A 288358-nucleotide genomic window follows, 5' to 3' on the forward strand; every position below is an offset into this window, starting at 1 on the left:
GGTATAGACAGAGGAAAATGCAGCAACACTTAAACCAGAATCCTCAATGACATTCTCCAATGAATGTTCTTCGGGTGTGTCACTCAATCGTCCCCATGCTCTTACCTCTATGCAGCAGAAAATCAGCTCATCTCAGTCAAAGGGTAAGGTAATCACCACCAATCCCTGATAATAGTGGATGTTCCTTTAAGTCTTATGGCTCAAATGAAACCAGTGCAATTGCGGTGTTCACATATAGCGATCATGTATGGGGAATAAAGGAAAGGTTCCCATAGTGTAATATGTTAAAACACTAATACAATCTTTATTAAGAGAGGCTAAATGGACACTTACAATATAAAAATGAATAGAGTGGCAGATATATAAAATAGTGTGGCATTGCAGGCGACTCTTACATTACTTCTGGTCTTACCATGTCGGTAAAGATAAAGACACGTGGAGTGTCACAATGCATAGAGAGTTACCGACATGTAAGTGTCCATTTAGCCTCTCTTAATAAAGATTGTATTAGTGTTTTAACATATTACACTATGGGAACCTTTCCTTTATTCCCCATACATGATCGATATATGTGAACACCGCAATTGCACTGGTTTAATTTGAGCCATAAGACGTAAAGGAACATCCACTATTATCAGGGATTGGTGGTGATTACCTTACCCTTTGACTGAGATAAGCCAATTTTCTGCTGCATAGAGGTAAGAGCATGGGGACGATTGAGTGAAACACCCGAAGAACATTCATTGGAGAATGTCATTGAGGATTCTGGTTTAAGTGTTGCTGCATTTTCCTCTGTCTATACCAGACACAGTGTATGGACTGTTGTTTTATTTCCCTGTGTGTGTCTAGTGGACACACACACACACACACACACACACACACACACACACACACACACTAGAACTGACAGTATACTCAGAGAACTGCTATAGTTTATTGTTATACATATCATTTATGCAGCATTGTTTTAACATAGGCACACAGGTTTATTGGTTTAATACACAGCATTATAGATTATACTTTATTGCATAGAAAAACAGCACATTTATACTGTTCATGATTATTGCTATTTTGGCATAGCATTTAATCGCAGTATTCACTTCATTTATCGTCACAGGATTTTTGTACAATCTGTGGTCTTCCCCTTTGTTTGAACAGCGTCTTTGCACATTGTTTACTGCACGGTATATTCTTTGCACATTTTTGCTCTTTTGCACAGTATTTGGAACTGCCATATACCTTATAGGAATATATCAGTGGTTTGTTATGCAAGACCATCACGTTTGGCACAACACTGCTATTCTTCACAGAATATTTGCAATTTTGCACACATCTGTGTTGTTTGCACAATATCTATTTGCACGTATTTATTTTTTTGCACTGTTAGTGACCCATTTGACCAGTTTATTTTTAGTTGCGCTTATCTACTCCATTTTACTATTTACATGCACGGTACACACTCCAGATAAAGCTGCAATTACCTAGTTTATCTTTTTTTTTTTATATAGATAGCGCAAGGGACCCTCACTGTTCTTTGTAGCTGATCATTTATTGGAAGGTATTTGCATTTTTATTCCAAAATTTTTCAACAATTGTTAGATGCAGCTTTTCACAAATTGGTGAACCTCTGCCCATCTTTACTTATGAGATACCGACTCTCTAAAATGCCCTTTTTTTTACCCAAATCATGTTACTTACCTTTTGCCAATTAACCTTATTAACAAAATGTTCTTCCAGCTCTTCCGTGTTAGTACCGATTTCCCATCTTTTTGTTGCCCAATCCCAACTTTGAGACATGTTGCTGCCATCAATTTCACAATTGCCTTTTCTTAAAATAGTGAATTTTCTCAGTTTAAACATTTGATGTTTTCTATTTTGAATAAAATATGGGTTTAGGAGGTTTACCAACCATTGCATTGTTTTTATGTTGATTTTAAATTTTACAGTGCCAGCTTTTTTGGAACTGGGGTTGCAGGACCCCCACATATACCCAGCTGTGGCAACCTTGGATTGTGCACTCCTGGCAGGTTTTGACAAGTCTTTATTGGAGCATTATCCAGCCGATAAGAGATCTAACCAGTCGGTTATCTACACTAAGCGATGTTTTGGGTCGTTGTCATGCTGGAATACCAATCCACGACCCATTTTCAATGCCCTGGCTGAGGGAAGGAGGTTCTCGCCCAAGATTTGATGGTACATGGCCTCGTCCATCATCCCTTTGATGTGAAGTTGTCCTGTCCCCTTAGCAGAAAAACACCTCTAACGCATAATGTTTTCACCTCCATGTTTGACGGTGGGGATGGTGATCTTGGGGTCATAGGTAGCATTACTGCTCTTCCAAACACGGCGAGTTGAATTGATGCCAAAGAGCTTGATTTGGGTCGCATCTGACCACAAAACTTTCACCCAGTTCTCCTCTGAATCATTTACATTTTTATTAGCAAACTTCAGATGGTCCTGTACATGTGCTTGCTTGAGCAGGAGGACCTTGTGGGCGCTGCAGGATTTCAGTCCTTCATGGCGTAGTATGTTACCAATTGTTTTCTTGGTGACTAAGGGTCTCAGCTGCATTGACAAGAGTCTCCCCCGTATAGTTCTTGGCCGATTCCTCACTGTTCTCATAATCATTGAAACTCCACGAGGTGAGATCGTGCATGGAGCCCCAGACGATGGAGATTGACAGTTATTTTGTGTTCCTTCCATTTGCGAATAATCACACCAACTTTTCTCACCCTCTTACCAAGCTGCTTGGTGAAGATCTTGTAGCCCATTTCAGCCTTGTGTAGGTGTATAATCTTGTACCCGACATCCTTGGACAGCTCTTTGTTCTTGCTGGAGAGATTGGAATCCGATTGCTTCTATAGGCAGGTGTCTGATATACAGGTAACAAGCTGAGATTAGAAGCACTCTTTAAGAGATTGCTCCTAATCTCAGCTCGTTACCTGTATAGAAGACACCTGGGAGCCAGAAATCCCGCTGATTGATAGGGGATCAAATACTTATTTCACTCAAATCAATTTATAACTTTTTTTTTAAATGCGCATTATTATATATACACACACACACACACACTTAAGTATTAGGATTAAAAGATCTTTTTAAAAAATAAAGTGCAAATTGATAAATTAATCACATTATATATAATTGTGGTAAAAATAATAAATAAATATTCACACCATAAATTAATCGAGGTGACAAAAAAAAAATATTTATATTTAATAAACAAATCTGTGAAGGTGAATAAGTGCAAATACAAATTATAAATAAATAAAAGTCTTTGGTGAAAAATACACTCTAGAACTAAATTGATAGATTATTTTTCTTAAAAAAAAGAACACAGTGCTTCCAAGTGAAATCCACCACCACATGTGACCCAGTTAGGGATTGAAGGCTTACCAGCTTACAAGCCCAAAGAGCATATCACAGGAAGGTAGCTAATGGATGCCAACCACGGGGCTCCATCCCAGACCAAACAAATGCTTTAGAAAATCCCAGAAGGTAACACACTTACAATTTGCAAGATCAAACAAGCATCAGTTAGCCAGCCGGCTATGCGTGGATGCCTGTCCACTACGACTCGGTACGCAGCGACATCAGCACGCCAAACTTCCCCTGACCCACGTTCCCGAGACAATATTTTTTTTTACTGAAACGGGTGTCAGGAGGAGTTTGGCGTGCTGACATCACCACGTACCGAGTCGTAGTGGACGGGAATCCACGCATAGCCGGCCGGCTAACTGATGCTTGTTTGATCTTACAAATTGTAAGTGTGTTACCTTCTGTTTTTTTAATAAATGTTTAAGCAATACTTTACTATGAATGGCTTCTTTCTTCTGGGCTATTTGACACTCATTCCGGAGTAACCCATTATATGAGAGCCTGCTAAGGTATCCCCCATGTGTGTTGGAGTTGGGATTTTCTGAAGAATTAGTTTGGTCTGGGATTGAGCCCCGTGGTTGGCAACCATTGCCTACCTTCCTGTGATATGCTCTTTGGGCTTACAAGCTGGTAAGCCTTTAATGCCTAAGGGGGTCACATGTGGTGGTGGATTTCCCTTGGAAGCACTTTTTTTTGTTTTTGTTTTTTTAAGAAAAAGAATCTGCTATCAATTTAGTTCTAGAGTTTATTTTGCACCAAAGACTTTCAATTTTATTTATTCATAATTATTATTCACCTTCACAGATGGGTAGCACTCTCACTTAGCAGTAAAAAGCTGGTCGCTGGTTTGAATCCCAACCACAACACTACCTGCCTGGAGTTTGCATGTTTTCCCTGTGCCTACATGGGTTTCCTCCGGGTACTCTGGTTTCCGCCCACACTCCAGACATGCTGGTAGGTTAATTGGCTTCTGTCCAAAATTGGCCCTAGTATATGAATGTATTTGAATGTGAGATATTGGATTGTGGGCTCCTTGAGGGTAGGAACCGATGTGTGTGCGCGATGTAGGTATGGAGCGCTGTGTAAATTGACAGCGCTATATGGGTACCTTAACTAAAATAATGATATAATAGATGAGCATCTTAATGAGACACAATGTACAGGGATAGAGAAGATTATAGACACACTCAATCTGGATGGACTGGTGTCTTTATTCAACCTTACTATGTATGTTGAACTTCCAGTGATCCGTATGAAAGAGTGAAAATGAAAAACACCAAACTTAACACACCTGCTCCCCATTCACACCTGACACCTTGTAACACAAATGAGTCACATGACATCAGGGAGGAAAAATGGCTAATTGGGCCAATTTGGACATTTTCACTTAGGGATGTACTAACTTTTGTTGCCAGCGGTTTAGACATTAATGGCTGTGTGTTGAGTTTTTTTTCAGTGGACAGAAAATCCTCATGGAGTGGTGACAAATTACAATACTTAAAAATCTCCATAAGCAACGCTTTAAAAATTTTCACAGGTTACCAGTTTAGAGTTCCATAGGAGGTCTAGAGCTAGAATTATTGCTCTAGCTATAACGTTTGAGGTGATATCACATTTGTGGTGCAATCACCATTTAGATATACATGAACGACCTCTATGTGAGGAGTGTACTCACTTTTGTGAGATACTGTATATATAAAATCACAAAGTGTAGCACTAAGAATTTTTAAACAGTCCCAATGTTGAGAAAATATGACATCTCAATAAAAAAAAAAAAAAAAAAAAAAAAAAAAAACAACAGTCCAAGAGGTGTAGGTCCACACAAAGGAAAGTGCTGGGAAGAATCCGTCACCAAGAAGGAAAGGTTCACACTGACTCTTACCCCAATCAGTGGACTACTTAATCAAAAGCAGTCAAACACGCTTGAAAATCCTCCACTCAGATTTCACCATACATGTGGGGAGATCGATTGCATTAAAACCGATAGGGTCCTCCTTCTGTAGCAGAGGAGAGACAGATGAATCATGCTTTAGTGGGGGGGTTCGAAGTAACTTTCTAGTGAAAAAATAAAGATTTTTACATGTAAACAAGAAATGTCAGAATAAGTGGTTAAACAAGCTGCAGTTAGAAGCTGATTATTTACTATACACAGGGGACACAAATCTCCCCGTTACATCCGTCTAAACAGATTTCTGCTCAAGAACCAATACATACACAGTCTTAATATCAAGCACATTTAAATTACATAATTGTAAATATCTTTCAAGGATGTACAGTTTTAGACTTTCAATGTTTTTGATAAACGTACATTTAAAACATTAGTTCAGCACACAAAATGCTTCTCTTCATGGGACACTTTAACCCTGTAAATGAACACATTACAAAGTCATGTTTTTATTGATTTTTTATTCTAAATTAAACTCACATGATGTGATACAAAAAGAAAAAAGTCACAATCTAAAAATGTTTACAAAATATACAAAACTTTACAGTGATCAATAAATGTTTAATATTAACAAGTTTATGTCTACAGTAACTATTTAAAAAACAAGTTAGAGGTAATTCTAAATTCCCTAAAATATTTCACTGCGTACAATCAGTTGAACACAATAGTAATGACAATAAGAGGTTGATTTCGTTTTTGGGAAAGAAAAGAATTTAGAAGTTGTGCAAATTAACATCAGCATGATCTTTTAGACATGCATTTCAGAACGTTTTTCTAGGACAATTGTGACCTCCAGTGGCCAAAACAGATATAACTGGCTCTCATTAGAATTTCACATGCTGACTGCACACTATCTTGCGCACTGTGCAAACTTGCAGAGGTCCAAGATTTCGTACGATTTCAATCTGATCAGTAAAGAACTCAGAATTTACATGCTGTACAAAAACAATAGGATAGAGTGAGCACACTATTTTATTAAGTTGGAAAATCTGGCAGTACCTGGAATGTCTGTCACAGCAAGTGCGGTAAATAAGCACCAAATGTACAAGATTATCTAAGCCCCTTCTGCTTTTCAAAGAAAACATTTGCACTCAGGCAGTTTACACAGCGCACATAACAGTTTGGGTTTAGGTACAATGGTATTGTGTACTTTTAAGAACAGCCAGTCTGTAAACTGTACCAATCTAAGGTATGAATAGACAGTTTTCCAATACCTTGCGATTTTTCCCCATCAATGGGAGATAACTGGAAGCCTCTGGAGAACAGCAAGCGAAGGCAGACGGTGCATGGCCACCACCAAGTAAAATCGTCTGACATATCGGAACCTTCCACATACACTTATTTATGATATGACCACACACAGACAAGAGAAGAAGGGTAATCGTTTTGGATTGTTTTCTAGCATTCAACTGTATGTCATCCTTGATATTTTGTGGCAGTGTATTGAAAGCCCGTAACCTTCAGTGGAAGTAGACTAATAACATTTAAAAAGGCATATACGCTGTGATTTCATCAAAGCAATACAAACTACCAGTCCCATGGAGAGAACATTCCTTGATACATTGCCATCTGAATTACTGACAGAGGCAGCACTACAAAATCTCACATACACCCACCCCATAAATTCCAATCACTGCCACACATCCCCGTGTAAACACTCAGGAAACAGACAACCCAAGTCATTTTAGTATTCACTGGGCAGACGGCAGCTAAAGAACCAGAATACAAAAAGTGAAAATCTAGCTTTATGCTGCCCACAGTGGGCACCACCCAAGACCATTTCACCTTGCTATATGGAGAAAGAGCCCCGCATGCAATTGACTTCCATGGACAGTAGCAATTTTATGGACAATTGCTGTAAGCAAACTTCGATTAAGCTCTTTTGGCCTAAAATAGCGGAGAACATAGAAAATAACATACCCAATATTTAAATTATTGTAGAGCTATCAAGTCACAGTTGAAACTTTTAAAACGGCATTACAAAAACATAGGATGCATTTAGATCTACTGGTTTCTTAACATAAAGACGGCGAATCTTCCCTTATACATATCTGGGTAGTTTTTGGGGTAGTTAGCATCGATAAGTAGAACATACACATGGAACAGACATTGTAAGGCACTGACCCTGTGGAAATGGAAATGTTAGTGATAGACAAAAAGGTATTAGCAATGGTGTGTAATGCCTTTAATTTATCATACATAAAACTTAACCTCTTCCCACCGGCTATACATATATGCGGCCTTGCAGCAGGTGGGCTTCAACACAGAGAGCCCGCATATATGTGGTCCTATGTAGACACAAAACTGCTGAGCGTGCATGCCTGGTGGGGGCCGGAAAGCTCCCAATGCATACTTACGTTTGGGAGATTTTGGATCAAGTGACTGCTGTGACAGCCAATCGCAGCAGTTACATGACCCAAATGTCTGCCTCCTCCCAGCATCTAGAAGCTCTTAAAGGGCCAGGAGGTGGCAGGAAGGGGTTAAAAGCCAACCCAAGAACAAAAACGTGATATATTATAGCTCATCAGCCCCCTTATATGTGGTGGATGGATTTGATTTTTTTCTTTTACGCTACAAACATTTTCTGCAAGTACAGAAAACACCTGTTCTTGCCAGAAATGCTGCATCTTGTGAATTGAACTGAAATTTCAAACTATTTTAATCTGTCTTCCAAGCTATCTTCTGTAAGCTACAAATCCCTATGAGTCCTATGTAATGGAGATGCAAAGGAGGAGTTGTGTGACTGTCAAGTCAGGAATGCAGCCCAAGGGGACAATGCTGCTGTTACATACACTAGAGTAAACGTTGTCACCCTAGGACAGGAAGTGTGTTTCTAGAACAGTGATGGCAAACCTTGGCACCCCAGATGTTTTGGAACTACATTTCCCATGATGCTCAGCTACACTGCAGAGTGCCTGAGCATCATGGGAAATGTAGTTCCAAAACATCTGGGGTGCCAAGGTTCGCCATCACTGTTCTAGAAGGATCCCCAGGGGAAAAGCCTAGAAACAAAGAAAGCTAATGCAGCCACCACAGCTAAGGATACTTACATTGCATTACAGTACACTTTCGTTCTTGCACTTAGGCCCCTTTCACACGGGCAGTCCGATGATGTCCCCCTGTCAGTTTTTCAGGCGGACCTGATCGGACCCTCCTGTCTCTATGGAGCGGCAAATGTCCTGACACCCGACGCCATCCAAACCTGTCCACCAAAAACAGATGGATAGGGTCCTATTCCCCATCCATCTGGCGGATCGGATGGCATCAGATAGAAGAAAAGACAGGTGGTCCATTTCCATCCGATTGCCCCATAGAGGAGAGCAGGACTGTGGTTTTGTCACTGACCGTCAACTGCCTGCTCAGTGAAGATCAGCGGAGAGATCTCCTGCTGAGCAAGCGGATTACACTTAACAGAGGTGCATGTGTGAAAGGGGCCTTAGAAACATTTTAAGAGAATGGGTTTTCTTATAGTCTCTAACTGTCAAAACCAATGTTCACACAGCATTACAGAAAAACATTCAGCAAGCAAATGGCACTGTACCCTTACACAGACATAAAACTAGGAGACTGCCTGGGATGATTCCATATACTGGGATTTGGCCAAAGTTCCTGAGTCCTTTGTATAGTGTCGCTATCCAACAGGATATTGTGCTATGCTCTTCCAGTTGTAACAAAGTGAGAAAAATAAAGATTTATTTCTGAGTGTTTACAAAAAGGAAGAAGATACCGAGGAGAGAGCAGTTGCAGGCATTTAGCATTCCCTTAAATGAAATATGAGCTGTTTATTGCAAATAAACCTTGTAACACTGGTCTTAAGTGAAGATTCTGACAAGAATGACAGCCTTTGAAACTCTTGAAACACAGTTCAACAAACATTTGAATAAGGACTAAGGAGTTGAAAGTGTTTGAGGGGATAATGCAGGAGGTAGTCAACAAAACATCATAATGTCATTTGCTCTTTGAAAAAGCTGAACTGGGTACCACAAAACATATTGGCTGCTAGTTAAAGATCAGAAATTTTGCAAGTATTTTTTCCAGCTTGAAATTTAATTTCTATGGTGCTCTGCAGACAAAATGACACTTGAACAGTGCCCACTGACAAAATGCTGAGCCTTGAACTACACTTCTCACAAAGCCTAGCACAGCCACATGATGTTAGGAAGAAAAGGATTGTGTATTTGGTCGGGGAATAGGTGGAGATTAAGGATGGGCTCTGGCGTGTTCGCAACCCTATGTGCCCACGCTTACCAGGGAGCTGACAATCAGCAGCGCTAATCACAGGTAGTTAGATATTTCCCGATCTGTGCAGCCACGGATTGGGAAATGTCTCACTGCCTGTGACTAGCGATGCGAAGCGTTCGCTTCCTGGGCGCGGGCACATGGAGTTGAAAACACGCCTAAGCCCAACCTTCGTGTAGAACATCAGCAATTATCATTAAACTTCTCTCCTTGCAAAGATCACTAAGAGATGGGGCCTGACCGAAAGTTACATTTACTTAGCTCCACCCACTGTTGAGACACGAGACATCACAAGTCCATCACTTGCAGCCTAAAGACTGCCATTATCACCAGAATATCCAACTTGCTAACTGGAGTGTAATATTTGTCATTGCAGAAACTACAACTTAAACATAACTTCATGTTTTGTAACATGTAACAAAAATTTGAGAACGTAAAAAAAAATATATATAAATATATAAAATTATGTAAAAAAAAATTGCGAGTTCTACATAAAGCCAGCCAATGCTGAAAGCTGATCTTAAAAATAGAAGAAATGGCCGCACTCCTTACTGGATCAAAATTTTTTTATTCAGAAAATGCCATGTATTGACAAAAGACAGAAAGCTAGTAGATGCATCTACTAGCTTTCTGTCTTTTGTCAATACATGGCATTTTCTGAATAAAAAAGAATTTTGATCCAGTACGGAGTGTGGCCATTTCTTCTATTATTGACTGCATGCGGAGGCGAGCACCTTTATAAATCATCAGGCATCTAATCTCACCTGGAGCAGCGAGTTTTTCTTGTTGGACATTAAAGCTGACCTGCAGCTCTATGAGATCAAAGCCAAGATAGTACCTTACAGTAGGATGCCATTTTCCAAAGGACTAGCTCTGAATCCGAAGTTTTTATACTTCACAACCACTTCACCTTAAAGTTACTGGTTATAATGTTGCTTATTCACTAATCAATATCAAAAATATCTCCCACTAACTCTTACAAGTTATCTCAATGATCGCAAGAACTTGGCATGATCCTTTACCATCCAATGGCTATAAAAATAAAATAGTTTTCATTAGTGAGAATTCACACAAAACGATTGTAATGTACAAATGACTAACAAAAAAATAAAATAAAACTGGAGTTTTGTTTTAAAGCAAATGTGCTCTGACAGTGAGAACATCTCAGTGCCTAATGGTTACGAGTGAATACGAGTACCTAGCATATAGTTTTGTACATCTCAGATTCTTTTCCTCTTGGGATGCTGCATGAGACTGCCGCCTTCCTTCCAGTGAGCCCAGGTGTAGGTGACATGTCAATTACCATCCACTCACCCTAGATCTCAAACTTTACTTTGCCCATCATTGCTCTTAAGCAAAGCACCTTCTGAAATAATTCTGAAGAACTGGGACTATGTTAAAGTGGAACTTTGAGGACAAATAGGCAGAAATTTGAATGCAGAAGAGACATTAAAAGTTACTTACCTGCCTGTCTGCCCATGTACAGAAAGCCGCGCACATGAAGCTCACTGTACAAATTCACCAAATGCCAAAATCAGACTGAACTTCTGGGCATGTCTCATCTACGCCCGGCCAATGAAAGCGGCCATTGATTAAGACCCAAGAGCCAGCTTCCCAAAGTTGTCAGTGGCTGGGCAGGGAGCTCAGGGACACCACATCACTGGAGCCGAGGTGAGTATAGCTCCGCTTTAAGTAAGCATAGCGTTCAAGCAAACACCAATAAATAGTGAACGCCTGGAACCTAGAACACAAGGTGACCTACTGCCATTTCTGGTTTCTCTGAATGGCAGGACAACTTTGTAAGTCCGACCAGCTTTTATGCATGCTGTAGCATTTTAATTTCTATATTAGAAAACTTGGCATTAAAATACTACACTATATAGTACTTTCTGGATGCCATGTGGTGAGCTTTTTTACGCAGCTGTTTGATGTTTTAAGAGGAAGGTTGTTACAAACAAGAAGAGGCCTAGTGGAATGCCTGCTAAAGGGATCAAATTGAGGCTTTTACACTACATTTTTCCAGTGAGTGCATAATTGGTGGAGGCTTATCACTACTGGACTCCTCGTGGCACATGGTGGAATACACCATTTTTTATACTTTACAAGTTTGTGCAATATTTTTTTTGTGCAAGATTTAACTCTGGTGAGTGCATAGTGAAATGAAGTCCAAGCACACATTGGGACATTTACATGTGGTGAATACCTCTTAACCATATCACTATGTGGAATTTTCATCTTTGTTGTATGTATGTATACACATATATTTTATATATATATATATATATATATATATATATATATTATATATACACACACACACATACACATATACACACACACATATACACACACACACACATACACTGCACCTGTGTTTATTATAGAGCTAAAACAGACCAGGTTGCACCATTTCCATTTCAGGAAAGCCTAAGGTATTTTGCTTCGCTTGTATTATGCTTGTTTAGCTATTCTGATTAGTTTGTCTATAACCTAGTCATGGGAAAAATTTAAGAAATAAAATTCTCTGTGCATTATTACTCTTTTTTTTTACCAATTACAGTTAAACTTGTGGGCTTAGCATGCTCAGTTTATACCACACATTAAGGGCTTGTTCAAACATTTTTCACACACACACACACACACACACACACACACACACACACACACACACACACACACACACTTGCATCAGAACACGCTAAAATGGATAAGTCAATGTTATAGCTAGAGGGCATTCACTTCTGTGCACTACAGTGCAATTTTGGAAATAGCTCAGGTCCATTTTTATGCATTTGGCAGTCCATAGAAGAGAGCAAAAAGCACATCAAAAACACGTTAAAATCCCCCAAAAAACTGAAATGCAAATGGCATGAACCTACACTTTGCTGCTTAAGTATTTTCATTAAATAAAAGTCTACCTTTGCATCCCCCAAGCCACCCCATCAGTGCTTTCAAATGCAACACATGCATTCTAAAGCGCACGTTTACTAATTTGCAAGTTTAATTTTTCCAATTTTTTTTAATCGTTTTATTTTTGTAGGTAAGCCCTCATTTCTGCTGCTCACCAGTTCTGGGTGCCAACATTCAGGCCCGTTCACATTATTTTGACATTGCAATTTTCAAGCAATTCTGCGCGTCACATAGGAGAGCCCATTTACTTAAAATGGGCTGCCGTATGCGTGTTTGTAGCCTGAAAAGAAACTTCTGCTCCTTTTCAGGTGACAAGCTTCACACAATCTGTGAAGTTGCAGTTTGCCACAATTGTCATGCGACAAATACGTCAGAAACAAAACACACACAGTGCACAAGAGGTGAACGGGGCCTTACTGGAACATGGGTTTCGGATACATACTTGCTCACCTATAAGGAAGAAACATTTCACATCTACAACTACTAAAGCCATGAGGATCTCAACAGTGAATATTTTTTTCCAAAAAAAAAAAAATAATAATATAATTATATATATATATATATATATATATCAGAACTATATTATGCAGTCAACTTCAAGGCGAACAATTCTTGGCACTTAAATGTACTGGCAACTTTTGCAAAGCGAATCGCTTTCAGCAATTTAGTCACTTGTGAACCATTAGCATTAGTGTTTAGATCACAACCAAGAAATTGCTTGTCCTTTCTGCATTTGTGCTAACCTTCAGGCTACATTCACTGTTGAGAACAGATTTTAATCAGAATTTCAATGAGATAATGTAGTGCAACTTGAATGCTACTTTGAAGGTGTTTGCATATTCTATGGGGCCAAAATTGTCCTGGAGTCGTACCAAAGTAGCACAGAAGCCTTTTACAAAATCAAGATATGCCGAGTTGAAAACAATGTGATTTCCACTGTCATGCGACTCATGTCACATCTGAAATGGCATTAGTGTAAACAGAGCCTAACTCGGTAATCATAACAAAATATTTAGGCACCTATCATTTCTCAGCTCTAAAAACTGATGGATCCCTAACAGCCAGGTTTCAAGTGCAAATGCGAAGATAAATTCAAAGCTTGAAGTATTTTCAGTACAAAGAGAAAATGGTCTGGTGTTGCCAGTGACATCCCTAAACTGAATAAAACAAAAAAAAAAAATTACGCCTGTGGGACTTTAAATGAGGGAAGTACAAAACGGTCAATAGGAGTATACTAGGTAAACACAGTTTATAAATGTATTAAAATTGTATTTCATCATATATGAAATGCATAAACAGAGGTGCCAAACCACCTGGCAGTGATACACTGCATTTACATCTACTCCTGAAGAAGCAAGCAGTGACTCGCGATACCTGTGTATTACTGTACATCAACAATTTAAAATATATATATGTACGTGGCTGCTTGGGTATGCTGTGTCAATTACTGGAAAGTAGTTTGGCACCTCTGTTTATGCATCCCATATATGATGAATTTTCTACAATTTAAATAAATGTATAAAACTATAGGGCTGCAACTAACGATTATTTTCATAATCGATTAGTTGGCCGATTATTGTTTCGATTAATCGGTTAATAACCTTAAAAAAAAGTGGGTCAAATTGACGTTCATTTTCAACCACAGTGATGGGAAAATTTGGAAATAGAAAACTGCTTGTATGTGGTTTTCATTCAGAAATTACATTCATTTTAAAAACCGAACATAAAAACAAAAATTTTTTTGTACAAAGATTTTTCGTCTAAATATTCTCATCTGAAAATTGATCTGTGTGGCCAGCATAAGGCTCGGTACACACCTATGCAGTTTGCTTTTGATCTGTTTCTACAGTGCTTTTTGCTGTGCGTTTTTGATTTCTGCGCATGTGATTTTACTGCAATTTGCATTTTTGCATTTTACAAATGATTAAACATTTGCTGCAGTTTCTCCATTGAAGTATATTGAACCAAAGAAGCCCCGTTTTGCGTTCAAAGGTCCCCGACCCTTTCCAAATACGCGGCGGCTGATAAAAGCACAGATATGAACGTGTCCCATGGAAAACATTTAATGAACTGTAGTGTTTCTGCAAAAAGCACCAAGAAACATAGATTATATGTTATAGATTATAGCTATACCAGGTCTAAGACCTTTAGTAACCAAATGGGGTTAAAAAGACTAAAATTAGCCCTTTATAGAAAGAAAAAAAAAAAAAAGCAGATAATCACTACTTTAAGGGGTTCATTTTTTTACTGTAGAACTGTGAAAGTAATATTTACAGTAGCAATTATTTTCTCTTTTTGTACTATAAATAGTTAATATTAGAATTTTAGTTTTTTTTTAATCCCATTATGTTACTGGCCGATTAATCGATTATGAAAATAGTAATCGATTAATTTCATAATCGATTAGTTGTTTCAGCCCTAATAAACTATGTATACTCTGTATAGTCCCATTGATCGTTTTGTGCTCACCTCATTTAAAGTCCCACTGGGTGCAATTCTTTTTTTTTTTTTTTTTTTTTTTTTTTTTTTTTAAGTATTTTCAGCGCCCTGATCACCTTTTTTAAATGGAGTAGCTGAATTTACCACAAGTAATTATTCTGTTAGTTGGCATTAAGGGTTCAGTCTTTGACAGACAAAAGGTGTGGCAGTTTAGCAGAGGCTCCATGTACTGCCTGAGTTTAGGATCCAAGGGGGTATTATGGGATTGATTTGGAGACTAACATAGGTACATGCAGGATGGAAGCACTTCAGCACAATTACCTTTAAAGCTCAACTACAGGCCAAAATGTTTAAAACAGCGTATGTCTTACTTACCTCTCTCAACCTGCATTCATTTAACCTAGTAAACAAAGGGCACCCTGTGGTGCAAAGCACCATGGCTCCCTATAATCTCATCAAGGTGCCATGCATTCAAATACAAGGATTCTGAGAGTGGCCCTGACATCACATTGACAACCACCGGGAAAAGATTCAAAAGGAAGACACAACCCTGCACGCCATGTGACCAGCATGAAGACTTCTGAACAAGGAACACAAGATGGGGGCTCCAGAAGAGGAGGCCACTAGGGGCGGGGAGGGTGAGCATCTAAACTGAGCATTATGCTTACCAACTTATGCACAGAAATGCCTTGCATTACCCTGCAACCTAATAACCGTAATGCACAGGAGAGAACAAATGCAAAATTTCACTTTACAAAAAGTTCAAGAAGGCATGTAAACGCTAATAAATAACTTGCTCTAAAAATAAAAAAGCCCTTCATTTTTTTTTTTTTTTTTTTTTAAACTGTTGTGCTACAGATTTTGCAAACCTGTAAGTCAAACAAGACGAAGAAAAAAAAAGAAGGTATGTGGAGGGAGGCAGGCTGTAGTGTTTCAGCTGAGCCGTGATCGCTCTCTGAAGAGATTTTCTCCAAAATCCACTCCAACTGTAAAAAGCAAATTGAGTGATCAGTAAGAGTCTGGTGAACGCACTGGTACCTCCCGATTTTTCTATGGGAACATAAGGAGAATTTCAAAGACGGTAACCAAAATGTTCTGCTTATAGCAGGTTAATATTTGCTGACTGGTATCCAGAGTACTATGCAATAAAAAAGGCCTAGTGGAGGACTGCAAACTACCATTTTTATTGATCTTTAACCCCTATTGAAAGACTATCTCATGATATGCAAGTTGATGCAGGATAACTACAATGCAGTATAGGGCTAACCATTTTATATAAATATCCATTTCACACCCAAGAGGGTTGACCTACTAAAAGCAAACAGACTGTGCCTTTGCAAGAGCAGTTGCTCCAGAGCTTAGTAAAGGAGTCGAAACTTCACTTTGCAGAGTATACCCAATCACATGCAAGGAAAATTTTTAAAAAACACAGCATTTTTCTTGCACATGATTGGATGATGGAGGTCAGCAGGGCGTCCCTCATCTACCAAGCGTTGGAGCAACTGCACTTGGAAAGTCCACAGTGTCTGCCTTTAGAGGCTTTTGCTTATCCTTTTAAAAACACAGTGGGGGTTATTTACTGAAGGAAAATCCACTTTGCACTGGAAGTGCACTTGAAAGCGCAGTCGCTGTAGATCCGAGGGGGACATGCAAGGAAAATAAAAAACAGAATTTTAGCTTGCACATGATTGGATGATAAAATCAGCAGAGCTTCCACTCATTTCAGATCCACCCCTTAGATTAAGAGCGACTGCACTTGCAGTGCAAAGTGGATTTGCTTTTCGAAAAGAACCCCCAGTATGTCTGGTCCAAATACATGTCAAAAGATGACTAGGTTTGTTTTTTGTTTTTTTATTTAAAATGCATGTAAACTTGCATTTTGGACTTGGTGCATTGTGCTAAGACATCACCCAAATTTGTAACACAATATCACCAACATAGTACACCATGTTCAGATAAAGGACCTCTTTCCCAGGCAGCAGTGATGGCACTGCGATGAGACCCTTAATGGCACTTTAATGTCACCAAATTGTTGGTGACAAAGTGCCCCATCTGTTTATCTGCTGCTATCTTGGACTGGACTAATGCTTTGGTGGCACAATCGTCCTCCTATGACTGGTGTCTCAATGATGTATGGTGTGTGCTGGACTCTTTGGGGTTTGTTTACTAAATCTGGAGAGGGCAAAATCAGACTCCCTTCTGCATAGAAACCAATAAGCTTCTAGGTTTTATTGCCAAAGCTTAATTGAACAAGCTGAGGTTAGAAGATGATTAACTACTTTGCACAGATGCACTAGATTGAGTGCAATTTTAGTAAATCTACCCCTTTGTATTTACCAATAGACACCTTAAATACAAATCTACTGCCTTCAAACTACTGAATTTTCTAAAAATGGCAGTCATGTAAAAAGTGTGACTGAACAGCAAACACAGAATCCCTAATCTGCTGCTTACCCAGCTCCTGCTGCGATTCTAACTTTTTTTTGGCTAATCGCTTCTTTTAGGTTCACAAAATGCAGAGAATGGTGAACGGGTGTTCACTGATCTCCACCCTACAGCTGCCCTGGGCTTACAAAAGGATAAGTGAGCTCAGGGACCACAAGTGGAGATTTGATTTTGCAGAAGCTGGGAGCTGCCAAAAGCAGCTGGGTAGCACAAACAGCAAAAATGGCCTAGGGAGAGCACTGGTGTGACTTGTGATGGTGTAAAAGTAGTGAATAAAGACAGTCAGGCAACTAGAATTTCTAGAAGCACAACAGCATTTGGAGCTTTCATATTCCTTTCCGTACAGGTTTATTTAATCAGCACTACACCCAAATAAATACAGAGGTAGAGCCTTGGAAGAAGTTCTAGTGTGTATGAGAGCAGAGACTTGCATCAATGTGAGAAATGTAGTGCTCAGTTGAAATTACAATTCACATAAGAACTTAAAGTAATGGAATGCATTTGTTTCTGTGGGGAGAGCAGAAAATCATTATTATAATAGTGGTTGTAGGGTTTTTCACCTCTAAGGTCCATTGTACTCTCATCCATTCCTTAAAGGCTCTTCACCCAATTCTAGATTACAAAGGTGTCCAGAATAGTTCTGCATGTGCCGCATTAAATCTTTAAAAACTAAGCCACCCAAAACTAAAATGTTTAGTTTTAAAAATAGTTAAATGGAATGAACAGTCTTTTCTATCCTATAGGGTGGGAAGAAGACATACTCTATTTTAGGTAACAAAATGATATATTTTCATCTTTGTGTAAAATCCTAATCTAGCTAGCTGAGGCAAACCACCAACATGTACCCAACCCAAAATTTGAAACTGCAGTAAACGCAGGTTGCAACACATATGTCAGAGCAAGCCGTGAACCTGTTGAGACTTCTTGCCAGAGATGCAAGTTTATGTAGACGAAAGAAACTTGAAATTCAAGTGAACATAAAAATAAAAAAAAACACACATATAAAAGAAACTAAAAATTAGTAGCAACATTTTAAAAACAATGAAATACCTTGCGGTGTTCAACTGCTACATTAAAATGGGACAGAATAAAAAAAAAAATGCAGTCCTCTGCCTTACATTCCCTGTAACCCATCAGCTATCAGCATTCTTGTCTGTTTCTTTGGAGTGGATAGTGTACATGAATGTTTGATCAATTGTAAAGTCTGAAGGCAGGTTTCCTCTGTGCACTGCTATGTGTTCACCCATGAGGTTTAAGGTGGAGCTATAGTGTCCACATACAGTACACCTGTACATAAGGGCCCCTGCGTGTGTCTTCAAGTGGCACTTAATGGTTGATCGGCCCCGGAAGAACTTAAGACACACTTTGCACTGATAAGGCTTTTCTCCAGTATGTATGCGCCTGTGATAGTTAAACTCACTAGTATGGGAGAAGCATTTTCCACAAACCTTACAAGTGTATTTGCTGTGGCCTGTCTGTCCTACAACTGAATGGTCATCTACTGTAAAATCCTCGGGGGCTTTTCTCTTAGCCAATGAAATCTGGAGTTGGGAGAATTCAGAATATCCGGGACGGTCTACAGGAATACTGCCGCATCGATGCTGGTTGAGGTGCTGTCGATAAGTTACTTCTGACTTAAAACCTTGGGAACAAAGGTGGCAGCGGAATAATGCTTCCTCTGTGCTCTGATGGACAGCCATATGCTTTTCCAGCAAATGACGGTCAAGAAAGCTGCTAGCACAGAGAGAACAAGAGAAAACAGATATGGACATGTGTGATAAAACATGCCACATAATACCACAAAGTGTTAAGTGTCTCTGATCACATAGTCCACAAGACAGGTTTTTGTTGTTGAGGTGCTCCAAAGCATGGGACCGCACAGAATGGAAATCACGTAACATGGTCCTATGACAGGCTCCACATTGAAGTTCAGTACCTAGCGCTCCCACAAACGTGTTGACTTCCCCAGGCAGAGGCTGACCTGGTTGAACTATTATGTTATGTTCAGAAGCAATGCATTCCTGTCCTCTGTGGAGGGCAAGTTGCCACTGGCTAAAAAACTTGTCTTCGCACATATCACAGGAAAAGAGAAAGATGCCAATATGTGATAGGACATGAGTTATCATAGCACCACGATCATGAAATCGGGCCTGGCAAACTTTGCAGCTACCTTTAACTAGATCTACATGTTCTCGAGCATGCTGGCGAATACGCTGTAAATTAGGTTCCAGCACTTTCTTGCACACTTGACAAGGCATAGCTTTTCCATTCTGATTTTCTCCCTGACCAAATAATAGCAACTCATCTTCACTACCATCACTCAGTTCAATAATTTCCCCAGAAGGACCAGAATCTTCATCTCCTGCTTCGTCAAACTGCAATGTTTCTTCTTCCAGATCATCCAACTGAAGATCACCCATAGCTTCAAAACCTCCAGCTGACTCCTTGGAATTTCCACTAACAGAGGAATCCCCTGGAAAATAGCTAGTTTTATTGTAATCACCATTGTGCTGGCTTTTATAGGGAGGGCAGGTGCTCGTTGGACCAAATCCGGTGTTCAATGCACAGTGGGAGGACTGGTACTTTGCTGAAGAACTTTGCTCCTCTGTTTTTGCTGGCAGTGGAAAATGCGCTGTTTGATTTATATTAGCCTCATGTTCTTCTCCTTTCAAAGAACCAGATATATCTGTCTGTGCAGTAAAGTGTTTTTCTGTAGGAGGGAGATGGTTGTCCACTCCATTACCCTTGGACTCAATTTGATTATGTTCTGTTAAATTAGCACTTAGAGTTCCTGAACGGCCTTCACTGGAGGACACAGAGCACTGGTTCTTGTGTCCAGATGAGCCCTCAAGATCAGGAAAGGTTGCATGGCATGCCTTTATCAAGTCTGCCATGCCAAGTTTCTCAGCAACTTCATAAATCACTCCCACATTTATAAGGTCAGTGAAAAGCTCTGAAGTGTAGATAAAGCTCAGGACTTTCTCGAAATTAGTTGGGGTTATGAAATCCACCACATAAGTTCGAGCCATATCCAAATCAGTGTTTAAGAATAATTTTTGAAAATAAGCAGCCGCAGAGCCAAGTACAGCTTTATGAGCTGGAAAAGACCTATTTCCCACAACGATATTAACATCACAAAATGTTCCAGACAACCGAGATTGGTTCAGCTCACGTAGCAGGTTGCTGGGGTGGTCTCTGCTGTTGAGTTTGATTCTCATACCCATAGTTATATCCTAGTGATAATGAAAAAGCCTTGTGAAAGGTCTTCAGGCCTGGCCCTTTAATCTGGTTACTCCTTCCACAAATGAAGTGGCACCTCATCCCCCTTCTAATGAGCTGTGAGGAATTATCTAGAAAAACAAAGAAAAAAAAATACTCATAAATTTATGTACAAATATTTTGAAACAAACCGCAACTTACATATTGAATTCACTTTAAACTCTAGTGAGAGAAATATGTAGGCAGCTAACACTAAGCTCCTTTTGATATCTGCCAGAAGTGGATCTAATTCTTTTAAAAATATATATATGGTTGTATAACAACTTGTTTACTTTATATGGTAGGTGGTTACCAGATAATCTATGATATTACTTTTTGGTCTGTATAACTATGTACCGACAGTGAACCTCATGTTTTTTTTTCCATTTATAGAAGCCTAAGCCCCTGTACACACGGTCGGAGATTTCGGCAACCAAATCCGTCGGATTTTGTCCATCGGATCTTGTGTGAAACTGTTGCATACACACGGTCGGACAAAGTTGTTGAAAAATCAGATCTTTCAGAACATGACGACGTAATTTCGTTACGATGGGACTACATTCAGACTAATAGCCAATAGCTTTGATGTAGGAATTTGATCTGAGCATGCGTGGCACTTGATCCAATTAAAATTCTCTACACATGATCGGAGTATGTCCGATCGGACCAGTTTGTCGTAAAATATTTACAACAAGTTGGAAAATTGGGTCCGACGGATATTCTGACGGAATCAGTTCGATGCATACCACACACAGTCGGATTATCCGACAACACTGTCCGATAGGACACATTCCGACAGATTCTCCGACCGCGTGTACAAGGGCTAAGACACTTTGAATCCTCTCCATCATACCCCTAAAGAAAGGATTTGAGTCCTGAAATGAGTCAGGCTGGAGTGGAGACATTATGTTTCATATATGTATTTCATGGAATTTGCATGTTAAATCAGCCATTCTAATTGTATGCATCTACTAACTACGAAATTTTTAAATATAAACAAATAAATGTGCGTTTTATTATAAACCTATTTGATGTGCAAGTTGCCTTTAAAGTCCCGTACATCTTGGCGTTTATTCTATTGACAATTGGGATGCTGACACCACACTTGTGTGGTCTTGAACAGTGGAGCTATTTATTTTTATTTTTTTACAGAGGTGGGAGCCACAAAAAAGGTCACAATACAGGTAAGGTTAGATAAGGGAATATGCCTAATAGATCCGGGGGGGGGGGGGGGGGGTTCTTCTGAAGAGTTCAGAGAACCGGATTGAGACCCCAGGGGGAAACAGAGGAATGAACAGGGAGAGAGATGTGAGCTACTCCCTGAATAAAGAGCAGAACTACACTCACCTTCTAGAGGCAAACAATGAGAGAGGATGTGAGACCATAGGGGGGTCACGAATGCTCACACCGGGACAAGAATGCTCAAGAATATAATAAACGAAAAAATGGTAAACTTTATTAGAAAATTCACGCTAACATCTTAAACAGTAAAAAGACTCCACAGGTGATACGCCCATCAAAACCTGTGGGGTCCTTTCTATAACTATACCAAATATACACAGGTGAAATAAATCTTTTTACTGTTTAAGATGTTTGCGTGAATTTTCTAATAAAGTTTACCATTTTTTCATTTATTATATTCTTGAGCTTTCTTGTCCTGATGTGAGCATTCGTGAGCCCGCTATGGTCTCACATCCTCCCTCATTGTTTGCCTCTATAATAAGTTTGTGCTCCTGGGAAGGAAGCCCGTCATATTGACAGAATTATCCTCTAAATTGAATTAGATTTTTGAGTGGATTCAAGTGCTTTCCTTTATTTATTACTCGCCTTCTATCCAGCGATGCATGCCTGGAGCCCCCGCTCACATCTTCAGCCAGATCAGCTTCCAGGTGCCAATCTTTGTATGCTAAGCTGTGTGTGCGCAGGTCAGTGTACAGGGTGAACAGTCAGGTAATAAAACTTAAAAGCAGGACAGACATGTATAAAAGAGTATGAATCTTCTGCATTAAAATCCTTCTGTTTGCCAATAGTTTTTGGTACATAAAGTTCAGGACTATGGCTGAATATCGATCACTTGGGACAGAAGGTTCAGATGATATGGAAGTGCCCACCGAGTGCCTGACAGGAGCCTGGGAGTATCACAAACTTCTGTGCCAATTTCTTGCAATGGGGAATCACTGGAATGCCCTCCTTTCCAAACCTGTGGGATAGATGAGGGAGAATATGAAGGCACGGAAAGACCATAGCAAAGATATACAAGATTAAAACTTAAAAGTATCCGGTGACAGACCTATCCAATTTGTTTTTGAAGGTGGATGCAAGGAGGTCCACATCTGGCATTCCTCAACTGTGGTAAAGGGACGGGAAAGATCTCCAAAAGGAGCCTTTTACCCAGATCCAGGTGCAGATGGCCAACAAAGTCTGACTGTGCATGTTTCCCAACTGGGATGGCAGATAAGGCTAGAATATGAAAGTTCTGCCCCTGTCCACAGTATTTTTGCTTGGAAACTCGTAGAGTGTCCTCGTAATAGAGGAGTCCAGCATTGAAAGGACAACCCAATTGCTCGAGTTCCAGAATGTTAATCTGAAAACGAGCTTCCCTCAAGAACCAAGTCCCTTCACTAACAAGATGTTTGAAATGTCTCTCTAGCCCAAGAGATGGACATCCATTGTAAAAATCATTCACAATTCAGCAGGAAAGGGCTTCCCTAACTCCAGCACAGGGTTGTCGCTAGAGCTTCTGTCCTTGGGGGTTAGACGCATTGGGCAGCCCAATGATCGAGTCTGTTTGTACCACATGGCCTGAATGTGTTGGAAAAGTCTACAGTAAAATTGGGCGTATGCCACTGCTTCAAAAACCATGACCCTCTTTGCAAATACAAACTGGATCTGGAGGGCCCCGGCATGAGAACATGTCTAGTGCTAGACTCAAATGAGTAAATACTATGCCACGCTATACAAATTATCTCATCATGTACATAGATAAAAATGGTATTGGACAAATATAAAATACAGCAGCTAAAATCATAATAATTAATTAAATGAGGAAAGTGCTTTGCTAGGTATCATGCACTATACCCAGTAATAAGATAGCAAATGCGTAACATAAAAAACACACAAATAATGATCAATAGTGAAGTAAATAAGGGAGTGGAAAATCAAAATCACAGTAAGTATATAGTTCTAGTTTATGTGAAAAAATATTTAGAGTCATAAAATACATAAAAAGGCCATAAATTGTATGTGGGGGAAATATATATATATATATATTTTTGTTTTCTCTCTCAAAATATTTAAGTGCTCATGTGCAAAGTGTCGTGCTGTGCTTCTAATCAATATGCTGAGTAGTTCATGCAATCACAAAAACAGCTTGGTATGTGATCAAATGTGCTAAGGTGTCCTCCCTTCAGTGATCTAGGTACTGAACGCTCACCTTGGAGCGTGCGACTTTGCAATTAAGCTCAGTCTAAACACGCATTTGAACCTCCTCTGGGCTTAGAAGGGAAAAAACTGCACCCAGGGCTCCTCAGTGAAAATACCTCCATTTTATGCAAAAAATAAAAGCGCTTGAGAGTAAAGTTTGAACAATTTATTGAACACAAGTAAAACAAACCCCAATGCAGGGTACTCACATTTAAAAAGAGCATCTAGTGCACCACTCTATTGCCAGCAATAATCACTGAAATAATATACCAGAAAGGTATGGGGGTGGTGTGGGTCTCCTCCTAAAGCATGTAGACTGCTTCTCATGCCATCCTGTCCCCTCCCCGATGTGTATTTGATACAGGTAATTACGTATCTTATTTTTCCCCCCAGTGCTAGACTCGTTTGCCTCATTGTGTGAGATGGATCCAACTGAAGCTCTGCAGAGTCTGCACATCTATTGGCTCAGGGAAAACCTAGGGAGCCATGGACAGGCCAAAGGGAATGACAACAAAATTGGCAATGCTGATTGACTGATTGCAAAAAAGCAGGTGGCATTGATGAGGTGTAAAAATAAGATTGTATAAACATCTTGGTTGTCCAATGAGGCCAAAAAATCCCCCAGAAGGAGTCAGTGATCGATCTGGCATTTTTCATGCAAACCTTCTGAACTCATAGGAACAAGCGAGTTCTCCGTTGGGATTGGGAACTGTAAGGACATTATCCTGTTCTAGAGTAATGACCCTTTCTTCCAAGAGCCATTGGACAGCAGGAAGCAGATCTGCACCTCAAGATGGGGAAGGAGACATGTTGGAAAGCATGAAGCTGGGAGCAGGCAGAAAGTTATTAGGCCCTCGAAACAACACTCTGGAACCAGAAGTCAGAGATTTTCTAGTATGAGAAGTCTGGCAGACACCCCACCATTCTGAGAAGCCAGGCTAGGTGGTTTTGATGACTATGTCTTTTTATAAAAGTACATTTCTGTCTTAGACCCATCAGTGGAAGAGAAAGATGACAGGAACCCTTTCTTAGTTTCGAGTAGAAGAGCTACTGTTAGAGGTGCAAGCTATTTTTTTCTGAAGGGGGGTATTACTCTTGCTCCCATAGCCTACTTGATATATTAATCCAAGAAGGATATTACGAACAGGTGTTTGCCTTCAAAGGGTAACCACTCGAGACGTTTCTTGCAAGAGAGTTCTGCTGTCCAGCACTAAAGTGAGAGAATTCTGTGCATGTGAGCAGAGAATGCTCATGCTGAAAATCTGATTGAACTACAGAGAAAATGATTTTACGGCGAGTACAAAAAAAACTATTTTCTCTTACGTTCACCGACTGACACAGCTCCTTTCTTATACCATCGGAACGTCCCCAAGCAGTGCCAAAATGAGGGGTGGGAAAACAGCATAAAAAAAACTTCACCCACAATGGCATGTGGGAACCAGTATGAAACTTCACCCACAAAAAAAACATAGTTTGGGAATAGCAAGGAACTGCTATAACCAAGGAAAAAAAACAGTGCTCCTCAATCCGACCGCGTCAAAACTTGACGTAATAATGCAACTGTGCATTAACTTCACAGTACTGTGATTTCATATATATTTAAAAAAACAAAAAAACAAACACACACACAGGAAAAAAAAAAATGTAAGTGCAATTGCACGGCCGCCTGCAAAACTTTGCGGCCAAAACATGCATCAGCCGACCGACATCTACCTTGTAGAATTTCGTAAATGTGTGAACAGACGACCAAGTCGCCACTTTACACAATTGAGCGACAGATGCTTGATGTCGGAAGGCCTAAGACGTTCCAATTTCCCTGGTCGAGTGGGCCGTGACTGGAAAAAAAGGAGCACCTGCCCCTTCAAGGTGTAGGCCTGTACTCCAATCTGTCAAGACAAGACCGCCATGTCTTTTTTGGACCAGCCACCGAAACAAACAAGGAGTCTGACTTCCGAAAGGGAGCCATAGCTGACAAATACACCCTCAGAGCCCGGACCACATCCAGGGAATGGAGGGCCACCTCCTTAGGATGTGTCGGTTTAGGACACAGAGATGGTAACACAATGTCTTCATTGATGTGGAATGCCGAAACCACCTTCCGCAGAAAAGAAGGTTGCGGACGCAACGCCACCTTACCCTTGTGGATAACCAGATAGGGCGACTTGCATGACAAGGCCGCCATTTCCAAAACCCTCCTGGCCAATGTAATGGCCACTAGAAAGACCACTTTCTGGGAAAGTGGTCAGAGGGATCTCTCCGATATTTTTAAATGGCGGTTTCTGAAGCGCCGATAACACCAGGTTTAGATCCCACGGGGGTAACGGTGGACGCACTACATGTCAGACCCCTTGAACAAAAGTGCTCACTAGTGAGACGCCAGGGGGTCGCTGAAAAAAAAAAAAAAAAAAAAAAAAAAAACAGCCAAGGCTGATATTTGTCCTTTAATGGTGCTTAAAGCCAATTTTTGGTCTACTCCCTGCTGTAAAAACAGCAGGATCCTGGATATAGAATAGGAGCGGACGCCATCCTTTCTCCTCACACATGGAGATGTAGGTCTTCCAGGTAGAATGATATATCTTCCGAGAAGAAGATTTCCGTGCTCTCAGCATTGTTGGAATCACGAGACCGAAAGACCACGGTTCCTCAACACCTGGCTCTCAATAGCCATGCCATTAAAACCAGCGATGGTAAAGCAGGATGGAGAATCGGACCTTGAGACAACAGGTCCTCTAGTAACGGCAGTCCCTATGGGGCGTCCGCCACCAGGCTCGCTAGGTCTGCGTACCAGGGATGCTGGAGCCAATCTGGGGCAATCAGTATTGCTGGAATCCCCTCAGTCTCCACTCTGTGGAGCATACGTGGTAACAGCTTCAGCGGAGGAAAGGCATAGATCAGCTGGTACCCGATCCCACTGAGCCACTAGGGCATCTAACACGTCTGCCCAAGGATCTCTTGTCCTGGACACAAATCTCAGCACCTTCCCATTGAGGGGGGGAGGCCAGAAGATCGACGTTTGGTGTGCCCCATCACAGGCACAGTAGCCTGAACACCTTCGGATGCAACGCCCATTCTCCAAGGTCCAGCATCTGGCGACTTAGGTAATCCACCTGCCAATTCTCCACTCCCAGGATGTAAATAGCCGATAGGGCCGGTACATGTCGCTCTGCCCAGTGAAGGATGTGAGCGACCTCCCGTGCGGTGGCCAAGCTTCTTGTACCTCCATGGCGATTGGTCATTGTCTGACTGGATCCTGATCTGACAGCCTCGAAGTCTTATCGACCATGTGGACAGGCATAGCCTGATAACTCGCAACTCAAGCCCATTGATCGGCAGCTTGGATTCCTCCTCCGACCAGAGGCCTTGGGTCGACTGAACTCCCACTACTCCACCCCAGCCGGTTAGGCTGACGTCCGTTGTGATCACTGTCCAATGTAGCGGTAGGAACTAATTCCCGGAGAGAAGTGACGGGGACCTCAGCCACCAAAGCAGCGAGTCCCTGACTGACTGGCTCACCTGAATCTGCCGATCCAGGGATAACGGAGATTTGTCCCATTTCGTCAAGATCTCCTTCTGCAAAACTCTCGTGTGAAACTGGGCATACGGTACTGCCTCGAAGGAGGCCACCATGAGTCCTAAGACTCGCATGTAGAAGCGTAGCGACACCCACCTGCGGTTCATCAGCAGTTTTACAGCGGCTCTGAGAGTTCGTAGCTTGTCTGAAGGGAGATAGACTCTCACTTCCATGAAATCCAGCAGTAAGCCTAGGTACTCCAAACGCTGAGTCGGTACAATCCCTGACTTTTTTTTAGATTTAACAGCCACCCAAATTCCTGCAGGGTCTGCATGGTGATCGCCACATCCTCCTCTAACTGAGGTGGAAGATGCTCTCAGGAGAAGATCGTCTAGGTAACCCATGATCGCTATCCCTCGTTGTCGCAGCAACGCCAAAACCTTGGTAAAGACTCGGGGGGCTGATGCCAAGCCACAGGGGAGAGCCACAAACTGGTAGTGGGCTTCCCAAACTGCAAATCGCAGAAATTTCTGATGCCGAAGGCATATGGGTATGTGCAGGTATGCATCCTGGATGTCCAAAAACGCCAGGGAGTGCCCTTGGTGGAGTGCAGCGACTACTGAGCGAACTGACTCCATTCTGAACCTCTGTACTTTTACAAAGTAATTGAGGGCCTTTAGATCCAAAATTGGACATACCCTGTCATTTTTGGGGACTACCAACTGATTTGAGTAGAACCGCTGGAAACATTCTGACTCCGCAACAGGTACTATCACCCCGCGACTCAGCAGGTCCCTTACCGCCCCCAGTAGGGCCTCCCGGCAAGCCGGGAGTACGGGTATGCTGGAGGGGAAAATCGGTTTTCTGGCCAAGAGAGGAACTCTATCTTGTAGCCTGAGGAAATCAGATCGCAGACTCATTGGTCGGACAGCCGAGAGGCCCACCGGGCTGCAAACTCCCGAAGGCGACCCATGTTGCAGGCGGGGGCAAACCTTCATGCAGTAGCACTTTTGCTTGCAGGCTTGCAGTTCCAGGGATGCTTTTGTCCTTCATAGGTCGCTCTGTCGGGCTGGGGATGCTTAGCCGAAGCCCTGGGCGGACGAAAAAGCAGTTTATGAGCAAAAAAAGAGGGCCCTTGCCTACGGCGTGGCTCCTTAGCCTTCCTGGCCTGTGGGAGTAGTCTACTCTTACCACCTGTGGCATTTTTAATGTCATCTAATGAGGCACCAAAGAGCTGCTCGCCAAGGAAGGGTAAATCCGTCAGGGCTTTTTTTTAGATGCCTGGTCAGCCGACCAGCATTTTAGCCAAATCAGGTGCCTGAGCACCACTGCTGACACTGAAGCCCTGGATAGCAGAGGAAGAGTATCCAGGGCTGCGTCAAACACGTATTTAAGGCCGTGCACTAACTGGTCTGCTAGTTCCACACAGACAGGAGAAGCTTGTTGCTCCCCCAATTCGCGGTGCAAAAGTTTTGCCCACTCAGTGAGGATACCAGTACTGGTCGCATTGCTGACCCCACAACCGTAAACAAGTAACGAGCCACTGCCTCAGCCTTCCTGTCCATGGGGTCCTCAAAAGGCAGGAGGGACTCCTTGTAGTCTACCGAAATCATGGTTACTTTGTTTAACCTGGGGTTCACGACCAGAGGAGCCGACCACTTTTTGAGAAGGCTCTCCTCAAAGAGGTAACGCACCGAAAGGTCAATTGCGGTCGACTACATTTCTTGTATATGAACTTATCGAAATAAGTCAGATACGGAAACACCTTAGGTGTACAGGTTGGCTTATGGGACCCAAAAGGGACCGGTACATCAGCAGAGGGATCTGCTGGCTCCTGGATTTTCAGGGTATCACGCACAGCTGTGATAAGTGCTCCAACAAGCGCTTTATCAAGCACGGACCCAGACAGGGAATAATCCTCACTGTCCGAACGGTCCTGGTCAGCGTCGTCTGAAACAGAACAGGGGTCACCAGCCACAGCAGGGCCTGAGACTGTCACAGTTCTCCCCTGAGGACAGGTGGGGGGGCCCGTTTTTTACCACCTTTGCGCCCACCGCCTCCATCTTGGTAACATACTAATTAAGGACCGCCGACAAAGTGTCCAGAGGCACTGCACTGTCTGCAGGCGAACCGGTTGCAATTGCCTGGATTTCGGGGGAAGAAACCAGTTTCTGAAGCCATGCTGACCCTTCCCTGTCTGCCACCTGTTGGGGACTTAGGACAGTGATGGTCCCACCCTCTTAACTGCTACAGACTGAGGGGCCCCTACCGCAGGACTCACCACCCTGACCGAGTTCTGTGCTGTCCAGATAGGTGTGCCTGTATCAGCTACCAGGTACATAAGAGACAAGACTGCACTGTGCTGAGCTCCTCTGTATAGTGCTGAAGTTGAAAAACGTGTTCAGACTTCAACAAAATGGCCGCCGAGCGTCCAGTATAAAGGACGTGATCACAGGGAAAATGGCCGCTGGACTACAGTAAAATGGAGACAGAGCATGCTGCTCCCTGGTCACACCAAAAATGTCCGAACACTGTATGCAGTGAACAGGCAGAGAAATGGCGGTAAACAGCACTACAGCGATCAGCAGACACAGCCTCCAGACACCTCAGGGGAAAGACTTAAACACATCCAGGACACAGCAACCCAGCGCAGTCCCCACCCCAGGTGAGAGCCCCTGTCTATGGCACACACACACCGCTCAGCAGCCCATGCCGCATCCCCCACAGGGAGGGAAGATAGGGACAGGGAGAGAAGAGAGGGAGTTGAGGGACCCCCGTATCGACCTCCCAGGGAATGCCCAGCTGCTCAGCCCCACCGAGGCAGGGAGAACTGCAATTACCAGTTCCGAAGAGCTGGGAGACATTCCATCACAGACAAACCCTCTGATCAGTGCGGGTGGCTGCTGGCCCGGCACACTGTGACGCAGACATCAGTAGCCTGGTCATATGTACATTATGCCCTCCGGCCGCCCCTGGAGCTATGTCGTGGCTGACCCAGAGCGGAGCTCTGGTCTGCACACACTCGCTGGTCAGGCTGTGGAGACTACAAGGATAAGGGTGTCTAGCCTGTCACCAAGCCGGCTGTTGATAGCAGATCACAGGATCTTTAATCTTGCGCAAAAAGCAAACTTCTGCAGGAAAAAAATAAAACACGGACCGATGGGCCCACAGTAGCAGACTGGGGGGGTGGGGGTTGTTCCCTAAGGGATCGCCCCTTGGGTGGAACTATAAAGTTCTAGTTTTATTATAACATATTAACATGTTCTGCCTAGTGCTCTCCTGAAGGTGGCATAACAACCCGATGGTATAAGAAAGGAGCTGTGTCAGTCACTCTAGCAATCTGACAGATTTGGAGTGTTTTTGCAAAGAAGAGTGGGCAAATATTTCCAAGCCAAGTCTAGATGTGCCATGCTGATGGACTCATATCCAAAAAGACTGAGTGCTGTAATAAAATCAAAAAGGTACTTCAACAAAGTATTAGTTTAAAGTGGTTGTAAACCCTTACAACCACTTTGAGCTACAGGTGAGCCTAGATTAAGACTTGCCTGTAGGTCCAAGAAATATCTCCTAAACCTACACGGTTTAGGAGATATTTACCAAAAGACAGGTCACTGCATGCGCCGTAGACAGTGGCGCACAGGCACACTATCACTTCCTCTTTAAGGGTGTGCACACTTATGCAACCATATTATTTTAATTTTGATTCCCTCCACCTAAAAGATTTGTTTGTTGTTCAACAGAGTTGTACAGTTTATAGGTACATTTAAAAAAAAGTTAGAAAAATTTCTGAAATGATTTACCTTTGTCTCATTTCTTTAAATCACAGAAAACTCACATTTTAAACAGGGATATGTAGACTTTTTATATCCACTGTATATCCATTGATCCCTGGAGAATAGTAATTGCAAGTGAAAATTTCAAAACTCCAGATTTTTAGAGAAATGTTAATATTTATATTTTTGTTTATGTTCAATTATTTGTTAAAATATTGTTTTGCTAAACATTTGCGCAAATATCGAGGGGGCTTAAAAAAAAAATAAACAGTAGCACCTTTTTATTCTACGGTCATGCTTTCAGAAAAACAGGATTTTTAAAACAGCTTACCTGTAAAAATCCTTTTCTTTGAAGTACATTAGGGGACACAGAACCATAGTTACTATGTGGGTTATAGCCACCTTCAGGTGATGGGCACTGGCACGCCCCAAGACAAAAAGTACACTTCCCATGTAAGCCCTCCCACTACTGGGAGTACCTCAGTTTTGTAGCCAAGCCATATACGTGTACAGCAAAGAAGGGAGGGACCTCTGTGTCCCCTGATGTACTTCAAAGAAAAGGATTTTACAGGTAAGCCATTTTAAAAATCCTGTTTTCTTTTAATACATCAGGGGACACAGAGCCACAGTAGTTACTATGTGGGATGTCCCATAGCAATGGCAACTGAAATGAAGGAGACAACAAAAAAGGTAGGGCATTAAGAGATTAGAGGGCTTATACTGCAGCCTGCAGTATACTGCGCCCAAAGGTAATATCCTCATGAGCTTTTACATCAATTTGATAGAATCTGGTATATGTATGGACCCGAGCCTGAAAGAATTGAAAAGGAGGAATTTTCTTCTTTAGACCATAAGCTTGAACAACCACTTGATGAATCCATTTGGAAATAGTAGATTTTGATGCTGCCTGTCTTCTTTTAGGACCTCCCGGCAGAACAAACAAAACATCTGTTTTGCGAATCTGAGCAGTCTCCTTTGAATTGACCTTGACAGCTCACACTACATCAAGAGAATGTAGGGACTTCTCTTCCCTAGATCGAGGCTCTGGGAAAAAAGGGAGGCAGAATATCCTGGTTTAAATGAAAACCTGTCACTACTTTTGGTAGGAATTCAGGATGAGGCCACAATACCACCTTATCCATAATAAAATATGGCTCTTTACAAGACAGGAGCCGCCAATTCCAATATCCTTCTGGCAGAGGATATGACAACCAAAAAGATTAAGTCTCTCGTCAAAAGATCTGCAGCCTGCCCAGTGCGCATGCGCCATAGACAGCGGTGGCTGTCTTTTTGTAAATATCTCCTAAACCGTATAGGTTTAGGAGATATTTCTTAGACCTACAGGCAAGCCTTAATCTAGGCTTACCTGTAGGTCAAAGTGGTTTGTAAGGGTTTACAACCACTTTAAAAAGGGGATTTACTCCAGAGATGATAAAATAATTCTACCACTCTATAAGACTCTGGTCCAGCCACATCTTGAGTATGCCATCCAGTTCCGGGCAAGTAGGATGTGCTGGAAATGGATATAGTTCAGAGATGGGCAACAAAGCTAAGGGACTGGAGGACCCTAGTTATGGGGAAAGACTACAAGTATTGGACTTATTCTCTCTGAAGAGGAGAAGCTTGAGAGGGGAAATGATAGCAATATGCAAAGAGCTCTCCAAGGTCCTTAGAAAGAAAGCTGCAGATGCCCATGATCGTGGCAAGGGATTTAACTCAAAATTATTTGAAACAAATCATACCAGTACCACATACAACTAAGTTAAATAATCTAAAAGTAGCATAGATCGAAACAACCGCTACTTGTCCTGAACAGGCTGGCTCAGAAAAAAAAAAAAAAGATCCTCAAAAGCCAATTGATGTTACAAAGTCTTCAAGAACCCCAACATTTCAGATCCATCCATCTAATAATTCAATACTATACAACAAAACTCAAACTAGTGGCCCTCTAGCTGTTGCGAAACTAGTCCCATCATGTCTCTGCCTGTAGGAGTCATGCTTGTAACCGTCAGCCTTGCAATGATCTCCTGGAACTTGTAGTTTTGCAACAGCTGGAGGGCCGCCAGTTTGAGACCCCTGCTATACAAGCTTGATCACAGAGATCACACTTTGATTTTAGAGAGGAGTGGTCCTAGGCAGGGCTGTAGTGTGCAACTTCCTGCTGAGTTTGTGGAACATGGTTTGGCTCCCTTTGGTCAGTACCCAGAATTTACTTCAGGTACCTACAATGCAGTCGGAAAGTATTTTGCAGAGCTTCACTTTTTCCATATTTTATGTTACAGCCTTATTCAAAAATGGATTAAAATTCTACAAACAATACTCCATAATGACAATGTGAAAGAAGTTTGTTTGAAATCTTTGCAAATGTATAAAAAAAAAAAATCACATGTACATAAGTATTCACAGCCTTTGCGCAATGCTTTGTTGAAGCACCTTTGGCACTAATTACTGCCTCAAGTCTTTTTGGAGTATGATGCGACACAAGCTTGGCACAGCTATTTTTGGGCAGTTTCTCCCATTCTTCTTTGCAGGACCTCAGCTCCATCAGGTTGGATGGGGAGCATCAGTCTACAGCTCCTTTTAGCTCTCTCCATAGATGTTTAAGTCTGGGCCACTCAAGGACATTTACAGTTGCCCCTTTGCCACTCCTTTGTTAACTTAGCTGTGTACTTAGGGTCGATGTCCTGTTGGAAGGTGAACCTTCGCCCTAGTCTGAGGTCCAGAGCGTTCTGGACCAGGTTTTCATCAAGGATGTCTCTACATTGCTGAATTCATCTTTCCCTCAGTCCTGACTAGCCTCCCAGTTCCTACTGCTAAAAAACATCCCCACAGCATGATGCTGCCACCACCATGCTTCACTGTAGGGATAGTATTGATCAGGTGAGGAGCGGTGCCTGGTTTCTTCCAGACATGACGCTTGCCACTCAGGCCAAAGAGTTCAATCTTTGTTTCATCAGATCAGAGAATTTTGTTTCTCATGGTCCAAGAGTCCTTCAGGTGCCTTTTGGCAAACTCCAGGTGGGCTGTCATGTGCCCCTTACTGAGGAGTAGCTTCCCTCTGGCCATTCTACCATACAGGCCAGATTGGTGGAGAGTTGCAGAGGTTGTTTTTCTGGAAGGTTCTCCTCTCTCCACAGAGAAACGCTGGAGCTAATGTCCTTCAATGCTACCCTTTCCCAGATCTGTACCCCCCATACAATACTGTCTCTGAGGTCTACAGATAATTCCTTTAACTTCATGGCTTGGTTTTTGCTCTGGCATGCACTGTTAAAGCGGAGTTCCACCTGTAAATAGAAATTCTGCTGATCGGATTCCCCCCCCCCAGGTGGCAAATCTAGGGAAAGGTCACCGCACAACTATGTAATGTCCGGCCCCCCTTCCTTTCCCCTGCTGCATTCTGAGAGACACACAGGTCCCAGAAGACAGCAGGGACCGTTCAGAAATCGTAGTGCGGCTCGCGCAGTAGGAAACAGGCTGTGAAGCCTTAAGGCTTTGCTTCCCTTAGTAATGATCCTGGCGCCTGCACCCGGAGCAGAGGGACAGGTCGGCTTTGGGTGCCGACATTGCGTGCTCCCGGGATAGGCAAGTGTGCTCATATGAAGTCAGCAGCTATAGTATTTGTAGCTGCAGACTTTTTTTTTTTTTTTACCCAGGAGGAATTCTGCTTTAGGCTGGGTTCACATTGCAGCGGTTATGAGAACTGGATGCGATTCGCACCGCACTGCAAATCACATCCAATCTCTGTGCGATGCGAGTTCAGCCACACAGATAGTATGGCTGAATTCGCATCGCACCCGGCCCAAACTCGCACAGGACCCTTTTTTTTGGTCCGCAGCAGAATCGGATCGCATGGGTGTTCACACCATGCGATACGATTCCTGTCCGAGTTTGCAGATCGCACTGCGATATGCGAACTGATCTGGGGGTGTCATTAACGTTTCACTGACACTCTCAGCAGTTCGCATAGGGCAGTGTGAAATGCCGCCGGCAGGTATGCGATGCAGGAACCCGCCGTGGATTTGCGGCGTTCCCGTATCACTGCAATGTGAACCTAGCCTTAACTGTGGAACCTTATATAGACAGGTGTGTGCCTTTCCAAATCATGTAAAATCAACTGAATTTACCACAGGTGGACTCCAATCAAGTTGTAGAAACATCTCAAGGATGATCAATTTTGAGCGCCATGGCAAAGGCTGTGAATATGATTTTTTTATTTTATTTTATTTTTTAACCACTTCAGCCCCCGAATGGATTTACCCCCTTCCTGACCAGAGCACTTTTTTTAACCCCTCAATTGCCCCCTAATGTTTAATCCCTTCCCTGCCAGTGTCATTTACACAGTAATGACACATTGTGCATACACTCCACAACCCAACTGTCAGCGTTCTAATAACTGCCATCCAATTGTTTTCTGTGACCCCCTGGTCACTGAACCCAACCCTGACGCCCCATTCAACCAAAATTGACAATTTTTTTTGTTTATAGCACAAAAAATAAAAACCGTAGAGCTGATCAAATACCACCAAAAAGCTCTATTTGTGTGAAAAAAAAAAAAAAGGAAGTCAATTTTGTTTGGGTACAGTGTCGCACAATTGTCAGTTAAAGAGACACAGTGCTGTATCGCAAACAATGGCCTGGTTATTGAGCAGCCAAATCTTTCAGGGCTGAAGTGGTTAAACAATACCAAAATTGTACTACTGGACGCACTACCATACAGAAGTGGCAGTTTGGGGGGGGGGGGGGCGCACTTACACACAATGTGCATACACTTCACAAGCCAACTATCGGCTTTCTAATAACAGCCACCCAATTGTTTTCTGTGACCCCTGGTCACTGAACCCAACCCCCCCCCATACATTTCCACTATTCACAGTTAATTCTAAATGGATGATCTGTGGGGCTTTTAAAGTATCACTTATGAAAAATATGGGTACCGAAGTTTGTCATCAAACTTCGGTACCCATATCAAAAATATGAATAATGAATGCTTTAAACTTGCCAGCACTATGATGGATACTCACTGTGGGGCTATGTATTGCAGTGTACAGACCCCCACACAGTCAGCACACAGCGTCAAGGCACTTATGTGCAGCAAGGTCTGGAAGGGTGGCCAGGATATTTGGAGTTAATTCACCTTTTCATTTTTTGTGAAAATATAAAAAAGGTAAATATAAAAAAAAAAAAAAATTTGGTTGAGCTGTCATCTGTGACAGTTATCACCAGAGTCATGCCTTAGGTTTTGTATTTAGCTATGGTTTACATCACGCTACTTCACTTGAAATAGAGCGATTTCAGGTGCTTCATGCACAGATGTCTATTGAGGTCACACCTGAAATCCGCAAAAGTAGTGCAGTAACTACTTTTGCAAATCGCTGTGGCGTTGCACCAATTGGAACGGTGCCATTGCCGGTAATAGACTGTGACGTGTCACGACAAATCGCTCCAATGTGATCAAGGGCTTATTGACGGTATAGGCAGAATGTAAGTGAAAACACCTAAATAAATAACACTGGCATGTTTGATCAGGAATTTAATAACATTTTACTGAGCATTTCTAACTCAGAGCAGAACTTTAAGTCCTCCTTCCCTCCCATATTTGGCATGTTATTTTTTTTGGGAGGGGGAGCAGATACCTAGTGTTCGACAGGTACCCGCTTCCACTTCCGCTGGGATTGCCTCAGCACCAGTGAGATGGCACTGACGATGGGCACTTACAGGTAGCACCGATAGACGGCTCTGCTGGGCACTGATAGGCATCACTGGCAGGCATTTTCATGGCACTAATTGGCAGCTGCCTGGGCACTGATTGGCATTTCCCTGGTGGTCTAATGTGGCCATCCCTAGTGGTCCTGGGTGGGCATCCGAGGGGGGGGGGGGGGGGGGGGGGGGAGGTATGGCTGCGCTGATAATCAGCACAGACACACCCCCCCCGTCAGGAGAGCAGCCGATCGGCTCTCCTCTACTCACATCTGTCAGACGTAAGTGAGGAAATGGCAAAGGCTCTTCCCATTTACATTGTAATCAGCCGTGATTGGGCATGGCTGATCATGTGGTAAAGAGCCTCTGTCGGAGACTCTTTACCTAGATCGGAGTTGCAGTGTGTCAGACTGGCATGTCACAACAACAATCGCCACAATGCGACTCCCCCCCCCCCCCCCGGGGGCGCACAGTGGCTTGATATCCTGAAAACATCATTTGACATCCGGTCAGGATATTGCAACCACTTTGCCAATGTCATTTTGCTATATGGCAGGTGGCAAGTGGTTAAAGCCCACTCTTCCTGTTGCCACATATGTGTCGGTGGTATGCAATAGGTTAAATAATGTTCAGTTTGTTAACTACTTGCCGACCGCCCACAGTACATTACAGCAGGTGGGCGACATGTACAGGCAAAGCGACATACCGCTATGTGATCACATGATTACAATGTCAACAAAGCTGTTATGAATCAATGTGAATTTTTTTCTGTTAACATGCTTTTAACTGTCAGTGTCCCTGATCACCACCACCGCCAGTTACCATATGGAACAATAAAACTGTGGGAAGAAAAACAAAAAACTTTTAACTGCACCGGTTGGTCGGGAAGCACTTGTCAACTGGCTCCTATACATATACGTCGGCACTTTAACCAGTTGCCGACCGCCGCACGACGATGTACGTCGACAGCATGGCACGGGCAGGCATATTGGCGTACATGTACGTCCCTTGCCTCCCGCGGGTCGGGGGCCCGATCGGGCCCCCGCCCGGTGCCTGCGGCGGTCGGTTTTCGTCCGGGAGCGATCCGGGACGAGGGGGCGGCCATTCATTCATGGCCACCCCCTCGCGATCGCTCCCGACGAATAGGAATCCCCCGTGACATCACTTCCTCTCCTGTAATGTAAACACAGGAGAGGAAGTGATGTATTCTCTCCTCCGTGTCGGTATTTTTCGTTCCGACACGGAGGAGAGCGGATCGGTGAGTTGCACCAACACTCTACACACACAGTAGAACATGCCAGGCACACTCACACCCCCCCGATCACCCCCCCAATTACCCCTGCCCCCCAGTCACAGTGACACCAATGTCATTTTTTTTTTTTTGCATTGGTGTCATTTGTGACTGTAATAACTGTTAGGGCAGTTAGGGTTAGCCCCCTTTAGTTCTAATGTACCCCCCTAACCCCCCCAATAAAGGTTTAACCCCGTGATCACCCCCCGTCGCCAGTGTCACTAAGGCTGGGTTCACATTGCAGCGGTTTATGAGAACGAATGTGATTCGCACCGCACTGCAGTGCAAATCACATCCGATCTCTGTGCGATTCGAGTTCAGCCATTCGCCGCACCCGCCGCAAATTCGCACGGGACCCTTTTTTTGGCCCGCAGCAGAATCGGATCGCATGGGTGTTCACACCATGCGATCCGAGTTTGCAGATCGCACTGCGATATGCGAACTGATCTGGGGGTGTCAGTAACATTTCACTGACACTCCCAGCAGTCCGCATAGGGCAGTGTGAACTGCCGCCGGGAGGCATGCGATGCGGGAACCCGCCGCGGATTCGCGGCGTTTCCGCATCGCTCCAGTGTGAACCCAGCCTAATAAGCGATCATTTTTCTGATCGCCGTATTAGTGTCACAGGTGACGCTAGTTAGGCAGGTAGGTATTTAGGTTCGCCGCAGCTTTTTATAGCGCCAGGGACCCCCATATACTACCGCATAAAGCCCCCTGATTGCCCCCTAGTTAACCCTTTCACCAGTGATCACCATATAACTGTTACAGGTGACGCTGGTTGTTTAGTTATTTTTTTTATAGTTTCAGGGCACCCGCCATTTATTACCTAATAAAGGTTTAACCCCCTGATCACCCGGCGGGTGTCATTTGTGACTAATAACTGTTAGGGCAGTTAGGGTTAGCCCCCTTTAGTTCTAAGGTACCCCCCTAACCCCCCCAATAAAGGTTTAACCCCGTGATCACCCCCCGTCGCCAGTGTCACTAAGGCTGGGTTCACATTGCAGCGGTTTATGAGAACGGATGTGATTCGCACCGCACTGCAGTGCAAATCACATCCGATCTCTGTGCGATTCGAGTTCAGCTATACAGATAGTATGGCTGAATTCGTGTCGCACCCGCCGCAAACTCGCACGGGACCCTTTTTTTGGTCCGCAGCAGAATCGAATCGCATGGGTGTTCACACCATGCGATCCAAGTTTGCAGATCGCACTGCGATATGCGAACTGATCTGGGGGTGTCATTAACATTTCACTGACACTCCCAGCAGTTCGCATAGGGCAGTATGAACTGCCGCCGGGAGGCATGCGATGCGGGAACCCGCCGCGCATTCGTGGCGTTCCCGCATCGCTCCAGTGTGAACCCAGCCTAATAAGCGATCGTTTTTCTGATCGCTGTATTAGTGTCACAGGTGACGCTAGTTAGGCAGGTAGGTATTTAGGTTCGCCGCAGCTTTTTATAGCGCCAGGGACCCCCATATACTACCGCATAAAGCCCCCTGATTGCCCCCTAGTTAACCCTTTCACCAGTGATCACCATATAACTGTTACAGGTGACGCTGGTTGGTTAGTTATTTTTTTATAGTTTCAGGGCACCCGCCATTTATTACCTAGTCTCACTAGTGTACCCCTAAATTTAGGGGTGTCTACTTTCCAAAATGGGGTCATTTGGGGGGGGTTTGTGCCATCTTGGCATTTTATGGCCTTCAAAACTGTAACGCCCTTAGAAAGCCTGAAGGCGGTGCTTGGTTTTCGGGGCCCCGTACGTGACAACTTTGTGAAAAAAAAAAAAAAAAAAAAAGTTTGTAATTTTCCCGCAACTTGTGGCAAAATATAAAATATTCCATGAACTCAACATGCCTCTCAGCAAATAGCTTGGGGTGTCTACTTTCTAAAATGGGGTCATTTGTGGGGGTTTTGTGCCATCTTGGCATTTTATGGCCTTCAAAACTGTAATAGGTAGTGAGAAGTGAACTCAAAAATTTACGCCCTTAGAAAGCCTGAAGGCGGTGCTTGGTTTTCGGGGCCCCGTACGCGGCTAGGCTCCCAAAAAGTCCCACATATGTGGTATCCCCGTACTCAGGAGAAGCAGCAAAATTTATTTTGGGGTGTCATTTCACATATGCCCATAGCATGTGTGAGCAATATATCATTTAGTGACAACTTTGTGTAAAAAAAAAAAAAAAATTTTTTTTTTTGTCATTATTCAATCGCTTGAGGCAAAAAAACCGGAGTTAGACTTACCGGTAACTCTTTTTCTAGGAGTCTTCCAGGACAGCCTTTGAGATATAGGGCTCCTCCCTCCGGGACAGGAAACACGTCAAGCCAATTAAATAAAAGGTGTGGTCCTCCAGGCCCTCCTCAGTTTTACTCCAAGAACCGCCGGGAGGCTCTGAAAGACATAACACACTAACAATCATGTTAATACACATCCTCACCACTTAGTCCAATTTAAACAACTTTGGGTGGGAAGCCAGGCTGTCCTGGAAGACTCCTAGAAAAAGAGTTACCGGTAAGTCTAACTCCGGTTTTCTCATATCGTCTTCCAGGACAGCCTTTGAGATGATAAGCAAGGAGCTCACCTTGTCAGGGCGGGACCACTGCCTGGAGGACCTTACGTCCAAAAGTCTGCTCTTTATCAGACCATAAATCCAGACGGTAATGTCTTGCGAACGTTGAGTAGCTGGACCACGTTGCTGCTTTGCAGATCTCCTCCGGAGAGGCTCCAGCCCTCTCTGCCCATGATGCGGAAACCGCCCTTGTAGAGTGTGCCTTAACTAAGGGTGCCTGCTTCCCCTCTAACTCATAGGCTTTAACTATCGCCATTCGTATCCACCTGGCGATAGACGCTTTGGACGCCTTGCAGCCCTTGCGGGCGCCCGAAAAATTAACAAAAAGTGAGTCTGACTTCCTGAAGACCTTAGTGGCTTCTAAAAAAATCAATAGACTTCTCCTGACGTCTAACAAACTTAAAGATCTCGCCTCATCCTTGTCTGAGGTTGAGAAAAAAGTTGGCAAAATAATATCCTGTGTCCTATGAAAAGTGGACACCACTTTAGGAAGAAAACTAGGATCAGTCTTAAGTACTACCCTGTCCTCTAAGATTAACAGAAATGGCTCTCTGACCGAGAGCGCTTGCAGATCACTGACCCTTCTAGCTGACGTGATCGCTATCAAAAATACAGTCTTTAGTACAATCCACTTAAGTGAAGCCCCCTCTAATGGTTCAAATGGATCTTGGGTCAGAGCTCTAAGAACCAAGGCCAAATCCCAAGTAGGACAGGACTTCATTCTCACAGGCCTGGATCTAGATAGAGCCTTGAAGAAGTTCCTGACAAATGGATTCTGCTGAAGGGAGGACTGAAGGAAAACACTTAAGGCCGCCACCTGTACCTTTAGAGTGCTGATAGATAGGCCCAGTTCTACCCCTGCCTGTAGAAAATCTAGGACTGCCGGGACCCCGGGACTTGCAATCCCCTGTTCTCGCAACCAGGAATTAAACCTCTTTCCTACCTTGGCGTAAATTGCCCTAGTAACAGGTTTACGGCATTCTAACAAGGTCCTAATCACTCTCTCTGAGAAACCCTGTGACCTTAAGATTTGTTCCTCAGATACCAGGCCGCAAGCTTGAGCCTCTCTATCTGAGGGCACAGGATCGGCCCCTGGGAAAGTAAGTCCTCCCTGACTGGTAGAAACAGCGGAGGATGTACGGCCAATCTCTTTATGCTGGCAAACCAGGGTCTCCTTGGCCAAAAAGGAGCTACTAAAATGAGGTCCGTAGTTTCCGAACGGAACTTCTGCAGAACCTCCGCCACCATCCTTACGGGAGGAAAGGCGTAACACAGGCCAAACATCCATGGATTGGCAAGGGCGTCTATCCCCCTGGCCCGATCCTGTGGGTGAACCGAAAAAAATTGTGTCACCTTCCTGTTGCCTTCTGTTGCAAATAGGTCTATTTCTGGCCTTCCCCAGCATGACACGATCTCCTCGAACACTTCCTTGTTGAGGGCCCACTCGTCCTGACCTATCTTCTGGCGACTGAGAAAGTCGGCCAGGAAATTCTGGGTTCCCTTTAGGTGAATGGCTGATATTGAGGACAAATTCTTCTCTGCCCAGCAGAAGATTTTGTCCGCAATTACCTGCAGTGCAGGGCTTCTGGTTCCCCCTTGCTTGTTCAGGTAGGCTACTGCTGTCACTTTGTCTGAGCGAACTTGCAGATCCCTGCCATGTAACCGGGACTGGAATGTTTCTATAGCTTTCCAGACTGCCAGAAGTTCCTTCTGGTTTGAGGAACGACCTGTCTCTAGGTTCGACCAGGAACCCTGGGCTAAGGTTCCCTCTAGGTGGGCACCCCAACCCAGCGCACTGGCATCGGTCGTGACCACCACCGTAGCTTGTGGGGACCAGGGAAGACCCCTGTCTAGGTTGACCTGGGCCCGCCACCACCAAAGAGACCTCCTGACTGCCGAGGATAGGGGCATAACCTGATCCAGGCTCTCCTGCCTGCCATCCCAATAACGGAGCATGAGTCTTTGTAAAGGACGCTGATGATGTCTTGCCCAGGCCACCGCTGGAAAGCATGATGTCATCAACCCTAGGACTCTCATCACCTCCCTGATCTGGGCTTCCCGACCAGATTGAAGCTGGGCTACCGCCTGCTCTAGCTTGCCGATCTTCTCCTCCGGAAGAAATACTCTCATTTCCACTGAAGAAATCCTGTATCCTAAATACAGGACCTCCTGTGAGGGGGTCAGCTGGGATTTTTCCTGGTTTATCAGCCACCCCAGTGAGCGCAGGAAAACCAAGGCCTCCTGTATGTCCCTCTGCAGCTGTTGGGCCGACTGGGCTATGAACAGTAGATCGTCCAGATATGGGATCACTGTTATAGCCTTGAGCCTTAATGGGGCCAGTGCCTCTGCCAGAACTTTTGTAAAGACTCTTGGTGAGGCTGAAAGCCCGAAGGGGAGAGCTCGAAACTGGAGGTGTAACACCCCCGTGTTCAACCTCACCGCCAACCTGAGAAATCTCTGAGATTCCGGATGAATCGGGATATGCAAATATGCATCCCTGAGATCCACTGTGGCCATGTGACAGCCCTGAAACAGGAATTTGGTTACCGAGAAGATTGACTCCATCCGGAACCGCTTGTATTTTATAAATCTGTTCAGGGGACGGAGATTCAGTATTAACCTGAACTTCCCCGAAGGTTTCTTTACCACGAATACGTGGGAGTAAACCCCCAAGCCTCGCTCCTCCTGAGGTACCTGCACCATTACTTCTTGGTCCACCAGATCCCCCATAAGAAGAGCCAAAGCCTCTGCTTTCTCTTGGTCCCTTGGTAACCTTGTTACTTGAAAGTTCGGGAGGGGAACTGAACCAAACTCCAACCTGTAGCCGTTCCTTACAAGATCTCGAATGAACGGACTTTCGGTTGAAGCTTCCCACTGTGGGAGGAACTTCCCCAGTCTTCTTCCCACTGTGGGAGGAACTTCCCCAGTCTTCCTCCCACCGGGACGCAGGAGTCACTGGGTTTTAGGGGAGGGTTGAGGAGGATTGAATAAGATACCTCCTCTGCCTCTTCCCTTGTGACCCGTCCAATGCTTTTTGGGGCGAACCTCCCTTTCCTGCAGGTTTTGCTGCCTGGGGCTTCAAAAAAGGCGTTTCCCTTCAGGTCTCTTTTTCCTTTCTGGGAAAGCTTTCTTCCTATCCTGCGTGCGCTCTAACGCCTCTTGCAGGCCGGGCCCAAACAAATGGTCCCCTGAAAAGGGTAATCCACACAACTTTAGTTTTGAAGCTGTGTCTCCTGACCAGGCCTTAAGCCAAACGGCCCTTCTGGCAGCGTTCACTAGTGCTGCTGATCTAGCAGCCAGTTTGACTGATTCTGCCGAGGCATCCGCTAAAAAGCCCACCGCTTTAAACAGTAGCGGAAAGGACTTCAACAGCTGTTGCCTAGAAGTACCTGCAGAAATATGTGATTGTAACTGTGTAAGCCAACACTCCAAGTTTCTGGCCACACAGGTAGCTGCTAGGGCCGGTTTAAGCCCGATGGAAGAGGCATCCCAGGCTCTCTTGAGCAGCAGATCTCCCCTCTTATCCATAGGGTCCCTGAGTGAACCCATATCATCAAAGGCCAAATCTGTCTTCTTAGAGACCTTAGCCAAGGGAGCGTCTAATTTGGGAACCTTGTTCCAGGGATGCACCGCATCCGATTCAAAAGGGAACCTCCTTCTAAGGCTACTTGAAAAAAATGGCCTTTTTTCCGGTTGTTCCCACTCCAGCAGAATCGCCTCCACTAGCGACCTATGGACGGGGAATACCCTGTCTTTCATTACACTCGACCCTTGATACATCATGTCGTGTTTTGAAAGCTGGACCTGTTCTTCTCTGATCTCTAAGGTGTCATATATAGCCTTGAGGAGGTCACCCACATCATCCAAAGACAGCTTGTATCTGGCTGATCTAATGGCCTCTTCCTCCCCCTCAGATTCTGAAGTAGACTCTGTCCTAGAGGAGGCTAATGACCTGGATAACCTCTCCCTATCCACCTCCTCCTCCTGACTTGGTTCGGATAAGGAAGGCATACTCACGGCTCTGGGTAAAGAGACAGAAGGACCCTGCATCCTATCCATCATGTTTTTAAAAGATTGGAAGGTGGATGCAATCTCATCCTTTACGGATGTTAAAACATTGTGACAAGCTGCCACCGAGTCCTCTTTTACCAGGCTACTGACACAATCTGGGCAAAGCGGCTTCTCCCAACCGGTGCCTAACTTAGCCCCACACACGGCACATTTCCTTCTGGGTAAAGGTATCTGGGCTCTGTCCTGTTTAACCTAAAAACAAAGAAAAACAGGGTCCCATTAAAATACCACCCCTGACCACACCACTGTGCTTCTAGGGTCTGTTTAGGAAGTGCCCCCCTTCACCAGCAGGTTCTCCACCCCGGGAAGGTGCTACGGGTCAGAGTGACCCCCCACCCCCCAGTGTAAGTCCTGGTCTGCCCTCACCAAGCTTACCTGAGAGGTACTGGAGCCTGTTGAACCGGAGTCCACCTGCACAACCGCACTCTCCATGGTTCCTGTGTATCACTCAGTCTCTCTGAGCCTTCACACTGCTCCAGGCAACCCTGTAGTCACACCGCCGCGCCCAAAGGACTGGAACGGGTCCTGCGGCGCCCCCTGATGACGCGAATCCGGCGGAAGTGCGTCTCTCCCACTTCCGTACGCCAGAGCGCAAAAACTCCGCCCCGACGCCGTGCGTTCTTACGAACGTACCGCTCACAGTACCCGAACGCCGGTCGGTAGAGCGAACGTCTCCCGCCGCCTCCGACCGACAGGTACGAGCGGTTAGCGCTCCGAGGGGGAGATTGCCGCGTATCGGGGTCCCGTTCTCTCCGAACGTTTAAATGGCAGCGGGGACTGAAAGCTACCCTCTCCTCCCTTCGTTCGGACCGAGGGGTGCTAAGGGCCAGGTCCATCAAGGCGCTCTCCCCAGGTAAAACCCCTGAGAAGGAGCTCCCCTTACCAGTTCCAAGACGTGCTCCTTCCCGTCCGGCAGGAAACACAAAAAACTGAGGAGGGCCTGGAGGACCACACCTTTTATTTAATTGGCTTGACGTGTTTCCTGTCCCGGAGGGAGGAGCCCTATATCTCAAAGGCTGTCCTGGAAGACGATATGAGAAAATAAAATATTCAATGGGCTCAACATGCCTCTTATCAATTTCCTTAGGGGGTCTACTTTCCAAAATGGGGTCATTTGGGGGGGGTTTTGTACTGCCCTGCCATTTTAGCACCTCAAGAAATGAGATAGGCAGTCGTAAACTAAAAGCTGCGTAAATTCCAGAAAACGTACCTTAGTTTGTAGATGTGACAACTTTTGCGCAAACCAATAAATATACAATTATTGACTTTTTTTTTACCAAAGACATGTGGCTGAATACATTTTGGCCTAAATGTATGACTAAAATTGAGTTTATTGGATTTTTCTAATAACAAAAAGTAGAAAATATCATTTTTTTTTCAAAATTTTTAAAGCACCCTGTCCCAACGAGCTCGCGCCCAGCAGCGAATGCATACATAAGTAGCGCCCACATATGAAAACAGTGGTCAAACCACACATGTGAGGTATTGCCGCGATCGGTAGAGTGAGAGCAATAATTATAGCCCCAGACCTCCTCTGCAACTCAAGACATGCAACCTGCAGAACGTCGTCTACGGGGTTTTTAAGGGTAAAAGTTTGACGCCATTCCACGAGCGGGGGCAATTTTAAAGCGTGACATGTTGGGTATCAATTTACTTGGCGTAACATTATCTTTCACAATATTTAAAAAAAAAAAAAAATTGGGCCAATTTACTGTTTTCTTATTTTCTATTCCAAAAAGTTTAAAAAGAAAAAAAAAAAAAGTGCGCTTGCAAGACCGCTGCGCAAATACCGTGTGGGAAAAAAGTATTGCAATGAACGCCATTTTATTCTCTAGGGTGTTAGGAAAAAAAACAAATTATAATGTTTGGGGTTTCTAAGTCATTTTCTAGTAAAAAAAAAACAAAAAAAAAAAAAAAAAACAACCGTTTTAAACTTGTATACACAAAAATCTCAAAACAAGGCTGGTCCTTAAGTGATTAAAGTGGTTGTAAACCCTTTACAACAAGGGGTCTTCAAACTATGGCGCCCTTCAGTTGTTCAGGAACTACAATTCCCATCATGGCTAGTCATGTGGCTCCCTCATGGGATGTGTAGTTTCGTAACAGCTGGAGGGCCGTAGTTTGAGGATCCCTGCTTTACAACTTTATGCTACAGGTAAGCCTATAATAAGGTTTACCTGTAGCTACCATGGATATCGCCTAAACCTGCATGGTTTAGAAGATAGCACATGCGCACTGGGGCAAACTGAAGAAATGCCACGTATGTGCCGTTGCTTCATTCTGTGTGCCATTACCGACAGCCTCCGCGTGGGAGTGATGTCATCGTGGCATTCGGCCAATCACAGCGCCAGAGCTGCGATACCAGAAGTAACCCCCAGGAGAAATGTCGTCGGCCAGAGGGGGAAACGATGACGGCTGCAGGGGCTTCAATCTAAGGTAAGTAATTCATAATGAGCTCATATGCTATGCATACAAGCTCATGACTTTGTCTTGCAGGGTTTTTTTTTTTTTAACCAGAGTTTACAACCACTTTAATAACCAGTGTTTAGTGGGGGTACCAATTACAGGTCTAAGGGCCAGTGCACACCACAAAAAAAAAAAAAAAAAAAAAAAAAAAAAAAAATGCATTCCGGATGTGTTCCGATTGTGTTTTTACCTATAGTTCACACCACAAAAACTCACTCTGGATGCATTTCTGCATGCGCATTTTTTATGCGTTTTTTTATTGCTGTAATGCGTTCTGTGCATTTTGATTCATTTGGCTGCATTACAGTACAGCTCAATGCAGAAAAAAAAATGGAGCATATTCTATATTTTTGCTTTTTTTAACTGCACTGAAAACGCAAGCACGGTGTGAACTATGTCATTAGAACCCATATAACCTACTGTCCATGCGTTTTCGATGCAGAAAAAAAAATAATAAATTTAAAAACACAAACACACTGGCCTGCATCTGGTGTGAACTGGTCCTAAATGTTCCACACTGCTTTACTAAGGGTCCCTTCACACAGGCGACTTGTTTGTTTTTCAGGTGAAAAATGGAAAATAATTCATTCCCATTAGCTTGCAAATGTAAAACTGGATGATCATCCATTTAACTACATATGTGTCTGTTTGGGTCCATTTTTTTTTATTTTTTTAAATGGAACAAGGCTGTGTAATTTTTCTGTTAAGACGGCTCTGAACAGATGTAAATGTTCTGTTTATATCCATTTTTAGACAAGTAAAATTTTTTGTTTTTGTCACCTATGATTAATCTCTTCAACAACTAAAAAATATAGTCGTGAACTGAACTAAAGACGAATGTAAAAACTGATGTAAAGTGAACAAGTATTCATCAGTTTTTCTTAGCAAATAACGTGACTGAACAGATGATGCCTGTGTGCAAGGGCCCTGGGAGTGCAGTGACAGGGGTCTTCCCTTAATGGAGAGGAATTATAAACACCCGTAAGACCCCTTTAACACTGGGAGGCATTTTTCAGGAGCTACAGCACTGAAAAAAGTCTCAGCTGCAAACCCAGCGTGGAAACTGTGCTGGTAGGGTGTCACAAAAAGTTCTGCCAACAGCTTCTTTGCAGCAGTGTAGGAGGGGTGAATACACCGTTCCTCCACCACTCCTGCCCATTGAAATCAATGGGCAGCACCATGTTTTGCGGGCAGATTTAACCCTTTTTTCAGCCACTAGCAGGGGTTAAACTGCCCCGCTAGCGGCCAAATAGCAGAGCTAAAAACAGCGCTGCTTTACCGCCGATGCCCTGGCGCTTTCAGTGTGAAAGGGCTCTAAGGCATTTTTTGCTGCCTGTGCCCCCATTAGGAAGATTCACCCTCTATTTGTCCTGTTTACCATGATCACGATCATGAAAGCGCAAAGGTTACTCACAATTTGAACATTTTCATACGACAGAATACATCAGAAGTGACGTAATGTGTTGACTAGTTTTGTATGTATTATTTTGTTTCGGAGCATGTGTAGTCTTTCTCTTACAATTTTTTTTCATATGAAAACCGTACTAATGAAACGAAAATCGGACGTTGAGTTCACATCCAACAAAAGTTTTATAGTCTGCACATCCAGTTTTTGTCTGATGGAAAAGCGAAGTTGGATGTTGAAAGCACCGTAGTAATGATCCGAAAATCATCAGTCAGCTTGTACAAATTTTTCTATCCGATTTTCTTATAGTGTGTACGGAGCTTAACAGTGAAAGGAAATTCCAAATTTTGAGTTGTCATTAGAATAAGTGAGGAAATCTTCTGGCGACACCCTGAGATTCCCGCACTTCGGCAATATGGCTTCAGGAAGAGATGGAAAATCTCCCCAAGGGCACCTTCCATTGAGGAGGTGGCTGACAGGTCCATGTCCACTCAGTTTATGCAAAGCAGACATGGGCAGACCCCACTCGGTTTACTCCCGGGTGCGCCATAGAGCAGACTCTGCTGTCCGTTTACACCCTGCTGCCTACAATCCAGTGAGTCTAAATAGAAAAGGAAGCGCTCCTCCTACATTTGTTTTTTTTCAGTGGGCCCAATCGGCCCCAGAATAAGGTGGATGTAAACTTACACCAGTCCAATTACACCTGCCTTTCTATAGGAATGCATGGACCTTTAGATCAGGTCCACCTAAAAAAAACTGACAGGAGGACCTGATCGGATCGCCCCTGTGAAAGGAAAATAAAGTTTTGCCTTTAATTCTACTTAAGACCCCATACGCATTATAACGCGGGATGCCAGACATTGTGCATATACTTTTCCTGTGCGTTGTTGCATTACACATTCATTTCAATGAGCTGCCCTATGTGCGATAAAGACGATTGTGCACCTTTTTTGTTTTCCGGCTGATGTCCTGACGTCCACATCTCTGTGAATTTAAAGGTGTGATTTGGCACCTGAGCTGGGGATCCATGTGGTACCACCTTTAGTGTACGGTTATGAGGAGTTGTACGGTCAGCATGTACTGTATCATCTGTATTGTTTTTATCTTTTCCAATGAGTCTGATATATAAGAAAACAATATCCCAAGCTTTCTTTATAATAAACCCCTGAAGAAGGAAAATGCACAAAAATGCATTTTCACAATAATACAATAATGGTTTATGGTTGAATATCCAATCTGTTGACCTTACTGTTGTGGAGGGTACTTTGGAATTGCAAGCTTGGGTTAATCTTTGATACATCAATGAGTAGACATATATAAAGTATTATTGTTGGATATCTGTATGCTATATGCACTGTTTACTTTTATATTTTTATTGTGTATATTAATAAAGTTGGCAGTTAATATGCCTTTTAATTAATTATCTGATTTATATATACTCCTTATTCTGCCATGTAAAAAGGCCAAAGGGGTATCTGCCAAATGCAATTGTTGCATATTTTCTATAATGCAATTTAGGATGACGGCAGTCTAATTCACACAAATTCATTTCTCAAATCCATTTTCTCCTTTTCTCTACACTTGTGCACCTTTTTTAGCTTCACACAAAAGCCGTGCTTCTGACTGTGGTATTTGGGGTGCCATTATCAATGAATGATACTCACCTTTCTGTGATCCCTTGCTGGCATCTTCTCGTGTGTGCCGGTTTTCAGCCACCTTCATTTGCTGGCGCGGGATGATGTCACTCTTGCACAGGAGCTTCTCACCCCAGCACACACGGGATCGGACCGGCTGCTGAGCATATTCCCCTCAGTTTACAGTCCGGGGATTGCTGCAAGTAAGGCAAGTAGGTGACATTGCGCGTCTCATCTGCAATAAAAAGCCTGTCTGCTCACAGTATGTAATAATGGAACTTTAGTTCCACTGCAGGCTTCATGCACACTGAGCTTAAAGTGGTTGTAAACTGCAGCAGTAAAAATAAAAATCCCACATAAGGCCCCTGTCACACCTGCGGACCGTTTAGGTCTGCCTGTCAGTCTTTCCTAGCAGACCTGAACGGACGCTCCATGTACCTCTATGGAGCGACGGATGTCAGCGTTGACATCCGATCCGCTAAATCCAGACAGATAGAATCAAATGAAAAAAAATAAAAATAAAACGGACAGGCGGTCCATTTTCAATCGATCTCCCCATAGAGGAGAGCCGAGATCTGACAGGTCCATCCCTGCACAGTCTGCACAGTGAGCAGAGACGGACCAGTCAGTCACCGGCTCAGTGGATGGATCCCTGCTGAGCAAGCGGAGTCCATGAAAACAGATCCGCATGTGTGAAAGGGGCCTAAAGCAATTGCACAATGCGCCAGTACTAGCACATTATGAAATGCTTAGCTTAGAACGAATCCCTCCAGCGGTGTGCCATTACTGGTGACAGGGCTTCTATATGGGTTCATGTGCTCCAGCTGTATGAGCTGTATGAGCGGCCAGAGCTGCAATGATGTCACTCCTGCATGTGCGCAGGGGAAGCCTTGGCTCTGCCACAGTATGCCGGACCTTTAGCATGCATGTGCCGGTGACGTCACTGGCTGTATCCACTGAATATGTCCTAAGCACCTCAAAGTCGCATGACAAGTTGCACCCCACGTTTTCCTATGATAAACGATCATATCTGTGCGACTTCAAAGTAGGCTCTGCACTACTTTGGTCTGACTTTCATGTGACCTGAGGTCCATTGACCTCAATATAGACACTCAAAAGATATGATGCATGATATAGTCGTAATTTGTGTGCGACTTGTGAAAGAAATGCCAGCAATGAAAAAACAGACCCTTATCTAAGTATGCAGCATGGAAAATCAGGAGGGGGGGGGTGACTACCTACCAGACCCGAAGGGGAACTGCACGCTATTTATTTTCATTGTCAGTGTTCTAGTGAGAAGTGCCCAGGACAATCAGCTGTTGGGACAGCACCTGTGCACATTAGCTGACACAAAAATACAAATTTCTCTCAGATTGTGCCCCGCACACCCGTGGCGAGTTCATGTCGGTGATTTCTACATGATGGCCAGTTGGGGGCAGAATTTTTAAAGATGGCCAGTGCTGCAAAACAAAACTTTTTATGACACTGCACTTGCGAGGCGTGTTTAGCCAACTGATGGGCGGGTTCAGGGGTGTAACTAGAAATCACAGGACCCCATAGCAAAATGTTGTATGGGGGCCCCAACCACAAACAGCCCCCTCGTGCGTTTGATGGGCACCGTGGCTACGTTTGATGGCACAGCAAATTACTTACAGGGTAAGGCCGAGGTTCATGTCAGGTACAGTCACACAGCAAAGCAGGCAGGCTCCGTCAGCAGCTCTTTTCAGAAACGCTCCTCTCCCTCTGAGCCACGCTGTCTGAAGAAGGCCGAGGTGGATGTAGCCGAGCTTGTTTTCCAGCCACGGCCTCTGACGTCACTGGTCGCTAGGTGTCGGGCAGCCGGCGATTCTAGCAACTAATGCAGTCAAGTGATGTGCCACAGCTTCAGCGGCTAGGCGCCTCTTCTCTGCAGCAGCTCACACCACCGGGGTGCGCACCCGCCTACGATCGGCCCTGCTCATCAGGCCCCACTCGGTTGCGGGGCCCCATAGCGCCTGCGCGGGTCACTATGGCGGTAGTTCCGCCACTGGGCGGGTTTGCAGGATGTATTTAGCATAAAAAGTTTTGTTTTGCAGCACTGGCCATCTTTAAAAAATTTGCCCCCAACTGCAATCCATTTATAAATCTGTCACCGACATGAACTCGCCACGGGTGCGTGGGGCACAATCTGACAGAAAAATTTCTTCTGTCGGCTATTCTGCATAGGCGCCGTCACAACAGCTGATCATAAAATCAGCTGTTGTGTTGTTCTGTACAGCGCATGCGTGGTTTGTCCCGGGCACTTCTCGTCAGAACACGGGCATTCTATTTTTTTTACATTGAGATTCCTCGCTGACGACTCATTGGTTGTGAAGGATGCAGCGTCCGGCTTCCCGGCAGTCTCCTTAACAACCAGTTATTCTTCACACAGAATTCGAATGGGTCGATCATGGTTTGATTTTTTCCCCCCCCAGCCTGTAAAAGCACCTCTATGTAAGCCAATGTGTCCACGTACACGTGTGTACAGGCATATTACAGGAGCAGTTTTGTACACCAAAGTTGCGCTCAGGACGAGCCAAAGAGCAAAAAAACACGAAATGCTCCTAAATTTGTGTAACACTTGAGTGTCGCTGCATCCCATTGGCCAGAATATCCTGACCGATAAAATGCATTAACACTTGATGTCTGAACGTTAGCTGACATTTTTTTTGTTGTGGTGTTCAGAGCTCCATGTCCAGGAGACTTAAATGTGCCCCATGAATCCCCCTCAAGTCTTTTGCAGCCACTTCTTCCAGAACACAGAGCTGAACAAAGCCTCCAGCACACTCATCACTTGGCTGGAATGTACAATGCCCCCATTTCCATCACTGGAAGAAGAAGTGTGCAGCAACCAATCAGACATCAGCCTGCTGATGGGAGATCAGTGAAAAGCTGAATTCTGATTGGTTGCCATAGGTTACAGCATTTCTTCTATTCGCCTTGCTCTATGTACAGCAACACTGACAAGGCTCTCGGTAGCGCACACACCGAGTACAGGGCTGTGAGTACAGGTGTCCGGGCCTACGGCCAGCTCTGTATCGGTGTACACAGGGTGTCCTCTCCTCTCGGCTTCCCATACAAACATTCCGGGGAGGCCTCTCACCACACTCTCTCCTCCTCACCCTGCTTATATTAAGGCGCCGACACCAACCGCGCACCGAATTACAACGCTCACCTTAACGGAGTCTCTTCGGTGCCTCACCGGCAGAGTACACAAAGGCAGCTCAGGAGCTCCGGCCTCCGTACAGGATGACGAGAGCGACCCCGTCCAGAAGAAGAGCGACATTATCGCACTCCGTATAACCCCCAAGGCTATAACAGCGCCACCTGGGGGTCGGAGGGTGAAGGAGTATAAAGAGGACTAGGAATGGCAAGGAAGCAGTAGTGTACAGTGCTGTAAGACTAGGGATGGCAAGGATGGAATAGTATGTATAAGACTTGGGATGGCAAGGATGGAATAGTATGTATAAGACTAGGGATGGCAAGGATGGAATAGTATGTATAAGACTAGGGATGGCAAGGATGGAATAGTATGTATAAGACTAGGGATGGCAAGGATGGAATAGTATGTATAAGACTAGGGATGGCAAGGATGGAGTAGTATGTATAAGACTAGGGATAGTAAGGATGGAGTACAATGTATAAGACTAGGGATGGTAAGGCTGGAGTAGTATGTATAAGACTAGGAATAGTAAGGATGGAGCGGTATGTATAAGACTAGGAACGGTAAGGATGGAGTGGTATGTATAATACTAGGGATAGTAAGGATGGAGTCATATGTATAAGACTAGGAATGGTAAGGATGGAGTAGTATTTATAAGACTAGGAACGGTAAGGATGGAGTGGTATGTATAATACTAGGGATAGTAAGGATGGAGTCATATGTATAAGACTAGGAATGGTAAGGATGGAGTAGTATGTATAAGACTAGGAATGGTAAGGATGGAGTAGTATGTATAAGACTAGGGATGGCAAGGATGGAGTAGTATGTATAAGACTAGGGATGGTAAGGATGGAGTAGTATGTATAAGACTAGGGATGGTAAGGATAGAGTAGTATGTATAATACTAGGGATAGTAAGGATGGAGTAGTATTTATAAGACTAGGAATGTTAAGGATGGAGTAATATGTATAAGACTAGGGATGGTAAGGATGGAGTAGTATGTATAAGACTAGGGATGGTAAGGATGGAGTAGTATGTATAAGACTAGGGATCATAAGCATGGAGTAGTATGTATAATACTAGGGATGGTAAGGATAGAGTAGTATGTATAAGACTAGGAATGGTAAGGATGGAGTAATATGTATAAGACTAGGGATGGTAAGGATGGAGTAGCATGTATAAGACTAGGAATAGTAAGGATGGAGTAGTAAGTATAAGACTAGTAATAGTAAGAATGGAGTAGTATGTATAAGACTAGGGATGGTAAGGATGGAATAGTATGTATAAGACTAGGGATGGTAAGGATGGAATAGTAAGTATAAGACTAGTAATAGTAAGAATGGAGTAGTATGTATAAGACTAGGAATGGTAAGGATGGAATAGTATGTATAAGACTAGGGATGGTAAGGATGGAATAGTATGTATAAGACTAGGGATGGTAGGGATGGAATAGTATGTATATATAGCACTGACCCCCGAAGGAGCTGCTGGTTTGATTGGCCTTACTGTTACCTTCTTCTCCTCGATTTGCATCTAGGGGTTTCCCATGGTAGATACCCAGTAACTCTAGAGACTGGCGACAGATCCACATAAAGCGATTTTTATTGCAAAAACGTAGATAACGAACAGTCTCTCAAAATAGGATCAGAGGGTTAGGAAGGAAGTTCAGGTACTCTTAGTGTCAAAGTCAATGATGAAAGAAATTCTTACTTTGACTAAATCCAGAGAATAGCCATTCACAGCTGGATGTTCACTAAAGTTGGACAGTCCCTCTCTCACAAGGCCTAGCAACCAACAAGGTCATTTACTCAGGAACAAGTCTCTGCCACAGACATTGTTGTAGAACATACAGGAACAAGTCTCTGCCATAGACATTGTTGTAGAACATGTAGGAAACTAAAACTTGTGGAACACTCGTGTGATACCTGGATCTCTCAGCCAGCTTGGTGATACCCATGAGATTGGATTCACTTAGGTACTTCAGCCCCTCCAGGCTCTTGCTAAGAAGCCAACCCGTACGTGGCCTTCTTATGAAGAGTCTTCCCCTGGATAGCTATGAAGTTACTGGGCCTCTGTCAGCAGATCAGCCTCCACCAACTAAAAATAGAGAGCAACTGAGCACGTGCAGAGCAGGGTGAGACAGTGCATTACTGGATTGTAAACAGTATAGACACTTATTTTTAATGTTTTAAATAGCTATGCCTGCAAAAGCGGCCAGCCTGAAGTGATCTAGCAGGACTACATTTTCTGACTGAAGTTCAACTAGCGACACCTCCAGATAAATGTTACAGTAAAGTCCAGTTGCAGGGCCCCCTGTAGATGAACACAATGCTGTGTCCCAGTGTCAAAGATCAGTGATGTTGGTGGGATTTTCCAACCAGCCTGGAACACAGATTTCCTCCAGTAGAAATGGTGGTGTGATACTAGAGGATCAACCTATCTGCTCTGCACTTTGAGCCTTAGTATTTTTCTAACCACCAGAAGTGGCTGTCGGATGCATAACCTGGCTTTAGCCAATGCTCACTAGAGTTGGGCAAACCGTTCAAGCCAAGCAAAAGTTCGGTCCACACTTCACCTCTTCGCCCGTTTGGCGAACACAAGAATTTGTGAGGTGATCGACGGGATGTTAGCCCGCCAAGCGCCCAACATTGCACTGTGCGCTTCTCATTCTAATGCCCCATACTCACAATCGGACATTCTGACAACAAATCCATGGATTTTTTCCAATGGATGTTGGCTCAAACTTGTCTTGCATACACACGGTCACACAAAGTTGGTCGGAAATTGTGCACATCAAGAATGCCGTGACGTACAACGTGTATGGCAAACCGAGAAAAATGAAGTTCAATAGCCAGTGCAGCTCTTCTGCTTGATTCCGATCATGCGTAGAACTTTGTGCTTTGGAATTGTGTACATACGATTGGTATTTCCGACAACAGATTTTGTTGTGGGAAAATTTGAGATCCCATTTTTAGAGTTGAACAGGTAACATGTTCCCAATGCTGCAGCCACTGTGCGATTTCCCCTCGTGAGAGCAGTATGGGGAGATGTTCCCTGTACTAGCTGCCACTTTTTGAAATCTGCCCACACAGCTGTATGTGAATGAACTACAAGCCCCGACATTCTTTGTGGCTATCAGCTTTTAGATCTCAATGAACTACCACAGCGCTGTTTGATAACTTTTCTCTTGATATTACAGTTTCCCTCCACTAGATCAGCCTTTTTACACCAGGGTGCCTTGAGGTTTCTTCAGGGGTGCCTAAAAAAAAGCCCAAAAATGTATACTAGCCAGCAGGTGGATGAAGGCTGCCTTTTAGTTACACAAAGCCACAGGTTTTTATTGTGCACCATTTCAACCTTCCAGCCACCGGCATCCTAACAACCAATGATGTCATCAGTGTTGATAAGGGTGTTGCTCGTCTGCACAGCATCCTTCTTGCCCCTCTCCATCAACATCGGGGTAACATTAACTGAGTGATGGAGAGAAACTAAGGGAGAGGAGAAACACTGGAATATTAATCAGTACCAGTGTGTAAAAGTATATTTGCTTTGTAAGATCAAATCACCTCTAATGTTGGGTGTCCTACATGTGTACTACTACATTATGTAAAACTATTAGAAAAGTTTTTTATATATATTAGAATGGGGTGCCTTGGGACTGTCTATAATTTTAAAGGGTGCCTTGACTGAACAAAGGTTGAGAAACACTGTGCTAGATGATAGATGGTTCAGGATGATGTTAGAAAAAGTAATATAGTTGAACTTTTACTGGTTATTTTCTTTTGTCTTCTTCATGCTTGTCACACCCAGTGAGATTTGATCTGCCAAATCAACATAGTTTACCAAAAATGGCATAGAGTGAGCACTTACCTGTTAGGATAGTATGTGAACAATTGCTTGGACCAGTCATGTAATCAGATGATGCACTTAAGAGTCTAATCATTTAAAAAAAATGCTGTGCGAATGTAATGCTGTGTACACACGACTGGACTTTTCGACAGAAAAGTTCAGACGGAACTAATCCGTCTGACAATTCGATCGTGTGTGTGGGCTTCATCTGACCTTTTCTGTCAAAAAATCTGACGGACTTTAGAAATAGAACATGTTTCAAATGTTTCCACTGGAACCAGTTCCTATCGAGAAAACCGCTCGTCTGTATGCAGGTCTGACGGACCAACAACGACACAAGGGCGGCTATTGGCTACTGGCTATTGAACTTCCTTTTTCTAGTCCTGTCGTATGTCATTGCGTTAAACGATCATGTGTAGGCAAGTCCGTTTCAGCAGAACTCCGCCAGAACTCAGTCAAAAAGTCCGTCAGAGTTCAGTCTGATGGAAAGTCTGGCTTGTGTGTACGCTGCATTAGAATTTTTCACATATTTTGTCTAACGTGATTATTTCCTATAATTCTTACCACAATGCTGTATTTTCCTGAAATACAATAAAGTGGTTGTAAACTCCATTCATGAAATTAGACCTCGGCACATATATCTGTAGTGTTTACTTATCTCTCTCCAAAGCTCTAAGTGCCATTGCTTTCTGCTGCTCCGTTCCTCTATTATCAGCAGAGTCACTTTTGACAAGTTCTCCGACACACAAGATAACAGCAACTGGAAATTTGTGTCGAGAGGGAGCTTAGGAGGTAGATAAGCAGAGAGCTTGTTGTCAGAAACCATGAAATCAGGCCGAGACAGAAGTACAGTTAAATCAAACGTAGTCAAAACATAGCTAAAGTTCAGTAACCAGAACAGATAGTCAGCCAAGCCAGAAATCAGGGCTCAATGTAGTGGAACAGCAAGCAGGATCTGGAGCCAGAAGGAACATCAGCAAAGCAAGTCTTGAACATGATTGCAGGAGATGAATGAATGAATGAAATACTTGTATAGCGCACAATGCAAACTGAATCGCCTCTAGGCGCTGTGGCGAGCTTTGATCATCTGCTAAAAGAGGAAGGTCTTGAGTTTTATCCTAAAAGCCAGGTGATTTTCTTCCTGGCGGATGTTGATTGGTAGAGCATTCCATAGCCAAGGCCCTTGGACAGCGAATCTCCGATCCCCCTTGGATTTATACCGGGCTTTGGGCACGAGGAGGAGGTTTTTGTTGGCTGATCGAAGACTGCGGTTTGGTGTGTAATGATATATTTTCTCCATTAGGTATTGCGGAGCTTCTATATGCACGCATTTGTGGGTGAGGCAAAGGGTCTTGAACGTGATCCGATTTTTTACGGTTAGCCAATGTAAGCTCCTCAGCAAAGCAGAGATGGATTCCCAGGTTTTTTTTCCTGTTATCAGCCTTGCCGCCGTGTTTTGGATCAGTTGTAATCACGCAAGTTGATATTGTGGTAATCCTATGTAAATCGAATTTGCGTAGTCCAGTCGTGAATTAATGATTGTTCCAACTACCACTGCTTTGTCATTCTTTGGGATAAAAGGGATGAGTCTGCGAAGCATGCGCAGCAGATGGTGAGATCCACTGACTACGGCTCCTATTTGCACATCCATTGACATTTGTGCGTCTAAAATAACCCAGAGACTCTTGGCCTTGGTCTTTGGGGAGATGGTCTGCCCAAAGACGGTGGGTGGAGACCAGGAGGTTTTGGTTGCGGGCTTATGATTTGGGTGTAAGATAAGAAGCTCTGTCTTTGATTCATTCAGCTGGAGGGAGTTAGTGGTCATCCAGTCCTCTATTGATTTGAGGCAGTTTTCAAGTTGTTGTTGGTGATCTTTTTTTCCATTGATCCGGAAATAAAGTTGCGTGTCGTCAGCATAAGAGTGAAAGCAAAGGTCTGAGCATCTGATGATTTGAAGGAGTGGGTGAATGTAAATGTTGAAGAGAACAGGTGACAAAGGAGAGCCTTGAGGGACTCCGCAGATGACTGCCCCGAGTTTCGGAGAGGAATTTTCCTAGTTTCGCTGTCTGTGACCGATTTCCTAGGAAGGACGCGAATCATTGGAGATCTATGTCTTGGACTCCGGCTACTTCTGTGAGGCGGACGAGTAGAGTATTGTGATCTACTGTATCAAACGCTGCACTTAGGTCTAGCAGTACGAGGAGACACGGCTCTCCGTCATCTGCTGCTTCGAGGGCGTCATCCCAAATCTTGAGGAGAGCTGTTTTTGTCCCATGACCGGGGCGGAAGCCTGATTGCAGCGGGTCCAGGGGTTTGTGAGTATCCAGGTGGAGTTGTAGCTGATGTACTACAGCTTTCTCCATGATCTTAGAAATGGTGTTGAGGCTTGTAATTGGCCTACGGTTGTTTGGATCCTGAGGGTCCAGGTTTGGTTTCTTGAGTAGAGGTTTGACGATGCCTTGTTTGAGGATGCTGGGAACAATCCCTTCGTGGAATGATCGGTTTAGGAGGTGGGTTATGGTTGGAGCCACGATGTCGGAGCATTCTTTCAGTAGTTTTGTGGGGATGATGTCAATAGGTGAGCTACTGTCACGCAGTTTATTAATGATGTTTTTTGCGGTGTCTACGGTAATTGGGGGTAGTGAAAATTTGAACGGTTGCGGTATGTTGGTGCAGACATCCTCTTTATATATTTTCTGGCTGAGGTCGGATGTTTTCTTCTGACAGATTGTTTCCCTGATGGTTTTGACTTTATCGATGAAAAAATCAGACAGTTTGTCACAGTAATCCTGGGATTCACTTTCTGGGGGTTCTAGGCACACCGGATTCATTGATTGATTAACCAGTTTAAACAGTTCCCGTGGTTGGTTTGCGGCCGTTGATATTGTATATGAGAAGTGGTCCTTTTTGGCTTTGAAGATTGCTTTCCGATAATTCTCTGTCAGACCTTTGTATTTAAAGTAGTTTTCCTCTCCATGTTCTTTCCGCTCTTCTGCGTTCTTGCTTTAGTATGGCGAGGGAGCTATTAAATCATCCAGAGTTTTTCTTCCTGATGAGATGTTTCTGTGATGTTTACAAGGTGAAGGCAGAGATCCTCTGGACTGGACGACTAAAGTAGGCAGGACCGATGAGCAGGATATCATCAACAGCTGAGTAACTGTGGAGAGATAGGAGCTGGCAATTAGCCGACAGATGAGCGGCCAGCTCAGAGAAGGAAGGGGAGAGCCCAGCCCTGACACTTGTCTATTCACAGTACAGCTCTGCATGTTCCTTCGCTCCTCTGCCTATGTGGAGGCAGGGTGTGTGTGCCTTTCCTCCAATCAGCTCACACACAGTGTAAGCCCAGACTCCACACCCACTGCTGGAAGAGGAAGAAAGATTTCTAACACACACTTTCCAAAGAATATAGAAATCTGAAGACAGCAGATATACAAGTAAAACTTATATAGGAGATTTGTTTCATCTCTGTGTTTCATCTGAGGCTGTTAACTTCACTGGGTATAGGAGAGGGTTTACAACACCTTTAATCAGGAATATACCACGTTATGTCCCCTAAGTGGAGCTGACAATCATAGAAAATAATCATAGTAGACAGACAAAATACAGAGAGAAGACCATTTGATGTATTTTGTTAATATGACACATCAAATGTGAAATAAAGTCCTGAGTGTGTGTTGTGTTCAGTATATTAGTTTAGAATTGAAAACACCTAACTCATAAGTTGTTTTATATCTCCTCAATTCTTTATTTGCTTGACATTAACAAATATAAGTTACAAAATGGTAGTTTTGGTACTTTTATTTTGCATGAAAGTGATATGTTATCAGCTGACACTCTACTTCATGGCATTGGTTGTCTTAGCAACCAAATCTGGGCAAGAGTAACTGATCCAGTAATATATTCTATAACGCACACAATAAAGGCACTAATAATTCTTTTTGTAAAGAGAATTCTGTCGTTTGATATTCTGGTCAGAACTAAAAAAAATCAATGGCTTTGTAGACAATCTTCAAATACATTTGAGTTTTTTTAATGAATTGTAAAGACACTGCACAGTTTTCATACAATTCATTGTTCTGTGCTGGGTAGGAGTCAGTGTTAATTTTGGCAGCAAATTTCAATTTTAGTTTTAATCTTAGCCTTAAGACTAAAATGGCATTTTATTTTTAGTCCCATTTTAGTCTTCTGCAATTGTTTTAGTTTTAGTCATATTTAGTCGACTAAATCTCCAGTACATTTTAGTCGACTAAAATGTCCTACGTTTTAGTCGACTAAAACCTCCAGTACATTTTAGTCAACTAAAACTCATTTTAGTCATCTAAATCAAATGGGTGTAATTAAATTGTAATGTTACATTAGTTAACATTTCTCTACAATTTCCAAACTCATTATATACTGCTGGAGTGAAAAATCAAATATGTTATTATTTATGGTATTGAGGTATGAACATGCACTACAGACCAGTGTTAATTTTTAAGTCAAATTTTTATTTAGTTTTAGTCTTAGTCTTCTGACTAAAATGGCATTTTAGTTTTAGCCCCATTTTAGTCTTTTGACTATAATGGCATTTTAGTTTTAGTTGTATTTTAGACAACTAAAATAGTTCATTTAGTTGACTAAAATGTTTTAGTCGTTTTAGTTGACGAAATTAACACTGGTAGGAATGAGTAATTCTAATTCAATAGATGATTTTTATTGAAGAGTCACATACGATAGTAGGGTTAAGCAATACTGGAGAGAACTTCTGATTTGCAAGACATTTAACACACCTAAAATCTAGGTGATATTATAAGTTGTTTAGTAGGGACAGTCCCGATGTTCGAATCGAACATACGTTTGAATCAAGTGTACGTTCAACCCGAACATCAAGTGTTCATTTGTGCACAAATTCTAGAGCCGCAGAGTTCCCCATAATGCACTGCAAGATCGCAGTGCATTGGCGGCTGCTGATTGGTCAAAGGTAGGGTGCCTTTGGCCAATCATGGCTCAGGGGGCTAAGTCCACACCCCACACTATATAAGGCTGCTTACACGGCCTGAACGGCCTGATACAGCATCACAATTAGATTTATGTCCGGACTTCGACTAGGCCACACCAAAACCTAAATTTTGCTCTGTTTAAACCATTTGGAAGTGGACTAGCTGTTGTCTTTCGGATTATTGTCCTACTGCATAACCCAAATGCACTTAAACTTTAGGATTTTCTGGTAGAGCTCAGAATTCGTGGTTCCATCAATTATGGTAAGTCGTCCAGGTCCTGAGGCTACAAAGCAGCCCCAGACCATCACATTACCACTACCATGTCTGACTGTTAGTATGATGTTCTTGTTATGAAATGCTATATTAGTTTATGCCAGATGTAACAGGATGCACACCTTCCAAAAAGTACAATATGTGTCTCATCAGTCCAGAGAATATTTGTCTAAAAATCTTGGGGATAAATCAAGATGTTTTTTGGTAAATGTGAGATGAGCATTTGTGTTCTTTTTGGTCAGCAGTAGCTTTGGCCTTGGAACTCTCTCATGGATGCCATTTTTGCCCAGTCTCTTTCTTATTGTTGAATCATGAACACTGATTTTACCTGAGGCAAGTGAGCCCTGCAGTTCTTTAGATGTTGTTCTGGGTTCTTTTATGACCTCCTGGATTAGTCGTCATCATCATGCTCTTCGAGTAATTCTTTGTAGGCTGGCATCTCCTGGGAAGGTTCAGCACTGTTGTAAGTTTTCTCCATTTGGGGATAATTGCTATCCCAGGGTTCACTGGAGTTGCAAAACCTTGGAAATGGCTTTGAACCCCTTCCTAGACCGATACATGTTTGATTCCGATCTGTTCTTGAATTTTTTTAGATTATGGCATGACGTGTGTTTTTTTGTGATCTGTTAGCGTGCTTCACTTTGTCAAACAGCTTCTATTTATGTGATTTTGTCAGGGTTTTTCCCGCACGAAACGGGCAAATGCGTGTGCGCGTGTACACGTGTGCCGCTGGGCAGGCCGAGCATCGGCGCGTGTGTGTGCGCCAGCGTGCCTCCCGGGCGCACGCACGTGCATGACAGGCGCGTGTGCGCGTTAGCGCTGTTTGGCACCAGTGGCCCTATTTAAGGAAGGCTGCTGCACTTGCCCAGTGCTGTTTGTCTGCAGCTCTGTATCTGAATCACCTGCTATCTGCCTGCTGTTTGTATATCTGATCTGGCTTCCGTCTGACCGTGCTGACCTGTCCTGCCCTGACCCCGGCCTGCTTGACCTTGCTTTGGATTGTACCTCTGTTGCCGAACCCCTGCCTGTCTGTACCTCGCTTCTGCCTGCTGAACTTATCTGCCTGCATTACCCGTTGTGACCCGGCCTGCCTGACTATTCTTCTGTCGTCCAAGTGTGCTGCACTCTGCTCCTGCTGCCTCTGCTCCTGTGTCTGCTGATCGCTGTCTGCTTATCCACCATCTGCCTTGCGGTTCCAATATCCAGGAGGAACCAGCTGCTGCTTCCAGTCAGACACTCCTACCCCGCTGTGCTCACGGGACCACTGTCTCCATTCCAGTGGCCCCTGAACCAGAGCTGTAAGAGAGGTCCTCTTCCGTCAAGTCAGGCTCACCACCAGGTACCTAACAGATTTGTTGATTCAACAGGTCAGTAATCAGGCCTAGGTGTGGCAAATAAAATTTAACTCAGCTTTCCAAAAAATGAATCACAGTTCATTCATGATTCAGCATGGGGGGGGGCAATAACTTTTTCACATAGGACCGGGCAGGTTTGAACAGCTTTTTTTCCCTTAATAGATGAAATAATAATTAAAAAAATGCATCTTGGATTTACTTGGGTTATCTTTGTGTAATATTAAATTTTGTTTGATGATCTGAATCATTTAAGTATAAGAAATTTGCAAAAAAAAAAAAAATCAGGAAGGGGGCAAAACCTTTTTTCTCACAACTGTATGTGTATATATATATATATATATATATATATATATATATATATATACAGGCGGGCTGTGACGGCAAGCAGTGGAACATACAGCAATTGAAATGAAAGCTGTGATGTTCTTTGGCACTCTGATCATCCGGCCGTCAATTCCCCTCTTCTCTTATGGTATACAAGTAGGCTGTATTATTAGACACAGGCTGCATTGGTGGACATGAGCAGGCTGCATCGGTGGGCACAGGTAAGGCTGCACTGATGGGCATGGATAAAGATTTTGTTAATATTTATTTTTATAACCTAGTGAAGGAGATTTCAGCCCCAGGGAGTAGCTCAATTGGTCAGTCGAATGGTCTATGGGGAGGGAGCATGTCCGCCCCGTTTGCTGAAAGCATCCTGATATTCCTTGTAAACGTTAGGTACTGGCTGACATGTTTCCGGATTGGAGTCCATACATAGCAGTGTTGTTGAGGTCTCCGGGGTCTTGGGGAAACAGTGTTCTTAGCATTACTGTGACTGGAACTGGACCTCTTCAGTAATCCAATTGATCTGGGGGTTATGTGCTTGGAGCCAACGTAGGCCCAGGATGATGGGGAACAATGGAGACTAAATGGCATCCAGGCTTAGGAGTTCTTTATGCTAAATTGGAGTAGTTGCTAATATGGGTGATGTCTCCTGGGTAGGGATGAGCCGAACACCCCCGGGTTCGGTTCGAAGCAGAACATTCAAACAGGCAAAGATTTTTTGGGAAAACGCGAACACCGTTAAAGTCTATGGGACACGAACGAATTGAAAAATCAAAAGTGCTCATTTTAAAGGCTTATATGCAAGTTATTGCCATAAAAAGTGTTTGGCGACACGGGTCCTGCCCCATGGGACATGTATCAATGGAAAAAAAAGTTTTAAAAACTGAAGTTTTTTTTCAGGAGCTTTCCCATGTTTATAACAGTGCCACAGCAAACTAACATTTCTAAATGAAAAATGTTAATCCAAAACTGCTTGCGGCTGTAATATATTGTCAGATCCCAGGAATATAGATAAAATTACCAAAAATATCCCAAAAAAATGGCGTTTATGTCACCCCCAAAATCCATAACGGGCCCTTCAGGTCTGGTATGGATATTAATTGGTTCCCGACTGGCTGCCAGCCACACGCGATTGCATGCAGGAGCGCCAGCATGGGGATTTGTGTGTGTAAACACACATATCCCCGTGCTGTCAGAGGAGAGAAGAAATGTTATTTATTCCTAGTAAGTAGGAACAGCAAAATGTCTCCTCTTCTACCCAATCCTATCCCCATACAGTTAGAACCACAGTTAACCCCTTGCTCGCCCCCTAGTGTTAACCCCTTCCCTACCAGTGTCGTTTACACAGTAATCAATGCATTTTTATAGCACCGATTACTGGTGGTGGTGGTGGTGGTGCCACAACACTGTAACCCCTCACAGATACTCTTTTTGGGCGCAGGAATAGTCCCTGCTGTGAAATATTCTATAACAAAATTGTAATCACATGCCTCTGTTAAACAGGGCAGAAAAATTGGGCATTGGATGGTGGTGCTGGTGCCCTAAACCAAAAATATTGTTGGAAGCTAGCATCATCAAGATTGAGGAAGGATAGGATAGCCAGCATAGGCAGTTTTCAAGGGATCTAACATCCATATCAAATTCAATCAGTTACAGCAGCATCAGGCACTTGATAGCTGCTGATCCAAGACTGATTCATTTTTATGAATGTGAGAATATCAACGGAGTCTGTAGACAAGCGCACTATTTGAACCGTTACAAACCTTCCAGCAGCAATGATGGTGTTTTCAGAAAGCATGCTGGATGCAGGACAAGCCAGTAGCTCAATTGCTGGCCAGTGGTCCATCCTCAAGACCTAGTAACCCAGTGGATGCTCTGTTGGAGAGTTCTCCAAGTCTGCTCTTGCCCCTAGATATTCCTGCACCATGTAATGCAGACACTGGCGATGGCTGCTTGAACTGATCAGACCTTGGAGCTGAGAAACAAAAATTTTTTAAAGGCATCGGTCAGCCAGCTACCTTCTCCACTTCTCTTCCTCTGACTGAACGAAGCCTCAGCAACACGTTGTCCAACACCAGGAAATTGTATCCTCCCAGGGTCTGGAAATGCGTTGCACAAACCTTTCTTCAAGGCCTCCTGAAAATGTTTCATCCTATGCTCCATCTGCGAAGGCAGGATGACTTCTGCAAGCTTACCCTTGTAAGGGGGATCAAGAAGGGTTGCCAACCAGTAATGATCCCTCTCCTTGATACCACGAATCCTAGGGTCTTTTCACAGGCTTTGCAGAATCAGGAAGGCTATGTAGCATAAGTTTGCATTTGATTCTGAGTCCTATGGGTCACTAAGGATCACATGATCCATAACTACTTCCTCCCAGCCACGTACAACTCCTTGGGTTTCTGTGGACTGAAAACCATCCTTTGAAGACTGTGGTTGAGTGTTTTCCTCTACATCCATGCGGACACAATCCTCCTCCTCTTCTTCCTGTGTGTTTGGCGGGCCTACAGGAATGCGATCTGGATGTTTGGGGGCCTCCCGCTGTTCTGCCTCAAGTGCCCTGTCCAGAATTCCATGAAACGTGAAATTCTCTAACAGGAAGACTAGAGCGACAGTATCACTGATGCATGCATTGTCGCTGCTCACCATCCTTGTGGCCTCCTCAAATGGTGACAGGACAGTGCATGCATCCTTGATCAGTAGTCACTGGCGTGGTGAAAAGAAGCCAAGCTCCCCTGACCCTGTCCTGCTGTCATACTCACACAGGTACTAATTTTTGTCCCTCTACTGTGTGTGCAGCCGCTGCGGCATTGCAAGCGTTGAGTTCCACCTGGTGGGCATGTGACAAATGAGGCGTTTGGTGGGCAGGGTGCATTCTCTTTGAATGTCAGCCAGCCGTGCACTGGCCTTGTATGACCTGCGGAAATGACCACAGACTTTTTTGGCCTGCTTTAGGAGATTCTGTAAGCCTGGGTACCTGCTCAAGAACCCCTGCACCACCAAATTCAGGACGTGTGCCAAACATGGAACATGGATCAAGTGTCGCATACAACCATCCTGGCTGAAGCTGGCGTGTCATCAACCACCACTGAGCCTGCCCCTGCAGAGCTGACAGAATCTCTGCCCCAGTGTGGCTCCTGTCCTCTAGGCAGACCAACTCAAGCACCGCATCTTTTTGCCTGACTGCTTGCGTAGCCTCTTGAGCGCTAACGGAGCACCGCTGGTTAAGAAGACAAATCTGCAGAAGAGGCCATAGAGGAAGAAGAAGAAGAGGGGGTGGAGGAGAGAGCTGTTGCAGAATCACCACTAGCATTTTGGAGGCGTGGTAGCGGAACAAGCTCCAGCAAGGGCGGCACAGTGATGCAGTGGTTAGCACTCTCATCTAGGGTGGCACAGTGGTGTAGTTGTTAGCACTCTCACCTAGTCGCTGGTTCAAATCCCAACCACTACACTACCTGCCTGGAGTTTGCATGTTCTCCCTGTGCCTGCATGGGTTTTCTCTGGGTACTCCGGTTTCCTCCCACACTCCAAAGACATGCTGGTAGGTTAATTGGCTTCTATCCAAAAAAGGGCCCTAGTATATGAATGGGGACCTTGGATCGTGGGCTCCTTGAGGGTGTAGGGACCAATGTGAGTGTGCAATGTTACAATGTACAGGGATAGGGACAATTGTAGATACTCGCTCAGATTGAACTGGATGGACTGGTGTCTTTATTCTACCTTACTAATTATGTAACATTATTGAACTGAACCCTGTCCTGCATCCTTCCCAGCTTCCAGCAGAGTTACCGAGTACGCTGTGAAGGTACAATAACATCCCTGCCCATGCCTGGTGGACCATGAGTCAGTGGTAATATGAACCTTGCTGCAACCACCCTGTCCAATGAGGCCAAAACATTGCCTTCCACATGCCAGTAGAGAGCTGGAAGAGCCTTCCATGAAACTAAATTGGGTTTTGGATCCTGCCACTGAGGTACAGCACATTCCACAAATTCACGAAAGCAGGCAGAGTCTACCAGATGAAAAGGCAGCAGTTGCAGTGCTAGCAATTTGACCAAGCTAGCAATTAGACACTGAGCATGTGGATGGCTGGGACCAAATTTCTTTTTATGGTTTAGCAACTGGGGTAGGGAAATTTGCCTGCTAAAATCAAATGGTGGTCTACTGCTAGCAGATTGGCTGCAAGTACTTGGGACACCTATTGCTATACCTTCGTTCCTCTTAGTGCAGGTTTTTGAGGACTGGAGGTATAGTAGGGTTGGAGATCCCAGATGAGGAGCAAGGAGAAGTTCACCTTTTCCTTTGATGGGGCTCTTTCAAGTGCTGTTGCCAACAGACTGCATGGCAGGATGTCATATGTCTGGTCAAGCATGTGGTGCCCAAGCAGCTGCTGTTCTGGCCACGCTTGATCCGCTTCAGACATAGGTTGCAAACAGCAACAATGTGATCTGCTGCACATGTGTCAAAAAAGGCCCACACCAAGGAACTTTTAAAAGTCAGCGAGGAGTCAGCAGTGACCTGCACCTGCAGAGCTCTGCTGTGTGATGCAATAGGGTGGTTGCCCTTAAGCTGCCCCCTAGGGGACATCCTGCCTCATTGGAGTTGTGCCTCCTCCTCCCCTCTTCTCTCGGGCACCCCAGTACAGTCAGTGACCTCATCATCCCCTCCCTCCTCATCACTAGAGCAAACTTGGCAGTATGCTGTATCTGGGGGAACATGACTGCCAGTTTTTTGTCTTTCTTGGGCACTCCATCTCTCTAGGCTTCCTCAACCTGGGAACCAACATCGGAGCCTTCAAATCGATGCACATCCTCCAGCAGCATGTACCCAACACTGGAGACTCCTCCGTGCATGATGGTGGGGCTACGGAATGAGTGACTGTGAAAAAGAAGCCATGGAATATGCCACTTTGGCAGCTGTGTTGGAAGGCAAACTACTCTGAGCCTGGGTGACAGAGGAGGATGAGAAAGACTTTGTTGTCTACTCCACCAACTCTTCTGCTTGTTCTGGCTCAATACCATGGCCACCTGCAGAGGATGCACCATGTCCACAACCACCATTGTTGACTGTAGATACACAGGCTGCTTGCCCTCTTTTAGTGGCCTGTGAGCGCCTGCCTGCCTTGGTGGCCTTCCGGACATGATGTATTTTTTGGTTTGCAACACCACACTACACTGTATTTGATACTGTGTACACCGCCTGAAGTGTATTAGAAACTGTACACACTGTATTAGATACTGTGTACACCGCCTGCTCTGTATTAGCAACTGTACAATGGCTGCACTGTATTGTTTGTATACTGTGTACACCACCAGAAGTGTAGTAGAAACTGTACACACTGTATTAAGCACTTTGCACATGCGCAGTAGGGAACCCACTGTGAATCCGCAAGGCTTCACTGCCAGTTTCCCTTACAAGGAATGGTGGCGACAGCACCTGAGACCCAATTGAAAAATCGGCTAGGGTGCCGACATTGTGGTATCCTTGGACAGGTAATGCCCTAATATTATAAGTCAGTAGCTACAGTATTTGTAGCTGCTGACCTTTAAATTTTTTTTGTGGGGGTGGGGGCTGGAGCTCTGCTTTAACATCTGCTAACCATGGGATTTTTGCTTCTCTTATTTTAAAGTGGAGTTAGGCTTTATGAAATTTGGAAAGACCCCATCACTTTAAGGGAGTAATAGCACACACTTGTAAGCCCTTGTACACACGGTCGGACATGCCAACGGAAAATGTCCCATTGGACCGCGTTGACGGATAATCCGACCGTATGTGAGCTTCATCTGACTTTTTCCGTCGGAATGTTCGACCAACAAAGTTTGAGAGCTGGATATAAAAATTTTACGTCAACATGATCCGATTGGACTTTGTCCGATCATTTGTAGAGAATTCCGATCGGACAAAGTGCCATGCATGCTCAGATCAAATTACGAGCCCAAAGCTTTTGGCTACTAGCCTGAACGTAGTCCCATCGTAACTAAATAACGTCATCACGTTACGAACGATCAGATTTTCTGACAACTTTGTCCGACCGTGTGGTGCAACACCAGTTTCGGCCAAAATCCGTCCTAAAAAATACGACGGATTTTGTTGTCAGAATGTCCGACCGTGTGTACAAGGGCCAAGAATATAAAGGTGCCGCTTCCATCTCTTCCAGACAATTATTTAGTGGACATTATAAAAATCAATGCTGCCAGGAAGAAAATGAAATCCTCCTTTGTAATACTCATGAGTTGCTCTAGTTTCCAAATTTCTACACAAAATTATTTAATTAGTAGAGCCTACCTGCCTCTACAGTATGTTTGAACTTAGGAAGAGGCTCCTCTGTGGACTTATATTGTTTTCAAATATTTGTTATAGAGATGGAGTAGAGCACATTTCTCTGCAGTCTTAAATTACTGTAATTACAGATCAATTTACAAAAAACTGATTTGAGCGCAAAGCCGAAATAGTAAAAAGGGACCTTGCTGCTTTTCTTTTAGCGGATCTAATTTTCAATCAAGATTTGTAAGATAGGGCAATTAAGGTAATTTATGTTCTGAATATACAGCAGTATGACTTTCTGCAGAAAATGACAGCACTATAATGATGTTTAAATCAATCCAAAATATGGATAGATTTATCAGCTCAGACTCATTAAAACCAGTTTGTTGGGCTATTGTATGTTCCGCTGTTATCTTCAGTACATTAGAGAGCATGCTTTTCATTACTCATATCTTTGAAAATGATACTATTTTGTCTCTGGGTTTAGGAAATATGGGGCTTTTTATATGTAGTTTAAAGTGGTTTTAAAGGCAGAAGGCTTTTTGTTTTTTTACCTTAATGCATTCTATGCATTAAAGTAAAAAACCTTCCACTGTTTGTGCCTCCTCCCCCCCTCAGTAAACACTTACCTGTCATCACTCTAGATCCAGCGCTGTCCCTGCTAGCAGCCCAGCTCTGTTCCTGTATTCACAGGCTTGGCTGAGAGCAGTAGGAGCCAATGGTTGTCAGTCAAATCAAGTGAGGAGGAAGCGAGGGGCTGGACCGAACTTCACTGTGTGTGTCCATGGATGCACAAAGCCCGGCTTGGGATTGAGCTTGGAATTGAGCTTGCGCAAGTGCCCCTATAGCAAGGAAGTGGCTTACTATAGGGGCACTCAAAGTTATTTTTGTCTTAGCAGTTCAGTTTTACTATGTACAGTGTATATGAAATTGGAACTACTTTAATGTTTTGTATACCAGGCTGCACATTAAACACAGGGCTCTGCACATCATATACCCGGCTGCACATTATACACCGGGCTCTGCACATCATATACCAGGCTGCACATTATACACAGGGCTCTGCACATCATATACCAGGCTGCACATTATACACAGGGCTCTGCACATCATATACCAGGCTGCACATTATACACGGGGTTCTGCACATCATATACCAGGCTGCACATTATACACGGGGTTCTGCACATCATATACCAGGCTGCACATTATACACGGGGGTATGCACAGCATATACCAGGCTGCACGTTGTACACGGGGGTCTGCACAGCATATACCAGGCTGCACATTATACACCGGGCTCTGCACATCATATACCAGGCTGCACATTATACACCTGGCTCTGCACATCATATACCAGGCTGTACATTATACACCGGGCTCTGCACATCATATACCAGGCTGCACATTATACATTGGGCTCTGCACATTCTGTGTAGTAGTATGAGATCATACTACAGTCATGGGCCAGAGGTATGACATCATACTGCAAGAATCAGTCACAGGTATGAGATTATACTGTGATCATTGGTCACAAGTATAAGATCATACCACAATCATCAGTCACCGGTATGAATTCTCTGAGATCATACTGCCATCCAACCACCCAAAAAATGAATGAATTTGATAAGTGGGGATGGGGGGTGTTGTGCTGCTGTCCAACCTCCAAAAAAAGTGAATACATTCCATAAACGGGGGGATGTGTGCTGCTGTCCAACCGACTTATGGGTAATACCAGTCTGCAAAATTTTTTACTTTCCTTTTTTTCACCTTTTGCAAAACTTGTTAGTGTTACAAGGTACAGGTGTGAATGGGCAGCAGGTGGGGAAAATTTGGTCCATCTTCAGTCACGTTGATAAGGGGTAAATAACATGCATAAAATGTGTTAAATAAATGAAATCGTATGGGAAGACAGGTATTGAAATTTATCTTCTGATGCCAGGTTATCTCTAGAGCTTGGTAACAGCCATCACTCCCAGAGTACCAGCACATTTCTTTTGTAATATATCTAATCTATGTCCATTTATTTTATAACTGTCCATTTTCTGCTAAATGTAACTGCTTAAGTTAGGAATTATGGGGGGGGGGGGGGTGCTGCCATCCTGCTGCTGTCCTGCCACCACCCCACCCCCCCTTGATAAGCGGCACAAACAGACGAACACAATGAATCTAGTTGCAGCGGGGGATGGGGGGGAGGTCCTGCCGTCTGCTCACCGAATGTTGAGGTTGATAAGCGGGGGGGTTTTGGGCTGCAGTCAGCGCCGCCGAACATCACTTCATTCACCTTCTTCTGCCGCTGGACTGAGCGGATGAGTGCCAACGTCACTTCCATGAGTGACGTCGGAAGCGCTGCTCATTGGATATGAGTCTATGCGCTGCACTCACCCGCCCGGCCGGAAGCTGTGGCGCGCTCGACCACGCCACAGAGCAAGTTTTTTTGGCCAAATGAAGCGCCTCGTCTGCAATCTTGTGATTGCATTGACGTGGCGCTTCCCATATTGCACTGCGCCCGGCGCCGGGACGCAGTGCACATAAGGACATTTAAAAAAAAAATTATTTAAAGGGACATGTTTAAATAATTTTCTTTTTCTTTTTAACATTTTATTTTTTATTTTTACTGCCTGGGGGGGGGGGGGGGGGCGGCGCCCAGGCGCCCCCTATGGGCGGGCCGCCACTGACTGGATCTATATACATTTTCCAAACTGCAATTTTCTGATCACTTGGACATCTCATAGGTCCCCATCCCTATATACATTTAATATCTAATAAAAACAAACAAAAACAAAGTGCATGGACTGCTTTATTTTTCTGGATGAGTGACAAGAGTGTGCCTGACTGGGGCAGGGTGACGAACGGACCATAATTCCCAGCAGCTCCTGCGGGGAGTACCGCTACACATGTATCAATGTTTTTTTTAAAGACAGTTTTTACAGGAGCAGTGATTTTAATGATGCTTAAAGTAAAACAATAAAAATGAAAAATTCCTTTGAATATAGTGACGGGGGGGGGGGGGTCCCCTTAGTCTCTCTGTAAAGTGGCGCATCTGTACCACGTATAGAACCTGCTGCAGCAAAACTGACATTTATAAAGGAAAAAAATGACATTTAAATTGCTGGCAATAGGAAAAAAACAGCGTGGGGGTCTCCCCCAATCCATACCATGTCTTTTGGGTCTGGTGTACATTTTAACCACTTTCAGACCGGACCATTTTGCTGGTCAATGACCAGAGGTCTTTTTACAATTTGGCACTGCGCTGCTTTAACTGGTAATTGCGCGGTCATGCAATGTTGTACCCAAACAAAATTTGCGTCCTTTTCTTCCCACAAATAGAGCTTTCTTTTGATGGTATTTGATTGCCTCTGCGATTTTTATTTTTTGCGATATAAACGTAAAAAGACCGCAAATTTTGAAAAAAAAATATATTTTCTACTTTTTGTTATTAGAAAAATCCAATAAACTCAATTTTAGTCATACATTTAGGCCAAAATGTATTCAGCCACATGTCTTTGGTAAAAAAAAAGTCAATAACTGTATATTTATTGGTTTGCGCAAAAGTTGTCACATCTACAAACTAAGGTACGTTTTTTGGAATTTACGCAGCTTTTAGTTTACGACTGCCTATCTCATTTCTTGAGGTGCTAAAATGGCAGGGCAGTACAAAACCCCCCCCAAATGACCCCATTTTGGAAAGTAGACCCCCTAAGGAAATTGATAAGTGGCATGTTGAGCCCATTGAATATTTTATTTTTTTGCCTCAAGCGATTGAATTTTTTTTTTTTACACAAAGTTGTCACTAAATGATATATTGCTCACACATGCCATGGGCATATGTGAAATAACACCCCAAAATAAATTATGCTGCTTCTCCTGAGTACAGGGATACCACATGTGTGGGATTTTTTGGGAGCCTAGCCGCGCACGGGGCCCCGAAAGCCAAGAACCGCCTTCAGGTTTTCTAAGGGCGTAAATATTTGACTTCACTCCTCACTACCTATTACAGTTTTGAAGGCCATAAAATGCCAAGATGGCACAAAACCCCCACAAATGACCCCATTTTAGAAAGTAGACACCCCAAGCTATTTGCTGAGAGGCATGTTGAGTCCATGGAATATTTTATATTTTGCCACAAGTTGCGGGAAAATTACAAACTTTTTATTTTTTTTATTTTTTTTCACAAAGTTGTCACTAAATGATATATTGCTCACACATGCCATGGGCATATGTGAAATGACACCCCAAAATAAATTCTGCTGCTTCTCCTGAGTACGGGGATACCACATATGTGGGACTTTTTGGGAGCCTAGCCGCGTACGGGGCCCCGAAAACCAAGCACCGCCTTCAGGCTTTCTAAGGGCGGTACAGTTTTGAAGGCCATAAAATGCCAAGATGGCACAAACCCCCCCCAAATGACCCCATTTTGGAAAGTAGACACCCCTAAATTTAGGGGTACACTAGTGAGACTAGGTAATAAATGGCGGGTGCCCTGAAACTATAAAAAAATAACTAACCAACCAGCGTCACCTGTAACAGTTATATGGTGATCACTGGTGAAAGGGTTAACTAGGGGGCAATCAGGGGGCTTTATGCGGTAGTATATGGGGGTCCCTGGCGCTATAAAAAGCTGCGGCGAACCTAAATACCTACCTGCCTAACTAGCGTCACCGGTCACACTAATACAGCGATCAGAAAAACGATCGCTTATTAGGCTGGGTTCACACTGGAGCGATGCGGGAACGCCACGAATCCGCGGCGGGTTCCCGCATCGCATGCCTCCCGGCGGCAGTTCACACTGCCCTATGCGAACTGCTGGGAGTGCCAGTGAAATGTTAATGACACCCCCAGATCAGTTCGCATATCGCAGTGCGATCTGCAAACTCGGATCGCATGGTGTGAACACCCATGCGATCCGATTCTGCTGTGGACCAAAAAAAGGGTCCCGTGCGAGTTTGCGGCGGGTGCGGCGGGTGCGACGCGAATTCAGTCATATTATCTGTATGGCTGAACTCGAATCGCACAGAGATCGGATGTGATTTGCACTGCAGTGCGGTGCGAATCACATCCGTTCTCATAAACCGCTGCAATGTGAACCCAGCCTTAGTGACACTGGCGACGGGGGGTGATCACGGGGTTAAACCTTTATTGGGGGGGTTAGGGGGGTACCTTAGAACTAAAGGGGGCTAACCCTAACTGCCCTAACAGTTATTACAGTCACAAATGACACCCGCCGGGTGATCAGGGGGTTAAACCTTTATTAGGTAATAAATGGCGGGTGCTCTGAAACTATAAAAAAATAACTAACCAACCAGCGTCACCTGTAACAGTTATATGGTGATCACTGGTGAAAGGGTTAACTAGTGGGCAATCAGGGGGCTTTATGCGGTAGTATATGGGGGTCCCTGGCGCTATAAAAAGCTGCGGCGAACCTAAATACCTACCTGCCTAACTAGCGTCACCTGTCACACTAATACAGCGATCAGAAAAACGATCGCTTATTAGGCTGGGTTCACACTGGAGCGATGCGGGAACGCCACGAATCCGCGGCGGGTTCCCGCATCGCATGCCTCCCGGCGGCAGTTCACACTGCCCTACGCGAACTGCTGGGAGTGTCAGTGAAATGTTAATGACACCCCCAGATCAGTTCGCATATCGCAGTGCGATCTGCAAACTCGGATCGCATGGTGTGAACACCCATGCAATCCGATTCTGCTGCGGACCAAAAAAAGGGTCCCGTGCGAATTTGCGGCGGGTGCGGCGGGTGCGGCGCGAATTCAGTATGGCTAAACTCGAATCGCACAGAGATCGGATGTGATTTGCACTGCAGTGCAGTGCGAATCACATCCGTTCTCATAAACCGCTGCAATGTGAACCCAGCCTTAGTGACACTGACGACGGGGGGTGATCACGGGGTTAAACCTTTATTGGGGGGGTTAGGGGGGTACCCTAGAGCTAAAGGGGGCTAACCCTAACTGCCCTAACAGTTATTACAGTCACAAATGACACCAATGCAAAAAAAAAAAAAAATGCTATTGGTGTCACTGTGACTGGGGGGGCAGGGGTGATTGGGGGGGTGATCGGGGGGTGAAGGGGGGGTGTGAGTGTGCCTGGCATGTTCTACTGTGAAGTGTTGTGTTGGTGCAACTCACCGATCCTCTCTCCTCGGTGCCGGAACGAAAAATACCGACACGGAGGAGAGATTACATCACTTCCTCTCCTGTGTTTACATTACAGGAGAGGAAGTGATGTCACGCCTCACTTCCATTCGTCAGGAGCGATCGAGAGGGGGTGGCCATGAATGAATGGCCGCCCCCTCATCCCGGATCGCTTCTGAACGAAAACCGACCGCCGCTGGCACCGGGGGGGGGGGCCCGATCGGGCCCCCCACCCGCGGGAAGGCAGGGACGTACATGTACGCCCATATGCCTGCCCGTGCCATTCTGTCGACGTACATCGTCGTGCGGCGGTCGGCAAGTGGTTAAGGTTCGGGAACCACAAGCCAAAATGAAAAAAAAAAGTATGGGGTTCCCCCCCAAAAATCCATACCAGACCCTTATCTGAGCATGCAGCCTGGCAGGCCAGGAAAGAGGGGGAAGAAAAGGGGGAAGAGAAAAGATTAGCGAGTGCCCCTCCTCCTGAACCATACCAGGCCACATGCTCTCAACATGGGGCAAGGTGCTTTGGGTGGGGGGCCTCTTCCCCACAACCCTGGGCTGTGGCTGTGAGGGTCTGTGGGCAGGAGGCTTATCAGAATCTGGAAGATCCCAGCTCCCCCCCATGTGGATGAGTATGGGGTAAATAGTACCCTTACCCATTCACCAAAAAACACACACACACAGTTTTTGACAATTCCTTTAATGTGTGTAAAGTGTGTTGCTTTTACTAAAATATCTCTTAGGCCGCGTACACACGCGCGGACTGTTGGCCCAACCTTGTCCGCTGAACAGTGTTTGGGCGGACAGTCCGCTCGTGTGTGGGCTTTCAGCGGACAGTTTCAGCGGACAGTTGGACGGACAAGGTTTTACGGAAATTCCGAAAAACTGTCCGCTGAAACCTTGTTTCAACGAACAGTCCGCCCGTGTGTAGGCTTGTTCGTCAAACTAAGTTCCGCGCATGCTCAGAAAGGATTTTCAAGCCGAAAGTTATAATGCAGTGTATAGGACGTTGTATTTTGCGTCCCGTCGTACGTGCCGTTCACGTCATCGCGCACGGTTTCAGCAAACTGTTCGTTCGTCGTGTGTGGCCATGTCCGTCCATGCTAAGTTTGAGCGGACTGTTCGCTCAAACTGTTGGACGGACAAAGTTGGGCCAACAGTCCGCGCGTGTGTACGCGGCCTTAGTTTCTCATCCTTGTTTTTCAGGGATGAGAAACAGAGAGATCCTTATCTTTGTATGTGATTGCAGCTGTGAATCATTAGCTGGGACTTGCTGAAAGACTCCCGCTGTATAGTATCACAGGGGTTGCTAGCCAGGGGGGTGTGCATGACATACAGATACCTCGCTTTACCTACACTAGCCGCTAATCTGAAGTACTTTGCGTGGTGGGCGGGAAGTGGTTAAGATGTTGGAGTTAGTGCTCTTTCACACGGGGTGGGGCTCCGTCAATCCCCGCTGAGCAGGAAGATGACAGGTCTGTCTCTGTGCAGGGCGACGGACCTGTCAGAGCGCTGCTCTCCCCTATGGGAAATCGGATGATGATGGACCGCACAGTCCATTGTCAGCCGATCCGATGACGGATGGAAAAGTAGGTTTTTCCTCCGTCACACTTTTTTGAATTGGAGTGGGTCGGATGTCAGCGGACATGTCACCGCTGACATGCGATGCTCCATAGACCTCTATGGAGCATCTGTTCAGGCCCACCTGAAAAACTGACAGGAGGACTTGAACGGATCGGCCGCTTGAAAGAGGCCTTAGGCTTACATAAAGCCTGGTCAAATCTACAGGCCAATCTAATGGTGGCCATACACATAAAGATCTGATTAAATGAGTTTTCACAGAGTTGGATATTATAATCAGATCTGTGATGTAACAAAAAGATGCAAAACCGATTGTCCTACCATAGAACTATAGGCAAAACTTTTTTTTCCCCATTTTGGATCACAAGAGGGAGAATTTTAAACCCTGTCAGGTTTTTTTTGCCATCTGTGTCCCATTGGAGAGATTTATCTTCACTTCCTGACCCGTAGACAAAACAGGAAGTTAGAGGAAATCCCTGCAAACTAAGGGAATCCCTTAGGATTCACTAGAACCAATGCCCCCATTGGAAGATTTCCCTACTATTACGTTTCTGGGAATAACCCAAAATGTGGGATTTTCTTTTTTCCTTCATTTTTAATGATAATGTTAAGCAGACTGAAACACAGAGAGCAATAAAAAGTTATACTTTAATTATTCTGATTGCTCTAGGTGGAATATTGGATTGCAAAAAATAATATATTTTGATATGATTGTTAGAACGGTATTAAACACAAAATTAGAAATGCATTATATTGCAGCTTACCAATCATTAGATGTCGTGGCTGCACTTGTTTTCTTTTATCAGGCTTTTTTCTTTCTTCTATTTTTTTTTGTCACCTGCCCAGTAACACAACTCCTGCATTAGAGTGGCCCCACTCTGGAAGAAGGAGCACAGGGGCACCTTTGGACAGCATCATTATTGTAAAAAATGCTCGCAATGTAAAAATATTTCAAATGTCTTATATATATCTCTTATATATATATATATATATATATATATATATATATATATATATATATATATATATATATATATATGGTGAGACCGATTGAGATTGTGAGATGAATTTCCTTAATTAGTTCTGAGTCAGCGTAATTCAAAAATGTGTATTTATTTGTACACATTTAACCACTTTCAGACCGGACCATTTTGCTGGTCAATGACCAGAGGTCTTTTTACAATTTGGCACTGCGCTGCTTTAACTAGTAATTGCGCGGTCATGCAATGTTGTACCCAAACAAAATTTGCGTCCTTTTTTTCCCACAAATAGAGCTTTCTTTTAAAGGTATTTGACTGACTCTGCGATTTTTATTTTTTGCGATATAAACATAAAAAGACCGCAAATTTTGAAAAAAAATGATATTTTCTACTTTTTGTTATTAGAAAAATCCAATAAACTCAATTTTAGTCATACATTTAGGCCAAAATGTATTCAGCCACATGTCTTTGGTAAAAAAAAAAGTCAATAACTGTATATTTATTGGTTTGCGCAAAAGTTGTCACATCTACAAACTAAGGTACGTTTTCTGGAATTTACGCAGCTTTTAGTTTATGACTGCCTAGCTCATTTCTTGAGGTGCTAAAATGGCAGGGCAGTACAAACCCCCCCCAAATGACCCCATTTTGGAAAGTAGACACCCTAAGGAAATTGATAAGAGGCATGTTGAGCCCATTGAATATTTTATTTTTTTGCCTCAAGCGATTGAATAATGACAAAAAAACATATTTTTTTTTTTTACACAAAGTTGTCACTAAATGATATATTGCTCACACATGCCATGGTTATATGTGGAATTGTACCCCAAAATACATTCTGCTGCTTCTCCTGAGTATGGGGATACCACATGTGGTCGACTTTTTGGAAGCCTAGCCGCGTACGGGGCCCCGAAAACCAAGCACCGCCTTCAGGACTTCTAAGGGCATACATTTGTAATTTCACTCCTCACTACCTATCACAGTTTTGAAGGCCATAAAATGCCAAGATGGCACAAAACACCCACAAATGACCCCATTTTAGAAAGTAGACACCCCAAGCTATTTGCTGAGAGGCATTTTGAGTCCATGGAATATTTTATATTTTGCCACAAGTTGCGGGAAAATTACAAACTTTTTTTTTTTTTTTTTTTTTTACAAAGTTGTCACTAAATGATATATTGCTCACACATGCTCAGGGGATATGTGAAATGACACCCCAAAATAAATTTTGCTGCTTCTCCTGAGTACGGGGATACCACATGTGTGGAACTTTTTGGGAGCCTAGCTGCGTACGGGGCCCCGAAAACCAAGCACCGCCTTCAGGATTTCTAAGGGTGTAAATTTTTGATTTCACTCCTCACTACCTATTACAGTTTTGAAGGCCATAAAATGCCAAGATGGCACAAAACCCCCCCAAATTACCCCATTTTAGAAAGTAGACACCCCAAGCTATTTACTGAGAGGCATGTTGAGTCCATGGAATATTTTATATTTTGCCACAAGTTGCGGGAAAATTACAAACTTTTATTTTATTTTTTTTCACAAAGTTGTCACTAAATGATATATTGCTCACACATGCCATGGGCATATGTGAAATGACACCCCAAAATAAATTCTGCTGCTTCTCCTGAGTACGGGGATACCACATGTGTGGGATTTTTTGGGAGCCTAGCCGCGTACGGGGCCCCGAAAACCAAGCACTGCCTTCAGGATTTCTAAGGCTGCGTACACACGCGGGGACTGTTCGCTCAACTTTGTCCGCTGAACAGTGTTTCAGCGGACAGTCCGCTCGTGTGTGGGCTTTCAGCGGACAGTTTCAGCGAACAGTCTGCTGAACAAAGTTTTTCGGAATTTCCGAAAAACTGTCCGCTGAAACTTTGTTTCAGCGAACAGTCCCCTCGTGTGTAGGCTTGTTCGTCAAACTAAGTTCCGCGCATGCTCAGAAAGGATTTACACGCCGAAGGTTGCATTGCAGTGTATAGGACGTCGTTTTCTAGTCCCGTCGTACGTGCCGTTCACGTCATCGCGCACGGTTTCAGCGGACTGTTCGTTCATCGTGTGTGGGCAAGTCCGTCCATGCTAAGTTTGAGCGGACTGTCCGCTGAAACTGTTTGACAAACAAAGTTGAGCGAACAGTCCCTGCGTGTGTACGCGGCCTAAGGGTGTAAATTTTTGATTTCACTCCTCACTACCTATCGCAGTTTTGAAGGCCATAAAATGCCAAGATGGCACAAACCCCCACAAATGACCCCATTTTGGAAAGTAGACACCCCTAAATTTAGGGGTACACTAGTGAGACTCACAGGTAAAAAAGCACCTAGGCTGTCAGCGACTGTATCAAAACGCTACAAAAAAAACTGTTAGCGATCGCAGGGATCAGGCCTGACTCTGCGAACGCTGCAGTTATGTGCGTTGTATTTTGTAAGTGACAGTGATCGGTCGATACTGCACTTGGGTGGGCTGGGCTGGGCTTGGCGGAGGGGCTAAACGCAGGTGCTAGCAGGTATCTGGGCTGATCCCGCTAACAATGCGTTTTGGGAAACCTAAACTGCTGGCGACGCTAATATAGATCTGATCAGATACTATATTACTAAGGGAGGTGTATGCTTTGCGCGTGGGTGTTAGCGGTACTGGCACTAACCTGACGCTGCCTGGGGCGACGCAGACCTTATCTGACCCTCAAACTTATATCACCCGCCGGGTGATCAGGGGGTTAAACCTTTATTAGGTAATAAATGGCGGGTGCCCTGAAACTATAAAAAAATAACTAACCAACCAGCGTCACCTGTAACAGTTATATGGTGATCACTGGTGAAAGGGTTAACTAGGGGGCAATCAGGGGGCTTTATGCGGTAGTATATGGGGGTCCCTGGCGCTATAAAAAGCTGCGGCGAACCTAAATACCTACCTGCCTAACTAGCGTCACCTGTCACACTAATACAGCGATCAGAAAAACGATCGCTTATTAGGCTGGGTTCACACTGGAGCGATGCGGGAACGCCACAAATCCGCGGCGGGTTCCCGCATCGCATGCCTCCCGGCGGCAGTTCACACTGCCCTACGCGAACTGCTGGGAGTGTCAGTGAAATGTTAATGACACCCCCAGATCAGTTCGCATATCGCAGTGCGATCTGCAAACTCGGACAGGAATCGGATCGCATGGTGTGAACACCCATGCGATCCGATTCTGCTGCGGACCAAAAAAAGGGTCCCGTGCGAGTTTGCGGCGGGTGCGATGCGAATTCAGCCATACTATCTGTATGGCTGAACTCGCATCGCACAGAGATCGGATGTGATTTGCACTGCAGTGCGGTGCGAATCACATCCGTTCTCATAAACCGCTGCAATGTGAACCCAGCCTTAGTGACACTGGCGACGAGGGGTGATCACAGGGTTAAACCTTTATTGGGGGGGTTAGGGGGGTACCCTAGAACTAAAGGGGGCTAACCCTAACTGCCCTAACAGTTATTACAGTCACAAATGACACCAACGCAATAATAAAAAATAAAAAAAATGCAATTGGTGTCACTGTGACTGGGGGTGCAGGGATGATTGGGGGGGTGAAGGGGGGGTGAGTGTGTGCCTGGCATATTCTACTGTGTAGTGTAGTGTTGGTGCAACTCACCGATCTTCTCTCCTCGGTGCCGGAACGAAAAATACCGACACGGAGGAGAGATTACATCACTTCCTCTGCCTGTGTTTACATTACAGGAGAGGAAGTGATGTCATGCTACACTTCCATTCGTCAGGAGCGATCGCGAGGGGGTGGCCATGAATGAATGGCCGCCCCCTCATCCCGGATCGCTCCTGCACGGTATCCGACCGCCGCTGGCACCGGGGGGGGGCCCGATCGGGCCCCCCACCCACGGGAAGGCAGGGACGTACAGGTACGCCCATATGCCTGCCCGTGCCATTCTGTCGACGTACATCGTCGTGCGGCGGTCGGCAACTGGTTAAATAGAAAAGAATACTTGCAAAAATAGTACAATAATAATCATTAGTATCTTTAAAAATGTTTCTTATGGAAGATTTCAGGTTATGCCATGTGGCCTCTATTGTCTAAAATGGCGGAATAACCCTTTGTATGCTGAATGTAGCTGAGATGTGTTTCTGAGATGTTCCTTCTAGGCTGCAGAAATTCAAGAGGAAGTCAAACCTCCAATCTTTTGATTATATCAACCAAGCTTCGAATTTTCGCTCTGAAAGATAGCTCCTCCTTTACAAAAGTGTGGGCTAATGAGTGGTTACTATAGCAATCTAACATATGTTAACACTTAAAACACAATTCTGGGGAAAACCCAAACCTTAAAAGCATATATAATATACACTATTCATCAAAATCCTGACAGGTTTTAAATGTTTACTTTTTCAATCATCGCAAGTCATAACATAGAATTAATTGATTCAAAGTTTTCTTTAACACAGTATGGAATATTCATATTCTAAATAAAGTATAATAAAGCCAATTAAAATTTAGATATTAAGAATATAACAATTATCAATCTGGGGGGATGAGCATGTTAGGTGTACAGTAATAGCAGATTTAGATACACTAATAAATTGAAGCCAAATTCAAGCTAACGCTTTTTAAACCTTTACAGCAAAAATTTTTTCCCTTTGGGATAAAGGTTTTATTAAAAAAAATAAAAAAGTTGATCATTGTGAGCACCCCTTTCAGTGTTAAATGGTTTGTCCCATCTCTGTAACGGATACATTTGCTGGAGAGCTTGTTCTTTTGAAAAAAACAAAAACAAAAAAAAAAAACAGACTTACTAGTCAGATCTCCAGGTGAACATAAAAGATATATCTGGGGGGAGGGGCTTGTTGGGTGTACAGTAATAGCAGATTTAGATCACTAACAAATTGAAGCCAAATTCAAGCTAACACTTTTTAAACATTTACTGCAACATTTTTTTTTTCTTTTGGGATAAAGGTTTTATTAAAGAAAAAAAAAAAGTTGATCATTGGGAGCACCCCTTTCAGTGTTAAATGGTTTGTCCCATCTCTGTAACAGATACTTTTGCTGAGAGAGCTTGTTCTTTTGAAAAACAAAAACAACAACAGACTTATTAGTCAGATCTTCAGGTGAAAATAAAAGATAGAAAGCCTAAAAAAGAAAACAAATGCAGCCATCGCATCTAATGCCGCACACACGCGATCAGAATTATAGTCAGAAAAAAGGTCTGATGGTTTTCCCGACAGAATTCCAACGGAATTCTGCTCAAGCTGTCTTGCCTACACACGTTCACAACAAATTCCAACCATCAAGAACGCGATGACGTACAACACGTAAGACGGGACTAGAAAAAGGAAGTTCAGTAGCCAGTAGCCAGTAGCCAATAGCTTCTGTCTCGTAGTTGAATCTCAGCATGCGTGGAGTTTTTGCGCGTTGGAATGGCATACACACAATCGGAATTTCCGATAGAAAGTTTTTCCGTTGGGAAAATTGAGAAAATGCTCTTAAATTTTTGCTGGTGGGAATTCAGCCAGCTAAATTCTGCTGGAGCATTTTCCGATGAAAAGCATCGGTCTTTTGCTGGCTGAAATTTCCGATTGTGTGTATGCATCATTAGAAATAATAAGCTGCAATATAATAAATGTTTGCTTTGGGTTAGTACTGCTTTAGGTGTACTTTTGATGATAGTTTGATCTTCTAATCATATTTCTGATTTGACATTATCTACTCATAATATGATTGTTTAAAAAAATAATTCAGTGTATGGCCACACACCAGACTACCCTGTACATAGGGTCACCACACTGCTTGCTCTGCTTTGAAATTACACAGCAGTGTTAAGGCCCATACACACGATGAGACTTTTTGACAACAAACATGCAAATTAGATGTTTTAAGGCAACATCCGACAGTGTGTACGCTCCATCAGACAAACTTTTTCGGTTTTCATTGGACTTTTGTTGGCTGTGCGAACGGACAAACTTTCTGGCAACACAAGTCAGATGGAGCAAAGTCTGATCGTGTGTACAGAAAACCATAGGACTTTTGTACAAAATACAAACACGCATGCTCAGAACCAATGCAAAAGATCAGACAACAATACAGAAGTTGACCAAAGGTGGCGGTAAAGAGTAAAAAAAACACGTGATTTGGTTAAAGTTGGCTAAAAAGTCCTGCCGTGTGTATGAAATACAAGTTCACGGCCGACGCCCTTTGTACAAAAATCCACAGGAAAGTTTGTACAAAGTCTGATCGTGTGTATGAGGTTTTATAATGCTATTAAAAAGGGAAGTTGAAAAATAACATTTCATTTATGTGTAGGTCAAGAAATAGCCCCTCCCAGAATTGTATTTATTCAGCCCAAAATTGCCTATTAATATTTATTTCTTTTTTGGGGGGGGGGGGGGGGGGGGGGTCAGAGAAGGCAAATAAGTTGAGTGCAGTTGTTGACCTCATAAAAAAGTGATAAAAAGAAGCGTCTTGAAGAAAAGTAATGATCTTGTTTCCCAGTAGTGTGCTAAGTTCATATTATGTAAAGTACTCCTATTCTGTACTATGAGTGTGCACAGAAGCTAGTTTTATATATATATAGAGAGTGGGAGTTTGGAGCTGTGGAAGTAATTGTCTCGCTCGCTGAGCATTTATTCAATGCTCGTTTCTGGAAATTGCCAGGCAGTTCAATCCATTAGTTACAGGAAAGTGAAGAATGGAGCTATCTCAATTTGAAGTGTATTTGCTACTGAAGAATCCAAGGGAAATTGGTTCATTGTCTTGCTTTTGTTGCATAATAAGGATTATTTTCATGTTTTACGTGCCCCATGATGGGTAGAAGTCTAGCATGTGAGCCAGACAACATTTTCTATGGATATTTGTGTCTTTATTTACTACATACAGTTGAAGAATAAAGCTGACTAGCATATCAACTAATGGCTTAGGGATAGCAGTAAACATCAGAGGTAAAGCTTTGCCGTGAAGCGAATAGATTTATTATGTCTTAAGTATCCATTTAAAAAACAACAACAACAAAAAAGTATCCAATGTCTTCTTGTATCATATATAAATTCTTATTTTTCTGTGCAGCCAATCTTTTGATCTGTCAGCATCATCCATGGAATACGGGTTCTCTGTTGTAAATTCGGTCATTCCTGTTATCTGAGCTAACAACTGTATGGCTAGGGTCACCCTTGGTGTAAGGTCATACATCTGCTTTAGAAAGTGGTCCTATATTTCTCTAATGTGTTGTCACATTTGAAAGATTTTTAGCCAGGTGTTGGGCTACAACAACATGGTGGATGAGACATTAGCCTTTATTTGCCTCCCTCTCGCTACTGTGATATTAATATTGTGTACCAGTCTCCTCCGGCTAGAGGGGAGAGCTAAAGTCATCTGAGCTCATAGACTTTATTGAAGAGTGCCTGTAATGCCGTGTACACCTTGCCGGACTTTTCAACAGCAAAGGTCCAATGGAACGAATCCGTCTGACAATTTGATCATGTGTGGGCTTCATCGGACCTTTGCTGTCAAAAAATTAGACGGACTTTAGATTTAGAACATGTCTCAAAACTTTCCGATGGACTCAAGTCTGGTCGAAAAATCTGTTCGCCTGTATGCTAGTCCGATGGACGAAAACCGAAGCTAGGGCAGCTACTGGCTACTGGCTATGAACTTCCTTATTCTAGTCCGATCGTACGCCATCACAGTTGAATCCGTCGGACTTTGGTGTGATTGTGTGTAGACAAGTCCGATTCAACGGAAGTCTGTCGAAAGTCCATCAAAGTCCGGTCATGTGTACACGGCATAACCCTGAGAGTTGTAGTCTGGAATGGCAGCCATGTAATGAAGCAACTGACTTTCTGAACAACAGGTTACCATAAACTCTCGGCAGCAGCAGGGGGTTTTATTGTGTGCCGGGGAAAAGCCAACTCTCTGGGCGTCGTGGAAGTCCATGCATACACAGCTGCCAGTGCATTTGTCTGTGAACAGGAGGCCAAGCCAGCTGGGCACGAGCCTGAAGTTGGGAGCAGTCACCGGAGGTTCAACAGCACTGTCAGCCTTGCTACCTTTGCTTGGTTTTCGACCAGAGCATTCACCTGACTCTCCACTTCAGCCAGTTGGACTGCAGAATTGTCAGGATGAGACTGAGGGGGCCCCCTCCACTGCTAGAGCCTACTGCCATCTTCTGAAAGTTAGTGAGAGGGCCAGGGGCCCACTTTACACTTGTTAACAGCAACTGAGCCACCGAGAGCAGGACACCTAGTGCACGCAATCCACACCATTCCTGTAACAAATCTGTACTGCACTTCTACCAAATCTATATCGCACCATTACCACCTCTGAGCCATGGTTACACCAAACTGTTACCACCACTGGCCTGCATCCACATAATTCTGAGATAAAACTGTATTGCACCTCTTCACACCTCACTGCATGCAGGCTTAAAAGATTAACATTAACTGCACCAACGCTTGTTAAAGGGCCCTAATGATATCTGGAAGAAGATCCCGATTTCCTGTTTACCTTTCTTGTCATTTCAACAATGACAGTGCCTACCAAGTTGGTTTAGGCCTAGCATGGCCACCATTAGCGCACATTGGCAATATAGCTCCTGTGTTTGGTACAGTAACTTATATTACTGCTCACAGTTGCATTTTGCATGCCGTTATAACTGTTTATGTTGACCTGGATGCTACATGTCATTTATGCTTAGGCCTTATTCTTAGCCATCTTGTATGCTGAACTATGTTACCACAATTACCAGTTTATGTGTATTTTGTTCAGTTATCAACCTTACTATGTGACAATACATTAAGATTGCATTTGCTAATTCGTTTGGTGTCTACTCTTTTACATAGCACTACTATTGGGCACTAAAAATTACTTTCAGTGTTTCATTGTGCTTGCTTGCTTGAGGCCTTATGCCCCGTACACACGACCAGACTTTTCAACATCAAAAGTCTGACAGAATGATTCCGGCAGACCATTCGAACGTGTGTGGGCTGCAGCGGACTTTTGATTTGCAAAAGTCTGACAGACTTTAGAAATGGAACATGTTTCAAATTTTTCCGACAGAACTCTGCCGGACCCAGAAATCCGCTCGTGTGTGTGCTAGTCTGACGGACTAAAACCGACGCTAGGGCAGCTATTGGCTACTGGCTATGAACTTCCTTATTCTAGTCCAGTCATACGTCATCACGTTCGAATCCGTCGGACTTTGGTGTGATTGTGTGTGGCCAAGTCCGTTCATTCGGAAAGTCCGTCAGAACTCTGTCAGAACTCCGTCAGAACTCCGTCGAAAGTCTGCCGGACTTAAGTCCTGTCGTGTGTACGCGGCATTAGAGAGGGTTGAGGCAAGGAACAGAGGACTTATGCCGCGTACACACGAGCAGACTTTTCAACATCCAAAGTCCGAAGGACCGAGTCCGTCAGACTATCCGATCGTGTGTGGGCTGCAACGGACTTTTGATTCACCAAAGTCTGACGGACTTTAGAATATGGAACATGCTTCAAATTTTCCCGAAGGAACTCCGCCGGACCCGGTCCCCTTCGAAAACTCCGCTCGTGTGTATGCTACTCCGACGGACTAAAACCGACGCTAGGGCAGCTATTGGCTACTGGCTATGAACTTCCTTATTCGAGTCGGGTCGTACGTCATCACGTTCGAATCCGTCGGAGTTTAGTGTGATCGTGTGTGGCCAAGTCCGTTCGGCCGAAAAGTCTGTCAGAACTCCGTCGGAACTCCGTCGGAACTCCGGCGGAACTCCGGCGGAACTCCTTTGGAAGTCTGTCGGACATAAGTCCTCTCGTGTGTACGGGGCTTTATTGTTACCAGTGGCCTATGTCTTGTTTCCCAAATTTGTTTAATTAAAGGCCATCTAAAGGCAACAGTGAAATGTGATATATTGCAGCTTACAAGTCTTTAGTTGTGGTGGTTGCATTATTTTAAGATATTTTTTAGTAAGTACAGAAAATACTTGTTCATCATGCCAGGAATACAGTGACCTTTTCACTTCCTCTCAGCACCCCGCCTCATCCAATTTGAAAATACTTTGCATTCATTAGGAAAATGCAAGGCATTCTCTGAATGGTGCCCATTCCAAGCCTCCGACCCAATGGGTTTTTTTTTACGAAAGGCAAATCCACTTTGCACTACAAGTGCATTTGGGGCACATGCAAGGAAAATAAAAAACATCATTTTGGCTTGCATGTTACTGGATGATAAAATCAGCAGAGCTTCCCTTCATTTCAGATCTTCCCCTCAGATCTACAGCGACTGCACTTCCAAGTGAACTTGTAGTGCAAAGTGGATTTGCCTTTAATAAATAACCCCCAATGCAACAGGACAGCTGCTCGGTGCAGTACTTGAAAGCTAGTAGAGACCACTGAAATAGCGGTGTCTATTACACTTGATCCCCCAGTTATAGTATATGCATAGTTACATTGGTCCGAGCCATATATTAAATTTTTGGCTTTGATTTAGATACACTTTGATCATAGAATTTATTGAAGAGTATTTCTTGATTTTATCTTTTGAGTTTTGAGGGTTTTTTTTTTTTTTAGTTTTGCAGAGACATTATCAACTTGCCCCTCATTGGCTCTTTGAATTAGTTATAGGGTCGCTTTGAAGAACAAGGGGCCTATGCATAAAACATTTGCATAGTCAGAAAGAAAAACTGCAGTAATTTCTCTGATTAATCGAGTTCCTATATCATCTGCATCATCTACCGGCAATAATGCATTGTTTTCCTGAATAAAGCCTAGCTCCAGGTTTAATCTATTTTTAAATGGTTTATTTGGACCGAACTGGTGCAACTGTATGTAGCATCAGCTATATATAGTGTACAATGCTGTGTTCCAGCTTCTTGTCCCATTCCCAGGAACAAAATCGAGCTGCACTACTTACCTATTTAACAGGAATCCTTGTTTATTTATGAAAGAATACAAGGTTTCCTCCGATTGACTGAGGTGGAGATTGTGACAGCCTCCTCCCACATCTCCAACCCAGCCATTCAGAAGAAGCCTTGTTCATACAGCAAACTTTTTTTAAGTAGACCTTAAGTGTACTTACTTTTTCTCTAGTTCTCCTGGGTAAAAAAACTCATCTACCCCTCCACACATCTGTGCTTGCCTCAATATCATTCCTATGTCCTTTTCATTCCTTTATCACCTGCCATGATGATTAGGATGTTGTACAATAGTGTATTTTATTTCTTTCGGGGGGTCCAGGTTAAAATTTTTGCTACGGGGCCCTGTGATTTATAGCTATGCCCCTACTTTATGCCCCTTTTTTTTCTCTCTAGAGCAGGGTTTCTCAACTTCAGTCCTCAAGGCGCCCCAACAGGTCATGTTTTCAGGATTTCCCTCAGCTGCAGTAATTACTAAGGCAGTGAAACTGATCAAATCACCTGTGCAAAATAATGGAAAGCCTGAAAACATGACCTGTTGGGGCACCTTGAGGACTGGAGTTGAGAAACACTGCTCTAGAGTATATCATTTTGGAGGGTCTGCTGTCAGAGTGGTATCCAGTGCCGTGATTCCTGCTTTAACCAAGATACATTAGAATGTAAAGAATTTTTTGTAACTTATACTGACTGCAGGGCAGACATCATCCATTTATGTCCAGGTAATCCTAAAGTGTAACTCAATTTGTCCAAGCCCTCCAGAAGTTTTTGTCATAATGTGAAAATATTCATGGCATATTTGCTCAGTATGGAACACCTACTTGTCCTCCTCCAACCGTTCAAGTTCTGTGATCTCCCTCGTCACTCCATTGATGTGCTGTTATCTTCTCTCCACCTTCTTCTGGAGTCTTCGGACAACTTGATTGGCTGGACTGGGATGGGATGACTTGTCTTCCTCACATGCATATGGGAGTTATTTTATACTGACATCCAGTGCTTTTGCACACACATAGGTACAACTGTCAATGTGCTGCAAAGTTCACTCTTGATCCAGAGCTTTCTGCTACTAGATGTCTTTATTTGGACATCCAGCAGCATTCCACCCACTTCCTTTGAGCTCAGGATGTCATGGACCTGCCCCATCCTATGACTAGACAGTGAAAGAAAAATCAGCACACGAAGAGCTCATCACTGTGTCACTCTGCTCTCTTCTCCTACCAGTGCTCATTATCAGCACATTAACTCATTGACTCTTTGTGCTGATTCTTCTTCTCACATTTGCATTTTACTGTACAAAGACTACAAGAGACTGATACCAGGTCAAATTTAGATACTTACACTGCTTGTATTGAAAAATCTATTTTTTTAATGTATTAATGATTGCATAGCTGTATTAAATTGTGTCTTTTATATTTATAAACCTGGAATAACTTAAATAAATATATCTATCTTCTAGATTGTAAGCTCTAACGAGCAGGGCCCTCTGATCCCTCCTGTATTGATTTGTATTGTAAGTGTACTGTCTGCCCTCATGTTGTAAAGCACCGAGCAGACTGTTGGCGCTATATAAATCCTGTATAATAATAATAATAATAATAATAATAATAAATCTTCAGTATTACGTTACTGAATGTAAGTCTGTCATTAGTGTGCAGATCTTCGGCTACCTCAGCTGCCAGTACTCATTAGCCCTGTTCCCGAAACTTACATGAAAAAGGAATTATGTTGAACCACCGAATTTCCTTCTGGAAGTTTTGCATAACCATAGTGAATAGTCGCTTCAATTCACGGTGCCTACTAATTTATCTGAGACCTATTTGTTTGCCTTTTTTAACCACTTCAGCCCTGGAAGATTATTATATTTTGTACTTTTTGCTATAATAAATATAACCATTTATTTTTTTAAAAAGCTATTTTTTTTCTCAGGTTAGGCAGATATGTATTCTTCTACATATTTTTGGTTAAAAAAAATCACAATAAGTATATATTGATTTGTTTGCACAAAAGTTATAGCATCTACAAAATAGGGGATAGATTTATAGCATTTTTATTATTATGTTTTTTTTACTAGTAATGGCGGTGAGATACGATTTTTATCGGGACTGCAACATTATGGTGGACACTTCGGACACGTTTGACACATTTTTGGGTATATAAAAATGCACTGATTACTATAAAAATGTCACTGTCAGGGAAGGGGTTAACACTAGGGGGCGCTCAAGGGGTTAAATATGCTCCCTAGTGTGTGTTTCTAACTGAAGGGGGAGGGAACTGACTGGAAGAAGTGACGGATCATGGTTCCTGGCTTTGTGAACAGATTGTATGTTGATTCAGAGAAGATCAGGGCAGATATCCCTTTTGTGACATATTTGTTTACATCTGTCAAAGACTTTCATTAGCTTCTAATCAGCTTTACCTGAAAAACTGACAGGCACACCTGATTGGAAAACCCGAGTGAAAGGACCCTAAGCCCATGTTCACATTGGGCCTATTTGGCATGTGATCTGACATGTCAAATTGCATGCCAAATCGGCAGCTATTACCGGCAATGGCACCGTCCAAGGCGACTTCAGGGGAGATTTGTATGGGCATCTGTGCATGAACCCGCACAGATGTCTGTCAAATCAACCCCCCCCCCCCCCCCCCCGAAGTCGAAGTGCATTCCCAGTTTGAAATCGTGCAAGTTCAACTGAACTCAATCAGTGTGAGTCAGTATGTGAACGTGGGCTAAAGGTATTTCATCCTTTAAACACAATAGTTACTATTTTGAAAATTATTCTAGCATTTTGCCTACCCTTAAGCTGGCCACAGATGGAGTGATATTCTTTCATGCAACCATGGGTTGCAGGAAAGAATAATGCTCAATTCCCCCATCAACACAGTGAGTAGTGATGGGGGAATCCCTTCCGCATAGCTATTGTGTTTTCCAGGCAAGGGAGGAGGGGGGAGGACGTGGGGAGCTGTCCCAGGTGGGAGAAAACACAGTGGTTATTACCAGTGGCCAGGGGTGGACTGACAACTCATGTGGCCCCCGGGCAATAGGAGATTGTGGGGCCCCTGGGCAATAGGAGAAGATTATGGGGCCTCTGGGCAATAGGAGATTATGGGGCCCCCAGTTGAAGTCACGTGAGAAGTGACGTAACGCGGAGGACACCAGAAGTGACGTTTGCACCCGAGCGGTACACTCGTAGTCTGTTACCCTACTGTGCGATTTTACCTGTAATGTGTGAGTAGTTAGATTTTTTTAATAAATAAGCAACTTATGCAAATCTACTATACTATGGCGGGTTTTATATTTATTTTTGGAGTGCCCATGCTGATCTAACCTATGGAGTAACCCCGTATGGGACGGTGGTGACGCTACAGGAGTTTTGAAGTTCTCTCCCTAACCCCCTGTGTTCTCCTCAGAGGCTATATATGCTGTATACCTTACAGCTGTAAGGTAATCACCTAGTGTGCTCAGTGAACACATGGATATCCCCCGGCTGCGGAGATTGCTGCATCACGGATTCACTTTTTTCACTATACAGCTTCATTTGTTTGTGACACTTTCACTTTGTAATCCATTTTATGGACTAATCTCACTTTGAGTGACATCACCATTTGTTTATATATTGATTGCTTTTTTGGTTTATCAATTTATCTATTTACTAATTTATATAGAGTTATATTATGCACATCAGCACTTTACTTGTTTGATCACTGGTTTTACACTATTTGATGAGTGATATCACCATTGGTTTATATATTGATTGCTTTGTTGGTTTATCTATTTATTTATATAGAGATATATTATGCACATCAGCACTTTATTTTTTTGATCACTGGTTTTCCACTGCTTGATTAAGGATATATTCCTGCATATTGAGATATTTATTTATTCACTTCTTTGTGGGAGCGCAACACCAATTTTTAGTGTTCATTTAGTATACACACACAGACACACAATACACACACACAGAATACACATACTCACACTGAAAATGTACTGGAGAGGCGGGGCAGCTATAATCTTGGGATTTTAAAAAAAAAACAGATTTTTATATACTGTCCCTGGTTTTATTGAGGCTGGCAACCCTGATGGGGCCCCTTAGTGGCATGGGGCCCTCCGGCAGTGCCGAGTGCCCGAATAGTCAGTCCGCCCCTGCTAGTGGCTATAGCCGCTGGCAATACTGAATGAAAAATCTGAGAGGGTGGTTGTAACCAAGTTGATCAATCAACTTGGATATAATCAGTCTGCTCAAAGCTGTATCCTGGCCTAGTCCGACAAGGCCCAGGCCTAGGGCAGCACTTTACAGGGGGGTGGCACGGAAAGAGTCCCCGCCGGCTTGCGTTACACTGTTAGTGTAGCGCCAGTCTTATGGGGCGGACTGGGCTGATAGGCAAGTTAGGCTAGCGCCCCCATAAACCGGCCGCGCTGATTCCAGTATGTGGGCGGCAGGCATTCTGCAACTGGGGGAAGGAGGAGAGCCTCTTCTTTGACTGTCCTACCACCCTGGACCACAAACCTTCCTGACTGTGCTATATGTTTTCTGCTTCTTATACTTCTCCATAAAATTATCAGAAATTTGTGCTTAAAGTAGAACTATAGGCAACGCTTTTTTTTTCCATTTTGCATAGAATAAGGGAGGGTTATAGCCCCTGTCAGTTTATTTTTTACCATCCCTGTCCCATTGCAGAGATTTCCCTTCAATTCCTGCCCCATAGCCAAACAGGAAGTGAGAGGAACTATATATAAATTAAGGTAATCCATTGCCCCCCCACCAGGCCCTCAGAACTAGTGTCAATTCCTTCAATTCCTGCCCCATAGCCAAACAGGAAGTGAGAGGAAATATATGCAAATTAAGGTAATCCATTGCCACCCACCAGGCCCTCAGAACTAGTGTGCCCAGGGTCACTTCAGGGTGGGTCTTAAACAGCAGGGGTGTGGCCTTGACATAAAGGGGTGGGTCATATTTAAATTAGGGGGGCGCGCGAGTTTCGTCAGGCCTAGGGCAGCACAAAATCTAAATACACTACTGACATGGTTCAAATCTCGACCGGTCCCTGCTGAACCCATCTTTCTTTAGCCTACTTTGGGCTTTTGATAAACAATTTGATAAGTTACACTTTCATCCTGTAAAATCTTGCCTTCGCCGAGATGTTGATTACAGGAATTCAATGGGATAACAGAACTTTCTATCCTATAGCATAAGCATCAAGGGAATCAAAATACTAGACAGACATCACAGCAGTCAATATCTTTGCAGTTTTTGCAAATATGAAGGGTCCCATGAGTTTCATTTACAGTACTATATGATGTTTTCAAAGTTCAAACAGTCACATACAATGTTTTTTTTTTAAGTGGAGCACATCTATGTTACTTTATGAGGGTGTCAGTTACAAACAGAATTTCAACTTTTGTAGTAAAGGAATCATTAAAGGCTACACAAAATATGCACACTTTGTGTTCAGGTATGAAAATATATTATTCCATGGTAGAAGACACACAATTTTGCTTTGCACAAGAGCAACTTTATACCTCTGAACATTTAATCCATTTTAATTGTGTCATTATAGCATCAGTGTTACTGTATATAACAAAAGATACATCATACCAGCTGAAAAAGACTCAAGAACACACAAGATCATATGTAAAAATATTGTTATTATTTGATGTGAATGGTTTATCTTTAGCTACATTATTGGGTTGAAGCTTGGCTGGCAACGTGATAGGCACAGGATTATTAGTGACACTTAAGGGTACAATGTAGAACGTCATCTCTCGCACAGAATCCAAGCCTTTTTTTGTCCTTACAGTTTATGTTTACTATTTGTAAGCCTTTATTCTTCATGTCTGATTAAATCTGATTTTATACTCAGCCGTGGATGACAAAACCTACAAAAGGAAACCAGCATAATTGCCATATTGTTTAACAAAATTAGTTGCCAATATTCAATATTCAGATAGGCCAAAAGAAAATATTTCTGTGGAATAAACAAATTTAAAGCTATGGACAACTATAATTCTGATGATGTTCATTTGTCCTTTTTTGCTTGACAAATTATTTTATAATGAATCGGCATGATGGAGAGAAAGGTGAAAATATATTTCAAAATACAACAAAAGTGGGGCTTTTCATCCGTGGTACGAAATAAAAAAATCCAGTGTGTTTGGCATTGGAAAGGTAATGTTTCTTTTTAGAAGATCTTCTAGGATCTTCATCGTTTCCCATCTTAAACTGAACGCCTGGACCTGCAGCCACAAAGAAATAGAAAGTCACCTACCGATATGCAGTTTATACGTATGTCTAGTAGACAAATATTTTTCAGATGATACATTTAGAGTATAGTTTCACCTCAAATAAAAAAATTGGAGAAATTTGGCTTATAAGCTGCAGCAGTTCCTAAAAAGAGCTAAATGTCCTGAGGTTATCCTCAAAGCAGAGTTCTGGCCACATCATTTTTATTTATTTTTTTCTGCCATCACATCATAATGCATTAACCTCCCTGGCGGTATGATTATTTCAGATTTTAGGTGCTAAAAGCGGTACAATTATTTTGCATGAAAATTTGGCGTTTTATATTGTAGTCCTGTAATTCTTAGGAATAACTCACTTAAATCTGTCCAAGTAGACATCCCGGGTATGATAAAGTTTGAAAAATGAAATCATAAATTATAATATAATAAATAACTATAAATAATTATACCAAATAATAATATAACAATCATAAAAAATTATTCAATAATGTAATCAAATCAAAAACACTGAAATTTGCTCAGTTGCAGAATTGTCACTGTCATTACTTTTCAATATTTGATGACGGATCTCCCCACAAATCGCTATCGCTGAATTCTGCGAGTGATTCCAATTTATTATCGCTGTTTTCTAGCTGGTCTAAAACCATTTTTGATGTAAAAGGACAGTTTTAGTTGCTATGGACAATCTCCAGTTTCCAGGCATAAAGAACAGTTTTTATAATATAAAGCTGCATGCAGGACACTGGGCAGACCACTAGGGACAAAGAGGATGTGAAATATTTGCATACAGCAATGTAATCTGTAAGATTACATTATACTGTATGTATACTGTGTGTTTCACTTTTTGAATTGGGCGCCAATCTCCATCCCCGTGCGTCGCAACGCTCGCGGGGAACAGAGATTGGCTCCGTGATGAATCGAACGGAGGACGAGCCGCTCGTACAGCGGGGGGGACATCGCTGGATCCAGGAGAGAAGGTAAGTAAACGTCCTGGATTCAGCGATGCGGTACCGAGTCTGGCTCGAGGTTACCGCTTTTGGTACAGAATCTCCACCCCGAGCTCGGGAATACCGCCAGGGGTGTTAATAACCAAAATAAAGTTTATATTTGTTTGCTATTGGACCAGAATTTTATATATTTTTTTTAATACTTACAATTAATAAAATCCTCTTCTGGCCATTGCCATGATGATTGTTGGCATGTGAAGCCCAATCGCAACCTCTTTGTAGATTTGCGATGGAGAGGTTACCCAGCATGCACCTCTCAATCTCGCGCATTTGTGCGATGCTCCGCTGGCCATAGCGCCGATTGTTTAGAAAGTTGCCATAATAACGGGTGGTGACAGAGGAAGATTCTGCCCTGTTGTTATGGCAACAGAGATGTGATCCGCCTTAAATCGTACAATTTCCTGTTGGGAAAAGATATGATTTTTGTTCACAATACTGCCCACCGACTCCTGGGAAATGATGACTCACATTTCCCAGGAGCACAGGCGAGGGAGGAAGTGATGCGGAGCTCCGCAGACCCAGAAGTGGCAGATTAGGAGCCACTACATAGCAACAGGGCATTTCTGGTGAGTTAAAAAAATAAATTCCTCCCAAATGTTTATTAATACTATGAAAGGACTGTAAATATGTAAAAATGTTTTTTAGGGTGGAATTCTGCTTTAATGTAAGTACAGACATACCCCACTTTTAAGTACACAATGGGGTTTATTTACTAAAGCTGGAAAGTGCAAAATCAGGCTCACTTCTGCATAGAAACCAATGAGCTATGAAGAATAGAGTAATTTAAAAACTACGGAGGGTGAAATTGGAGGCTTGTGTTCAATCTGGAGGGGGGGGGGGGGGGTTGGGGGGGGGGGAGGGAGGGGAGGAGGGAGTAATAAAATGCTGGTTAAATAAAAACAGAAAATGCTGAAATTACCTAACAAAAGAAGTATCCTTGTTACCGGTCCGCAGATAACCTGTTTTTACTTTATGTAATTCTTATTTTTATCTTCAATTTTTTTTATGAAGTAAAATAAACAAAAAGAATTTAAAAAAAAGAAAATAATAATAATAAAGGAAAAAAATGCATATGATGGTTCAGCAGCCCAGCCAATTTCACACAAGTGGTGATAACAAACTGGTTATTAATACTGGGCATCCGTGCCACGGCTGCTGCTGAAATCAGTACAATTTGCTGGCTGTCCTCTGATGCAAAAAAAAAAAAAAAAAAAAAAAGAAACCAATGAGCTTCTAGGTTTTATTTGCAAAGCTTAATTGGACAAGCCGAGGTTAGAAGCTCATTGGTTTCTATGCAGAAGTGAGTCAGATTTTGCACTTTATTTATATTCCAATTAGTCCAGATCACAAGATTCACAAACGTTCATTGACTTCATTGGTAAAAATGTAGGAGTTTAGTGATTTTAGTGGGAAGTAAATCTAATATCAAAAAGGAAAAGACAAGCACAACCTCCATAGTGTAGTAAACAAGGTGAACAATAGTTAATAATGATTAAAAACACACTCACAAAAGGGAACTTGTGCAAAGCGGTAAAAGTCAAAGCCGCTGCCTCCGAAGTCTGGAGCCACTGTGCAATTCCCCTACTTCGGCCTGAAGGATGAAGAAGAAGCAACAGGTTGTGCTTGTCTTTTACTTTTTGCTTTCACAGTGTCCCAGCAATCCCCCATGGCTGCTTCAAGCTGCACCTTCTTGCTAGCAATCAATGGCAATGTGTATAGTCTATTGGGCCTCATTGTTTATATTTTGTCTTTCCGTTTTTACTTTGCAACTTCTGCAATGATCTTCTATAGTTTGGTACATTGCCACACATACATTTCCTTCAGATCCTTTCATTCACACCAATAAGGTCATCACCACCACATTTGGCACATTTATACAGATATTAACTTCTGAAGAGCACTCTGCAGTGGGACACTTTTCAGAGGGCAGTTACATAGTTACATAGTAGGCGAGGTTGAAAAAAGACCATTCAAGTCCAACCCATATGTGTGATTTTATGTCAGTATTACATTGTATATCCCTGTATGTTGTGGTCGTTCAGGTGCTTATCTAATAATTTTTATAATTATTGATGCTCCCCACTGAAACCACTGCCCGTGAAAGAGAGTTCCACATTCTTACCGCTCTTACAGTAAAGAACCCTCTATGCAGTTTAAGGTTAAACTGCCTATCTTCTAATATTAGTGAATGACTGCATGCCTTATTAACCACTTAAAGTGGTTGTAAACCCCTTACAACCACTTTAAACTACAGTTAAGCATAGATTAAGGCTTACCTGTAGGTGTAAGAAATATCTCCCACACCAAAAAGGCTTAGGAGATATTTGCAAGAAGACGTAGACATCGGGCGCAGGCGCGCCGAGCGTGCCATTTCTAACGGCGATTATGCCGTTAGTAGCAGCATCAGCGCGCATGCGCGGGAGTGACGTCATTGCGGCTCCGGCCAGTCACAGTGACGGAGCCGTGATACCTGGAAGTCACTCCGGATATCATGGTGATGACAGAAGTGGTGACCGAGGACCGCTGCGGGGGATTCAATCTCAGGTAAGTAATTCATAATGAGCTTGTATGCTATGCATACTAGCTCATTATGCATTTGCCTTGCAGGGTGTCTTTTTATTTATTTATTTATAGGCTTTACTTCCTCTTTAAGGACTGAGCCTCTTTCTGAGATTTGGTGTTTACAAGTTATGAACATTTTTTTTTGCTAGAAAATTATTTTGAACACCCAAACATTATATATATATACATTTTTCTAACACCCTAGAGAAAAAAATGGCAGTTGTTGCAATCATTTATTCCACATAGTATTTGCGCAGCGGTCTTACAAGCGCACTTTTTTGGGAAAAAAAATAAAAAAATAAGACAAAATTAAAGTTAGCCCAATTTTTTTTATATTGTGAATGATAATGTTACGCCGAGTAAATTGATACCCAACATGTCACGCTTAAAAATTGCGCCTGCTTGTGGAATGGTGACAAACTTTTACCCTTAAAAATCTCCAAAAACAGGGCACATTTAAAAAATTCTACAGGTTACATATTTTGAGTTACAGAGGAGATCTAGGGCTAGAATTATTGCTCCTGGTGTAATGATCTCGATGATACCTCACATGTGTGGTTTGAACGTTTTTATATGCGGGCGCTTCTGTGAGCGAGCTCGGTGGGACAGGGCACGTTTAAAACATTTTTTTTCTTATTTATTTTTCCTTTTATTTTTTATTTTTACACTTTTCTTTTAAACAAAAAAATTGTGTCACTTTTATTCCTATTACAAGGAATGTAAACATCCCTTGTAATAGAAAAAAAGCATGACAGGACCTCTTAAATATGAGATCTGGGGTCAAAAAGACCTCAGATCTCATATTTACACTAAAAAGCCAAAATAAAAAATAAAAATGAAATGTCATTAAATGTGCCTCTCTTCCACCGCCGATAAAAGTGATCTTGCGACGATTCCACCGCAGGGACCACTTTTATCTGAAACCGGACTACCAGCTGAAGAAGAAGATACTGGGGTTATGGCAGTTAGCTGCTGCCATAACAACGATATTGCTCTTCAAAATAGCAACGTAAAACGAGTGGTTAAATTCCCTTTCACGGAAAAGTTTTATCCCTATTGTGGTGCCATCAGTACCGTATTTGTTCATTGAAATCCTATACCCTCTCAAGTGCCTCTTCTCCAGAGAGAATACGTTCAGTGCTCGTAACCTTTCCTCATAACTAAGGTCCTCCAGTCCCTTTATTAGTTTTGTTGTCCTCCTCTGGATCCTTCCTGAGGACTGGTGCCCAGAACTGGACAGCATACTCCAGGTGCGGCCGGGCCTTATAGTCTTGTAGCGTGAGAGAATTATTGTTTTATCTCTGGAGTTGATCCCCTTTTTAATGCATGCCAATATTCTGTTTGCTTTGCTTTCAGCTGATTGGCATTGCATGCCATTGATGAACCTATTATCTACTAGGACCCCCAGGTCCTTTTCCATCCTAGATTGCTCCAGAGGATCCCCCCCCCCCCCCCCAGTGAGTAGATTGCATTCATATTTTTGCCACCCAAATGCATTATTTAAAAATGTTCTACATTAAACCTCATTTGCCATGTAGTTGCCCACCCCATTAATGTGTTCAGATCTTCTTGCAAAGTTTCCACATTCTGCGGAGAAGTTAATTGCCCTGCTTAGCTTAGTGTCGTCCACATATACAGAGATTGAGCTGTTTATCCCATCCTCCAGGTCGTTTATGAATAAATTTAATAGGATTAGTCCCACCCCGGACCATTCAGAGTAACCCTCATTTATCACTACCCTCTGAACTCGCCCCTGTAGCCAGTTTTTAATCCATGTACTCACCCTATGGTCCATGCTAACAGACCTTACTTTGTACAGTAAATGTTTATGGGGAACTGTATCAAATGCTTTTGCAAAATTCCAGATACACCACGTCTATGAGCCTCACTTTATCTAGATGACAGCTCACCTCCTCAAAGAAGGTTAATAGATTGGTTTGGCAAGAACGATTCTTCATGAATCCATGCTGATTAGTGCTAATGATACCATTGTCATTACTAAAATCTTGTATATAGTCCCTTATCATTCCCTCCAAGAGCTTGCATACAATTGACTTGGCCCTTTTTTTTTCTCCAATCAGTGGGTACCATTCCAGTCAGTAGACTGTTTATAAGAATTAGGAACAATGGTCTGGCAATTACTTGACTGAGTTCCTTAAAGACCCTCGGATGCAAGCCATCTGGTACCGGTGACTTATTAATGTTACGTTTTTCAAGTCTATTCTAATTCAGTCCTGTTAGCCATGAGTGTGCTTCCTGTGACATGTCATGATGATAAACATTGCAGTTTTGGTTACTGTAGCCCCCCGATTCCCTCGTGAAGACTGAGGAGAAGAATAAATTCAATACCTTTGCCATCTCTCCATCCTTAATATTCCAGTCATCATTCTTTATGGGACCAATATGATCTGACCTCCCTTTCATACTATTTATGTACTTAAAGAATTTCTTGGGATTTTTTTTACTCTCCTCCGCTATGTCTTTCATGTTATATCTTAGCCACTCTGATTTCACCCTTACATTTCTTGTTGCATTTTTTGTAAAGTTGGAATGCTGATGATTATCCCTAAGGCCGCGTACACACGCGGGGACTGTTCGCCCAACTTTGTCCGCTGAACAGTGTTTCGGCGGACAGTCCGCTCGTGTGTGGGCTTTCAGCAGACAGTTTCAGCGAACAGTCCGCTGAACAAGGTTTTTCGGAATTTCCGAAAAACTGTCCGCTGAAACTTTGTTTCAGCGAACAGTCCCCTCGTGTGTAGGCTTGTTCGTCAAACTAAGTTCCGCGCATGCTCAGAAAGGATTTACACGCCGAAAGTTATAATGCAGTGTATAGGACGTCGTACTTTTCGTCCCGTCGTACGTGCCGTTCACGTCATCGCGCACGGTTTCAGCAAACTGTTCGTTCGTTGTGTGTGGCCATGTCCGTCCATGCTAATTTTGAGCGGACTGTTTGCTGAAACTGTTTGACGGACAAAGTTGGGCGAACAGTCCCCGCGTGTGTACGCGGCCTAAGCCTTCTATTTTATGAGGGCCTTCTCCTTTGCTTTTATATGCATTTTCATGTTGGAGTTAAGTCAGCCAGGACTTTTATTAGCTCTTTTACATGTATTTCCTATTGGGATGCACTAGCTAAAGCCCTTATTTAATATACTCTTAAAGCATATCCATTTTCCTCCGTGTTCTTTGTTCCTAAGAGATATCCCAATTATTATGTTATAGCAAGGATTGTAGTTTAGGAAAGTTGGCTCTTTTGAAATTCAGTGTCTTTGTATTCCACTTATGTTTCCTATTTGTGCGATTTATACTAAAATGAATTGACCTGTGATCGCTGTTTCCTAAATTGCCCCATATTTTCACATCTGTGATCAGGTCTGTATTGTTGGTAATCAGTAGGTCTAGTAATGCTTTGTTTCTAGTTGGTGCATTTACCATCTGACCCATGAAATTGTCCTGCAAGACATTTAGGAACTGGCGAGCCTTAGATGAATGCACTGTTCCTTCCACCCAGTCTATGGCTGCATAATTAAAATCCCCCATTATAATGACACTTGCCATTTGTGCCGCTAATACAAATTGTGATAAGAGGTCTGCCTCCTCCCTCTGGTTAGGGGGCCTGTAGCATACTCCCAGTATTACTTTCCCATTCGTTTCCTTCCTTTGTAGCGCTACCCATAAGGATTCCACCTCCTCTCTTGCTCCCTTAGTGATGTAATCTCTCACATTCACTTGTAGATCATTTTTGATATACAGGCATACCCCTCCCCCTTTTTTACCCTCTGTATCCCTGCAATATAGGAAATACCCTTGAATGGTTGCCAGCCAGTCGTGAGAGCTGTCAAACTAAGTCTGTAATTTCTACAAAATCAAAATCCTCCTTGTACAACAGTAGCTCTAGTTCTCCCATCTTGTCCGTCAGACTCCTGACATTGGTGAACATGCCACGTAGTTTAAACCGGTCGCATACTATCTCCTTATTGGGTGCTCTGGGGTTGCAAATAGGTCTTGTTACTATACTTACCTTGGGTTTAGGTGCTTTAGTCAACCTACCAATAATGCCCCCAATACTACCCTCTGGAATATGTTCTGTGCTGACTATCTCGACCTCTGGACCCTCCCCCCATCGCCTAGTTTAAAAGCCCCTCTAACTTTTTGGCCATTTTCACTCCCAGCAGATCTGCACCCTCCTCATTTAGGTTCAGTCCGTACCTTCTATAGAGCTGGTAACCAGCAGGCAGTTGACGGGATTGTGTAGCAGGTTTAAACATTTTCACTTTTATACAATACTTGCTTTACAATGGGCCTTCTAACTGACCTTCCAGGGTTATGCACTGCTAGGCAGTTTTCCCTGCCCCTCACTTTTTGTTTCAGAAAATATGAAATGCCTCTAAACATTGGACTAGATCATTGACAGTCTCTTAATGTGGACCTGAACTCAAAATTTGAATTTCTTCTGTGTTCTAGAAACCATCGAGAAGTGTAAATTGTTACTTAGAAGTACCCTGAAAATTTACTTTTTTTATACAATTATTTTTAACAAATAGAATTTTCCCTTCTGTGCAAAGGCACTGGTGTACCTTGAGACTCATAACTCTATATTCAGTGTAAGATCATCTAAAGCACTGCTGACTGTGGCTACTAGTCTCACAAATTTTGGAGGAGATTTTGTGTATTCGCTATTGTTCTGCTTGCTGTTCTTGCTGAAGAGAAAGCTGTATCTGAGGACCAGCAGTGCAAGGATTTTCCCTGCCTCTGCTTCATTCTGGGAATCTGTGCTTTCCCAATTCTCCTACTGTTTTTTGATTATTCCTTCATCAGTCATAACACCACCAGGCTTCAAAAGAGCAGCACTGACACGAGGAAGCAAAGCCCTATCAAGATGCTTGCCATCACACAAAGTCTAGTAATAGTAGGTCAGTAATGAGGAAAAGATTACCTGGAGGGAGATCACAGCAATACTGGTGACTAAGGTTTTGTCTTTTACTTGTCTTTTATGGGCACAGCTTCCACAGTTCAGTTCCTTTTCAATTTTATATACCACATTTTTACTACCCATAAAGAAATCCAAAACACCTTTACTTTTTATCAATTTAGAGCTGTGGTTTCACATGTCTTTTGGAAGGTCAGCTATCAGACTGACATTAGTTTTGGTATCCGAAAGTATTTTACGTAGTCAGTAAATTGTCCCTGATGACGTTGGAAAGGACATAACGCAAAGGATGGAGCCTAATGAAGTGATTTTCCATTTCTGTGTAATGGCCGCTGATCATTTTGATACTTCTATGTAAAGACCCTAATGTAAATAGTTTTTAATATACCTAATTTACTGAAAAGTAAGGTTTTATGCCATGTGTGATTCTGCGCTTTTCATTTGCGTAGGAATGTGTCTAAGGTTTTGGGACCTATCTGATGTATGTTAGTATAGGTCATTTGTAGAACGTGTGTCATCCTAAAGGGAATGATATTACACCAGGAAAATTCACCAGGATCACCTGGAGAGGAGTCAGGAGTGAACTGGTGGACACTGTTTGGACAGTATGGCTTTGAATTATAACATATGGAGGTCAACTTTTAAACACACTATGGTTGATTTACTATAGGTAAATAGACTATGCACTTTTGCAAGTGCAATTGCACTAATTTACCCCCTTAGTGATGTGGTGATGTTCTGCTGATTTCCATCATCATGTTCAAGATTTTTTCCCTTGCATCTGATTTGGTATTCTTTAAAAAATTAAGCTTGACCCTATTCACTAAGCTCTGGGGGAAAATTAGTGCAACTGCACTTGCAAAGTGCACCATCTATTTGCCTTTAGTAAATCAACAATATTGTGTTTGTGCAGACAATATTTGATCACCACTTTTTTTTTGTTGAGTTGAATCATCTTCACTAGTAATATGTAGGGACACATATTGAATTACACTGGTATATTGATGTTTGGTCACATATTGATGTATTAGGGCTGCACAAGGATTTGCAAAATGTATTTTTTCCTTTTTTTATATTAAAATTTTGTGTTTTTAGTGCTGGCAGCTGTATAGGAGAACCTTTTCAGAAGGTAGGAGTGCAAAAGTTTTTTGTCACTATTTGGTTCTTATCGTGAATGAGCCTTTACTGTTTTGGTGACAACCATAACATTTTACAATTTATTTTGCTTTAAAGTATTGGTGACAATGGTTACAAGGACAATAGTGTTGGCCAATTTCTCCATGAGGAAAAAATAAAAACCTTATAGGGGTTCTAAACTCTAGTAAAATGAAAATAAAATGGCTTTAGATACACTTTAATCTATATTCATAATTGTAAATGTGTATATCAATGGTGTAATGAATAAGAAAAATGTAAATAGCTACAAGATAACAAATAATTGCCTGTATTGACGGGCTTTGGGCTGTGTCAGTGAGCTTGTTTTAGACATCGAGTTTGAGACGCTTCTGAGATTATTCAGAATTCATTAACAGGTGCAACTGACTGTCTTCTGACCTACTATATTTGACCTGATTTGAGTTTACATTGAAATCTGACAGTCTTGTATATGGAGTGAAGCAGTTCTGACCCAAAGAAAGCCTGTCAACACAGGCCATAGTAGTGTTAAACTACTTGCCTACTGGGCACTTTTACCCCCTTCCTGCCCCTTTGAATGACAATTGCGTGGTCATACAACACTGCACCCAAACAAAATTTTTATAATTTTTTCACACAAATAGAGCCTTTTTTGAGTGGTATTTAATCACCACTGTTTTACTTAACATTTTTTGCCAAATAAATGAATAAAGACCAAAAATGTTCAAAAAAATTAAAATCTTTTTCCTACTTTGTTAAAAAAAAATTCAAAACGGGTAATTTTTCTCCTTCACTGATGTGCATTGATGAGACTGTACTGATGGGCACTGATGAGGTGGCACTGGTGGGCACTGATAGGCAGCGCTGGTGGGCACAGATTGGAAGCATTGATGGGCACAGATTGGCAACACTGGTGGGCACTGTTGGGACTGCACTGATAATCAGGACAACGAGAATCAGTGCCCTGATAATCAGTGTAGATGTTCCTTTTACAAAAGCCGGTTATCGGCTCTCTTCCTCTCTCCTCACGCTATCAGCATGAGGAAAGGAGTGCCAATGACCTGCTTCTGTTTACATCCGTAATCAGCTGTGATTGGACACAGCTGATCACATAGTAAAGAGCCGCTGATTGGCTCTTTACCTCAATCTGTAATCAGCTGCGTTTGATGGGCGCGATCATGGGAGGCCGTCACATGATGGCCTCCCAGAACTAGCTGGCTGCACTGTAGCCATCATTCAGCTGTAGCATGATCAGCAACTGGTTAAGAAGATAAGTATAGCCAAAGCTTTTTCAGCCATATTTCTCTTCTCAGTCACAGAAGTGCACCTCTGTCCACACTCCTGAGACCCAGAATCAGTGGCTGACTTCATAGAGCCAATTGAGACAATAATGCCAGGCTCGACCCAGATGCCTGATTGGCAGCTGGCGCAGCTTCTTAACATGCCACTGAGAGCCTGAGCCAGCCACTTCTGCTAATTCTCCAGCCCGTCGCTCCATTGAGTGCTGGAGGGGCAGAGAACTGAACGATCAATGGTTACGTGATTGCTCAGTTCTCAGTCTTATACCCTGTACACACGGTCAGAAATTCCGACGGAAAAGGTCCGATTGGAGTATATTGTTGGAAAATCCGATCATGTGTAGGCTCTATCGGACTTTTTCTGTCTGAATTTCTGATGGGAAAAATTTGAGAGCAGGACCCCAAATTTTCCGACAACAAAGTCCGATCGGACTTTTTACGATCGTTTGTAGAGAATTCCGATCGGACAAAGTGCCACGCATGCTCAGATCAAATTACGAGACCAAAGCCATTGGCTACTAGCCACAATGTCATCACGTTCCGAACGATCAGATTTTCCAACCACTTTGTCCGACCATGTGTATATAGCACCAGTTTCGGACAAAATCCGTCGGAAAAAATCAGACAGATTTTGTTGTCGAAATGTTCGACCTTGTGTACGGGGGCTTAGAGTCGACAGGGAACAGTTACAGCAGTGTAATAGATTTGAGTATGTATGTTTTTTGTTTTTGTCTTTAGTACCCCAAACTTCTCCTTTGATGATTAACAATGAACTTACTTTCTGCATTTTCTGGAGTACCTGGAATCCGGTTCAACTTCCCTTTCTTCACTTGCAAAGTTTCCTTAAAAAAATAAAATTTTAGAAAATGTATCTGTTTTAACCTCCCTGGCAGTATGATTATGTCAGATTTTAAATGCTGAAAGCGGTACATTATTTTGCATAGAAATTTGTCTTTTTATATTGTAGGCCTGTAATTCTTAGGAATAACACACTTAAATCAGTCCAAACCAGAGTCTAGTGGACATCCCGGGTATGATAAAGTTTGAAACACAAAATCATAAATTATACTTTAATAAATAACTATAAATAATTATAATAATCTAATAATAATAACATTTATTCAATAATGTAATCAAATCAAAAACACTGAAATCTGCTCAGTTGCAGAATTGTCGCTGTCATTACTGCATGCAGGGCACTGGACAAAGCATAAGGAAGGTGAAATAATTTGATACAGTAATGCAATCTGTAAGATTATAGTGTACTGGATGTATAATGTGTTTCACTTTTTGAATTTGGCGCCATCCCTGAGAGTCGCAGCGCTCGCAGGGAACGGAGCTCGGCACTGTAATAGATCGAGCGCAGGACGGTTCGCACACACAGCGGGGAGACATCGCAGGATCCTGTGGACAAGGTAGGTAGCTTTGCCTGGACCCTGCGATGCAATCCAATGGCTCGGGGTTACCGCTTTTGGTAAAGAAGATTCACCCCGAGCCACACTCAGAATTACCATCAGGAAAGTTAATGACAAAGCAGGGGACAGATTGTGTTATATAATAAAGAACACTGAGGTTTGGAAAGGGCTGAGAGGTAAGGCTAAAATAAAGATATATTGATCAAGTTAAAGTTACAGATAACATACCTGTTTGTAAATTCCTCTTTCCCATTAAACCAACAAAGAAGTCATGCATGTCTCCTGTAAATTTATCAATAAAAAACAATTATTCACATGATAACTTCAGATATTATCTTGATGAAAAAGGACAGAACAGGACACAGTTGAATGCTTTAAAACACTAGTCAAACACAAAGCCTGCGGATAGAATCCGGCCATCCAGGCCATTTCATTTGGCCCTCGCACCTCTCCTACAGCTGCGGCACTCCCTTCGTATTTACCCCCACCTTGTCTTAGCAGTTGGCCACAGAGGGGAGGACTGAACTCCTCCTACAGATCCTGTGCCTCTCTGTGTAGAAGTAGCACCCCTCAACTCTACCTCCTCTGGTCTCACCATTCAGCAGACTCCAGCATCTGACCCCAGCCCTCCTCTGTTCCTCCTCCAGACCCTGCACTTTCTGCTTCCCAGCTCCACCCCTAGCCTCTTCCCAGCAGCTGCACAAAGGGGCTGCATTGTCATGTAAGGCAGGGTGGAGGACTCTCGACTTCCAATATTTTTTTTGACATCTGCTTATAATCATGAGAATAATATAACTATGCCAGTTGAAAAGGATTATATCATTCACAAGAAACTTTATTGGGAGACTGCTCAGACAGAACACCATGGCGAAACCAAATTCTGTCTGAGCAGTCTCCAATAAAGTTCCTTGTGGATGATACCAGCGACAAATGACCCTTCTTTTCAGAGTTGCATCATCTGCTACAGGAGTGAGTATGCTCTGTGATGGTATGCACCTGCCCTTCACAACTTAAAGAGGAGGTCCAGGAACCTTCAGAAAAAAATAAAAGTCAGCAGTTACAAATACTTGTGCTGCTGACTTTTAATACTAGGACACTTACCTGTCCAGGAATTCAGTGGTGAGATCACCCAGAAGTGGGAGCTGGTACCTGTCAAAACCAGGTACCTGCTCCCCCCGAAAGGTGCCAAAGGTGGAGCTCCGCTTTAAGTCTCAAGTTAATACTAACACCAGTAATCGAATGCAGAGGAAATTATTTAATATGATAAAGAGTAGATACATTTATATAGTCTTACAGATACAATTGACCCTTTTGAGGGCAACCATAATGCTGATGTGGCCTGCGATTAAATTGAGTTTGACAGCCCTACTTTAAAACATCTCAGATGAGCAAATTTTAACCCACATTTTCCACACAGCTCTTCCATTGTAATATGACATTTTAAGTCTGAACTCCAGGCAAATACATGCTGTTTTACCTGTCAAAGGATTTCTAATTCTGTTGAGCCAGTCTTGTAATCCAGATAACCCCTTAAAACAGGGTAGCCAGGTCCTGCTTGTCTATGACCAACTGAAAGTAAGGGGCTCATTTAGAAGGGAAAGCAGATATTGCTATTTTCTCTTCGTTATACCGTATACAGTGCTGCTCCTCTCACACCATGACATACCCTTTAAAAAAATTGGGGCACGGTGTGTAGCCAGCAAAGCCCCATGTGCTTCTTTCCACGGAACAGGGAGAGCTCAGTGATTAAAGGAGAGTCAGTGACTTTGAGGGGTCAAGTGACTGGGCTCTTTCATGTTTAATGCACAGAACAAATTTGTAAAGCACATCACTGTGCAGTAGAGATGGGCCGAACACCCCCGGTTTGGTTTGTGGCAGAAGTTTCGAACATAGCAAAAGTTCAGATCCGAGCAGCAGATCCCATTGAAGTCTATGAGACCCAATCTTAAAAAATATAAAGGCCCCATGTTGATGGCTTATATGCAAGTTATTGGCCATAAAATGCATGTGGGGGCTACTGCCCTGGGGGACATGTACCAATGCAAAAAAACTTTTAAAAAGATTATTTTTAAAGGCGCAGTGATTTTAATGATGCTTAAAGTGAAACAATAATAATAAAAAAAATCCATTAAATATAGTGCCTGGGCAGTCCCCTTAGTCTGCCTGTAGCACATCTGTACCATGTATAATGCCCACTGCAGCAAAACTGACATTTCTATAGAAAAAAAATGACATTTAAATTTCCGGCAATAGAAAAATGTGAAAAAAATGGCGTGGCTCTGCCCCTTTACCTCAAAGCACCTTGTCCCCATGTTGATGGGGATAAGGGCCTCTTCCCAACAACCCTGGGCTGTGCTTGTGGGGGTCTACGGGCAGGGGGATTATTCAGTTCTGGAAGCCCCCTTTACCAAGGGGGCCCCAAGGCCACCCCCCCATGTGAATGAGTATGGGGTACCCATTCACCAAAAAAGTTTCAAAAAGAAATAAAAAAACACACACAGTTTTTGACAATTACTTTATTAAAAAAAAAAAAAAAACAATGTCCCCCCAATATAGATCAATCGTCAATCATGATGCCGCTGCCACCGGCAGACCCAAAAAAGTGAAAAAAAATAAGGCTCCGCCGTCAACGAAGGCTAACTGCATACTGCAGGCTCTGCCATTTGATAGCTCTTATATAGGTAAGGGTGGTGGCACCACCCTTTGTGATGTCACTGACCCAGCATGCACCAGTCAGTGAAGTCACATGGGATTATGCTATGTCCATTGTTTTTTTCCCTTTACTGAGCTATTGAGGGGATAAGCGCAGAGGTGGACAAGAGAGTGAAGACTGCTGCCACAGTTTAATTGTAGATTTACATGCCAGACTGAACCTTTTTGTTCCCAGTAAGGGTGATACCAAGGGGGATTTCTTCCACACCCCCCCTTCTTTTACCTGAGCACGCGTGGAGGTGGTGTCTGTCGGTGCCAGCATTTCACATCTGCTTTACCTGCAATAGACTCTTTTTCACAGCGCCTAATAGCAATTCCCAATATGTGATATATGGATTATATTCATTTAATTACATAGAATATTGACTGCACAAAAAGAGACTGGTGTTAAAATTGTTGCTTTGATGCAATAATTATTTATAATTAGCGCTGCTGAAATCTGTTTTTATAGATTTTGATGTTTTATATGTTTTGTATCATCTCTGTTAGAGTGTGACTATAAGCAGCAGCTAGTACAATTGATTGCTTAACAAAGTCTATTTAGAATAATTTCCTCCTGTTTCCATTTAGCGCTTGTTTTTTTTTTAATGAGAAATAGGTCTTGTTTTCTAATAATAATTTTTGTTGTTGTTTTTTTTTCTTATTGACACCTTTTATTTTTTTTACAATTTACCCTATACTCATTTACATAGGAGGGGCCAGGATCTGGCCCCGCTGGCCCAAAGCACCCCCCCATGTTGAGGGCATGTGGCCTGGTATGGTTAGGAGTGGGGGCGCTCGTTTGTCCCCCCTTCCTGGTCTGCCAGGCTGCATGCTCAGATAAGGGGCTGGTATGAATTTTAGGGAGGACCCCCACAACGTTTTTTTTTTTAAATGGTGGTGTGGGGTTCCCCTTAAAATACATTGCAGACCCAAAGGGATTTTTTTTTTTATTCAGTTGTCAGCAGGGAAGCCCATTGACAGCTGATGACTCTTCGGTTGTTAAGGACGTGGCGGCTGGCTTCCCGGCCCACTCCTTAACAACTAGCTTTTACTGTGCCCTGATTGGGCCAAATCAGGGCTTAGAATTCACTGTCAAGCACGCAGTGCATTGTGGGATGCTCGGCGGGCTAACACCCCACAAATTCGGGTGTTCACCAAACTGGCTACCCTAATGATTCATGAGAAGTTGACCATTATCCTTCATGACTCCCATTCCAAATTTCTCTGCATCCAACTAGCACCATAGTATGTTATCTAACTTGCAGAAACCTTTTTCCTCTTCCTAGTCCAGTTTTGCTCCTTCCCCCTACTTCTTTCACTACTTTCTCAGCTCTGCCCCTCCTTATGCCCCCCTTTTTTGTCCCTCTTCCCTCCTTCTTCCCCTCCCATTCCACCCACACTTGGATTACAGTCCTACCTCCAGTGGTTGGGGTCTCCCATTCCCTCTCCTTATAATCAGCCTTGGGTCCCCTAGCCCAGATATTCATGGTTACTTCCGGCACCATTAGCAGAATGAAGTTGGTCTGTAGTCTTGCACATTTAAAACCTATGTAACTATCTGTGATAAATTTATTACTTCACTGTTTATGTCCCATGCAGAAGAATTACTTGTTTCATATATATACTCTGTTATGTTTTCCAATTTTTTCAATAAAAAACATTGTACCTGAAAAAGAGGGTGCTCCTACCTTCCTCTTTGACATGAAAATACAGCTCTAAATCCTTAAATATGAGTTGTTAGCCCTGCCTAAATCATCTCTGATGGAATATAAACAACACTGACCTCTTCTCCCTCCCCTTCATCGCTATAAGCCCTCCTTGTGCTTTTATTTAAATTGAGTGTGAGTTGTGGCTGGTCCAGCCTGAACTATTTACCATTTCTGTGTTCTGTATGAGAGCAGCGTGGTGTGTTGGTACCAGAGAACACACAGAGGCCAAATCAAATAGACTATATATTGTAGAACATTTCAATGGGTTACAACTAGGCCTGGCAGGTGAGCACAACCGTCCACTTACAGAGTCAGTAACAGTAGTTTTGTAGCTTGAAACAGGGCCCACAGCTTCTGCAACGATGAGTGAGAATGCGGCCTTGCTGGTCCGAATCAACTGGGAGGCTTCCAAGATGGAGATAGTGTAGTCCCTGTGCTTTGCTTTCCCTACTCCCCTGGAAGCTCTGCCTGTCGCTAAGGGCTTTCCCTGACAGACAGGGAACCGGTCCCTACACTAACCACTTGCAGAATGCATGCCAGATCAGGGGCCCAGGGGCTTATATAAGCTCTGTCCTCACCCAAGATGGCCACAGAGGTCATAAGGGACACCAGTGTTTAATTGGACAGCTGTTTCCCTTGGAAAAGCAGGTATTCATAGAGGAAACAAGTTCTTCGCAACTTTCCTCCCCTGCATTGCTGCTGTGGTTGAGTTCCACCTACAGTGGAGAGTACAGACTGGACCTGCTAACATGTAGGATTTCCCTAAGCATGGTGGGTTGATTGTTTCTGCCTTTTGCTGGAAGGAGGTTCCAGTAATCAATAAAGGAAGGATTAACAATTACGTCATAAATATTTATCTGACTTGACCAATTCCTGATGGTGTTGTTCAGAAGTATGGTCTATGGAGAAAATAATCGTTTGGGATCACCTTTCCAGAACTCTGTCCCTGGGGCTTCTCCTTGGGAGGAGGCCTGTATAATGAACTGCCTTCAGGGCCTGACCTCGGCATGAGCCATGTACTGAAGACCCTGGATACCAATCCACTTGCTGATGTGTTGGGCTGAATAGTGACAATGAAGGGAGATGGGATGTATAGAGACACTATTTGCCTTAAGAGAGTTGCAGAGAGTTGGGTAGGAAGAGGGGTATTTGACCATGGATTTTTGTCTGCTTATAGAAGGACAGAAGTCAGATTCAGGAGCAAGGAAACACCGTGACTGCTTTCAGAGAGTCACAGATTTATCTGGCTGTCCCCTGTCCGTCAGCATCTATTTTAGAGGTAGCTCTCAGAGGACCTACTGCCAATTCAGTTTAGCAGTCCTGCTTTTTTGGGTATTCTGCTACAGGAAACCTTTTCTCTAGTTAGAGTACTATAATAAATGGTAAAAAGACCCTAGTGACTGGACCTGATCATTGTCAGAGGTTGTCAGTGAAATGCTGGATCCAGATAAAGGGCAGATAGCCATGTATTTCCAGCGGCTCCCTAGGGAGTCTTTGCTACATTTGCTTCCTATATGAATAGATTCTTTATCATTTATTAAACAATTGGCTTCACCTATCGTTTAAGATTATTGTGAATTGTACTTACTTTTTAAAGGCAATGAAGAAAATTCCTTAGAATCTGGAAAAGAGGAAATGATTTAAATTCACGGGTTATCCTTATGCTCTTTCTTTCTGTGGATTTCAATATGTTTGGTCCAATATGTCATTGGTAAAGTGTATTGCTTTTTTTCTTTACTGCACCTGCCGCTGACATCTGCTTCCTGCCTGACTGCTCTTTATTTCTTCTACACATTGCTATCTATTATGTATAAATGTTACTTGTACTTCGTTTCCATGCCCGATTACCCTGCACCTCCATCTCCTTTGACATCTTATAAATAAACTAAAATAATATGATATTAATAACACATGCAACTCTTGTTTGCCAGAGTGGTCACTCTACAACCAAGCTAGTCCTAGGTGTATATTTTAATGAATGTCATTTAGGAAAAATGTTGTGTTTCCATAAATACAGATTAAAGTGTTTCTAAAGGCAGAACATGTTTTACTTTAATGCATTTCCTGTATGACGGAAAAAAAGTTCCAGTAGACGTATCGCCCCCTTGCATACATACCTATCCTATCTTGCTGCACCCGTCTGGCTTCTTTGTCTCCTTACAGGAAAGAGAGGCAGCAATGGGAGACATTTGCTCCTACTGTTGTCAATCAGATAGCAGAGCAGAGAGCGGGAGGCAGGACCGCAGGACCAAGCCCGCAGGTGTGCCACCATAGGAATCGACTTCCCATGGTAGCACAGATGAGGAGAAGCTTGGCAGGTTGACCCTAGAAGAGGAGGATAGGGGCTGGTCTGTGCAATACCATTGTACAGAGAAGGTAAGTATAACATGTTTGTTATTTTTACAAAGAAAAAATATAGCCTTTACAAATGCTTTAATGCTCAACCATTCTAATTAAATATTATAATAAATGTAATGAAATAAATTGTATTGTGGTATAGATACTGTACATGTTCAGATTGGATGTCAAGATTATAACAGGCTAAAGCATTTATTATCCCAACACTTCATATTCTTGATATGTGCCTGCTGTACCATGTACTTGTATGAAAAGTATCTTGTTCTCTTTGTATTGCTTCCTTTGTGTGAAATCCCTGGTGTTCCTGTCAGTTCCCTTGCTTTCCTGTTAAAAAATTAACCACACTAAGCATGAGAGCATACCATGGTTAGTTCTCTAGCCATGCTAGGAACTCAGTGTACTCCCTCCAATGATCAGACTTGTCCTGACATGCCCCTGCTGCACAGGCATTCAGTGGGAAGCTCAGTGTGCTGCTGCTTCTCCTCCTCTCAGCTCTTATGCAGCTGAAAACAGAGGGAACGTGATCACTTATAAAAAAGGCAAAAAGGTATTTATATGTTTTTGTTTATATATCTCTACAAAAAAGGTTTTGCAATCAATTTCAATTTTAAATGGAATGGGTTCTTCTACAAGGTGATCCTTTACAATCACTTTAAGGCTCACCATACATGTTACAGCCTGACAGTACAATATCTGTACAGTTAACTTTAGATCTACCAAAACAATGCAATATGAAGGCCTACCTAACCACTTCAGCACTGGACACGTTCACTCCCTTCCTGTCCAGGCCAATTTTCAGCTTTCAGCGATGTCACACTTTGAATGGCATATACCCGCATTTTTCTTTGTTTCTATTATAAATTTAGGCCAAAATATATACTGCTACATTACTTTGGTAAAATTAAACCCAAATCAGTGTATATTATTTCGTCTGCAGGAAAGTTATAGAGTCCACAAACTATGGTATTATCTGAAAATCTATCAATCCTGATGTACAGTTATCCCATTTCTTGCCAGGACAGTAAAAATAACCCCTTTTCGGAAAGTAGACAGTCCAAGGTATTTAGTAAGAGGCATGGCCAGTTTTTCGAAGTTGTAATTTTGACAGAATTTTTTGGAAAATTAAGAAATACATTTATTTTTTCACAATTTGTTTTTACAAGCTGTCACCAGGGCAGTACAAAGTCATCAAATAAATAATGCGGCAGTGTTCAGGGACACTAACTGGTGACAGTATGTAAAAAAAAATATATATAGATACTATTTAATATTTATTTTTATATTTAAAAAAAAAAAGAATCTTTTTAATTACAATGTTTTCTCTTTTTTGTTTACAATTTGTTTACATACTGTGACCATAGCAATACAGTGGTACCATAGTAACACTTTGCTATACCTGGGGAGGTGATAAGGGTTTTTGTTTACACACTCTGATAGCTTAGAACAGTGAGAATTCTTGTTATAAGCAACCATTTTTTATGAATAACATCCATTCATTCATTGTGTTGGCCATAGCTAATCATATGGTACAAATGGGCTGTAATTGGCCCTGTCTGTGATCACTATGACCTATTACACAGATCACCACAATATTGCACAATGAATGGTATTAATGGAAGCCATTCACTATGCACAATTGTCATGAGTTCTGCCTTGATTGGTCACAGTGATTTCCTGGTACCAGCAGCGGTACACTAATCTGTCGTGACAGATTGCTCCACAGCTTGGCCAGTGGGGCACGTGCGTGGTGTGATCCTGGGAGGACATCATATGACATCCACTCAGGATAGCAGCAAACCTGCTTGGCAGCCATTTGTCTATGGACTAGGCCGGAGATGGTTAAACTAGCCAATCAATCTGTAGCCAATCAGGCAGGCCCTTATACTATTCTTGTAAGTAGAGCTAAAGGAGATTGCACAATCAGTTTGAAAGGTGTGCAGGGAGCTTAAAGTCTAAGTTCACCTTGGAACATAATTAATTCACTGGAATCTGTGAATTAATAAATTACAAGTCCTGCCTGCCACCATGGCAGATGGTTTGTAGTTCTCAATGGACTATGAGTGCGCTGATCAGCACACTCATAGTCCATTCACACATCACCCAGATTTTTAAATGAAAGTCCACATAGCGGTATGGGCAAAAAGCTGGAGGATGTGTCTGCAGGTCTCTGTGGGGAAAAATAATAAATGCGCATTTTTTCCTGCAAAATAAATGTGCATTTATTATTTTTCCTTAAAGGTGAACTTAGCCGTTGGGGCTTATATAACTAAGCTCTAGTGATTATAATTTACCATAATGTTATTTCTGCAATGAGTGCTGAGAATCACAATGACATGTCTGTACATGTGATTGGTTACGGAACATAATACATTGCACATGCATTATAGTGATCTGGGATCATATAGGTACGCTAAAATTGGAACAGATTAAACCTGCATTATTATTATTGCATTATTCATTGAAATACTGTAGTAAACGAACCATCAATAATATTAAAACATTCCCTCTGTTACTGCAATGTAGGGACTAAACTTTCATCTATCTATCTTTTTCTGTTCCTCTCTGTATGTTAAAATTGCAACTGTTTGGTTGTATACTGTACATGCAAAAACATCAATAAAAATTATTGGATAAAAAAAAAAATTGCAACTGTGGCCAGGCTATAGACATTAAATATTTACATATTATTAACAATAAATGAGCTTTTAGACAAGTCTGACCTCCTTAGCTGCGGGCACTGTGGAGTAATCTATCCTCAAAGTTTACAGGAGAAGCACTCTTAGGTTTTGAATCAAACATCAAACAACCATAGAAACTGCAATTGCTGACTTCTCTTACATTTTTTTTTATCTTTCTACTGACCTTCTGGCTTCAGTAATTTGAGTGTCTAACCCAGATTAAATTTTCAGATAAGAGATACAGTACTGAAATTTCTCAGACAATAATAATGTGCATCATGTTTTATTTTAAGCAAATCTGCAAAATGGTGGTATAAAGTAAGGCTGTGATGGAAGGCATTGTAAAATTCTTTCTTTTACAGAGCCCACGCTACCTACTGCACCACTTCAACTCTCTAAAAAACCCATGTTCGTGACAAACCTAAACACTTGCCCCCCTGCCATCCACAATGCAGTACCTGGCATGTAAGAGACCTGTTGCTAGACCCAAGCATTGTCACATGTTGTGTTTTCTAGCCCTGTATTGGCTTTAAAAAAATGGGAGTTTTTAAAGTGCACATGCCAAACACAAGGCCCACAAGACCATTTCATGTGGCACTTGCACCTCTCCTGCAGCTGCGGCATCTTTCTCACATCTGCACCCCCCATCTTAGCAGTCAGCAGCAGAGAGGAGGACAAAACTCCTCCTATAGATCCTGCACCCCTCTGTGCAGCAGCAGCACCCCCTTGTCTCCTCTACCAGTCTCAGCATTCAGTAGACTCCAGCAGCTAAGTTCAGCCCTTATATTGTCCTTCTGCAGACCCTGCAATTTTTTGCTTCCCAACCCTGCCCCCAGCTTCTTTCTGGTAGCAGCATACTGTAAGGAGGAAGGGTTGTACTGTGATGTAAAGGGTGGGTGGGGGACTCTTGACTTCTGGTGGTGGGGGGGGGGGGGCTCTTGACATCTAATGTAAAGTGGGGTAGGGTGCTTTAGACTTCTAGTCTTACAGATACAACCGGCCCTTTGAGAGCAACCATAATGCTGATGTGGCACATGATTAATTTAAGTTTGACACCTCTCCGACTTAGAAAAAGGTTCCTGTACGACTTTTGGGGCGACTTGCATTGACTTCTATACAGAAGTAGTTTTGCAAGTCGCCGCAGTGCAGTCCAGGTCGCCTGAGGCAGTCGCGCTGTAAGTCCTGCTGCCTCAGTGTGAACCGGACCTAACTTTCTTTCAACAATCAGTTTAGTAATGTTTATAAAGTCTTATAAGCTGTTGAAAAGGCAACCACAAACAAAACAATATTTGCCCATAGCAATCTGATTTTGTCCTTTATGCTCTGGGAATATGAAACAAGGAACCTATAAGGTCACCATGGGTAACTGCTCTATTTTTGTTTTTAAACACAGCTTAATATTTTCTCATGCTGGGACTATCATAGGAAAGAGTAGAACATACTTAAACCATGTTATATGGCTTCTGCTAGTTGGCATTCCTAGTGGTGAATGTTTGAGCATTATTACATGTTAATTTACCTGAATTTCTCCTTCCCATAAGTCCAACAAAACCATCATATGAATCATCGTCATAGAACCGCTTCAAGAGGGATGATGGAAGTTTATAAATGTCTGAAGTTTTCTGGGAAAAGAGGAAACAAATAAATACCCCATTTACTTAAGTATAGTTAAGTAGATCATCTTTTTATATATCTCAATATATTTGATATGAGAATCTTAAATATGTGAATCTAATCAGTATCAAGCTAATCTCCATGCAGATGAAAAATACCTTAAAAATTAAATGTATCATTTTCAAAGCATTTATTGTAAATATCTACATTTAACTTAATATTGGCCTTCTAAAACACCCTGTACAGAAAAGCTCAGACTGTGAATGGAATAGTCAGTGCTAAAAGCCAATCAGGCATGCTTCAATGGTCATGTGCTGACAAGAAGCATGATCATAGGAGAAGAGAGCAGAATAAGCAGAGAGAATAAGCTCATCAGTTTACTTCACTTTCCAATAACAGACTGTAGGTGGGAAAGTTACGTAAACGTATTGCTTAACCACAGTGGAGAAAATGTAGATCGATTAATAGCTGTTTGACAGGACTGTGCCACAACTGAATGGAGACAAATTCAAATCCGTTGGTAGGTAAAACAACAACCCTATCTGTAATTCATCTGTGTAGTTAGCGGTTTGTCTGGATTTCAGCTTCAAGTTTTTTCTTTAGCCAGGGGTGGCACAGTGGTGTAGTGGCCAGCACCCTCACCCAGCAGTAAAAAGGGTTGCTGGTTCAAATCCCAACCACAACACCACCTGCCTGGAGTCTGCATGCTCTCCCTGCAATGCACAGGGATAGGGACAATTGTAGACACTCACCCACAATAGAGTGGTGTCTTTATTCAACTTTACTAACTATGTAACTATAAAAATTGTCAAATTATCTAATTCCAAACAGTTACAGGCTCAGAGAAGTTAGGCTTTCCTATTCCTACATCAGGAAAACACAGGACAATTAAATCTTAGACTCCTCTGAGGCAGATGAATCCTCTGAAGAAGCCTCTTTGGCCTATAGTGTGTCTCCATCTCAACAGTCCACAGTAAGTATCATGGTCCATAATACCTTTAAACTGTTGCTACCTTTGAGGTATTTGCTATGGTATCATTGTTGGGGTCCTTTCCATTGCATTATTTTAAGGAAGAGGATCTGTACAATGAATGGGCCTATCTGAGCTTCCACTAAGTGGTTTGCACAACAATACCAGATGGAAGACAATATCAACAAAAATTGGATGATCCCTGTTGTGGACCCTGAGGTGTCTTACTTAATTAAGACTTTAACCATACTGGTGGATGATGTACCATTATTTAAAGCGGGATTCCACCCTAAAGTGGAACCTCCGCTGATCGGATCCCTCCCCCCCTCCGGTGTCACAATTGACACCTTTCAGGGGGGAGGGGGGTGGAGATACCTGTCAAAGACAGGTATTTTCACCCACTTCCGGGCATAGACTCCCGTGGGAGTCTACGCCATTTCCTGCCCTGCCGCGCTGTCTGCTGGGACACAGACGGGTCCCAGTGACAGCGCAGAGATTTCCTATTGCGCGGCGCGTCTCGCGCATGCGCAGTAGGGAACCGGGAAGTGAAGCCGATTCGCTTCACTTCCTGATTCCCTCACCTAGAATGGTGACTGCAGCAGCCGAGAGCCGAGCGATCGATCGGCCTCGGCTGCCGGCATCGCTGGAACCCGGGACAGGTGAGTGTCCATTTATTAAAAGTCAGCAGCTGTAGTATTTATAGCTGCTGGCTTTTAATATTTTTTTTTTTTGGTGGAATCCCTCTTTAAGGACCCTGCATACCAAAATGTCCCTTTTAAAGGCATCTTTTTCCATGGCCAGTGCTGCAATGTAACCCACCTTTGCATCCAAGGGAGGTGTTCAGGCTTTGCTGTAGGCAATGGGTATAGTGAAAGAACCTGGAACTTTTTGGTCTAGTTCATCAACCAGGCAGCATTTGGATGTCTTTCCTCAAGCATTGTGCTACTGCGAGCCTGCAAGATTATTTCTGGTAACTCTCTTGCCTGGAGCTTTTATCAGTGCAGAGCAGAGGAGAAGGCTATTGTTTAAATACTGGTCAGCAGAGATCCCCTTAAAACCAATGACTATAAATGGTCAGGTTTCTGCCTTGATGGTGCTCTTTCAGAAGCCACAGAACTCCCACTGCTTATGGGGTTGTTGGAATATCTTTCTCCCTCTCCTATCACACGATCCCTTTGTCATAGCTATCACCTCAACTAGGAGGGTGCTTAAGCTTGTCCTGTAAGCCTTTTGTTGTGCTTCACAAAGGAAAAGCTGGTGTTGAGACCATTAAATTATGCCCTACCTAAGGTGGTCTTGGCATTTTATGTAATCAGGACATTATATTGCCTTTCTTTTGTCCAGCTCCAAAACATCCCAGGGTGATTGTTTTTCAAGGCTTGGATGTGGGTAGGGCTGTGCGAGTCTGACAATTGTGGCCTTCGTCAATTTGATAGCTTATTTGTGTTATCTGAAAGTTCTCAGAAGGGATAGGCTGTCTCTCTATTCAAAATTGCAAGATGTATGATATTTGTGGACCAGGGGGTGGAGTGATAGGAATATTGCATATGTGAGTATTGCCTTATTAGGTTGGCCTCACAAATATCTATTAAAGCCTTTAATATCCTGGTTAAGGATGCCATATAAGGATATAAGCATAACTTTACCTTATACCAAAGGAATGGTTTTGCTAACTGAACAAGTCCTTGAGAGGTCATATTGTAAATGGTGTTGGCTTGGAAGTTATCGATCCCTTATACGCAAGTTTAAATACCACAGCCCAAACTGGAATAAGTTAGTACGTTTCCAGAGCTGCATCATACATCATGCAAGCGTCTGGTGTGCTTACCTTGCCATGCCTTTATGGGGGACTCAGCATCTTTAGTTAAGTATTCTTAGATTTTCTTTATCTTTATCTGTCATTACTTTTAAAGAGCAAATGCACCCTGGTGGGTTTTACATCCTCTTTATTTCCCTGTGTCACTTACCTGACACTGAAACCCGCGCTATCGCTGTTGTCCCCATGAGCAGGGAGCTTCCATCTTTGCCCCTCTTCCTTCCGGGGCCACAAACCCCGGCTCTGTGACTGGCGTGGGAGCCATAGTCATTGCCACTCATTATTTTAGTAAATATATCAAGCACCTACTGGTAAGCCTTAATATAGGCTTACCTGTAGGTAAAAGTGGTTGTACAGGGTGTACAACCACTTTAATAAATGTTATACTTTTTTGCACATATGGAACACAACCCCAAAAACGTGACAAAACAGGTGCGTTCCTGTTCACAGGTTCAGGTGCGAATCAGGTCCGAATTTTTGCCTGAATTCACACCTGAACCAGACCCAAACAGGCACAGGACCCTTTTGGAATGTAGATGGCGGCCGCCCCGGACCTGTGTAAACTGGCTCCATTGAGAGCCGATCACGCTCGCATGTCATATGAATACATGGCCTAAAAGTTCATTAACATTGATTTTAAGTTAATTTGCTTCAGAAATATTTTAGTCATTAACATTTTAGGTTTGCATTTATCCATCTTGAATATCTCTTGCTTCTTTGGATTTCTGCGGCTATTGTATTGTAAGCTGTATCCTATTCACAGGAATATGATTACTTTTATAATAAAAGGCAACTGTCCATGATTCATCCTCAGTTACAGCTGCTGTGTACCAGGAAAAATTGAGTAATCTTGGGCACAATTACAGAACAACATTCACTTCTTCTCTTCGGATATAAACACCAATTTATCTGCAGCTCATGATGGTTTAGGATTAATGCTGGGCACACTAGCATTCATTTCAGTGAACTTTCCAAAAAACGTTACAGATTCCAAGCTGTTTTTGCCTCAAGGCTCTTTAGTGGTTAGATTGCAGTTCCTAATCAGTGATTTGGAAGATATATATGGATCTTGATGTTTTATATGCTTTTTTTTTTACCATATACCATATATGTCTTATATGCTTCTCAGAACCTATGTATTTAATCTACTACTAAATCATAAATTATGAAGCCCAGAAGCAGTTGCTTAATGTACATCTTTTCTGTAAAATATTTAAGACTATCGTGTTTATTTAAATATTATATGTTTTCCTTTGTAGCGTGGCTTATCAGCACTTGTTACTGCATCTTGCAAAGGTTTTGAACATCTAACCCAGGCTACTGGCTAAGGATATAGACTAAAATTCATATCCTGTTTATAAATTTTCCCCTTGTCCAAAAAGCCAAAGAAACTGGAGTAAAGATGATCAAGGCACAAACCCAAACTAAGTTTTACAATTTTAATATTTTAGGAACTTATTTTGGTAAGTAAAGTAAAGTAAAACTTATTATCAGATTTTGGATAACTATGTTGGATCAAAAAATAAAAATCCAAGATCTGCCTGAGCTCCAAAGAAATGATACTGTGACATGTTCAGTTAATGGACAATAATATCTATGAATGGCAAAAGGCAAAAATTGTGCATAAAGTTCCTCCGTGGAAGTCACAGAGGAAGGAAGCTGGGAATTAATCAGAGACATCTAAATAAGACAGAATAAAGAGTCAAAGTGAGGCCAAAAACCAATGTTCCCATCACATGTGTTCCTTGAGTAGGCTTAAAGATGATGGGTGCAGCAGCAACAACCAGCTGGAGGCTGGAAATTTCACAGATCAATGTACATATATCCTAGCACCAGTGATGTAAGTAACCGAGTTAAAATAAATGGAGTTACGTAACGCAGTTACTTTAGAGGGTAACGAGTAATCTAACTGATTACTCTTCCCCTCATGGCAACTCAGTTCCCATTACTTGGGCGGCGTTACCTCAATTACATCTACCGCCTGGGAGGCCCGCCGTGGCAGCGCTGCCTGGCCGTTCATTCCGCCACGGGGAGGGGGGGCTTTTGCCCGCTGAGCTGAGAAGAAGCTGAGATTTAGAGAGACTGTCTGGACCACCCCATCCCGCCCGCCTATCCAGAGAGAGAGAATGTAGGGAGGCGGGGCAGACACTGAAAAATTACGTCAGCTGACCAGCTGACACCAATCGAGTGAAGGGGAGGGTCTCTCTCTTCCCCATGAGGAAAGGCATCCCTGGAAGCATTCAAGCAAGTGACTGATGATTCGAATTGCAGTGCAATCGATCCACCCCAAGTCTTCCACCACCTCTGCTTCTTACTGATCCCATCCCTACCCACCCACCATCACTTCTACAACAGAGGTGATGGGGGGGGGGTACGGTAGGGATGAGATCAGTGGTGGTGGGGGATGGGATCGGTAAGAGGCAGAAGTAGTGGTGGTGGGAGAGGATGGCACAACCACCGCTGCCACCCCCCCAAGTACCATGCTGCCTGCCACCCCCCCAAGTACACCACCGCTGCCACCCCACAAGTACTGTACACCACCACCACTGCCACCCCCCAAGTAAACCACCACCACTGCCACCCCCCCAAGCACCACCACTGCCACCCCCCAAATACACCAACACCACTGCCACCCCCCCAAGTACCACCGCTGCCACCCCCTCAAGTCAAGTACCACCACTGCCACCCCCTCAAGTACCACCGCTGCCACCCCCTCAAGTACCACTGCTGCCACCCCTCAAGTACTATCGCTGCCACCCCGTCAACATTTAGGTACAAATAAATACAAAATATTCTAAAACACTGTATATAGTGTTTTTATTCTTCAATGAGTTAATATAAACATCTTTGATATTAAAGATGTTATAGAACGTAATTGCATTATAGAATATTTAAAAAAAGTCATAGTTACTTTGCTGAGTAACTAATTACTTTTCCAATGTAGTAATTGAGTTACTAACGCAATTACTTTTTGTAAGAAGTAATTTGTAACTTAACTAATTCGTTTTTTTAAAGTAAGATGACCAACACTGCCTAGCACACCAAGGATCTTCAATTAACGTCCAAAGGTTTTATTCTTTTTTTTTTTTAATTCTTTACTTTTTATTAAATTTCAAATTGACAAACTTAACAACATACATTATTAAAATGTTATACAACAAGTAGTACAAATTAGAAAAAAGCTATTATTATTTTCATACCTTCCTTTCTACCCGCTTAACCCTCCCAAATCCTCCCAAATCCTTCCCCATACTACATACCTTCTAGTCTCAAATTATGCCAGTCAAGTTACTCGTTGGTTAATACCAAAAAAAAAAAAAAAAAAAAAAAGAGGCAGAGACAGAGAGAAAACCCCCAAATTTTACCCATAGGTATAGGTGGGAAAAGAGCTATACAGAAGAGATTCGCGGGTGGGGCGACAACGGGGGGGGGAACTCTATCCACCCTGCCGCTGCCCCCCGCAATGAACAGCCCATCTCACTCAGCCAGGGGCTCCATAAGCCTACAAACTTCTTTAAGTTATTTTGCCTAATATACATCGCCCTCTCACTCCATATCATAGAGTTAATAGACTCGGTCCATAGCATCAGAGGGAGGGGAGGGGGGGGGGGGGTCTTAGCCTGCCAGTTTATCTATTAATCTCCTCGCCTGGTACAAACATCTCAACACTGATACCTTTGTAAGAGGCGAGATTCTACCTTCCTCAAGGCTTCCTAGAAGGCAAATCTTAGCCTCGGGTTTCAATGTAGTCTTAAAGATCCACTATTTCTATCCAATATCTAAATAACTTTGGACATTTCCACACCATATGGATAAGATCTCCTGTCGCCTTACATCTAGGGCATTCATCATTAGACTTCCTACCAAATTTAAAAAATTTTTGGGGTTGTAATAAGCTCTATAAATAAGAAACAAATGGGAAACCCTCTGTGAGGGGGATATCGAAACCAGGCTTCCCTGTTCTAGTATCGTATCCCACTGTTCTAGGGTTATCGGCTCTATATCTCTGACCCACTCCATTCTCTCACTCTTATAGAGTCCCTTTCCGCTCATAATTCTATCTCCCAGACTAGCATATAGCGTGGAAATTAAACCTTTCATTGGACCACGTTTAATTATTTTTTGGAGTAAAGGAGTCTTTACCCATTCAGTGGTTAAGGACCTAAATTGGGCTTGAATTCCATGTCTAATCTGTAGATATTTATAGAACGCCTTTCTTCAGATATTAAATTCTCGTCTCAAATCTACAAATGACTTCATAAGGTTGCCCTTGTATAGCTGAATTAATCGGCAGACACCCTGTCTTTCCCATTCTCGAGGTATTTCTATACCTGTTATTTCAGTTTTTATTATACCATAGAGGGGTATATTCAGTTACCCCATTATATCCCATTAGCGCCTTTGTTGCCTGCCATACTCTACTCATTAAATCAACCGTTGGACACCTATGGATAAATGAGTCTGCTTCCAACACCTCTACTAATAAATTATAGGGAGCTTCCATTAACACCATTCTATTACTGGGGGTCTCCCCCTCTAGAATTCCACCACCCACCAAGTGCTGGAGCTGGGCTGACAAGAAATATAGTCTCGGATGTGGCATCGCCATCCCTCCCTCCCTAACAGGGAGCTGCATCCTTTGCAAACTAATCCGGGCTTGGCCCTTCTTCCAAAATAAATCCCTAAATAGGGATTCAATCTTCTTAAACAATTTCTGGCTAATCCAGATTGGAGAGTTATGGGGAATATACAGCATTTGTGGGAGCCAAATCATCTTAATTAGATTGCAGCGCTCCTGCCACGGAAAGAGGGAGGCAACACCAAATATCCACCTTTTGTTTCAATTTCAACAATAATGGTACTAAATTATCGTTGATATTGCGATTTACATCGCTAGATATCCAAACACCCAAATATTTTAACTTAGTTACCACATCCAGGGAGGGGATTATAGGCAATGGTTGATCACCAAACGAGGCCAATGGAAGTAAGGCTGACTTGTTCCAATTAATAACCAGGCCAGAGTGTTGTCCAAACTCCCCCACCATACGTATCACAGTATTAAGTGAAGAATTAATATCTCCAATGAAAAACAAGACATCATCAGCAAACAGGGCAATTTTGTCTTCTTTTAACTGGTGCCGGAATCCCTGGATATCCAAACGTGATCTCGTCATGATCGCCAGGGGTTCCATTGCCAGAACAAACAAGAGGGGAGACAGGGGACATCCCTGTCTCATCCCTTTCTCCAGCTGGAATGTCTCAGAATATTCATTCCCAATCTAATTTTTGCTCTAGGCTCATTATAGAGCAATTTTACCCATTTAATAAAAAAAGGGACCAAAGCCAAATCGCTCAAGCACCAACCATAGATAGTGCCATTCCAAACTGTCAAAGGTTTTATTCTAAATTATCACATCACAGTAGAAGATTGCAATGTTTTGGGACCATGCAGGACCTCTTTGTTGACATACAGATAGGACCAGCGCTTATATAATCCACTAGCAAGCTTCTGTTGTTCACCAACAGGCAAGACTCTTGTATTCATTTTAAACTTTCACCACTATCTGTCACGTACCTGGTGGTGGGAGCCCGGAGTGCAGGGAGCGGCCTCTCGTAAGCCTCTGGCTCGAGACCCCCTGGGAGTGGGAACAGGGGTTCTGGAGGGCAGAGGGCACAAGTGCCAAGTCCGTGTAGGTGGGCCTGGTCCAGGAACTGGCGTCAGACAGCAGTGGATGAAGACAGGTGACTCTGGAACGGCTGGAGGTCAGCAGCTGGCAGCAAGCAGGTGGGCACACCGGAAGGGCTGACAGGCAGGCGGCAGGCAGCGGTGGTCACAGAACACGGACTGGAACAGCAGGCAGAAGCGGGGTAAACACAAGCCGGGTCGTCAACGGGCTGGCAGCAGAGGTACCGAAGGAGAAGGCAGAAGAATAGTCAGGAGGTCCGAAGGTCAGGGCTGGCAGCAGGCAGGATAATCAGGAACAAGCCGAAGTAGATCAGAGACAGGAACAATCAGGTAATCAGAGGCAACTCTCAGGAACGCTGTAGACAGGACAGCAACGGGCCACTAGAATGAATCACCTAAGAAGCCTTCTGGGCGCCAAGGACGGTCGCACGGCACGTCCGTTCGCGCCCACGTCGACCGTGCAACCGACCGTGACCCCGCGCACCCGCGTGCGCACGTTTGCAACCCTGCGCACCCGCGTGCGCCCGATCGTACCTGCTCGCACCCGCGTGCGTCCGTTCGCGCTAACGCGCGCCCGGGAAGACCTATTAGCGCTCATCGGACCAACATTGTGGGTAAGTCTTCCACGGGCTGCTGGGACTCGGGACCGACCATGACATTGCCCCCCCCCAAGGGGCAGCCTCCGGATGCCCAATTGGGCCATTTTACCAGGATGGGCCCTTCTGAAGGCGAGAATCAATCTTCTGGCATGAATGTTGGATTCAGGTTCCCAAGAATTCTCTTCAGGTCCGTACCCTTTCCACTTTACCAGGAATTGGACTTGATTCCGTCTACGCCTGCAGTCCAAGATAGACTCCACCTCGTACTCGACTTCACCGTCGACGACCACAGGTTCAGGTGGGACAATCCTCCGACTGACGAAGGGGTCCGGAACGGCTGGCTTGAGTAACACCACATGGAATACGGGGTGAATCCGGAATGACTCAGTGTCAGGAAAGGTTCCCTCCGCTGGTAATATCAATCATTTGGCATGCAGTACTGCGATCCACCAGCAGGTGTCTCCTGCTGGAATTATGTCATCTTTGGTCCGCAGTACTGGTGTCCACCAGCGGAGGGATCCTGGCAGTATGGAGCAGGTATTGCCCTCTGCAGTCAGGCGTCACATGACTGACAGCAGCCATTATAAATACCCGGCAAGTTCATATACACTTCGCCTTGGTATTGTCCTTGAGCCCTGACCTGCAGCCTGTTTGTTACCTGATCCCTGTTACCTGATCCCTGTTACCTGATCCCTGTTACCTGATCCCTGTTACCTGATCCCTGCATCCCTGATCCCTGCATCCCTGATCCCTGCATCCCTGATCCCTGCATCCTGCCTCCTGTACCTGTTCCCTTCTCCTTGTCCCCCCATCTGCTGACCTCCTATTTATGACCCCGGCCTGGCTTGACTACGATTCTGGTTCTCCCTTTTGTTACATTATACTGGTTTACTTGCTTATCTGCACTGTTTGGTTGTTAGTTTGTTCACTTAGTTTGTATTGGTGGTGTGTTCACATTTATATGCGTTTGCTTAATAAATTTACCTTCACTTATTTGTGTCTGGTTCACTTGTCGCAGTCACACAGTTCTGGTCACATCTGGTTCATGACAGAATACCAAGGCCATTCCTGACCAGAAGTGGCTGCACAGGGGAACCATTTGCTTCAGTTTGGTTGCAAACATGAATGCTGATGAGATCATTTATCTTTCTCTGCTGGCATCTGAGAGTGGTGATTATTGCCGCCAGGCTTTGAAAGGATGGTCTAGTGACCAGTTGTTTGCAGCTATGCGTTTGGCTCACTCCCTGGTTGATCAGGGTTATATATTGTTTGAGGAGGTGCAGCCTTTGATAAAGATCTGTACTGAGCTAGCCCTGCCCTGTATCCCAGATGGCCGTGATGATTTCATTCCTCCTTTTGATATGAATCAGGTTGTATCTTTAGTATGGCTTTTTGAAGATGATCCTTCTGATTTTTGTGAACACTACTCAGCCTGTTCCCCACAGGTGATTGCTGAGTGCATTGTATCTGCTCAGTCTTTTGTTAGACAGGGAGGCTTAAAACTTCAGTTTGTACAACCCATACTTTCAGCATGGTCTGACATGGTGCAATCAGCCCCAGCCAAACAATCCACCTCTGCCATCAGGTATGAGCCTACCCAAAAGTATGTTTCCCCATCAGCCATGTCAACCTCAGTTGCAGCCCAGTACACACTGCTCCCAACCAAATACTCCTATCCAGTCTCTGCTCCCTGTACTTATCCTGCATTCAACTCACCTGCCTCCTCTCCGCTGTCTACTAACCCACAAGTTCTTTCCCCAGCTACTGGTACCTCTTCTCTGCCATATCACAATCCTCCTTTCCAGTCTGCTGCACCCCTTATTTACAGTCCTGCAGTCACCTACAGAGCTTCAGTAGCTAAGCCAAAGAAAAAGCGAAAGTTTTTCCCAACCAAAATGATCTTACCATTAACCCAACCTGCCTCCACACCTACCAATCTGTCCCAGCCCGGAGTGCCAGAGCCGGAGTTCCAGCCTGATGTCCCGGCCTTCCAGCCAGACGCCTTCCAGCCTGATGTCCCGGCCTTCCAGCCAGACGCCTTCCAGCCTGATGTCCCGGCCTTCCAGCCAGACGCCTTCCAGCCTGATGTCCCGGCCTTCCAGCCAGACGCCTTCCAGCCTGATGTCCCGGCCTTCCAGCCAGACGCCTTCCAGCCTGATGTCCCGGCCTTCCAGCCAGACGCCTTCCAGCCTGATGTCCCGGCCTTCCAGCCAGACGCCTTCCAGCCTGATGTCCCGGCCTTCCAGCCAGACGCCTTCCAGCCTGATGTCCCGGCCTTCCAGCCAGACGCCTTCCAGCCTGATGTCCCGGCCTTCCAGCCAGACGCCTTCCAGCCTGATGTCCCGGCCTTCCAGCCAGACGCCTTCCAGCCTGATGTCCCGGCCTTCCAGCCAGACGCCTTCCAGCCTGATGTCCCGGCCTTCCAGCCAGACGCCTTCAAGCCTGATGTCCCGGCCTTCCAGCCAGACGCCTTCAAGCCTGATGTCCCGGCCTTCCAGCCAGACGCCTTCCAGCCTGATGTCCCGGCCTTCCAGCCAGACGCCTTCCAGCCTGATGTCCCGGCCTTCCAGCCAGACGCCTTCCAGCCTGATGTCCCGGCCTTTCAGTCTGATGTCTTGCAGTCTGATGTCCCGGCCTTCCAGCCAGACGCCTTCCAGCCTGATGTCCCGGCCTTCCAGTCTGATGTCTTGCAGTCTGATGTCCCGGCCTTTCAGTCTGATGCCTTCCAGTCTGATGCCCCAGCCTTCCAGTCTGATGCCTTCCAGTCTGATTCCCCGGCCTTCCAGTCTGATGCCTTCCAGTCTGATGCCTTCCAGTCTGATGCCCCGGCCTTCCAGTCTGATGCCTTCCAGTCTGATGCCCCGGCCTTCCAGTCTGATGCCTTCCAGTCTGATGTACCGGCCTTCCAGCCAGACGCCTTCCAGCCTGATGTCCCGGCCTTCCAGCCAGACGCCTTCCAGCCTGATGTCCCGGCCTTCCAGCCAGACGCCTTCCAGCCTGATGTCCCGGCCTTCCAGCCAGACGCCTTCCAGCCTGATGTCCCGGCCTTCCAGCCAGACGCCTTCCAGCCTGATGTCCCGGCCTTCCAGCCAGACGCCTTCCAGCCTGATGTCCCGGCCTTCCAGCCAGACGCCTTCCAGCCTGATGTCCCGGCCTTCCAGCCAGACGCCTTCCAGCCTGATGTCCCGGCCTTCCAGCCAGACGCCTTCCAGCCTGATGTCCCGGCCTTCCAGTCTGATGTCTTGCAGTCTGATGTCCCGGCCTTTCAGTCTGATGCCTTCCAGTCTGATGCCCCGGCCTTCCAGTCTGATGCCTTCCAGTCTGATGCCCCGGCCTTCCAGTCTGATGCCTTCCAGTCTGATGCCCCGGCCTTCCAGTCTGATGCCTTCCAGTCTGATGCCTTCCAGTCTGATGCCCCGGCCTTCCAGTCTGATGCCTTCCAGTCTGATGCCCCGGCCTTCCAGTCTGATGCCTTCCAGTCTGATGCCTTCCAGTCTGATGCCCCGGCCTTCCAGTCTGATGCCTTCCAGTCTGATGCCCCGGCCTTCCAGTCTGATGCCCCGGCCTTCCAGTCTGATGCCTTCCAGTCTGATGCCCCGGCCTTCCAGTCTGATGCCTTCCAGTCTGATGCCCCGGCCTTCCAGTCTGATGCCTTCCAGTCCGATGCCCCGGCCTTCCAGTCTGATGCCTTCCAGTCCGATGCCCCGGCCTTCCAGTCTGATGCCTTCCAGTCCGATGCCCCGGTCTTCCAGTCTGATGCCTTCCAGTCCGATGCCCCGGCCTTCCAGTCTGATGCCTTCCAGTCCGATGCCCCGGCCTTCCAGTCTGATGCCTTCCAGTCCGATGCCCCGGCCTTCCAGTCTGATGCCTTCCAGTCCGATGCCCCGGCCTTCCAGTCTGATGCCTTCCAGTCCGATGCCCCGGCCTTCCAGTCTGATGCCTTCCAGTCCGATGCCCCGGCCTTCCAGTCTGATGTCCCGGCCTTCCAGTCTGATGCCTTCCAGTCTGATGTCCCGGCCTTCCAGTCTGATGTCCCGGCCTTCCAGTCTGATGCCTTCCAGTCTGATGTCCCGGCCTTCCAGTCTGATGCCTTCCAGTCTGATGTCCCGGCCTTGCAGTCTGATACTTTCCAGTCTGATGTCCCGGCCTTGCAGTCTGATGCCTTCCAGTCTGATGTCCCGGCCCTGCAGTCTGATGCCTTCCAGTCTGATGTTCCGGCCTTGCAGTCTGATGCCTTCCAGTCTGATGTTCCGGCCTTGCAGTCTGATGCCTTCCAGTCTGATGTCCCGGCCTCGCAGTCTGATGTCCCGGCCTCGCAGTCTGATGTCCCGGCCTCGCAGTCTGATGTCCCGGCCTCGCAGTCCGATTCCTTCCAGTCTGATGTCCCGGCCTCGCAGTCCGATTCCTTCCAGTCTGATGTCCCGGCCTCGCAGTCCGATTCCTTCCAGTCTGATGTCCCGGCCTCGCAGTCCGATTCCTTCCAGTCTGATGTCCCGGCCTCGCAGTCCGATTCCTTCCAGTCTGATGTCCCGGCCTCGCAGTCTGATTCCTTCCAGTCTGATGTCCCGGCCTCGCAGTCTGATTCCTTCCAGTCTGATGTCCCGGCCTCGCAGTCTGATTCCTTCCAGTCTGACGTCCCGGCCTCGCAGTCTGATTCCTTCCAGTCTGATGTCCCGGCCTCGCAGTCCGATTCCTTCCAGTCTGATGTCCCGGCCTTGCAGTCCGATTCCTTCCAGTCTGATGTCCCGGCCTTGCAGTCCGATTCCTTCCAGTCTGATGTCCCGGCCTTGCAGTCCGATTCCTTCCAGTCTGATGTCCCGGCCTTGCAGTCCGATTCCTTCCAGTCTGATGTCCCGGCCTTGCAGTCCGATTCCTTCCAGTCTGATGTCCTGGCCTCGCGGTCCGACGCCTTCCAGTCTGATGTCCCGGCCTTGCAGTCCGATGCCTTCCAGTCTGATGTGCCTGCTGTCCAGCCTGATGTGCCCGCCTTCCAGCCTGACGTGCCGCTGCCCGCCTTCCAGCCTGACGTGCCGCTGCCCGCCTTCCAGCCCGATGTGCCAGCTTCCCGGTCCGATGTGGTTCTGTCTGCTGCCCTGCTTGAAGTGTCCATTACCCAACCTAATGTGACTTTGCCCATAGCCCAGCTTGACGCAGTGGACTTTCCCCAGCAACTGCTAGTTGGAGCGTCCGGAGGTCGCTCCTTTGAGGGGGGGTACTGTCAGGAAAGGTTCCCTCCGCTGGTAATATCAATCATTTGGCATGCAGTACTGCGATCCACCAGCAGGTGTCTCCTGCTGGAATTATGTCATCTTTGGTCCGCAGTACTGGTGTCCACCAGCGGAGGGATCCTGGCAGTATGGAGCAGGTATTGCCCTCTGCAGTCAGGCGTCACATGACTGACAGCAGCCATTATAAATACCCGGCAAGTTCATATACACTTCGCCTTGGTATTGTCCTTGAGCCCTGACCTGCAGCCTGTTTGATCCCTGTTACCTGATCCCTGTTACCTGATCCCTGTTACCTGATCCCTGTTACCTGATCCCTGTTACCTGATCCCTGCATCCCTGATCCCTGCATCCTGCCTCCTGTACCTGTTCCCTTCTCCTTGTCCCCCCATCTGCTGACCTCCTATTTATGACCCCGGCCTGGCTTGACTACGATTCTGGTTCTCCCTTTTGTTACATTATACTGGTTTACTTGCTTATCTGCACTGTTTGGTTGTTAGTTTGTTCACTTAGTTTGTATTGGTGGTGTGTTCACATTTATATGCGTTTGCTTAATAAATTTACCTTCACTTATTTGTGTCTGGTTCACTTGTCGCAGTCACACAGTTCTGGTCACATCTGGTTCATGACACTCAGGCAATTTCAGCTCAAAAGCTACATCGTTAATCTTCTTTACAATTGGGAAGGGACCCACAAACCTTGGCCCCAACTTCTTAGTAGGGCAGGCCATCTTTAGGTTCAATGTGGAGAGCCACACCTGGTCCCCAACCTTGAGTTCAAGCTCCCCCCTTCTCCTCCTGTCAAAAACTTCTTTATTATGTCTTTGGGTCTTTGCCATGGTCTCCTGCAGAAGCTTGTTATTGGCACTAAAGAAGTCGATATTCTCCTGGACTGCTGGTACCGGGCTTTCAGGCAGGTCTTGGGACAAGAATGAGGGGTGGAAGCCGTAATTGGCGAAGAATGGTGACTGACTAGTGGCAGAGTGGATGGAGTTGTTATAGGCGAACTCCGCTAACGGGAGCAAGGAAGTCCAGTTGTCCTGGGAAAAGGACGAGAAGCAGCGTAAGTATTGCTCCAGCGTCTGGTTCGTCTGTTCTGTTTGCCCATTGGTCTGTGGGTGGTAGGCAGACGAAAGACAGAGATCAATCTTCAAAGCCCTGCAGAGTGCTCTCCAAAACTTGGACGTGAACTGCACACCCCGATCCGAGATAATGTTTGCGGGGACACCGTGCAGCCTCACGATCTCTTTAATAAAAACCTCAGCGGTCTCTGCAGCGGACGGGGTGCCCTTCATCGGCAGGAAGTGGGCCATCTTGGTTAGCCTATCCACCACCACGAAGATTGTGGAGTAGCCTTCTGATGGAGGAAGCTCTACGATGAAATCCATCGAAATCATTCGCCAAGGCCTCTCTGGAATGGGTAATGGTTTCATCAGACCCCAGGCCCTGGACTTGTTGCTTTTATTACGGATGCAAATGGCACAAGCCTCCACATACCTCTTGCAGTCGGATCTCAGCTGGGGCCACCAAAAGGAGCGCTGGACCAACTCGGTGGTCTTGAGGGCGCCGAAATGGCCGGCCAACGGGTGGTCATGACATGCACTGAGGACTGGCACCCGAGCCTCCTGGGGGACAAAAATTTTGTCTTCATGCCAGAGAAGTTCATCTTGGGTCAGAAGTGTGACATTAGGTGGAGGAGTGGCACCAACGGAGACTTGCTTAATCAGGGACAACAAATCGGCCTGAAGAAGAAGAAAGTTCCCTGAGGCCAGGATGGTATCCGGATGTGGAGAGGTCTCTGGCTCATTGTACATTCGGGACAGGGCGTCCGGTTTGGTGTTCTTGGAACCCGGACGATAAGTTATGTGGAACAGAAACCTGGAAAAGAAAAGAGCCCATCTGGCCTGGCGTGGCTTCAACCTCTTGGCGGACTTCAAGTATTCCAGGTTTCTGTGATCCGTGTAGATGAGGATTGGGTGCGTAGCTCCCTCCAGTAGGTAACGCCATTCCTCGAGGGCCGCTTTAATGGCCAATAGCTCTCGATCTCCGACATCATAATTTGCCTCAGCTTCAGTTAGCTTGCGGGAGAAGAATGCTACTGGGTGCAAGCGGGCCCTAGGCCCATGTCTCTGGGAGAGAATCGCCCCAACCGCGATCTCAGAGGCATCAACCTCTAAGATATAGGGCCGGGTTGGGTCAGGATGTTTGAGGATGGAAGCCGACACAAATAAGTCCTTCAGGGTAGAGAAGGCTTCCTGAGCCTCTGGAGACCATTGAAACTTCGGACTCTGCCTGGTCAGTCTGGTGATGGGGGCTATAATAGTAGAAAACCCCTTAATAAATTTCCTATAGAAATTTGCGAATCCCACGAAACGCTGGACCCCTTTTCTGTCAGTGGGAGCGGGCCAATCCCGGATAGCGGAGACCTTCTGAGGGTCCATCTCGATGCCATCTACAGAAATTACCAGCCCCAGGAATTGAATACTTGATTGCTCAAAGGTACATTTCTCCAGCTTGGCGTATAACCCATGCAGACGAAGTCGGGATAGTACCTTCCTGACATGCTCCCGGTGTTCGGCCAGAGAAGAGGAGAAGATCAGGATGTCGTCCAAGTAGGTAATGACGAACAGGTCTAGGTAGTCATGGTAGGCAGCAGGTACAACTTGGCAGGTTTCTTCGTCAACTTCCAGACAGAGCAAAGAAGAAGAAGAGGCCTGGTCGGTTCCCGACAGACAGTGTTGGAGGCAGTAAGGTGATGGAAATCTCAGCTCCCCGGTGGTCCAGTCAACAAGGGGGTTATGTGCCCTCAGCCAGGGCATGCCGAGAATGATAGGGAAGAGAGGAGAAGTGATAATGTCCAGACAGAGTAATTCTTGATGGGTTCCGGCAATAGTGGTTAACAGGGGCTGAATCTGCTGGGTAACAGGTCCGGACTTGAGGGCGGAACCATCGGCCAGATGTATAGAAAGTCCCCTTGCCCTGGGCCGAAGTGGGATGTTATGTTTAGAGGCAAAGGTTAGGTCCATAAAGCCACTGCAAGCACCCGAGTCAATAATGGCGTTGGTCTGGACGTTCCCTCCTGGTAGCTGCAAGGAAATGGACACAGTCAAATGGGAGGCAGCACTAGGACAGTCTAATGTAAGGGCAGGAGAAACGAAGAGGGACTTACGGAGCTTAGCAGGGCAATTGCGCACAAAGTGTCCAGACCCACCACAGTAGAGGCAGAGATTTCCTTCCCGGCGGCGCTGGCGTTCTTCAGGCGTTAAGGAAGGCCGGAGTAAACCCAGCTGCATGGGCTCAGGGAGGTCTTGACTGGTCGTGGTGACAGCAGGAGGGGTGAGATGAGGAGAGGTGGGGACTCGAGGAAGCATCCATACCGGACGAGAAGTGGTTGAAGACCGCTCCAGGCGGCGTTCTCTCAGCCGTCTGTCTATTTGGATTGCCAGTTCCACTAAGGCTTCTAGAGTCTCTGGAATGCCCACTCGGGCGAGCTCATCCTTCAACGGTTCCGATAGGCCCATCCGGAACTGATAACGTAGTGCCGCATTATTCCAGTCCGTGTCAGAGCTCCAGCGTCGGAACTCCGACACGTAGTCATCTACAGGCCGGCGACCTTGCTGCAGCGAATGCAGGGCTGCTTCAGCGGTGGCGGTTAGCTGTGGGTCTTCGTACAACCGCGACATGGCCTGGAAGAAGATGTCCAAGGTTTCAAGGGAATGATCCTTCTTTTCAAGTAGACGGTGGGCCCAAGACTGAGGTTCACCGGTTAGCAAAGAGATCACATAGCCCACCTTGGTGGCCTCGAGGGAGAAGGTCCTCGGCTGTAGAGCAAAGAACAGTTCACATGAGTTCCGAAAAGACCGGAATTTCCCTCGATCTCCGGAAAATCTCTCGGGTGTAGGCACCCTGGGTTCGGGTGGCAGCATCACTACAGCAGGAGTAGCAGAAGATCCGGAAGAAGCAGGAGAGGAGGTGGACAGGGCCTGGACCCGTTCCTCTAGTTGACTGTAGCCCTCCTGTAAACTCTTCACTGCTTGAGTGAGGCCTGCGAGATGGTGGCAAAGTTCGTCCATTGGAGACGCTCCCTGCGTGGGCTCGGACATGGCTGTCCTGTACTGTCACGTACCTGGTGGTGGGAGCCCGGAGTGCAGGGGTTCTGGAGGGCAGAGGGCACAAGTGCCAAGTCCGTGTAGGTGGGCCTGGTCCAGGAACTGGCGTCAGACAGCAGTGGATGAAGACAGGTGACTCTGGAATGGCTGGAGGTCAGCAGCTGGCAGCAAGCAGGTGGGCACACCGGAAGGGCTGACAGGCAGGCGGCAGGCAGCGGTGGTCACAGAACACGGACTGGAACAGCAGGCAGAAGCGGGGTAAACACAAGCCGGGTCGTCAACGGGCTGGCAGCAGAGGTACCGAAGGAGAAGGCAGAAGAATAGTCAGGAGGTCCGAAGGTCAGGGCTGGCAGCAGGCAGGATAATCAGGAACAAGCCGAAGTAGATCAGAGACAGGAACAATCAGGTAATCAGAGGCAACTCTCAGGAACGCTGTAGACAGGACAGCAACGGGCCACTAGAATGAATCACCTAAGAAGCCTTCTGGGCACCAAGGACGGTCGCACGGCACGTCCGTTCGCGCCCACGTCGACCGTGCAACCGACCGTGACCCCGCGCACCCGCGTGCGCACGTTTGCAACCCTGCGCACCCGCGTGCGCCCGATCGTACCTGCTCGCACCCGCGTGCGTCCGTTCGCGCTAACGCGCGCCCGGGAAGACCTATTAGCGCTCATCGGACCAACATTGTGGGTAAGTCTTCCACGGGCTGCTGGGACTCGGGACCGACCATGACACTATCTTACCCAGCATGAGCAACAGTCAAATAAAGCTCATATGTTGCAAAGAAATGTATGTGGTGTCTTCTATCTTCTCAAGTGCTCTCTTTTAAGACTCCAAAATAGTGTTTCCAAAAACAAAAATGCTATATAGTGTAACATGTCCGTACATGCCATACAATCAATATCTCTTATGGTAATGTGCTCATATATTTGCCAATATCCATTGTGCACCACCCAGTGTAAATCAATTCTCAGATCCACATGCCAAAATACCCTTAGCAAACGAGTACATTCTAGTATTCAATTAATTAATCATCGATTATTCTCTTTCGTCCCCCTCTCAAACCAGACATACTCCTGATTGCTTCAATGCTTCCGAGATATCCGTAAAAAAGCAAAATATATAAGATAGTGTAATCCTGTTTCATAAATAGACAAGAATATAAAATAAATGTGCTCATATAGGCTAAAATGTACTCAAGTGTGTTAAATTAAATCACCACATGCACTCCTGTCCTCATGCTTCAATCCACATGCTGATATACATTACTAGAGTCCATGCCCACATGTCATTGGGCTTGCTCTAATTAATATTAAACATCTTCTCTACTTGGGCTTAAATTGGTTGTAAAGGCAGACGTTTTTTTACCTTCATGGCTGTGGTAAAAAAAAACTTCAGTGTGCATTCTATGCATTCCATTGGCTCCCACTACTGTCAATCACAGCCAGTGAGGCGGGAGCAGAGGGCAGGGCTGAGCTGTGCTCTACTATGTCTTATGAATGCAGAGAGCTGGCTCTGGAACAAGTGCATCTTGCTATGGGGCACTTGGCAAGGGGGAGGGGCCCAGAGCGATGGTGGGGGACCCAAGAAGAGGAGGATTGTGGCTGCTCTTTGAAAAAACATTGCATAGAGCGTGTAAGTATGAAATGTTTGTTATTTTGTTTAAAAAAAAATCAATCACTTTAATATCCCCAAATAAGATGTTCTGCTCATTACAATGCAGAATGACCATGCAAATAATCATAAACACAAACCATAGTATACCACATACAGCAACAACCTTTTATTCCATGCTAAAATGCTCCCATGTATAGTAATGAACGAGAGACCAGAAACCAAGATGGCGGATGGGGCACTTCCGATTAGGTCTTAAAGTCACTTCCTGAACAGTTTTGTCACCTGACTCTCAAAGGGTGATCACACTATATAGCTATTTTTTGCTTTTGGTAACACTATCTTGGAGCCTAAAAGGAGAACACTTGAGAAGATAGAAGACACCACATACATTTGCTTTGGAACATATGAGACTTGCATGTTAGTGAACAACAGAAGCTTGTTAGTGGATTATAGAAGTGTTGGTCCTATCTTCTGTATTATTCACCTGTGGGCTTATTTTTCCAGCAGTGGAGGGCCTTTTTTTTCAAGTTTGAACATCTGATCGCTGAGGACTAATTATAATATTGTCTTTGTCGACAATGCCTGATGAAGGGGTTCCGCATGGCACCAAAACACGGCAATCTTCTGCTGTTATCACTTTAAATAAAACCTTTGGATGTTAACTGAATTGCAATTTTGTACATTGATCTGAAAGTAAGGTGAAGTGGACAAGATTTTGACACTCACAATTATGGCAGTAAATCACTGCAAGACAGTGGTTTGTCAGTATCATCAAAAGTCCTACACAGAGGTGGAGAGATATCATATGTAACATGAGCTGGCAGAGCAATCAGAAAGTCAGCAAATGTCAAGTACTGTATGTTTATTTAATGTTTAGACTCTTTATGGGTAATTACAGATAGAATTATTATTGTATTTTTACATTTATATTTGTTGTTGTGGTGACTTTTTTGTTGTTACTTTAAAAGACAAAGGATATAGCCAGGGAAGCCGATAAAGAGGTGGCGCCGGTATTCCTGTATGAGGCCTGGATCCATCAGTTTAACAGGGGGCCTGGGCAGCAGGGGGAAACGGATGTGGACAGCAAGGGTGATCGGTGTGGCAAACTGATTTCCTGCAGCATCTGCAAGCCGCTTTCTCCTCCTCTCCCTCCTGCAGGCTTCCGTTTCTGCAGGGGGATTGGTTCCAGTAATTCTCCCTCCTGCTGCACCAAACACCCTCTCTTTACATATCCTTTTCCCTCGCTGCCCTGGCCCCTCTCTGTGTCCCCACTGCTGTGTGCCTTTAATACTGTGTGCCTCTTCACCCCCTGCAGTGCTTGCGGCTTCCCTCCTCTCCTTGCTAGTTGCACACAGCATTCGTGGCAAACAGGGGGATGCTTCAAAATGGAGAGTGTCAGAAAGGCTGGGAAATATGTAAGTATAGTATAAGTATAAATAAGTATGATTTCTAAAAAAAAAAAAAAAAAAATTCCAATACTTCTCTTTTAATTGAGTGAACTCTGTGTGAAAAATACATTTTCATTTTCTTTCCTGAATTTTCCAAAAACTTATGGCAAAAGATTAAATTTTCAAAAAACTCCCTATGCCTTTCAGAAAATACCTTGGAGTGTTAACTTTCCAAAACGGGGTCATTTTGTGGGTCTTTTTGCTGTCCTGGAGCTCCAGGGCCTCCATAAATGTAGGTAGTCGGGAAATTAGATGCTTAATTTATGCCCCTGGAATGCCTGAAGATGCTCCTTGGATTTTGTTATCCCCATACTCAGGAGGCAAAGTAGAATGTGTTTTGGGGTGTAATTGTAAGTACTGCTATGTTGTATGTGTATGTGCAACTAACTTGTTCTTTGCTAAGTTCTTTGCCATGAGGTGCCATGTTGAACTTCCAGTGACCAATATGAGAGAGTGAGAGCGATAACACCAGATTTAACACACCTGCGTCCCATTCGCACCTGAGACCTTGTAACACTAACAAGTCACATGAGACCGGGAGAGGTAAAATGGCTATTTGGGCCCAATTTGGTCCTTTTCACTTAGGGGTGTACTCACTTTTGTTGCCAGCAGTTTAGACATTAATGGCTGTGTGTTGAGTTAATTTGAGGGGACAGAAATTTTACACTGTTATACAAGCTGTATACTCAGGGCTGCTGTTAGAAAGCATGGGGCCCCATACAGCCTACCTGACAGGACTCCCTCCCAAAACAAAATATCCAAATAATATTTTCACTACAAATACACTAAAATCATTATTAGCGGACACAAACAGCATAATTTACAAAATTCCTGCCAAATCTAAAAGAGTTGTGTAGCCAAGTCCCAGGTCCCTTGAAGTCTACTGGGAGTCCAGAGTTAGGGACAGCTGACATCCTTCTGTGTAGAGTGGGTTACAAGGCATGGTGGGTGTACTGGAAGATAAAATAGTGGGCGCTAGACACTTTTTGAATGCAAAGATATTTATTGTCTCTTGAATAGAACTGTGGGAGAGAGGGTTAGGGCCAGGACACCCTTAAATAAATGCAACAATATTTGGCAGACTCTGAGACTTCTATAGGAAGACAGCTATACAGGGGAAGGCCTCCAGCCAGACACTACTTCTGTATAGGTAGGACCGCTGTCTCCTATGGCAACAATCTTGTAGCAGTTACTAACGGTAGTTGTATTCAACTATTGACAACCCAAACAGTTCTCAGCTTACTCCACAGTCCCTCAATGTGGGTCTTCACTCAACGTACACCCAGTCTTTCACTAGACTTCGGATCCAATAGCCACTGGATCTCCTGAGCTCTTTCACTTTTAGCACTCAGTATCTTCCTCAAACGCCACCTCCTCCCTTCCTTGTTGGGTCCCTGGCTTAGCACTCACAGATACTCTTCAAGCGTCACCCCTGCTGACTCGCTAGATCCCTGGCTTGGCACTCCCTGAAGTTTTCCCACTACTTCACCGTCCCCGGCTGGTGAGAAGAATGCTTTGGTACTGGCTTCAGCTTACTCACAGTGGTCTCCGGTAACAAAGTGCATGGCCCATTAGTGATGACAGCTTCCCCTTCTACCTCCAACCACAGCCGGTTCCCCGTGTGGCTGAACCACTACTTCTGGTAACCAACCCTCTCCCGCTCTCCCACTCCTGGAAAGGCCCTCAGGCAGCCTAGCAGCTAAATGTCCCCCACCTAAATAAATAGGCTCTACCAGCAGTACAAGGGACAAAAGAAAATCACAGCCCATTGCCTGAGACACCCCATCCATTCATGTCTGAGCTTGCAAAGTGCTGTGGTCTGTACAGTCCGATTTGCTTTTTTTTCCTTTTATGTGGCTATTGCTGTGTTCAAGCACTCAATGTTACACTAGCTGCATCCCCATAGAGTAACAGATGACAACAAATCGCTCATTCACACTGCAAGGGCCAGAGAACTCCTGTGAATGAGCCCTTCATTTTTAAAATGCTTTTGTACATATTTTTTTCCAACACTGTTGGGGGGGCTTTGGTGCGATATCAGGGGCCTAAATAGAACCCTGACATCTCACCTTTGAGATAAAGAAAGGAATTGTGGACACAGATTCTTTAATTCCTTTCTCTGTAACCATAGCTGCACTTAGGCTACTTTCACACTGTGGCACTCGGCGCGCTGGCGGTAAAGCGGCGCTATATCTAGCGGCGCTTTGCAGGCGGGTTTTCAATGGGAAGGGGCACTTTACAAGCGGTAAATACACCGCTCCTACAATGCTCCAAAGATGCTGCTTGCAGGACATTTTTCAGAGTCCTGCAAGCCCACCGCTCCAGTATGAAAGCCCTCGGGCTTTCACACTGGAGAGACAGCAGCAGCTGTTTGAGGGTGCTTTGCAGGCGCTATGTTTAGCACTCTAGTGCCTGCAAAGCGCCTCAGTGTGAAAGGGGCCTTAATATGAGCGCCTCCCGTTCATTCATAAACTGAAGCATAGTAGACCAGGTTTACTATACTCAGTTATCAATGGACACAGAAGCGATCAGTACCAATTGTCTAGCTATGCTGAGAACTCATTGTGCTCTCATCTAATGATTAGCCTTTAATCTCTAATGATTAGTCTTTTCCTCACACACTACCTCCTCTCCCGCACAGCCTTTCATTGAGAAGCTCAGTGTGCTGCAGTTTCTCCTCCCCTAGCTCCTATGCAACTGAGAACAGAGGAAATATCATCACTTATAAAAAAAAGGGGGGGAAAGGTATTTATAATGTGTTTTATATCTATATACAAATGTTTTGGCTTTAATTTCTGCTTTACAAAGAAAGGGTTGTTTTACAGGCTAATGCCGCGTACACACGATCGGAATTCTCGTCGGAAAAAGCTCTGATGGTTTTCCCCATGGAATTCCGACGGAATTCGGCTCAAGCTGTCTTGTCTACACACGGTCACATCAAATTCCGATAATTTATAACGTGGTGCCTTCCATGTATGCTGATTGTACAGCATACATGTATATATTGTATTTTATAGGCAGAAACGGTATTGGCGATATAGTGAAAAAAGTCATGTTTTATGTAGCACAGTACCCAGGTGCTCAACATTGATTATCTCTAGACTAGAGTCTACTATTTATTGCGTAGAAAATGAGGTTACAATGTACAAGAATATTAAATCAAACTGGTAATCCGACTGTTGACAGACAGCCTTGGAAACCAATTTTCAAAGAAGTTTGAAGGAAAATAATCTCCATTTATTTAATCATTGCTGCTTTCCTCAGTTGCCAGGCTTCTTATTCAAATAATTCTTAACCAATTCTATAAGAAACACTCACCCAAGACAAGGAATGTGTTTGGTAATATCAAGATACTGTATGCAGTGTAAATTTAGTGATGTTCCTTATCGCAGGCAGCATCATCAGAGGCAAAGAGCTCACCACTTCTGGTGCTCTACAGTCCTTTGCTTCGGTCACTCATCTTCACTCTTGACTGTATTCAGTGAAATTGATAATATTGGGGGCAGTGTGGTTTCATTAACAGAGGTATTAATCCCAAGGTAAAAAAAAAAAATGGACCACTTTATTCCTATCCTTTACTAACAGTGTTGCCCTCTAGGAGAAAAAGGTTAAAAATACAAAGGACATTGAACATGTTGGCACTACTGAACTTGCAATGCGCAATTCATGTGCAGTAATGCAAAAGGTAAATATGATTTTCAAAACTTGGAGCTACAAGTCGAAAAATTCATGTAACATGTTTTATTCTGAATTCTCTGATTCAAGACGTTTATAGTGTGTTCATGTAAAATTTCTGGCTCAGAAACATTTATTTCAAATCTGTAGCACATGAACAAAGTGTCACTATCCTATGAAGGAACCGGGAAACAATAAGACAGTTTGTCCTCCTTAGATAGTTCAGCACTTTGATGGTATTTGTAGTTTCTTGGAGAAGGAGAACAACAATTCCATGCAAAACAAACAAATATAATTTTGACAGTAGTTTCAGAAACGACCAGGTTTCTGTTGCAGCCCAGCCTCCCCCGAGTGGAGAACTGCCAGGCAGTTTTTTAGTAGACAACATCTGTACCCGAGAGAATGGTCTTTCTATCAGGAGCTGTCCTGGGACACTTGTCTGCACTGGGAAATGCCAGCTGTGGATCTGAGAACTTCTCAGGTCAACAAGAAATTAGACAGATTTATCTCCAGGAAGTAGGACTCGACAGTGGAGGCAGCAGATTCCCTGGTGGCTTTGATATTACTGGATTAGTAACGTTGATGTTACTTAACCCAGTTCCTTAAGAGGGTAACGAGTAATCTAACTGATAACGCCATTCCCATTACTTGGGCAATGTTACCGTGATGACATCTACCGCCACGGGGGGGCGGCAGATGTAATTGCCGTAACGCCGCAATTACATCTACCGCCACTAGGGGCGCAACAGATCATCACACACTGCAATCCGGAGTGCTCCGCGGCCTCAGCCTTAGGAAAGGCCACGGCTTTGGCCTAGCTCCGGAAACAGCGGCCATCTTGGTGCACCTGTCAGCTGTTTACAATGTGATTGCTCCACCAAATGATGATGCCGGTTCCTCTCTCCCCTCTGTGTACAGATCTGTACAGTGGAGAGGAGAAATCGGATGGCCTCCATACCCTGCCAATACTCTGTCTTACCCTGCCAATACTCTGCAATACCCTGCCAATACTCTGCAATACCATGCAATACTCTGCAGTACCCTGCCAATGCTCTGCAATACCCTGCCAATACTCCGCAATACAATGCAATACTCTGCAGTACCCTGCCAATACCCTGCCAATACTCTGCAATACCCTGCCAATACTCTGCAATACCTTGCTAATACTCTGCAATACCATGCAATACTATGCAGTACCCTGCCAATACCCTGCCAATGCTCTGCAATACCCTGCCAATACTCTGCAATACCCTGACAATACTCTGCAATACCCTGTCAATACTCTGCAATACCCTGACAATACTCTGTCATACCCAGCCAATACTCTGCCATATCCAGGCATACCCAGCCATACCCAGGCATACCCAGCCATACTCTGCTATACTCTGCCATACTCTGCCATACTCTGCCATACTTGGTAATACCCAGCCATACTCTGCCATACTCGGTAATACCCAGCCATACTCTGCCATACTCGGTAATACCCAGCCATACTCTGCCATACTCGATAATACCCAGCCATACTCTGCCATACTCGGTAATACCCAGCCATACTCTGCCATACTCTGCAATACTCGGTAATACCCAGCCATACTCCGCAAACATACTCTGCCATACTCTGCAATACTCTTACCTGCAATGCTATTACCTTTTGCATGACCACCCCCTCCTTTTAGAATGTAAGCTCTACAAGCAGGGCCTTCCTGTACCTTTTGTATTGTACTGTAATTGTGTTGTCCCCCCTATACATTGTAAAACACTGCGTAAACTGTTGGCACTATATAAATCGTGTGTAATAATAATAAAAAATACTCGGGCGCCCAGTTATCAAAAGGAACTCCAATTCAACCCGTACGCAACAGACCCCTGACACTGCAGTAAAGTCAAGGTGGAAGAAGGAGAGGCCACAAAAGCCAATTGCCAAGGTACACGCCACTAAGCAGGCCAAAAGTGCCACCTCCCGTGGGCTCCCTCCCAAGTTAGTGGGGCCCTCTTCAATTGTCCCCATCCAGATAGAGGGCATATACACTAAAGCCCTGCTGGACACTGGAGCGCAGGGACTTCTATGATAAGCATCTCAAGCACCTGCCTTTACAAAAACTGGAGGAGCTGGAGATAGGGACTCAGAACTTCCCATATAATGGTTACCTGCCGATCAAGCTCACTTTCGACCCGAGTAAAGCAGGGAAGGCGGAAACCTTTGGCGCCTTGGCAGTGGTGTGCCCTCGCCCTCCAGGAGCTGACAAAAGTTCCCTCATCATTGGGACAAACACTGACTTGGTGAGAAGACTACTTGCACTTGTACAGCAGGAAATGACCCTCCCCACAAAAATACACCCAATGTTAACCCAGGTGTACCGAGACCTTAAACGTGAAGAGAAGGCCCCTGAAGAGGGAGTGGGAAAAATCTGGCTTCTAGATAAGAAAGAGAGACTGGTCCAAGCAGGTGAAGTAGTTTGCCTGAGAGCTTCCGTCAAGTTAAGCTGGAAAAGACCAGGCCCTTTCATTGTTCTTGAGACTCCAAACCAGGAAGAACACAGGGGATTAGAACTTATCCCTGAAGTATTGCCAACCAAGGCATTGAAAAGGAATCACGGCAAGATTTAAATTAGTGTCCGCAACACAGCAGCTGTGCTAACTCCTGAGATGGAAGTCAACTTTCTCTATAAGTGAGTTTGATGTGGGGCTGGTGAAGAGTACGACTCACCGGAATTCGTCTGGAAGAAGACAAGCCCTTTCAGGAGAGAGTCAGACGAATCCCACTGGGGAATCTCGAAGATCTAAGAGAAAAGCTGGCTGAATGCAAAAGGACGGGCATCATTAAAGAGTCCCAGAGTCCTTACGCCGCCCCAATAGTGGTGGTAAGGAAGAAGAATGGGTCCCTACGGCTGTGCATTGATTATAGGACCCTGAATCGGAGAACCATTCCTGACCAGTACAACACACCTCGGATAGAGGATGCCTTGCAGAGCCTGTCGGGGGCAAAGTGGTTCAGTGTGCTGGACCTGAAAAGCGGGTACTATCAGATCCCCATGTGTCCTGAAGATAGGGAAAAGACTGCTTTTATCACTCCTGTGGATTTCTTCAAATTCAATAGGATGCCGCAAGGCCTGTCTGGAGCTCCAGCAACCTTCCAGAGACTAATGCAGAAGACAGTGGGAGACATGAACCTGATTGAAGTGCTGGTATACCTGGACGATATCATAGTGTTCGGGAGAACATTAGAAGTGCACGAAGAACGGCTGGAGAAAGTCCTGAAGAGGCTTCATGACAAAGGCCTGAAGCTATCCATGGAAAAGTGCCAATTTTACCAACCCTCAGTGAACTACCTAGAAAACATTGTGTCTGAAGAGGGAATAGCAACAGATCCTGAGAAATTGGAAGCAGTTACTTCTTGGCCCAGGCCTACAAATGAGACCGAACTCAGGTCATTCCTAGGATTCTGCTCGTACTACAGGAGGTTCATGGAAGGGTTTGCCAAAATAGCTCACCCACTCACTGAGCTTCTGAAGAACCAAGAAGAAGCTGGTGCAAACTCAGGTCAGTCTGGGAAGCCAAAGGAAGGGCCCAGGAAGAAGAAAGAATCCATACAGGACCAGTGGACTCCAGAATGTGAGGAAGCCTTCAGGCAGTTGAAGTGGAGCCTCACCACTGCTCCGGTCCTGGCCTATGCATACCCGGCCAAACCGTATGAGCTACATGGGGATGCCAGCCAAGATGGGCTAGGAGGAGTGCTCTATCAGGAATATGACAGACGTCTGCGGCCCATTGCCTATGTAAGTGAAGTCTTCTTCCTGCAGAAAGAAACTATCCTACTCACAAGCTCGAATTTCTGGCTCTGAAGTGGGCAGTGGTAGACAAGTTAAAGGATTATCTTTATAGGGCAGAGTTCCTAGTCAAGATGGACAACAACCCCCTCACATACTTGCTCACTACCGCAAAGCTGGATGCCACCGGCCACGGGTGGCTGGCTGACCTCTCGGCGTTTACCTTCAGCTTCAAGTACAGACCAGGAGTTGGTAACCGAGATTCGGACGCACTGTCAAGAAGGCCCCATGACTCCCAAAACCCCTCAGAAGACTGGACTCAACTTACCCCTAAAGGAGTAAGAGTTCTCTGTAAAGGGACAAGCCAAGGGAAAGGTGGGGCCAGGTGGGGCCAGAGCCTAAGAATTAGGCGTGACCTCAGTGGGGGTACCCAGGTGCTATTGTAACATCTCCCAGATTATGCAAGAGGGCCTTCCCAAGCTATCAAAAAAGGATCTCAGGAGAGATCAGGAGGAAGATTCACTCTGTGGATTAGTGCTGAAGGCAATGGAGAACAAACAGCCTGATCTGCTGCAGAAGAGCCCCCGAAAAGAAGCCTGACTACTACTGAAAGAGTGGGATCGGTTGCAGTTGCAACAGGGGGTGGTCTACCGAAGGGGCCCCTCTGAAGATCCCAAAGGGAAGTGGCAATTGCTCCTGCCGGAAAAGCACAGAGAGAGGGTGCTGATCGCTCTGCACGACCACCATGGTCATTTAGGAGCTGAGAGGACTCTTCAACTCATAAGGGACAGATTCTACTGGCCTCACATGAGGACTGAAGTGGAGAGCTATTGTCATTCCTGCATCAGGTGCATACAACGGAAGACTCTGCCTCAGAGGGCTGCCCCAATGGGCCACCTAGAGAGCCAAGGGCCAATGGATCTAATCTGCATAGATTTTCTGTGTCTGGAACCCGACCTGAGTGGGCAAGGGGACATCTTAGTAGTTACAGATCATTTCACCCGCTATGCCCAGGCATTTCCTACTAGAGACCAGCAAGCAGCCACAGTAGAAAAGTTCTTTGTCCATTATGGCTTACCTCAACGGATACATTCGGACCAAGGAAGAGACTTTGAGAACAGGCTGATAAAAAGACTGCTGGATCTATTAGGCATACAAAAGTCCAGGACTACTCCCTACCACCCACAAGGAGACCCTCAACAGGAAAGGTTCAACAGAACCCTCCTAAACATGTTGGGGACTTTAACTGCAGAACAGAAACCCCATTCGAGTAGACACATTACTGCAGTAAGTAAGAGTTCAGGATCTTCAACCAGGTGGCTGGGTTTTACTGAGGCATCTAGGCATTCCAGGCAAACATAAGTTGCCTGATCACTGGAGATCACAGCCTTATGTTGTGTGTAGGAAACTTCCAGGGCTCCCAGTGTATGAAATCAAGCCAGAAGGAAACACTGGGTCAGTGAAAACTTGGCATCGGAATCACCTCTTACCTCTCACAGAGGCAGTCAGGAAAAGTCCAGAGGAGGAACTCCCCTCCACATCCACTGTTGTGCGTAGGCCAGTAACCAGATCTCAGCCTGCACCCTCTACAGAAGAAGATGAGGAAGCGGAGATGAGTTGGCTGTGGCCCCTGGAAACGTCAGAGACAGATGCTGATATCTCCTTAGAATGTAGTAGAGGATAATAATGGAACTCTTAGGGCAGAGACCTCAGAATTTGTAACGGCAACTCATCACACAGAGGAGCCCAGTACGCCTTTACTCTCTATCCTTAGCTCCGAAGAGGAGGGAGGAAGACATTTGTCCAAAAGGAGTGGATACCCCGAAAATGCAAAGAACAAAGAGAGACATTCACCCACCACAAAGACTGACTTATGATACATTGGGCGAATGCTCTGAAGCATCTCAGTTTGTCAGCAAAAGAAACCCTGAATTGCCTGGTCCCTCTACTTCTGATTCAGTGAGGGACAATCCCAACTCACCCCTTGGCACATCTGTACCAGACACAGTAGTATCAGCTGTGAGTGCACAGGACAGCTCCCCATCACATGACAATTGGTGGGAAGCTCCTCTGTCTGTATTGTATAACCATATAGACTCTAAAATACAGGATAGAGTTAACATTTTGAACCTCTTTGGGGACCAAAGAGAAAAAGTAGGGAGAGCGTGTAGTGCTGACATGCTTGTTTATTAATGTGTGTTTCCATGTAATAATCAAGTCTATGGACATTTCTATGGCTTAGTATTTGGCGCCATCTAGCAGCCAAATACTGATACTGAACTTAAATGTTTATTGCTTTGAATAAAGCACAAAATATATATACAGTAAGTGACTGTTGTTTTGATCAGAAGGTTGACCCTTTTACCCAGGAGGCTTGATGACCTACCCATGAACACTTTCTCTGGCAGTGCATGCTGGGTAGGACATAAAAGGACCCTGAGCGGCCATTTTAGATCTTTTGGGGCCACGCTGCCTGCCTGTGCGGATCTGTGGAGAGGTTTCTCTGAGACAGCAGCCGACAGCCATAGCAGAGTGCCAGCCTGTTTGTTTGTGAGGTGACCTGACGGAGCCTGAAAGATGGTAGCTAGATTGAGAAGGTCCAAAGACATTCAGCGGATCGATACAGAGCGTCTGGCCCAGCTGACGGAAAGGTAAGCTACAGTCACCGGACTGAAGTGATCACACAAAACTCTGCTCCAGTTGGTGAGCGGGTTGCGGCCCACCGTTTGTTAACTTTTGCACGCAGTTAGACTCACATACAGGCCTCACTGGAACCTGTAGTTCCACGGAGGCACAGCAGAGCATCTGACACTGAGCAGGCTTGAGGCCTATCTACCTTGGTGCCTCAAGCGTTTGTAAATAACATAGTTACATAGTTAGGTTGAAAAAAGACACAAGTCCATCCAGTTCAACCACAAAAAAAATATATATATATAATAAATATCATACTAGCCCATCTATACCCACAGTTGATCCAGAGGAAGGCAAAAAACCCCAGCAGAGCATGATCCAATTTGCTAAAGCAGGGGAAAAAATTCCTTCCTGATCCCCCGAGAGGCAATCGGATTTTCCCCGGATCAACTTTACCTATCAATGTTAGTACCCAGTTATATTATGTACACTTAGGAAATAATCCAGGCCTTTCTTAAAGCAATCCACAGAGCTGGCCATAACCACCTCTGCAGGGAGTCTATTCCACATTTTCACAGCTCTTACTGTGAAGAAACCTTTGCATATTTGGAGATGAAATCTCTTTTCCTCTAGACGTAAAGAGTGCCCCTTTGTCCTCTTTGTTGACTGTAAAGTGAATAACTCGACACTGAGTTCCCTATATGGACCCCTTATATATTTGTACATATTGATCATATCCCCCCTTAATCTCCTCTTATCAAGAGTGAATAAATTCAGTTCCTCTAATCTTTTCTCATAGCTGAGTTCCTCCATGCCTCTTATCAGTTTGGTTGCCCTTCTCTGCACTTTCTCCAGTTCACCGATATCCTTTTTGAGAACTGGTGCTCAAAAATGAACTGCATATTCCAGATGAGGTCTTACTAATGATTTGAACAGGGGCAAAATGATATCTCTCTCTCTGGAGTCCATACCTCTCTTAATACAGGAAAGGACTTTGCTCGCTTTGGAAACCGCAGCTTGGCATTGCATGCTATTATTGAACTTATGATCTATCAAAACCCCCAGATCCTTCTCCACTATGGATTCCCTCAGTTGTACTCCCCCTAGCATGTATGATGCATGCATATTCTTAGCCCCCAAGTGCATAACTTTACATTTCTCAACATTAAACCTCATCTGCCACATAGTCGCCCAATTAGTCGGAGCATTGAGGTCGGCTTGTAAATTGGAGACATCCTGTAAGGAGGTTATTCCACTGCATAGCTTGGTGTCATCTGCAAACACGGAAATGTTACTTTTGATCCCAGACCCAATATCATTTATAAAGATATTAAAAAGTAAGGGACCCAACACTGAACCTTGGGGTACACCACTGATAACCTTACACCATTCAGAGTAAGAATCATTAACCACTACTCTCTGAATTCTGTCTTTTAGCCAGTTTTCTATCCATTTACAAACTGATATTTCCAAACCTGTAGACTTTACCTTACACATGAGCCGTGTGTGCGGAACTGTATCGAACGCTTTTGCAAAATCCAAATATATCACGTCCACCACTACCCCTCTGTCCAAGGTTTTACTTACCACCTCATAAAAATAAATCAGGTTTGTCTGATAACTTCTGTCTTTCATGAATCCATGCTGTCTGTTGCTCAAAATATTTTTTTCCTGCAAGAACTCATCTATGTGGTCTTTTATTAATCCCTCCAGTATCTTCCCAACTATAGAAGTTAAACTAACGGGTCTATAATTACTTGGTAAAGACTTTGTTCCCTTTTTAAATATAGGCACCACATTGGCCCTGCGCTAATCCAGTGGTACTATTCCTGTCATTAATGAGTCACTAAAAATTAGATACAATGGCTTAAAAATTACAGAGCTCAATTCTTTTAGGATCTGTGGGTGGATGCCATCAGGTCCAGGTGCTTTATCCACCTTTATTCTGTCCAAATATTTCTGGACCGTATCACTTTTGAGCCATTGTGGATTTGGGGCTGCGTCAGTACCACCCCCATTATGGATATGAGCTCCCCCATGCTCCTTTGTATACACAGAGCTGAAGAAAGTATTTGATAAGTTAGCCTTCTCTTTGTCCCCAGTCACCCACTCCAGATTATTTTGCAAAGGGCCTACATGCTCAGACTTAACCTTTTTACTATTAATATATTTGAAGAATTTTTGGGGGTTTGTCCTACTATCTTTTGCAATCTGTGTTTCATTTTGAATTTTTGCATCCTTGATTTCCTTTTTACATATTCTGTTATATTCCTTGTAACATTTAAATGACACTAGCGTTCCTTCATTTTTATATTTTTTAAAAGCTCTTTTTTTATAGTTTATAGCTTTTTTAACTTTGGCCGTGAGCCACATCGGTTTTATTTTTAACCTTTTAAACGTATTGCCCATGGGAATATACTTTGCCGTGAGATCACAGTCTTTTTGAAGAATTCCCATTTCTGTTCTGTGCCCTTTGGTGCCAATATTCTCTCCCAGTCTAAGTCCTGGAGAGCAGCCCTCATCCTTGGAAAATTTGCTCTCTTGAAATTAAGTGTTTTTATCTTTCCCGTATGTGATTTTTGCTTACAGCTAACATCAAATGAAATCATGTTATGGTCACTGCTACCCAGATGTTCCTTTATCTGAACATTAGTAATACGTTCTGCATGGTTTGAGATTACCAGGTCCAACAGAGCATCATTCCTAGTTGGGGCCTCAATAAACTGGACCATAAAATTGTCCTGTAATAGGTTTACAAATTTTTGCCCTTTAACTGTCTCAGCAGTGCCGTTACCCCAGTCAATTTCTGGGTAGTTAAAATCCCCCATTATTATCACTGTCCCAGCCTTTGCAGCCCTTTCTATCTGTGCAAGGAGCTGAGTCTCCACCTCCTCATTAACATTGGGTGGTCTATAACAAACTCCAATGATTAACTTTGAACTACGCACATCTGTATGCAGTTCCACCCATAATGCCTCAGACTCATCACACTCTCCGTCCACCAGGTCCTCTTTCTCACTCGCTTTGAGATCACTTCTCACATACAGACAGACCCCTCCACCTTTCCTTTTTACTCTGTCTTTCCGAAAGAGTGCATAGCCAGGAATATTAATAGCCCAGTCATGTGAGGAATGAAGCCAAGTTTCAGCAATACCGATTACATCATGGCTCTCCTGATGCACCAGAGCTTCCAACTCGCCTATTTTGCTTGGCAGACTTCTGGCATTGGTGAACAAACATTTTAATGTATTAATAAATTTTAACCGGTCATATACTATCCTCTTGGGTGTTCCAAGATTACAACTAGGACTTGCTACTATATTTACCCTGGGTTTATGTGCTTTGGTTACCCTACCACTAATGCTCCTAATATTACCCTCTGGAATATGCTCCACGCTGACTATCTCTATCTCTGAACCCTCCCCCCCATCGCCTAGTTTAAAAACCCCTCTAACTTTTTGGCCATCCTTAATCCCAGCTGATCTGCACCCTCCTCATTTGGTTGTAGTCCGTCCCTTCTATAGTACCGGTTATCGACTGAGAAGTCGTCCTAGTCCTCCAGGAACCCAAACCCCTCCTTACTACACCAGCTTTTGAGCCACTTGTTTACTTCCCTAATCTTCCTCTTCCTTTCTGGTGTGGCTCGATGTACTGGTAGTATTCCTGAGAATACTACCTTGGAGGTCCTTTTCCTCAATTTAGCTCCCAAGTCCCTAAAATCATTCTTTAGGACACTCCATCTGCCTCTGACTTTGTCATTGGTGCCAACGTGCACCATGACAGCTGGGTCTTCCCCAGCCTCTCCCAGTAATCTGTCCACCAGATCCGTGATGTGCCGAACTAAGTTACTGGAGTTACACCAGGAGCATTTCAGCTTAATCCTCCATGAACTTTGGATTACAAATACAAAGGAGTGACTTTAGCTAGCGAAGAAAAGAAGACCCCGGATAAAATTACTTTAAGTGAGGCCTCAAGTATAGCAGGGGGAGCTACCAGGTTATACATATATATATATATATATATTTTGTATTGTGTTATATTGAAATATATTGTGCTGTCGTCCTACGTTGGGATGACAGCACAATTCCTGTAATCACCTGTGTAAATATTTTGCAGTAATGATATTTCTGGTTAAGTATCCAGTTGTGTGGCATACTGTTTCTTCCCACAAGGTGAAGCCAGTGGATCCTGAGGGTATAATACAGGTACTTGCATTGTTTTATATTCTACTGTATTACATTGCACCACAGCTGTGTCAAGGGGACTGAGCCAAGTTAGTGGGGTGTTGCTACTAGAGTGCAGGCCCAAATCAAACCAGCCGCTCCTTCGGGAGTCAGTGTTACACAAAAAATTGTAATGACTTTGAAAACCCAAAGTTAGTGAAACAGCCTCAGTAATCAGATATGAAATTTACATTAGCATTTAGTAAGCAGTTTACAGCAAGATGGCAAACACAGATCTTTATATGCAATTTAAATGTGAAATTAGAGATTCATTAACACCAGCAATGAACTGTGTCTGACAGATTAAGCTCATTGTTCAACAAACGTATTGTGTATTGTTGTGTATCATTATTCACATTGAATAATAAATAACTCTTTTATGTTTTATTGTCAATGTTAGCCTCTCAGTAAGGGTAAAAGAGTTATATTTGGGGTTTGAGGATTTAATTTTTTTGCCAAAATCACGATTGCTTACAAAGTCGTTTTTCTGTTTTAACTGCTGTATTATGCATAGGGGTTTATTTACTAAAACTGGAGAGTGCAAAATCTGGTGCAGCTCTGCATAAAAAACAGTCAGCTTCCAGGTTTTTTTGTCAAAACTTAAAGCTGAACTCCATGTTCTGATACACTTTACATAGTTTGTTTGGGCCAAGCTGGCCCAAACTAACTATGTCCCTCACTAACATGTGAGGCTGCTGGATGTGCTGTATAAACTGTATATAGCTAAGGCTACATACAGCATACAGCACTGTGTTCTGGCTTCGAGCCAAGACCTCCCTGTCTCACACTGTTAGTGAGGAACATGATGACTGTCTCATACTGAAAAAATAAATAAAATAAAAGTTAGCAGCTACAAATACTGCAGCTGCTGACTTTTAATAATCGGACACTTACCTGTCCCAGAGTCCAGCGATGCGGGTGAACGAAGCCCCGCTCATCTCCCCCTCCTCATTGTCACTGTGGGTGCCCAGCTGTGGCTTCACAGTCGGGCACGCACTGCGCATGTGCGAGCCGCACTGTGCACTGTGACTGGCCGGGCAATCATCTTGGACCTGTGACGTGCCCCAGATGATTGCAGAGAGGGAGGGGGGGAGAGGTGAACTTCCTTCCAGTGCCGCAGTACCCCGGGAGGAAGTTGGAGCTGGAACCCTCTAAAAAGATGGTTTACGCTCCCCCCAAAAAAATTACATGCCAAATGTGGCATGTCAGGGGGTCACCTTCCCTTAAAGCGGAAGTTGCATTTTTTGGTGGAACTCTGCTTTAATAAGGGACATAGTTCATCTGGGCCAGTCAGCAAACAAACTATGTAAAGTGTATCAAAATCTGGAGTTCAGCTTTAATTGAACAACATTAAGTTAGAAGCTGATTGACTACCATGCACAGCTGCACCAGATTTTGCACTCCAGTTTTAGTATATCAACCCTATAGTGTACTAAATCGCACCTTTAACGTGACTCTGTTGCTATTTTCAAAAGATGAAATAAAGTACTTCCTACAAAGCAAACACTACTTACCTCTTCCACTGCCCACTACACCAAAGACCATCAGCTTACAACACACTTCAGCAGTGTCAGATGTCTGGTTCCCCCACTGGGCATTGTGGTTCCTTCTGCCAGTCCCTACATCACTACTATGTCCTTTAATGATAGGGCTGGTGGAAGAAACCACAGAATGCAGCAGAGGGAACTGACACCCATTGTTTCAGAAAGTGTTCAATGCAGAAAATCTGTGAGCAGTATTATCTAGATGATGAAAAAATGTCAATCTCTGTAGAGACTTACAGGACAATAGCTGAAATTTGGATTCAGGGTGGAATGTCTGTGATTTAGGTTTTGACTTACAGTAGATCGAGTAACCGAGGGACTTGGCTGTGGTATCTCCATATTTCCCTAGTTTTTCTTTAGTACTTGTATCAGGTTCTTCAATACTCAAAAGTCAATCATTGAGAATTTTTCTACAGCAAGTCACTAAGGAGTTTGAGATTTGTTTCATCATCGATATGCAGTCCAGCAAACCTGAATAGAGTCCAACTGCAAGCTTTGCACAAATTATCTATTAACAACCAAAAAGCAGTATCTGTTCAACCCAATGGAGCTTGATGGCAAGGGCAATGGGCTAGGTAAGGGAGGCTTATGTGCTTTGCAGCATAAACTTAATTCAAACTTTTGAAAATAGTGGTAGAGTTGCTTTAAAGGGGTAACTATTCTGTGGCCTGTGTCTTTGGTTGCTACCACTTTGCTGCTCCCAGCCTTTGAAGATATTCCACACTTCCTGGTATGTGAATAACTGTTTACTGGCTCAGATGAAAGTATGTAAGCGCAGGTGAAAAAAAAAAAAAACACACCATGCGGTGTATGTGTGAGATAGGGTGGGGGTGGGTTTTGACACACCTAGAAATTCTAGGGAGCAGCAGCTTTTGTAGACATGGGCTACCAAAAAGGTAAAATGTTCTTTTTTTTACAGACTGGTTATATTTAATTTAATTTGAAGATCTTAATTTTTTGGTATGTAAATTTTTCTAAAAGTCAAAGCAGAACCCTCCTATCCTTTACAGACAAGGAAGCTGCCATCTTGGCCTCTGTTTGATCTGCTGTTGCCATGGTGCTGCTTATGTGACCAGTTATGACACCATCCATTTGATTGTTTGACAGCTCCATTGAAACCTACAGCAGCAGAGGAGCAACAGTTTTTGAAGACATGGGCCACCAAAAATATAAGATGCTCTTCTTTTACAGGCTAACAATACAGCAGTAGAATTTTATTTAGTGTTTTCTGGAATTTTCTATTTTCTAATATTTAAAGAGGTCATCACGATGATTGTTGTCTACCATAGTGACAAAAAAATTGAAGTAGTATGGAAATTTTTTCTCAAATGAAATTTGAACAGTGAATGTTGGTTTATTTTGGGAAGTTGAATTTTGAAATACTTTTAAATGACATTTTCCAAATCTCTGATGCATTACTGATGAGGTTCTTCATACAAACGTTCATATGTAAATCTACCAATGTATGGGCAGATTTAGTTTAAGCTTGCCATACATGGATCAAAATTTAATCCATGTATGGGCACTTGGCAGGGTGGTTGTACAGAAGTCGATCTTCCGATGTTGGGATTGGTACTGTTTGATCAGCACTGCCTGCTATAGCTGGCAGCACTGATCATTGTATTCTGACAGTGGGGAAGTCCCCCCCCCCCCACTGTCAATATACAAAGGTTTAGCAGGGGGAGATTCCCCCATCCACCGCAAGTGTATGAATGAAAATATTCTGTCATGTTTTGAACTAAAAAAAAAAATGATCATCTATGACAGCGTTTCTCATCCTTTTCAACACAGAAGAACCCTTGAAATAGTTCTCAGGTCTCGAGGAACCCCTGCTAAAAATTTGACATCTAGAACTCATGATACATTAGTGTGATGGTCAGTAAGAAGAATGGTCCTTACACTTGTGGTCATTGGGTAGAATTACCTCCTTACAGATAGCTAAAAAGATCAATGGTGTCGTTGGGAAACTATCTGAGAGGCAGAAATTGCCCAATGCTGAAGGAACCCCTAGCAACCTCTGGAGCTGCCTTAGAGGTAACCCTGTGATGACTTCAGTTACATTTAATATATTTTGATTTTAATTGTGAGCTGCAGGAATGTTTTTGTTGAAACTTGCACAGCACTTCCCATTAGGTGTGCAGCTGCGTGGATATGGGGATAAACTGCTGCTAGATCAGCGTGCGTAGTGGTTAATTAGCAGCTACCACATACAGAAGAAGCTGTCATCTTACAAGCCAAATATAGTAAAACAATTCATTTTTGCTTTCAGAATTATGCATTTTAGTGAAACTAGTGCCATTTTTAATATTCTTTTTTTTATTATGCAAAAAAATGTAAATGTGTTATTGGTCTAGAGTATTACATTGTCATGGATGAGTTAATGATTAGATAATCAAAAGTTATTATCATGTAGATAGCTTGTTAATGACTGTGTGCTTGACTGTACAGAAAAGTTAATCAATATGATAATCATATCTTTAAAACTAAACTGCATATCGGGACACAAGATAATGGAACAACCCAAGAAATTTTCTGTGGCTTGTATCTTTGTGGTTGATTGTCAGCCAACGAATTATACTGTGGTGATTTATCAAAGCACACAGAAGTAAAAGAACAGCAATAGCAACCAATCACCAAGATATCTCATTAGTTGTTATGTGCAACTTTTCCACTTTTGTTGCTGATACACAAAAGTGCGTTAATTCATTTCATAATTTATTATTATTATTATTTATTACAGTGTTTTATGCTGTTTCACATGGAACTGTATTTGAAATGATTAGTTTTGTTTTCTTGAATTTGCATGCCAAAAATAATTGTATGCGGAATAGGGAAGGGGTAATATGCTGTATTGAGTGATTGTCAGGGGAAATGCCATGTGCATTGTTATGTACTTACAAAGCATTATGTTTTATTTTTTTTATGAGCATGCTCACTGGTTAGTAATAAAGGACTCCTGAGATGCTGGGATGTTTCCAAGCACCTGGCAGGATTAATACTTCATGCAAAATGCATGGTGATTTTTGTAATAGTATATTATCCCTGTGTATGCACAGTCTGCTGTTACTAAACAGATGTTTGTTTTTTTCTTTATGCTGAGCATGATTGTAAGGTTTTTTACTTGTAAGAGAAAAAATTTGACCCCACTATCCATAGGCGACATTTTAAAATCCTTTACAGGTTACCACTTTAGATTTACAGAGGAGGTCTGGTGCTGGAATTACTGCCTATGATGTGACACTTGCGTTGATACCACATGTGTGAGACAATTGCTGTTTGTGTGTGTGTGTTCACCTTTGCACGCTAGCACCAGCGTTCATTTTGGCAGCAAATTTCGGTTTAGTTTTAGTCTTAGGACTAAAATAGCATTTTAGTTTTAGTCCCATTTTAGTCTTCTGCAATTGTTTTAATTTTTGTCGTAGTTAGTCGACTAAATCTTCAGTACATTTTAGTCAACTAAAAATCATTTTAGTTGTCTAAAATCGAATGGGTGTAATTCAATTGTAATGCATTAGTTACATTTTCTGTAGCATTTCCAAACTCATTATATACTGCTGGAGTGAAAAAATCTCATATGTTATTATTTAAGATATTGAGGTATGAATATGTACTACAGACCAGTGTTCATTTTGAAGTTAAATTTCAATTTAGTTTTAGTCTTAGTCTTTTGACTAAAACCATTTTAGTTTTAGTCCCATTTTAGTCTTTTGACTAAAATGCCATTTTAGTTTTAGTCATGTTTTAATCATCTCAATTGTTTTAGATTTAGTCATATTTTAGTAGACTAAAATAGTATTCATTTAGTCGATGACATTAGCACTGGCTAGCACGGGAGCACTTTCTTTTTTTTTTTTTTATTCATTATTTTATTTTATTTTCACTTTTGCTTTATTTATTTATTTATTCATTTTTGTTGATCACTTATATTGCTGTCACAAGGAATGTAAACATACTTGTGACAGCAGAATTGTCTGGTATGTAAGTGCCAGGGCAGTTGCTCATACTAACCCTCAAGCAATTACATCCAACAGGATTGTAAATTGGACTATACCGGTACTTGATAGTCAGCGGGAAACAAATTGAGAACATTTTGTATAGTTTAATAGAGACAGTTAGTGAACTCCTAACGGGTTCCCCCCCAAAGAGTTTAAAAAAAGGGGGTGCACAGGATTTCCTCAACTAGTTTTGCAGGGGGACCGCTTCATCAGGAGGATGATCTATAAAATAAATAATACATTTAAATAGACCATAAAGGGAACAGAGCAGTGGCGGAACTACCGCCATAGCAACACATGCGGGCGCTATGGGGCCCACAGTCAAGTGGGGCCCGGTGAGGATAGGCTCCGTGGCTCCGCGGGAGATAGCGGGTGAGAGCGGGCTGTCCGCGGGTGGTCCGCGGGCGGCCCGCGGCTCCGCGGGTGGTCCGCGGGTAGTCCGCGGGTGGTCCGCGGGTAGTCCGCGGGTGGTCCGCGGCTCCGCGGGTGGTCCGCGGCTCCGCGGGTGGTCCGCGGGCGGCCCGCGGGTAGTCAGCGGCTCCGCGAGCGGCTCCGCGGGTGATAGTGGGACTGGGAGGCAGATGAGAGTGGGCATGAGTGGGCTGGCCAATCAGGGAGCTGACGGGCGGGGGAGCATAGAGATGACATCATCTCTCGCTGCCCTCTCATCCCTGTAGTGCAGTTCCCCCTCACTGTGCAGGCAGCCAGGAAGCAGAGAGATGACATTATCTCTCTGCTGCCTGACTGATAATCTGCTGCCTAACTCTGTGACACAGCAGGAAAGTGGCAGAGCAAGTGACAATCCATAATGTGTGGCAGGCGACGTGGCAAGTGACAACCCGGGACGTGGCAAGTGACAATCCGTAACGTGTGGCAGGTGACATGGCAAGTGACAATCCATAATGTGTGGCAGGCGACGTGGCAAGTGACAACCCGGGACGTGGCAAGTGACAATCCGTAACGTGTGGCAGGTGACATGGCAAGTGACAACCTGGATGTGGCAAGTGACAATCCGTAACATGTGGCAGGTGATGTGGCAAGTGAAAATCCATGACATGGCAAATGACAATCCATAATGTGTGGCAGGCAACGTGGCAAGTGACAACCAGGGACGTGGCAAGTGACAATCCGTAACGTGTGGCAGGTGACATGGCAAGGGACAACCTGGATGTGGCAAGTGACAATCCGTAACATGTGGCAGGTGACGTGGCAAGTGAAAATCCGTGACATGACAAGTGACAATCCGTAATGTGTGGCAGGTGGCGTGGCAAGTGACAACCCGGGACGTGCAAGTGACAATCCATAATGTGTGGCAAGTGACAATCTAGGATGTGGTAAGTGACAATCTGTAATGTGTGGCAATCTAGGACGTGGCAAGTGACAATCCGTAATGTGTGGCAGGTGACGTGGCAAGTGACAACCTGGATGTGGCAAGTGACAATCCGTAACATGTGGCAGGTGACGTGGCAAGTGAAAATCCGTGACAAGACAAGTGACAATCCGTAATGTGTGGCAGGTGACATGGCAAGTGACAATCCGTAATGTGTGGCAGGTGACGTGGCAAGTGACAACCCGAGACGTGGCAAGTGACAATCTAGGACATGGCAAGTGACAATCCGTAATGTGTGGCAGGTAACGTGGCAAGTGACAATCCGGGACGTGGCAAGTGGACAATCCGCAACATGTGGCAGGTGACATTCTGCAAAGTGTGACAAGTGACAATCTGCATCTGGTGGCAGGCGACGCGGCAAGTGGACAATCCGCAATGTGTAGCAGGTGATGTGACAAGTGACAATCCTTAATGTGTGGCAAGTGACAATCCAGGACGTGGCAAGTGACAATCCATAATGTGTGGCAAGTGACGTGGCAAGTGACAATCCAGGACGTGGCAAGTGACAATCCATAATGTGTGGCAAGTGACGTGCCAAGTGACAATCCAGGACGTGGCAAGTGACAATCCATAATGTGTGGCAAGTGACAATCCAGGATGTGGCAAGTGACAATCCATAATGTGTGGCAGGTGACTTGGCAAGTGACAATCTGGGATGTGGCAAGTGGACAATCCGCAACATGTGGTAGGTGACATTCCGCAACGTTTGACAAGTTACAATCTGCATCTGATGGCAGGCGATGATGGCAAGTGACACGCTCAGGGATCCCACTGATTTTGCATTATGGTGAGTTGAACTATTTCATTTTATATAACAGAACAGAAATTGGTTAAAAGGCCTGGAGGTCAGCAATGTGTTCCCTTCAGGGGCTGCATACAGTATACTGCATACTTTGTTGTTCAAAATTTATATAAGCTGTTGCCTGGGTACTGTGCCACATGGGTGTGGTAGTCTGTTGTTTAATAGCATTAGTTCGTTTTTTTTTGGTGGGGGGGGGGGGGGGGCCCATACAACATTTTGCTATGGGGCCCTGTGATCTCTAGTTACGCCCCTGGAACAGAGCACAAAATAATCAAAATATAACTATCACAATTACAGAGTACAAAGAATTATAAGGAGATCAGCTCACCCCCACTATAGAGACAGGATGCAGACAAGAGGGCCCGTTAATTTCCCCGGTGGCAGACATGGGGGATTGGTTAGACAGGCACTAATTAAAAATAATTATTTATTGAAATATTAATGTAAGTAAATGTATTGATAAATGTTTACACAATTAGGTGTAGCCAGGTGGCCCGAACACCAATCAGTGAAGCGTGAAGGGAGAAAGGGGAAGAAAAGAAGGAGGGGAAAAAGGGGGGGCGGGGGGAGGGAAAGAAAAGGGAGAACTGGAGGGGAAGGATGGGGGTGAAAGATAGAGGGAGGAGGGGAGGGAGAAGGAAATTGGGAGGGGAAGGAGAGGGGGTGGTGGGAAGGGTGAGGGACAACCCAAAATGGGGAGGGGAGAAAAAAAGAGGGGGGAAGAAGGGGGGAAGGGGGAAGGGCAAAGGGGGAAGAAGGGGGGAAGGGGGAAGGGCAAAGGGGGAAGAGGGAGGAAGAAATAAAAATGGGGGGAAGGGAAAAAAGGAAAATGAGGGGGGGAAGAGAGGAGGGGGAGGGAAGAAGAGGGAGGGGGAAAGGGGAAAGGGAAAGTGGAAAGGGAAAAGGAAGGGGGAGGGTATGAAGGGGGAAGGTGTGTGAAAAAAATGGGGGGGGGGGGTTAGTGCAGTAAAAAGGAAAAGTGCCAGGCTTGTGATAAGAGGGGCAGTGAACAGGTATAAGACTAGTGTGATGAGGATGAAACATGGAGGCTCACCACCAGGGCCAACCTTTTTCACCAGGGTACAGAGTAATTAAGGCACTTACCAAAACCATCAGCGTAAACTAAGTGAGACGCAGGGGCTGGAGCGTTACAAATAGGTGAAGGCAGCACAGATAATGGCAATAGCCAACATGCATTGGATACTGATGCCGGGTCTAAGGCTGGTAAGCCTGACGTAGCCACAATGCAGAGGAAATGCAGCTTGTAAGACTTGAGTCTATGAAATATAAAGCATATGCAAAAGTATACTATCAGAACATCAGCGCCAGAAGGGAAATAGGAGAGCAAACAAATAAGGGACATGCCCAGTATTCGAACATTTCGTCAGGATGATTACCTGTATCGTGCAGCGTTCACCGCAGTAGCCCTGGGAGAGTCTGTTTACCCTGCCCATCTAACGGTCTATCCAGCCGCTAAATGAGCTCCCCAACCCCAATGAACATCAGACGCATGCCGAACAAGCAGCAACATCTGACGTCATGGGGTCTGTTCCCCCACACTGCGCAGGTGCAGACTTCAGATGCTACTGCGCAAGCGTGCAGGGGAAAAGAACGCCCATGATCCAGGCTTAACTCCTGCAAGTCAGGACGGAAAGCCATGCCGTCTGGACCAGGGGGAGAACATGTCCGCTGCAGGGGGACCAGCATGTGGGTCCTATAAGCCTAGTCTGCAGGCAGAGGTAAAACACAAGAGAGAGATAATAGAGTGGAGATATGAAAAGAGAAAAGAATAGTTGTAAATGAAAAAAAAGGGAAAAGTAGGGAGCAGAGCGGAGCTCCTTGTACAATAGAACAGTCAAAATACAATGACATAAAAATACATACATAGATAATAAACAAAAATTGTTAGGGGTAAATAAAATACCCCATAACCAAAGTCATCACAAACAACTCCGTTAACTGCACACTGACCTAGACGAAGTGGGTGAAGGATACCCCACTTGGCGAAATCTACAGAAAAGATTTATAAGATATTGTTTCATTAAGGCCTGGGGGAAGGGTGGCGTTGAGCCGCTCAATCCACAGGGTCTCCCTCTGTAGGATTGTTCGGTCCCAATCGCCACCCCTGGGGTTTGGACAGACCACTTCAAGGACAAAAAAATTGGACCACCGAAGTATCGTAACGATGGTGAAATCCAATGTGTCTACCAATCGTGGTGAGTTTACCACTTTCAGAATAATAAAGGTGGTCACCAATCCTCTGTGTGAATTCACGGGTGGTCTTTCCAACGTAAAAGGCCTTACACCTACATACCATTATGTATATAACACCTCTGGTACCACAATCAGCAAACGTCCATGGTAGAAAGGTTTCACCATTAGGCAGTATAAAATGTTTTCCCTCAAGGACCCATGGGCAACGAGGGCAACTGTGGCATCTAAAAGTACCATTAGGTCCATTACGTGTAGGATTGGTGGGTGTGTAATGGCTACGCGTTAAGCGGTCTCCGAGAGAACAAGCTCTCCGAAAGACCAGCTCAGGAGTAGAGCATACATGTTTAGCCAAAATATGGTGCTCGGTGAGGAGATGCCAATTTTTATCTAGGATATTTCGGAGTGTTTTATAATGGGCTGAATATGTCGTAATGAATCTTAGACTGACTAACCAAGGTATTGGGAAGTTTGTGTAATAAAGAGCTTCTAGGCCGTGCCGAGGCCCTATTAAAAGCTTTTCTCAAGATAGTAGAGGAATATCCCCTAGCAAGCTTTTTTCCCCTCCTTCTTTCCTTCCCCTCTCTCCCTTCACACTTCACTGATCGGTGTTCGGCCACCTGGCTACACCTAATTGTGTAAACATTTATCAATACATTTACTTACATTAATATTTCAATAAATAATTATTTTTAATTAGAGCCTGTCTAACCAATCCCCCGTGTCCTCCACCGGGAGAATTAACGGGCCCTCTTGTCTGCAGCCTGTCTCTATAGTGGGGGTGAGCTGATCTCCTTATAATTTTTTCTACTCTGTAATTGTGATAGTTATATTTTGATTATTTTGTGCTCTGTTCCCTTTATGGTCTATTTAAATGTATTATTTATTTTATAGATCATCCTCCTGATGAAGCGCCCCCCCTGGGAAACTAGTTGAGGAAATCCTGTGCACCCCCTTTTTTGAAACTCTTCGGGGGAACCCATTAGGAATTCACTAACTGTGGTGTACACACTATATTATTTTAATGCATTACTGTTTGTAATTGTGTTTTTTGTATCTCTATTAAACTATAAAATATTTTAGCAATTTGTTTCCCGCTGACTATCAAGTACCGATATAGTCCAATTTACAATCCTGTTGGATCTAATTACTTGAGGGTTAGTATGAGCAACTGCCCTGGCACTTACATACCAGACAATTCTTTTATATTATGAACTCTGGATGATGGTAGTTTTACTTTATTTCAATTCATGTGACTCTGAGGCTATACTCACATGTTGTCATACTTGTGACAGCAATAGGCATGCAACAGGTAATCTTTATGGAGAGATCTGGGGTCCATAAGTTCCCAAATCCCTCCTCTGCACTTAAAAGCTTTCAAAACACAAGGATAAGCATTTTTGAATGCTTTGGATTTTTAAAAAATGGCAAGGAAACAATATTTGAATTTTTAAACTGAAATGCAATAGCAATTTTAATAGCAATTTAAAAAGCTATTAATAAATTAAAAAATAGCTTTTATTTCAGTTGTATATCTTATGATCATTTTTTCTTTTAAGGGAATGTTATGTTGAGTTTATCCTAAAGCCGGCTATAAGACCCTCATTTTTTTTCCTCATTCAATGTGAGGGCTGAATGAGAGAATGTTGAGTTTATCCTAAAGCCGGCTATAAGACCCTCGTTTTTTTCCTCATTCAATGTGGGGGCTGAATGAGAAAATGTTGAGTTTATCCTAAAGCCGGCTATAAGACCCCCATTTTTTTCCTCATTCAATGTGGGGGCTGAATGAGAGAATGTTAAGTTTATCCTAAAGCCGGCTATAAGACCCTCATTTTTTTCCTCATTCAATGTGGAGGCTGAATGAGAGAATGTTGAGTTTATCCTAAAGCCGGCTATAAGACCCTCATTTTTTTTCCTCATTCAATGTGGGGGCTGAATGAGAGAATGTTGAGTTTATCCTAAAGCCGGCTATAAGACCCTCGTTTTTTTCCTCATTGAATGTGGGGGCTGAATGAGAGAATGTTGAGTTTATCCTAAAGCCGGCTATAAGACCCTCATTTTTTTCCTCATTCAATGTGGGGGCTGAATGAGAGAAAGTAAGACTATCCACATAGCAGTGTAGGTGGAGAAATCTCCACTGCTGGCTATTGTTCAGTGGCATTGTACAAACAATAATTGCATTGTTGAGCTGGGTGGTGCTTGCAGGGCCATCAATGGCTTGAACTTTGACTGATTTAGCAGGAATAAAAATTTGAGCCATCTAAGGGGGTCTTAAAGTGGTATTAAGCTGAAATTTAACATTTTGCCCTACAGGTAAACTTATAGTAGTCTTACCTATAGGTATCGTAAATATTGACTAAACATGAGCTGATGACATCACTGTACATGCACCAAGTGTGCCATTAATGCAGAGAGCACCATGCCACAATAGTGACTCCCATGCGAATGCGTGGCAATGATGTCATCCCGGCCAAGCCGTTCAAACGGCTGGAGAGCCTGAACCCGGAAGACTGCTGCAAATAAGGAAGGGCCAGGAGCATAACAGCTCAGCACTGGATGGTTCTGTTTGAAAGGTAAATCTGTCATAATGCTATGGGGTTGATTTATTAAAGGCAAATCCACTTTGCGCTACAAGTGCACTTTTTAAGTGCAGTCACTTTAGATCTGAGGGGAAGCTCTGAGATGAGGGGAAGCTCTGCTGATTTTATCACCCAATCGTGTACAAGCAAAAATGCTGTTTTTTATTTGCCTTGCTTGTTCCCCTCAGATCTACAGTGACTGTAATTCCAAGTGGACTTGTAGTGCAAAGTGGATTTGCCTGTAGTAATTCAACCCCTATGTGATGCATACTAGCAGATTATGACATTAAATTGCAGGGGGCCAATTAAAATAAAAGAATTAAAAATGTGTAGAGTTTAATACCGTTTTGAGCAAAAGCCAAAAATTTATTTACTGGATGTAATAATAGAGAATATCATAAACACACGGAGAGGACAATGTCACACTGTTAAGCAAAAAAAATAACGCTGGTTAAAAGCATTATTATTTCAGTGTGTCTTTTTGTCTTGCTGAACTATGACCTGTAAAACCTGCTAAAATGTCTGAAGGTGTAAAAAAAAAAACAGTCCCTGAAAAATGCAGACAACTGGATCTTCAAAAGCTCTTCACCAAGCAAGCAGTCTACTTTCACTGATGTGAGAGTAATTGATAAAACTATTTTAAGGTTATCACAGGTCACTTAAAATATTGCATGCTCAATAATTATTATTAATTTAGGCCTAACAGTGGGAAAAAAAGAATAAATATAATTGTAAAAAATATTAGAAGAATTTACCGAAAGTATGTATCTAAGTGTTTTTTTTTTTCACATTTTACTTTTTAGAAAATGTAGCTAGTAAAACAGCCCTTTTTTGCATTTGAATAGCTGCAAAGAGCAAATACAAATGAGCATGTTTTGATTTCACTCTTGAATTCACTTATTAAATAATCCAGAATGTGTCACTTTTCATAGATTCTGCATTAGAAAACCAGTTTATTTAGCTTCCGGTCACAGGAATAACTCCACTGTGTGGAAAAAGAGAACAAGCATCTCCAGGTTTAATATGGTTTTCCAGCTTATTTCTTATGTAAGAGTGATAGAACTATGGCATTCCATTAAAAATATGTGCTGCAGCACTTAATTATAAAAATACACTCTTACTTTTTAGACTAACACTCCACGTTATTAGGTACACCTGTTCAATTGCTTGGTAACACAAATTGATAATCAGCCAACTCAATGCATTTAGGCATCTAGACGTGGTGAAGTCAACTTGCTGAAGTTTAAACCAAGCATCAGAATTGGTAAGAAAGGGGATTTAAGTGACTTTGAACGTGGAATGGTTGTTGGTGTCAGACGCGCTGGTCTGAGTATTTCAAAAACTGTTGACTGTTGATCTACTGGGATTTTCACTCGGATCTGCCTGTCCGTTTTTCAGGCGGATCCGAGCGGGCCATCCATTGACTCCTATGCAGATGTCAGCGGAGATGTGTCCACTGACATCCGCCTGCCATCTGATCCTCTAAAAACAGACGTATGTCCGTTTTCGTCCGATCTCCCCATAGAAATAAGCGGGGCTCTGACAGGTTCCTCCCTGCTCATATCCGCCGACTCAGTGGAGATCAAAGGAGCGATCTTCTGCTGAGCCGGTGTACTCCGCTGAGCATATCTTCCCTGTCTGCATGCACAACACATGGAACCTTGAAGCATATGGGCTGCAGCAACAGAAGACCACTCCGGGTGCCACTCCTGCCAGCTAAGAACACAAACTGAGGCTACAATTTGCACAGGCTCACCAAAATTGGACAATAGATCAGAAAAATGTTGCCTGGTCTGATGAGTCTCAATTTCAGCTGCGACATTCAGATGGTAGGGTCAGAATTTGGGGTAACAACATGAAAGCATGGATACATCCTGCCTAAACAACATGAAAGTTTGGATCCATCCTGCCTTGTATCAATATTTTAGGCTGGTGGTGGTGGTGTAAAGGTGTGAGAGATATTTTCTTGACAAACTTTGGGCCCCTTAATACCAGTTGAGCATTATTTAAATGCCACGGTCTACCTGAGTATTGTTGCTGACCACGCCCATCCCTTTATGACTACAGTGTACCCATCTTCTGATGGTTCCTTCCAGCAGAATAATGCGCCATGTCACAAAGCTCTTATCATCTCAAACTGGTTTCTTGAACATGACAATGAGTTCACTGTACTCCAATGGCCGCCACAGTCACCAGATCTCAATCCAAAAGAGCACCTTTTGGATGTGGTGGAACGGGAGATTTGCATCATGGATGTGCAACCAACAAATCTGCAGCAACTGCGTGAGGCTATCATGTCACTATGGACCAAAATCTCTGTGGAATGTTTCCAACACCTTGTTGAATCTATGCCATGAAGAATTAAGGCAGTTCTGAAGGTAAAAGGAGCTCAAACCCGCTACCTAATAAAGTGGCTGTGAGTGTATATGCCCTTACAGTTTGTTCTTAGATGCTCTGCAAAGACCCATGACTAGCTGTTGATGCTAATGGAGTCCACCTAATGCAGATTTCTGGGATGGTGTGCCAACAATAACGTCCTACTCCTGAATTCAGTGTTGCCACAATTATGTGGGCTGTGTCTATTTGCATTTCAATGAGATGAAAAAATGTTGCAGGGAGTGTGGCTATCAGTATTCTCACTGCTATTTCACTGTCATTCAGCACCTGGCCAAAACTAGCCTTGCCCGCTGCTTTATAGACTGGTAGAAGTACCTCTGTTGCCGAATCCTTCCCACTGTAAGCTGCAGGGACTGGGAAGGGGAGCATGTGAGATACAAAGGAAGAAAGATTCGCATTGACCAGGGAAGCTAATTTACTTGCTCTTTAAATGGGATGCATTGACTCCCTGATAAAATGTCCTTTACTATAGGAGATTGTTTCAGGGCTTAACATGTGTAAGGTTTGCCGAACATGGTACAAATGTCTTCTCGTGGTTGCAGGAATGAAATTTGCAAGATTCCCCCATCAACAGTGCTGGCTGGGGAATCGGTAATTGTCTTCTCCTGCAGGAGGGTGGGCTAGGAAAGCTGTCCCCGCTGGGAGAAGACAGTGGTTATTGCTAGTGGCTATAGCAGTCGCTAGCAATAATCGCAAGAGAATCTGACAGCCTGGTTGTACCCAAGTTGATTGATCGATTAACTTGGTACATTCAGCTTGCCCATTATTGATTCAAACTGTGTATGGACAGCCTAAGAAAAAAGCAAAACTGACTGCTCTGGAAGCACAACTTATTCCAAAAGGCGTTCCTCTGACAGCTTACTTATTGTTTTACAAAATCTAGTAAGTTCAGAGTAGTTCAGTTAGAAGTGAGACACCAACCACAACTCCCTCTGCCTCTGCTTTACATGAGTTGAATTCACTTGGTCAGTGGATATCCACACTAAAAATGGTGTGGATATCCACTGAAATCAAATGGTGTTTGATGATTTATGTGAAGAAGGGGATTCAGGCTAATGCTTATTTCCTTTTTCAGCTTTTCATGTTTCTAACACTTTTCACGCGTTCTGTTTTTGGAAATTTGCCTAGAAGAGAGTAATAACTGATGATGATGAATGTCATGAGTGCAAAGTGCCTTTGCTTTTTTAGATCAGCTAAGGTTGTTTTTTGTAGGTTTGCCAAGTTCGAAACTCTTGCTTAAACCATAGATAGGGGCTGCTGGGTTTAAAATACTTTGTTATTTTTCCAGAAATAGGTTATTTTTTAAATGCTTCAGCTTGTGTAGAGGATAGAGCACTCTGATAACAGTGGTAGGAAAATGTGAGTTTTAACAAAGTCGCATAGCTCTGGTGGAAAAATATAATTCTAATTTGCTTGCTTTAATTTTTTTGTGGCATTAGTGGAGGATGGTGACACCAATAGAACATACTGAGCACAGCAGTAGTAATGGTGATTATTGATGATCTTCATGAAAAAAATATGTATACAGTATCTCACAAAAGTGAGTACAGCCCTCACATTTTTGTAAATATTTTATTATATCTTTTCATGTGACAACACTGAAGAGATGACACTTTTGCTACAATGTAAAGTACTGAGTGTACAGCTTGTATAACAGTGTACATTTGGTGTCACCACAAAATAACTCAACACACGGCCATTAATGTCTAAACCTATGGCAATAAAAGTGAGTACACCCCTAAGGCTGGGTTCACACTGCTGCAGGGGGAGATCCGGATGTGATTCGCACCGCAAATCACATCCGATCTCCGTAGCGATGCGAGTTCAGCCATACAGATAGTATGGCTGAATTCGCATCGCTCCCGCAGCAAACTCGCACGGGACCCTTTTTTTGGTCCGCAACAGAATCGGATCGCATAGGGGTTCACACCATGCGATCCGATTCCTGTGCGAGTCTGCAGATCGCACTGCGATATGCGGACGGATCTGGGGGTGTCATTAACATATCATTGACACTCCCAGCCGTCCGCATAGGGCAGTGTGAACTGCCGGCGGGAGTAATGCGATGCGGGAAAACGCCGCGGATTCGCGGCGTTCCCGCATCGCTGTGGTGTGAACCCGGCCTAAGTTAAAATGTCCAAATTGGGCCCAAAGTGTCAATATTTTGTGTGTCCACCATTATTTTTCAACGCTGCCTTAACCCTCTTGGGCATGGAGATCACCAGAGCTTCACGGGTTGTCACTGGAGCCCTCTTCCCTTCACAGAGCTGGTAGATGTTAGAGACCTTGTGCTCCTCCACCTTCCATTTGAGGATGCCTCACAGATGCTCAATAGGGTTTAGGTCTGGAGACATGCTTGGCCAGTCCATCACCTTTACCCTCAGCTTCTTTAGCTTCTTTAGCAAGGCAGTGGTGGGCTTAGAGGTGTGTTTAGGGTTGGAATACTGCCCTGCGGCCCAATCTCTGGAAGGAGGGATCATGCTCTGCTTCAGTATTTCACAGTACATGTTGGCATTCATGGTTCCCTCAATGAACTGTACCTCACTAGCGCTGGCAGCACTCATGCAGCCCCAGACCATGACTCTTCCACCACCATGCTTGACTTTAGGCAAGACACACTTGTCTTGGTACTCCTCACGTGGTTCCCGCCACACACTTTTTGGAAAATGAAGAAATGATCATTATTATTATTATTATTATTATTATCGCACCTAACCGCTCTGTGTTTGGCTACATGCAGACAGCAGAAGCCACTGTTAGCTTTCCATTAGTTTAAAAGGGCTGAGTGGCTGCTGCTGATCACATAACCTGGTCATTCCAGTAGCAGGAATCCAAATATTTCTGCCACAGGAATCCGGCAGCCACAGCAACCGGGTCATGTGCAAGGGGCCTAACATTTGTGGTGGTGATCAGGGACACTGCGACTGGTTTTGTGGTGATAAGGGACACTGCGTGGGTGGTGGTGATTAGGGACATTGACTGGTGACAGTATGTAAAAAAAATAAAAATATTAATAATTTTACAATTTTTTTTTTCACAATTTTTTTTTTACATACCGTCACAATGAAACTGTACTATTTTGGAAAGGTGATATATATATATAATTTTTTTTGTTTGCACTGATTGTTACTGTGATGATCACTGTAATAGCAATCATTTTAACTGTCATAATTGGCTTTCATCCATGACTCTTGTTTTACTCTTGTTTACTATAGTGATGCTGCGATTTGGCCACAGATATCACATGGCACAGGGCCCTGTGATTGGCCCTGTACACCATGTGATCACTGTAACCAATCACAGTATCACAAAAGTAGATAATGAATCATGAATGGCTGCCAATCATAACAGTTATTTACTTGATGAACATGTGATTGCTGTGATTGGTGACAGTGATCACAGGGTACCTGAGCCAAACACTCATGACTAGGTGTCATATGACGTCCTCCCAGTCATGCACTGTGACATCCATCCGGAATAGTAAAGCACCCGATTGGCCATATTTTTACAATAGGCCAGACTGAAAGTGGTTACAACAAAGTTCCCCTCACCTAAACAAACACTTAAGAGCTTGTGTTTTGTCATAACATAAAGTAGCATGCAGAATGTACAAAGTAGGTAAGGTTTATTTGAAGTTGGTGTAATTAATCAAGCATGGTTTACTAAGGGTGCGCTGACACCGGGTTAAATTGAGCCGTGCCCAAAGTTTGATTTTCCTCCTACCCCACTGGTCTGCACTCACATTGTGGCAGAGGTGATGATGTTAGAGTTCCATGTGAATACTTACTTATTTCCCAGTGATCCCTGCTTCTGTGCACAGTGATCTATGGAGAATTATGTGCTCAAGCATGGTTTGCACTCACAGCGAAGCAAACCATATCAGTGAACTGTGCCCAGGACTACCAAGTGGTTTCAGGTATGGTACGCTTAAGCTTTCTGGGCTCACACCACACAAATTAAACTGTCAGTGTGAGTGGACCCTAACTGTGGCTAAGTTATACAGGCATATTTATTTACTAAAGCTGGAAAGCGCAAAATCAGACTCACTTCTGCATAGAAACCAATGAGCTTCCAGGTTTTATTAACAAAGGTTAATCGAACAAGCTGAGGTTAGAAGCTCATTGGTTTCTATGCAGAAGTGAGCCTGATTTTGCAATTTCCAGCTTTAGTAAATACACCCCATTGTGTACTTAAAAGTGGGGTATGCCTGTAATAATCATTAGAAAATAAGGATAGTTTGGAACAACATAACTTTTGATCAAGAAACTGCTAAAGTTATTTCCATGTTTGAAGAGACATTATTGTTTTTATTGTTTGTTTTCAGAACGTGTTTAAACAGAAAAAAAACTGATAAAATACCAGGTGCCCAACAACGCGCTATCTGGTATAACATTTACAAGTCATTCAATAAGTTGTACATTCTATGTCTTTTATGGGTATATCCTGAGTGAAAGTCATTGAGGTAGGAGTATATACATTGTACAAGCATTGGTAAAACTGTGAAATCCCGTGGTCCGGGCACCCCATTGGGAGCCTGCTGTGCCCAGAAGCCAGGGAAATCAATATATCTGAGAAAAACTTAAGAAATGTATCTGTACAAAAGTGCTGGTATATACCAGGTCTCAGGACCAATTTAAATGCTATAAAAGGTAGGACTAGAGTATGTACAATTTCAGGGTATGGCTAGATATAGCCAAGGGGGAATAAATTGGAATAAATTTGAAGTAAGGAAGATATAGTGGAAGGATAGTTTGAGGAGAAGAAAAAAGGGGGCAGAGGTAAGGAGGAGAGGAAGGCAGGGAAGGGAGGCGGCGGGCCTCTGACCAACTAGGCATTACCAGATTATGTTTTGGGGGTGGGTTGTCTGATTAAGGGGTAGTCGCTGTTAAGAGTCTATGTTTTAGTTCATCTGAGGCAGAGTACTTCCTCCATATACTCCAGATAAAGGAACATTTTGCATATTTATCCAGGGATTTGGCTTGCATCTCCTCCATAAGCATGATGCTGTTTATCTCGTTCACCCATTCTATAAGGGATGGGGGGTTGGATGTTTTCCAGTGTCAAGGAAAAATTTCAGGAGTCTGTGTTTTTGGGATTTGACAGTACCAGGTAGTATGGAGGGGAGGGCAATGGAAGGGGAGGGAGTAAGGGGTTTGTCATATATTTCAGAGTAGATTTGGAAGATCTGAGTCCAGAATGGTTGGATCTCGTCACAAACCCACCAGATCTGTTTGTACGTTGAAGAAACTGTTATGGCTAGTTTACACTTGCTTCAAAACATGGCTTAGGACAGGCTTTGTTGAAGCTCTCTGAACGCCAGTCAAAGCCCCTGTCACTAAATAAAATCTTTAGCTTGCAGTCCCTTTTACACCTTACCTTTGCTTGGGGCTTTGATGAGGCTTCGGTGGCGCTACGATTAGGATTTGGTGGAGCTTCGATGGGGCTTTGGTGGGGCTTCAGTGGGGCTTCAAGTGAGCTTTGCCATAGACTTCTATGGAAGCTTTGAAGCACCACTAAAGCTACATGGGGTATCATTTTTGAAGCAAAGCCAAAGCAAAGCAAAAGCAAGGTGTAAACAGAACTGTGAGCTATCCATTTTATTTAGTGACGGGGCTTTGACTAGCATTCAGAGAGCTTTAACAAAGCATGTCCGAAACCATGTTTTAAAGCTGTAAACTAGCTGTTAATGTGTGTTGAAGCCGAAGCTGTAAATGAGCCCTTAGTGTGTGCAAAATCTATTACTTTTATGGCTTCCTGCACAAGCCAGTTCAAAAGGCATATAAGACAGAGGTGAATTCTAGTTTGTTAGAACATCATCATTACATGTGTAGTTGCAATGCATTATGCAAGTATAATTCACAAGAAAAAAGGGGGTATTATGATTCATGCAGTAAATTGCCCATCATACACACAGTTAAACACTTTGGAAAAGTAGGTAGTGGAACAATAATCGGCATGTAGGTTTGTACAAGCACCATAAGATCACTGTAAAATATTTAAATAGTAGCAAGGCTAGACAGACGGGGAGGATAAAGGGTGGTGTACTGGGCAGAGCAGCATTACAGTAAAATGGAACAAACACATTTTATCATTTATAATTTATTCTGCTTGCGGTAGCTAATGCCCCAGGTTCCAAGGCAGGGAAAACACAAAATTCATTCATATATACTATTTCATTCATTTACTTCTCACCAGCTTTCACACAAGCCTCAAGGCTCGGCCATTACCTGCTGTCAATGCATCGCACTTCTGTTTTTCTTTTTATATAAACCAATGGTCCTGTACAGTATGACCTGATACCTCTCCCCACTAAGAACCAATTAGTACATTCCCAACCAGCAGAATTGTACTGAGGGACTCTTGTTATTCTCAGTGGCACATGAGGCTCCATGTGATGTGGCTTGTTGCAGAAAGCATGCCACTGTACAAAACTATGAGTGCAAGAGAGGTAGGTGATTTATACTAAACCCAGGACTCTACATTCACTATATCTGGTCCCCCACAGTACAGAACACTGAGATACAATCGTTTTAGTAAATATAAACTGCTAAATGCCCTTTTCCATCAGCAGTTACAGCAGTCTTGTGACTTCTATCAGTGTCTCGTTAAATCTTGTAGAAGGAGTTTTCATTTGGCCCTGACTGTCCTATAGGGCTGCAGGACCCCTGACCCTCTGCCTGGACAGTGCTGATTGGCCCTGTGCTAATCACATGCACATTCCCAAGAAGAAAAAAAAACGCTCTAGCAAAACACTCCAAACTGAGCATGTGCAGCTTGTCCCCTAGCCTCTGTCTTATCAGGAGTTAGATTGGGGACACTGGAGGAAGGGGATTAACCCCTTAGGTTCCACAGTGAGTATAACAAACATGCTTTACTTCATATACAGACTGATTATACTGTTGTGGGGTTAGTAACACTTTAACTTTACAAGATAAAAATACCAATATCTTCGATATTTCTGCAGGAATTGGAGATATTTGGGCTTACAGTACAAAAAACCCTTTGTTCCGGAATGCATTCAAGGCAAGAACTAAAAAAGCTAGGCTAGCAGAATCCTTTTCCGCAATTTAGTATATGCATTACTAGAGCTGCCCAACATGAGTAACAAATACAGAATGCCACTGACAGATATTATTCGAAGGGGGAAAGAAAGGATAATTTAACTTCTGTCAGTTTTGTTAGCAAGAATAAAGAAAGCAGGCTGCAGTGGTCTTGGTTGGCCATTTAACCACTTAAGGACCACCCACGTATATATATTGCGGCAAGGTGGCCCTATTGCACAAAAGAACGTACCCGTACATTGTTTCCTGCATGAGTTACTGTTGGCAAACAGGGGGAACCGATGCGTAGGTCCAGAGGCCGCAATGTCTGCTGGCCACCCGTGATCGCTACTGTCTGCCGCAATGTTGCAGTCCTGCTAAAAATCGCTGATCACCACCATTACTAGTAAAAAAAAAGCCATAAATCTATCCCCTATTTTGTAGATGCTATAACTTTTGCGCAAATCAATCAATATACGCTTATTGCAAGAAATAAACTAAGGCAATTTTTTATTATTATAGCAAAAAGTAAAAAATATTGTGATCAAATTCCACCAAAAGAAAGCTCTATTTGTGGGAAAAAGGGACAACAATTTTGTTTGGGTACAACATTGCACCACTGTGCAATTGTCAGTTAAAGTGATGCAGTGCCGTATCGCAAAAAATGGCCCGGTCATGAAGGGGGTCAATTCTATCAGTCCTTAAGTGGTTAAGAAGTACACTGGCAATATGAGCTACAGTAGTGTGACCGTGTCAGGTACAGAATGCTACTGTGCATTTAGTGAAAATATAAATAATTTAAAGGAGAAGTATGGGAATCCGTTTGTTAACCACTTGCTTACTGGGCACTTAAACCCCCCTCAGTCCCAGACCAATTTTCAGCTTTCAGCGCTGATGCACTTTGAATGACAATTGCGTGGTCATACAACACTGTACCCAAATGAAATTTTTATCATTTTTTTCCCACAAATAGAGCTTTCTTTTGGTGGTATTTAGTTACAGCTCGGAGTTTTATTTTTTGCTAAACAAACAAAAAAAGATGCAAAAAAATAAAAAATAAAATCATGTTTTAATAGTTTGTTATAAAATTTTGCAAACGGGTCATTTTTCTCCTTCATTGAAGTGCGCTGATTAGGCGGCACTGATAGGCTGCATTGGTGGGCACTGATGGGCTGCATTGGTGGGCACTGATAGGCTGCATTGGTGGGCACTGATAGGCTGCACTGGTGGGCACTGATAGGCATAGTTAAGGCGGCACTAATAGGCACAGATAAGGCCGCACCGATGGGCACAGATAAGGCGGCACTGATGGGCAAAGATGGGCACAGATAAGATGGCACGGATAAGTGGCACGGATGGGTGGCACGGATGGGCACTGATAGGTACCACTGATAGATGGGACTGATGGGCACTGATAGGTGGCACTGATAGGTGGCTCTGATAGGTGGCACTGCTGGGCACTGATGGGCGGCACTGCTGGGCACTGATGGGCGGGACTGGGGTGCAGCACCTTTGAGGCAGATTGTGGGCACTGTGGGTGGCACTGTGGGTGGCACTGTGGGTGGCACTGCTGGGTGGCACTGACGGGGGGCACTTACTTTTATTCAGGATGGCACTGCAGGGGGCAGGTGGGCACTGGCAGGGGGCAGGTGGTCGCTTGTATTGCTGGCCGTGATCGGGACTGATGTCCCGATCACGGCCGCCGGTGATCGGCTTTTTTTTTTCTCCTCGCGCTGTCAGCGCGAGGAGGAATAATAGCCGATTACCGTCTCCGTTCTATCACATGATCAGCTGTCATTGGCTGACAGCTGATCACGTGATAAGGGGTCGGGATCGACCCCTTGCACGGATCAGTGATCAGGCGAGTCTCATGGACTCGCCGATCACAGAGCGCGCTGCGCGCGCCCCTCGGGGGGCACGCAGGCCGCTCGTGCACGGGACGACGTCAATAGACGTAGTCCCGGAAAAGTAGGTCCGCGCTAATGCCGTCATTTGGCAATAGTGCGGATCCCAAGTGGTTAATCAGCAGCTCTTCTGCTCTGCTCCTCCACGCTCACTGGAGCGCTGAGTTGTGGAGGGGTGCTGTCGTCTCAGCGACTCGTTGAGAGGCTGAGATAGCCATCAGTCAAGGCACCTGGTGGATCCAGACTTCCAGAGTCGTGATGACGCTGTGCCTGGACTGATCTGTGCGACATCAGCAAAGAGCGAACTTCAGACCACTCTACGCTGAAAACGAGTCACAGGAGTGCAAAATAAGTTGCATTCCTGTGACCCATAGGAGAATCCCAGCCTAATGAGCTCAGGCTGGACTTCTCATAGTTATATAGTAGGTGAGGTTGAAAAAAGACACAAGTCCAGCCTATGTGTGTGATTATAATAAGTGTCAGCCAAAATAAGAAAATACATTCACAGTCTCCTCTGGCGACTGTTTTGAAAATGCATTGTAGCACCCTCTACCAGAAGGTAGGTGCTAGAACAGGATTTGTATGGGTTCAAGATATCAGTGTACGCAAATTTAGACAGGCCTGTGCTGTAAGTTAGGCCTGTTTGTTTTGATTGGAGATTGGGATTGTTTAGTGCTCTGATCCAGAAGCGCCTCACCTGCTTTCAGGAATATTGTTCTGGAAGAGAGGTTGGACCTCAAATTTGAGTGGCAGGCAGCTCATGTGAAGAGCTCTGACCAATTACCCTTCAGTATTGACAGGGGGTAGGCCTCCCATATAAGCCGGGGTTGCATGCTGCCACAGAGTATGGGTGGTGCAGGAAGAAAGAATGGAGTTTTAGGTAGCTGCGGCAGGGTGTCCCCACATGGGGGGGGGGGGGGCGCCGAGCGTGGAGGAGGGATGGAGAAGCTGCTAAGATGTATTCCTGGATAAAGATCTTCACCATGGAGTTGGACTCAAGCTGCTGTGATTGGGGAACACAGAACTTGTACACCGGAGAAGATTGGTGAAGGAGAAGTAACAGTAGGATTGAGAAGAGCAGACTTCTGTGACCAGGGAACACAGAACTTGCCCTTTGGAGAAGGTCAGTGTACAAGAAGCAACAGGAGAAGTGTTGAGAGTAGTGCAGAATGCTGAGACCAGGGAGTGCAGCCTTTGCAGTCATGGATTGGCTGGGAACAGTAGTCCGCTTATTACCGTGTGCTAGGCCATTGGGGAGAGGTACCAAGTATTTCTGGCCTAGTAAAGCACTCTGGTAATATCTTCCAAAAGACTGTGGTTACCAAATTTACTGAGCCACTGAGGGGAGAGGTAGTTGTATGCCTCTGGCTTATTAATTTGCTGAAGTAACACCATTCAAGTACAGCCAGAAAACTGGGATTAGTCAGTGGTCCCTTTTTGTAATACTGGAAGTGAGGCAAACAGTAATCTAACAGTTTTGCAGTAGTAGATTTGTACAAGAAGAGAATTAGTCTGCAGAAGTGAGTGCAGAGGAAGAGGAGTAATAGTCTGCATTGGAGATATGCAGGGGAAATAGACTGTGAATGTTAGAAGTGCATCACTTTCAAGGCTAAAGCTGCTAATCAATGTCTTACCAATGTGATGACAATTCATTAAGTGCTATGGGCATCTCATATCTTCCTTTACCCCACCCAAGTTGTATCCCGTAATAAACACAACAAAACTATGCAAATTACTGCTCATTGTCCCAAATAATATATGGGGGTCTGACAGCAGGGTGATTGGCAGATTGTTTGTCAAGAATGCTCACACCATGGCTACAGCATTAAAGTGAACCTGTAGGACAATGGCATAATGTGCTAGTATACATCTCACTGATATGATGGATGACATCTTTTCCGGAGTTTCCTCCTGGTTTGCGGGCTTTGGCATTGTTAGTGGCATGTGCGGAGGAACTGCTATTTCCGGCACAGGCTCTGAAGGTCCAGCACTGTAAGCCGGACATTCAGAGCACATGCGCCAATGATGTCATCAGCTGCATGCACTCTGAATATCTCCTAAACTGTTCAAGTTTAGGAGAAATTCACAGAACCTGCAGGTAAGCCTTATTATAGGCTTATCTGTATGTACAAGTGCTAGTACAGAGTTTACAACCACTTTAAAACTGTGGCTACTAGGGTGAGCCAAGAATGCAAAATGCCATTGGTGATTTTGCTTTCAGTTGTTCAAGTGTATCTATGGTCAAAATGTAAAATCATATATTCATTTTCACATTGTATTTAAAGCGGAGTTCCACCCGATTTTACTACTTTACATTAACAGCATTTACACATGTCAATCGTTCTAAAATGGAAAAAAAGCTATGTGTCCTCATTCTCAGGAGTCAGTGCGGATGGCCGCCGCTTGTTCTTCCCAGATTCGCAAAACCGGAAGGGACGCAAATCTCTTTGCTGCCATCACAATGGGGCAGACACTTCCCGTTGTGATGGCAACGTGAAGTTTACAGCACTCGGCGCCGTAAATTCTGAGCATGCGCGAGAACACGCGGTGCATGCTGGTAACTCAGCATCACCGTATCCAGGAACTGTATGCTTTTGGGCTTCACATGCCCACAAGCAAGATGAAAACTGGCAGTAAGAAATTTTAAAACTAAGTTTTTCATACAGAACTGGACACCAGTGGATATATTTGACAAAACAAGTGAGTGTTACATTGAAATTATACAAACTTAAGAATTGTTTGAAAAAGAAAAAAATCCAATTGTCCTTGGAACTCCACTTTAAGTTATTTCCGCCTACTCCTATTAATCCAAGTGATCTTGAAGTTTGTAAACTAACTTTGTGAAGACCCCTCACACATTTACTTCCTTGAATGCTGTGACACTGACATGTTGTCACCATACTCTGTGAGTGGGCACGGCTGTGTTGTACAATTCAGAGCTTGCCTTCTGAGCTACTGAGGAGCTAAGAAGAGTTTCAGAAGGTGGTTAGCACAGAAATGACATGCAGCAGGCGGCAAGGTACCATGAGATATTCAGTCATGCAGGATATTTTTTTTAAGTAAGCTTATGATGGATAGTCAAAAATAGTTACTATTTATATGTTTATTACAATGCTGATCCTATGAAATGAAAGTATATGCTGTAACCATAGCACTTACAATGTATGAGAGCACTACAGCACAACAGCCTCCAACTTTAACTGTTTCTGATGATGATGATGATGAATGATGTCCCTACTGAGCAGCATTCATTACTCTAAAACAGGGGTCTCAAACTGGTGAGCCTTCAGCTGTTATGAAACCACAAGTCCCAACATTCCTCTGACTGTGGAAGTCATACTTGTAACTGTCAACCTTGCAATGCCTCATGGGACTTGTTGTTTCACAACAGCTGGAGGGCCGCTAGTTTGAGACCCCTACATTAAAACATCGTTCTCCCACTAACAACACATAAAAAGGGGGCCTGATTTTTCTCAATGGTGACCATGCTCATTAGCTGATGTAAACAGTGGAAAAGATCAAAAGCACATTTAGTAGCATTATTGTGCTAATCGCAGAGGTACTGCTTGCGTAATACAAACATGTGAACAGTGAGGCCCTGTTCAGATATTGCGCTGTAGGAATGAGCATTCCTGCGTGCGATTCTGAAAGCATGATTTACACGCATTTCTGCGTGTCATGCATATAGCAGCCCATTTACTTCAGTAAGTGTGTTTGTCGCCCAAAAGAGGCTCCTGCTCCTTTTTGGGCAACAAGCTTAGCACAATTTCTAAATACGCGTTTTGCTGTGACTGCAATGCGATTGTGTCATGCAACAGTTGCTACAGAATTGCACCGTGTTTGAGTTGCCATTTAGAATAATGACACCCAAACAAGCATTGCACATTTTTCTGCAATTTGGAACCGTCGGTGGAATTGTGCCAATTTTGCCTAATGTGAACGGGGTATAAGGCACAACCAACCAACTGTACTGGTAATATATTTTAGCTAGAGTGATTTCTAGACCTGAAATCTATCTGATGTGCATCCCTGAATTTCCCGTGGATCCCCCCCCCCCTTTCCTCATGTAGATTTGGGGAACAGAAAGTATAAAGAGAAGCCCATCACATTTACTCCTATGTGATGATGATGTTATTTTTGGCAGTCAAAATGTTTGGCAACTGGTGATGTATTCATAATAGACAGCATTTTAGGTGGCTTTAGTCCCTGTTTGTGGACAATTTAAAGCAAATGTTCACTCACAAGGTAGACTTCCCCTAATTGGATTCCTGCACCCCTTCCACAAAGGTGAAAAGCTGAATTTTTTTCCTTGGGTTTATTTACTTTTTCTTTTTTCACTCTACCATGTCCCCTTCCTCCATTCCCACCAAGGCAAGAATGAGAAGTCCCTGCTCCTGGTGCCTCCTGAGATATGCATGTAAAATATCCCAGAAGGTTTCAGCTAAGGTATACATATTGCTGGAGGAGAACGGAAACCATGCTGAAGAAGGAAGGACCTGGCACACACGATCAGTGGGGTGGCTTTCTTAACCAGGAAGAGATAGCCATCTCCCAATAATAGATGAGAGGAAGAGAACATTGCGGGACCCTGCATTTGGCAACCAAGTGGTGGATCAAAGCAGGTCACACTGGATTCATGGGCATATGAGTTTGAATTGAGAATAACCCAGCAGACCAGGTAAGAGGTGATTTTCAAATGATTATCAAAGGAGTTTTGTAGTTTTGCAACAGCTGGAGGTCCGCTAATTGCATATCCCTGCTGTACAGTATGTACACACATGATACTTCTCAATACATACAGTAACTATACAATTTATTAGGAGCTGAGCTCCGAGGGGGTAAAGAAAAAAAAGCAAAATAGCCAACACCGCCCTCTCATTTAACACCCCCCCCCCCCATTTTCTATACCTTTTCTATTTAAAAAAAAAAAAGAGTCAAGGCTCCTTTTTCTTACCTGAATCAGAGGCAAGCTGGGTCCTGAGTCACCTTTCGTCAGACCTGTGATTTGGAATGGTCAATCTTCAAATGCCTACATTGATTCCTAGTGACATAGAGACTCCACATTGGGCATAAGACAATTTCATCAGCTAGGCCCTCATAGGGTTCTGAACATCATGATGTCACAATGCAAAGGACAGCAACTGGCTGGTGGACATGCACTGTAGCAACAGGTCACAAGTCTCCTATAACTGAGGGGATGGCGCAAAGGGTCACGTGAAACGGTGACAGCATACTCAGGTAAGTTAAAAAAGAGTGTTAGAAGTTTTTTTTTTTAGACTTGCATATGTTTGGAAGCAGGATGGTTGGAAGGGATTGCAGGGGGGATTTATTTTGCCCAATATGAAAATTAGACGTACCCCAAATATTTATTGGCCCACTACTCCACTTTATCCAGAAATCATTGTTCTCATTACTACTGGACGATCATTGGTTGAAGTTGATGATAATGCAACAGTTGTCTTAAAACAATTATCTTAGACAGAAACTTAGCGTTCTCATACTGTATCACATTACATCCAGAGTTTTATGATAATAGTGTAATTAATTGAGATATCTCTCTAGGCGAATCCTTTAATGTATCTGGATTTGTTATTCCTAATGTTGATTTCTTATGATTGATTTATTCATAAAATCACGGTATGTACTGAATGATTGAATTTCTCTTTTGTCAAGTTGCCAGGCTCCGTGCTTCATTATATTACATAAGACACTTGTCTACAGTACTTGCTTTATGGTGGAGTTGTGTGTCGTGAATGACAGATAAATTCCCCCGTGAGGTTGTTTGTTTGGGGAGCTTGGTTTGGATTCCTGCATGTTTTCTCTCCTCTTGAAGCCTGCTGTGTTATTGGTGTATGGAGACTGTTGTGTGAAGTGTTTGTGTTCTTTTCATCTCAGGAAGAATAAGTGGTTCACAGATCTCACACAGGGTTCATTAAAGGTAATCTAAAGTCTTTGTAATGTTTTTAGAGTGAATGCGATCAGCTTAATATAATCAATTCTATCAGTTTATGTTTTAATATTTGTAAAAAAAAAAAATGCTTCTCTGTATAGTTTGGAAATAGCAGCATTATTTGGATGTTCAGCCAACATAGCAACCTAGGAAACTAGGACCGCATCATACACTGTATATTTAACTAGTTGGTGCAAGGATTGCAATTGTGTGTGATATGTATACATTGCCATAGAGATTTAGGAGGATGTATTACCCACCCATGCTCTAGTGCTCCTCTCTTTTTCTTACCTCTACCCTGGGCAGTGGGTGGTTCCTCAGCATCATACAATATAATGCAATTAATCCTGCATTTTATGTGGAGGAGGCAGATGTGCAACCACATCCGGCAGGGCCATCTTTAATATTAATTGGACCCTGGGCAAACATTTTCTTGGGCCCCCCTCCATGCAATTTCAATCTCCACCTGCTCTGAGACATTCAATAAATAGCAGCTAGACTTCAGTTTACTGTATCAAATCAGGCAGCAGTTGTGATCGGTTGCCAGTGGTTACAGCATATCTACTGCTTACTGACTGGTTGCTAGAGGTTACAACACACATTATGGCTCACTGATTAGTTTCTAGAGGTTACAGCAAATTATTTCTGCTTGTTAATTGGTTGCTAGAGATTACTGTACAGTATTACTGCTCACTGATTGGTTGCTAGAGGTTACAGCACACCATCTCCTGACTGCAGGGGGGCATGATATACATGTGAATGCCGCCTTTACTTACATATCAATGACGCCGGCCGCAGCTATCAACTTATGAACGCTGACGCTATTTACATATGAATGCCAGTTATTTACATGTAAACACAGGGTCTGTGCAGCATTAGTACAAGCACTTCACTGACATATCGGGACACAGCACGGGACTAAAACTTCAAAGGACAAGAGAATTTAAACTCGGATAGTTGGCAAGTATGAGGCAGCTGTTTTGGGCCTCACAACAATGACAGTGCCCAGGGCAGCTGCCCCTTTGGTCCTGCCTTAAAGACGGCCCTGACATCTGGGAGTGCATTAGAGAGGAGACTTCGAAGGAATGGTCTCAAAGATGGAGAGAAACTACAGAAATGAGGAGTAAGGCAATTATTACTCATTATTCCTGTACGCCTAGAATAAAAGGCTAAGCTTACCTTTTTAAAAAAAAATTATAAAAAAAATTTGCATTTTTTATTTTTTCACTGGAGCTTTGCAATTAAAAGGGGAACTATCAACTGTTTCTGCAAGTGACAGGGGCGAACCACACAGTTATATGTAAAATATATGTTCTTTATTCATAAAGTGCTAAAAACATGTTCATCAGGCCATCTAATTTGATCCATATTACATCTCTAAAAGCATATGGTGTGCATAACCTTTTCATTGGTTGTATTTTCCCCCAACCCAGGGGGTAATTTTTAAGCTGTTAACAACCCAGAATCAATTAAGTTCAAAGCCCAATGCATTTCAAGATTTGCTTATCCTCAGCTGCTATTTCGTAAACATTGCACCAAAGTCATATAATCCCCAGTGGCCTGTATAAAAGAGGCTAAAGCCCACATGGTATGTGCGCAGAGCGACCCTGTTCAGTAGGCAGGCAAACAGGAGAGCGCCACAACTACAGGAGCACTACCCATAGGAGCACTTAACAGAGTATCAATAGGTCCATCCAGCGGCATGGCCAGCCACAACCACCAAAACAGGGAAGCCATCCATGCAACCAAATTGGGGCTGGGTACAGAAGTACGGTAATTGCCAATCACATTTATGTTTTACAGGAGCTTTCAGAGCATTTTCCTTGCAATCAGGTGCAATGTTAGGCTCCTTCAGACACTCCCTATAGTTCTGTGGCCATACCTCTGTACGAGCTGTAGGAAGTCCATTGAAACTTTTGCCATGTCGGAAGATGGGACTTGTCGTTTTTTATTCATATATCACTGTAAACGAATAACGTGGCTGTGCGAGTATAACCCTGCACCACCGTGCTGTCTATAAATTTGACAACGGTAGTGTGGAGAGAGAGGAACCCCCACCCTCTGTTACAGGAAAGGGGGGGCTAAGGGTGAGAGGGGCCTCTGCTTGAAAATGTTACATGCTACACTCTGAATACGGATGTAACATTTAACATGTACAAAAAGGGAACCTATTCTTTACCAAGCATTTAACAATCAGAGCTGGGCTTAATGCTAGGAGGAACAATAAAGTGCAAATACTGTGAAGCACCATCACAGGCAAAAAGAACTGGGAACAGACAAAAAGAACAGCTTGCATCTGTAATAAGAAAATTTGGCTAGTGGCTACCATATATATATATATATATATATATATATATATATATATATATATGTGTGTATTTGTGCATTCTGTTTCAGGGTGCACTAATTCATCTGTGTATTAACATTTTAAGCAAAAAAAATAAAAATAAAAATCAAATTTAAAAAACAATACTAAATGGACTGGTTTACAAAGCAATAAAATGGGCCAAGCATAGCAGCAAGTCCAACAACGACTCATGCATCTTGTTATCAGACCAAAAAGCATATTTACCAGTATTCATCACTGAACTCTACAGTATATTCTAAGCAGCAGCATATGGAATCTTGTACACTAGTCAGTGTGCACACAAAGATAAGTTCATACAGAGTACAATACCTCCCAGATACAGTTCACTGAGGCATTTTAATTTTTACTTAAATATTTTGTTTTACAGATGAATATTTGCTTTCATGACATAGGCAGGGGCCTGATGCTGAGGATTTTGGAAATAAAATGAGAATGCAAACTATTTTTTGCTAAAACAAATTAAATACACTCTCACCAGTAACACCAGCCATGCAGCCTCTCAGCAGCAACAACACCACCAATACCACCTGCTATGCGGTCTCTCACCAGCAACAACATAGGGTGACTACATTTCCAAACTGCCATTCAGGGACAACCCTCCCCCTTCCCAAAAAAGATGATTGGGGATGTAATCTCAGGCTTTATGGGGAAATCGGAGTCAGGGGTGATTTGTCGGGCAAATGGCTGGTGTTAGCACTTAAATCATCCTGACACCATGCTTGATATGGTGTCAGGATGATCAAATTCCATTATATCTTTTACTACATTGTAATATAAAATTACATAGTTCAACTCATCATAAAGCAGAATTAGTGGGAACCCTGAGCTTGTCACTTGCCACCAGATACAGTGTGTCACTTGCCACCCATAGCCTGCCACCAGATGCAGTGTATCACTTACCACAGTCGCCTGTCGCCAGATGCAGCGTGCCACTTGCCACCGTCGCCTGCTGCCAGATGCAGCATGTTACTTGCCACCATCGCCTGTCACCAGATGCAGCGTGCCACATGCCACCCGTAGCCTGCCATCAGATGCAGTGTGCCACTTGCCACCAGCAGCCTGCCACCAGATACAGTGTGCCACTTGCCACCAGCAGCCTGCCACCAGATACAGTGTGCCACTTGCCACCAGCAGCCTGCCACCAGATAGTGTGCCACTTGCCACCAGCAGCCTGCCACCAGATACAGTGGGCCAATTGCCATCCGCAGCTTGCCACTCCCTCCAGAACTCATGAACTCATGCCCATATGGGTAGAAGGGACGGCGCCTGCATAGTCAAACAAATTCCTGGATCCCCCATCCCCTCCCCTGAGTTGGGATGGTATGACCATGTTTGAAATGAATGCCAGGAGTATTGAACGGACCAAAATCTATGGGGGGTGTACAAGCCTTTGGGCTCACACTGGTGTGCTGCAGTTTGGCCGAACAGCTTGTGTATCTGCAGTTTTAACTGCAGCACTATTGATTTCTATCAGGTTGCAGGTTGCAGGTTTTTGCCGCATTTTTTAACAGTGTGCCCAAGATGCAGCATTCAGGAATTTTGGTATGCTTTCAGAAAATGCAGAAAAAACACACAACCTAATAGAAATCAATAGGACTGCAGGAAAAATGCAGGAAAATTGCAGATACACCAGCTATGGGCCAAAACATAGCAAACCAGTGTGAACCCACTTAAAAGCACAAAGGACCAAGTACTACCATAGGCTAATGACACGATTCTAAACACATTGGCTGCAGTTATAACATCTACTGCTGGAGGAAAAAGTTTAAAAAGAGGGGGAGAGAGTCCAGTCACTGAGCTCACACTTGGATGGTACCTGCAGGCTTATCACTCAGATATCGTTCTCACCTTGTATCTGCCGGCTGCTCTGTTTATAATTTCCCACCCACACGGCTCCTTCACTGCATTGACTTCACAGAGGGAGAGGAGCGGGAGAAGGCAGAGCAGACCCAGCCTCTCTCCTCTCCCATTTGTATAGGGGGAACTGAACTGTGTACTTTGACGTTGTAATAACCACACTGAGCCAACACAGGTGCAGCCAGACACCTCTATATTCACACACAGCTTCTCCTGTCCCACTGACATTTATGGACAATAGAAATTGGGCTCTTACTGCTGGCTGGGCGTGCTGATTTTAAGGCAGGGGTCTGGAGCTGCAGCTTCAATAGCCCCTACGTTAATCACTTTTAGCCCTTGTACACACAGTCGGACATTCCGACCAGAAAATCTGTCTGATTTTTTCAGACGGATTTTATCCGAAACTGGTGTTGCATACACACAGTCGGACAAAGTTGTCGGAAAATCCGATAGTTCAGAACGTGATGACGTTTGTTCGTTACAACGGGACTACGTTCAGGCTAGTAGCCAATAGCTTTGGTCTCGTAATTTGATCTGAGCATGTGTGGCACTTTGTCCGATCGGAATTCTCTACAAACAATCGGACTTTGTCCGATCGGATCATGTTGTCGGAAAATGTTATATCCAGCTCTCAAACTTTGTTGGTCGGACATTCTGACGGAAAAAGTCTGATGGAGCCCGCACACGGTCGGATTATCCAATACGGTCCGATCTGACATTTTCCAACCGTGTGTAGAAGGGCTTAGACTTTTTAATTAAAACTCCATAAAAGTACTGACTGAACAAAGCATGAAGAGGGGGTGGGGCATGAGTCAACCCTCCGACTCATTCATTTTGTATGTGAAATTTGGAATTTAAAGGATAAGTTCACCTTTTGTAACATGTTATATGTTACACCCAAGTTATGCACTTGGGGGCTAAGACTATGCATGCATCATACATACTAGGGGGAGTACAACTGGGGGAATCAATGGTGGAGAAGGATCTGGGGGTTTTGGTAGATCATAAGCTCAATAATAGCATGCAATACCAAGCTGTGGTTTTCAAAGCAAAGTCCTTTCTTGTCATAAGAGAGGTATAGACTCCAGAGAGAGAGAGAGAGAGAGATAAGTTTGCCCCCGTACAAATCATTAGTAAGACCTCATCTGGAATATGCAGTTCAGTTTTGGACACCAGTTCTCCAAAAAGGATATCGGGGCATTGGGGAAAGTGCAAAGAAGGGCAACCAAACTAATAAGAGGCAGGGAGGAGCTCAGCTATGAGGAAAGAATAGAGGAACTGAATCTATTCCCTCTTGAGAAGAAGAGATTAGGGGAGGGGGAAGATTAATATGTATAAATACATAAGGGGTCCATATAGTGAATTTGGTGTTGAGTTATTCACTTTAAGGTCATCACAGAGGACAAGGGGACACTCTTAACATCTAGAGGAAAAAAAGTTTTCTTCTCCAAATATGGAAAGGTTTCTTCACAGTAAGAGCTGTGAAAATGTGCTTGCAGTTCTCAAAGAACTACCATGGTGCTGTTGAGCGCTATGATAGTTTGTTGATTCTTCCTGTCATTGTAAAGCTGCCTGCCTGTATGATGTATGGGCAGAGAGCTTACACTGACAGTCTGCAGAAGACCTGCTTTCCAGGCTCCTAAAACCTGCAAAAAATATGCATTTATTATTTTTTGTTAAAAGGTGAACTTATGCTTTAAGCTACTGAGCTCTTAACTACAGACATTTTACTACTGAGCAGCTAATAATCGACAGGTAGATGGTGAAAATAGAGCTGAGAGCTCCACCTACTGGCTGATGATGCAAATACAAAATAAATAATGTTTCATATGTACCTGGTGGAAATTAAGCTATTTGTTATCTTTTAGCCCCGATGGTAATAAGCAAAGAAAGAAAAATGCATACAAACCTCAATACACTCCCTTTAAAGCACAATTTTCTCCAAGAGACAATAGATACAAAAATATGTCAAAGCATGCAATAGAATGCAATCTGACTGCAAATACATCTAAGGCCGCGTACACACGGGCGGATTGTCTGCCCAACTAAGTTCGTCAGACAATCCGACAGACAGTCCGTTCAAAATTTGCATGAACGGACTTGACCACACACGATAAGCAGACAGTCCGCTGAAAGCTTGCGCGATGACGTGTACAGCACGTACGACGGGACTAGAAAAACGACGTCCTATACACTGCAATGCAACCTTCGGCCGTGTAAATCCTTTCTGAGCATGCGCCATACTTAGTTCGTCCAACTTGCCTACACACGAGCGGACTGTCCGCTGAAACCAAGTTTGGACGGACAAAACCAAGTTTGAACGGACAAAATTTCGGAAATTCCGTAAGACTTTGTTCGTCAGACAGTCCGCTGAAAAAGTCCGCTGAAGCCCACACACGAGCGGATTGTCCGCTGAAACACGGTTCAGCGGACTAAGTTGGACAGACAATCCGCCCGTGTGTACACGAGTGGAACAAGCTATCGGCACATGTTTTCACTCAGCTGACAGCGGTTGAGCATACCTCATATACCGTCTGAATATTATTCACTGCAAGGAAGCAAAAATCCTTCCTTGCAGTACATGGGCAGCCCCACTGCAAGGAAGGTTTTTTGCTCTCCAGACTTCCAGACAAAAATCCATCTGTTCGCCTGATCCCTCCACTACCCCAGGCACCCTCCACACAATTTTTTTTTTTTTTCGTTTTGGACAGAGCAAAGATGGACTAGAATACAGGTGACATTGTTATGGCTGTCTGTGCCCATGTTAGGGAGATTCTCCCTCTCCATTTGCCTGTTTTCCATCATCATTGAAAGTGAAGGTAAAAGAAAATTCCAAATTTTGGGTTGTCCCCAGAAAGGTAATAGAGGGGAAATCTTCCAATGGGGACACTAGTTATGATGGATGGGGGGGGGGGGGATTTCCTCTCACTAACCTTTTTTGGCTATGGGACAGGAAGTGAAGGTATATCTCTCCAATTGATGATTTGCTTCACTCTTAACCACTTGGGATCCGCGCTATTGCCAAATGACGGCATTAGCGCGGATCTACTTTTCCGGGACTACGTCTATTGACGCGGTCCCGGGTACGAGCGGCCTGCGCGCGCCCTGAGGGGCGCGCGCGGCGTGCTCTGTGATCGGCGAGTCCGTGAGACTCGCCTGATCACCGATCCGTGTAAGGGGTCGATCCCGACCCCTTATCACGTGATCAGCTGTCAGCCAATGACAGCTGATCATGTGATAGAACGGAGCCGGTAATCGGCTATTATTCCTCCTCGCGCTGACAGCGCGATGAGAGAAAAAAAAAGCCGATCACCGGCGGCCGTGATCGGGACATCAGTCCCGATCACGGCCAGCAATACAGCTGACCACCTGCCCCCTGCCAGTGCCCACCTGCCCACCGCAGTGCCATCCTGAATAAAAGTAAGTGCCCCCCATCAGTGCCACCCAGCAGTGCCCATAGTGCCCACAGTGCCACCCACAGTGCCACCCACAGTGCCATCCAGCAGTGCCACCAACAGTGCCACCCACAGTGCCCACAATGTGCCTCAAAGGTGCTGCACCCCAGTGCCGCCCATCAGTGCCCAGCAGTGCCGCCCATCAGTGCCCAGCAGTGCCGCCCATCAGTGCCCAGCAGTGCCACCTATCAGAGCCACCTATCAGTGCCACCTATCAGTGCCCATCAGTCCCATCTATCAGTGGTACCTATCAGTGCCCATCCGTGCCACCCATCCGTGCCACTTATTCGTGCCACCCATCCATGCCATCTTATCTGTGCCCATCTTTGCCCATCAGTGCCGCCTTATCTGTGCCCATCGGTGCCGCCTTATCTGTGCCTATTAGTGCCACCTTAACTATGCCTATCAGTGCCCACCAGTGCAGCCTATCAGTGCCCACCAATGCAGCCTATCAGTGCCCACCAATGCAGCCCATCAGTGCCCACCAATGCAGCCATCAGTGCCGCCTAATCAGCGCACTTCAATGAAGGAGAAAAATGACCCGTTTGCAAAATTTTATAACAAACTATTAAAACCTGATTTTTTATTTATTTTTTTTGCATCTTTTTTTGTTTGTTTAGCAAAAAATAAAACTCCGAGCTGTAACTAAATACCACCAAAAGAAAGCTCTATTTGTGGGAAAAAAATGATAAAAATTTCATTTGGGTACAGTGTTGTATGCCCGCGCAATTGTCATTCAAAGTGCATCAGCGCTGAAAGCTGAAAATTGGTCTGGGACTGAGGGGGGTTTAAGTGCCCAGTAAGTGCCCAGTAAGCAAGTGGTTAAATAGCTCTGTTACAGATATGCAAATTTTGACTTTTTGTAAATGTCAACAGCTCAGTCCTCATCTTCATCTCTTACCGCTTTCCCTGATGTATGCAGACAACTATATGAGGATCATAAGATAGACTTATGTTCCTTTGGTGCATTGGTTGTGATGGGCAGTCTGGTGTCACCTTCTCTATGCTATGTAAGAGACAAGATGGCGGTGCCTAGTAGGGGTATATTTGGGTTACTGGGGACAGACTGGAGCAGTGTTTTTTGCACAGATTTTGTTTATAGGTTGAATATTTCATATTTGGCTAAGGAATGGTGACTTTAGGATTCATTCACACCAGCATGCTGCGCTAACATGTTTTATGCATGTTGGTGTGATGTGGTGGTATTCATTCTAAATGGCACCTTAATGCACCTTCCTACTGCAATCTGCACCTATGTGTGGAGCACACTGCAATGCCCAACTATCCCTGATTTCGAGGGACTGTCCCTGATTTGGATCAATGTCCCTCTGTCCCTCTTTCTTCCTCATTTGTCCCTCATTTTGGTCTGATCTATATAGTTGTATATATAATGCATTTTTATCTTTCAAAAAGTGTTTCCCAGTGCTAGACCAAATTCTAAATTGCTGCATTTTTAAAATGTTAAAAGCCAGTTTAATTAACTTTTTTTTGGTTAATTCTCCTTTAACCACTTGCTTACTGGGCACTTAAACCCCCCTCAGTCCCAGACCAATTTTCAGCTTTCAGCGCTGATGCACTTTGAATGACAATTGCGCGGGCATACAACACTGTACCCAAATGAAATTTTTATCATTTTTTTCCCACAAATAGAGCTTTCTTTTGGTGGTATTTAGTTACAGCTCGGAGTTTTATTTTTTGCTAAACAAACAAAAAAAGATGCAAAAAAAATAAATAAATAAATCATGTTTTAATAGTTTGTTATAAAATTTTGCAAACGGGTCATTTTTCTCCTTCATTGAAGTGCGCTGATTAGGCGGCACTGATGGCTGCATTGGTGGGCACTGATGGGCTGCATTGGTGGGCACTGATAGGCTGCATTGGTGGGCACTGATAGGCTGCACTGGTGGGCACTGATAGGCATAGTTAAGGCGGCACTAATAGGCACAGATAAGGCGGCACCGATGGGCAAAGATGGGCACAGATAAGATGGCATGGATGGGTGGCACGGATAAGTGGCACGGATGGGTGGCACGGATGGGCACTGATAGGTACCACTGATAGATGGGACTGATGGGCACTGATAGGTGGCACTGATAGGTGGCTCTGATAGGTGGCACTGCTGGGCACTGATGGGCGGCACTGCTGGGCACTGATGGGCGGCACTGCTGGGCACTGATGGGCGGCACTGGGGTGCAGCACCTTTGAGGCACATTGTGGGCACTGTGGGTGGCACTGTTGGTGGCACTGCTGGATGGCACTGTGGGTGGCACTGTGGGTGGCACTGTGGGTGGCACTGTGGGCACTATGGGCACTGCTGGGTGGCACTGCTGGGGGGCACTTACTTTTATTCAGGATGGCACTGCGGTGGGCAGGTGGGCACTGGCAGGGGGCAGGTGGTCAGCTGTATTGCTGGCCGTGATCGGGACTGATGTCCCGATCACGGCCGCCGGTGATCGGCTTTTTTTTTCTCTCCTCGCGCTGTCAGCGCGAGGAGGAATAATAGCCGATTACCGGCTCCGTTCTATCACATGATCAGCTGTCATTGGCTGACAGCTGATCACGTGATAAGGGGTCGGGATCGACCCCTTGCACGGATCGGTGATCAGGCGAGTCTCACGGACTCGCCGATCACAGAGCGCGCCGCGCGCGCCCCTCAGGGCGCGCGCAGGCCGCTCGTACCCGGGACCACGTCAATAGACGTAGTCCCGGAAAAGTAGATCCGCGCTAATGCCGTCATTTGGCAAAAGCGGATCCCAAGTGGTTAAGGAGGTGTGACAGGCGGTGTGTCCTATGCTTACATATGTTTGCTGGTAGGTGTCCCTCATTCCCATCTCAAAATGTTGGGAGGTATGAATGCATAGTAACACTTTGCCATGCATTGTAGTGCTATGTTCCATAGGAAATGATTCATGTGTTACTAGTGGTGCATTAGGCAGTCAATTACAAATGAATTGGCTGCCTTAACACAATGAACATTATGGGGTTTATTTACTAAAGGCAAATCCACTTTGCACTGCAAGTGCACTTGGAAGTGCAGTCGCTGTAGGTCTGAGGGGGACATGCAAGAAAAATAAAAAACAGCATTTTTGCTTGTACATGATTGGATGACAAAATCAGCAGAGCTTCCCCTAATTTCAGATCTTCTCTTCAGATCTAAAGCGACTGCACTTCCAAGTGCACTTGCAGTGCAAAGTGGAGTTGTTTTTAGTAAATCAACCCCATTGCGATGCAACCTGCCAATGGTGTGCAGTTAACACACTGCAACAAATCTAAATAGAGTGAATGGGCCATTATGTTTTGTAGTCCCCTATTAAATACTGCTGAAAATGTTTTTATGATGATCCCAAATCTTTTCCTTTATTTTGTTTCCAGGGCTATTTGTGGCATCATCTACAGGTACTCCTCACTTAATGACCAGGTCCTGTTCAAACAACTAGGTCGTTAAATTAATTGGTTGTTAAAAAGAGGAGATACAAGTGATCAATATTTTAAGCATTCTTAACTACTGTACTGTATTGTGATAAAAAGGTCTAAACACAAAACTTCAGCTCAATAACATTGTTTTAATTTGCATAAGTACAGAACACAAAAGAAAAGTCTGTACTGTACAATACAATGATGTATTGCGCGTCGTTCGGGTGGGGAGAACTGGTCGTAAGTCTAAGTGGTCATTAAATAGGTAAGTCGGTAAATGAGAAGTATCTGTATTTTAAAGATCAAATAAACAGTGTTGGCAGCCATTTATTAGACTGACCAATTGCCTATTCAAATCCCCAAGTTTCATGATTCCACTAAAGCTGTTATTTTAAAATGAGGTGCTGTTTTCTGGTACTTTAGTAGGCTGTAATGCTTCATAGAAATGATTATTTGTGGTGTTGCACTAAATTGAATTATTCTCAATCACATAAATGGCCTGATTTTTATTGTACTTTACTGTGCATTGTATGATATCACATGCAGTAGACCGGGAAACGTTTTTCTGGCTTCATTGCATCTTATGATCACCTTGTGTCCTACCTTATACTGAACACCTGAGCCCTGTGTGTCTTGTGGCTCTGTACAACCTCCATGACATGACTGGACTGCCATGAGGAAAAGAATTGCCAGACCGACTGCAGTGTTCCTCATTTTCTCGATGCCTCTTAATTTCTTGCTTCACCTGATGGAAACAGAAGCCAAAAACATTCTTATTCAAGCAAACAGTAATCGGCTATAAAGCTGAAACACTAAAACATAAATAAAATCTTCCACAAACACAACTACATGTTTATCCACTGTGATATGCCCTGTAAAGATGTTACAAGATTTACTCCAGGGTTTCTCAGATGTGCTCTTAAAAACCACTAATAAGTAATGTTTTATTTATTATAGTTATTTTTAAAGAACGAACAATTTACACAGCGAACGCTTTTACATATTGTGCATTTCCAGGCCCTGCCCTCATGGATGATACAATCTAAAGGTCCGTATCTCACTCTATACATACATATACTATGGCCAATTTAGACAGGAGTCAATTGACCTACCCGCAATTCTTTGGTGTGTAGAATGAAACCAAAAGAAAACCCACACAAGCACAGGCAGAACAGGCAAACTTCCCGCAGGTAGATGTTTCTGGTTGTCATTTAAACCAAAGACCTTATTACGGTAGAGCAGAAATGCTAACCACCAAGTCACTGTTTTAAACTTTTTTTCATAGAAACACAGGTGTATTCAAGTGGACCTATATGCTCTCTTATAGAGGAGATGTAGAAATTGTATTTTATTCCCCCCTAACATTACCCTGAAAATGAACCTGTCCTTTGCCTTCAAAGAGAAGTATGTTTTTTTTTAAATTTTATTTTAGAATCATACTCACCTAGGTGGATGCAACATCGGGCCAATGTGTGCTCAGAGTGAGACTCCACGACATCTTCCACTGGGCCTCCTACAACCCATACCCAGTGGAAAGAGGCCCTGGACCCACCTGTCTATGGATTTCATTGTGGAGTTACCCAACTCCCAGGGCAACACAGTTATCCTTTACGGTGGTTTACCGTTTCTCAAAAATGTCCCATTGTATTCCACTTAAGAAGTTGGCCACTTCTAAGGAACTGGCTTCTATTTTCGCTTGGGAGATCTTTCACTTACATGGGCTACCCAAGGTGATCACCTCGGAGACACAGGTAGTCAGTTTGTGTCACGGTTCTGGCGAGCCTTTTGTGCACAGTTGGGAATTCAGCTTGCTTTCACCTCTGCATATCACCCGCAGTCTAATGGGGCCACAGAACGAGCCAATCAGTCCTTGGAGCAGTTCCTACTTTGCTATATTTCTGACCGTCATAACAACTGGTCAGACCTCTTACCATGTGCGAAGTTTGCTCACAATATTCTGCTTTGTCCCCGATTGTCCCCGTTTATGGCAAACTATGGTTTCCAACCTTCCATGTTGCCTGACTTATTTGAGCCATTGCCAAATAATCTGCTGTTGCAATACTGTGCCTTTCTGAGGGTACTCTCACTGCAACACTGTGCCATTAATGATTGTTCCCTTACAACTATATGAACACCCACAGTATGTTACTTGGATACTAGTGCCTGAAACAACTAACTGCATTTACTTCTATACAATTTACAATAATCTATACATCTTCCTGGATTGTGTGTGTTATTTCTTCCAGTTGGGTATCTTGGTCCCTGGCCCCATCTACAGATCTATACCTAAGGATTTCTATGGATTTTTTGGTGTACTTTCTAGAGGCAGAACATCACACTATCATCTAGTGCGTCAGATTTTGCTTGACCGTTTCAGAAGCAGTATCTTACAGCTCCTTCCTACCCAGGCCGTTTCTGCAGTTTTCAGTGTTGTCTGACTGATAATTACTCGGTCATGCAATGCTAGACCCAACTGAGTTTTATATCATTTTTTAGACATACAGAACTTTATTTTTGTTGTATTTAAAAACCATTGTGTTTTTTAGTTTTTACCTATTTAAAGGAGGAAAGTTAAAAAAAAAAAGTTTCCCTGACTTTCTATTATATAACATCAAATGAATATCCAAGGACAGTATGAACATCTCAAAAATAAACTGTAAACTGGACACCCCAAGGTGACCCCATTTTTTTGCCACATTTTGTTGTAAATGAGAAAGCATTCTGGTATTGCGGTAGTTAAAAAATAAATTAAGCTTTTAAAAATTACCCACTGAAGCCAAGTGTAAGTCTTGGTGAAGGAAAGTTAACAGGATGACAAGGTTGAAAGGTTGAAATTGCATTGCATGCAATGGTTAGATGCCATGATTAACACAGTTATTGGTAATCACTGGCAATTTAAAAATCTCTCAAAAACAATCCCACAATCACTGGAGATTAGTGGAATTTTAAAACCCTCATCATTGGTGGTCAGTGGCATTTTAAACTTCCTCCACCTTCTTCCCCTTTAATGGTGGTCACTGACACTTTAAATCATCCCCAAAACCTCACTGGCTATCTTCTTCGATCAGACCCCCCAAGACAGTAAACATGTCCCCTTGCCATATTTATATATACATATATATAAATATATACACACACACACACACACACACACAGTGGGGTGATTTACTAAGAAGTCTTTGCACCAGTTCATACATTTATTGGTGCGTCGGAAAAGTCCTTAATCGAATGTGCGAACCAGCACACATTGAAGTGCAAATAGCGATAAGAAATACCCACATATGTAACCTGCAACTGTCGTTAGGGTAACTGCGGTTTTCTCATTGATAATAGCACTCGCCCAATAAAATTGGTTAATTTCATCTCATTGGATGTGTCTTGTTAGGCAATTAGTAGGTGTTACCAGTTAATTAACCCTTTTGGTGCTAATCTCATTCCTATCACTTCTAATATATATTTGAAATAATTTTTTTTATTTTACCCAAATCTTTTAATAAATTACAAAGAACAGAGAAGTGTTTCTAAAGTTTTTATTTGTTTCTTTTAGTTTTTAGTTTTTAAGTGTTTCTAAGTGTTTATAAATTAATATTTTCAGATCTTGATCTTTAAAAGTGACCATACACTGCAATCAGTTAGATCTTAAATAAATTAAATTAAGTGCAAGAGCCTGTTTGATTTCCTATAATTTAAACTAATTGTTAAAGGGCGTCTTCCTATTACCTATTTTACCTGAATATTGAGTTGTACAGAGATTGACCAATCAGATTGCATAGTGCATGAGCATCTTAAGTGCCAAATTTAGAATGCAGATGTGCGGTGACCCACTGGTATTTTCCAAACGATATTTCTTGGGCATTATACAAGGCACGTGAAAAAACACCTTTTTTTGTGGGATAAAATCTTCACAATTGCAAACTTTTATATTCCAAATTATGATCAAACTACGACAATTGTGTGTTATCTTGGCCTCTTAGCGGACTTCGCAGAAGGTACGGTTATCGTGGGAGGAGATTTTAACCTAGCTTTGGACCCTACATTAGATACGTCAGCTCAACGATCAAATATTTCATATTCTCGTTTGAGGGCACTTAAAAACAAACTTTTTAAACATAGGTTGATAGACCTATGGCGGACCCTAAACCCTAAAGATCGCAATTATACATATTTTTCTTTAGTACATAAAACATATAGCAGAATAGATTTTTTTTTAACTGGTCCTAAGGTGTTGGAATGGAACCCTTCTATAGAAATCGGATCATTCATTTGGTCCGGCCATTCACCAGTATTCTTAACAATATCACCCCCCCCCCCCCCCCCCCCAGATTCAGGGTACAAATTGGTCATGGCATCTGAATGACACACTTATGCTAGACCCAATCTGTCATAAAGCAATTGCGGAGGCGATTGATAACTTTATTTCTGATCTTGAACAGGATGAAACTGCCTTACACTTAAAATGGGAGGCCTTAAAGGCAGTAGTACGATGGGTGTTCATCCAACACGGTTCTCGTCTTAAAAAAGATAAATCAAAAATTATCGAAAATACGTTATCAAAACTCCATTCCTTGGAAATTCGACATAAAGCCCACTGTTCTCCAGATATATCAGCCAATATTCTCTCTACAAGGATATCTTTATTACAGTTATTTAAATCATCCCAGAGTTCATATCAACAAAGACGTGCAGTGGGAAGATAAAGATTCGAGAATAAGTGTGGGAAAATGTTGGCTGATATATTACACCCATGTCAATCACAGACTTTTATACCAAGTATAAAAAAATCATCAGGAGAACTGACATCGGATCCACATGAGCTTCAACAAACCTTTAGGGAATATTTTTCAGCCCTTTATAACTTGACTCCATCATCATTATTGGAGGATAAAGGAGATGGAGATAATATTATTGGAGAATATGTGCGGGAAAATGCTATTCCGACAATAGATAGTGTTACTAGGGAATCTTTGGATTCTCCATTTTCGCTTGAAGAACTACTAGAAGTGATTGCCAATACTCCAACAAATAAGAGTCCAGGTCCAGACGGGTTTACATCAAAATTTTATAAGACTTTTAAAGAACATATAGCCCCGTTTATGCTTAATGTTTAATTCTATTTCTTCTACCAACCAATTTCCAACACAGACTTTGGAATCCCATATCACTTTAATTCCTAAACCAGAAAAGGATTTAACACTCTGCTCTAGTTATCGACCTATATCGTTGATTGGGATAGATTTAAAGATATATGCTAAACTGATTGCGCTTCGTCTTCAACCATTTCTTCCAAGCTTAGTCCATACGGATCAGGTAGGATTCGTTCAAAGTAGAGAAGCACGTGATAACACGATTAAAACTTTTTTATTAATGAATTATGCACAAAGGGCTAAAATACCAGTATGCCTTCTTTCAGTCGATGCGGAAAAGGCATTTGACCGGGTGGGATGGCTCTTCCTTAAATATTCTTTAATGCAAATAGGACTAGGGTCAAATATACTCCATAAGATCATGGCACTATACACTAAACCGGTAGCTAGAATAAAAATGAATGGCTCATTGACAACAAGTTTTAATATACAAAATGGTACCCGTCAGGGATGCCCGTTATCCCCTTTGCTTTATGTTATAGTAATGGAATACTTAGCGACGGCTATTAGACGGAACTCTTCCATTACTGGTATACAGATAAAACAAAGGGAAATAAAACTGGCTTTGTTTGCTGATGATCTATTACTTTATATCACTAATCCACACATTGCAATTCCCTCTATACTATCTGAATTCCAGCGGTTTGGGAAACTGAGCAACTTTAAAGTAAACGTATCAAAATCAGAAATCCTTAATGTGTCGCTTGTACCCGAACAGGTTGCAATGCTGAGAGCTAATTTTACGTTTAGGATTTGCTCTGCAGCTTTAAAATATTTAGGTGTTAAAATCCCCCCGGACCCAATTCATCTATATTCAATGAATTATGTTCCTCTCCTGCAACGTACTTTACAAGATCTAAAAAAATATGATGTTAAGCAACATTCATGGTTTGGGAGGATTAATATATTAAAAATGGATATAATACCGCGGTTCTTGTATTTTTTTCAAACTATCCCAGTTTGTGTCCCTAGATCATTTTTTTCCACTTTACAATCGGCTTTTACAAAATTTATTTGGGGCCATAAAAAACCAAGACTACAAAGGAAATTATTATCATTACCAAAAACGAAAGGAGGTGCGGGTGCACCTGACTTGTATTATTATTACGTCTCGGCTGTTTTGACTAGATTGGTAGATTGGTTCTATTGTTCGGAAACTAAACAATGGGTAAAAATAGAACAAGGGTTGAATCAACTAGATTTAAAGGTGTTTCCATGGTTAGATTTGTCTGGTAGTAATTTAAATTGAGAGTTGTTAGAGACTATGCCCTCTCTCACATCCCATGTGTTGAATATATGGGGTAAAACAGCTATAAAATTGGAACTTTCCTCCTATGAAGGACCTATGACACCTTTATTTGGCAACCCCTTTTCTCCACCGGCATTAAATAGGACAAGTTTTCTTATATGGAATAGGGAATCCCATTATAGACTGAGCAATATTTTATGCCAGGGGACAATTCCGTCCTTATTAAATCTATTCCCTACACAGCGACCATCATCTATGCAAATGTTGGAATTTTGGCAGTTACTGTCATTTTGGTGTACAATTCATTCAAGTAAGTCTCTGGGTAGAGATTTAACACAACTTGAAACTCTCCTGACACAAGATCAAAAACCAAAACATGTTATATCAGTACTATATAAGATGTTTATTATTAAAAATCACCCGGAGCCCTCGGAATATATAAATAAATGGGTTAATGAGATCAATGCTCAAATTGAGGTTCGGGAATGGGAGAAGGCATTTAATTTTTCTCACTGTTTATCACCGTCAATTAAAGCACAAGAGACGAACTACAAGTTGCTCTCAAGATGGTACTGGAGCCCAGTGACACTCCATCGTATATACCCAGAAAAATCAGATATATATTGGCGGTGCCATACAGACAAGGGCTCATTGCTTCATATTTGGTGGGAATGTCCCCTAATTTTTGGTTTTTGGGAAAAGATTATGCAATTATACACAATAGTTACTGGGGAGGTAATCCCAAACACACCACAAATCACCCTTCTCTCTATGTTACCAAGAACATATAAAAACATTAAAAAGAATCTTCTCGGATACTGGTTGACGGCAGCAAGAACTGTGATACCGCGGTACTGGCGATCAACTCAGTCTCCTTCGATAAACGAATGGGCCCTAGAAATGGATAACATAGAGAGAATGGAGATACTTTTAGCACAAGAATTAGATACGTATGAAAGGTGCCTCCTGGTTTGGACTCCCTGGAGACAGCATAGGAAATTGGTAAAAAATTCAGGGAAGAAAGGGAAGGAAAGATTTCGCAGAGGGGAGGGGAGAGGAGAGAGGGAAGGGAGAGAGAAATGGGGGGGGAGGGGTTGGATGTGTATTTTTTCCTTTTTTTTTTCTTTTTTTTCTTTTTCTTCTCTTTCTTTTTTATATGTTAAAATATTCAAGATATGTTTGGGAGGGGGGAAAAGAGGAAATAAAATAATAAATGTGATTATTATGTATGTAAGTAATATATATGTTTGAAATTGTTTAATCATGTGTAATACTTTATAATAATTAAAAATAAAATCAGAATTGAAAAAAGAAAAAACACCTTTTTTCAAGACATGCTAGAGTAGAGTAATCAGGAATCTTCAAACTTCGGCTCTCCAGCTGTTGCGGAACTACACATCTCATGAGGCATTGTAAAACTCTGATATTCACAGACATGACTAGGTACGATGGGAATTGTAGTTCCTGAACAACTGGAGGGCCATAGCTTGAAGACCCTTGTGCTAGACCATTATTATGCCTCCAGAATTGGGAGTGTGGCATCTACTCAACTTCTCTCTGCTGGTGGACACAAGAGCCTACATTTATTTATATATATATATATATATATATATATATATATATATATATATATATATATATATATATACACACACACACACACACACACACACACACACACACACACTGAAGCAGGAAGCAATATACATTGGCCCGGGAGTGAATCTGTACACAGGAAGTAGGTGTGTATTTTGAGGCCAAATCATTTAGACATACACACATGACCCACATAAACACCACCCCATGTAAAAATAACAAAAAAATTATCTTTATTTGCAAATAAGGATCATTTCTTCCTCAGAGAGCAGTGAGCGGGGCATGGTGGTGGGAAGAAATTAGCAGAAGTACAAGCAACTTCCTGGAGGGGCGTGATGTCATTCCCGTGTGCTGGCCACTGTTTCGTCAGATTAGGCGACCCGTCAGAATGTGTAATGGAAGTGACGTTTCGTTTCCGCCATCTTGCTACAACCCGCCCTCCTCCATAGAAGGATACACTGAGAAGGGGACAAGTGGATATCTTGTTACAACCCCTATATATAAACTGAGTTTATATATAGGAAAATACAGTACTTAGAACTGCGTCTGACTGTTTAGATGTTGAATTTTAAAAGCAGCAGCAAGCAGGTTTGCTAATCGGACAAAAATTTGCTGCTTTTAAAATTTAACATCTAAATAGTCAGACGGAGTTCTAAGTACTGTATTTCCCTATATAAAGTCAGTTTACTTGTAAAAATAAAAGTGCAAAATGCAAAACTCCGGTGGGTGTAACAAGATGTCCGCTTACCCCTCTCTCAGTGTATCCTTACTGTGGAGGAGTGCGGGGTGTAGCAAGATGGTGGCAACAAAATGTCACTTCCGTTACACATTTTGACAGGTTGCTTGATCTGATGAAACACCAACACTTCCAGGAACCAGATATGCGACACGGGTACATACCTTCATGCACACAACAGTTGCGCATATCACATACACAGCGGTCATGCATCTAGATGCATATAGCTGCAGGAACCCAATTTTTATGGGAATTAACCTCCCTGGCGGTAGGATTATTTTGGATTTTAGGTGCTAAAAGCGGTACAATTATTTTGTATGAAAATTTGGCGTTTTATATTGTAGTCCTGTAATTCTTAGGAATAACTCACTTAAATCTGTCCAAACCAGAGTCTAGCAGACATCCCGCGTATGATAAAGTATGAAAAATGAAATCATAAATTATAATATAATAAATAACTAGAAATAATTATACCAAATAATAATATAACAATAATAAAAATTATTCAATAATGTAATCAAATAAAAAAACACTGAAATTTGCTCAGTTGCAGAATTGTCACTGTCATTACTTTTCAATATTTGATGACGGATCTCCCTACAAATCACTACCACTCAATTCTGCGAGTGATTACAATTTATTATCGCTGTTTTCTAGCTGGTCTAAAATCATTTTTGATGTAAAGTTACAGTTTTGGTTGCTATGGACAATCTCCAGCTTCCAGGCATAAAGAACAGTTTTTATAATATAAAACTGCATGCAGGACACTGGGCAGAACACTAGGGACAAAGGGGATGTGAAATTATTACATACAGCAATGTAATCTGTAAGATTACATTATACTGTATGTATACTGTGTGTTTTACTTTTTGAATTTGGCGCCGATCTCCGTCCCTGTGCGTTGCAACACTCACAGGGAACGGAGATCAGCTCCATGATGAATCGAGTGGAGGACGAGCCGCTCGTACAGCGGGGGGACATCGCTGGATCCAGGGGAGAAGGTAAGTAAACCTCCTCCTGGATTCAGCGATGCGATCCCGAGTCTGGCTCGGGGTTACCGCTTTTGGTGTAAAACTTCAACCCCGAGCCAGACTTGGGAATACCGCCGGGGGGGGGGGGGGGTTTAATAGTAAAGCAGATGCAGATTTCCAGGACTGGACTAACAAATGTTTAACGTGAAAGGCAACTGGTGTTTTCTATTAAACAAGGCCTAAATGGGCCATTGACATGCATCACAGTTCAACTTAGGAATGTGTCTTTGCAAAGTTAAACTAAATGAAATCCTTGCTTTTTTTCCTGCTTGGGGATAGAGTGCAGAGAGATTTAAAGTCTTGTCACTTTTTGTGGGTGGCTGCACCCCTGCTGGGTGAAGACACCTCCCAAATTTTGCCAGTTTCTCCTTCAAATTGATTCACTTCCTGTCACATAGCCAAACAGGAAGTGAGGGTAAAACACTACCAATATCTTTCCTTGGGGACACACAGGTCAATCTAAATAGTTTCCCCATTAGGTAAATTGCACTCTAGCAGTTTGCTATGTACACCCCAAATTATTAGGTATCTTGGACATTGGGCTTTATTTACTTTGCACTACAAGTGCACTTGGAAGTGCAGTTGCTTGAGATCTGAGGGGAACATGAAAGGAAAACACTTGTATTGCAGCGTGGATTTGCCTTTAATAAACCCCAAAATACCTAATAATTTGGGGTGTACACAACAAAGTGCTAGAGTGCAATTTGCCTAATGGGGACACTAGTTAGATTGACCTGTGTGTCCCCAAGGAAAGACATTGGTAGGGTTTTACCCTCACTTCCTGTTTGGCTATGTGACAGGAAGTGAAGCCAATTTTTAGAAATGGGACACAAAGCTCAGCCTAAAAAAAGACAAGCAGGGATCTAACACTTTAGCTCAGTGCTCTAAATCAGTGGTTTTCTGTACCTGTCCTCAAGTACCCCCAACAGGCCATGTTTGCAGGTTTCCCTTTATCTTGCACAGGTGCTTTAAATCACAGCCATTGACTTGGTATTTTGCACAGCTATTTTAGCTAAGATAAATTCCCAAAACATGTCCTGTCAGGGGTACTTGAGTACTGAGAAAATGTAATACTTATCTCTCTGTAATTTTCCTTTCCTTGTGCCTATCCATGGCAGCATACGCACAATCCATGCATATGCACCATGAAGGCACCAGGAAAGTAGCTTTTAGACAAATCACACCTTTTTTAGTTTTGCCATGCCAATCAGCCGAGTTAAACTGCAGCTGGAAAATCTGTTGCATGAAAATTATTTGTGGGGGGGGGGGGGGGGGTGTAAAATGCATTACTTCTATTGAGCATGCATCTGCAAAACTAATTATTAACAAAACACATAAGACATAACAATTTTCTACAAATTTTATTTGTCAACAAAACAGGACTTGGAAAGCAAAAAAAAAAAACATGTAGAGGAAATGAACAGTTAACAGAGTTAAAAAGACTGCACCCACAAATGGACAGTCTCTTAAGGATTTAAACATTTATTAGCCACAATTTTGAGGAAATTTTTGCACACACACCTTTTCAGGACAAGGCAAAGAATGCTATCTGCAAGCTTTATATAACATAGGTTTCTGTGCTAATGACGCAAATGAAAACACATGCACAGTCCATGAAACACACAAAATGAAAGTTCACACAGTGTAGAGACATTACTTTAAAGTGGGTACACCTGTTAAGGATGTCCTTAAATTACTAACTCAAAAAACACACCCTATGAGCATGCCCAGAAAAATGTTTGTGCTGTTCACCCACCAAAAGCCACAGAAAAAAAACAAAGTCCCTGAGCATGCCCAGAACAACCTAAATTCAGCTAGCACAAAATAAGCCACCCCCGTCCAAAATGAAGCATATCATCTGGCATGCTACAAAATTACCGATGGGACAAACACCCACCAGTCCTGGGAGTCAAGGAAAGAGCCTAACATGAGCAAACGTTATACAACAAATACCATTGCAGTCTATGGGAACTGACTTGGTATTATTGCTAGTCCCCATTTGGCTGGCTTATATTCTAGTTATTGGGCATGAAGGCCCGGTTCCCACCCTGAGGGACATATCAATGTCACCAATTTGGACAACCCCAAAAACAAAACAAGGCGAAGGGCCTTTAAAAATGCAAAATTGCTTAAAAGCTAGTAACTTGGGGGGGGGGGGGGGGGGGGTTGGGGCTTACTCTGCCTGTAAAGTGGTTCATCTGTAGCATGTATCCAAAAATTCTACTTCAAAGATGTACAAATCTACATTGCAGCTGCAAGATTTTAACCCAAAACTAAAAATAGCCTGCCCCCCAATGCATACAAGGCCATTTGGGTCTGTTAAGGTTTAAAATGAGAACCCCCACGTGAAAAATACCACCCTAAACTAACAAATATTGTGCTCCTCCCACATACTAATAAACCCCTAGTCAAACACACAGCAAGCCAGCCCATGAAAGGGGGTGGATGCTTGGGGGCAGGAGGGGCTTGGGTACCCCAAAAGTCAACCACCTCGTTCCCATAGACAGGGGACAAGGGCTCTTCCACACAACCCTAGGCTGGGGTTGTGGGGGGCTGCAGACAGGGGGCTTTATGGAATGTGTAAAGCCCCTTTAAACTAATGAGTACAAGGTGCTTTGTGGTTGGTATTGGGCTGAGCCCAACATGACCCAAAGGCAGCCAGCTATGTTGAGTGCATGTGGCCTTGTAATGTTCAGGAGGGGGTTGGGTGAACGCTCCTCTTGCCCCTTTCCTAGCTGGCCCTGTTGTATGCTCTGAAAAAGGATGTGGTTTGTATTGGTGAAGGCGGCTCCCAGCCTTTTGAGAATGGAGTGGAGTGTAGAGTTCCCCTTTAAAAGCAAAAGCAAAAGTTAGCCTATGGAAATCCAAGGGGTTAGAGGGGGAAGACAAGGGCATTGGAGAATGGAGTGTGGAGTTCCCCTTTAAAAGCAAAAGTTAGCTGAAAGAAATCATATGCATTAGAGGGGGAGACAAGAGCATTGGAAAATGGAGTGTGGAGTTGCCCTTTAAAAGCAAAAGCTAGCCCAAGGAAATCATATGCATTAGTGGAGGAAGGTTAAATGCCCTTTTAGGAGGAGCTAGAGGAGCGAGAGTCTTTTTACATAATTTTAACGAGAGTCTTTTTACATCATTTTAACAAGGTGCATGCCACATATTCACAACGTAACATGCTAACATGAGCTGTGTGCAAATATCATTAAAAAAATACATATAGGTGAATCAGCATAAAGAGGAAATATGTCAAGTTTAGAGGTACGCCCGTTCAACCCATGCAATTGCATGTACGTTGCTTAACATTTACTAAGATTTTGGCCACACAGTGAACAAACTCATGTGAATGAGCGCAAGAGCCGCTTACATTGATCTCAGCAGTTCTAAACATACTTGTAGGCACAGCAGGCTTTCTCTAAAAAAGTTACTTTCTCATTCTATTTTGGGCATATTTGTTACTTGGCAGTTGTTACTAAACTTCCTCACATCACCCCATAATATTGGCACCTCCATCTTCTGTCAATATTGAATTGGAGATGCCATGCGCCATGTCCATAGTGGCGCACAGATTGCATTCTCCTGTGCGCTGAGATCGCTATAGTAAATGGGGGATTCACTCTCTTACCATTTTGTAAATACAGAAATGTGCGTTGCGCCTCGCCATGCGCCTCTACTGATGGCCCACAGCTTTTGTAAATCACCCCCACTCTGTCGTTTCTGCAAAAAAAGGCTTCTTACTTCCCTGTTCACAGAGATGATTTTGTGCAAAGAGATAATTGTGCAGCTCTGTGTACAATAATCCTGGCATTTGCTGGTTGCTGAGATGACGGAATTCCCTTGAGATGTTCAAAGATGCCAAACCTACAAAAAGCTGGGCAAAAGATGTGGGCACCGGTGAGGGCCAATGTGATGACACACCTTTATTTGATGAATAACAATTTAGCTGTGTGTAGATTTCCAATGACATGGGAGAGTAAGGCATAAACAATGTGCAATGCTCCTACACAGGATTGAGCAAATGAACAGCACCATGCCATCATGTGCTGAGATTCAGATGGAAAAAAAAAAACAACAAAAATTAAATTATTAATTTATCAGTAAATGTAATTTTTATAATTCAAGCAACTTAAAGTGTCATTAAAAACTATCAATAAATGCTATATTATGTGGTGTTCACACTCACTCATTTTCTGTGTTCTGCAAAAAGCCTGGTTGATCCTGCAGTTCTCTACCTCTCCCTTCTGTACATGTCCCTAATTCAGCTAGGGATTTTGCAGAACATTGTTAGTGCTAGTGCACATGCTCAGTTTCCAGTGTGTTTCTACGCAGAGCATTTCCTCCCTGATCCCTATCACATCCAAGCAGCCCATGTGACTATAGAGTCACACATGTGGGTGTATACATAGTGGTAAATGACAGCCCACTCCCTCCTTCCTCCTCCATGCCTGCTAACCAGCTAAACACAATGGGGGCGGGATATTGCATCTTGAATGATGGAGGCTTTACCTCCCTCTTATGCCTTGTACACATGGTCGGAAATTCAGACGGAAAAGGTCAGATCGGATTTTATTTTTGGAAAATCCGATCGTGTGTGGGCTCTATCAGACCTAAAATTTTCCAACAAGAAAATCCGAATTGACTTTTTCCAATCGTTTGTAGAGAATTTCTGACGGACAAAGTGCCACGCATGCTCAGATCTAATTACGAGACCAAAGCCATTGGCTACTAGCCTCTATATAGTCCCGTCGTACGCAACGAACGTCACCACGTTCCGAACGATCAGATTTTCCGACAACTGTGCGATCATCACTTGTCCGATCATGTGTATGCAACACCAGTTTCGGGCAAAATCCGTCAGAAAAAAATCCAACGGATTGTCTGACCGTGTGTACAAGGCATTATTCTAATACACAGGCTGGAAGGATGTGAAGCATGTAACCGGGAGAAATCCACCCACACCATGTTATTGCCAAAAAATAATAAAGGTTTGGTTTCAAATATATATGTATATGTCAATTTAAAACAGTTTATTGATATAAATTTGTTTTTACCACTAGAACTAAACTAGTTCTAAATTAGGACTAGAAGCTTTTCCTGCCACTGTTTCTCTTCAGACAGACTGGGAAAGAGCTGGGTCATGTGACAGCTGTATATCGATTAGGAAAAAGATACTTTCATTTTTTTTTTTTTTTTTTTTTTTAGTTCAAATAATTACAGTGACGAACAAGTGTTAAGTTGTTAAGTGTTAAGTTGGGACAACAAATATGCACATGCTTGTTCTGGGCCAATCAGTGTAGCAAGGAGGATAATGATAGAATGCTTATTCAAAAACAAGTCAGAAATAATTACTGTATTTCTAGCCTGACAGACTCTCTTTAAAGCATATGTAATAAAAATAAAATCTAAGCACCCTGGTCAAAATGAAACTCTATCATCCCAGACTTCTTACACACTGGTTTTTATCATTGCTTTGAAGGGCATCCCCTAGCTGACTGTTCTGCCCTTTCATCTAAAGTCACGTGACATCTGTTGCTATATCTTTTAACGTAGGATTAAAGATCCTTTGAAAAGAAGAGGTATATTTATATGATGAGCCAAATGATCTATTTCTTCAGCCAAAGAGTCGCAAAACCCAAATCACATTAAGGCATGCTTTCCTGAATGATGAGAGGAGGAGAAAAAAAAAATCATTAACCAAAGACGTATGCACCCTATTTTCCGACGGAACACACACAGGGGCATTGCAGAGGTGCATAAGGGTATAATTTATAAACAATGGTACTGCAACACATCAATGCGCATATGGTGCTTTAAAGTGGGTTGTTTTAACATATGTGATAATGAGTGTGTTACCACAATGCCATGGTGTGAATTCAAGCAAAAAGCCACAACTTCATAGAATAAAGCTTCACAAGCTTGAGGTGATAAACTCACTTTTTTTCATTTATTAATGTTATATGTATGCATGCTACTACATGCTCCAGACTTACCTAGAGGCCCTCTCCGACTCTAGAGCCTCCCCCCACTGTCTTTTCCAATGTCATACTTACCTTTTCCAGTCTGGGTGCTATGATAATGCCTTCCACACCTTGCAATCACAGTATGTTCTCAGTCTTCCAGGATGAATGTCCTTGTTTTTCATTCTAAGAACATATTAACCACTTGGCGCTGGCTATATGTATATATACGGCCTCTCGGTGGGTGGGCCTTGATGCTGAGTGACCACATATATGTGACCCTGTGTTTGCAACTTACCATGCTAAGAGCACGCTCCCTGCACACTCGCAGCATGGTAACCAGCAGGGATCGGTAAGCTCTTAAAGCATGCATGTGACCACTATAGCAGCCAATCATAACAGTCACATGACCCAAACGCCCACAGTCGCCTCTCAGCTTTTAGAACTCTTAAAGGGCGGGGAGGCAGTAAGTGGGAAGGCGTAAAGCATAGAAGCATAGAAAAATCAAAGAATGATGCCAAAAAGACCAAGTGGTCCATCGAATCTGCCACTTTTTACATGTTTTTTAATCTTTTAGAGTAGAGATCCATATTTGTCCCAAGCATTTCCTAAATTAACTTAGCATTAACTTCCTATGTTGGAAGTCTTTTCCATTAGCTATACTTTGAGAAAGAAAACAGTTGATAGCAGCAAAGTTAACCATAACCTCTAAATGAAAGTCCAAGGGCATATCTCTTCTATCAGAAGTCATAAATAGAGTTCAAACACAATACACCTATGAAAAATTCTTTGCCATCAAGGCCCAGAATACCTCCAATTTTAATTCCTGTTGGGAATCATGGCAAGCACATTATCCTATTAAATAAAGTTGGAAATCTTACTTATAACGTTTGGTGGTACATGTTATATGTTATATGTAAATATGATTTACATTAGCACAGTTATAATTTTATTTTCTTTACTTTCCAGTTTGACAGCTACACAGAATATACTATTGTAACAAAAGACAAATGGTCATGTGAAAGCTAATATCCACTGGTGTGGCCCTGTGGTCCGTGGCACAGTCAGTTCCCATTAGGGGTGCCGGAACCACAGTGGCAACACCACCACTCAGGAAATGGTTAACAATAAATATGCTCAACCATCCTAAAAAATGATGGAACTACATGTCCTTTAAATTACTAGAGAAACTTTGTATTCCAAGATGATTGAGTGATGTATATGATGTAATATTGCGTGACTCTCAATTTTTGTATTTTGTCATTGTTTTGACTGTCATATATATAATAAAAAGTAATTGAAAATAGTACTCTGTTTGAGGGCTATTTTCCCTAAACCCATTATCTTGCATTTAGAAATGTTGAACTGCAATTTCCACTTAAATTTTCCAGCAATGCCAAATATTGTTCCAGGTTACAAACACCTCCAAGAATATCAACCTCATTAAACATCTTGGTGTTATCAGAAAAAAAGACATACCTTGCCCACCAAACCTTCAGTTATGTCACAAACAGATTGACCAGAAAAGCACCTAGTACAGAGCTTTTGGGACATCAGTAGTGACTGGTCTCTATTCCGACGGTATCCTATTTACAACCACATTCTGATCTTAATCATTTAGCCAAATGCACATCTAATCAACCACTTGAGAGGTTAGGTCTTAGCCCTTAGTAAATCCATTCTGCTTTGGACCGAGTAAATTGTGCTTTTAAATAATCATTGATAGAAGTACCATATTTATCGGTGTATAACACGCACCTTTTTTCCCTGAAAATAAGGGGAAAATTGCGGGTGCGTGTTATACACCGACAGCGTACCTCAGAGGGGAAGGAGGGGGACAAGTGCCACCGGAAATCACTGAGCCCTCATTTCCTCTCCACTCGGCTCTCCCTCAGCTCGCATGTCTCTCACACACACACACACACACACACACAGTCCCACCTCTGCCACCAGCATTGGACCATCGCAGGGGCTGGTCCAATGCCAATAGCGGAGGCGGGACTGACTGCCGACTAAGAGCCGCAGAAACAGATGAGGGCTCTGTGTTTTCGTATGAGAGATGGTGAGCTGCAGATGGGTACAGAACAGGCTGCAAATGGACACAGAACAGGCTGCACTGAAGCTGCAGATGTGCACAGAACAAGCTGCACTGATCTGCAGATGGACACAGATGGGCACAGAACAGGCTGCAAATGGGCACAGAACAGGCTGCACTGAAGCTGCAGCTGGGAAAAGAACAGGCTGCAGATGGGAACAGAAACAGCTGCACTGAAGCTGCAGATGGGTACAGAACAGGCTGCACATGGGCGCAGAACAGGTTGCACTGAAGCTGCAGATGGGCACAGAACAGGCTGCACTGAAGCCGCGGATGGGCACAGATTAGGATGCATTGAGCCTGCAGATGGGCACTAATCAAGCTGCATTGATTCTCAATGACCATTATTTTGCTTCAAACTGGTTTATTTAAAAAGAAAAAAGTATTTGTGTGTGTGACTGCCGACTAAGCCGAGGAAACCGATTTCATATGAGAGATAGTGAGCTGCAGATGGGGAACAGAACAGGCTGCACTGAAACTGCAGATAAGCACAGAACAGGCTGCAGATGGGCACAGTACAGGCTGCAGATTGGCACAGAACAGGCTGCAGATGGGCACAGAACAGGCTGCACTGAAGCTACAGATGGGCACAGAACAGGCTGCACTGAAGCTGCAGATGGGCACCATTATTTTGCTTCAAAGTGGTTTATTAAAAAAAAAGTATTTTTTCCTGAAACTTCTCCTGAAACTTTTCCTGAAACTTCCCTCTTAAATGGGGGTGCGTGCTATATGCCAGCGTGTGTTATACGCCTACCAAAACCTTGCATTTAGCTACAATATTAGCCGTCCACCGTTTATGGTGTACTTCTCTCTGTTATAAATTGTTTAAAAAGATTAGATAATAATTCAACAACTACACGTTGAAGTTCTCTAAGAATTCTTGGCCTGAGTTTCTGAGGAAGAAGGCATGTCCCTTGAAATGCATTAGCCTTCTAGACTTATACTACTTCTCCTTATGATGTGAGGTATTGAGATGATATACAGGAATCTTGATAGAGACAGTCTTTACCTGCATTTGTTCTAATGAGCTTGTACATAACGGTTTGTGAGTATATAAAACATTTTATTATTTTATTGATAAAGTATATTTAGGCTCCATTCACAACAATGCGTTTTTTCAAGCTTTTTTCTTCTTTGAGAAATGTAGGACATGTTTTAACATGGGTTCCTATGGAACATGTTCAGATCAATGCATTTTTGTGCCTATGCATTTTGGAAAAGGCCAGGGACTTTTTTAAATGCAAAACGTGGGATTTTTGCTTTTTTTTTGGTTCAATAGATTTCAATGGAGAAGTTGCAGAAAAACATGTACAGTAGAGTGTTTTTACAGAATTTTTGCAGCAATTTTGAATTTGATGCTTTTAAATCTGCCCAAAAACAAATGTTCCCCCAAAAAAAAGCATATCGCAGCAAAATCGTGGTAAAATCCCATGTAAAGCACAGCAAAAAAAAACGTCAGAAATGCTCAAAAACAACATGCATAGATGTGAATGGAGCCTAAGGCTCCATTCACATCTTGGCGTTCTGAATCACAATTCCGCCCACGATTAAAAATAGCTGTGTGTTCTGTGACACATCCAATGGCACCCCAATCGCGGGCCGATTTTTTGGGCGATAATCGCAGAAAAATCACGCAAACAGAAGCTCTTGTGGGTGACAGGCATCCTGCGATTCTGTTTGCACGATTTTACCGCTATTATCACCCAACGAATTGCGGCAAAAACATGCCACAATTGGGGTGCCATTGGAAATAACAGGGAACGAACAGGTGTCCCGTGATTTGCCACTGTTTTGAATTGCCACAGATGTGAACGCTAAGATGTGAACAGAGCCTTAAGGATAATGCACTAGGCTGGTGAGCTCTGTTTGTTTATGGATATACTGTAGCTACAATATTGGCTGTCCACAGTCCACCAGCCATTGGAAACCTTTTCTGTTAGAAGAGATTTATTAAAATGGTTAATTAATAATCCAACTATATATTGAATTTCAACAAGAATGCTTTGATAAATACCATCAGTATTCATTGCTTTATTAGGCTTGGTTCACACTGGAACCTGCTGAGGATCGCACAGGAACGCTAAGAGTACCCATTCTCCGGTTCAGGGATGAATCAAAATAAGAAAAAAATGGTAAGGGTCCCTTCCCCCAAAATCAGTGCCAGACTTTTATCCTGGCATTCAGCCTGTCTGACCAGGAAAGGAAATTGGAGTAATAGGCCACATGCCTTTAATAATGAAAGCATAATTTGCAAGGAGGAGGGCAGAAAGCCTTTTCACCCATTCAGGTTACCTTGTCCTCGTGTGGATGGGACAAGGGCCTCATTCCCTTGTCTCTGGCCAGGTGAATGTGGCAGCTTATAGAAGGAGGACATTTTGGAATAAGGGGCCCCCTCAGATATCCAGCCACCCTATATGAATTAGTAAGTGGTATATAGTACCCTTTGTTGCTTATTCATAAATAAAATTTAAAAAGTAAATCAACCAACAGACACCATTGAACAAAAAATGTTATTAAAATAATAAACAATGTCCCCCTATGTAAATGCAATGTCAATCATGCCATCCAGCAATGGAGACCGAACGTCAATCAGGATGAACAATGCCCCGCTAACACTACAAGTTACACCTGTGGCAAATAATAGTTCCTGGATGACATCATTGACCAAATACAGCCATGAGTTGTAATTTGCAATAAGGAGTAGGGGCAGGAGAAGTGGCGGATCATTATGTCAGCGGATCATTGTTCATTATGATTGACAATGGATCTACACTGCTGGCCAACATGATTTACATCATAGGATTTTTTCATGGTGTGGGTGCAGACCCCCACATCCACCGGGGCAGGGATGTAGAGATGAAGCCCTTGTCTCCATCAACATAGGGACATTCTCAAAAATAGCTATGGGCGCAACCTCTGTATCATCTTCTAAATCAGTTAGAACATTATTAGGCCCCATTCACACTTGGGAATGAGGCTGTTAGTGATTACATGCAGGAGTCATGGGTATTTGTGGGTAGTAACCCTATTGAAAGCATTGGGAGGCTGACAGATCCCACAGCTAATGGCAGCCATTCGCACGTAATCTCTAGTGGAGTGATTATCTGAATGATCCGCGCCGGAGGCAGACATTCTCCTTCCAGGGCTGATAACTCACGGGTATTTGTTCCATAAGCGCTTACATGTGAGCAGCCATGATTTGCTGCAGGCAAATTTGGATCTATTTGATTTCAATGGGGCTTCACCTGCAGCTAATCATTGGGAACCCCTGCTGGGTCTCCCACATGTAATCTCTAACAATCGTATTTGCAAGTGTGAAAGGGTTATGCAATGACACACCAACAGCTGCATGTTTCTGGTCCACAGTTTTCATTCCTCCAGTCCAAACAAATGTTCTGTTCCCATCTCATTTGCAGGTGCCTTTTTGCAAGGTAGCTGAGCAGAAGCAATTGAATTGGACAGCATTTTTGCAGACTGAAGAGCAAAAACCAAGGAATCCAGACAAGCATTGTCAAATGTCAACACACGGCCTGGAAACCCACATAGAGACAGGACAGAAAGATAGCCTTCAAAGAGTACCATGAAAAACAATTGGCAAACAAGTATTGCACTGAACTAAACCAGACATCTTCCAAACTAAAAATCAAACACAGGTACTTACCATGGACAGTCTACTGTCTCCAAACTCCTGTTGTGCTCTGTTTTATACCAGTACTAACAACACTTAGTAAGAGATAACCAATGGCAACAACCACAATACCAAAGCAAATTAACCCCCCTGGCGGTGTTCCCGAGTCTGACTCGGGGTGGATTTTTCATACCAAAAGCGGTATCCCCGAGCCAGACTCGGGACTGCATCGCTGGATCCAGGAGGAGGTTTACTTACCTTCTCCCTCGGATCCAGCGTTGTCTCCCCGCTGTACGAGCGAGCCGTGTCTCGCTCGATGCATTACATCGCCGATCTCCGTGCCCTGCGAGCGTTGCGACGCACGGGGACGGAGATCGGCGCCAAATTCAAAAAGTGAAACAAACAGTATACATACAGTATAATGTAATCTTACAGATTACATTGCTGTATGTAAATATTTCACATCCCCGTTGTCCCTAGTGGTCTGCCCAGTGTCCTGCATGCACTTTTATATAATAAAAACTGTTCTTTATGCCTGGAAACTGGAGATTGCCCATAGCAACCAAAACTGTCACTGTACATCAAAAATGATTTTAGACCAGCTAGAAAACAGCGATAATAAATTGGAATCACTCGCAGAATTGAGCGATAGCGATTTGTGGGGAGATCCGTCATCAAATACTGAAAAGTAATGACAGTGACAATTCTGCAACTGAGCAAATTTCAGTGTTTTTGATTTGATTACCTTATTGAATAATTTTTATTATTGTTATATTATTATTTGGTACAATTATTTATAATTATTTATTATATTATAATTTATGATTTAATTTTTCAAACTTTATCATACCCGGGATGTCTGCTAGACTCTGGTTTGGACAGATTTAAGAGAGTTATTCCTAAGAATTGCAAGACTACAATATAAAACGCCAAATTTTCATGCAAAATAATGGTACCGCTTTTAGCACCTAAAATCCGAAATAATCATACCGCCAGGGAGGTTAAGAGAAACAATCAGAAATACTTAAAACTTGCTGTGGCCCCGGTTATAGACAGAGATGACTGGGATGACATGTGGGGGACCACGTTTCAATACTTGGTCTCTGCCAGAGACCGCTTAATCCACTACAAATTCCTACATAGAATATATTTAACCCCGGCTAGGTTAGCGAAAATGTTTGGGAACCAGCAATCGCTTTGCTGGAGATGCTCCATGCCTATGGCGAACTTCATGCATATATTATGGGACTGTCCTCATATTAAAGCCTACTGGCAAGCTATAGCTCACTGTATCAGATCGGTCACCTCTATTTCAATCCCCCAGTCCATTGAAGTGTGTTTGTTGCACTTGATTGAACCTTTGGCCACTACTAGGGCTATACGAACTCTTCTCACCCTATTATTGTTTTATGCTAAAAAAAGAATTGTCTTATCGTGGAAGAGTTCGTCTGCCCCGACCTTGGAGAGCTGGAAATCTCTCGTCAACAAAGCGGTCCCATTTTATAAAGCTACCTACTTGAGCAGAGGAGCTCTTGCCAAGTTTGATAAGGTTTGGGCAGGATGGGTGGCTTCTGTGGACTCGGCTTCGGACTAACTGCTGTGTGATCAGCTAAGCTCAATGCCCCTGGGGTTCCCTGTGGAGTCCTGAAGGAGTGGAGTGCGGGTGGGCTTGAACCAAATGCAGGATCTCCCCAATAGATGGCCCTTTCACGTACCTGAGGGGTACCTTTTCTTTAGGCGGGGAGTGGGGGGGGGAGGGATCACATGAGTAGACATTCTCCTGTACGATGGAGCAGGGAGTCACTGCACAGAATCGCTATCTGTTGTGCCTCCGGCTGGAGGGTAATGTAGTGGGCGTATCTGTCTAGATAAGACCGTGCCAGGGCTGGGCTAACACTTTTTTGTTTTTGTTTTTTGTGGGGGTTTTCCCCTCCCCCCTCCTTTTTTTGGGGGGGGGTGGGGGTTGGGAAATGGTCCCCGTTTTTGTTTTTTGTCTTTTTGTTTTATGCTGTAACCAGTGTTTGTTTCCGCCTTTTGCGGGTTACTGTTTGTATGTCAAAAAACCTCAATAAAATGTAATTTACAAAAAAAGAAATACTTAAAACTTGGCATACCCAACTACAGATGTTCAAACAATGCACTTTTATCCGCTGCATATCAGGCCTGATAAGCTCACAATAAGTAAATTTGCGTTACTAATCCACTTAAATACCACACTGATTAGGATACTAGATTATGCCTCTTACATATTAGAACATATCCAGTACTCCCAACACCGAGGCTCGGTTCACACTAGTGTTGAGCGTGCATTCTTGTTGCTGGTATCGCATTGATTCCCCTACCCACAGCTGAATCGCACTTCTCTTGCAGTTCTTCAATCTGAATGGCACCCCCACGCATCTCAGCCCCCATTGCGATCGTGGGTGTGGAAACCACAGAGAGAACTGATCTATCAAATGTGCGGCACTTAAATAGCTATACAACTAATATACACGTGTAGCACAAATGCCATAAATAACCAGAAAATATGTCCTGTGATACAAAGGCAATTAATAAATGTTCAAAAACAATAATAATATAATATAATAAAGTGCTTGTGCTCTGTGTATTGCACAAAGATCCTTAATAATGTAGTATCCTGTGATACAAGGGTAAAGTGTCCAAAAAAGATATAAATAAAGTACGTGTGCTCCATGTATTGCACAAGAATCCTTAATGATAATATTTCAAAAATCCATTATGAAAACATAAACCGTGATGATGGTGATGATATCATCATCCAGTGTGCACACACCCTCCACCAGATGCACCCTCACCTTAAGGGCTTTATATAAAAGCCTGTGATAAATAATATTATCAACTTGAAAAGATCCTCCTGTGTTTCCTCTTTCCTGTGGTGGCTAGTTTTGGCTTAAATGCTGAAACAATGATCATTCCTTCCTCCTGATTAAAGTGCAGATCAAAAGCCACTGTTTCCTCCTGGCCATCAGCAGTCTCTTCATATATATAACACAGTGGAAAACAATAGAAGCTTGCAATAGTGTGATAACGTTTAAAATAAAATTTAAATAAAAACATGCCTTGGTATGCTTATAGACAAGGGTTGTAACATCGGTCTCCAAGTGATGTTATCATCCCTTTGTCATACCAAGGCATGTTTTTATTATGCAAAATGTGAGTGTAAATCTATGTGTATTTTAAGTTGCAATAAACCTGTTTTAAACGTTATGACACTATTGCAAGATTCTATTGTTTTCCACATGTGTTATATATGAGGATTCTGCTGATAGCCATGAGGAAGCAGTGTCTTTTGATCTGCACCTTAACTGCTTGCCATCTGCCCACCTTCATATGACGGCGGAGCGGTGCAGCTCTTGTTCTGGGCCGCTGTCATATAACGGCAGCCCAGAACGGCCGCTCCCGTGTGCCTGCGGGGTTGGGGGCGCCCCCGATCTGTGAAAGGAGCCAAGTCCTCGGCTCTTTAAACATGTAAACAATAAAGTGCAGGTAATCAGCGCTCCTCGCCTCACACTGACAGAGTGTGTGGTGAGGAGGGCCGATCAGCGGCATCTCCTCATAGGGGAACATTTAGGAATGTAATCAGGGCACTGATCATCAGTGCCCTGATTACAATAGTAAATAAAAGTGTCAAAAACAATGTCCACCAATGCCAACGATCAGTGCCCACCAGTGGCCGCAATCAGTGCCCATCACTGCCCACAAGTGCCACCAATCAGTGCCCATTAGCGATGCCAGTCAATGCTGGCAATCAATGCTGCCTATCAGTGCTGCCCATCAATGCCCATTACTGCTGTCAATCAATGCCCATCAGTGTCGCCCATCAGTGACACCCATCAATGTCCATCAGTACTGCCTATCCCTGCCGTCTATCAGTGCCCACCAGTGCCACCTATTAGTGCCCACTAATGCCACCTATTAGTGCCCACCAGTTCAGCCTAACAGTGCCCACCAGTGCCACCTATCAGTGCCCATCAGTGCCGCCTATCAGTGCTTATCAGTGCCATATATCAGTGCCACCTGTCAGTGCCCATAAGTGTGGCATATTAGTGCTTCCCCATCAGTGCCAGTAAGTGCTGCCTCATCAGTGCCCATAAGTGCCACCTCATCAATGCCCACCAGTTCAGCCCATCAGTGCCGACTCCTCAGCGCACATCAGTGAAGGTGAAAAATTACTCAATTACAAAATTTACTGACAGAAAAAAAGTAAAAAACATTTTTTTTTTTTGGTCTTTTTTTTGTAAAAAATAAAAAACCTACAGTGATTAAATAACACCAAAAGAAAGCTCTATTTGTGTGAAGAAAATTATAAAAAATGTGTTTGGGTACAGTGTAGCATGACCACGCAATTGTCATTCAAAGTGTAACAATGCTGACAGCTGAAAAATGGCTTGGGCAGGAAGGGGGTGAAAGTGCCCTGTAGGCAAGTGGTTTAAACGGAGTTCCACCCATAAAATTAACTTTACATTATTCAGCAGCATTAAACCTAAGAAAAAACATTTGAAAAAAATGTTTTTTTTTTTTTTTTACTCCTGTTTTCATTTCTGTTGCTAAGGGGTGCCTTGTAATCTGCCTCTTCCTCTCCCTGGCACTTGACATCATTTCCCTCGGCGCCTGTGCTCGATAGTGCTCCTGGGAAATGTGTGTCATCATTTCCCAGGAGTCAGTGGACAGCGCCGAGGGCTTCGTTGCCATCACAATGAGGCGGACACTTCCGACAATGATGCCCATTGTGATGCCAACATCAGAAGTGTATGGCCCTGCGAGCCATACATACTGCGAATGTGTGAGAACTGGAGGTGCATGCTGGTCGCTCGGCTGCACCAGATCCCGGAAGATAGTACTTGTGGGCTTCACATGCTCACAAGCAAGATGGAAATTTCCAAGAAGGAGCAATATAAAATATCTCCCTCTATTAAATCGGCAATTGAGCAGCGATTCATCTGAGAAACCTGAGTGATATTAATAAGATTTTTTAAAATAAAGATATTCATCAAGAAAAAAAAAAACATGTAACAGTTGGAACTCCGCTTTAATCGTGAGGAAGGAATGATCCTTGTATCAGCATTTAAGCCAAAACTAGCAACCACAGGAAAGAGGAAACCCAGGAGGATCTTTAAAAGTTGATAATAATATTTATTACAGGCTTTTATATAAAGCCCTTAAGGTGAGGGTACATCTGGTGGAGGGTGTGTGCACACTGCATGAAGATATCATCACTATCATCACGTTTTATGTTTTCATAATGGATTTTTGAAATATTATCATTAAGGATTCTTGTGCAATACATGGAGCACACGTACTTTATTTATATCTTTTTTGGACACTTTACCCTTGTATCACAGGATACTACATTATTAACCAGTTCCCAACCAGTGCACGCCAATGTACGTCGGCAGAATGGCACGGGCAGGCATATTGGCATACAGGTACGTCCATTTTTATATGCCGCCCTGCCAACGCGTGCACGCCGCCGGTGCGCTTGCGTGCCGGTCAGGACCCCTGTGAGTCCGGTCGCGGGTCCCGCAGATTCAATCACCGCAGGGATACCTGTGATCGCCTCACGGTGCGGCTGAACGGGGAGATGCCGTTGTAAACAGCATCTCCCCGTTCTGCCTAGCAACAAGTGACGCTGATCTCTGCTCCATGGGATTGGAGCAGAGATCAATGTTCACTAACACAAAGCCCAGCCCCCCACAGTTAGAAACATGCCCCTAGGAACACTTAACCCCTACACTGCCACCCCCTGGTTAACCCCTTCACTGCCAGTGTCATTTACACAGGAATCACTGCATTTGTATAGCACTGATTGCTGTATAAATGACAATGGTCCCAAAAATGTGTCAAAAATGTCAGATGTGTCTGCCATAATGTCGCAGTCATAATAAAAATCGCTGATTGCCGCCATTACTAGTAAAAAATAAGTTATTAATAAAAATGCCATAAAACTATCCCCTATTTTGTAAACGCTATAACTTTTGCGTAAACCAATCAATAATCGCTTATTACGATTTTTTTTTACCAAAAATATGTAGAAGAATACGTATCGGCCTAAACTGAGGGAAAAAATTTTTTTTAGATATTTTTGGGGGATATTTATTATAACAAAAAGTTTTTCTATTTTTGTTTATAGCGCAAAAAATAAAAACCGCAGGGGTGATCAAATACCACCAAAAGAAAGGTCTATTTGTGGGAAAAAAAGGACATCAATTTTCTTTGGGAGACACGTTGCGCGACAGCGCAATTGTCAGTTAAAGCGACGCAGTGCCGAATCGCAAAAAGTGGTCTGGTCTTAAGCCAGCAAAATGGTCCGGTCTGAAAGTGGTTAGGAATCTTTGTGCAATACACGGAGCACGAGCACTTTATTATATTATATTATTATTGTTTTTGGACATTTATTAATTGCCTTTATATTACAGGATATAGTTTCTGGTTATTTATGGCATTTGTGCTACACATGTATATTAGTTGTATAGATATTTAAGCGCCACACATTTGAAAGATCAGTTTGCATTGTCACATCTGGGGAAGTGTGGAAAGTGTTGGCAGCTGTTTTTTCATTTATTTTTATTATTTATTTTTTATTTGATTTTCACTTTAGGGGAGTAGTTTGGCAGCTCACAAGGTTTTACCCACTAACCACAGAGAGATTCCATGGTCAAAACGACTTTCCCTGCAGTCAGGGCCGCCATCAGGGGGGTACAGCCCATACACTTGTAAGGGGGCCCCAGCATCTGGACGGGCCCGGCCGACTGGCAGGGATATGAGAAGGCAGGGTCGGGTGCAGAGGAGCTCTGTGGATGCTCCTCTATGTGTGCGAGTTAGAAGGCTGCATCTTTGTCATGAGCTGACGGTGGGCTCTTTGCTGCCACCTCTGGCCATTTCCTGCATGTGTACATGTCTGTGTGTGTGTGTACATGTCTGTGTGTGTGTGTGTTTACATGTCTGTGTGTGTGTACATGCCTGGGAGCGTATGGGTGTGAGGGGGGCTGGGAGCATACAGGTGTGAGGGGGGCTGGGAGCCTACAGGTGTGAGGGGGCGGGGAGCGTACAGGTGTGAGGGCGCCTGAGAGTGTACAGGTGTGAGGGGGGGCTGGGAGGGTACAGGTGTAAGGGGGCTGAGAGCGTACAAGTGTGAGGGGGGTGAGATCGTTACAGGTGTGAGGGGGCTGGGATTGTACAAGTGGGCGGGGACTGAGAGCGTACAGGTGTGAGGGGGCTAGGAGCGTACAGGTGTGAGGGGGCTGAGAGCGTACAGGTGTGAGGGGGGCTGGGAGCGTACAGGTGTAAGGGGGCTGGGAGCGTACAAGTGTGAGGGGGCTGAGAGCGTATAGGTGTGAGGGGGCTGGGAGTGTACAGGTGTGAGGGGGGCTGGGAGCGTACAGGTGTGAGGGGGGCAGAGAGTGTACAGGTGTGAGGGGGCTGAGAGCGTACAGGTGTGAGGGGGACAGAGAGCGTACAGGTGTGAGGGGGCTGAAAGCATACAGGTGTGAGGGGGCTGAGAGCGTACAGATGTGAGGGGGGCTTGGAGCGTACAGGTGTGAGGAGGGGCTGGGAGCGTACAGGTGTGAGGGGGACAGAGAGTGTACAGGTGTGAGGGGGCTGAGAGCGTACAGGTGTGAGGGGGGCAGAGAGCGTACAGGTGTGAGGGGGCTGAAAGCATACAGGTGTGAGGGGGCTGAGAGCGTACAGATGTGAGGGGGGCTTGGAGCGTACAGATGTGAGGGGGGCTTGGAGCGTACAGGTGTGAGGAGGGGCTGGGAGCGTACAGGTGTGAAGGGGCCGAGAGCGTACAGATGTGAGGGGGGCTTGGAGAGTACAGATGTGAGGGGGGCTTGGAGTGTACAGGTGTGAGGAGGGGCTGGGAGCGTACAGGTGTGAGGGGGCCGAGAGAGTACAGGTGTGGGGGGGTGTGAGGCACTGAAGGACTTGGTGGGGCGGCCAGTGGGCAGGACCCTGAGGAATGTTGGTGGTCAGGCTCGGGGGGGGGGGGGGGGCCCAGGCTTAAAGCTGTATAAGGGGCCCCACAATTTCTGATGGCTGCCCTGCCTGCAGTTGTGTTTTTAAAAAGGTGCATGCGTCTTTTTTTTGTGCGTTTCATGCAGCACGGCAGCCAATTCAAATGAATGGGCTGCCGTGCCCGAGCAAACACGGGATGCGCTGCCAAGCTCTAGTGTGAACTAAGCCTTAGTCAACCATAGACAATTACTCCACCACGAACAACATTTAGTAAGCAATCACGAATAGCAACAACAACCTGGCAACAACTACAATACCAAAGTAGGCAGTTTAAGAAAAAAAAGAAATTGAGAAATACTAATGTTCAAACTATGGAATTTTGTATGCTAATTTCTGTCCTGATGCACTCACAATCATCAAATTCTACAGAGTTATTAGTCTAATCAGATACCACACTGATTAGGATACTAGTTTTTTTCTTACATATGGAAAATGGGGCACACCTAGTATTCCCTGCATTCACTCATGTGCAGGCATTGTATGGGTATTTTGAAATTCAGGTTCACTGCCTGACAGAATACAACAGCTGCACTGGTAGATACATCCATCTGTGCTGTTTAGTGTGGATGGAGGAATCTGTTACATTTTTTTTTCCTGTAGGTTAAATTAAAAAAAACTCTGTGTGTATGGCCAGCTTTATTCAGCAATAGATACATATTCCAGTACTAACAACACACATACTAAGTAATCACAATTAGCAACAATATACCAACAATGGCAACCACAACCACAATACACCTAGTAAGCAAATTAAAAAAACAATCAGAAATACTTCATTTTTTTTTTATCCAACTACTGGCTTGTGGCAAAAATGAATAAAATCAAGGGACAGCTCTAGATTAAAGGTGAATAGGTTGCATTTTTAGAGCTGCTGAGGAACATTTAAAAAAAAATTGTAGCCCAAAGTTGGACTTTAACAGAAGCATTATGTAAGCTTCCCAGCACATATAGGATATTAGACAAATAGAAACCATGCTGCAACCATGCACTTGAGAGTTCTGCACTGCAATCTGAACCATGGCTCTGTTAATCTAAAGCCCCATACACACGATCGGACTTTGTACAAACTTTCCCGTGGACATTTGTACAAAGGGCGTTGGCCGTAAGTTTGTATTGCATACACACGATCGGACTTTTTAGGCAACAAACACGAACGTAGTGACGTTTCAATGTACTGACGACACTTCAAAAGAGGACATTCAACTACTCCAGCGCCACCTTTGGTCAACTTCTGTATTGTTGTCTGATCTTTCGCATTGGTTCTGAGCATGCTTGTTTGTACTGTCCGTTCCCACAGCCAACAAAAGTCAGATGAAAACCGAAAAAGTTTGTCCGATGGAGCGTACACACGGTCGGATGTTGCTCCAAAACATCTAATTTGCATGTTTGTTGTCAAAAAGTCTGATCGTGTGTACGGGCCTTAACTTTTACTGAGCAATGTTCTCCATGCAGCAGATAATATAGGTACCCAACTTACTACAGAACTTTTCTATGGTGTGCTTTGTCAAAACTCTGCTTAATGTATTATTATACACTTTGGATTTTATTTGTTTTTTTCCTGAGGATACTTTACATGCATAGGTTCCGTTTTGTTTAGCACGTTGTGATGTAAGGATCATAGAGGTAGTTCAGGAGAACCACACACAGCTCTTGGCCTATGTTGGCAATAATTTATTCCAAACATTACCTCAAACTGATTAGCTTATTAAGAACCCTTTCGCACTGGGCCGCCCTGGGTGTCAGAGGGAAATCGGAGCTATTTTTAGCGCTTTACTGTAGTTTTAGCTGGGCTATTCGGCCGCTAGTGGGCCGGTTTTGACCCCCCGCTAGCGGCAGAAAAGGGGTTAAATCCACCCGCAAAACACCGTTGCAGCAGCGATTTGCCGGCAGTATAGCAGCGCTGCCCCATTGTTTTCAATGGGTAGAAGCGATGGAGGAGCGGTGTATTCACCGCTCCTCCACCGCTGAAAAGAAGCTGCTGGCAGGACTTTTTGTGATGCCCTGCCAGCGCAGCACCCCAGTGTGAAAACACTCTGGCTTTCACACTGGGTTTGCAGCTGAGGCTTTTTTCTGGTGCTTTATAGTGCTTTTTTTTAGCGCTGTATTGCCTGAAAAATGCCTCCGTGTGAAAGGTGTAAAAAGGCTGCTTTCTGATGACGGCTGTAATAAATTATCACTACAGCATGGCAGCTGGGATATTATTGCAGTTGGAAGGGATAATTCAATCTGACGTAAAAAATATTGCAATATACTGCATGTCTGGGCAAAATAAAAAATATATATATTATATCCTTTTAAAATGTATGTAAGTACAGATGTGGCTGTTGATCTGCCTGAACTACAACTTTCTGAGGACTCACTGAGTGACTTTGCTAAAAGGGCAAGCAGTGTTATCAGCCCTGTCTAGTTTTTCTCTGATGGACTACAGAACACCTCCTTATCTCCTCTGCTCCATAAAAAGTGAGTGCATTTCTGATACTTTAAGGAAGAGCTCCACTGCATACAGTAATTTAATTGTCTCATTTTGTGAATAGTCCTGAAATCCGTGATACTGTAAAAATGTGCTCCCTGGTGCAAGCACCAGCCTATTTCTGAGCTCATTGCATATGAGAAGCTGCAAAGGGCAGAGTCTTGACAAAAACTGCTATTTCTACGTAAAGTTATGTTCACACTAGATGCATAATGTTTTATAAGATATATGAGTGCACCATTTCAGGGAAGAATATAGGTCAACACATTAGGATTTTATTGTAATGGTCATCAGTGCAATGTAATAGAAAATAATGGATTTCAAAGTGGAACTAAATCAGCTGCGGGTCCCTGGAGCAATGTCCATTATGTGCATGATTGCACATTATGGCCGACTTACCACATAGTTTGGCCTCCACCAGAGATAAAAGGTCCATGCTCCCCCCAATTGCTTCATCCACTGCTGTTGCCATTTTTTCCATTTTTTCTGGCATCTTCTTTTTTCAGCTATTGGCCAGGTCACTGATGATGTAACTCCTGCGCACCTTCATTAGGGATACATCACCCTGGCAACCAGCTCCATTCTCTGCAACTTACAGATGCCTGGAGAGGGCCAGGAGTGTACACTGCACTGCACATGTGTCACAGCCAGTGAGACAGTTTACAGATATTGCTAGCATACAGGTGAAGCCGATTTGTTGTCAGAGAAAACATACATAGTCACCAAAAAAACGCACCTACTAGAAAATTTTGTTACAGTTTAGTTCCACCTTAACAAGTACAGTACATACAATTTGCCTGTGCTGGGCAAAGCAGCAAATTCTACAAAAGTGCTCTAGTTCCCTTGTAAAAACATTAATCTTTCTGTTAGCACAACCGCAACATCCCCACTCTTGTCCTGTAAAATATATTCTTTTTAATGATACCACCTATGTTTTTTTAAACATTGCTATATAGTCAAGTATATAGTCAGTTGTCTTATCACTCAGACCAGTGAAGAACTCAAGTTAAGTCGTATATGAAATTTTCATGTACAGTAAGGTCAAAATAAATGACAATATATCCATATTGCTATACAAAAGAAATGCAATACCCACAGTAGCAGTTAATGTGATGTTTTAATTAAGCCTAGAAAGAAACTTTCTCCATTGAGGTCTGCAGTAATTAGACCAGACATGTTTTGAGTTTAGAGTACAAACGTAGCTCCGAAGGGGAATCATGAAATAAAGTTTGCCACTTTTGTATTAGCGTGGTCATTTAGACCATCATTATGTAATCCTCCCTGGTACCAGGTCTTCATTAAATCATTGATTTAATCAAACCCTAAAAATTTATTAACTAATCCCATTTGAACCAATATTGTAAAGATTTCAATACACTAACAACTAAGGAAACAAATGATAACTATTATCTGCTTCCAAAATGCACCTTATGACCCTTAATCCATGTAGACTTCTTATGCCAGTAATGTGCTCATGAGTGCCTCCACCTCTGCATGTAGCGAGAGCAATTTGATTCTAGAACTATTACACACCTTCTCCTTTCTCTCTTCATATTATACACCTACCTTCTCATTCACACTCCATTTAAGAATGTGATTTTTATATTATGATCGGTATGGGTTTATGGGGTTCATAGACCTTCTCTAAAGTTTCCTTGCTCTAAATGAATGCAATATATAATCTCTGATTCTTCATAATTAACTGTAAATTAATATTTCAAATTCCCAGAAGACATTTGCTCCTCACTGCTAAGCCTCAACCTAATTGTGGAATTTATTTTACTCACTAACATATCCTAAGTGTACAACATAGGAGGGGCAAAACAAGTTTACATTCTAAAATAACTTGATGGCAATATGATAAGATATAGAAAATTCCTCCCTAGCAAACCATAAGTTTGTGTGAAAATGAAGTCAAGAGTTTAATAACCTAAGCAGTTATTTAGACATAGCCCAGGCTCACTTCAAATACCCAATCAGGGTATTTACCCTCATATTGATTTTGTAAGGATAAGGTAAAATGTACTTTTTGCGTAAATTAGCATTATATACGTACATATATATTTACATCTTATCCATATATGACGTGACATTTTCCACTAATCGTATACGTTTTATGCTATAGCGTGATTGATAGTATAGTATTATTTATATACATATATACATACATCAGTTACTATTATAGTATAGCATGATATGATTTAGGTTTTACTTAAATAAATCAGGAATATATACATATATCAATCTAGTTAAATGTTTGATAGACTTAGCAATAAAACCAAATTGTTAAACCATGTGTACTAAAGCTAAAAAGTCTGTTAAAGAATAAACAGAAAAGACCCACAATTATATAATATCTCCACATATTGCAGTCAATCCAATGTGCTTTTCACACTTAGGTAGAAATGAAGCAGGGCATAACCAAGACTTTACAATGCTGGTTGACAAAAAACTTGTCGTGAAACATTTTTTACATTCAATCTTTTACATTTATTATACTGTGAATGTTAACCATACAGAATTGTAATTGGCATGCAAAGAATATTTTAATGCGTTAGCTACTCTCATATAATTTACCAATTTAAAGTGCCTAAATGTTTTAAAATGAAACAATACATGAAAATGACAAAAGTTGCTGTGATACAAGTGTATCCAGTAAGATGCAATAGCAATGCTCTACCTGTGTGTGCTGCAGTCACGCTGATCCTCTGCGCTGGTTGAGCTGTGAGATGTCTTGAGGAGTCTGAACTGCGATCTCTGCTTTTAAATACAGACACGAGTCCTTGGTGATTCGATGCTCCTGTCACTCAATTCTTCTCGCTCTTTTCAGTATAACTCATCCTATTTCTTCTTTCCTCCCAACTTCTCTCTCGCTCTGCCCAGCTCTCTAGCTTTCCTTCCCACCTATACCAACCTCTTTTTATGCCTATTTATTTCTCATTTTTTTCTTGTATTCCTCATATTCTTCATCCCTCTTGTTTATCTAATATATAAAATATGTTATCTCATTTTCTTCATCCCTGTTGTCTATGCTTTCTTTGTGTCACATTCTCTCTCTCTCTCTCTCTCTCTCTCTCTCTCTCTCTCTCTCTTTCTCTACATTTATCTATTTCTTCCTCTATATTTCTCTTCTAACACTATCTCTCTCCCTCTGACCCTCTTTTTTCTTCGCCTCCATCTGTCCCTGTACCTCTCTCCAATCTCTCCAGGCTTTTTATCCTAGTCTCCCACTCTCACTCTTGCCTCTATCACGTTAGCTGTTGTCTTTACTTAAAACATGGTTTATGCACAGATTATTCTCACTTGGGCTGCATTTTCCTTTTCGTGTGTTGATTTTTCTGTAAAAATATGTTTTTCATTCATGCTCAGTCATCACACTACACCTGTTCTCTCTAAAGTATGCACCGTGCAGCCCCTTACAACATAAAGTATTTATTGACTTGTGTACAATGTTCCTATTATAAATACGGTAATTGAAACACGTGGCGCTGAAGTAAAGTGTATGTTACACCACTAAATCCTATACATCAAAATGTATCATAAAATGTTCAAATACAAATCCATAAATAAATAAATAAATAAATTAACTTCCGTGGAACAAATACTAATAATGAATAAAACCCATGATTAAGTCAAGTGAATGACGAAACATGTCGGGGCGTGGCCACTAGGCGATTGAGAGTGAGAAGGAACATTGGATACCTCAAGTCTACCCTTACCACGGTGACGGCAAAACCAAGGAGCGGTGAGAGATTTTATGAACATGTCCCACATGCCCTGAGTCCGCTGAGATCACCAATGCTTCGGCAATCAGCTGTGTTAAAGTGTGCTGTGGATTCATAAATGAATGAACTTCATAAATGAATGAACTTCCGTGGAACAAATACTAATAATGAATAAATAATGACTAAACCATAAATACAAAATTAATTGAATGAATCTAAAATTTCCCAGTGAACGAGTGATAATTTACACCATGCACTCAATCATTCCTCCAGGAATATTACAAAGCATATTAGGCCCCTTTCACACGGGACGGATCTGTAATGATCCGCCCCGTGGTGATCCGCTTGCTCAGCGGGGATCACTCCGTTGTCCCCGCTGAGCTGGCGAATAACTGTGCAGGGACCTCCCTGTCAGCTCTCCACTCTCCTCTATGGGGGATCGGATGAACACGGACCGTCTGTCCGTGTTCTGCAGACAGATAGAAAAATAGTATTTTCCTCCTTCTGCAGAATCAGACAATAGCGGAGGCGGACGATATCGGGTGTCTGCGGATGTTCATCCGTAGACACTCGCTATCCCATAGGAATGCATGTATGTCCGTATTTCATCCGCAAACGGATGGATGAAATACGGACATAATGTCCGCATGTGTGAAAGGGGTCTAAAGTGTTATAAAGTGTTGCAAAGTCCACGAATCTTCAAAACATGCTTCGCATTAACAAACGATGATGATCAGTGTTTTCTCAAAAAGACAGCTCACATCTACTTTCCTTCACCACACCGCTGTAAAATGTGATTCCTCTCCCCCTTATGTGAATTAACTCACCGAGTGTATCAGCCTCTCACTTATCGTGTTTGGCTAATCTCACTTTTTTATACCCTTTTTGCAGGGATGTAGATCAGAGGTATACAATCCTTCACTTCAGTAGGAGAAGAGCTGGCCCCCTTGAAAATTTCATAAAGTGCCCTCATGCAATATAAAAAAAGAAATGCTCCCATAGCGTGATACCATTTAAAATCTTTTATTCACACAAGAGAAAATCCTCTCAAATTGCACTCACAATTAAAAAACTTGTAACCACACCAAATAAATCAAGTCACAGCACACTTTAACACAGCTGATTGCCGAAGCATTGGTGATCTCAGCGGACTCAGGGCATGTGGGACATGTTCATAAAATCTCTCACCGCTCCTTGTTTTCGCCGTCACCTTGGTAAGGGTAGATGTGAGGTATCCAATGTTCCTTCTCACTCTCAATTGCCTAGTAGCCACGCCCCGACATGTTTCGTCATTCATTTGACTTAATCATGGTGTTTATTCATTATTAGTATTTGTTCAACGGAAGTTCATTTCTTTATTTATGGATTTGTATTTGAACATTTTATGATACATTTTGATGTATAGGATTTAGTGGTATAACATACACTTTACTTCAGCGCCACATGTTTCAATTATTTATAATAGGAACATTTTACACAAGTCAGTATTATTTTTTAAGTGGCAACTTAGGGGGGAGGGGATTTAACTTGAGCGCAGTGGTAAATACACAGGTGAAAGGGCAAGAGTGAGTGTATTATTGGTTTACATAAAGTATTTATTATTAGTTACAGATCCAAACAGCTTTATTATCAAAACTATAGAATTTTTTTTGTTTTCTTACAGGCATTCTTTTTTAAAGAGAAATTAAATGTCCGGCAAAACAGGACATAGTAGTTCACGAAACAATTAGAAGCAAGAATTTTAGAAAACGGATTATCAAAGCTGCACAAACATGGATTCTTTACAGCAGTGTCTCTGTGGCTCAATCAAGGTAACATAGGGCTCTACAAGATTCTATAACAACAGAGAATCTAGCTGAGAATCACTACTGAAGTAAAACAGATCAGAACACAAACAACTACTTGTGATCTTCCTGATGACAGCATCCCTCTCTGTGAAATCAAGGCTGGCTCTGTTAAATCAGGCAAGCAGCTGGTAGCAGTTGGGGAGCAGCATCCCACAGTAGTTAGGTCTTCTAGAGAAACTGTATGCTATTGGGCTCCTTCCCAGTTGCCTGCATAAACAGTGGAAGTCCACTTACCTGGCTACAGGTCAACTCCCCAGCTACCTCTGCCTCATTAGGTGGGGCTTCCATGAACTGCTAAAGTAGTGATGTTGAGGGCCATATCTTCCCTGGGTTTGTACAGGAACCAAGGGAGTTCCAAGGAATCAAGGGAGTTGTGTGAAAAGAAGTTACATTTTTGTAGGCCTGTATATAAGTATATAAGCATATAAGTGTTCACACTTCAGAGGGCTCCACAGCAGGAAAATGCACCTGAGCTGGGTGACCAGTGAGCTGTGAAATATTGTCAGGGTCAATGGCTTCTCCAGGGAGTCTTGGAGATAATGAAAGATAAGCTCAAGTGGCAGAGATATTAGTAGGTCTTGATGGGTTTGAGAAAGTTACGGTGTTCATGTCTAAGTTTTGGGGGTTCCTTCTCTGTGAATATCATAAACTGGGATAACTAGAATGGGCTGTTGCAGACAACTCCAGGGACTTATTTCTACATTGTTTTCACTTTTTCTTGCTCGTATTTACCTTTACAGTGGAATAAAACTCTGTCTGCAAAGTTTGATGCCTCCAACTCCCTTGCTTTACCCATGACCAGCCTTTTACAAACTACTGGGCTTCAGACTATCATTGTTTCTGGCATAACTAGAATGGGCTGTTGTGGACAACTCCAGGGACTACTTTTTGCGGTGTTCGCACTTTTTCATGCTTGTGTGTACCTTTACGGTGGAATAAAACTCTGTCTGCAAAGTTTGATGCCTCCAACTCCCTTGCTTTACCCCTGACCGGTCTTTTACAAACTAGTGGGCTTCAGACAATTATTGTTTCTACTCCCAAACCCAGGACGCTTGAGTGTGCTCACTTTCAAGTGGCAACAGTTTACACAGTGCTTTACAAAATGGAGGGAAACAGTACAGTTACAATGCAATTCAACATAAGAGCTATCAAGGGCTATCAAAGGCTTCTTAGAGCCTGCAGTTTGAAATGAACTGATACAAAATGTAATAACTGTTAGGGATGATTTGATGGAGAAAGTAAAAGTACAGTTTACTATTTAGAGGCAGGATAGGCATAATAACTTTGTAGGATGAGTGGCCTGTTGGGTAACTTATTGTGTGGTTGTATTTATGTATGTATGTATTTAATGCCTAGTATTGTATGGTTGTATTTATATATGCATGTATTTAATTGGAAGATTTTGCTTTTGAAATAGGGTCCTTGGTCTGTATGTGCTTTATTTTATATGGGCAGCCAAAAGCAAGGCAGATTGCTTCCACACCACCTGGATGGCGGTTTGTTCGTAGGTCAGTAATGCCTTTTCAAAATTGGTCTGCCATAACTAGAATGTGATAGTGTCCATCTTTTGACATGTGGAGTGTAGGAAAGTAAATGGGAACTAGTTCTAGTGGGGAAAACGTGGCCAAGTTAGAAGAGGAATTAAGGTCTGGCTGGCTGCCATGAGAGAGGTTGGATGGGACGCCAGGTAATAGGGCCACCTTTGTAATTTGTTGGGGCTGCCTATCCATCCAACTGCTGCTGCCTATCATACTGCTTCCTATGTCCTGATGTCAGGCGCTAGACAGCTCATGAAAAGAGGAAAGGAGTGTGCACCGACCTTGTGCATTACTAATGGTAAATTTTATTAAAAGCTATAACAGAAATAATCATACTCACAAACAAATGTGTAAAAGAGGCTTATCAGTAGATGAGACTACGTCTCTGAATGCCTGCAACGCGGACCTGATAATGGAGGGGTCAGATGGCATCAAAAACAGCTAACACGTTTCAAGGGCGTACCCTCTTCCTCAGAGCCAAAGCGTGTGTGAGTATGATTATTGCTGTTATAGCTTTTAATAAAATTTACCATTGGTAATACACAAGGTCAGTGCACCCCCCTTTCCTATTTTTATGTTTCAGTTTTAAGAATACCCATTGTTCTTGGGAGGGCAGCAAGACTGCAGGCACTGTTTGACTTAGCCCACGTACACACGGTCGGAGATTTTGCCAACCAAATCCGTCGGATTTTGCCCGTCGGATTTAGTCCGACGGATTGTGTCCGAAACTGTTGCATACACACGGTCGGGCCAAGTTGGCGAAAAATCCGATCTTTCAGAACGTGATGACGTAATTTCGTTACGATGGGACTACATTCAGGCTAGTAGCCAATAGCTTTGATGTAGGAATTTGATCTGAGCATGCGTGGCACTTGGTCCGATGAAAATGCTCTACACATGATCGGATTAGGTCCGTCCGGCCCAGTTGGTCGGGAAATATTTCCAACATGTTGGAAAATTGGGTCGGACGGAGATTCGGACGGAATCAGTCCGATGCATACCACACACAGTCGGATTATCTGACGACACGGTCCGATAAGACTCATTCCGACAGATTCTCCGACCGTGTGTACCAGGGCTGAGAGGGTTGGCCACGCCACTTACCCATAGACTAAGCCCCCAAGCGCAGGAGATTATTATTGTTTTGTTGGCTAGACAGCTCATTCCAGTGGCAAGGCATTTTTCATTCCACTGACACATACAGGCATTTTTTTCTCTCCTAGTAATGTTAGACATTTTTTTCACACTTACACCATGAAATTTTTTCCAATAAATGACTCTACACTAAACAGATTTTTCTCCCACTGACAACTGGCAAGTGGCAACAGGCATTTTTATTTCCACTGATTAATGACTCCAGGAAATTTCTCTGATCAATAATGCCATGTTTAAACAATAATGTCTACCAACGTATACCGCCTACCAAGTTAAAGTGGAACTTCACCCCAAAAGGTGAAGTTCCACTTTTCCGCTGCCCCCTTCTTTAACTTTTGGGAACTTTTTTGGGGGGGATTTTAATAAACGTCAGCAGCTACAGAATTTGTAGCTGCTGATTTTTTTTTGGGGGGGGGGGGGGGGCTGAAGATCCTCCTCCTCTTGGTGTCTTGGTGTCATTATTTTGTAAACAATAAATGCTGTTACTTTGCAGATTCAGGGCAAAATGACAGGGTCTTTGCAAAGCGGTACTTCTGACCACCTTATATTCACCTTGTCAGAGCTCCCTTGCAGCTCCTTTCTTCTCTGAACCGAAATGAAATCTGAGGTTTCAGCAACTATGAGGATTGAGGAAGTCACCTTCTCCTTCATTTGACAGTGCATGGGGCTGGCAATTGCCTTTTATACCTGAGCACTTGAGCACAAGAGGAGGCCACATAGTGCCCCATACCCCTAAGCACCAGTTATTGTGGTATTATGTTGAAGAGATACTGGTACCTAAGCTAAATTTACTTAGTAGAGTCTAAGTGCACCTGTGCTCAGACTATGGACATTACATTTTTACATACTTTCACAAGTGGTAAAAGAACTTTAAAACCAGCCACACTGACAATTGAAATCACATTGTTCTTTATGGTGCATCTTCATATGAATGCAGCATGGTGCAGTGTAATGTTTTTAAAAAAGTGCAGGTGATTCTTTTGGTGCAGAATAGCCCCATAGACGTCAATGGATGTGCATGAAAAGCGCATGTCCATGCACTTTTGGTGTGTTTTTAGCAGCTAACAACTTAGAAACATTTGTTGTGTATTAGAAGGTTGGCACGCTGCCAAGGGGAAAGGAAATCTGATTTCAGTGTGATATTTGAAGATTCATTCTCCACAATGCTTATAGCTACAGAGTTGAAAAGTATCTTTTTAAAGTGCTTATTCAGCTTGTTTAGAATATGTAAATACGTCAATGTGTATAGTCTGGGCAACAGGTTCACTTCAAAATTAATTTTGCTAAGTATGCAGCCTTTAGTAGATAAACTTCACCATAAGCACAAGCAAAAAAATTAATAAAATAAGATTCTCTTTAAAACGGTATCAGAATGTTCAAGAAATGCTAAATAATCAAATTATTAAAACAAAGATAATCTCCAGACCAAAAATTTTAATATTTTCCATTCCCATTCCTCACATTTGCAACTAATCGCTAGTTTTTATTTGTAAAGAACCAAAAAGCCCCAGTTACTAATTTGAAACCATTATCATTCTTTCTTCTAGTCTACAGGGCCTTGAAAAAGTATTTATACCCCTTCAAATTTTTCACATTTTGTCATGTTACAGCCAAAAACCCAAATGTATTTTATTGGGATTTTATGTGATAGACCAACAAAAAGTGGCACATAAATGTGAAGTGGAAAGAAAATGATAAATGGTTTTAAAAATGTTTTACAGATAAATATGTGAAAAGTGTGGTGTGCATTTGTATTCAGCCCCCTGTCAATACTTTGTAGAACCACCTTTCTCTGCAATTACAGCTACAAGTATTTTTTTGGGTATGTCTCTACCACCTTTGTATATCTAGAGATTCAAATTTTTGCTATTTTTTCTTTACAAAATAGCTCAAGCTCTGTCAGATTGGATGGAGAGCGTCTGTGGACAGCAATTTTCAAGTCTCGCCACAGATTGGATTTAGGTCTGGACTTTTGGCTGGGTCATTCTAACACATGAATATGCTTTGATCTAAACCATTCCATTGTAGCTCTGACTGTATGTTTAGGGCCGTTGTCCTGCTGGAAGGTGAACCTCCGCCCCAGCCTCAAGTCTTTTACAGACTCTTAGCCCTTGTACACACGGTCGGACATTCCGACGGAAAATGTCTGATCGGACCGCGTTGTTGGATAATTCGACCGTGTGTGGGCTCCATCGGAATATCCGATAGACCAAGTTTTCCAGCTTGGCTATAATATTTTCCGACAACATGATCGTGTAGAGAATTCCGATCGGACAAAGTGCCACGCATGCTCAGATCAAATTCCTACACCAAAGCTATTGACTACTAGCGTGAACGTAGTCCCGTCATAACGAAATAATGTCATCACGTTCTGGATTTTCCGACAACTTTGTCCGACCGTGTGTATGCAACAGTTTCGGACAAAATCAGTAGGACAAAATCTGTCGGAGAAAATAAGACGGATTTGGTTGTCGGAATGTCTGACCGTGTGTACAAGGGCTAATAGGTTTTCCTCTTAGAGTGCCCATCCATCTTCCCAGGAACTCTGACCAGCTTCCCTGTCCCTGCTGTAGAAAAGTATCCCCACAACATAATGCTGCCACAATCATGTTTCATGGGGGATGGTGTGTTCAGGGTCATGTGCAGTGTTAGTTTTCTGCCACACAGCATTTTTAGGCCAAAAAGTTTAATTTTGGTCTCATCTGACCAGAGCACCTTCTTCCACATGCTTTCTGTGTCCCGTGCATGGCTTCTCACAAACTGAGATTGGGATTTCTTATGGCTTTTTTTCAACAATGGCTTTCTTCTTGTCACTCTTCCATAAAGGCCAGATTTGTGGAGTGCACGACTAATAGTTGTCCTGTGGGCAGATTCTCCGCTCTGAGATGTGAATCTCCGCTCTGAGATGTGGATCTCTGTAGCTCCTCCAAAGTTACATGGGCCTCTTGACTGCTTCCCTGATTAATGCTATTCCTTGCCAGGCCTGTCAGTTTAGGTGGACGGCCATGTCTTGGTAGGTTTGCAGTTGTGCCATACTCTTTTCATTTATGGATGATGGGTTGAATAATGCTCTGTGAGATGTTAGAAGCTTGGGATTTTTTTTAAAAACCTAACCCTGCTTTAAACTTCCCCACAACTTTATCCCTGGCCTGTCTGGTGTGTTCCTTGGCCTTCATGATGCTATTTGTTCACTAAGGTTCTCTAGCAATCCTCAGAGGGCTTCACAGAACAGCCATATTTATACTGAGATTAAATTACTAATTAGGTGACTTCTAAAAGCAATTGGTTCCACTAGATTTTAGTTTAGGGGTATCAGAGTAAAGGGGGCTAAATACAAACTTTTCACATATTTATTTGTACAAAAAAATTGAAAACGATTTATCATTTTCCTTCCACTTCACAATTATGTGCCACTTTGTGTTGGTCTATCACATAAAATCCCAATAAAATACATTTATGTTTTTGGTTGCAACCTGACAAAATGTGGAAATTTTCAAGGGTTAGGAATACTTTTTCTAGGCACGGTATATTGTAGCAGGATCTTTATGGTAGTGCCCATGTCACTTATTATTGACGTAGATGCAACCCATTGATTGTTATAAATGTCCATCGCAGGATTCTCTTGTTTTCCAATGACAGCATCAAGATATTATGATGCAAGGGGTGGCAACAAGACTGGACAGTAGATTGTATAAGCCTCCCGTTGGGTTTTATTTTTTATTAGTTTCAAATGTTCTTCAGGGTGATACTGCAGCCTCTTTTCACGTGATTATGTATTGTTCAGTTTTCCTCTCACTGCCTGAGAGACATAAAAGAGCCTACAATGAATACAATAAAAAATCTTTAGCCTATACATTTACAGGATCAGGAACGTCTCAAAGAACCAGGTTAATAGCAACCGGAAAACAGAAAAATTACAATGCTTTTGACACTGCTCAGGTTTCAATATTGACTAGAATATACTTATTTTCCACAGGGACTTCATTGTAGTTTTCTAGCTTATATCATTACTACATCAGGGTCCCCAGAGAGCCTCCCTTCCCCTTGGGGACCCCTGCAGAGACTTGGGGCTATGGGCCCCAGATTCGGGGCTATAGCCCCAAAAGCCACCCCCCCAGCGACGCCACTGCTGTATATATTATACAATAGGGTGCTACTAGTTATCGACTTAAGCCCATACATTATTAAATTATAGCATTATGATTAGAGGAGTTTTCTGCTACTCAGTAGGCTGGGAAAATACAACACACATTGCCTTTCTGAGCTGCCCTCCTACTCACATGCAGGTAAATGTAAACAATGAGAAGGAGCTACAAAAAGTATTTTTTCAGCAGTATGTTTAACCACTTGCTGCCCGCTGTATAGTAAAATGACGGCAGAGTGGTGCAGCGCTTGTTCTAGGACATCTTGTTCCTGGGATGCAGTGTGACCCCGATCGTGGCAAAGACCTCCAGCCGCAGCTCTTTACCCATGTGGTCAGCTGTGTCCAATCACAGCCGATCACATGTAAACAAGCAAGTGCCATTTATCGGCTCCCCTCGCCTCACACTGACAGAGTGTGAGGTGAGGAGAGCAGATTAGCAGCATCTCCTCACAAGGAAGACGTGTAAAGGTGATCATCAGTGCCTTGATTACAATGCAGCCCCAACAGTACCCATCAGTGATGCCACTCTGTGCCCATCAGTGACACCAGTCTGTGCCCATCAGTGACACTAGTCTGTGCCCTTTAGTGAGGCCAATCTGTGCCTATCAGTTATACCAATCCGTGCTGCCTTTCAGTGCTCATCAATGCCACCCATCAGTGCTGCCCATCAGTGCCATCTATCAGTCCCACCTATCAGTGCGCATCAGTGCTGAATATTAATGCCTCCTCATCAGTGCCACGCCATCAGTGCCCATCACTGATACCTCATCAGTGCCGCCTCATCAGCACACATCAGTGAAGAAGAAAAATTACTTATTTTCTGACAGAAATTAAAAACTTTTTTTTTTTTCCAAAATTTGTGGTACTTTTTCATTTTTTGTTTTGGCAAAAAAATAAAAATAAAACAGCAGTGATTATATACCACCAAAATAAAGCTTTATTTGTGTGAAGAAAATGGTAAAAAATGTTTTTGGGTAAAATGTTGCATGACCGCGCAATTGTCATTCAAAGTGTGACAGCACTGAAAGCTGAAAAATGGCCTGGGCAGGAAGGGTGTGAAAGGGCCCTGTGCTGAAGTGGTTAAACAGTAAGTACAACCCACGTTTGTTTAAATCCACCTTACATGTTATTTGTCAGCTATGAACCAAAGTAGGCAAAAGTTCTCTATATATGGCCACAGACAATAAGATGCCATTTCCGCAGTTCAACTTACATTAGACAGGGAAAGAGTACTGTAGCACATATAGGTTGTCACAAATTTATAGAGAGCCATATATGTTGTTGCATTTCTATTTGACTTGTTCACAAAGTTTTTGGTGTTTTTGTAATGCATTTCACTCTGGTAGCTTATTTGTAGGGTCAATCTATGATTATGCTTCTAGCAGATTAAAATGCATTACAGGAGCAGGTGGATTAGCCTTGTCGTTAAATATATCCATTTAAGTTTACTCTGGTCTTCTTTTAAGTGGCTTCTTCTTTCTTCTTCTTTTTTCCCCCCAAACTTGTTGATCCCTGCTAACAGCCAGTTTAAAGTGACAGCCAGTCCTCCCATTAAGACCCGTGTTTAACATCCCCAAACTGGAGTTGAAGATTCCTTTAAATCTTGTTCTGCAAGAGCCTTTCTTTTTTTTGCACCCCTGTTTAAAAAAAAAATTGCACATAAACACAATTATATTACCCAATTGTTTTCTAAGCTTCAATGGAAGGCATGTGAGACAATTGAAATTGCCACTATTTTACCCTTTTAACTAATTTTCAGACCTAAAATAATTTTTTAAAACACATGTGTGTCTTGCATACACACGGTCGCACAAAGTTGTCGGAAAATCCGATCCTTCAGAACGAGGTGATGTAAACCACGTACGACTATAAAGAGGCTCGTAGCCAATAGCTTTCGTCTCATATTTTATTATGAGCATGCATGGCACTTTGTCCGTCGGAATTGTCTACACACGGTCGGAATTTTTTGTAAATTACATTTTATTGAGTTTTTTTGACATACAAACAGTAACCCGCAAAAGGCGGAAACAAACACTGGTAACAGCATAAAACAAAAAGACAAAAAACAAAAACGGGGACCATTTCCCAACCCCCACCCCCCCAAAAAAAAGGAGGGGGGATGGGAAAACCCCCACAAAAAACAAAAACAAAAAAGTGTTAGCCCAGCCCTGGCACGGTCTTATCTAGACAGATACGCCCACTACATTACCCTCCAGCCGGAGGTACAACAGATAGCGATTCTGTGCAGTGACTCCCTGCTCCATCGTACAGGAGAATGTCTACTCATGTGATCCCTCCCCCCCCCACTCCCCGCCTAAAGAAAAGGTACCCCTCAGGTACGTGAAAGGGCCATCTATTGGGGAGATCCTGCATTTGGTTCAAGCCCACCCGCACTCCACTCCTTCAGGACTCCACAGGGAACCCCAGGGGCATTGAGCTTAGCTGATCACACAGCAGTTAGTCCGAAGCCGAGTCCACAGAAGCCACCCATCCTCCCCAAACCTTATCAAACTTGGCAAGAGCTCCTCTGCTCAAGTAGGTAGCTTTATAAAATGGGACCGCTTTGTTGACGAGAGATTTCCAGCTCTCCAAGGTCGGGGCAGACGAACTCTTCCACGATAAGACAATTCTTTTTTTAGCATAAAACAATAATAGGGTGAGAAGAGTTCGTATAGCCCTAGTAGTGGCCAAAGGTTCAATCAAGTGCAACAAACACACTTCAATGGACTGGGGGATTGAAATAGAGGTGACCGATCTGATACAGTGAGCTATAGCTTGCCAGTAGGCTTTAATATGAGGACAGTCCCAGAATATATGCATGAAGTTCGCCATAGGCATGGAGCATCTCCAGCAAAGCGATTGCTGGTTCCCAAACATTTTCGCTAACCTAGCCGGGGTTAAATATATTCTATGTAGGAATTTGTAGTGGATTAAGCGGTCTCTGGCAGAGACCAAGTATTGAAACGTGGTCCCCCACATGTCACACGGTCGGAATTTAAATGATAGGATTTTGTTGTCGGAAAATTTTAGATCCAGCTCTCAAACTTTGTGTGTCGGAAATTCAGACAGAAAAAGTCAGATGGAGCCCACACATTCCCACAACTTTGCTTGTTTTTAGATTACTTTGTGGTACAGCTTTAAATCAATAACCCCTGTAGTTTATTAATGTGTTTTACTAAACAAGAATGCTGTACATACAAGCCACTTGCGACTGTAGGAAAACAATACAAGATATACAGAGTGTTACATATATACATACAATACACATGCACAAGCTACCTAACCTGAACATTGACAATGGACTGTATGTGATAAGCAGGCCTCAAAATTTCAATTTCTGAGCTACTAGCCAGGCCTTAAAAGTTACTCGCCACCTGTTGCCCCACTCAAACCCTACCTTGCCCCGCCCCTAAACACGCCCTTGTAAATGATCTCATGAAATAACACTGTTAAATGTTTTATTCAGAATTACCTCCTACACCTCTACCTGCAACGCCTCCCCCAGAACACCTCGTCTTCCAACCTCTCCTATCATATGGTATGATAGATGGGGGGGGGCAGAATTGGAGGCATAGGTATGATAGATTGGGGGAGGAGGATGGAATTGGGGGCATAGGTATAATGGATTGGGGGGGTGATTCAGACCTATGTCTCCAATTAACCCCCCAATCCAGCACATATGTTCTCTCAATCCCCCCTTACTCCCCCAATGCCTCCAGAACATCACAACAGACTGAGTTTATCACATACCATTATCCTGCAGCCACGGAGGTCAGACATTGGTGCACTCCTTGAATGTGTGGGAGGTGTAGAGGGGTGGTCCCAGGCAGCTGGTACACTTGTTGCAAAGCTGCTAGCCTGTAGGAGGTGGAGAGGGGTGGTCCCAAGTGGAGGTGGAGAGGGGCAGACTCTCAAGCGGAGGTGGAGAGGGGCGGACCCAAGCGGAGATGGAGAGGGTTGGCCCCAAGCAATGTGTCCTGTCGATGTACATTTCTTTTCACAAATCTGCTGCTAGCCTGCGCGGGATGGAGATGTGTGGAAGTTGGAGAGGGGCGGAGCTGGCTGGTATACTTCCTTTCAAAGTTCTGCTTTGCTGCTAGCCTGTGCAGTGTGGTGGATGTGTGTGAGGTGAAGAGGGGCGGTCCCAATCAGTAATGTGTGGAAGGTGGTGCGGGGCGGCGCTGGCTGGTACACCACTTTTTGCAAAGCTCGCTTTGTGTGTGCGGCGGGAGGGGAACTGGATACATAACTTTTACCGCACAGCCCTGTCCATACTCGCACTGCTCATAAATTCACATGCAAAATGCGAGCAGGCAGGTGCAAATTTTGAGGGCTGTGATAAGGATACTATAAAAAGTTACTTAGCTTGGGTTATATTTTGTGATTACCATAGCAAGAAGAGCTAAACGCTCTTAGTGTAGATTTGTGACATCCCCTGTGGCACAGACTTTCCTTTTTAGTAGTTATTGTTGTTAAGATGCCCCCCTTTCAGCTTATGCTGCTGGCCTTTTATTAAGAAAGTTTAGGTAGCCATTCCCACATGGGTACATCCGTTTACCTCTTCCTGTCTTTTATTAAAGTGGTTGTAAACCCTTACAAACCACTTTGACCTACATGGAAGCCTAGATTAAGGCTTACCTGTAGGTCCAAGAAATATCTCCCAAACCTATACGGTTTAGGAGATATTTGCCTGAAGATGGCACCGCTGTCTACGGCGCATGCGCCGTAGACAGCGGTGCGCAGGCGCACTGAGCGTGGCATCGTTGATGACAAAGATGCCGTGCAATACCGCGCGTCTCGGCTCCCGTGCACATGCGTGGGAGTGACGTCATCGCGGCTTCGCCGAATGACAGCGGCGGAGCTGTGAGACCCCACCGAGAAGATGGATGCGCCGGACTACAGGGGACAGTGGTGACTTCGCTGGCTCCTGTGTCAGGTAAGTGACACATAATGGGCTACTATGCGATGCATAGTAGTCCATTATGCTTTGCCTTTGCAGGGAATGAAAGAGGAAGTAAACTCATCAGGGTTTACTTCCTCTTTAAAGTGGTTGCAAAGTCAGAAGGTTTTTTATCTTAATACATTCTATGCATTAATATAAAAAACCTTCTGTGTGCATTAGCCCCCCTCAGCCCCCCCCCCCCCATACCTACCTGAACCCATTTCTATCCAGCAATGTTGCAAGAGAGTCTCATCTGCCCAGGACTCTCCCTCCTCATTGTCTGAAACAGCAGCATGGCTGCTGTCAATCAAAGTTAGTGAGCCAATAAGGAGAGAGAAGGGGCGAGGCTGAACCACAGCTCCATGTCTGAATGGACACAGAGCGGCGGCTCAGCTTGGGTGCCCCCATAGCAACTTGCCTGCTGTGGGGGCACTCGGCCGGAGGGAAGGGCCAGAATCCCTGGCGAGGGACCCGAGAAGAGGAGGATTTGGGCTGCTCTGTGCAAAACAGCTGAACAGAGCAGGTAAGTTTCTTATTTTTATACTAAAAACAGACTTTAATATCACTTTAAGAAAGTTTGGGTAGCCATTCCTACATGGGTGCATCCCTTTACCTCTTCCTGTCTACATCAGTTTCTACGACACAAACATTTTCTAACTTAAATTTTAAATGGCACTGTAGTATCATACAAGCTATTGGCCAAATATGTCATTTTCAAGTTCAGTATATTGTTGACTTGTATTAACGTTGCCTGGGTGCAGTAATTGACCAGAACTCTTCTAAAACAAATGGAGCATCTAAAAATGTGTACAGTGCCCATCGTATTGATTTATATTTGCTAAATATACTACCATAGTATCTATTTTCTCAAAATCCCACCCCTGCACAAACCACTCAAGCATTTACATTCTAACTCATAACACTATCCCCCCTCCCACCAAGAAATCCATACCTCATCAAATTATATCGCACCCATTCCCAGGAACCATAGCAAACCAATCCTTACAGCCATTAAAAAAAAACTTTGCACCACTCTTCACCCAATACAATTTACTTCATCCATACATTCCAAAAAACAACATTAACCATATCAACACCTAGTCTACTCCTTCCACCTACCTAATTAACATATCTATTGTGCCCCCTTATACCCAAAATTACTACATTCACTGTATGCATATAAATAAAGCCTTCCACGGATAATACATTCACACTTTCCTAGCCCTTGTACACACGGTCGGACCTTCCGACAACATAATCCGTCGGATTTTGTCCGACGGATTTTGTCCAAAACTGGTGTTGCATACACACGGTCGGACAAAGTTGTCGCAAAATCCAATAGTTCGTAACGTGATGACGTTATTTAGTTACGACGGGACTACGTTCAGGCTAGTAGCCAATAGCTTTGGTCTAGGAATTTGATCTGAGCATGCGTGGCACTTTGTCCGATCGGAATTCTCTACAGACGATCGGACAAAGTCCGATTGGATCATGTTGTCGGAAAATGTTTATATCCACCTCTCAAACTTTGTTGGTCAGACATTCCGATGGAAAAAGTCTGGTGAAGTCCACACATGGTCGGATTATCCGACAACACGGTCCGATCGGACCTTTTCTGTCGGAATGTCCGACCCTGTGTACAAGGGCTTAGACTCAACTCCTCTCTTCTAAAAATGTGAATATTTTGGACATCCCATAAATATGCATTTATGTTTGCTTTAGTAACCTTACATACTGTTGGCAAAAGTACATTAGCTGTTTTGTCTGAAGTTAATCTTTACTTTTTGCAAATCACTTTTAAATAATGGTGAACACAGTATAGAATGAGTTTTACATAAATGCATTAAAAATCTAGCTGATCAAATTCATATTTTGGAAATTATTATTTCCATGAAACAGAATTATTTTCATTTTACTTACTTGTGTACTTCAAATGATGTTTGAGCCCAGAAATTCCCATTCTCCAGTGTAGCGGTGGGTATGCTAATTTTTCTAATTAGTGGGAAGCTGGACTTTTTTAATAAGAATAAAAGAAATAGCTGTAGGTTACATTCTCGTACCAGATGAGATTCATATTTTGTTTAGTGGCGTGTCAGAAATAATGTCACACAAGGGCATAAATGTCAAGCAGGGAGATGTAGTTAGAAAGGTTTGCTCTTGGAGATGTACAAGCGAAGAGTGACCACAGTGTGCAAAAATCAAGCTGTTGCCCATAGCAACAAATTACATTTCTTATTTTCTTAATCTATTTTTTTCATAGCAGAAAAAAAATGTCATTGTAGTTCTCATTTTCCTTAGTTCCAGTGAAGGAAACTCTTAAGGCGTCAGCATAACAAGACATTTTGGACAATTTCATGCTCCCAGCTTTATGGGAACAGTTTGGGGATGGCCCCTTCCTGTTCCAACATGAATGTGCACCAGTGGTCCTGGCCTCAATCCAATAAAACACCTTTTGGATAAATTAGAGCAGAGACTGCCAGCCAGGCCTTCCTGTCCACATCAGCGCCTGACCTCACAAATGCGCTTCTGGAAGAATGGTCAAACATTCCCATAGACACACTCCTAAACCTTGTGGACAGCCTTCCCAGAAGAATTGAAGCTGTTATAGCTGCAAAGGGTGGGCCAACTCAATACTGAACCCTACGGACTAAGACTGGGATGCCATTAAATTTCAAGTGCAAGTAAAGGAAGGCATCCCAATACTTTTGGTAATATAGTGTATGTCAACGCACATGTGTTCTCTGTGTTTCTTTTTATGCTTTTTGTAGTGTGGGCGAGCCTTAGCAGTGTTCAGTTGATCAATTAAATGTATTACAAATGGCATTTGATGCATTAAAACTTATCTTATCATGAAACGTATCATTGTTAAAGCAATTTAGGCAGCATCTACGATTAGATAAGTGGATAAGTGACCTTTATGTAGCGCCAGCTCCTGAAGAGCATGCGTTATGTGTTTTTGGCATTTAATACTCCTGGAACCGCAGTTTGGTTTTGGGTTTAATTACTCTAAATTTTGGCCTCAGTACCAGTCTGGCTGGACTGCATTGTGTTCTGCTTGACCATAGGTGGCGCCGTCATCTAGGGCAGGTGCTAGAATGCAGTCCAATTGGGTGCATTAAGTGCCAGTTCTCTCTTGGAACCAGCCCAGTGGGAGTGTCACTCTTGCTGTGCATGCTGGGAGAGGGTACTTAAGGTGCGGACGTCACGTGCTTTGGGGTTCCGGTCCAGAAGTGCTGCCTGGCTGTTTAGTCCTGGCCCTCCTGACCAGCCCCCAGGGCTCTCATGGCCTGGGGTGCGGATCCACCAACTCCAAGTCTCGGGGCTGGCTAAACCGAGGCAAAGAAACTGAAAGAAGGATTCGAAGGTGGGCCGGTGCCGTCTCAGTTTGTGGAGAGGCCCAGCAACTGTAGAAGCATCCAGGGGAGGACTCTTCGGGAGAAGGCCACGCAAAAGGTTGGCTTCTCAGCAGGAGCCTGGAGGCTAAATTGAAGGACCCAAAGCGAATCTAATCTCATACGGTATCACCGGACTGGCTGCAAGATACTGGTGCCATATGCGGGTTCTATAAGTTGTCTACATCTTTCAGTGTATTCAAGTGTTCTACAACAAGTCTGTGGCAGAGAATTTATCTGATTTAAGCACCCTGTTGGCTGCTAGGCCTGGTGAGAGAAGGACTACCCGATAGGGGTGAAGATCCAGCTGTGAATGGCTATTCTCTGGATTTCCTAATGTGAGAGACTCATTTTTCTGTTTGACTTAGTCCCAAGAGTACCTGGACTTTCCTACCTAAACCCTCCAACCCTACTTTGAGCGACTGTGTTCGTTTACTCTTTTTGCAAATAAAAATCCCTTAAGCAGATCTTGCGTCAGTCTCTGCAGTTCTTGGGTCATCTACCTCGGCAAACCCCTAGACATACATGAGGTCAAGAAGGTAACGGTAAGCCCAATTAAATCAGCCGCTCCTTCGGGGGTCAGTGCTACAATTACATAAAAGACTCATTTGGGCATAATAAAATACATATGATCATTTACATTACATCTATATATTGACATATTAAATTCCATTACATCACAAACCAGTGAATTGGTAGGTTCTTCATTTGTTTCCTGGATCAATGTTCAGGAATATAGATATGTGACATCATGAACACAAGTATCTCCTTTTTAGGTTGTATATCCAAATGCTCTATGCATATAAACACAGCCATGTGTATCTCCCAGGCACAATTATAAAAGGGGGCCTGATAAAATAGGGGATCCATTTGCGACATAAACCCCCGCCCTTCAGCTTGATGGGGTTCAGGGTGCAAAGTAATGTGCAAAAACTGGAAAAAACGTTATGCATACTTAATCGTTAAAATATCTACATACAGTATATCATATGTGAAACTTGTTTATCCATCAAATAACACATTTTGCAATACTATGAGATAATGATACCATGTATAAATGTAGTTCTGATACAAGCATCACGTAGCATATTTGTATTCTGCCTTCATTTATATTGTGCATCCCACAGTTTTCAAAATAAAAATGATTAATCTATTTCTGACTGCTCCTCATGCCAACAAACGTGGAATAGATGGTGTAGGACTGAATTATAAATTAAGCTGCTCTCTAGAATTAATTCTATTTACTTTAAAATGACTTCACTTGTGTGCTTTCTATTTTATAGTTTTATTTTTCAATCAGTTATACTGTATTAACAGTTAGGAATGTCAGTTGTATGTCATGTATGTTAGTTGCACCTTTTATGAATCATTTTTTTTATTTTTTGTATGAGAAAATGTTACCGTGTTATAAAGAGCTTATCTGTGGACAAATTACCAGAGGGGGTCGTTTTAGTATTTTTTTATGGAAAGGAGAGAGTAAGGTCCCCTTGACAGCATTACCACATACACGTCAAAGTGTGGTATTTACCACGTTAACATGTATTGCGTTAAGGCAGCTTATTCCTTTTTAATGGGTTTGCAAAGCTTCAGAGCGCACATAAGACCTGCATCATTTTTTTTTAATGCAACATAACATACAGATGACTCACACCTGTTCACATGTGCATTGTGGTGGGCTGGAAAGATGTGTTGAATTGCTATTCAAAATGAATGTCAACACATGGCTGATAGTGTGTTAACTTGTGCTACCACAGGACATAGGTAAGTCAGCCTAACAACACTTTCTCAGATATTAGATATTATGCATGAACATTTAGACTATAAAAAAAATGAGTACTGCAGAAATAAGGAATTTATTTTGTATATTGTTTATCTTGTAACATTCACTCTTGATCTTAGTATCCCACTTTAAAGATGTACTTAATAATTATTATGTATATCAAATTTAGCTTCTGAGAAAAATGGAGGTAATATTAGTTGTGTTTTGTTCTAAAGATTCAGGCTTGATTCACACTAATGCATTTTTTGATGCATCTTGCATTTTGCAGAAATGCAGGGAAATTTTTTAACATAGGTTCTTATGGAACATGTTCACATCAATGCATTTTAGTGTCTCTGTGTTTTTGGAAAGGGTCGGGGACTTTTTTTCCCGCAAAATGCAGAATTTTGCATGTATAGAATCCAATGGACCCGCGTCCAAAACACAAGTACCACGGTTTTACCGCGATTTTACCGTGATTTGCCTTTTTTAAAAAAAATTTTTTACACTGTATCTAGCTGGTTGCTAAGGAGAGGGCCGGGAAGCCGACTGCCACATCCTTAGCCACCGGTGAGTCGTCAGCTGTCAGCTGACTTACCGCTGAATGTAAAAAAAATGCTGGCTTAGGTCTAGTATGGATTCAGAGGGGACCCCCATGCCAAAATTTAAAAAAAAATGGCGTGGGGGTCCCCCCAAAATCCATACCAGACCCTATTCCAAGCATGCAGCCCGGCAGGTCAGGAAAGGGAGAGGACAAGCGAGCGCCCCCCCCCCTCCTGAACCATACCAGGCCACATGACCTCAACATGGGGGGATGGGTGCTTTGGGGCAGGGGGGTGCTCTGCGCCCCCACCCAAAAGCACCTTGTCCTCATGTTGATGAGGACAAGGGCCTCTTCCCGACAACCCTGGCCGTTAGTTGTCGGGGGCTGCGGTTGGGGGGCTTATCGGAATCCAGGAGCCCCCTTTAATAAGGGTTCCCCCAGATCCCGGCCCCCCACCCTATGTGAATGAGTATGGGGTACATCTTACCCCTACCCATTCACCTGGAAAAAAAAGTAGTGTAGTGTAGTGTAGTGTTAAATGTGAATCGAGTCTTTAAGATGTACGTAATAATTATTATGTATGTCAAATTTAGCTTCTGAGAAAAACGGAGGTCATATTAGTTGTGTTTTTGTTCTAAAGATTTAGGCCTGGTTCACACCTATGCATTTTTTAGTGCATTTTCCATTTTACAGAAACACAATACAGTCCATATAGCATGGTTTTCTATGGGTCACGTTCACATCTGTGCGGTTTATGGAAAGGGCAGGGACTTTTTCTGATTTTTGGTTCCATAGACTTCAATGGGTCAAACACTTGTATTGAAAAACGCAAAATGCACCAGGAATATGCAAACTGCAACCTGCATAGGTGTGAACCAGGCCTTTGGGCCGAAGCTGAGGACTCTCATTTAGCTTAAAAATACTGAAAACTTAGAATAGTAGTTTCCACAATGTATTTCGAGTACTCACATCACCTCTTCTATACACTTTTAAGTGGACGTTTACTAGAGTTATATATAGGCTCATTGATGAAAGAAGAAAAGCATCTTCTGAGAAGGGAATGATTTTTATAGAGTTTAACATAAATTATGTTTGTCACCACACCCTACATTTCTTATAGACAAATTCTCATTTTATGGGGTGGCAAAGTTAGGTAAAAAGTGTAATTATCCATATAACTGACCTCTTTTTATAACGATCATCCCCGTTTCATATGTCCTAGGATTAGTTCTTTATGAAGCCAGCAGCTTTAAGGACAGGAAATGATAACTGTGAGACAATGATTGCCAGGGCACTAATTACATTCAAAGGTTGCCAGTGAAAAGGGAGTGCTAATTAAGTACATAATGTTCCACACCGTGCTCGAGAACTGCTGACTTTGACCACCATGTAACATACATTGACCGTCAGCATCATGGTATACATTAGACAATGACATTAGCCAAATCATTCCTTTACTACATCAACAGTAAAAGCAGGATTACCTTTTGTATGCGTATATGATCTGTGTTTGAAACCTTTTGTACAATAAGTTGAAAACCATAGCTCTTGCTGTGCATCTCCTTGTTGGAGAGATGTAAACTTCTAAAAATTCAATGTTCTTCAATCACATATTGAAACTATTTGGTAGAAATGTATAATCACACAGATCGATTAATTTATCTCTAGCTGTGAAGATTTGAGCACAGTTGATAAAATATAAAAATCCAGTCCTTTCTTGATCTACAAATTAAAGATTTTTGGTGGTTTGTCGTGAATCTGTTTACATTATATTCAACCTAAAACATATTTCTTTCTGTATTTTGTATTTGCTCAAATAAATTATAACTTTTTACTACAGGTCACTTTCAGACCATATATTGTATATTGTGTTAATGTTTTGCAAAATGATGGTGTCTGTTTAACCGCTTCCCGTCCCTGGACGTCCTCGTGTTTACTTCCGGAATGCGCACCGCCGTGGGCGCACATGGGGGAAGTTTTGTGTTTGAGACAGGCAAACACAGATTGCTGTAAACGGCCAATCACAGCGATCACACATGAGATCATCTCTCAGCACCGCTCTCCCACAGACAGCGTGTGAGAGGGGAGAGATGAACGGCTGCAGCGGCCGTAAGTGGGAAAAAAATAAAAAATAAAAAAAGTGCCATCCGCCCCAGTGCCATCCTCCCCCAGTGCCATCCACCCCAGTGCCATCCACCCCAGTGCTACCTGCCCCCAGTGCCACCTGTTAGTGCTATCTGTCCCCAGTGCCACCTGTTAGTGCTATCTGTCCCCAGTGCCACCTGTTGTCAGTGCCATTTGTCCCCAGTGCCATCTGTCATCAGTGCCACGTATAAGTGCCATCTAACATCAGTGCCACGTGTCATCAGTGCCACATAGTGCCATCTGTCATCAGTGCCTCATATTAGTACCATCTGTCATCAGTGCCACGTATCAGTGCCATTTGTCATCAGTGCCACCTGTCAGTGTCACGTGCCATCTGTTGTCAGTGTCACGTGTCATCAATGCCACTTATCAGTGCCATCTGTCATCAGTGTCACGCGTCATCGGTGCCACGTATTAGTGCCATCTGTCATCGGTGCCACGTATTAGTGCCATCTGTCATCAGTGCCACGTATTAGTGCCATCTGTCATCAGTGCCACGTATTAGTGCCACGTGTCATCAGTGCCACGTATAAGTGCCATCTGTCATCAGTGCCACGTATAAGTGCCATCTGTCATCAGTGCCACATATTAGTGCCATCTGTCATCAGTGCCATGTGTCATCAGTGCCACATATAAGTGTCATCATTGCCACGTATCAGTGCCATCTGTCATCAGTGTCACGTGTCATTGTCCTGGTGCTCCAGGGCCTTCAAAAGTGTAATAGGTAGTCAACAAGTTAGATGTGTAATTTATGCTCCTAGAACACCTGATGGCGCTCCCTGCATGTTAGGCCTCTCTATGTGGCCAGGCTGGGAAAAAGTCCCACACATGTGGTATTGCAATACTCAGGAGGAGTAGCAGAATTTTTTTTGGTTGTGTTATTTGTTGTATACACATGCCATGTGAGAGAAATAACCTATTACAATGAAAATTTTGTGGAAAAAAATTCAAAAAATTCAAAATCTTAATTTTGCAAAGAATTGTGGGAAAAAATGACAACATCAAAAACCTCACCGTGCCTCTTACTAAATACCTTGGAATGTCTACTTTCCAAAAAGGGGTAATTTGGGGGGTATTTGTACTTTCCTTACTTGTTCGGGTCACAAGTACATCAGATGTGATCAATTTTGTATGATTCGCACCACAGCTTGTAGACTCTCTAACTTTCACAAAGACCAAATAATATCCACTGATTTGGGTTATTTTTACCAAAGATATGTAGCAGTATAAATTGTGGCCAAAATTTATGAAGAAAAATTAATAATTTGCATAATTTTGTCACAGAAACAAAGAAATATGCGTTTATTTTTTCAAAATTTTCGGTCTTTTTTTCATTTATAGCGCAAAAAATAAAAACCCCAGAGGTGATCAAATACCACCAAAAGAAAGCTCTATTTATGGGAAAAAAAGGACAAAAAATTCATTTGGGTACAGTGTTGCATGACTGAGTAATTGTCATTCAAATTGTGAGAGCACCGAAAGCTGAAAATTGGTCTGGGCAGGAAGGGTGTTTAAGTGCCCAGTAAGCAAGTGGTTAACGTTCCCCCCGACCACTTTATGCTCACCTCTCCAATGCTTCTCTGCCTATCCTTTTTCTTTTTCTTCTTTGCATGGGTGATTAATTGACCTCCTCCCATGATACAGTTCTCGGGCCTAGTGGCCAACTAGTAGGCCTGAATGCAGTCATAGAGGGCGACGTTACTGCTCCCTCTGAGCTTCAACACTTGAACACAAAAGAGCATATATACGAATCTTTCATTAAAAATCATTTCACATGTAAAGTATGCATGTTGGCAGTGTAATTATCATTTATCATCCATTCTGCTTTAATACCTGATTGTTTTGACATGGTTACCCAGGAAAACATTTGTTTGAAAGAAAATTTACCACTATCTTTTCAGTTTTTCTAAATATATTTTGTTGAAATATTGTTGACATTTAGCAATGGCTTCCTTGTCTATTAATGAAAGTGAAGAGAGAAAGCTATTTAGGGATTACGAGCAGCAATGGTCACCATGATCTCTTGCTGAGTACTGCAATGAAAAATTAAATATGTTGCTACTCTTAATTGCCAGGCCACAGAAGGAGGCATCTGGATGGCAGAGAACCCATATGATGCAATATATGATAATCATTTATGAAAGGCATGACTTTGTAAGACATATTCACTTAACTATGCCAAAGTACTTTTGAGAAGTGAATAAAAAAAGATATGTTGGCTTTGGAATAGGTTACCAAAGGCATTTAATCTCTGAAATAGGTATGTCTATCCTCTTATTTTAACACCCCAAGATATTATTATAGTTTTAGATATTGCTCTAAGATCACAGGTCCTTTTTTTGCTATAGTATTTTATGATTATGAGCATAATTCTATGAAAAAAATGTATGGAATACATATTATTCACTACATTGCAATGATATTACCTGTGTAAAGCAACATGAAATACAAAGGGGCTAATTTATATTTCTAGCATGTACCATTGAAGGCACTACAGCGCCCAAGCTACAGTGTGAGATCCTTAATTTTAACAAATGGTAGTACCCAGTTTCCCTGAAAATAAGACCTAGCGTGATTGTCTGTGATGGCTGCAATATAAGCCCTACCCCACAAATAAGCCCTAGTTAAAGTCCTTGTAGGTCTTATTTTCAGGGTAGGTCCTGTTTTCAGGGAAACAATAGTTTATATGCACAGCAAAGCATTTGAGTGTAGCTGAGCTCTTACATCTTTTTCCTGTGGTTCTATTTAAATCCAGGGCCAAAGACAAAGCTAACACAGTTTTAGGAAGAGCAGAGTTTGCTTTGGTTTCTTCCTACACTCCAATAACATGTGATAGGTCAAACTGGCCCTTCTATGTGTATGTTTGCATGTGAAACAGGGACTTTAATTTGCAAAATCCTTGAGGCTAGTGATGTAACGTGCTGCATAAATTGTCAACGCTATATATAAATAGTTGTAATAAATAGTAATAAGATGAAATTATCCCAAATACTGACAACCAAGCAGATGCTTGCTTAAGTATAAATTGTAGAACTTGGCAGGTGTCGGACCTCACCAATCCCGTGCAAGCAGAGCGGTGTCTCAGAGCGGTGTCTCACTAATACAAGAGATGTGTTACTGGCCAGATCACCAGGTAAAAACAGACAGGAAAAGCCTTAAACAAGAAAATGAATGCAGCCAGCACATCCAATGATTGACTTTTCTAAAAATTGGCTGACAGAAGTGCCAGTTGATGTCTGCCATTTTGTGTCGCTAGAAGCACTCAACTTATACCACAATTGTATCAAAATTATTCCTGAGGCATTAGCAAATTTACGGATGTTAACTTACTTAAATATACCGTATATACTCGAGTATAGGCCGACCCGAATATAAGCCGAGGCCCCCAATTTACCCCCAAAAAAACTGGCAAACTTATTGACTCGTGTATAAGCCGAGGGTGAGACATGCCTGTCCATCCCTGTGTGTGTGTCCGTCCATCCCTGTGTGTCCGTCCATCCCTGTGTGTCCGTCCATCCCTGTGTGTCCGTCCATCCCTGTGTGTCCGTCCATCCATCCCTGTGTGTGTGTGTGTCCATCCATCCATCCATCCCTGTGTGTGTGTGTCTCCATCCATCCATCCATCCATCCCTGTGTGTGTGTGTGTCTCCATCCATCCATCCCTGTGTGTGTCTCCATCCGTGTGTGTGTGTGTGTGTGTGTGTGTGTGTGTGTGTGTGTGTGTGTGTGTGTGTGTGTGTGTGTGTGTCCAGCCTACCTTTGTCCCGAGCCTCCGTCCCGTGCCTTGCCTCCTTGCCTCCGTCCCGTGCCGTGACTTGCCTCCTTGCATCCGTCCCGTGTCGTGCCGTGCCTTGCCGCCGCCGTCCCGTCCCGTCCCGTGCCGTGCCTTCCCTTGCCTCCGTCCCGTGCCCTCTTCGTCGGCGGCCATTGTAAAGTTCAAAAGCTGCGCCGCCGCCTTCGCCTGTGATAGGCGGAACACTGAATTTCCCAGCAGCCTGTGTTCCGCCTATCACAGACGTCGTATCATCCTCGTCCGTAGTACGAGGATGATACGATGTCCGTGATAGGCGGAACACAGGCTGCTGGGAAATTCAGTGTTCCGCCTATCACAGGCGAAGGCGGAGCCGGAGGCGCGGCTTTTGAATAGAATGGCCGCTGTCTGTCTGCTCGACACGCTGATCGAGCGGGCAGACAGCGATGACTCGAGTATAAGCCGAGGGGGGCACTTTCAGCCTCAAAAAAGAGGCTGAAAATCTCGGCTTATACTCGAGTATATACGGTAAGCAGGGGGAAAGGTGGATAAAGAAAAGATCCTTATGCTCAAAGGCCTGTATTTGATCTCTGTCTGGTGAGTGTAACCCCATTGGGGGAGCTTTGGTGATTCACGTGGTGGATTTTGGTGGAAGCCTCAGACAAAGGTAAGCAAGGACTTTTTCACTTGAGCCACTTTTTTATCTCTCCTGTTTTTTCCGGGACTCTATGGGACTATCTTTGATTTAGATTTTTTTTTTTTTTTTTTATTTAATTAGATTTTTTTGAGTTAATTACATTTGAGGGTTCACCAAGATTGATGGACTTACTTAAGCGCTGCCGCAATATCTTTTGAGTAATTTTTATTATATGATCTCTTGTTTATTGGCTTTTTTTTTACAAAGAACTTGGCAGCGTATTAGTTCTAAATGTCTATAGAAAAATGTGTGTTTTGAGGTTAACACAATTGGTTGTCAAGTCTTTAAAGATAAAAAACCTCCAGTGAAACAAGATTTTGGTTTAAGCTAACCCAGGGGCGTATCATGAAATCAGTGGGCCTGTGTGCAACATTAATGCTCTAGGCATTAATAAAAAAAAAAGGTGCACATAGCGCGCTGTGTCAAAATGTGGGCATGGCTTAAATTGTGCTAAATATTGGGAGTGGCTTAAAGGGGATGTGGTTTAATAGAGTCTGAGGTGACGTTAATGTTAAATAGGGAATGTACAGTGTGGAGTGTACGGTGGTGGAGTGCAGAGTGTATGGAGGTGGGTAGTATGTGCAGGAGAGGAGTGGGGAATGTATGGTGGTGGGTAGTATGTGCAAATTTACAATTTTTTTGTATTTTTTTTATTCATTTTTTCAAGATACATTTTGGGGGCTAGTGAAGTGGATTGTGTTAGTATACCAGAGGACAGTGTCAGATTTTTTTCATTTGTATTATTTTTTACAATTTAGATTTTTAAATAATTTTTTACAATTTATTTAATTTTTTTTTTCACAATGATTTGGGGCTGTTATTGGACGGTGGCAGTAGGGCAGTGGGCAGTGTCAGCAGTTCTTCATTTTTTCTTATTGTATTACCTATTATTTTTTACAATTTTGTTCTTTATTTTTTATTTTCGGGGGGAAGTGCACAGTGACAATAGGGCAGTGGTTAGTGTCAGTAGAGCAGTGAATGGTGTTTTTTTTTTGGGGGGGGGGGGGGGGGGCAGTGGACAATGTTGGTGGGGGGGGGTGTTGTCAGTAGTTCTTTTATTTGATATATATTTTTTGCATTTTTATTTTTTATAACTTTTTTACAATTACATTTCTTTATATTTATTGCAATAATTAATTGATCTGCCCTATTGGGGGCTTTGGTGAGATATTAGGGGTCTAAACACTCTTAACATCTCCCCTTTGAGACAGAGAAAGTGAATGAGGATCATAGGCAACACTCAAACACACATGCATGTATATATATATATATATATATATATATATATATATATATATATATATATATGGCACTAATTGGCAGCACTTATTGGCACTCATAAGCATCGCTGATGGGCGGCATTAATAGGCAGCACTGATGGGCCCTGATTGGCACTGATAAGTGGCACTGATTGGCAGTACTGATGGCACTGATAGGCAGCACTGGCAGCATTTATTGCCACTGATTGGCAGCTCTAATGCCCATTAATTGGCAGCACTGATGAGCACTGATAGACAGCACTGATGGGCACTGATAGGTGATACTGATGGGCACTGATAGGCTGCACCAATAAGCAGCACCAATGGGCACTGATTGTCACTGATAGATGGTACTGATAGGCAACACTGATTGGCAGCACTTATGGGCACTGATAGGCAGCACTGATGGGCACTGACTGGCACTGATAGGTGGCATTGGTTGGCACTGATTGGCAGCACTCATCGACCGGACTTTCCAGCACACTAGGTCCGACGGACTTCACAACGGACTTTCCAAATGAATGGACTTGCTCACATATGACTGGACTTTCTGGCAGACTAGGTCCGACGGTCTTCCCGACGGACTTTCGACTGAGTTACGACGGGCTTCCAAATGAATGGGCTTGCCCACACACAGACTAAAGTCCGTTCATTTTGAATGTGATGAGTTACGACGAGACTAGAAAAGGAAGTCAATCTCGCTGCTTTTATCGGCGAGATTAACACCTTGCGAGCCCCATTGCCTGGTATGGATTTTAAGGGGAACCCCCTATGCTGAAAGAACGGTGTGGGGGTCCCCCAAGATCCATACCAGACCCTTATCTGTGCACACAGCCCGGTGGCTCAGGAAAGGGGGTGGGGACGAGCTAGTGCCCCCCTTCCTGAACCGTAATAGGCCGCATGCCCTCAACATGGGGGGTGGGGGCTTTGCAAAGCACTTTGTCCCCATGTTGATGAGGATCAGGGCCTCTTCCCGACAACCCTGGCTGTTGGTTGTCGGGGTCTGCAGGCGGGAGGCTTATCGGAATCTGGGAGCCCCCTTTAATAAGGGGGCCCCCCAGATCCCGGCCCACCACCCTATGTGAATAAGTATGGGGTACATCGTACCCCTACCCATTCACTTGGGGGGAAAAAGTGTCAAGAAAAAAACACACTAGACAGGTTTTTAAAGTAGTTTACAGGCAGCTCTGGGGTCTCTTCTGACTCTTCCGCTCTCTCCGGCCTCTTCTCCCACTCTCCGGCCTCTTCTTCCACTCTCCGGCCTTTTCTCCCGCTTCTTCACCCGCTCTCTGGCCTCTTCTCCCGCTCTCCGATTATTCTCTCGTCCTCTGATTCTTCTCCCGGGTTCCTCCACTATCTTCTGCTCTTTTGCCGCTCTATTGCTAGAGGTGGCCCTGTGTTTTCTGTCGTCTTCTTCCCTTTGGTCTTCCCTTCGGTGTGCACGGTGCGCTATGACTTATATAGGCATGGGGTGGGGTCACCGGGTGATTCATCCGGTGAACCCGCCCTTATAACGTCACAGTCCCAGCATGCCCTGGGAAGAATCGGAGAATGGGAGAAGAGGCTGGAGAGCGGGAGAAGAACCGGAGACCGGGAGAGAAGGCCAGAGAGTAGGAGAAGAGGCTGGAGAGAGCGGAGGAGTCGAAAGAGACCCCCGAAGACAGAAGAGACCCCTGGAACTGCCTAATAAACTACTTTAAAAACCCGTATAGTGTGTTTTTCTCTTGACACTTTTTCCCCCAGGTGAATGGGTAGGGGTACGATGTACCTCATACTTATTCACATAGGGTGGGGGTCCTTATTAAAGGGGGCTCCCGGATTCTGATAAGCCCCCCACCCGCAGACCCCGACAATCAACGGCCAGGGTTGTCGGGAAGAGGCCCTTGTCCTCATCAACATGGGGTAAAGGTGCTTTGGGGCAGAGCCCCCCTGCCCCAAAGCACCCATCCCCGCATTTTGAGGGCATGCGGCCTGGTATGGTTCGGGGGGGGGGGCGCTCGCTCGTCCACTCCCTTTCCTGACCTGCCGGGCTGCATGCTCGGATAAGGGTCTGGTATGGGTTTTGGAGGGACCCCCACATTTTTAATTTTGGCGTGGGGGTCCCCTCCAAATCCATACTAGACCTAAGCCGGCATTTTTGTTTTTACCTTCAGCGGGAAGTCAGCTGACAGCTAATGACTCATCGGTTGCTAAGGATGCAGCAGCCGTCTTCCCGGCCCTCTCCTTAGCAACCAGCTAGATGCAATGTAAAAAAAGAAATAAAAAAAACGCAAATTGCAGCAAAAACGCGGTAAATCGCGGTACAAATGCGGTAGTTGCGTTTTGGATGCGGGTCCATTGGATTCTATTACATGCAACATGCTGCATTTTGTAGGAAAAAGTCCCCGACCCTTTCCAAAAACACAGAGGCCCTAAAATGCATTGATGTGAACATGTTCCATAATTTCCCTGAATTTCTGAAAAATGCAAAATGCATCAAAAAACGCATTAGTGTGAATCAAGCCTGAATCTTTAGAACAAAAACACAACTAATATTACCTCCATTTTTCTCAGAAGTTAAATTTGACATACATAATAATTATTAAGTACATCTTTAACGTGGGATACTAAGATCAAGAGTGAATGTTACAAGATAAACTATTTACTAAATGAATTCCTTATTTCTGCAGTACTAATTTTTTTATCCCAGATTCCGATAAGCCCCCTGCCTGTAGACCCCAACAACCAACGGCCAGGGTTTTCGGGAAGAGGCCCTTGTCCTCATCAACATGGGGACAAGGTGCTTTGGGGTGGGGGGCCCACAGGGTGCCCCCCTTCCCCAAAGCACCCACCCCCATGTTAAGGTCATGCGGCCTGGTATGGTTCAGGAGGGGGGGCGCTCTCGCTCGTCCCCACCCCCTCCTCTAGCAACTGGGTCTGGTGGAGTTCCAGCGGGAAGATTTAAAACATGTTCTATTTCTAAAGATTTTTGGACAGCAAAAGTCAGATGAAGCCCACACACGTTCGAATTGTCCAACGGATTCGTTCTGTCGGACCTTTGCTGTCAAAAAGATTGGTCGTGTGTATGCGACATTGGTTTCGGTTATAAAACTTTTAAAAAAAATATTTCTTCCTAAATTTATGCTAGAATATATTAAAGCGGTTCTGCACCTAAAAAAAATATTAAAAGCCAGCAGCTACTAATATTGCAGCTGCTGACTTTTAATAAATTGACACTTACCTGTCCCAGGGTCCAGCGATGTCGGCGGCAGATGACGAGCGATTGCTCGTCTCTCTGCTGCCCCCGCCACCATCCTCTGTCAGGGAATCGGGAAGTGAAGCGTTGTGGCTTCACTGCCCGGTTCCCTACTGCTCATGCGCGAGTCGCGCTGCGCGTCTCTTCTGGTCCCCGCTGTGTCCTGGGAACTGTGTGTTTCCCAGAACACAACGGGGGGCGGGGCATCTGCGGGGGTCTGCGGCGGTCTGTCCTGGATAAACCAGGTATCTGCACCTCCCCCCCCCTGAAAGGTGCCGATTGTGGCACCGGAGGGGGGAGGGATCAGATTAGCGGAACTTCCACTTTAGAGTGGAGAACCGCTTTAATTTGCATTAATTTCTTTCTAAAAAATAACTGTATACTATAACTATATATACTATATACTATAACTCCACCCTGCTGAAATCCCTTAAAGGGACGGGAGGTGTCAGCGCCGAGGGGTAATAAGACATTTCTAACACACAGCATAGGCATACTTACGCTGCGTACACACGTAGCAGACTATCCGGCGGACTGTCTGGCCGGACTTTCCGAACGAGCTACTTGCCCACACACGGCACTTTTTCAGCGGACTAATACGGCGTACTGAGTCCGCCGGATTATCCGCCGTACTTTTGAAATCAATGGACTCGCCCACACATGTGGAGGAAAGTCCGCTCATTTTGAGCGCGTCTCCAGGTAGCCGAAGGAGGCGTCGCTGGCCCCGCCACCTGGTATGGACTTAAAGGGGAACCCCTACGCTGAAAAATCGGCGTGGGGGTCCCCCCTAAGTCTATATCAGACCCTTATCCGAGCCCGCTACCTGGCCGGCCAGTAAAGGGGGTGGGGATGAGCGAGCCCCCCCTCCTGAGCTGTATCAGGCCGCATGCCCTCAACATGGGGGTATGGCCCCGGCTACCTGGAGACGCGCTCAAAATGAGCGGACTTTTCTCCAGGCGGGAAAGGTCCGTTCATTTTAAAAGTACGGCGGACTGGCACACACACGGCTGGATTGTCCTGCGGACAGATTGGAGTGCAAAAATACTTTCTTAGTCCGCCGGACTTTTCCACCGGATTGTTTGATCGTGTGTACGAGGCATTAGAATTACACTCTAAAACGCATTCTACTCATCCTGAGTATAATAATAACACACGTGGAAGACTTTTTTTTTACTTCCTAGCCGCATAGAGATGACCAAAAACCCAAGAATCACCTCAAAGCTTTATAGGGGCATAAATTACCAGAATAGTAGACATACATTTTGGAAAGCAAACGCCAAAGGTGTTTTCTAGGAAGCATAGGCACTCTTAAGAATTGTTTTTTTGGCCACACATTTTTGACAAATGCTTAAAGAAAATGAAAATTATATATTTGTTTACACAAACTTGTCAGTTTAATAAGATATTTTCCATACACAGCATGGGTATACTTATGCCGCGTACACACGATCAGACTATCCGGCGGACAAACTGCCGTGAAGTCCACCGGACTGTCCAGACGAGCGGACCTGCCCACACACGTGACTTTTCCGGTGGACTAACAGAAGAACAGAAGGCGGCAGCGATAGAAGACTGGGCCACCGCTTGTAAAAGAGCTAGAAGAAGGCGCAGAGGCCCGGCAAGAAGAACCGAAGAGGGGGACAAGACCCCTGAAGAGGGGGACAAGACCCCCGAAGTCGGAAGAAGACCCCTGGAGCTGTGCAATAAACTATTTTTAACCCTTGTGTGTTGTGTTTTTTTTACTTTTTTTCACAGGTGAATGCGTAGGGGTACATTGTACCCCATACTCATTCACATAGGGTGGGGAGCAGGGATCCGGGGGCCCCCTTATTAAAGGGGGCTTACGGATTCCGATAAGCCCCCCTCCCGCAGACCCCGACAACCAACGGCCAGGGTTTTCTGGAAGAGGCCCTTGTCCTCACAACATGGGGATAAGGTGCTTTGGGGTGGGGGGCGTGCGCCCCCCCTTCCCCAAAGCACCCCCCCAAGTTGAGGGCATGCGGCCTGGTATGGCTCAGGAGGGGGGGGGCACTCGCTCGTTCCCACCCCCTTTCCTGACCAGCCGGGTTGCGTGCTCGGATAAGGTTCTGATATGGACCTGGGAGGGGACCCCCACGCCGCTTTTTCGGTGTAAGGCTTACCCTTTAACTCCATACTAGGTGACGGGGCCAGCGACACTTCCTTCGCTGGTCCCGGCTACCTGGAACCGCGCTAAAAATGAACAGACTTTTCTCCGTGCGGGAAAAGTCTATTCATTTCAAAAGTACGGTGGACTTGCACACATGTACTGCGAGTCTGGCGGACATATTTTGGTGCAAAACTACTTTCTTAGTCCGCCGTACTTTTGGGTAAAAAAGTCCACCGGACTTTCCACCAGATTGTTTGATCTTGTGTACGCGGCATTAGAATCACACCCCAAAACACATTCTACTTTATAGAGAATACAGATACCACGTGTAAGACCTTTTTAAGGTTTGGAGTGATTATGTACTTGACACTGCATCTTGTGTATCAGAAAAATAAACCAACATTGTATCAAATACGATGTACTGTAATGCTTGCCTTAAAGTGGTCAGGGACTAAAGCTTATTGTGACTTAATCTATAGCAGACCCTGTTACTAAAAGCAGTCATAACCTACTCGTATGTGCCTCCCCCATTGCGCAATGCTATGTTCACTGGCCAGGAAGTACAGAACAAAGGGTGAACAAAAGTGTACCTATGGTTACAGTAATGCAATTGTCCTCAGAGGATGACTGGGACTACTGTTTTGCAAGAATGGAGTAAGTAAGATAGGCAGATAGGTCAGTACAGGTGCAGAAAGAGACCTGGTCAGCAAGCAGGTAAAGGATTGGTCCAGACAGCAGGCAGAAACTTGGGCTAGGGGTCCAGTAACCAGTCCAGGGTCAGTATAGGCAGCCAGCTGTTGATGTGGTCAGCAAAGATTTTGAAGGTCAAACAGACACAAACACACCCACTAGGAGAGATGACACTGACATATTTACATGAAGACACTTTGACAAGTTGGAACAGCTGAATTCTCCCAGAAGTCTAAGAACTTAATTTCCTGCTTCTTTTTGGTTACAGACAGCATGGAGACAGAAGGTAGCAGCCATGAAGCACACATGCTTTCATAAGCTTATTATAACTTTATAACTATTTATTCTACAGGCATATCCCACTTTTAAGTACACAATGGGGTTTATTTACTAAAACTGGAAAGTGCAAAATCAGGCTCACTTCTGCATAGAAACCAATGAGCTTCCAGGTTTTATTACCAGCTTAATTGAACAAGCTCACAAGAAGTGAGTCTGATTTTGCACTTTTCAGCTTTAGTAAATAAACCCCATTGCGTACTTAAAAGTGGGGTATGTCTGTATTTCATACATTTTTACCTACACTGAACTGAACTGTTATATTATTTTCATTGTATTTATAATGCCTACTGTGTGGCAATAAAATCACACTTTGTTTTTTAGTCAGTCTGACTATCAATGCTATTCATCCAGAAACGCCCTTGAGATACAAGAATATTATATATTGAATTTATTCTTCATTTGGAGAGTCAAACACTGCCATCATTTCTCAGTTTTTACTGAAATCTCAATCCTAGCCGAGGGGGGAGAGATTACTGCAGTTTTGTGACTATTCAAGTCCAGAGAAAAAAGACGCTTCAGCACCTATCAACCAAGAGGCGTTTGTGTTGTGTCAGATGTGAACAACAGTCCAGTAACAGATGGTTGAAGATGAGAAATTATTTTAAGTATGGTAAATAAAAGTCATGGAATTTATTGATGAAATAGCTAGAGAAAGCAAGCTAGAGTTTAAAGATGTGTCTTTTTATCCAAATGACAGTCACCTATGGGTATATATGTATGATGAATGTTTACAGGCTAATACACAGATTGACAAAGCCAGATTTATTGTGCACAAATTACGGAAAAAGATAAACATGTTAAAATTAGTAAGAATATTTAACAAGACGATTATTAATATTTCACCTGACAAAAATGTGTGTACCCTAAATCAGACAGAGACTAACGATGTACAGAAAACAGGAATACATGAAAATGTCTCCCAGGATTCTCTTAGTTTTCAAAACTGTGAGATTTTTTTATAATTACATAGAGAATCTTGAACAATTAGAATCTAAAAAAATATTTTGCCAGAGTTACAATATGAAAGATAGATTGCTGTAATTTCCACAGATGATAAAAAGACCGAATCCACATTTAAGCCACAACCTTCTTATATTCTGGAAAGTTCAGAAATGGACAATGTTGATGCTACTGATGAAAAAGAAATGAAACATAAAAACTTATTATGCAGAACTGCAAAACTAAAGTTGCAAATACATGACCAAATTATGAAAGTTTTAAAAAACGTTCCTATTTATGATTTTGAGGCAACTGTACTTTCTAATTGGGATTCATTTGAAATGTTTGCGGATCGTTTTAATCTGCCAAATGATCAACGCAATTACATATTTCATTTGTGGGTTCCTGTTAATTTTGCTAAACAAATTAATTCACCTGCTATTGATAATGAAGGTCAGGAAAGACAAAATGACATGACATATAGACTGCGACAATTATTGCTATGTATGACCGGTGAGAAAATACCAACCATAGAAATGTTAGATCTATTACAGACTACTGCAGAAGAAGATTTTGCAAGGTTTATGAAATTATATTTGGAGTAGATAATGACTATGATCCAGGTTTGAAAAGGGCTTTCATAAAAAATGTAAATACCTTCGGTAGCTATAGCCCAGGAATGTCAAAATGTAAATGATATAGTAAGCTTCATTGATAAAATTAGGAGACAATTGAATCAAAGCAATCTCACACACGAGGTAGCTATAATTCAATGTGACAAAAATAGTAAGGCTACAGACATGTCAGAAACTACAGTTCTTAGCAAGAATGACGATGACAGGTGCAGACAAGTGAGGCAAGGAGAGCCTATCACGTGTCTTTACTGTCATAGGTCGGGTCATATGAGAAAACATAGCTGTAAATTTAAGAGAGACTCAAAATAAAAACTAAAGATATGGAGAATGAAAAATCAGCTTTTGTACAACCTGTTTTTTTAAGTCAAGATAACATTCTGACTGAATTGCCTTATGCAACTGAAATCAAACAGATCTGTAATTTGACTGTTAACAGCAGTTCAGAAAACATGGCGAAAGGAGCTGTCACTTAAAGAGAAGGTTTATTGCCATTGCGCAAAATAGAATCACATCGAGATTCAATTTTTATGCTATTACAATATGTAGCACCAATTATATTGGATGAGGATGGTAGACCATATATACAAGGTTTGCTGAATGGTAAAAACATTAATTGTCTCATTGACAGTAGATCTGAGATTAGCCTTACCAGAGAAGACATAACTGTGAAACCTAATTCTTCTATGTGTAATATAGTGAGCTTTAACCATTTCCCACCCAGCCACTGCATATGTACAGCCGAGTGGGCACTCTCTCCTTCTGAGTGGACGTTCAGGAATGTCCCTCAGAAGGAGGGGGATCGCCTGCATGTGGGCCCACGCAGCAGCGCGATCCTGACGCGCTCGTGCCACCCGGACACGGCGCATCTCATATAAGCAGGAGGGCTCTGTGACTGGCCCTCCTGATCACAGCCTTCATGTGATGTAAACAGAGAGCTGGTTGCTAGGCAATCGGCTCTCCTCTTCTCACATATTAGTTGTCAGTGAGGAGAGGAGAGCGGATTGCTTCAGCCGGCTGGTGATCAGTGTGTGTAAGCATTTTTTTTACACCTTTTTACACACTGATCACCAGCATAGTACACACAGTGTAAAACACATGTCCCCACACACATGTCCCCAAAAACTCCTGTCCCCCACACATGTCCCAATGATTATCTGCACACATATGACCGTTATCACCTGCACACATCTGTACATGATCATTTGCTTACATCTGTCCGTGATCACATGAACCAATTATTATACACTTAATGGGATTTTTTTTATCAAAGACATGTAGCAGAATACATTTTGGCTTAAATTTATAACAAAATTCGATTTTATTTGATTTCTTTTAAAATAGAATAAGGAAAATATATTTTTTTTCCAAATTTCCGCTCTTTTTTCACTTATATCGCAAAAACTATAAAACTGAGTCATGAATAAATACCACCAAAAGAAATCTGTATTTGTGCACACAAAATTATAAAAATGTAATTTGGGTACAATGTAGCATGACCGCACAATTGTCATTGAAAATGCGAGAGCATTGAAAGCTGAAAATTGGCCCAAATTGGCGAAAGTGCCTGGTATTGATGTAGTTAATAATACAGGTAATTCCACTGCTAGACCGGTATCTAATGTAACATTTGAAGTACCTGGATTAGTGAAAACTAACATTACAATTTGGGTCTGATGCAAAGCAGAGCATATACTTGGCATTGATATAATCAATAAACAAAAGTGGGTGATTAATTTGGCTAATAAAGGTATTTGGAAAGATCCCTCTAGGCCAAAATCAGTGCTTATTGATCCCTCTGTATACAGTAATGTTGGTTCCATTACCAATATGTCTACAGAACAAAAATGGCCTGCTATTGATGGTAATTGTACTTTAAAGGAAGTGGTACAATGTTTCCAAGATTGTGGTCAAAGTTCAAAAATGACATTGGAACTTTGAAAAATACTGAAATTAATATTGAGGGAAAAGATCCAGAACCCCTTAATCAGTATGAGTTACCATTAGAATCAATTGGTCCACTTTCTGCCATTATTGAAGAGTTTGTACAACTTGGAATTGTAAAGAAAGCTAAATCAGTGGTATAGTAAATAACTGTATTTGGCCTATCAAAAAAACTGGTAATTCATATTCTTTATCAGTTGACTTAACCACTTCCGGACTGCCGCACGCTGATATACATCCTAACATAGAAGTGGAATATCGTTGTTATGGCAGCAGCTAGCTGCCAAAACCCTAGTATCCTCTTCTTCGGCCAGCAGTCCGCTTTCTGATAAGAGTGGTCTCTGCGGCGGGTTTGCCACGAGATCACTTTTATCAGCGGTGGGAGAGGGGCCCCCCTACCGCCATGCTCCAGTGCCCTCCGCCACTTACCGGTGCTGTCGGCAGCGGTGGAGGCAATCGGTTCTTCCCCCCTTCTGGGTATGGAGACGAGTGAGGGGAAGGTGGCCCCCACCCATCTCCATAACTTTGCAGGGCGGAAGCAATGTCAAAACATCCCCTCAGCCCCTAGGCACTTAAAAGGGCATTTAAAAAAAATATATTTTAAATGACAATTTTTTTATTGCATTTTAGTGTAAATGTGAGATCTGAGGTCTTTTTGACCCCAGACCTCATATTTAAGAGGTCCTGTCATGCTTTTTTTCTATTACAAGGGATGCTTACATTCCTTGTAATAGGAATAAAAGTGACACAATTTAAAAAATAAAAAATCTTTGTAAAAATAAAAAATAAAAGGTAAAATAAATAAGAAAAAATGTTTTTTTAAAAGCACCCCATCCCACCAAGCTTGCTTGCAGAAGCAAACTCATACGTGAGTAGTGAACGCGTATTATAACGGTGTTTAAACCATACATGTGAGGCATTGCTGCGATCGGCAGAGCAAGAGCAATAATTCTAGCCCTAGACCTCCTCTGTAACTTAAAAGATGCAACCTGTAGAATCTTTTTAAATGTCGCCTATGGAGATTTTTAAGGGTAAATGTTTGTCGCCATTCCACGAGGGGTGCAAATTTGAAGCGTGACATGTTGGTTATCAATTTACTCGGCATAACATTATCTTTCACAATATAAAGAAAATTGGGCTAACTTTACTGTTGTCTTATTTTTAATTCAAAAAAGTGTATTTTTTCCTAAAAAGGTACACTTGTAAGACCTCTGCGCAAATACGATGTGACAGAAAGTATTGCAATGACGGCTATTTTATTCTCAATATATATATATTTTTTTAACTTGTAAACAACACATCTGAAAAAGAGGCTTGCTTTAGTGGTTAAGGACATTAAATAAACATATCACAAAAAACCCAGTTCTTCCTGATAAATCTAACATAAAGTTAAATCTGAGTGCTGAGGACAAAGTGTTCTCTGTACTAGAAATCTCTAATAGTCATTTTTCCATCCCTTTAACTAAAAGTTGTCAATACAAACTTGCTTTCACATTCAGAAAAGAGATTTATACATTAACTCGAAATAACTGGCCTGGGTATTGTTGATGGTGTAGTTCATGAAGCTATAGCAAAAATACTTTAAAAATGTTCTAGGCCAGACTGTATTTGTCAGCATGTGGATATGATTTTGCTGAGTACTCAGAATATCGATGAACATATGGCTCTTTTGTCTGAGTTGTTTATGATATTACAAGCTGAAGGTCTAAAATTAAATACGGCGAAAGTTCAGCTGATGAAAAGTCAAGTGAAATACCTTGACATGCAAATTAGTCAAGGAAAGAGACACTTGTTGCAAGAAACAGTTAGAGATATCACTGCAATCCCAACTCCAACAACTCATAAGGCATTGCATACAGTTTTGCATAAAATAAATTATTACAAATAATTTGTATACTGTTTCGCAGAAAAAGTTAATCCGCTATATAATCTTTTGAGGAATAAAGGTAATATAGTTGACCAATGGGGTCCAAATGAGAAAAATGCCTTTGAAGTGTTGAAAAAAGATTTGCAGAATGCTCCAGCATTAAGTACAACAGAGGTTTGTTCTAAAGCATCTTTTGTTTTGAAAACTCATGTATCTGAAAATGCCATCTCAGTAACGTTGTCTAAATTACAAGAAGGTAAGGAGAAAGAATTGCCTATTTCTCCAGAGTTTTATCATTTTGGAAAAAACTTTTGAGTCAGGTGTAAAGCAACTGCTAAGTGTTTACTGTGCAATTAAAGCTACAGAGAGCATAGTGAAATCAAACAAAATAATTGTACAAACACCTGACTGCTCACTAAAAGGTATTTTTGAGAAAGATAGTTTTAGAGAATGTCGGAAAACATATCCTCTGGTTCAGAGTGTTATCATCCAAACACATTCAGATCGATGTAAACGGAAGACATTTTCAGAAAAGTTCACCAGCACATGTTTATACAGCTGTATCTGAGAAGTCTTTACCTCAGGTTTCCAGCATAAGAACAGAGAAAGACATTGAACCAGTACTTGTTACTGCAGAACAGTCTAATGCTCCATACACACGATCAGATTTTCCGACAACAAATGTTGGATGTGATCTTGTTGGCTGAAAGTCCGACCATGTGTATGCTCTATCGAACATTTGTTGTCGGATTTTCAACCAACAAATGTTGGCTAGCAGGTTCTCAAATTTTCCCCCAACAAATCGTTGTTGTTGTTGTAATTTCGGATAGTGTGTACACAAGTCCGACGCACAAAAGTTCACGGATGTTTGGAATCCAGCAGAAGGAGCCATGCTGGCTATTGAACTTCCTTTTTCTTGGCTCATCGTAAATCTTGTACGTCACCACATTCCCACATTCGTAATTGTGTGACCGTGGATATGCAAGACAAGTTGGAGCCAACATCCTTCAAACAAAAATCCACTGTTTTGTCGGTGGAAAGTCTGATCGTATGTATGGGGCATAACACTCGAATAAGAGCTTCAACACAGAATGCAATTACACATATTTCTAATCTTTTAGAGATGAGAACAAAGGCAAAGTCAATTGTAATCTCTGGGGTGATACAAAACCTTTCTTTGTTTGTGAAAGCAAGGATTTGTATCATGACCAAAAGGAGGTGTTGTGTCCTGTCATACCTGAACTTCACAGTACATATATTTTAACTTAGGCCATCTTAGACAGGATAAGGACAGTACATTGTCATAAAGAAGTTCTCTTTGAAGGAAAATATAAGATAGTATTATTTTACATATAGTTTAACAAATTAACAAAGTTATTGTCCATTAATGTTTTAACATTTGTTGAAAAAAAAGGTACAAGAATGTAAATATTTAATGCCTAATATTTTATGCCTAAGAGATCCCGTCTCTTTTACAGAAATAGCATCTCAAATATTTTTTAGGATAACAAGCTCATATGAAGAGCAAAGAGAATATAAGGAAATTCAAAGTTAAAGAGGGAATCCTCTTGGTAAGAATATTAGACAAAAGATTTATACTTCATATTTATGACTGTTTTATCTTATTTAACAAGGTTTTTCTAACCCAACAGAACTGGAAGAAGAAAGTTTACAAAACATATCATGAAGAAAAAAATAATCAGAAGAAACTTTATCTATCTACTATAGATAAATCAATTAGGACTGAAACATTTGTCCACATATATATTTTTTGATTATCCAATTATTCTGATATTAATGTTCATATTAAGTTAGGATTATCATTATCCGTATTTATCGGCATATAACACGCACCGGCCTATAAAACGCACCCCAAGTTTAGGAGGGAATTTTAAGGAAAAAAACTTTTAGGAGGGAAGTTTAAGGAAAAATACATACATTTAAATGCCCATCAATGAAGCCTTATCAGTGTCCATCTGCAGCCTTGTCAGTGTCATTTGCAGCCTTATCAGTGTCCATCTGAAGCCTTGTCCAGTGTCCTTGCAGCCTTGTCAGTGTCATTGCAGCCTTGTCCAATGTCATTGCAGTCTTGCCCCAGTGTCATTGCAGCCTTGCCCCAGTGTCATTGCAGCTTTCCAGTTTAAATATGGCGCCGCCAAGATATAGAGCTGGATGTCCTGGTTATCTCGGCGGTGCTCAACTCCTCTCGGCTTTTCTCACAGTGATTGTAAGCAGAGCTGAGAGGAGCCGAGCGCTGCCGAGATACAAACAGCCGAGTGTACTCGGCTAGGCTCGGCTACTCTCAGCTCCTTTCACAGTCACGCCCAGTCCCTGTAATATGTCCATTATAGGGTGGGACTGGGTGTGACTGTGAGCGGAGCCGAGAGTAGCCAAGCCTAGCCGAGTATTCTCGGCTATGTGTATCTCGGCGGAGCTTGCTCCTCCGCTCACACTTGGTGGGGGATCGTCGGGGATGGACATATAACACGCACCCACATTTTCCCTTGATTTTATACGCAGATAAATACAATATATTTATTTATTTTTCACTATTCATATATTGAATATTTTTAGTTTACAACTGCAAAATCATTCTAGTTAATAGAACATCTTTTGTTCATAACTTAAGAAGCCTTTCACTCTTGAAAGAACAATGGAACATTATGACAAGTTTTAGAGTGTAAAGTATATTTCCAAAGAACTAAAATATTATTTGAGCACAAATATGGAAATATATTGTTACGCCCTTTACTTATTTTAATTATTGTTATTATTATTAATTTTTGATATTAGTCATGATTATTTTATACATCTTTAAAATCTATATAATTATTTTAAGATTTTGAATAGATAGATCTAAGAAGAGTTAAAGTAAAGAGAAAGTGATTAGAAGGAGAGTTATTTCTAGCTTCAGTTCTGAGGAATATTGTGTCCGATCATTTGATACAAGGATGTACAGTATATATGTGATATGAATGATATTTGAATGTATTAATAATAATTTAATATGATTAATCATAATTCATGGGTTAGTGTTAGAATATTATGCCAAATCCATAATTCGGCAGTTATAGGTGTTATATTATATTCATGGCAAATGTAAATATAGTATGTGTGAATGACCTTGATCAATTGATTTGATATGATTCTTCATCTGAAGCTGAGTATTGCAAGAAGTTTCTGGTGTATAAGAATGACATATAAGTTATCTCTTATAGAATGTCAAGGGAGGTCCAGAATAGACCAGTATTTATGTAGTTAGAAGAATAATGTATATTTGTTTATATCCTGTTAAGTTAGTTTAGTGTAGTCTCATTCATATTAATAAGTATTAGTATATAGTTACTTAATTTAGTTAAAATTGGTAATATGTGTTCATATTAGTAGATGTTTGGTTATATGACATTACACAATCAGCACATTGCTACAAGTGTTACATGTGGGATTGTCAATCAAACTATATATGACTCTCTGAGTTAGTATCGCCTTTTGTATAGCATATTGCTGAAGTTAGCAGTATTATATTGCTCTAAGTTTTTGTGAGGTTATCACGTTCACATGTAACATATAAAGCCAACGCTTCAATTTTGAAGGTCAGACAGACACACACACACACACCCACTAGGAGAGATGACACTGACATATTCACATGAAGACACTTTGACAAGTTGGAACAGCTGCATTCTCTCAGAAGTCTAACGTCATTCCCTGCTTTTTTTTGGTTACATAAGACAGCATGGAGACGGAAGACAGCAGCCATGAAGCACACATGCTTTCATAAATTTATTATAGTGTTATAACTATTTATTCTATTTCATATATTTTTACCTACACTGAACTGTTATACTTTTTTCATTGTATTTATGATGCCAAATGTGTGACAATAAACTCACTTTGTATTTTAGTTTGACTAACAATGCTATTCATCCAGAAACGCCCTTGAGATACAAGAATATTAGATATTGAATATATTCTTCAGGCAGGCAGAGACGTGATCAAAATGCAGGCAAAGGGTCAGTCTAGGTGGCAGGCAGAAACATTGTTGAGAAAATAAGCAAAGGGTGGTACACAGGAGATTAGGTACTAGGCAGACAAATGAAAAACACCTCCACTAATATTGTAGTTAGGTATGGCAGCAATGTAAGAAGTCCTTTATGCAGAGAGCAGGTTGTGAGGGACCATGGGGACAATAATAACGTGTGCCATGCCTGTTTTCATTTTTGGTGCAAACACAGCATTTTACTGGGGGATCTCCAGTCTGAGTAGAAGGGGGAAGATCATGAAAGCAGCTCTCATGAAGCCTGCTGACTGCATCAAATCAAAGGTTTTCAAGTGCAGGGCCTTCCTGGTAAATTACGACAGTTTCCACTTTATATTTTACGAAACAGCCAAGTCTTACCACAGACATATTGGTGACAAGACATGACGTGAAGTGTATATTGCCAATTGAAAAAGGCAGATAGACACTGTTTTGTAATTCTTCAGGTTGCCATGTAAAGCTTCATCATCTGATTGTTGAAATCTATACCTCCCATGTATAGATTTTGATCATGAATGCAAAGAGGTTTTTGGACCAGACCAGACCTTCTCTGCATTTCCACTAAGGTATCTTGGTGGATGAATGAAAGGACATAGACATCATTCTATTTTATTGCCAAACATTCCTCAGTGCAAAAATGTGCTGACTCTCCACTTTTCAGCTTTGTGCAGCTAAGTTTTTGTGAAATGCCTTTGCACTTTGATTGTATTGTACCACAAGCTACAGTTTGGTGGAGAAAAAGGTGTTTGAAAAGTGGCATACTGGAATAGAAGTTGTCCACATAGAAGGGGTATAATGGAACAAGGGTGACATAAGGTCCTACACTATCCTTCCATTGCTATCCAGGAGGCTCTAGGTGTCTTTCTTTATAAACTTAAAAGTCATATTTGTACCCTGTGGCCCTCTCACAAAGTTTATATAATTTCACACCATACCTAGCATGCTTACTGGGAAGATATTGTTTGATGCTGTCTGGAAGCAAAATGTATCAGGGACTCGTAAATGCAGATATTTTTGTGGGAGGTATAAATTTCACAAATGTTTTCGAAAAAATAAAAAAACTGATAAATGTCCTAATTTTGTGGAGCCTTACATATGAAAAGAGGGGAGGGGGCACGGGGAATTGTCATTGAAATGCAAAAATCTCAATAATTATTTTATAATCTGTCCTGGACATAACTGAAGAATATCATTTTATATGCTGAATTTGATGTGTTGGCTATTAAGAGTTTAAGGGGGTGTGGGCCTGGGACCTGCCGCTGGATTTCTGCCTATTATCTGTTCTATAGACATCCTTAGCATGCAGCACCTCTCCTCTACCAGTCTGCAGACTCGGTGCACGCTCCGGTCCATGCTGCTTCACCGCCCAGTCACCAGAACAATGGCATGGAAGAATGTAGAAGAGGCTGGGGCGCTGGACCAAGCCATCAAAGATGGTACCGGCCCACTCCCCTCTACACACCACAAGACACACTGAGGATCAATCTGAAGGAGGCTGAAGGATCCTCTTCTGTGGGGCTGGTGTCTGATGAGTCATCCTCTGCTGCACATGAAACCACAAGGGGAGAGAAGGAGGGCATGCTCTCACAGGAGCAGAAGGGAGACTGGACTGTAAATTATCCAGCTATAATAAATAATTCTTTTTATCCTACCGTAAAAGACATACTACACGTTGTACAATGTTGCAATACTGCTCTGATTGTGCTTACTAAGCAATTTCAGCAATTGTGTGAGGAGGTGGGGCTTATCCACCACAACATGCACTAGAAGGCAGAATGAGCTCTTTGGAAGATGAAATGGCACCTGCCAAAGGCAACATTAAAGCTAATAACATCACTGTTCAAACCCATGCTACTCGTATTGATGACATTGAAAATCACTTATGCAGAAACAATGTTCTCATCCTGGGATTGCCAGAATGCATTGAAGGAAGAGATCCGGTTGCCTTTATTGAAAAATGGCTTCTAGATACATTTGACAAATACAATTTCACGCCCTTCTTTTTGGTAGAAAAGGCGCATCGCATTTCAACTCTCCTACCTGGTAACCATCCTCGTCCATTCATCCTCAGACCTCTACACTATAAAGAACACGACACATTCTCTCCATGGCTCACAAGAAAGGGGCAGTTGAAATGAATGACTCCAACGTTTATTTCTTCCTGGATTTTTCCATGGAAGTGCAAAAATTGCGGGCACAGTGTGATGATGTTAAGCGCAGGCTCCATGTCCTTCATATTCCTTACACGATGCTGTACCTGGCCAAACTGTGCATAGTGGCATAAGGAGAGACACAAATCTTTGTTAATTCCCAAGCTGGTGCAACCATGGCTGGATAGGAATGAGCAGCATCTCTTTTGTTCACGCTCTCCATCCTGAAGACGTCTTCTTTAATTTCTCGCTGTAAAGTTGTTCTCTGCATTTTTGCCTCACAAGGAGGCTTACTCCACTAGTGGCTACAAGTTCATCTCAGCCTCAGTGGTATATTTTACTCCCCATGGAAGTTCCTGCGGGAATGTAAAATTTTTCTTGTTTTGTTGTTGGATTGTTTTTGAGTTTTATGTTCTCATTTTTCATGCAGATGCTAAATATTCCTGTTTTCCACAGTTCCGCTAGGGGACTTACCCCTGCATTAAAAAGGTTCCTCTTTTCCCAGACTTATTCAGCTAGTTCTTTATTTTTTGATTTACTTCTGTCTCCTTGAATATTTGAGGACTTAAAGATCCAAAGAAGAAAAGGGCAATATTTAAAATATTATCCCGTTACAGTTTGTTGGTGGTCTGCTTGCAGGAGACTCACCTCAACACTGGATACAAAGGGTGTTAGTGTTTTAATATGGTCTAAACTGAACTTTACATGTCAACAGTCGTTTATAGACTCCACAGGTAGATATATTTTACTGTTATGTACCATTGATAATTTGTCTTGCTGTCTGGGTACCTCCCCCATATAACAGAAAGGTGCTTAGGGTTGTGGCATGCTTGTTGGCTGATTATCCTGGAGTCCCTTTTTAGATGCTGAGGGATTTCAACACGGTGGGGGATCCTGCCATGGATCCTTACCCAGCTGGAGCAGGATCTGATACACTCTTTTATAGGCAAACTCAGGAATTGGGCTTAAGGGATATTTGGAGATTGCACAATTCCATGACTCTCCTTTATTTTTGTTGCTCTGGCACATATAGTACCTTCTCAGGGAAAGATATGGCGCTGGGCACAGATTCCATTCTACCGTATGTAACCAATGCTTTGTATCACATTAGGGGGTTGTTGGATCACTCCCTGTTAGAGCTGAATTTACTAATTTCCCTTTCCCTTAAATGCTGCCACTGGGGAGTAAATCCATTTTGATTAAAAGTGCTCCTGTGGGGTGATTCGGTGCAGGATTCCCTCACTCTGTTCATGTCCACACTGCTTCACCTGTGGTAGTGTGGGACTCTGTGAAAGCCTATTTGCGTGGTCTCTTGATTAAAGAGATGTGTGCATACAAAAAGTCCACAACAGAGTGGGAGAGCTTCCTTTTAGCAGAATTTCATAGAACAGAGGCACACTGGGGATGTGGTTTGGTGCGCGGTGGAGATGGTAGCTTATAGAAGGAGCTCTGATGGTTCAGCAGCCTTCCACCCATCTCTCTGCACACCGCTCACAGCAGAATGCACAAAAAGAACCACTGCACGCCACACACCAGATCCCGCCATTGATCGGCTGCCTACAAAGGGAGAGATATCTCTGACATCTTCAGAAACCAGGCTTCTTCCCAGAACAACATGCCTGGAGGGAAGATGGCACCACCGCACATGGAGGAAGAATTCAGAGGGAACTCCCAGTCAGCTACAGAGGAACATAGAGGAACAGAGGAACATCCTCCCATCCTAACCTCTCCCTGACTTATGCTGACATGTCTGGCTTTGCAGCTGACATTAGGTTCACCTTTTCAGCGGCCATAACAGATCTTAAATCTAATTTGCTAGTTCTCACAGAAGATGGCAGCTGCAGAGACAGCAGGGAAACATAGAGAAAAGTCGATACACAGATTGGAAAAGGTGTCCATCTCTCACTCCTTGCACTTCATTGACATAAACAGATATCTGGAACACCTGGACAATAGGGGCAGGAGGAACAATATCAGGGTCAGGGGATCCCAGAATCTTTTGAAACTGAGAAAATTACACTGACCCTACAAAGAGTTTTCAATAGCCTGCTGGAAAAGCCTGAAGACAGCGAGTTTTTTATGGCACATAGAATGCTCAGAGCTAGGGGCCTGGACACTATGCCACCACAGGACATCATTTGCTGCCTGCAAAGTTTCTCACTAAAAGTGAACATCCTCCGGAGGGCCCACAGGAATGAACAAATTATTTTCAACGGAGAGATGATCATGCTCTTCCAAGACCTCTCTCAGATAACCTTGAAAAACTGCAGGGCACTATGACCATTCCTGGATAAACTTAGAGAGAAGGACCTGAGATACTCAAGGTACTTACTGTTAGCCCTGCTATAAACCATAATGGATGGCGACACATTTTTTGCTCACCAGAAGACCTCCTGGAGTTTTGCCATGCACTACAGCTCGTCTGATTGATCTCCCAGAATGGTACCAGGAATTCCTTCTCCCACCCCTGGAACGGAGCCATCCAAGATCATCCTGTCAGAAACCATGAAATCAGACTGAGACAGAAGTACAGTTAAATCTCACTTGTTTAATAATAAAAGTAAATAGAACAAACATAGTTAAAACATAGCCAGAGTTCAGGAACTGAAACGGATAGTCAGACAAGCCAAATGTCAGGGAGCCGGAGATGAGTGTAGTCAAACAGCAAGCAGGATCTGAAGCCAGAAGGGATATCAGCCATGTAAGTCTTTTAACAGAAATGCAGGAGAGCATCTCTGTGATGTTGACTAAAGCGAAGGCAGAGAACCTCTGGGCTGGGTGGCTTAAGTAGGCAGGACTGATAAGCAGGATATCATCAACAGCTGAGTAACTGTGGAGAGATAGGAGCTGGCAATTAGCAGACAGCTGAGCGGCCAGCTTAGAGAAGGAAGGGCTGAGCCCAGCCCTGACACTCCCTTTGCTTCCCCAGTAAAATGACAATCTAAAAAGATTAAAGCCGACCGCCAAGGTGGCTTGCAAGCTGGAACCTCAAACAACAAGGCTCACTCCTCCAGGGCAGTAGATGAATATTGAAATCGCCCACAACATCTGTTACTTCTGCCTTTCTGATAATCTATCTCTACTATAGGTAACAGTTCTCGTTTCACAGATATTCTGCTCCCCTACTCTACCCGTGGCTTATACAGGTCAACGTGACTGTTTGATTCCCCCAACTTCTAAGTATGGATTGCCACCGGTCACCAACCACCACTTGAGGAAAGGGAGCTTGACATGGCTACCCCTATACTCCCTACATGAGGCTCAAAGTGACTTCCATGGAACATTTCAGCCTCCATATGACTGCCACCCTCCCTGATAGGTTCCCTGATAATTACTCCCTAAAGGATTAATTACAAATACCCATCAATCCCTGCCTATATCAGTGTGAACTCGGCTCCTCGCCCATTGGGAGGATAAAAACACACTTCACCCACCCTCATCCACACAAAGTGTCTCCCGATACGGCAATTAAAACCCGTTAGGGAGCACTACTTTAATTCTTTTGGGGTTTTACCCAAACCACGAAGAGGACTAACTTATCTCTCAATTTTTCTCCTCTCTCCTTTCTTTTCCTCTTATACTATCTCTAACCTTCACCCCTCTCTATCTTACACCCTCTTATGCCCATTAGATGAATGGTATATCTACACTGAGTGTATGCAAATACCCTAACAGTATTGATAGTTTTTTGCAGATCACTACTCTCCAGCTCTCTCTGAATCCACGCAATGGGTTACTCCTCCTTGGGTCGCAACGCCACAGTAATATCCCACAATGCCAAGGGACTGAATGTTCCTGAAAAATGCTCCGCCCTCCTGAGAGAACTCAAAAGAGGTAATCCCCACTTTGTTTTCCTGCAGGAAACCCATTTTAAAACTCAGCACGTACTCAGGCTCACTGACTCCTTCTTTACTGAAGTGTACCACGCCACAAACGACCTAGCTAAGTCAAAAGGTGTATCCATTTTAGTAAACAAAAATGCCTCCTTTGAACTCACAGAAAGACTGATGGACCCAGGAGGAAGAAATATTTTCCTAAAAGGGGAATGTTGCGGAATTCCCATTATGTGTAAGGCTGACCGCAGGGTAGGCCTGTATTTGTAGGAGGAGTCAGGCTGCATAAAGCCTGCCCTCCTCCACCTCCTCGTTGGACGTCGGATCTTGTGTGCCTGACGTCACTTCCGGCGGGTCGGAGGAGGATTTTTTGCGCTCGTGGATGGGGGTGCTTTGCGCCCCGCCGGCTCCGTTTGCGGGCATCTGGGGGGGGGGGGGGGTGAAGCGCGTGCCCCCCCCCCGGCGGCTGTCTGCACGGGGGAGGCTTTCTCCCGCCCGCCTCCTTCTCCGGCTGCCTCAGCTGGAGGGGAGGGGGGAGGGAGGTTTTCTGTCTCAGGCTTCCCCCGTGTGCTGTTGCCGTAGCGCTTGTCCGCTGGGGGGCTTGTCGCTTGTCGCCCGCCTACTTCTCCCACTATCACTGACTGAGGGGGGGGTGCCTGCCACAGGCTTCCCCCGTGCGGTGCTGCTGGGGGGGGGGGGGCGGCTCTTGTCTCCACGAGGGAGCCCTTCTCCGTCCTCCCCTGTTTCTTTTGATACGCTCCATAAGCCGGGTTTCCTGTCTGGCAGCGCCGGGTTGCGCAGGTTCCCGTGGGCGGAGTTTGGTTGCGCAATTTGCGTAGCGTAGAGCGGTGGGTAAGGCAAGGGCTCTACGCTGCGCTGGAAGCGTAAGTCGGCTTAGTGGATAGAAGGCATTTTACCACTAGAATTTAAAACGCGAAGAGCCCCGAACTGCAGGTAGAGTGGCTTGACATGAGGAGATGGAGGAGAAGAGCGGATAGGTTGAAGATTGATGTGATCTGGGTTCTTGCATACATAGGGAAGGTGAATATGGCCAGGAAGGTCTGTGTCGAACATCGCAAAATGGCGTTTTACAAATAGGAGTGAATCGTACGTGAACATTTGGCAGCCACTTGGGCTCTGGATGGGCAGTTGGATAAATCCGGGGATGAGTGAGCTGTTTTCAGGAGCAGCTTTCGGTTTGGTGATCAGTCTGACCGCGCTGTGAGAATGAGCTGCAACTAAGCTATCACCGTCTTCTCCCAGGACGGACATCTCTTCCAGGTGGAATACGCACAGGAGGCCGTGAAGAAAGGCTCCACGGCGGTCGGGGTACGAGGTAAGGAATTGGAAAAAAAAAAAAAAAAAAAAAAAAAAAAAACCTGCATATGGTTCCCTCCAGCCGCAGTACTTTAGCTCCACGTGGTGTGCCCCTCCCCCGCCTGAGCTCCACGTGGCGTGCCCAACCCCCGCCTGAGCTCCACGTGGCGTGCCCAACCCCCGCCTGAGCTCCACGTGGCGTGCCCAACCCCCGCCTGAGCTCCACGTGGCGTGCCCAACCCCCGCCTGAGCTCCACGTGGCGTGCCCAACCCCCGCCTGAGCTCCACGTGGCGTGCCCAACCCCCGCCTGAGCTCCACGTGGCGTGCCCAACCCCCGCCTGAGCTCCACGTGTCGTGCCCAACCCCCGCCTGAGCTCCACGTGGCGTGCCCAGGCCCCGCCTGAGCTCCACGTGGCGTGTCCAAGTCCCGCCTGAGCTCCACGTGGCGTGTCCAAGTCCCGCCTGAGCTCCACGTGGCCTGCCCCCGCCTGAGCTCCACGTGGCCTGCCCCCGCCTGAGCTCCACGTGGCCTGCCCCCGCCTGAGCTCCACGTGGCCTGCCCCCGCCTGAGCTCCACGTGGCCTGCCCCCGCCTGAGCTCCACGTGGCCTGCCCCCGCCTGAGCTCCACATGGCCTGCCCCCGCCTGAGCTCCACGTTCTCGTGTTATTCACGGTTTTCTCATACAGTTTTACGTTCTGGTGCATTTCATGGTTTTCCCATGCGTTTCGGTCCCATGCGTTCCGGTGTCAGGCCATTCACGTTCTCTTAGCGGTCACGTTCTTAAAGCATTTGCGTTTTCATGCATTTGCATTTTCTTGCAGTTGCGTTTGTCATGCATTTGCATCTTCTTGCAGTTGCGTTTTCATGCAGCTGCATCTTCTTTCAGTTGCGTATCTTGCAGTTGCGTGTCTTGCAGTTGCGTGTCTTGCGGTTGCGTTTCTTGCGGTTGCGTTTCTTGCTGTTGCGTTTCTTGCTGTTGCGTTTCTTGCTGTTGCGTTTCTTGCTGTTGCGTTTCTTGCTGTTGCGTTTTCTCAGGCAGTTGCGTTTTCTCAGGCAGTTGCGTTTTCTCAGGCAGTTGCGTTTCTCAGGCAGTTGCGTTTCTCAGGCAGTTGCAGCTTCTTGCAGTTGTGTTTTTCATGCATTTGCATCTTCTTGCAGTTGCGTTTCTCAAGCAGTTGCGTTTCTCAAGCAGTTGCGTTTCTCAAGCAGTTGCGTTTCTCAGGCAGTTGCATCTTCTTGCACTTGCGTTTCTCAGGCAGTTGCTTTTCTCAGGCAGTTGCATCTTCAGGCATTTGCGTTTCTTGCATTTGCGTTTCTTGCATTTGCGTTTCTTGCATTTGCGTTTTGTTTCAATTACGTTTTCATGCAATTATGTTCTCGTTCATTTACTTTCTCATGTAGTTATGTTCTCGTTTCGTTTTCCGTTCTCATTCGAGTTGACGTTCTCATGCTTGTTGGTTTCAAGCACGTTGCTTACTGTTCTTACGCAATTTTGTTTTTCATGCGTTTTGGGTCTCTCATGTGATTTACTTTTCTTATGAAGTTGTTGTTTCTCATGCAATTTTCGGTTTCTCATGCATTTGCGTTTCTCGTGCGTTCGCAGGCAGTTGGCGGATTTTAAACGACGTACAGTTCTTACGCATTTATGGTTCTCAGGCATGTTAAAATTCTCAGGCTATTTACGTATTAGATGTTGTTTACGGGTCTCACGCAACTTCTTGCGTTTCCCGTGTTTCTGACGTTTCCCCATGTTTTTTATAGCATTTTCTGACGTTTCCCGTGGTTCTGACGTATTCCCGTGGTACAGTTGACGGTTCATGCAACTACGGTTTCTCATGCTTTTTTATGGTTTTCTCTCACTTTCCAGGTTTTTCTCACTTTCCAGGTTTTTCTCACTTTCCAGGTTTTTCTCTATTGCTTTCCAGGTTTTCTCTATTGCTTTCCAGCGTTATGCGTTTTGCGTTTCATGTTTTTTGGCATTTCATGTTTTGCGTTCTCATGCAGTTATGTCCTCGTTTCATTTTACGTTCTCATGCACTCATGTCCTCGTTTCGTTTTACGTTCTCATGCACCCATGTTCTTGTTTCATTCTAACATTCTCATACACTCATGTTCTCGTTTAGTTTACGTTCTCATGCGATTATGTTCTCATTCGATTTGACGTGCTTATGCTTTGTTTTCACGCACGGTTCTCACTCATTTTACATGCAATTGCCGTTTTCTCATGCAATTCAGTTTATGCATTTCACGGTTTCCATGCAGTTGGCGTTTCTTGAAGTTACGGTTCTTACGCAATTTTGTTTTTTCATGTGATTTAGGTCTCTCATGTGATTTACATATGAAGTTGGTGTTTCTCATACATTTGATGGTTTTCCATGTAATTTTACAGTTTCTCATACAATTGCGTTCTCGTGTGTTTTTGCTGGCAGTTGACGGTTTTTTAACGACTTACGGTTCTTGCGCTTTTATGGTTCTCATAAATTTATGGTTATCAGGGTTTTTTACGTTTCTCATGCAATTCACGTATCGGATGCATTGTTCATGGCTGTTATTTACGTGATGCAACTTCTTGCGTTTCCCTTGTTTCTGACGTTTCCCCATGTTTTTCTAGCATTTTCTGACGTATTTCCATGGTTTTGACGTATTCACATGTTTCCTTAAGTGTTGTCCGGTGTTTCCTTCCGTATTTCCCATGTGCCGCACGTTTCATGTCTCATGCCTTCCATGTCATTACCCTTGTGTAGTTTCATGATTCTCAGGCTTTTTTATGTTCCTCATGCTTGTTAGTGTCGGATGTATTGTACGTGTCTGATGCTATTTACGTGTCTCATGCATTTTCTCGCGTGTCCCATGTTTCTTTTGTTTCTCGTGTTTTCTTGCCTTTTCTCGTGTTCTTACTTATTCCGATATGCCGCACGTTTTGTGTCTTAGGCTTTTCTTTTCTCTTATGTACCCCCCAGGGTTTTCTTTTATGTTTTTCATCAATTTGTGAAGCCTGCATTTCCTAGGCAGGCCATGTTTTCTAGCAGCCGCGGTTCTTAAAGCCGCCCACGGTGATCGGTTCACGCTTCTCATGTTTTCGTTCAGTCACGTTTCCTTATCGCAGGTTTCGTTTTTGTCGCAGGTGTTTTTTTGTTTGATCACGATTCTCTCGCTAGTTGTGTTCCTGATCAGTTGGGTGCCATTCCTCACTTTTTACTTTAATTTCCTAGCTGCGTCTCCGGCCAGGAGTTGTCCTGGGGTATGGAAGTTTGGTTAGTCAGTTTTTCACTGATCCACGGTTTCTACTGGCTCAGGGGCTTTCGTGGGTCACGGGGCCCGGGCTAGTATCTGTAGGCTCGGGTCTCAGAAGCAGGTTTTCCAGTGACGCACTTTCTTGTCAGTTCCAGTGGTGGTAGATTGGTTTTCCATTTGGTTGGCACTGCAGCCTCGATCATTGGGTGTTGTTTTAAATTCCAGGAAAGCCCATGACACTGCTTGGCATGTTTCCAGGTTAGGTTTCCAGTCCTGATGGTGAAACGTCCAGTTCCCTTTGCTTTTCTGTTTTAGTTTCCTTTTTTGGCTCCTCCAGCTGGTATCAGCCTTCAGCACTTTCTGGGCGTATCCAGTTAAGTCCCAGCATTTCATGTTGAATGATCTATCAGGTTGTTTTATTTTTGGCTTTTCCGTTTGAAGCCATCCGGGTCTCCAGCGGTGGGGACTCCCTGCTGTGCTTAGCTGGTTTTCCATGGTGGGTTTCATTTTATGACGCTCACGTACTCTCAGGTTCATCTTGTGTTGGTCGCTGAGTTGGGCTCAAGGGGGTGCTATAGCTGGCCTTGTGATTCCTGAAGCCAGGGGAGGGGCTACTGCCTTTCTTAGCGTTTCCTTCTCTGCGGCAAAGGCATAACTCATTTGCCACCACTCCAGGTAGACGTTATTCACTGGGTCATCTGGTTGTTGAGCTTTCTTCCTACTGTGTTATTTTTTGGCCCCTTTAGGCATACTGACCACGTGACCTTTGGCACACTTCAGGTCTTTGTTTCCTTGTTGCTCTTTGTTCCTTTCCTCATCATCCACAGAGTGACTCTGAGTACAAGTGTAAGGCTGACCGCAGGGTAGGCCTGTATTTGTAGGAGGAGTCAGGCTGCATAAAGCCTGCCCTCCTCCACCTCCTCCTCCTCGTTGGACGTCGGATCTTGTGTCCCACCCACCCATTCCCTTTTTCTTTTAATTTCTTTCTTTACATTTCATACTTGGGTATGCCCCCTTTAGGCATACTGACCACGTGACCTTTGGCACACTTCAGGTCTTTGTTTCCTTGTTGCTCTTTGTTCCTTTCCTCATCATCCACAGAGTGACTCTGAGTACAAATTAGCAAACATTTATTTCCTGAATGCCTCATCTGACATTCTGCCAACATATGTTGTCTGAACTTAAAGGCTTTAGCTCCAGATGTGTGATTCTAGGTGGAGATTTTAACATCACCCTGAACCCCCTAGCTGACACTTCATCCAGCAAAACCTACATCACATATAGGATCCTTCAAAAAATTAACACACTTCTGATCTATGCATTTAGTGGACACATGGCATTTTCTCCACCCAGAAGACAGAGATTTCACCTTCTACTCTATTCCCCACGACCACTACTCCAGGACCTATTACATTTTCACCTCACAAAGAGATTTAAACTTGATCACCAAAGCCGACATGGGGATTCAATCAATTTTAGACCATGTCCCCATATCCTTGACTATGAACCTGTCAAGACTCCCACACAAACCCAATGCCTGGAGACTAAACCCACGCTTTTAACTGATCCCCCAGTTGCTCCCCACAATATCCGCGTGTATAAAAGAATACTTTGAACACAACAACAGCCCAGGTGCTGATCCCATGATGGTCTGGGAGGCACATAAATACTCCATTAGGGGAGAACTAATCAAAATGGGGCACACCGCAAAAGAGAAAGCAAGAAGGCAATCAAACAGCTAACGGACAAACTACACACCCTTGAAACCCAACATAAACAGTCCTTAACTGAACAATCTGTCCAGACCTTGTTAGACACCAGGAAATCTCTTCAGCAGATGCTCGAAGCTAAGACAAAATGATTCCTATTCTTTCTGAAAAAAATCTACTATGAGCATGGGGATACAGCGCCTTGCATTGCAAATGCACCATTGGCTTTTTACCTATATTGTTTCATTACAGCCTTTAGTTCAATGTTTTTTTTAATCTGAATTATATGTGATGGATCAGAACACAATTGTCTAAGTTGGTGAAGTAAAATTAGAAAAATATATCAATAAAATTATTTTTCAGAAATAAAAAAATTATAATTGGCATGTGCGTACGTATGTCACCCCCTTTGTTATGAAGCCCATAAAAGCTCTGGTGCAACCAATTACCTTCAGAAGTCACATAATTAGTGAAATGATGTCCACCTGTGTGCAATCTACGTATCACATGACCTGTCATTACATATACACACCTTTTTGAAAGGCCCCAGAGGCTGCAACACCTAAGCAAGAGGCACCACTAACCAAACACTGCCATGAAGATCAAGTGACTCTCCAAACACATAAGAGACAATGTTGTTGAGAAGTACAGGTCAGGGTTAGGTTATAACAAAAATATCCAAATCTTTGATGAGCACCATCAAATCTATCATAACCAAATGGAAAGAACATGGCACAACAGCAAACCTGCCAAGAGACGGTCACACACCAAAACTCACAGATGGGCAAGGAGGGCATTAATCAGAGAGGCAGAGACCTAAGGTAACCCTGGAGAAGCTGCATAGTTCCATAGCAGAGACTGGAGTATCTGTACATAGGACAACAATAAGTCATACGCTCCATAGAGTTGGACTTTATGGC

At 43.3% G+C, this 288358-nt stretch overlaps 2 protein-coding genes across 2 annotated transcripts; both read right to left on the reverse strand.

Moving 5' to 3' along the window:
- Positions 1 to 13048: 13048 nt before the first annotated feature.
- On the reverse strand, positions 13049 to 53782 carry ZBTB39 (zinc finger and BTB domain containing 39). Its single transcript, XM_077483556.1, has 2 exons — positions 53645 to 53782; positions 13049 to 20706 (listed from the first exon to the last, which is right to left on the reverse strand). Exon 2 carries the CDS (start codon positions 20578 to 20580, stop codon positions 18490 to 18492), a length of 2091 nt encoding a protein of 696 aa, XP_077339682.1. The 5' UTR covers positions 20581 to 20706; positions 53645 to 53782; the 3' UTR covers positions 13049 to 18489.
- Positions 53783 to 95864: 42082 nt separating this feature from the next.
- Positions 95865 to 231310, reverse strand: TAC3 (tachykinin precursor 3). Its single transcript, XM_077483557.1, has 7 exons — positions 231163 to 231310; positions 197152 to 197293; positions 119780 to 119882; positions 114813 to 114845; positions 109050 to 109103; positions 108185 to 108248; positions 95865 to 96472 (listed from the first exon to the last, which is right to left on the reverse strand). Exons 2-7 carry the CDS (start codon positions 197260 to 197262, stop codon positions 96454 to 96456), a joined length of 384 nt encoding a protein of 127 aa, XP_077339683.1. The 5' UTR covers positions 197263 to 197293; positions 231163 to 231310; the 3' UTR covers positions 95865 to 96453.
- Between the last annotated feature and the right edge of the window lie 57048 nt (positions 231311 to 288358).

This window comes from Lithobates pipiens, unplaced genomic scaffold (assembly GCF_037356315.1).
Source record: "Lithobates pipiens isolate NorthernLeopardFrog02 unplaced genomic scaffold, aLitPip1_a1.2 Scaffold_16, whole genome shotgun sequence".
NCBI classification, from domain to species: domain Eukaryota; kingdom Metazoa; phylum Chordata; class Amphibia; order Anura; family Ranidae; genus Lithobates; species Lithobates pipiens.

Coding starts and splice junctions, on each gene's coding strand:
- ZBTB39 (XM_077483556.1), bottom strand. CDS start 20,580: ATGGGTATGAGAATCAAACTCAACAGCAGAGACCACCCCAGCAACCTG.
- TAC3 (XM_077483557.1), bottom strand. CDS start 197,262: ATGAGGAACACTGCAGTCGGTCTGGCAATTCTTTTCCTCATGGCAGTC. Junction 114,846..119,779: donor TATGGGAAGGAGAAATTCAG/GTAAATTAACAT, acceptor CCTCTTTTCCAG/ATTCTAAGGAATTTTCTTCA. Junction 108,249..109,049: donor AAAGAGGAATTTACAAACAG/GTATGTTATCTG, acceptor TATTTTTTTAAG/GAAACTTTGCAAGTGAAGAA.